General features: G+C 50.1%; 1 protein-coding gene across 20 annotated transcripts; it reads right to left on the bottom strand.

Annotated features, from left to right (window-relative positions):
* Window positions 1-36,701: 36,701 nt before the first annotated feature.
* LOC123353129 (collagen alpha-1(VII) chain-like) lies at window positions 36,702-233,178 on the bottom strand. Of its 20 annotated transcripts, none has more exons than XM_044993976.1 (93): window positions 232,827-233,178; window positions 231,125-231,284; window positions 230,118-230,211; window positions 229,584-229,757; window positions 226,933-227,093; window positions 224,334-224,463; window positions 222,066-222,182; window positions 221,515-221,670; window positions 219,879-219,995; window positions 216,580-216,726; window positions 215,709-215,828; window positions 213,033-213,191; window positions 211,957-212,085; window positions 210,676-210,825; window positions 209,717-209,854; window positions 204,719-204,865; window positions 203,882-204,001; window positions 202,822-202,968; window positions 202,432-202,635; window positions 201,167-201,306; window positions 200,408-200,531; window positions 197,500-197,643; window positions 195,737-195,927; window positions 194,100-194,117; window positions 192,638-192,664; window positions 192,203-192,277; window positions 191,355-191,435; window positions 191,223-191,249; window positions 190,041-190,085; window positions 183,200-183,268; window positions 182,243-182,320; window positions 181,293-181,319; window positions 180,550-180,603; window positions 179,787-179,858; window positions 179,130-179,189; window positions 177,193-177,228; window positions 174,545-174,589; window positions 174,157-174,192; window positions 173,567-173,611; window positions 172,384-172,419; window positions 171,200-171,235; window positions 169,869-169,901; window positions 167,415-167,486; window positions 166,376-166,435; window positions 164,885-164,920; window positions 162,921-163,001; window positions 161,054-161,089; window positions 160,162-160,206; window positions 159,711-159,782; window positions 159,248-159,283; window positions 159,096-159,131; window positions 157,263-157,304; window positions 155,121-155,174; window positions 153,689-153,727; window positions 153,394-153,432; window positions 148,705-148,743; window positions 146,547-146,582; window positions 144,132-144,266; window positions 142,285-142,407; window positions 133,894-134,010; window positions 129,437-129,502; window positions 126,318-126,398; window positions 126,163-126,213; window positions 124,058-124,093; window positions 123,868-123,921; window positions 122,157-122,201; window positions 120,217-120,252; window positions 119,682-119,741; window positions 118,753-118,878; window positions 116,594-116,665; window positions 116,084-116,119; window positions 114,378-114,437; window positions 111,720-111,764; window positions 109,260-109,295; window positions 108,424-108,459; window positions 105,005-105,061; window positions 103,395-103,466; window positions 102,012-102,083; window positions 99,989-100,024; window positions 89,727-89,807; window positions 86,528-86,581; window positions 86,185-86,238; window positions 85,712-85,774; window positions 84,078-84,140; window positions 76,198-76,314; window positions 62,739-62,816; window positions 60,084-60,137; window positions 54,670-54,718; window positions 51,415-51,453; window positions 48,659-48,826; window positions 43,258-43,326; window positions 41,352-41,522; window positions 36,702-38,491 (listed from the first exon to the last, which is right to left on the bottom strand). In XM_044993976.1, exons 1-93 carry the CDS (start codon window positions 232,877-232,879, stop codon window positions 38,484-38,486), a joined length of 7,365 nt encoding a protein of 2,454 aa, XP_044849911.1. In that variant the 5' UTR covers window positions 232,880-233,178; the 3' UTR covers window positions 36,702-38,483. The 20 variants fall into 20 exon arrangements, 13 of the variants coding, with proteins under 13 accessions (XP_044849911.1, XP_044849920.1, XP_044849902.1 ...); XM_044993985.1 differs by having other exon boundaries at window positions 51,445-51,453; window positions 126,318-126,401; XM_044993967.1 differs by having other exon boundaries at window positions 126,318-126,401.
* Between the last annotated feature and the right edge of the window lie 15,385 nt (window positions 233,179-248,563).

Raw genomic sequence — 248,563 nt, forward strand, 5'->3', positions numbered from 1 at the left:
TTACTCATTTACCTGGGTGAAACTGACTTGATTTCCAAAGGTGCTGAGTACCTGCAGCTCCCATGGACTTTAGTGGGATTTGTGAATGCTCAGCCACTGAGGAAATCAGATCCGTTTACATGTAAGGATTTAGGAGCTTAAAACTGAAAAAGGTTGGTCTCGTTTTCTGCTCAGCGGTATCATTGTGAGCATGGAAGGGCTGGTACAGCTGCAGTATCCCTGGACAGGGATACATATCACCAAAGACAATGAAACACCCCCCGCCCCCCAAAAACTATCAGAGTAGCAACAGGTGTCGTTCAGATTCCACCACAAGTTACTGTGGTTTATGCAGGAATCCTTGGGGAAGGTTTTCTGCCCTGGGTTATGCAGGAGGACAGACTAGATGACCTCAGTCAGAGAATCACAGAAATGGAGGGCTGGAAGGGACCTCCACATGGCATCTAGTCCAGCCTCTGTGCTGAGGCAGGACCAAGTAAATCTAGACCATTCTAGGCAGGTATTTGTCCAGACTATTCTTAAAAACCACCAGTGATGGGGATTCCGCAACCCTGGAAGCCTGTTCCAGAGTGTAACAAAAGTTTTTCCTGATGTCTAACCTAAATCTCCCTTGCAGCAGATTAACTCAATTGCTTCTTGTCCTACCTTCAGTGCATATGGAGAACAATTGATCACTGTCCTCTTTCTAACACATTTGAAGACTGCCATCAAGCCGCCCCCACCCCGTCTTCTGTTCTCAAGACTAACTAGATCCAGTTTTTTTAACCCCTCAGGTTTTCTAAATCTTTTGTCATGTTTGTTGCTCTCCTCTGATGCTTTCCAATTTATGCACATCTTTCCTAGACTGTGGTACCCCAAACTAGAGATAATGCTCCCCCTGAGGCCTCACCAGTGCCAAATAGAGTGGAACAATTAACTCCCGGGTCTTACATGCAACACTTCTGCTAACACACCCAGAATGATATTAGTCTTTTTTGCCATTGCATCACGTTGATTTGTATTCAATGTGTGATCCACTATAGCTCCCAGATAATTTTCAGCAGAACTACTGCCTAGCCCGTTATTCCCCATTTGATTTTTCCTTCCGAAGCACTTTGCACTTGTCTTTATTGAATTTCATCTTGTTGATTTCAGACCAATTCTCCAGTTTGTCCAGGTTGTTTTGAATTCTAATACTGCCCTCTAAAGTGCTTGCAACCCCTCCCAGCCTGGTGACATCTGGAATTTTTATAAGCAGATTCTCCACTCCATTATCCAAGTCATGAATGGAAATGTTGAATAGTACCAGACCCAGGACAGACCCATGTGGGTCCCCGCTAGATACATCCTTCCACTTGGCAGCGAACCATTGATAACTGCTCTTTGAATACGGTCCGTCAACCATTTGTGCACCCACCTTACAGTAATTTCATCTCGACACATTTCCCTAGTTTGCTTATGAGAATGTAATGTGAGAATGTCAAAAGCCTCACTAGAAGATACATCACATCTGTTTATAGCTGACTGGGATGTAATGTCCCAGGTCTCCCTTTTCCCTATTTTTAAACATAGGTGCTATGATTGCCCTTCTCCTGTCCTCTGGGACCTCACCTGTCCTCCGCGAGTTCTCCAAGATAATCGCGAATGGTTCTGAGATTGGTACAGCTAGTTCCTCAAGTACCGTAGGGTGAATTTCATCAGGCCCTACTGACGTGACCTGTTTCCCCCATCTTTAACCTGTTCCCCCCATCTGGCTTGTCTTCCTTTCCCCCTGTTGTTAATATTAACTGTGCTATGCATCTGGTTACCATTAACCTTTCTAGTGAAAGGCTGAAGCAAAATAGGCATTCAACACCCCAGCCTTCTTGACGTCACCTGTTATAAGCTCTCCTTGCCCACTAAGTAAAGGACCTCCACTTCTCTTCATCTTTCTCTTGCTCTAATGTATTCACGGTTCCTCTTCTTCTTGCCTTCTTTGTGTCCCTTGCTAGGTGTATTTCATTTTGTGCCATGGCCTTTCTGATTTTGTCCCTATATGCTTGTGCTATTTGTTTGTATTCCTCCTCAGCAATTGGTGCACGTTTCCACTTTCTGTAGGACTCCCTTTTGATTGTCAGGTCATTAAAGAGCTCCTGATGGTGCCATATTGGTCTGTTACTGTTTTTCCTATCTTTCCTTTGCATCAAGATGGTTCATTGTTGCGTCATTAGTATTGTCTCGTTAGGAAACGGCCAGCTCCCTGAACGCCTTTATCCCTTAGATTTTCTTCCCAGGGGACCCTTACTTACCAGTTCTCTGAATTAGTTAAGGCTGCTTTTTTGAAGTCCATTGTCCATATTCTGTTGCTCTTACTCCTTCCTTTCCTTAGGGTATGTCTACACTACCTGCCGGATCGGTGGGTAGTGATCGATCTATTGGGGATCGATTTATCTCGTCTAGTGTAGACACGATAAAATCGATCGCCTATCACTTTGCCGTCAACTCCAGAACTCCACCGCGTGCTCCTCCCACCCCAGTGTAGACCTAGCCTGAGAGTCATGAAACCTACCACGTCATGATCACAGTCACCCAGATTACTTCCTGCCTACCAATAGAATGGCCCCTATTGGCCTTTGACTCTGAAGTGTTTCTATTTGAAACCTTGTGTTTCACTTTATAATTGTAATGAGATACACTGCCCCTTTCAGGCCAGCCCTGTACAATTAGCTCTGCCTGGCACACGTGGGGCAGGGTCTGGGGTTTCATTAGTGGAACCAGCTGGGTATGAGGAGCTGATTATCCTATAAAGAGATGCAGGAAGCTGGTGGATCGTACCTCTCCAGTGCCCTGCGTTGTACAGGACATCCCACACCTGGCCCCGATTTTTACAGCTGTCCCATATTGCCATGGCAAAGTCCTGGAGGAGCTGCTGGATGGAGGAGAGGGTGGTGCCTGCCCTTTGCCACTGGCCAAGTGCCTAGCTGTGGGGCTGGCCCAGTGGTGGGCAGAAGCATTGTCGGGGGGGGGAGGGGCATCAGTCAACACTGGGCAGTGGCAGAGGTAGGAGGCAATTTTGGTGCCTCCCCCCATGCTATTCCCCTTGTGAGACCCCCCCATCCCTCCTCCCACACCAACTGGGGAGTGGGCAAGTGGGACAGCTCTTGGGGGTGGGGGCTCAAGGGGCAACTTTGAGGGGAGTGGGGGCAGGTGTGGGAGGGTGATGGCTGGGGTAGATCTAGCGGGTGGTGGATGGTGGGGGCAGGTGTGACTGGGATGCTCCTGGAGCAGGTGGGGGGCCAGGAGCTGGTGGGAAGCAGGTGTCAGTGGAGGTGGGGAGCAGATCTGCACATGTGAGGGATGGTAGAGGCCAGGTGGGGCTGGCTGCTGCTCAGCCAGTTTCCCTGGTTTCCCTACAGAGCAGCATGTTCAGAGGCAGATCGAGGTCTCCTGGGACCTTGGGCCAGAGCAAGTGAGAGGGGTCCTGGTGCTGGAACTGGCCCTGCCCCCGTTCCGCCCCTTCCACCTGTGACCTCGCCCACGGCCCCACCACGTTCCGCCTGCGACCCCGCCCATGGCTCCACCACGTTCCACCTGCGACCCCGCCAATGGCCCCACCACATTCCGCCTGTGACCCCGCCCACGGCCCCACCACATTCCGCCTGTGACCCCGCCCACGGCCCCACCACGTTCCGCCTGTGACCCCACCCACGGCCCCACCACGTTCCGACTGTGACCCCGCCCATGGCCCCACCACGTTCCGCCTGTGTCCCCGCCCACGGCCCCACCACGTTCCGCCTGTGACCCCGCCCACGGCCCCACCAAATTCCGCCTTCGACCCCGCCCACGGCCCCACCACATTCCGCCTGCGACCCCGCCCACGGCCCCACCACGTTCCTCCTGTGACCCCACCCACGGCCCCACCACGTTCCTCCTGTGACCCCGCCCACGGCCCCACCACGTTCCGACTGTGACCCCGCCCACGGCCCCACCACGTTCCGCCTGTGTCCCCGCCCACGGCCCCACCACATTCCGCCTGAGACCCCGCCCATGGCCCCACCACGTTCCGCCTGTGACCCCGCCCACGGCCCCACCACGTTCCGCCTGTGACCCCGCCCATGGCCCCACCACGTTCCGCCTGTGACCCCGCCCACGGCCCCACCACGTTCCGCCTGTGACCCCGCCCACGGCCCCACCACGTTCCGCCTGTGTCCCCGCCCACGGCCCCACCACGTTCCGCCTGTGACCCCGCCCACGGCCCCACCACCTTCCGCCTTCGACCCCGCCCACGGCCCCACCACATTCCGCCTGCGACCCCGCCCACGGCCCCACCACGTTCCTCCTGTGACCCCACCCACGGCCCCACCACATTCCTCCTGTGACCCCGCCCACGGCCCCACCACGTTCCGACTGTGACCCCGCCCACGGCCCCACCACGTTCCGCCTGTGTCCCCGCCCACGGCCCCACCACGTTCCGCCTGCGACCCCGCCCACGGCCCCACCACGTTCCTCCTGCGACCCCGCCCACGGCCCCACCACATTCCATCCCATCCTCTGCAGCCCTGCCCCGTTCCTCCCATGGCTGCGCCCTGTTCCACCCCCTTCCCCACGGCCCCGCCCCCACCTCGCTCCTTTCCAGCCCCCCTCTCGCTGCGGCACTGAGACTGGAGAAGCGAGAGTTCCTCCAGCCCTGGGGCCATGGCCGGGGGAGATTTTTTCCACAGCCGGGCCCCTGGTTACGGGCCCCATTGGCCCAGGGAGTGATCCACTCAGTAAAACATCTGAGGTCCCTTATTTCCAGGTGTGTTGGCCTTCATTCGGCACCTCACTGCCCATCATGGCAGAATCCAGTGGTTAAAAGTTATAGTCTGTGTCTGTGTCTGTCTCTGTGCGTGTGTGTGTGTGTCTGTCTGTGTCTCTGTGCGTGTGTGTGTGTGTCTGTCTGTGTCTCTGTGCCTGTGTGTGCGTGTGTGTCTGTCTGTGTCTCTGTGCGTGTGTGTGTGTGTGTCTGTCTGTGTCTGTGCGTGTGCGTGTCTGTCTGTGTCTCTGTGCGTGTGTGTGTGTGTGTCTGTCTGTGTCTCTGTGCGTGTGTGTGTGTGTGTGTCTGTCTGTGTCTCTGTGCGTGTGTGTGTGTGTCTGTCTGTGTCTGTGCGTGTGCGTGTCTGTCTGTCTGTCTGCGTGTGTGTGTGTGTCTGGGTGTTTTCACTGTGACCGGAATGGTAGGGAATGGCGCACAAGTAGCCTTAATCAAAGTCCTCAATGGGGCTACTCGGGTGATTAAACGCTCACCCCGAGAGTGAAGGCTTCACAAGGAAGGCGAGTGAAGGTTTCACCCCTTGCTCAGGCAAACACCCTTTGACTTGTCTGGTGCCGCAGGGCAAAGTTTCTTTCCTGGTTGGCTTGTCCAAGGCGACGTGAAACCCCTCAGTCTCGCCCTCCGCACAGAGCGAATGTTGATAAATGAGACCTACTTTCAGCCAGGCCGGGCCTCCCTGCAGGGGCGCTGTTAAAGTGATTTCCCATTGGACCCATCAGAGATATTTGAACTCGGAAGCCCAGTGCCCCTAGTTATAAATCCTGCCTCTGCCAGACAAGAGGCTGGGGCAGGGGACTTGAGTCAGCCTGTAGCTTAATTAGCCCTGCTGCACTGAGAGACACCATGCAGAACCAAGAGCAGAACTGGGCAGGTGCGATATGGATGTTTCCTGAATAAATGCATGTTTCTTAGGGTGATGGCCAGCACTGTGGTTCAGGGGGCGGAATGAAGAATGGGCTGGTCTGAAATACGCAGGTAGCGTATGGACTTGTATCTTATTAAAGCAGCTAAATGTGGGCACCGTCTTCTCTCCTTCGCCTGCAGTCCCTCGCTGTGATAACTGAACATCTTCCAACCGCGTTCAGCAACCTGCCTAGAATTGATGGCATGGGGCCCTTGCCTGTTGCTTTCCCCAGGTGGGAAATTGCCTGCCGATTATTTTGCGTGATGTCTGCCGTGCCGTGTGTGTTAGCGATGGCGTGGTGGAAGACGAGAGCGAACTTGGCAGCGGTTCTTCGATCCTGTGGCATTCTGTTCCACAGGCTGGGACTGGCCTCCCAGGAAACCTCTGGCTCCTGCACAGACGAGCTAAACCCTGCCATGGACAGGTCTATTGTGCCTGAGGGGCAGAGCTGTCGACGGCGGTCCTCAGGCTGGACTCTAGATAATCTTTTAGGTATCCTGGACCCAGGCGGTTGAGAGCTGTGACTAAAAGAACTGATCAGAACCCTGTTTTCTAGATTCACCGGGTCCGAGGGGGTGTGTGTCTGTCTATCTGCCAGGGTATTAGCGGTGACAAAATAGTCACAAAGGAATATGAACAGCACAATTCCCATTTTGAAACGAGCACTGAGAGAGCACTGCGGTACGTTGAATTGTTTGCCGGCTAGCCCTTGTTGATAAACCTCCGTCCCCCACCAAGCCCATCCCAATCCCAGTCCCAGTCCGTCCCTTGATCTCTGGACTTCGGGCTCAGGCACATTTTTTAATGAGATAATCACGTCTTTTAGTTGTAAGCTGGCAGGCTGTGGTCCTGATTCGGATTTCGGCAGTAGAAATCAGGCGTGCAGCCAATGGATGAGCTCAGGATCCGGCCTTGTGTGTAGTCATTTGATCTCGTACAGTATTTGGAGGTTAAAGCTACTGGCTTTCCTGTATGGGAAGAGAGGGGGGCTTGTACCAGCTGTGTCAGAATGAACCCCAGCCCTATATTCTGTGGGGCCTCGTGGCCAGGGCCTCGGCTGGTGTAGTGAATGGGTTGCATCACCTTTGTTCTCAGAGCTCTGTGCTTAACCAGCTGTGGCTTCTGCCCCACGGGGGCTGCGCCGTCCTCCAGCCAATCAAAGCCGGGCTGTAAACCTCTCTGTAAATCATTGCGGCTCCTAACTGCTTGGGGTGACCTTTCCACACCTGCTCCTGCGGCTGGCAAAGAGGCGAAGTGAAACAAAGCCCGGAATGGAAGGCCAGGGTCCAGAAGGGGGGACGCCGACAGCCCACACCCTGACGTCACCCCCCGGGCTCTTAAATCAGCCTTTCTGATTTCTCTTTAAAGGGACCAGGGACCAGCTGGAAATGCCAGGCTGGCCTTGGGGCAACGTCATCAGGTGCTGTTGTGTAGTGTGTGTGTATGTGTGTGTGTGTGAGAGAGAAAGAAATACTGTCATTTTGACAATGAGTTTGGGCTTCTTGCTGCTTGGCAACTATGCCTTGCTACCGTCTTGGCCTGGCACAGTTCCCTTTGCATCCATGGAACTGCTCCCCTTGTTAGCCCTCCAAAAGGTCCTTGGGACCTTCTTGCCAGATCCGCAAGGGTAGCCCAGTGCTTAGATGTCAGCTTAGCATTCAGGAAACCTGTCTGCAAGGCCCTGCTCTGCTCCAAACTCCCTGTGTGGATTTGGCTTCTTTACATTGTTGCCAACTCTCTTTAGTGTTTTGCTTAAAGCCCCAGCTGCTGGAATCATGGTATTGCATCCGAATCTCAGCTTTCATTTAAAATCCTGGTGGCAGAGAAAAGCTTGAAAATGTGAAACCAGTGCAGCCTGAAGGACGACGAGCCAGAAGGCAAATCAAAAGAATCCAACCTTTTAAAATCAATCAATCAACCAATCAATCTCACTCCTTTGAAGCCAATCTTGTGAGTTGGGAGGGGGAGGGCTGGGCTCTCTCATTTTGAGTGTTTGGGGTTGGAGATACTGGTTCTCCCTGTGGCCGATGGGGCTGATAGCACTGCCCTAGCTCACGGCGGGTGTTCGGAGGATAAACACATGACAGATTGCGAGGTGCTCAGACACTGTGGTAATGTGGGGGCATATTGAGTACCTAAGCAAGCACTGGGGTTCCAGTACACATAACTTAAGATAGAAGTGGCTGAATTTGGACCTCACTTTACAGCATGCGCTAGGAAAGGCCTGAGGGTGTGGCTGAACGAACACGTACGGTGTGTCTACAGCAGAGGTCAGCAACCTTTCAGAAGCGCTGTGCCGAGTCTTCATTTATTCACTCTGATTTAAGGTTTCGGGTGCCAGTCATACATTGTAATGTTTTTAGAAGGTCTCTTTCTATAAGTCTGTAATATATAACTAAACTAGTGTTGTATGTAAGGTAAATAAGGTTTTTAAAATGTTTAAGAAGCTTCATTTAAAATTAAATTAAAATGCAGAGGCCCCCGGACCTGAGTGCCACTTAAAATCAGCTCGGCACGCGTGCCATAGGTCGCCTATCCTTGGTCTACAGTGTAAAGGAAAACCTGAGTCTTTAAACCACGATTTGAGGATTTCAGTGACTCAGCCAGGGCCGCCCAGGGAGGGGCAAGAGGGGCAATTTGCCCCAGGCCCCCACGAGAGTTTTTCGGGGCCCCTGGAGCGGGGTCCTTCACTCGCTCCGGGGGCCCCGGAAAACTCTCACGGGTCCTGGGCCCCTGGAGCTTCTTCCGCTCCTGGTCTTCGCCAGTGGAGGGTCCTTCTGCTCCGGGGCGGAAGGACCCCCCACCAGCGAATTACCACCGAAGCACAGCCGGGTTGTCAGTGGTAATTCGGCGGCGGCGGGGGGCCCTTCTGTTCCGGGACCCGCCGCCGAAGTGCCCCGAAGACCCGCGGCGGGGGCCACCCACCGCCGAATTACCGCTGAAGACCCGGCTGCACTTCGGCGACGGATCCCGCTTCGGCGGTAATTTGGCGGCGGGGGACCCCCGCCGCGGGTCCTGGAACGGAAGGGCCCCCCGCCGCCGAAGACCCCAGGCCCCCAGAATCCTCTGGGCGGCCCTGGACTCAGCCAGAGGTGAGGGGGTCTGTTACAAGAGTGGGTGGGTGAGTTTCTGTGGCCTGCGATGTGCAGGAGGTCAGACTAGGTCAGTGGTCCCCAAACTGTGGGGCGTGCCCCCCGAGAGGGGGTGCAGAGGAACTTTCGGGGGAGTGTGGTGGGGCCTGGGCCAGCCCCCATGGGAGGTAAGGAGGAAGTGCCACGCAGCTCCACCCCCAGCCTCACCTCAACTCCAGCCCCACCTCAACCCCAGCCGCAGCTCTGGCCCTGGCCTTAGCCCCCAGCTCCCAGCCCCGACCACGGCCCCTGCTCCTGCACCAAAATTCTGATAAACCTGTGCTAAATCTGAACACGTCAGCAGCCCCAACGGAGCAGGGGGTTAGCATGGGGTGAACAAAAACTTTGAGCAACAGGAAACTTATCATAGCAAAATACCAAGGCACACCCACAAAAGAGGCATTGGACCAGTGTGGAAGTGTTGTTTAAATAGACTAAATGTGTCTTGTAGGGCACTGAAATGCATTGCACTGCATAGTCATCTCAATTAAGTTGATTTTTGGATCCTACTAAGCTGATCGTTCAGTCTGCCCTGCCCTCATAAATGCTGTGTTCTGTCTGTCGCTCACTAATAATACTATGTTACAGGTGGGGAAACTGAGGCACGGAGCCATAAAAGTGCCCCATGTCACACGGGAGAGCCAGGAAAAGAATTCTTACTCCTAATCCTGTGTTGTAACCACTGGACGATGCGTTTTTTAAAATTCCATCTGTACATTCCTCATTGTTTTCTTGCTGTTTCACAGAAAATCAGACTTACTAAGAAATATTGGGTGAAACTGATAGTTTGGGTATGTTTTGAAGCATGGCATACTAGAGATTTCTAAAGCTGCAACCCTTAAACGGCTCTCTGGTCTCTTACTCCATCATGTGCAGCGGAATTCACGACAGAGGTCAAATCATAATTCCAGACATGCAGGCTTCAGTTTAGGGGTGATTTTATTAAAGGGAAATAAGAAAGAGAGGATATTGATTAATAAGAAAGATAAAGAAACTTGAAACATCCATTTTACCTCTGTTAAGCTGCTTAAAACACAAATGTTTTATCCACCACTGCTCAGCTACAGAACTGAGCAAGCAATTATACTGCTTTGTATTTTGCTTTTTGTATAGTATCACATGCTAAGCTTCTGTTGCAAAACTAGAAACATCATGGCAACCCCCATCACACCCTAATTAGCAATAATGCAGCGGTAGTATTGTCACAAACAGTCTAGTATATACATGAGGGGTGGGATAGCTCAGTGGTTTGAGCACTGGTCTGCTAAACCCAGGGTTGTGAGTTCAATCCTTGAAGGGGCCATTTAGGGTTCTAAGGCAAAAATCTGTCTGGGGATTGGTCCTGCTTTGAGTAGGGGGTTGGACTAGATGACCTCCTGAGGTCCCTTCCAACCCTGATATTCTAGTATTCTAACTCTTCTGCCAGTGCTTATCAGCAGTGAAAAGAAACAGGTTCAAATAGCCAAGGGTTGCTCTTGAAATTATCATGCACCATTGGCTTGAGACCCTATCTAGAAACCAGGGAAAATGAAATCCCTCCCTTGGGTGCCTGTAATTGGCAATATTTCCCCCTTGCAAGCAAAGAGACAGTGTCTGTGTACAAAACAAAGACAACTTTAGTAAGGGAGAAAGGAACCAGGCATTAACCTAGGAAAACACAACAATAAATCAATAGTATGGTTATATGAATAATAAGTAAAATGCCCACACACACCCAGTATCTTTGCCAATAGTCCCATGCCTCAGGTTCCCCATCTGTTAGTGTGAACATCCAATGGACAAATGTTCCTTTACACACCACTTTCCCCTTCCCTTCTGCTGCACCCCACTCACAGTTTGTTGCCGGTGGTTAGAAGTCCCAGAGTTCACTTGAACAGGTTCATTTCCAGCCCCTAGGGGGCATGTTGTCTGGCTTCCATGAAGAGATGCCTGACTGCCAACTCTATGCCATCTCTTTCCAGGCAGCCTCCACACCACCTTCTGCAGTGATGCCACCTCTGGGTGCTTAGGCTCCACCTCACCCAGCTCTCATAATTTCAGCTCTAGCACTACCAGGTAAGGGAGGGAGACTTATCAGAGCTCCCACATTATATGGTGGATGAGTGTGTCAACAATATATAGGACACTTGAGCAGAATCCTTTCTACCAGGAATTCATTGCTAAAGAAAGGAATGGGTGAAATTCTTTTTCACCATCCTCTCCTCCGGCTTGTGGCCAAATCTCATTGTCCAGAGCTACAGGAATGAGGTTTTGATTAGGGTGACTTTTTACTCAGGGCATATTCAGTACAGTTCCATTGTCCTTTCATCACACAACAAGGACAATAACCTTCCATTACCCCTTCACCCAAAACTTAAATGAACGTTAAACAAAATGACCAAAATCTTCACACTGAGATGGTGCTTAGCAACATGCAAATAAGGTTTGACTCATTCTGTGTCTTCCTCCAGCTTACCAATAGATGGCGACAGAGAGTTCCTTCCCTTTACCGAGTCAGACCACAGCCTTACATGTGTATGATTGCCCTCTACTGTATGGAATCAGAATTGTGGGTCATACAGCCTTTACTACTAAGCTCTGAAAGAAGATTCTCCTCTAGCTTGAGTGGCAGGGGCCTGTGCTTCTGGAGCAGGAAGATCTGATGATCTTGCTGTTACCATAAAGTTTTGAGTGGTCAGGGCATACAGTATGATTACAATCCAGAAGTTCCTAAGTGGGTGGAGCTTTGTTACAGTATGTTATCCAGGCCATCTGATTTTCACTGCTGCTCTGTAGAGCATCTTAGGCAGTCCACAGCACTGCTTACAACCCAGTGCTGAAAGCACATATGAGTGACACAACAGTCGGTCATGATGATTTAGCACTAGATTTGCACACACTCATCTTCAGTCTGAGCTCCCTGCATCCTAACACTTCTCCACTGCTTTGTGTCGCTGGAGTGGTCCGAAGGACAAGGCCCTGTCACTCTGATTCTGATCTCCTTGATATCAGCATAAATCAGGAGTCCTACCGCCAACGTCAACACCGGTAAGTCGATGCGAGTGAGAGGAGGCCCAGGCGTTCTGCTATAAACTCTCCGCAGAGCATGAAGACGCATTTCAGAATGTAGCCGTGTGCTGTGAAATTTCACTTTGCATTTTTATCAAATGAACGCCAACCTTCCCTTCCGCCCCCCGTGCATGTGTTATTCATCTTTAGCTCATTTGGGGCTATTTTTTCTGCACATTTCTTCCAGTCGTGCCACTTTACCGATGTTCCACTCAGCGCCACCTCAGGGAATTCCACTTAAACAATGGCATCTGAATTCTGCTACTGAACCTTCCCAAGAGGGATGCGTAATAATGGCTGTGAGATGGGAGGGAAGCAACAAGACTAGTAGAAATGGAAGGGACGGCTTTTGTGTTGAGTGTTTGGAAGCTAACTGTGTCCCATGCCTCCTCCCACCTTCCCCCTCTCTAAAATGAGCTGAAAGTTTGAATATTTGAGGGGATTTGTAGCATGGAAGAATGAAAAAAGGAGAAATTTCTCGGCACGCTTGTGTTTAACTTAAAGGGACAGCTGAGGTGAACGGGCATAGCTCCATTGACGCTGATGGGCCAGTTCCTCGTCTGGCGTGAACTGATGGAGCTCTGGTGATGTCAACGGGCCAGATCCTCAGCTGGTGTAAACCTCCACTGAAGGCAATGAAGACAAGTGCCATCAGTTGAGGATCAGTTCCTAAGGATTTGCCAAATTGCTCCCACAGCTGAAATTGTCTCTACGGCCAGGTCCACGCTACAAGCTTTTGCCAGGGGTGCGACGAAGTATGATTTGTGCCTGACAGAGCTGTGCCGGCAAAAGCCCCTAGGGTAGATGCACTTTTGTCAATGTCGCGTGTTTCATGTGGCAGGGCTGGAATACGCTCCAGTTTTGCTGGTGTAGCCGCACCCACTCTAGGAGTGCTTTAAATCACGACTTGAGGAGTTCGGTCGCTCCGTCAGGGGTTATGGGCCTATTACCAGAGTGGGTGGGTGATGTGGCCTGTGATGTGTAGGAGGTCGGACAAGATAACCATGATCATCTCTTCTGGCCTTAGAGTTTATGGGTCTATGGGCCTGTCTATACTTGAACTCTACTGCGGCTTCAGGGTAGACACTACCTGAGGGTTTTCCCCTCAGCACGGGTAATCCACCTCCCTCAGAGGCAGTAGCTAGGATTGACCTAGAGCTGGGGGTTAGGTCAGTGTAACTACATCGCTCGGGCAGGGGGTGGATTTTTCACACCCCTGCAGCTGGGTCGATCTAACTCTTGCGTGTAGGCCAGGCCTATGATGAGTCTGTGGTATGTATGCTGGTATAACAGCTATACAGGCAAAACCTTCCAAGCCTAGAGCTGTTTGTAATCCGCGGGAATAACACTACCAGCACGGCAGACACGGGCAAACTGGAGAGGATGGGGGTTCATGATGGCATCGCATCTGTCTCTGCAGGGCAATGGGTTTACAACCCTTTCTCTTTACTAGCCAAGAGCCCCAACCAAAACCCATAGCTCCAAACACCTGGAGAATTTGTAATCTGAACCTGGAACTGGATCCGAGTGTTGCAAAGAGCCCCTGTTTTTACAGAAGCAGCAAAGAATCCTGTGGCACCTTATAGACTAACAGACGTTTTGCAGCATGAGCTTTTGTGGGTGAATACCCACTTCTTCGGATGCAAGTGAAGTGGGTATTCACCCATGAAAGCTCATGCTGCAAAACGTCTGTTAGTCTATAAGGTGCCACAGGATTCTTTGCTGCTTCTACAGAACAAGACTAACACGACTACCCCTCTGATACCTGTTTTTATAATAAACTGAACCAAAACCTCGGATTTTTGGAGTATCCACCATCCAGAATGGAAGATTGTACTGACCTTTTAGCATCAGAAGGATAAAATTCTGCTCTCATTTATAGTGCAAAGCAGCTCACTGAAATCAAGGCAGCTCACAGTGACTGCAGAGTCAAGGCAAAACTGATCAAGTGCAGGTTTTTATCATCTCAGGGGGTGTGGGTAGCAATGTTGCTAAGAGGAGGGAGGGGTTGTCATTCTTTTTAATCTGTGCAGCACCTCTAGATAGGGGAGTCTCCCTGTGTGCTGCAAGGGCATATGTGAGGCAGCTGCAGCTCTGAGTTTTGGTTCAAATGCAGACTGTTACCTAGCGAGAAACACACTGTGCTCTCTCTGATAGAGGCTAAACACCTTCACTGAATCATTGCAATCTTTTACAGCCGGTATTTAAACCACTGCTGTCCAGTGTTTGATAGCTGCCTTTGTAAGGGGCCAGGTCAACTCACACCAACTTCTGGGCATCTAAGCCCCCGACACAGGGACTCTCATATCATAATGACCCTCTTGCTCACTTCTCCAGCACACGCAAGGTCCAACAAATTTTAAAACCAACTAATTGAACTTGTGACTCAGACTGAGCAGTGAATTCTCCACCTTTAGGGTATGTCTGCACTGAAGCTGGAGGCTGTTGGCTAATATATGCTGGCTATCAAATATATAATGTATATATATATATATTAGTATGTATTAAGCACTAGTAATATTAAGCACAAATATTGTACTGTAAGGTGATATAGCCTAAACTGGCCTATACCATAATACTGTTCACTTATGCTAAATATCCCATAACACCTTGAATTTACTGAAGGAATCATTTGTCACAAGTAGATAAGAAACTTGTCAAAATCAAGAGACATTTGTTCTTTGGCTTAGTACAAGCTAGGGCCGTCCCTTCCCGATCAGTACCTGGAATGCCAGGATCCAAAACAAAGCTAAGGAAGGAACAGAACAAGAAGCCAGGGAACTGGGACATACTGCTGGGTTGGATTTTAGTGCCGTGTAAAGAAATGTGTAACTAGTAAAATCGTATCACTAGTACTAGGTGAAATGTGTAACTCAGGGAGCACACCTGCGTAAGGCGAATGTGGCATCGCTCCATGGGACTGCACTTTGGAGACTGGAATCATCTAGAACCTTTTTCCTGTACTGTATTAATAAACCTGATTGATACTGGTTATTTGGTCTCTTGAGCATATTTCGTAACAAAATAACGAACCCAAGTGTGGTCAAGCAACTGCCCATACAATTAATCAATGAGGTGTAATTACCAGCGTGAGTAGACAGACCCGTGCTAGCTCTGACCAAGCAGGCGTGCTAAAAATAGAATTGTAGTAGTAGTGGGAGGGGCTAGTTGTCTGAGTATGTACTTAAGATCTAGGATGGGATTATACACGGGGCAGCTGGCCCCTTGCAACTCTCGTGCTGCTGTGGCAACACTAATGCACCATGTCTCTCACAGCTAGCGTGGGGATGCTGCTGGAGCTGGAAAAGACCCCTCTAGCTCCAAGCGCAGACAAACCCGTGCAGTGAAATTTTGCTTTCAGTTACAGCCTGGTCAGTCGGGAGGCTCTTGACTGACGTCCCTGGATTTACACCGGTGTCAGCGAGCAAAGCATCAGATCTGTTTGCATCTAGTTTTGAACCCATTTGAACATTGCGGACTCTGGCACGTCAGCGAAATCCAAGCCTCGCTGTGCGCTGCTGGGGGCACTGTGACAGCAGGAGGAGTGGAAAGACGTGAGCCAGGGAGTCACTGCAGTCACCCAGGCTTGCCTCTTTTGTGTCTATTTAAAGGGTAACGGGCCCAGCTCCTGGGTTCCATCCTCAGGGCTGGCCGCACTGTGCAGGTCCCAAGAGACCAGGGGTTTCTGGAAAGCTGTAGCCCCTCCAGCCAAGCCCCCTGTCCCACCCACACCTCTATGGCAGGGACTGCAAGGACGGAGAGGGGGGAAGAACTCTTCCTCTGCTGCCAGGGCGTTTCTCCAGCTAACATCGCGGAAGATTCGGTCTGCACTGAGCATGCTCCAACCTGAGGTGGTCGGGTCTGAGCAGGGCGTCGCCCTGCAATTGCTCCTCCCGCCTGCTGCGTTGCAGGCACCAGGCCTGAGAGCTGGGAGTGTGTCTGTCTCGTGCTCTGACTGCTTCCCCTCCCCGTGTCCAGGTCGCATGGAGGCGTGTAATGCAGAGGGATGAGGAATGGGCAGGGGTAGGGGCGAGGCATAAAACAGCAGAAGAACAGGAGCAGGAGGCAGTGAGGTGAGGCGGGGGTAGCAGCTGATGTGTGTGTGGAGGAGAGGAGGACAGGAGCCAGGGTGGAGGTGGTTGGGGTGCATAGTAGCAAAGGGGGATGGGGCAGGAGCTGAAGTGGGGTGGATAGGATCAGAGGGTAGCTCAGACAAGCTGGGAGCACATGGGCAGAAGGGTCTGTAACCACTAGAGTACGCGCACCTCCAAAACCTGGAACTGAACCCAGCAGTACTGACTCTCCACATTCCTCTGCTGTGAAACTATTCATAGACTACACAGCTCAGTTCATTCCCTGGGCACTGTGCAGCCTGAATGAGACAGGGCTCCTGGTGGGGGGGAAATACTATGTGATCATGTGATTAAAGTCTGTATCATCATGAAGATGCACAACCGGGCAGAGTTAAGGTTGCACAGGCAACCTTAATTCTGGCGTTTCCTAACTTTTGAGCGCTTGACTTTGCAACCTTGAAGTTCTTTTAAAATAGATTTTTTTTAAAAGTAATAACTGGGTTTAGCAGATTTTTTAAAATAAATTTCAATGGATAATGTTTATTTGTAAGCATTTTTAATTTTTTTTATTGATTTAAATGTTCACAGTTGTGCAAAATTATGGGTGTTAAGCTTTTTAAAATATTTGTATCTATTTAAATTTTCACAGCTGGAAATTGTGGAGGGGCTCAGATAATAATTAATTAACAAGTGTAGATGTTGAGATTCAAAGAGTTAAAACACAAACCGTTAAAACACAAACCCATTAAAACAGAAACTGTCAATATCACATGTTAAAATATACAAAGTAAATAGCCTTAAATCAAACTCTAAGTAGTTCTCAAGCAACATTCTTCTCACTTTGCCTGTCTGTAAATTTCGATTTGTACCTATGACAATGTTTATTCATCAGTTGTGCGTGTGCAGGGAAATTGACATTTATCAATATTTACCGATACAAATTTATTCCTTCCAAGCCTAATTAATAATAATCATGGGCCACAAGGCTACAAGACAGGCAATAAAATTCCCTTCTAGCTGGTGTCCCTGGAGGATAGAAAGAGACCATAGAGGGGTAGATTTTTCTCTGTCAATTCTCTGGCATTTTGTTAACATCGATAGAAGCCAGGGATGAGAGGTTATTCCATTGAAAATATTTCCACATCCTGAGCTTCCCTCCCTTATGTGTCAGCTCTTGAGTGATAACACACTGCTCTTAAGCTGATGGCAGACCTGAACTCACCGGAGCATGGATGTATGGTTATCAGCTGGCACAATGAGCCTGTAACTCTCTAACAACTCATTTAATACAGTGGCAACCCTACTCAAGGCTATGGCTATTGAGAACAATTGACAAGCGAACCCTCCCGTTCCCCATTCTTCAGTTTCTTTTATTGTGGGATTAACTCTACCATTTGCCATGATTTGCAGCTGCAAACATCTCGATGCTCCCCACAGGGCTTTGAAGGCAAAGGAAATGTACAGAATATTGTTGCCAACTCTTGTCATTTTATTGTGAACATTGTCATATTTTTTGGTTTTGTTTGGTTTGGGGTTTTTTTTTGTAAAGCTCCAGCTACTGGAGGCAAGTGATTAGGTGAGACTCTCAGCTTTCATTGTAAAAAAAAAAAAAGAGAGAGAGAGAGAGAGGGAGAGAGAGAGAGATTTCTAGCCCCCATGGCTGCAGAGAAAAGCTTGAAAGCACTGCTCAGGTGCATGCTAAAGGCTCCGAAACCAGACAGCAAAAATGCATTATTTAGAAAAAATCATATGATTTTGAAGCCAAATGCTTGATTTTTTTAAATTTTTTTTTGTGGCAGGGGGACTCAAGATCTTTGAATGTTTGGACTTGGCAATACTGCGATTTGCTAATAAAAGGAAAGAAGAGTAAAATAGTTAATCATTCATATTGCAGTTAATTGGCTTGAGCGAGACAGACTGCGTGTGTGTATATACACCCACCCACACACACCACTGCCCTCTACAGGCTGAAATCCGAACCACTAAATGCGGTGTCATGGGCCCTGTAGTGCTAATGGCTGATAGCTCAGGTGCCAGGAGTCTGCGCTTGGGAAGCAGCAGGACCTGAGTGCTGTCCCTGACATGACTGGGGTAAATTCTGAGCAACTGGGCTGTGCAGCATCGTCACAAACGCGGAGTGAAAAATAGCATTTTCCTCCCATTTTTGGGAGAAGCAGCTTAGACAGACAGACAGACAGAAAGCGGCACCACAGAAGCAGCATGTGTGGAAAGGAAACTGGCAGTGTCTGCCTGGCCTGTGATTGAGTCTCCGACTGGGCAGAGGCAGAGGAGAAGAGGAATGATCAGGCCGGCAGCCTGCTTGATGTGCCTGGACAACCAGCCCCAGTGCCTGAATCCAGCTGGGCCTGGGTGAAGGGAAGAGAAGGGACTGGCTTCCAGCTGCAGAAGGATGCATAGGCAATCAGTTGCTCTACGCAGGGCAGCAGTGGGAGCTCCATTTTATGCCTCCAGAGGTGTCCAGCCAAACAGAGACACCCACAGGGTGTCCCCCCTCCAGCTAACAGTCTCCAGAACAGCTCGGCTCCTGAGGCCGTAGGGCAGGGAGACGTCAGCGCCCCACCAGTCACTATGGGGAGCGGAGAGGCAAAGGAGCGGAACAGCCGCTGGATCCCACTATGGCCTGTGTGCCAGCCTCACCCAGGAGGCCTCCTTTGCACCAGACTCTAGCGCGAGGGCAGAGAGCGAACGGCTCGAGGCCGGCTCCCCCCAGGCCTAGATCCGGCTGCCTGTGAGCCTCAGATCAGAGCTCATGAGGCGGAGCCCCTGAAACTCATGAGACTGGCCTCCAAAAAGAACGAATTGGCCCTGCAATCCAAGGGGCGCATGGGACTAAAACATCTCCGGGTGTAACATGCTGGGGCTGAGGGAGGAAAGCGGCACCGGATGCCTTATGCAGCTGGATCTGTCTGAGAGCGCAGACACATCCTGGAGAGACAGAAGCCCAAGGCAGCTCCTTCTTGGGACAGGGCAGTGGTGCCTGCGGGGAGATTTGTGCCCGCTGTGTCGTTTCTTACCACCCCAGTTCAGGGAAACGGGACTCGCGCAGGACTTGTAAATAAACACGTCACTCTAAGGAGATACCCAATTTCCTGTCACGGATTTCGGTCCCAAGCAGGGACCCCCTAACGCTGCTTCCACTTGGCAAAGGAGCAACGGTTTTTAATCTTTCTAAAGAGAGGGAGGTGAGTGTCAAGCTGGCCTGCTGTGGCTCAGGAGTATGAGAACCAACCTCAGGGCAGGCTGTTCAGAAGCAGGGCACGATCCCCAAATTGGCTGTGAGTTGTATACTTTGATTTCACCAATTATTAAGCGCAAACTCCTCCAGCACTATACCAGCCTTAACATGGAGCCACAGTTCTTTGGGTACTCCGATCTGCCTCACCACCCAGGTGAGCCTACCTTTGTGATAGAGGAGCCGTTAGACCAAGGATCACAGCCATATTCAGGTTAATCTCAATCCCAAAGGACCAGTCACTTAACGCAGGTCATTTGCACTTTAGCTCTCACCCCAAAGCCAGCGCTTGTAGCCAATCCTATAATAAGCTATCTAAAGATTTATGAACTAGGAAAAGGACATGAGAGTTATTTACAAGGTTAAAGCAGGTAAACATACATACATACACACAGACGAGTTTCAATCTTAAAAAAAATAATAGAAACTTGTATAATAAGCAAGCTCTATATGGCTAATCCAGACTAAACACTGGGGATCTTTTGCTTGTGCCTAGTAATTCTTGCACCCCTGAATCCAAGCAGCATAAAGATACAGTCCCTCCTTGTTAGGGGTTTTTAATTCCATTTGCCCCTTCTGCTTTGAGCTGCAAACTCAGCCAATGGGAGGAATTCACTTGCAAGACTTAGCTTCATGGTGAGGGGGAGAGTTAAAGCAAGCACTGCTACGCCAACCCCTGCTGCCATCAAACCTCCCCTTGCAGTGTGGACCACAAGCACTGATGTTTGTTTTTGCCAGTGGCTGCTCCTCTCTTCCCCTCTCGCCCATGCAAGCAGTGGGTGGGGCCTTCGGAGGAAAAGGCCAAGCGGAGGCGGGGCCTCGGGGCAGAGCAGTGGGCGGGGCCTCAGGGGAAGCGGCTGAGTGGGGGCAGGGCCTCAGGGTGGAGCAGCGGGCAGGGGCCACGGTCCAGGCGCAGGGGCCCACAAAAAATGAATCTGGCCCTGGAGGTGCTGAGCACCCCGTATCTTTTCCAGTGGGTGTTTGAGCCCTGGAGCAGCCCCGGAATCGGTGCCTATGGTGTGGACACGCCCTGGGACACTATTGCCCCAATCCCAGGGTACATGGATCCCCCTCCGCGTGCGATGGGATATGCTGGGGGAAGAGCAGGACGCTAACTGGGCCAGGAGAGGAATGGAACACACCCCAGCGTCCTCTGGCCTGGTGGAGTTGATCTTGGAGAGGTAATGCGGCCCTAGGTTAGATACCCTCTCATGCTGCCCAGCTTTCTCTATGGGAGGAAATATCCAAATCCACTAGCGTCATCGGTGGGTGGGGACCCTAAAAGGCAGTAATCCACCTGCATTAAAAAGGGCCTTTTGGGGAGAGAATCCGCACTAGTCTCAGCACGGGGGATCCGGCTGTGGAAGACGAGATTAGATGAAACCAGAGACCAGCTTGAGGTAACGCTTCCAAACCTTCCTAATCGATAAAGCTTCCCTGCTCTAACCGGAGTGACCCTCACCGCACCAGCCATCCACCCCCAAAACCTACTCTAAGCAGAGCATTGTATACCCTGAAACTGGAGCAAAGCCCAAGACTCCAGAAGTCCACTAGGCACCTCGTCTCTATTGCTAACCTGTTTTCTGCGGAAGGCGCCTGGATACCACGGTGAGGGGCAGCAGTGCAAACCACACAGATGGAGGGAGCACCAGCCTGTGATGGGGCTGGCTTGGAACCTGGCCTGATCCCAGATTTCTAAAGCAAGTCTAACCCATGGGTGAGGTCATTTACATCGAGCCTTGTATTCTATGGGAGGACTATCTCCAGGACAGTCTAGCTGTTCAGTAGTTACCCAAGGTCTATCCAGATTACATAAGAGCCCGTGCCTGGGCTGCCTTGTAGCAGCTAAACAACTTTGGAAGCCTGAGGTTCCCTTCCCCTTTTAGCTCTACAAAGAGTTTTTCTTGCAACCCTGAGGTCTGTCTAAACACAACATTGCGGCAGTTGCCGGAAGGTGTGGGTTTAAACAGAGTTAGGTCTGCACTTAAAAGTTAGGTTGACGTAGCTATGGAGCTCAGGGTTGTGAAAAGTTAACACCTCCCAGCGCTGTAGCTATGCCAACCTAGCTCCTGGTGTAGACGCAGCTGGGTACACAGAAGCATGCTACCATCGCCTGGGGAGGCGGAGTTCCTACAGCAACGGAAAAACCCCTTCCATTTCTGTAGGAAGTGTCTGCACTACAGCCACATAGCCATGGTGCTGAAGCTGTGCCATGGAGCACCTGGAGCACAGGGATGGCCTGAGTGCAGCTTTGTGTGTAGAAGCTAGATATGAGTCAGCAGTGTGCCCTTGTTGCCAAGACAGCCAAAGGCATATTGGGCTGTATTAGTAGGAGCATTGCCAGCAGATCGAGGGACGTGATCATTCTCCTCTATTCGGCACTGGTGAGGCCACATCTGGAGTATTGCGTCCAGTTTTGGTCCCCCCACTACAGAAGGGATGTGGACAAATTGGAGAGAGTCCAGCGGAGGGCAACAAAAATGATTAGGGGCCTGGGGCACGTGACTTATGAGGAGAGGCTGAGGGAACTGGGGTTATTTAGTCTGCAGAAGAGAAGAATAAGGGGGTATTTGATAGCAGCCTTCAACTACCTGAAGGGGGTTCCAAAGAGGATGGAGCTTGGCTGTTTTCAACAAGGAGCAATGGTCTCAAGTTGCAGTGGCAGAGGTCTAGGTTGGATATCAGGAAACACTATTTCACTAGGAGGGTGGTGAAGCACTGGAATGGGTTCCCTAGGGAGGTGGTGGAATCTCCATCCTTAGAGGTTTTTAAGGCCCGGTTTGACAAAGCCCTGGCTGGGATGATTTAGTTGGGGGTTGGTTCTGCTTTGAGCCCAAAGCTCTTGAGCCCGTCTCTAACTGATTTCTCACCCCTTGTAAATGTCAGAATATTGGACTCTGGTGCTTTCATTATTTTGGCAGAACTCGGAACCCAACCCCTCCTTTGGGCACTCGGTTCATTTTAACTGAGCTATTCATCCCCAGATGTTTCATGTTTCTGACAATTAATTAGCTCTGCTTTGAGCTTTCGAAGCGCAGGTACAACGGTAGCATCAAAAAGCTTATTCCTATTCAGCGTACATTGGGCGCCTTGGTATTTTATAGGTTCCTGAGCCCATGTGAATATTAATGTTGTCTCAGTAAGAGTTTCCAGAGTCTATAGCAAGACTAGCCTTAATGCTTCTGCATTTGCATCGATAATCTTAAACCCGGAGACCAAACATAAAATGTAATATTCTGCATTAAAACCCAGCACCTATTTAATCTGTTATTGACCGTTAGAAGTTAAAAAATCCCTTAAAAACTAAATAAAACTCTGATTTTGATCTTGCCATCCAGAGGGGGGAAAATCCACACTGGAGCAGAAAAAAAGTATCTTAAAATACAGCGAGTACCTTGGTGTGCTGTGTTTGCTGCATCGTTACTATTTACATTACAGCCACCCCTGAAGGCCTCTGCCAGTACTGGAGTCCCACCAAGCCAGGCACTGTACATCCACAGACTCAGAGACAGTCCCTGCACCAGAGCTTACAAGTAGCCTAGAAATGAGGTGAGAGAAAGGCCAGCTTATCCCCATTTGACAGATGGGAAACTGAGGCACAAAGAGTGACGTGACTCACCCAGCAAGTACTTAAGCCATGTGACTATCCGACCTCTTCCTGCTTCACTGCTGGGTGCCCATAAGACAATTCTCCCCCATGCGTCTGGCCTTTTTTCCTGTCTTCTATAGGAAAATTTAAGGGCATTGGACCAGGCCATATATGCTTCAGCTTCGCGCTGCTTGAGTGCCAGCCACCTTTTCTGAAGAAGTGTGGCGGGGGAGGGTGTGGCCTCTATCTAGTCTGGAAAGAAGAAAATATTTGCAGAGACATTGAGGGGCTCCCGTCCACGAGCCCCCACGCCCGGATCCACCTATTTGAGCCACATCAGGCTCTCACAGTTGATTCTGACAGGTGTTGCATAAACAAAAACTAATGATACCACATGGAGCAAATGATTAAAAATAGCTTTTCGCCCCTGCAAGCACACGGCTAGCTCCAGCTAATGAGGCTGTCAGGCTGCAGAAGGGCCAGGGGACTGGTAAACAGCGTGCTTTCCCATGACAGCTTCATCTAGTCCCGGGCTCAATGCAATTGCCTTTTGCACCTCTCCAGCCATCATTTCCCCGAAGGCGCTTTGATCTAATGACCAGCGAGTCGTTCTTCATTCGCCCGCCCCGTAACAAAGCACAGATTTCTATTTCCTTTGCAACATCCTGCCGAGCAGCTCTTTTGTTTTCGTTTTTGAGCATCGTAGCCGTCGGGCGAAAAGGCCCGCACAAAAACGAGACACAGGTTTACGTCCCGTCTACACATCCCCTTCCTCCAGGCGAGGTGTACAATTGCACAGCAGCGCCCCCTCTAGCCCGTCCTAGGAATTGCTCCCCTCACTGCTTCCCTCTTGCCCATCCTGCTGCTGCTCCTACTCTAGGGGGCGCCAGGCCATCCCTCCTACTTCCTCGCCCACCACCTCCCACAAGAATGGCTCTCGACCCCCTTAGCTCACCTCCCATGTTTCCACTCTGGGGTCCCTCTCTCCTCCCCTAGCCGCTGCAGTGGAGTCCAGCAGTCTCTGGCCTAATCACCCTCCTCCTGCCAGCCCAAGAGGAAGATGGCTGCTCGGCAAGGATGGGTCCGACCGGCTGCCTGGTGCTGGCAGGCCAAGGGGCATATGGGAGGCTGGGAGACCATGGCTGGGGAAGGAGAGTGTCCTGATTGGCACGTGGGCCAGGAAGGGATAAAATGGGGAAGGGAGAGATGGAGAAGCAAGCAAAAATAAAGGCAAAGATCAATGGGAAGGACAGAGACCCCCGGGGGAGCAGAGCAGAGTATAGGACTCAGTGGAGGGACCTCTGGGGTGATCTGGGAGCCACCATTGGGGGCTACCATTGCAGGAGACAGAGTCAGGCTGGTCTGGTGATGAGGGCACTAGCCCAGGAGAAACCTGGGTTTGCCTGCTCTGCCCCTGGCTTCCTGAGTGACATTGGGCAAGTCACTTAGGCCCACTTCTCAAAGGTATTTAGGCCCCTTGGTTTCAGTGGGAGTTAGGAGCCTAAATACTTGAGAGGAGCTGGGCCTTACCCGCTCCGTGCCTCAGTTTCCCATAGGTACAGTGGGGATAACAGCACTGCCCTGCCTCACAGGGGTGTTGTGAGGACACGGGCACTGCAAAGCGTGAGGTGCTCGGATACCACGGAGATGGGGGCCAAGGGAGGGGCTCACTTGCATCTCCCTGGGGTCCTGGGCCCCTATTGATCCTGGCTGCTGTCCTGAGCATGGCGGAGGAGCGTGCCCAGGGAGTTGGATGCATTCCACTGTACTGAGCCATCCGACACAGTGACGCTTTGCACGACACAGTCCAGACAGCTCCTTGCCCCGTCTGTCCAGGCGTCCTCCCGGGGGCCCAGGCCAGCCTCTCCCCGGGGAGCTGGCGCCACAGAGGCTGTGATGAGGTCTCGAAGCCTCCCCTGTCACAGGGTCGCGGAGGCGCTTTGCTAAACGAGGCAGAGAGCAGAGCTGGTTAATGAGATTTGCGACGCAGCGCTGCTGATCCCAGCTCCAGCGAGTCCCGCACTGAATTAAGCCTGTCGCTTTCAAGGAGGGAGACTGCTGGGGAAAGAGAGTCGCCGCCCAGAAAGCCAGGTTTCAACCTTCCCCATCAGCTGCCGGCAGCTCGGTCCTTCAGCATCCTCGCCAAACAGCAGCTCTGCCGGTGCCGGAACGGGGCGGAGGGGGGCGAGGGGCCCTGGCCCTCCCACTTTTGAAAGTGGTGGGTCCATTTTTCACCCTGGGCCCGGCCCTTCGCCCCTCCTCTTCCCCCTGGGGTCCCCCCTCCCGGCCTGGCTGGAAGCTGGAGCCTGGCCTGGGTAAGTGCAGCCCAGGGAGCCAGGGCAGCTGTGGGAACCGTGGCCTCTCCATCTGCCCTGGGCGAGGGACCTGGGGGGCAGGGACACAGGCCGGGGGCTGCCCTCAGGCCTCCCCCGGGCAGGTGGAAGGGCCTGGGCTCCCCGGCCCGACTCTGGCTTGGCTGGGCAGGGCGGGGCCTCTTGCCCCGCCCACCACACACTTTTAGGAAGAATCCGTCACCCCTGTGTGACTAGTTACCAAATTTACCCCTCCTCCCCCTTTTTACATCTGGCCGTCTGCCTGGCCGGGTGCTGCTGAAAAGGACTGATCAGTGCTGCGCATGGCATGACCAACGGCCATAGAGATCAGTGGGAGAGTTCCTGTTGACTCGAAAGAGAAGCTAGATCCGGCCCTAGGAGAAGCTGCCCTTGTGCCTAGTTCATTTGATATATTGTCCTGGAATTACTGGGCTCTGTAATGCCCAGAAATGCGTTAGGCACTGGCCAGGACAAGCCAAAGGCCTCCAAAGAGGTTACAATTGAATTGTAGACGTGACACAATGGTGTGTGTGTGTGTATGTGAGAAAGAGCGAGAAAAGCCAACAGTGGGCTAAAGGCAAGGAACGATCAAGGCGTTCCAGCAGTAAGATCACCTGATTCCCCATTTTCCTTGGGGGTTATCGTAAAGGTGCTGTTGTTATGATGTGTGTGGGGGTATAACGCTCACTGGTCCAGGATAGGTTCTGTGTCTGCCTCTAGTGGCTGGGACACTCAAGAAGAGAAGCCCCTGCAGCTGATGACTGGCGTTACTCCGTCAGTTCAAGTGCCTTTGGCATGGCAGGTTGCCGATTTGTTCTCCACGGAGGATCCATAGGGAGGAGGCGCTGAAGTGGGCACGGTTGCATGTATATCGATTCCGTAGACATTTTTTAGCTCACCTCTCGTGGGTGCAAAGGTGGAGGGGAGCGTCTCAGAGCACCTGAGTCAGAAAAGTGTGACCCATGGACCTCTGGATGCCAACTGGCAGAGGGCACAGGGGGTGCACAGGGTTTTACAAGGATCCCCATGGTCAGATAGATGCATAATAATTCCCTAAAGGGTTGCACATAAGGCTGCTGCTGAGAACCAGTAGCCCCTGGTCATCATAATCACTTTGAAATCTATGTACAGAGCTGTGTGTCTAAACTGAAAATTATGTTCTTAAGGCAGGTACCCAGCAGGTGATGTGTTTCAGACAGGTTCTGTTCAGACAGGGAATAACAGGCGCTGAGCTGCCTGGCTGTCATTGTATAGTGTTTGCTTCGCAATGTATGTCTATTTGCACCCTGAGCCAGATGTGCCAGGAATGGCAACATCTACAAGAAAGGCGTATACAGGGGAAAACCACCAGCGGGAGGAGAATGTGGGGGACAGGGAGCATCCTGCTTCCAAATCAGGACAATGAATTATTCTAATATCGGAGGGGGGGGGGAACAGACCCCCGGGATCTTTCCCCAAGTAGGCAACCTGGCATCATGACTTGTCTCATGAATGGAAGTTCACAGCCAATCCTGGCAGTAAAACAGTGGAAGGACTTTGCCTACGCTTTGGTCTATGAGACGTGAAAGTGTCTGGATACTAAGTCCACTACTGTTACTTGCTATCCCTGGAATCTCTGTACTCTTTTAAATCAACTTTGACCTGTTTTTGCTATCACCATGTCTCCGTGCTGGGTGTGAAGCGGAGCGGTGAGACAAGGTGGAACTGGTGAGCTGGGATTCGCTGTTTCTTTGGAAGCAGCGACTCTCTGAATACCGCGAGCGTCCAGTGGACCAGGGGCTGGACGCTCCAGGGGGATGCTTGGAGGACCCGGGGGCTGGACTCTGCCAATCACTAACCTGTAGATAGAGAGTGGGGCCTGTGTAGGCCTGGAGGGGAGGGCTTGTGTTGCCTGTGGCCGGTGGAGTCATGGAGCTGACCCATGCTAGGCATGGCCAAGGCTTCCTCACCCTAAGGACGGGGCAGTGAGGAACCTCACAGCCCTGGGACTCCTGGGAAGCGAGACAGCTTTGGTGCCCATGGTCTGAGAAGGGGTCCAATGGAGGTCTAGCAGAAGAAGGAAAGAGTGGGGGTGTGGAAACTTGCCACTGGTGGGACGGAAGGGGCGTCTATAAGGTGCTTTGGGATCCTTCAGGATGAAAGGCACTGCACAAGCGTCAGGAGCTAGCCGGGGATACAACACGCACAGCCCCTGCCTTGGCAGCCGCCAAGTGGCATTTGATGTGCCCTAAGGGCGCCTTCTGTGCTGAAGCACCAGTCGCTCTCCTTGCAGGGAACTGACAGGCCAGTAATTAAACAGGCACCTCCACCCTTAGTTGCTAGTCACAAGAAAGATTTGATTTAATTGCTCGCTATCCCCTCGCGGAGCTGCCTGTCAGCGCAGCAGGGTGGCTGTCGGCGGCGCTGGGCAACAGGAACTCTGTCAGAGGGGACCTAGAGAGCGGCTGGTGCTGACGGTGTTTGTTTGGCGGGTTCCCGCCGCCGGGGATGGGCGCGGTGAGCGATGCACCGCACGGCACCTCTTGGCCTTGCAGAGCGGCTCAGTGGCACAAAGAGGAGGAGACTGGGGATCAGGAACTGACAGACTGGCCCCTCCCCCCATGGTAAATGCCCTACAGCATTACCAATTTATCATACGGGGGGTGGAGGGGGGAAAGGAAACGACATTTACTTACGGAGGGGCCCACAGTGTTCACGGAGCTTTCCGGCTGTGGAGGAAGGGGTGGGAGGTCAAGACAGATGGGCAACCGAGGGGGAACTTTTTATACAAGTCAGTTCAGCTTATTGGAACCAGCAGGGTCGGAGTCTAAGAGGGACTTGAAGGTGGGCAGGTGAGGGACCCATTGAGCTTCTCACCAGCTAGACGATGATTATTATTTAGCCTATGGCAGCACCTACCCGCTGCAGCTGAGATCAGGGCCTGGTGAGCTAGGCACCGTCCCTACGCATAGTAAGAAACCGTCCCTGCCCCTAAATAGACAAAGGAGGGGGAAGGAAACTGAGGCACAGGGAGGTTAAATGACTTACCCAAGAAGGCTGTTATCAGAGCCAGAACGTGAACTCAGGCCAGCACCTTCCCCACAAGGCCCTGCGCCATAGGACTGTCCCTGAAGAGACGTTTGGGACACGATCCATCAGCGTGTGTTGGATTTACACACCAGAAAGGAAGGGAATTATTTAGCCTGGCACCAGGGGAAACAGCTAGCGATGAAATAACTAAAATAGAGATGGGCTAAATGGGGGAGGTGGGGCACACGTCATGCACGTGTGAGCTCAAAGGTTGGGGAGCAGTTTTCAAGGCCAGTGGCGGGAGCCCCACTGAGTTGGTTTTGCTAAGAGCCTGGAGTACAAAACCCTCTGCCCTCTGGTCCTTCTTCATCCCTGATGCAAAGCGACCATCTGGGGACTGGATTCTCTCAGCTCGCCGCTGAAGAGTGGGAGCCTAAGCAGTACAAGTCCTTCTGCTTCAACGGTGGCAGGACAGGACCATGTCTATGGACAAGAGTGTAGTTCAGGACCCAAGGCCCATCCAGTCCTTGGCTTTGCTGGCAAGAAGCCAGCTGATTCCAGCTGCAATAGTGGATTTGATTGTGAGGATGTGTAGCCAAGGCACCAGAACAGAGGGGGCCGGAGGGCCGTGGTCCCATCACTTTTATTTTTCGCTTGCTTTAAGGGCGAGTGATGAGGGGGCGGGGCCTTGGGAGGAAGAGGTGTGGTGGGGCGGGGCCTCAGGGAAGTAGCGGAGTGAGGGTGGGGCCTCGGGGGGGAAAAGGGACAGTGGGGGCGGGGCCACTGTTGTAGCCACTAGGAATTGGATGGAGTCCCCCAATTGAGTCGCCGTATTTATTTATTCTGGAAGGTGGCCAGGCCCAACTCCAGAAAGGTATTTAGGCTCCTAACTCCCATTAACATCTAGGGAGCTGGGCCTCAGATTCCATAGTGAAAAGCATAGCCCAGGACAGCACAGGAGCCTCAGGAGACTAGAAAAGAGCTCATTTCAAGGAGTCTACAAAATATCCCCGAGCAAGTCAGAGCTTCCAGTCACCTCCTGCATGGGATGCTCACAAAAGGGTGACTATGGAAAAGGCAGATTTTCAGAAGCTGCTGGAAAGAATCGTGCGCACAGGGCCCGTTCAGACAAGCCGCTCTGAATCGGGCAGTTCGTTGGTCAGGTGTGTCACCACCTGGCGTGCTGCGGGAGGCGGAGTTCTGCGAAAGCTCCAGGAAGTTTCTCTCCAGCACCCAGCTGAACTCAGCTCTGGTTAAACCCTGTGGCTAGATCCCCGAGTCGTCTCCAGACTCTAAATTGCTCTTGCTCCAAACAAAGCAGGTAATTAGCCCGATTCAAACCAATGACATGGAGATGAAGGTCTTCATACGCTGGCGTGGGAGGCGGGACCCATTGCCAGCTTCCTTGCAAACAGCCGATCGCCTGGGTCCAGCAAGAAGACACCAGACTGTGCTTTGGCCCCTGCTGTCTGTACTCGCAGCCATTATACTGACTGTAGCATTACCAAATTACTCAATTAGACTCTCCTAGCCGTGTCATCTCACAGCCCATTTTCTTTTGTCAAGGTCACTCAGAAACTAGGCACTGACGTTTTAATCCAAGATTAGTCAGCTCCCCTGCCCCCAAGTATTTTCTTACTCAATCCATACTGCTACCCTGCTAAAAACAAGCTGCAACGCAGTCGCTGCCCTGGCTGACCCAATGCCGTACGGGCTGAGACGACTCGCGTCAAGGAGGACTGGATCACCGAAAGCAGACTCCCATGCCTAGTGAGGCCACGGCTGCAACTGTTCTAGGCCCAGCATTGGGCTGGTTCTTGAAAACCCAGCAGTGGCAGGCTCTGGATTTATGTATGAAGTATGTGATTATTATCTCCCATTGAGGAGTATAGAAGACATGGGAGGCCATTTGCCCACTCTCCTCAGCACTGGGTGAGGCCTCAGCTGGAGTTAGGGTGACCAGATGTTCCGATTTTATAGGCCCAGTCCCGATTTTTGGGTCTTTTTCTTATATAGGCTCCTATTACCCCGCCATGCCCTGTCCCAATGTTTCACATTTGCTGTCTGGTCACCCTAGCTGGAGTACTTTCCAGTTTAGGAAAGATGTGACCAAACTGGGGAGAGAATCCAGAGGCGAGCAACAACAATGATAAAAGGCTTAGAAAACCTGACCTACAAGGAAAGATTAAAAAAACTAGTCCTGAGAACATAAGACTGAGCGGGGGACCTGATAACAGTCTTCAAATATGTTAAGTGCTCTTATAAAGAGAACAAGTTTCAGAGTAGCAGCCGTGTTAGTCAGTATCCGCAAAAAGAACAGGAGTACTTGTGGCACCTTAGAGACTAACAATTTATTTGAGCATAAGCTTTCGTGGGCTACAGCTCACTTCATTGGATGCATAGAATGGAACACAGTAAGAAAATATTTATACATATAGAGAACATGAAAAGGTGGAAGTACCCATACCAACTGTAAGAGGCTAATTAATTAAGATGAGCTATTATTAGCAGAGGAGAAAAACTTTTGAAGTGATAATCAAGATGTCCCATTTCAGACAGTTGACACGAAGGTGTGAGGATACTTTAACACTGGGAAATAGATTCAATGAATGTAATGACTCAGCAATTCCCAGTCTCTGTTCCAATCTAAGTTAATGGTATCTAGTTTGCATATTAATTCAAGTTCTGCAGCTTCTAGTTGGAGTCTGTTTTTGAAGCTTTTCTGTTGCAAAATTGCCACCTTAACGTCTGTCACTGACTGATTAGAGAGGTTGAAGTGTTCTCCTACTGGTTTTTGAATGTTATGATTCCTGATGTCAGATTTGTGTCCGTTTATTCTTTTGCATAGAGACTGTCTGGTTTGGCCAATGTACATGGCAGAGGGGCATTGCTGGCACATGATGGCATATATCACATTGGTAGATGTGCAGATGAATGAGCCCCTGATGGCGTGGCTGATGTGATTAGGTCCTATGATGGTGTCACTTGAATAGATATGTGGACAGAGCTGGCATCGGGCTTTGTTGCCAGGATAGGTTCCTGGCTTAGTGTTTATGTTGTATGGTGTGCAGTTGCTGGTAAATATTTGCTTCAGGTTGGGGGGTTGTCTGTAAGTGAGGACAGATCTGTCTCCCAAGATCTGTAAGAGTGAGAGATCATCTTTCAGGATAGGTTGTAAATCTTGGGTGATGTGCTGGAGAGGTTTTAGTTGGGGATAGCTAGTGGTGTTCTGTTATTTTCTTTGGTGGGCCTGTCCTGTAGTAGGTGACTTCTGAGTACTCTTCTGGCTCATGACTTGAATACACCTTAAAGACTCAAAAGTCAGAAGGCAAATGAGAAGAATCCCAAAGGTAGGTTAAAAAAAACAACCTCACATTTTTAAGCTATTCTCATGAGTTTTGGGGCTCTCATTCAAGCTATTTTGAGGGCATGGAGTTGTGCCTACTGGGTTTGTTTGGTTTTTTAAAAGTCTTTCTAAAGGGTACATTTAAGTATTTATGGACTCTCCAGAATGCTCCCCGTTTACAATAACGCCACCTCCTGCATGTCTCAAAAGCAGCCTGCTCTGCTGTGGATTGTTGTGCCCTAAAAGTCTCCTCTATCACACAATCAGATCAGCTAGAGAAACTCAATTATAGTGGCGTGACATTTCCAAGGAAACGTGGAGGATACATTCCAGTCATATTTTGGTCCTACCAAAGCAGTTCAGATGGTAAATCAATAGTAAACATTTAGGGCTAGATTTGTTTTAAAAAAAATCAAATTATCCATTTCCCATTATGTCCAACCTCCTAGAGCACTGATGGGAAATCCTAGCTGCCTTTAATACACCCAATTCAGGAACAAACAGTTTGATCATATATAGCCACAGAGCAGGGTTTGTTCCAGGTAGCTACCAGTGATACTAGTTTGTGTGACCATCACCTTCCTGTCAAGGATCTCAAAGCGCTTTACAAATATGAAGTCTCACAACTCCCTTGTGAGGTCAATGTAAGTTCGATGATTCCAATATTACAGATGGGGCACTAAAATTAAGTGGCTTGCCCAAGAATTGGGTAGAGAACCCAGGTGGCTGGATTCCCAGGGCCCCAGCTCTAACCACTGCAGAATAGGGGGAGGGATAGCTCAGTGGTTTGAGTGCCAGCCTGTTAAACCCAGGGTTGTGAGTTCAATCCTTGAAGGGGCCATCTAGAGCAAAAATCAGTACTTGGTTCTGCTAGTGAAGGCAGAGGCTGGACTCAATGACCTTTCAAGGTCCCTTCCAGTTCTAGGAGATTGGTATATATCCTATTATTATAATACTTGGCCAAAATGTCACATAGGCATCCAAGAACAGAACACTTGTAAGGACGGAGAAGGGTGACCACTGGGGCAATTTGCCAGATCATTCATGAGGGTAAAGGGTGGGAGTCACAAAGGCATTTAGGTGCCTAACTCCCATTGGCACTCAGCACCTCTGAAAGTCACCGCTTTTATTTCAGACCCTAAGGTTAGGCTGTAGATTTAAAAAAAGATAACGCCATCAATTGCATCTTTCTTGCAGTGACTAAGGATATGTCTACACTACCCGCCGGATCAGCGGGCGGGGATCGATCCAGGGGGAACGATTTATCACGTCTAGTCTAGATGCGATAAATCAACCCCCGAGCACTCTCCCGTCGACTCCTGTAGTCCAGCGCCGCGAGAGGCGCAGGCGGAGTCGATGGGGGAGCGGCAGCAGTCGACTCACTGCGGTGAAGACACCACGGTAAGTCGATCTAAGTACATCAACTTCAGCTACATTATTCACGTAGCTGAAGTTGCGTAACTTAGACTGATCTCCCCCCACCTCCCCCTGCCCTGGCTAGTGTAGACCGGGGCTAAGGAAAAGTGGGAGCGAAGGAGATTTCTGCCTCTCACATTCTCAGGCAGCTACTGTATCCTCCGGCTAAGAAGCAATCCCCGATCTTTGTTAATGGGTAAAAACAGCTGCAAGCGGAGTTGGCAGGGTGTCTCGTCAGTTATAAATGTGCCTTAGATTGTAACGCTAGCTAGCAAAGACGGTTCAGACTGAAATAAGCTGCCTTTCTCCCAGGCGTTCCAGTCCTAGACATGCTCCTTGTGCCCGTCCCAGTCCTGGAGTGCACTTCATAATCCTGCTTTACTGTTGCCATTTCCACAAGCCACGTGGTTTTCATTTAATGTCACGCCCCTACCCAGCTACCCCCCTCCACCTTGACTTCCTGGCTGCCGGGTGCATGGGGTCTGAAAGGCCATGTATGCCCTGGGACTGTGGGAGCTTTTGAATGGTCCAGGCAATGCTTTGCTCTAGTTCTTTCCATTATAGGGTCTCAGGATGGAGTCAGGGAGGGCAGTGACATGGTGCTCACTCTGAAAAGGCCCCTGGGCGCAGAGTGGGGAGCCATTATAAGGGAGGGAGCTCCAGGGGCAGTCCCATTTATAATCGAGCGGGAGGATCAGAGTTCTAACCCTACTAGTGCTGGCCTGGCCGTGCACCACATCAACAGTCATGAATTCCTGTGTGCCTGCAGATTTGTTATGGCCTTATCACCCCAGTCGTGAAGATGGGCAAACTGTAACCCAGGGAGGCTAAGGGACTTGCCAGAGGTCACTTAGCAGCTCAGTGTCAGAACCTTGTAAGGGCAGAAAGATGTGACCCCCAGGAATAGAACCTCCAGGCTGCCTATTCTTCTGGAAAGGACTGAAGTGGATGGTTTCCTTCAAGCCATTGCTCTTTCCCTCACTTAAACTAGAGTAATACCCCCAAAGACTGCAGTATCAGCATTACATGGCATAGGCTCTGTGTCCAGCTCACTTCATTCTCTTCCATCCCATAGGAGTATGCCAGGCTGTTCATCCCACACTGCTGGGTTGTGGACCAAAAATTCAGCTCCCTCCCCCCTCTTCTCGTGTGGTTTATCCTCTGATCCTTGGAGCGCTTTGGTTGGCCTAGGAATGCTCTCTCATTTCTCTTCCTAAGTTGTGGGGACCAGGGGGAAACCAATTCTCTGACCACGTCTCGCAGGACTTGCTTGCAGAAGCAGTAGTTGGCCAAAACCTTCTAGCTAAGCAGCGGACTGGTGTGACACATCGTGTATAAACCCATTGTAAACTGAGACTTGGCATGCTGCTGATTCAGTCATAAGAGACATTGAGAATATTGTTAATCCTCCCTGTACTTGATATCAACCTAATGTGCCTCCCAAGGCGTCCCACTGGGCAAGGATGCTGTACCCTTTGTTTTTCTAACATGCTGCAGTTCACAGCCTGTTGGAAGAAAATGAAACACGCAGCCAGATTCACCGAGGGAAGAAGACACGGGGTAGAGGGACGTTTTCTGCTTGGAATTTTAACAAGAAGAGGCATCTCGCTTTACTCAAATAATGAGCTCTCCCGTGGCAATTACCCCATTTCATTGCATGGGGAAAAAGAGGTGCCTCCGCCGATCACAGCACAGGCTGACGTTATCACTGAATCAGAGACACGTAGGGCTGGAAGGGACCTCCAAATGTCATCTAGTCCAGTTCCCTGTGCCTGAGGCAGGACCATGTAAACCAAGACCATCCCTGACAGCTGTTTGTCCAAGCTGTTCTTAAAAACCTCCAGTGATGGGGGTTCTACAATATCCTTTGGAAGCCTGTTCCAGAGCGTAACTACCCGCATAGTTAGAATGTTTTTCCTAATATCAAACCTAAATCTCCATTGCTGCTGATTAAGCCCATTACTTCTCGCCCTACCATCAGTGGACATGGAGAACAATTGATCACTGTCCTCTTTATAACGGCCCCTAACTAATTTGAGGACTGTTATCAGGTCCCCAATCAGTCTTCTGTCCTCAAGAGCAACCATGCCCAGTTTTTTTTAACCTTTCCTCAGATGTTGGGTTTTCTAAACCTTTTATCATCTTTGTTGCTGTCCTCTGGGCTCGCTCCAATTTGGTCACCTCTTTCCTAAACTGTGGTGCCCAGAACTGGCCACTGGACTCCAGCTGAGGCCTCACAAGTGCTAAGTAGAGTGGGACAGTTACCTCCCGTGTCTGACACAAGACACTCTGTTAATACAGCCCACAAAGATATTAGCATTTTTTGTAGCTGTATCACATTGTTGACATATTCAATTTGGGATCCACTCTAACCCCCAGATCCTTTTCAACCATTCTACCACCTAGCCAGGTATTCTCCATTTTGTAGCTGAGCATTTGATTTTTTTCTTCCTAAGTGCTGTACTTTGCACTTGTCTTGAGAGAAGTTCGTCTTATTGAATCCCGACCAATTCTCCAATTTGTCAAGGTCGTATTAGCCAGGATGGGGAGGGATGGAACACCATGCTCCGAGTGTCCCTAGCCTCTGTTTGCCAGGAGCTGGGAATGGGCGACAGGGGATGGATCACTTGATGATCACCTGTTCTGTTCATTCCCTCTGGGGCACCTGGCATTGGCCACTGTTGGAAGACAGGATACTGGGCTAGATGGACCATTGGTTTGACGCAGTATGGCCGTTCTTATGTTCACAGTCTCCACTGCTGATGCAGGAGCCTTACCCTCGGCAGCCCCTGCCATTGCGTTCTGTAAGAGAGCTGCAGCTGGACTCTTGCTCACCCTGTGCTTATCCAATCTACTGGAAGAGGTGTCAGTACGACGTTGAAGCAGTAAGGCCCAGATCCTCCAAGACAGCAAGGCACCTAACTCCCATGGACCTCTACAGGCTAATGCCTGTTCAGCCTAAATATCATTGAGGGCCTGGGTCTAACTACCCTGCATAGTTAGAACGTTTTTCCTAATATCAAACCTAAATCTCCATTGCTGCTGATTAAGCCCATTACTTCTCGCCCTGCCATCGGTGGACATGGAGAACAATTGATCACTGTCCTCTTTATAATGGCCCCTAACTAATTTGAGGACTGTTATCAGGTCTTTGAATAGCACAGTGGCAAGTAATGAGGGTCATGCTCAATTTGGATCGACAAGGGTTAATCGGATTGGGGCTGTGGTGTCACAATCCCCGTCAACTTGTTTTTGCTTTTTTAAGTCACTAACATTTACACTTTGTAAACTTAAGTGTGCAGTATGTGTGAGACCCTTTAGATGGGAACAGCTTCCGCCAACAAAGGGATCATGGCTTCTGGCAGGGACAAAGCAGTACCTGTAACTGGCTAGCCTTCTGGGTAGATTTGGTAGGTGGAGTTTCTGAATATCCCGTAAGATGCAGAATTTGCCCTTTGCAGCCTCCTCACAGGCCGTTTCAGTTAAGATCTTACTAGATACACCTCTACCTCGATAGAACGCTGTCCTTGGGCGCCAAAAAATCTTACAGCGTTATAGGTGAAATTGCGTTATATTGAACTTGCTTTGATCCGCCGGAGTACGCAGCCCCGCCCTCCCGGAGCACTGCTTTACCGCGTTATATCCGAATTCGTGTTGTATCGGGTGGCGTTATAGCGAGGTAGCGGTGTACTTCTCTACTTCCTCTCCCATAACCCTTATTAAACCACTACTCCCATCGGGGTTGTCTTGAAAAAAAAATGTGGGGAGTTTTCACTCAAAAATTCACAAAGACAAGTTGTCCTTTAAATGGTTTAATGAAAACTAATGTTTTCTCTATATACAGAACAAAAGAATACACATTCACAGAGGAGATGGGCACAGTTATTTGAAGAACCATTAGCAAGAGGGTGTGTTCTGTACAAACCACCCAGTCCTTCATTTAAAGTCATGGGTGTTTAGCCTTCCTTCTATTTAATCTCTACCGCTGGCTGGCTTTGGACACCATACTACAAAGCAATTAAACTGCACAACACTCCTGTTAAATGAATGAATGAGTATCAGAACAGTCATTATAATGGCCACAGAGAGGTGAAGTGACTTGCCAAAGTCTTCGGAGGGTAGTCAGTGGCAGAGGCTGACTGGGAATTCAGGAATGCCATGCTTCCTGTACTAGACTACATTGCCTCTCCTGTTCAGGACCAAGTCAAAGGAATTTTGCATGAAATACATAAATTAGAGACCGGAACGGTTATATTAAGCCAGAAAATTTGCCAGTTCAGGAATTGCCTTTGTTAACCAAGCCCCAATTAGTGGGTGCAATTTTTAGCTACAGTATATATACTAGAGATAATTAATATTTCCTTACCAACTCTAAGTTGTTTGTAATTTCCTTTTTCATTTTCCCATTGGCAATGAAATGATTAAAGATTTAAAAAGATCTAAGAGTCTCTTGTACCTTAAGACAGATACAGACGCATCTCATGCTGGGTCACCCTGATGACAAAGAGTGGCTCCTCTGAGAACTGGTTACTCCTGCCTTATGAAATTTGGTTCAAAGGATTCTATTCTTCTCATCTGAAGGGGACCTCTCAGCCCGTGTTACTTAGATCCAAGACACTGGAATCTTTACCATAAGCCCATCTATCCCTGCAGCTGCTGATCTCAGCATCTGGCAGCTAAATTGGTAACAGTTAGGATTGCCCTCCAAATTTATCCAAAACACTCTGATCTAGAAACTGGGTTTGAAATTTCACAGGGCAAGGCAATGATTTCCAGAGTGGTATCACCCAATTTGAGAAAAGTCTTTCTTGTGAGATTTTAGTAACACTTGGCATGTTCCCTCTGCAGTGAGATTAACTAATTAGTGCTCAACACACCCCTGTATTACGGGTGGGAATCTGAAGCAGAGAGAGGCTAAGTGACTTGTCCAAGGCCACAGACAGAGTTCAGTGGCAGAGCTGGGATTAAAACTCAAGAAGTTCCATGCACCCAGTTCTGTGCTCAGATCAGGCCCCCTCCCTCACAACGGCTTCCGATTCTGGAAGAAACCAGGAAGTGGGGAGACGTGAAAATGGCAAACAAGCTAGAGTGAGCGATGGCTGAAGGCTGATTTGAACGATGATCCAAGTTGTCCCAAACTGGTTCCATATCCCTAATGACAATTTAATATGAGCATCACAAAACATTTACCAGCAAAACTGCCCCGTCCTGCCTTACCAAACTGATGGTAATGGAAAAACAATTACATTTGACTTGCCCATCACAAAGAACTCCTGGTGAGCAGGTGACTGGAATTAGGCAAGGTTGGCTTAACCTACAGTTTTATTTAAAAAAATAAAAGAACATTTAGGTGTCTGTTGGGTTTTGCACAGTATGAATGGGACCGTCAAGCACCTCTGAACACTTCAGCTTTTCCAGCCAAACAAAAGATTCCCTTATCAGTCCGATTCATTACATATCCATAACCATAACGATCTCCTTGTTTGCAGAACTAACGTCTACCACCTCTTTGTGTTAAATGGCTCATCTTGCTGTATTTCCAACCTCTGAGCTGTCCTGGATTCACCTCCTGCAGCTCCCTTCTCATTTATATCACCTGTCTGCAGCCAGTCACCTTCCTGGGAGAGATTTTGGAGAGAAAGGAAAGAGAAAACAAATGGGTTCAGTTGGAGGCTGGCTGGAAGGTCCGCTCCTCTCTGAGTTTCTTGTGACATTCCCATTGCAGGAGGAACAGTGTTAAGACTAATTTTTAATAAGTCATTTTTCAATTCTTGGGCTGTTCTAAACAATTTTGGCGGAGTTGACCGCCCCCACAGCTTTTGTTTCAAAATTTTCACTGAACCAAAAAGTTGACCAAACATTTCTTTTGGGGCTGAATGAAACTTTTTGTTTGACCCAAAACAAAACGTTTTGTTTCGAGGTCTAGCTGTCTCTGGAAGATTTTTCGAAAACTGGAAGACGTTTCAAAACAGAAACGGCCATTTTCCCCATGAAAAATAGACATTTCTTTTTGAAAATTGTCCAAACAAAAATCTTTCGATGTTTTCGGGTGTGGGTTTGCTCCTTTTCTCACTGAAACAATGTGGCAAATTCACAAAACATTTCCATTGACCCGGGTCTGCATTTTTCGCTGATAAAGAGGTGGGGTCAAAAAATTTCATCCTGCTCTAGCCATTCTCAGACTTCCTGCCCTGCCCTTCCAATGTGCTCCCTTCTGCTGGCCCCCACATGGTAAGGAAATATACTAGACTTCCCGGACCAAATCCAGCCCACCTTTCAAAATGTGCTAACTTTGGCAGAAACTGTGCGCCCCGATTCTATTCCCTGATTGTGACGCATCGTCAGACTGTTAATATTTAACGCCTAGTCCCATTGCCTTGATCGCCAGAGGAACCTGGCAGGGTAGACTGCAAGCTACCGTGTTTATGGGTGGACGCTCAGATTGCATAGGTGTTCCTGTCTCCCACATCAGGCGCTCACTCAGCCCGGTGGCTGGGATTTCATGGGTATCAAACCAGTGACTGCCCAAGGCACCACCGCTGTTGCTAGGCTGTATTTCTCGGCCATTTAGAATGTCATACTCGGTGGCTCAGACAATCAAGAATCATTATGCTCCAATACGTCTGTTAGCCTATAAGGTGCCACAGGACTCTTTGCTGCTTTTACAGATCCAGACTAACCCGGCTACCCCTCAGATACATTACACATTTGCTGTCCTAAGCAACCAGCTGCTCTCCAGTAGGGTGATGCAGGTGCTGACCTGGGTTGGATCCACTTAATCTGTTGGTAGATTTGTATGGCATAGCATTTGAGTCTTTGACTAAGAAAATTCTTTTGCTCACCAGAAAGATGTAACTGAGGTCTGAATCCATGCGAAACAGTGACTAAATGAGTGTATTTTATACATATTAGGAATGGGCTTAAATCAGACACCGAGAGCCAAACACCTGCAAACTCTGAAGTGAATCTGAACTTTGTGTTTTAAGACTCTTAGACCCACCCTCCACCCCCAACACATCTACAGCTGTATCTAATGAACATCATCAGAAACTCTTAGAACATCATCAGAAACTTGACTGTGGAGAGTGAATTTTGTCTAGACTGCTACCCACAGGGCGATTTGTTGGATTTGATCTATGCAGAGGCCGAGACAAATGTCCCTCATTTTAGCCACTGATCAGCTGCAGATAAAATTGGGGTTATTGTCGACAGCAGCATCCAATTTCCTCTGGGATATCTCTGCAAACCGGCAGCCACCCTGAAGAGGTGCTTACCTGTTTATCTAACCCCACAGACTTTAAATTAGGCAATGGAAATCCAGCTGTGCTTCCAAGAACAATTTTTGCCATGTGAGCCCCTGCATGAGGTTTGATTCTGAGCACAAGGAGCTTTGGGGCCAGATCAGGTAGATTGGTGACTTCAATGGAGCTATGCCACTGGAGACTGGACCCTTGTCTGCTGTACAGACCAGAGAGATAGTTAGACAGGGTCAGAAGAAAACTAAGGAGGTCAGAAGAAAACCTGAGAGGTCAAAGGGCACAGACCCTAGGGTTCCTGTGAAATTTAGCCGTAAGAAATGCTTTTTGTCAGTTTCAAACATTAAGGGGGAACTTGCACTACAAAGGCTGCTTCTAACAAAGATTTCCTTCTATGCGCTTAATAATGCCACTGATTAGAACATCTTGCATCCGCTGGATGGAATTGTTAAGGGACCAGATTGTGTTCGCAGGGAACACGTTAACACATGTCAGCAGTGTCAAAGCAAGTTTCCATAGGCGCAAAGGGAACCAGTGCTGACTTATCATTCCAGCATCTGCTTTGTTTCTGGCAAGAAAGATTAAAGGGATCTCATCCACATGGAATCGAGCCAATTAAAAGGGTCATTCCAGGGCGTACACCTGCCCTCCACCCCCGGGATCGCCCAGCCAATTTGTAAGGTTTTACCGTCACCTTTTCCTGTTGCAGCATGAAAGACTGGCACAAACAACAGAGGGAAAGGACCAACTCTGCAGGCTCACCAGTGGAAGTGACTCTGCACAAAGTCAGCGCCACCAACGTTCAAAGTTAATAGATTGAAACTGGGAACTTTGGTCCCCTCCTCTCTTTCAGAACCAGCGATGTGGCCTGTAACAATGGGAGGCAGAGCATCTCAGATGGACGCCTGGCTTTTCAACTGATGGTGACTCCCGCCTCACAAGTAAGACCTTTGTGTCTGTTGTGTCTTATTTCCACTCCCTGCTGGTATCAACTTTCTCCCATTGCCCAGTCCGTTCTGCTGATGATGCCGCCCTGTGCTTGTGACATCATCATCATTTCCATGGGCGAGAACTGTGATGTCACAGTGCAGAAGGGCTCAGAGGAGCAGGATCAGCTTAATTTAAGCAGCACTTTTCTAAAAAGGTTGCTAATGTCGCAAACTGGCGGATGTGGGCATGTGCGTGCCACTGTCATAAGCGAATGGAAGAGAAGTCCCCCTACCTGTTGTGATTTTACACCAACGCTCACATGTTAGTTTGGACTGAAACCGATTGCTGTTCCCTCCACAGCCTCCAAACACGAACGGCCTGCAGGCGTTGGCTTCTCCATGGTAATACCAGAGCAACGTGTAGTGCAGGCAGGAGCCCTCGTCCATCGGCAGCCGACAAGGGTCTGAAATGAAACAGGTCCCCACCCAATGACTGATGCTGGAACAGAAAGCAACGGGACAGATCCTGCCCCCTTACTCCCGCTGAGCAGCAGCTTACTGTGTAAATAGCCCTGTTCATTTCAATGGGGATTCAGAGAGAATAAGGTAGGCCCAGATCATAGAATCATAGAATCATAGAATTCAAGATCAGAAGGGACCATTATGATCATCTAGTCTGACCTCCTGCAAGATGCAGGCCACATAAGCCGATCCACCCACTCCTGAGCTAATTCTCTCCCTTGACTCTGCTGTTGAATGCTCCAAATCGTGATTTAGAGACTTCTAGTAGCAGATAATCCACCAGCAAGCGACCCCTGCCCCATGCTTCGGAGGAAGGCGAAAAACCTCCAGGGCCACTGCCAATCTACCCTGGAGGAAAATTCCTTCCTGACCCCAAATATGGCGATCAGCTGAACCCCGAGCATGCGGGCAAGACTCTCCAGCCAGACCCTCTGGAAAAGGCTAACAATATCCCAACATTCACCCTTTGTACTAATTACCAGTGTGGCACGTTATTGACCTATTGACTAAACCCGTTATCCTATCATACCATCCCCTCCATAAACTTATCCAGCTTAATCGTAAAGTCATGGAGGTCCTTCGCCCCCACTGTTTCCCTCAGTAGGCTGTTCCAGAATTGCACTCCCCTGATGGTTAGAAACCTTTGTCTAATTTCAAGCCTAAATTCAAAGGGATTTAGGCCCCTAACTTTCAAGGGGAGTTAGGAGCTTAAATACCTTCCAGGATCTGGGCCTGACTGCTTGCCATGGCAGAATCCTGCCCTATGTGAGTTTTCCAATGGTGTGTCCAGGCCAGCACCTTGCTCCACAAGTAGCGCCATTGAGTTCAAGAGGATTACTCACAGAGTAAGGTACTGCGCAGTGCAAGCAAGGGGGGCCAGATCTGGGCCTTCAGGAGTGGCGTGTGTGTGGCCTGAGCTGGCATGGCAGGCTGGATTGTACTGGATGAATAGGATACTCAGGAAAATGAATGAAGTGCCGAGCATGCTTCCCCTCCAGGCAGTTCTGGCAATGCACGGACCTGCCTCAAAGCCTCTATTCCTGCAGGCAGCCCCGTCCCAACCTGCAACCCCCCCTGCGGCTCCAGTTCGGCTGCATCTTGAGCAGAGACAGCCCGGGCTGCTCAACTGCCTCATGGATTTTGTGCAGACGGGGCCTAAAACATCTCACTGTCTGCGAGCATCCAAGCCAGTTTCATCTCGGCAGGAAATCCGATTTCTAGGGGCTGGAAAGCAAGAGAACGCTTTCCTGCCCCAGACCTCGCAAACCCCACTAGGTGCTAGCTTATGTCTTCCTAGGGGCCCATCCCCATAGCGTCTGATCTCCAAACATGTGGCTGAACCCTTCCACTGTTAAACTCTGCTGAAGGCTCTTTGTGGCACTCTCTGACCCCGGCAGCATCCTGAGACACTTGACCCGGTTTGCAGGGCCACTCAGGCTGGATGGACAACACTGTCGCAGGGGGCAGCAGGTTGCAATTAGTTATCTCAATTATCTCAACAACCGGGGAAAGGCCGGCTCCTAAGTTCATGCAGGAGAAGAGAGACGGAGATTTCCTGTGGTGCTAGTTAGCAGGGGTAACTGTTTCCATGTGTGTGTCCCTTGAGCTCAATTTTAAAAAGCACTTCCTCTCCCGAAAGTGACTTCCCTAAATGCCATATAATTCAGTGCATTTCACCTTCTAATGGGCGGCGGGCACGTCGCTGCTCGCGCCGAGCCTGAGCCATTAGCTGCTTATCACTGGGAGCTGCAGAGAAAGCAAATGGAAATCACAGTTAATGAGGGCGTGCAAATAAATCAGCCGTGATTTAAATATTGATCGTTACAGGTTTACATGGTTTTCCGTCGTATAACAAGCTCTTGATAAATGTCACAGAACAACTGGTGAGAGGTGGAAATCGGTGGCAATAAAATTCTTAATGGCTTTTAACAACTCAGTCAGAAAGGTCAGATGTTAGAGAACACAGAAGTATCTGTGGTGTTTGTGGGAGAAGGGAGATAAATGTCAGATTGGGGTTCTGTAAATTTGAGAGGTTTGAAAAGCCAGAAGCGATGGTAATCCAGCAGTAATAGGTGCCTTATTGCAGAATCCTGTTAGCATTTAGAATGCCTGTCCACACTCATCACCTAGCAAACCCATTTGTGTGCCCTGTTGCTGGCAATCCAGGCTCTAATGGGATTGCCAGCTGGAGACAGCTACAGCTTTGATTCAATAACATGGAGTCCAGGCAACTGATCGCAAACTCCTGAGATCCAAAATGTTTCTTTAAAGTAAATTTAGACCCAGACGGGTGATGCCATCAATGTATGATAAAGACCCCGAAGTGGAGAAGGCAGCTCCTTAGAGGACAAAGCAGGGAGGCTGCAAAATTTGGATTCAGTGACCATGTTAGGTGATATTTGGATTTAGCTGATAGTAAGATCCATAAATGGATTTCTATTTCAAGCACTCTTCCCCAAACTCAGGGTAGTTTGGCCGGAGGAGGTCGGTCCGGGCCTGTCTCTAGATGTCAGGGCTCTTTTCTTTAATGAGTCTTGTAAACTTTGCTTCCATTACATGAATGAAGAGAAGTGGTGGCATGGCAGGTTTGTGAGCCAGCTCCATCCTAGAATGTGATAGGTGCAGTTAGATATGAAACCTCCCAGGAAGGCAGGCGCCCCTTGAAAATAAAGCACAGTGGGTTAAAAAGAAAAAAGAAAAAAGGAAGGGAAGGTTCTTTGTTCCTTTGCACCATCTGTGAAAAGTCTCTCAGGGAACGTCTACATTTAAACCTCTCCGGTGGCGCTGAGACTGCCTATGCTGAGGGGAGAGATTCTCCCATCGGCGTAGGTAACCCACCTCCCCAAGAGGCAATAGCTAGGTTGACAAAAGAATTCTTCCGTCGACCTAGCGCTGTCTATAGTGGTTACATCACCAGAGCTACTTCCCTCAGGGGGGTGGGTTTTTCACACCCCCGAAGGACGTAGTTATGCCGAGGGAAGCTCCCTGTGGAGTCCTGCCCTCGGAAGCCCAGGCTTTCTGTTTCCATCTGCATCTCGATTGTTTCTATTTTGAAGGCGCCTCTCACTGCAGTACCTATGGGCAGGGTTAGATACTATGCCCATTTTGCAGTGCGATACGGGGCCCACATGATTTTGGGCTGCAGATGCAGTGACCTGGGGTCACGAAGCGAGGAGGTGCGACAGGCCCCACTCCGCACTCCAGCCAGCGCTGGGATTGTGTATCTGGTTAGAGGGGCAGTCGCCTGAACCACTTTCAAAGATCTTGGTACTGGCGCAGCCACACTTCCTATGCTGCCTTTTAGTGCCGCCTCGGAAAAATCCGAGCCGCTTTCCCACAGTGGTGTAGCTGTGTGACTCTGCTGAGTTCAGTGCCATTAGTCTTGATCTACACTGGTATGTTGCACAGGCACCGCTGGGTGGCTGCTCCACCCCCACTCCACCTGAGGCCCCGCCCCACTCCGCCCCTTCCCCCAAAGCCCCACCCTCACTCTGCCTCTTCCTTCCCCCGCTCCACCCTTTCCCCCCAAAGCCCCATCCTCCCTCCACCTGCTCCGCTCTGCCCCCTCTCTGAATATGCCCCACCCTCGCTCCACCTCTTCCCACCACCACTCTGCCCCCTCCTGCCTGCCGCAGAACAGCGGATCGGCAGGTGACTGGGGAGTAGTGCAACGCCAACAGACCCTGGTTGCCAGCAGGCAGGATTGAACCAGGGACCTCTGGAGCTTAGTGCATGAGCCTCTACAGCATGAGGTAAAAGCCACCTGGCTGTTAGCTAAGGCTGTAGAGCAGATTCATTAATCTCTCTAAGTGGTCTCGGTGCCACTAGATGGGACAGAACCCCACACCCAGAAGGTGTGGGGTTACAGTACCACCCACTAGTTTTTTTTCTATGGGTGCTCCAGCCTCGGAGTATCCACAGAGTCGACGCCTACGGTATGTTGGAGGAACATCAGGCCCAGTGTACGTCTGTCCCCGTGAATCGCTCGCTCATGTACAGCTATTTTCTGGCATGAAAAGCCCACCCGGAAGGATGCCGCGCTGCAACGGCTAGTGAGTCTGCAATGAGCACAGTGTGCTACACTGAACGAGCCTTTCCATTTGCAATGCAGAACCTGCCTCCATCCTCACCCCTGCTCTTTTCCTCTCCACAGGGTCGGAGCCTGGCCGCAAAGCCTGGCCTCTCATAAGAGCCTCTGATTACGGATGCAATTTCACAGCCGCCGAAAGCAGCATGTCAAGGAGTCTGGACAAAATAAACTCCACCCACTTCGGCGTTGCTATTAACCCAGGAGCAGCACTCCTAGCACACCCACTCCCGGCTCTCTGCGGAGGGATATTACTGCTGATTGCACTGAAGGTGAGGGAACGGCCCCCTGCCCCTTTCCAGTAACGAGCAAGTACGGATAGTTCCAGACAGTTGGTCCTGGGCGGCAGGGGATTCGGACAGGACAGGAAGCAAAGAACAGATTGTGGATTTTCCTTTACAGGTGCATAATAATCATTAAGACCTAGCACTTCTCTAGCGCTTGTCCTCCATGGAGCGCAATGCTTTACAAAGGTCAGTACCAGGTACATAAGTGTCATTATCCTGTACAACACATGAGACAATAGGACTAGGACCTAGAAGTTCAGGGTTCCTAATAACAGGGGGCAGGTCTTCACTACCCACCAGATTGGCAGGTAGGGATCAATCTATCGGGGATAATTTATCGCATCTCGTCTAGATGAAACGCTACAACAGCACAGTTGCAGCTGCCCGTCTGTAGCCTTTGGGTGTAGACACTCCCTACGCCCACAGGAGGGGTTCTCCCATCAGGGTAGGATACAGATTTTTGACACCCCTGAGTGACGAAGCTGGGTCCAACTAACTTTTTAGTGTAGACCAGGCTTTTGTATGTCTGGCTCTGTGTTGGTGGGGCAAGATGGGGGCCCACAGGTGCCAATTCCGTGGGTGCTCTGGTGCTGGAGCACCCATGGAAAAAAAATAGCGGGTGCTCAGCACCCACCAGGCACAGCTGTTTGGCAGCTTGGGGAGGGGTTTGAGGGAGAGCGGAGAGCAGTGAGTGGTGGGCAGGCAGGGGCCTCAGACGAGGGGGTGGAGTGGGGGCGGGAAGAGGCAGGGTGAGGGCAGAGCCTTGGGGGAAGGGGCGGAGTGGGGGTGAGGCATCAGGGTGGAGTACTCCCAGGTTAAAATAAAAGCCAGTGCCTATGAATGGACCAAGTTCTGATGGTGAGAGAGACAAGCTTTCACGCTACAAGGAGCTCTTCCTCAGGTCTGGAGGGAGAGCCGCAGAAGAGCTGGGTAGCTCGAAAGCTTGTCTCTCTCGCCAGCAGAAGTGGGTCTGCTAAAGGACATTGCCTCACCCACCTTGTCTCTCTAATATCCTGCAACTGACACTGCTACACCACCACCTACAATCTGTGTTGGCGGGACAGAGCCATCGCACCCCGAGAGACACAGGGACAGAAGCAAGACAGCTGCAGCAGAGAGAAAGCTGGGCAGACACAGCCTGGAAGCACAGTAATGCAACCCTGAGATAAAGGGTGGAGAAAAAGCATTCTGGGTATAGAAAGGCAGGCTTCAGACAGCTAACAAAGGAACGGTCTCCTGCTGTTTGATATCTGTATCGGTTTGTCATCCAGAGGTTCCTTTTCCCATAGATTTAAGGACCAACACCGGGGCCAGGGAGCCATGTCCCCCCTGCTTTTTAACAAAAGAAACATAAGCGCAGAATTTATGTCCCTGCAAGTTTCCCGCCCACCGTCCGCCCGCAGAATAATAGATTCTGCCCCGGAGGTGCTGCAATTACACCTTTCACCCACCAGGGGCTGCTGTGGTGCCATAAGAGAGGGCAGCTGGCTCACCCCAGAGCAGCCAGCCGCGGAGAGGGAGGGGAGAATTTGGCCTTGACACCCCCACACGCACACACACTTCTACAAAGGGTCCAGCGCCCTTGGCCAGAAGGACAATTAAGATCATCTACTCGGACTAAGATCATTTAGTTGGGGATCAGGTCCTGTTTTGAGCAGGGGGTTGGACTAGATGACCTCCTGAGGTCCCTTCCAACCCTGATAGAATCATAGAGTCATAGACTTTAAGGTCAGAAGGGACCGTTATGATCGTCTAGTCTGACCTCCTGCACAACGCAGGCCACAGAATCTCACCCACCCACTCCTGTAACAAACCCCTAACCTATGTCTGAGCAGTTGAAGTCCTCAAATCATGGTTTAAAGACTTCAAGGTGCAGAGAATCCTCCACCAAGTGACCCATGCCCCATGCTGCAGAGGAAGGTGAAAAACCCCCAGGGCCTCTGGAATGAGGAATTCCTTCCCGACCCCAAATATGGCAATCAGCTAAACCCTGAGCATGTGGGCAAGACTCACCAGCCAGACTCCCAGGAAAGAATTCTCTGCAGTAACTCAGATCCCACCCCCTTTAACATCCCATCACAGGCCATTGGGCATATTTACCGCTAATAGTCAACGATCAATTAATTGCCAACATTAGGCTATCCCATCATACCATCCCCTCCACAAACGTATCAAGCTTAGTTTTGAAGCCAGCTATGCCTTTTGCCCCCACTGCTCCCCTTGGAAGGCTGATATTCTATGATTCTATGACCTGCGCATGACACAGGCCAGAGAACTTCACCCAGTAATTCCCACCTCTAGCCCTACAGCTTGGCCGAAAACAGCAACACGCTGTCAGGACTGAAGTTTTACCTCCCCCAGTTTCCAGGGCAGATTGCAGCCTACATTCAGTGATGGTCCTGGTCTCTCCACCTTACCAACACACTCATACAGCCTATGGGATCATTGTAGCTAGTTACAGGTTTGTTTCCCACCAATCATCTCTGAACTGTTTCCATTCATGGTCTTCCAACCCTGGCTGTCCTTCCTGGGTTTCCAGTCCCATGCCATCAGACATCCTGGCATGGCCCGCGTTCCATCGGTAGACTGGAAAGTGGTCTTATTACTACAATTCCCAGGCTGCCGTGGGTGAGGTGGGGAGGGGGGTCGTTGTCAACTGTAGCCAAAGCTAAAACGCACACACAACCACATCAAAATAAATTACCAGGCATAAATGGAGTTGATTCCATGATAGGCATCTCTGGTTCGGTTGTATTCTGTCTTTCACTAAGTAATTCTTGTTGAGCTTCATTGGCCTTCCCGATGAGTTCTGGCGATTGAAAATTCTCTTTGATATTCCTGCTGAATTCTCCTGGAGAGTCTGCACCCAGGTCTGCAGATTTAATTAGTAAGTGAAAGTCTTTACCTGAATGAAAAGTATTGGTACAGATTGGAGAGGGGACCTCAATAATCCTATGATGGCAGAAATCTATAGACAATGGTAGGAGAAGCCTAACTTCAAACCACACAGAGTTCTACAGCCATGTCATTTATTGGGGAAAGATAATCCTGGCTAATACTTCAGTTGAGTACGAGTAAAAAGGGACACTCAAGTTATGTAGATCGAAAGCTGGATCTACAGCGTGCACCAACCCAAACTTAACAGCTGTGTCAGAAACGAAGCTGGTTGAACAGTGCAAAGCAGGGTGTGGATGTGTGCACACGCCCGAACCACATGCCCCAGTGCTGAATGGCTGATTGGGCTAATCTCATTCCCAGGGGCGGCTCCAGGCACCAGCACGCCAAGCGCGTGCTTGGGGCGGCAAGCCACTGGGGGCGCTCTGCCTGTCGCCGCGAGGGCGGCAGACAGGCTGTCTTTGGCGGCTTGCCTGCGGATGGTCCGCTGGTCGTGCCTGCGGGTGGTCCGCCAAAGCTGCGGGACCAGCCTGCCGTGAGGCTCTAAATGCCTAGAGCCGCCCCTGCTCATTCCTGCTCTGTGTTGCTCACTCGTGAGGAATCTTTGCACCATTGATGGGTTGATCACACAAAATGGTGGGAGGTTGCTGCTTCTATGTACAAATCCAAGGGGAGTGTGCGAGCGCACCAGGGTGCTCACATGGGAACAAGAGCAGTCACTACATGTTCCACTGTTTAAAACGCGAAGGTGGCGATTATTGGTCATTTATTTGTATTATGGTAGCACCTAGAGAAGTGATCCCCAAACTTTTCAGGGTCACACTCCCCTTACCCCTGTCTGGACCCTCCCCCCAGGGCCCAGAGTAGGGGCATGGCTCGGGGGGGGGGAGACATGGACAGGAGTAAGGGGGCTGAGGCTGGGACCACAGCTGGGGGCAGGGAAGGGGCTGGAAGTGAAGCCCCGGCAGGGGGCCAAGGCTGGCAGCTAGGGCCCTGAGCGTGGAGCCCTGGGTGCAGAGCTGGTCTCCAGGACCCCGGGCATGGGGCCAGCAGCTGGGGCAGCTGGGAGCAGAGCCCAGGGTGTAGGCCCAACAGGTGTGGGGCGGACAACTGCCGGGGCTGGGGCCAGGAGAGGGGCTGGGTGGGTCTCCCTCCCCGCCCCCCATGGGGGCTGGCCCAGGCCCCAGCCACACACCCCGGAACGTTCCTCCATGCCCCCCAGTTTGGGAACCTCTGACCTAGAGGCTCCAGAGGACACTTGAATTGTTTGTCCAGCATGGGACAAAACGTCAAAGGCGAGACTGAGGGAGCCCCCACACCAGAATACCCCATAGCTCAGTGGTTAGGACACTTTCTGAGAAGCTGGAGCCTCCCCCCGTTCAAATTCTCTTCCCCTCATTTGGCAAAGGGGGAACTGAACCTGCTATTTAGGGTTTTTTGAATTTAAAGTAGTGGCAATTTAATAATTTTTTTAGGGAGTGTTAGGAATCAATGAATAGGGATAAAGTCTTTTTTGTTTGATATATGATTGGTATAAACAAGCGTGTTTTTACTTCAAATTACTTTTTTAATAGATTTTAAGTACATACACATATACACTATAGCAACAGGTTTAGAGAACTTTAAATATTATAGTTACTTAAACTTTGAGATGGTTTTGAGCGATTAACAGCCGGGTTTCCGGGGGCCCTCCTTCCGTCCAGCTGTTGGGGAGTTTAGGTGTTCGCTTTTGTCTTGAAGAAAAAATTTTTTGGATTGTTTTAAAGTGTATTTTTATTTCATTTTTTATAGTTAATATAAATAAAGTATATCATTTATAGTGATTTTTAGTGAGTTATTATAGTAATCCCTACTGGATTACTATTTTTTTTTGTTTTAGCAAAAATTGTTTATTTTTTATTAGCAAAGTATTTTTAGTTATAATAATAAAATGTATATGTTAGGGGTATTTAAAATTAAGGTTGTTGATTTTTTTTATTTTTATGGTATATTCATTTTTTTATTTTGATTAGTAAGACTGCAGACATGCAGCTATTTGGCTTTGCTTTTTAGAGTTTTAAAAATTATTTTAGTTATGTGGTATTTGGTTTTTAGCTAGCAGTGGCTGGACACACAAAATGGCTGACTGGAGTAATGTCAAATTTAATTCTCCCATAACAACACACCCCAGGTATGTGCTCTAACCACTAGGCTAAAAGTTATAGGGGTTCTGCCTCCTCCTCCACTTGCCTTCAGGAGAGGGGCTCCTTGCTGCAGGTTGCTGTGAGAGGGGGCAGGGCTTAGGACACATCCCTCTCATGAGCACCTCCCATTGGCTAGTATAGGCAGGACACCACCTCGCTGCTGGTTTTCATGGATCGTGTTCTAAGGTGCCTCTCTCTCCACATCGTTGTATAGGAAGTGTAGACACCTAACTCAGACTTTGTGCATTCCAGTGATTTTCTAGGTGCTTAGAGGTTAGGCATTACAACACCTAAATCTTTTATGGATCTGGGCCCATGTCTTTTATTTGACTGTAAAACTCCACGTGTGTTTTTCAGGTTACATAAATGATAACAAACTTACCGCTGTTTATGGGCATTCGTCCCAACTCACCTGCACAAACTGCAAAGATAGGAAAGAAAGGGATTCATGAATAAAGCACACACAAGACCAGGCAAGCCAAGGCATTGTGGGGTCAGAGGCAGGGTTAGGGGTGGGCAAAGATTTTCCATCAAAACTTTTTTTTTGGTGGAAATGTCAGATTTTCAACTAAATGAAAATGTTCACAGAAAGTCTCTGCTTTGCTCAAAAATGTTCAGTGTTTTTGTTCAGTAACTGAAAATTTCTCCATGAAAAGTCAAAATTTTCCACGGAGAAGAAAACAAAAATTGCAACCAGTTCCAGTTAGTCTTAATAAGACATGCCATTGACAAGAAGGAAGGAATGAATGTCATGTGGCTTCTAAGGTACAGGGCATGGATTAGGGACAGAGCTCACTGTCTGGAATGGTGGTCTCTGGAACAGAGGGGAACAGGAAACAAAGGAGAATGATTCTGGATCAGGGCCGCCCAGAGGATTCCGGGGGCCCGGGGTCTTCGGCGGCGGGGGGCCCTTCCGTTCCGGGACCCGCCGCCGAAGTGCCCCGAAGACCCGCGGCGGGAGCCCCCCGCCGCCGAATTACCGCCGAAGCGGGACCCACCGCCGAAGTGCAGCCCGGTCTTCGGCGGTAATTCGGCGGGGGGGGGGTCCCCGCCGCGGGTCTTCGGGGCACTTCGGCGGCGGGTCCCGGAACGGAAGGGGCCCCTGCCGCCAAAGACCGGGCTGCGCTTTGGCGGCGGGTCCCGCTTCCCCCCCGCCCCGGCCCCAGCCTCTTACCCCCGGCTCCCTCCTCACCCGGAGTCTCAGCGCCTCGCCGGAACAGCCGCAGCGTGTGGCCGGCGGGGCCTGAGCTCCGCCCCGCTCAGAGCCGCGTGGGGAGGGGGCAGGGCTGGGAGCTCCACGCCGAGCGGAGGCAGCTGAGCTCAGCCCGGAGCTCCCAGCCCCGCCCCCTGACCACGCGGCTCTGAGCGGGGCGGGGCTCAGGGGCCCCGGCGGAGACACGCTGCGGCGCTGTCTGAGGACGCCGCTTGATGCGCTGAGGCTCCAGGAGAGGGGCGGAGGCGGGAGCCTCCGCTGTTCTCTTGGGGGCCCCTGCGGAGCCCGGGGCCCGGGGCAAATTGCCCCCTTTGCCCCCCCTCTGGGTGGCCCTGTTCTGGATTTGCAGCATGGTCTTAACTCTTATGGAAACCCACCAAACTCCATCCTATTTAGCCTGAGCTGCCTTGTATGACAGCAAAGATTCATAGAGATTTTAAGGCCAGAAGGGACCATTATGATCATCTAGTCCAGGGGTCGGCAACCTTTCAGAAGTGGGGTGCCAAGTCTTCAATTATTCACTCTAATTTAAGGTTTTGCGTGCCAGTAATACATTTTAACGTTTTTAGAAGGTCTCTTTCTATAAGTCTATAATATATAACTAAACTATTGTTGTATGTAAAGTAAATAAGGTTTTCAAAAAGTTTAAGACGCTTCATTTAAAATTAAATTAAAATGCAGAGTCCTCCCCCCCCCGGACCAGTGGCCAGGACCCAAGCAGTGTGAGTGCCACTGAAAATCAGCTCGCGTGCCGCCTTCGGCACATGTGCCATAAGTTGCCTACCCCTGATCTAGTCTGCGCTTCTGCATTACACAAGCCAGTGAACTGTGCCCTTCACCACCCTGATTACATGGGCAGCGGGTAGCATAGGCAGGGAAGGCTGTGCCTCCCCAAACAGCCTGGCATGGCACTGCCCGCTCTTCGCCCCCAGGCTCCCTCCTGCCTGCTTCCGCCAGTTCCCTTCCTGCTCTTCTGTGGCCGAGAGACTGGGATAGGCAGGGGGCCCGTGCACACAACACTACAGACACCAACTTTTCCTGGCACCAGTGGGTGCTCGACCCCCACCCCCTGCCCTGCCCCTCCCCTCTTCCCCAAGCTCCCCACCCTAACTCTGCCCCCTCCCTGCCCCTATCGGACCCTGTTGAATGGAATTCAGTGGGGTTTGCTGCAGAACTAAAACAAACTCAAAACACAATGCCACCTCTGAGTAGTTTAAGAAAACAATATACCTCTAATCGCCAAAGAAAACTTCAGAGCTTGCGTGCATGCCTATTTGCTTGTTGTGTGTGGCCATGGCTACACTTGCAAATTTGCAGCGCTGCAGCAGGGTGTGAAAACACACCCTCTCCAGCGCTGCAAATTGCAGCGCTGCAAAGCGCCAATGTGGTCAAAGCCCCAGCGCGGCTCCCAGCGCTGTACGTTATTCCCCACAGGCTGGCGCTTTGACTACACTTAGCGCTTCAAAGCGCTGCTGCGGCAGCGCTGCCGCGGTAGCGCTTTGAAGTGCAAGTATAGCCATAGCCTAAATCTTCTAGACTAATACATAGCCTGACTTCAACAGGCAGCTTTGCATACACACACAGATTGATGTATTATCGTAACAGATAGATCTCATGCAATGGGTTGTATTTTCCTAATACAACACATTATTTTTTATATATTTGAATGATACAAGAGTAGGGTGAAAAATCGGGAAAAAATGAATAATAGTTTTTATAAAGCCTGGGAATTTTTTCCGTAAAAATCGATTTAAACTGAAAACGAAGGGGCTTAAGTATGATTTATGGATTATCTCTCTGATCCTCTATTATCCAAAATGCTTTGTTGTTGAAACAGGGTCATGCTCCATCTACGTCTACGAACCCCAGAGAACAGCATTTCCCGTGACGTTGGGGTAATGGGAGTTGTGCCATATCTTGAACTCCAAACACCTGCATCATCATCATTATGACAGAGCATCTGCCAAAAGGGAAATACTTTGTATGTCCAGTTACTAAGAAGAGCCAGAAGATTGGCATGGGAGTAAGAGGGGTTTGGAGCCATCGTCAGGTGTATGCAATCACCCCGTGACCCTTACCCATGGTACAATACCATCAGCCAGCTACAAGAGAGCCGACATGGCAAGACAGGAAAGGCTTTGCTATTGAAGCCACATGAAAAGAAATGGAAAAATTGAGTGTTTAAAGGGAAAAATTACAGCTTGGGAAGGAGGTCAAGACTGCAGCAGAGCCCTCGTGCCCAGTGGACGCTTGTATTCATCTAGGGGGCTGGACTGGTAATGCGTCGCTGTTTGCAGTTAATGGGATGATATTAGCTCCGTCAAGCAGGGCTGTGCTGGCATTCAAATTGCTCCAATTTAGACACTGACAGGACTCCCAGAGGTGCTGCGTCTCAGCAAATGGGGCTTCCTTCGGCTTACTTACCGCATTTGTCACTCATTTCACTCCTGACCACATCCTTCACTTCTTCTTCCTGTGTTTGCAGCAAGCAAAGCTTGGTTTTAGAACTGGTTTCTATGGTGAGTGACACCAGGACCTCCTCTTCGATTCCGTGCCCCCCAGCTACCTGGGGCCACACACATCTGACTCTGCCCCCTTGGCCAGTGGACGTAAGTTATACCCACTTTACGCCTGCTGCCGGAGTGGTGTAAAGGGACCCTGGTGTCACTGAGAATCAGGTTCAGGGTGTGCAGCGTGTGGATAACTCATCTAAAGCAATTCTGAAATACATTTGATTAGGGCTGTTTTATAATGTAACTAAATCTCTCTTCAGTGGCAGGTGTTGTGCTGCACAGGTGAGAATCTACACAGACCTAAAGCCACATAAATGCCTGTTTCTTCCTCCAACACTATTTCATGATTGGAGGTGTTGGTTTCTCAGGGTATGTCTCCACTGCAGCCAGCTGTGACTCCAGCACACGGCAGCATACCCAAGCATAGACGACTTGTGCCTCCCCATACTGGGGAGGGTGGGGGCACAATCTAAAGGGGAGGACATGTGACTGCCCCATGTGTCTCCTCTACCCTCCCTCAGCCCTGGGTCCAGCCCGGGGTCGCTGTGCTCTCCCCCCCAGCACTTTACCTGCTGGGGGGTGAGGGCAGCCTCTGGCCTTCTCCCACTGCACTACACTCCCCACGCCCGGCATAGCTGGGGTGGTGGCGTCAGCCCACTCCCTACCCAGGCCCAGCTGCCGTGGTCAGGGGCTGAGTGAGGTGGATACGTGCTGGCAGGGAGAGGGGACTCCGGCTCGCTCGGCCCCTGTCCCTGGCAGCCAGGCGGGCAGCGGGTGGCCCCCACTTCCCCAGCCAGGCTCTCGCAGGCAGCAGCTGCACTGCACGGAGCAGTGACCCGAAGAGGCGGCTTGAGCTGTGTGAGCAGTGGCTCCCTCCCGCTCCTCGCCCAGGCTCAGCTGCCAGGGAGAGCGGCTGAACCAGGGGCATAGCCACAGGTGGGCCCACCCACTTAGCACCCAGGCCCACCTCGCCAGCCCTGGCTCTGCTCTATCTACAGTGCTTGACCTGCTCCGCCTGGTGCTCCTGCCGGGGCGGGGCTCGGGGGAAGGGGCGGCACGAGGGCTCAGGGGAAGGGGCGGTGCGAGGGCGGGGCTCGGGGGAAGGGGCGGTGCGAGGGCTCAGGGAAGGGGCGGTGCGAGGGCTCAGGAGAAGGGGCGGTGCGAGGGCGGGGGCTCGGGGGAAGGGGCGGTGCGAGGGCTCAGGGGAAGGGGCGGTGCGAGGGATCGGGGGAAGGGGCGGTGCGAGGGCGGGGGCGCGGGGGGAAGGGGCGGTGCGAGGGCTCAGGGGAAGGGGCGGTGCAAGGGCGGGGGCTCGGGGGAAGGGGCAGTGCGAGGGCTCAGGGGACGGGGCGGTGCGAGGGCTCAGGGGAAGGGGCGGTGCGAGGGCGGGGGCTCGGGGGAAGGGGCGGTGCGAAGGCTCAGGGGAAGGGGCGGTGCGAGGGTGGGGGCTCGGGGGAAGGGGCGGTGCGAGGGATGGTGGGAAGGGGTGGTGCGAGGGCTCAGGGGAAGGGGCGGTGCTAGGGTGGGGGCTCGGGGGAAGGGGCGGTGCGAGGGCTCAGGGGAAGGGGCGGTGCGAGGGTGGGGGCTCGTGGGAAGGGGCGGTGCGGGGGATCGTGGGAAGGGGCGGAGCGAGGGCTCTGGCGAAGGGGCAGGGCGAGGGCGGGGGCTCGGGGGAAGGGGCGGTGCGAGGGTGGGGGCTCGGGGGAAGGGGCGGTGTGAGGGCTCAGGGAAGGGGTGGTGCGAGGGCTCAGGGGAAGGGGCAGTGCGAGGGCTCAGGGGAAGGGGCAGTGCGAGGGCTCAGGGGAAGGGGCGGTGCGAGGGTTCAGGGGAAGGGGCAGTGTGAGGGCGGGGGCTCAAGGGAAGGAAAAGGGCTGTGCGAGGGCGGGGGCTCGGGGGAAGGGGCGGTGTGAGGGGACTTGGGGGAAGGGGCAGGGAGGGAGGGGGGCTTGAGGGAAGGGGCGGTGCGAGGGCTCAGGGAAGGGGTGGTGCGAGGGCTCAGGGAAAGGGGCAGTGCGAGGGCTCAGGGGAAGGGGCGGTGCGAGGGCTCAGGGGAAGGGGCGGTGCGAGGGCTCAGGGGAAGGGGCGAGGGGGCGGTGCGAGGGTTCAGGGGAAGGGGCAGTGCGAGGGCTTGGGGGAAGGGGCAGTGCGAGGGCTCGGAGGAAGGGGCGGTGCGAGGGTTCAGGGGAAGGGGCAGTGCGAGGGCTTGGGGGAAGGGGCAGTGCGAGGGCTCAGGGAAGGGGCGGGGCGAGGGCTCAGGGAAAGGGGTGGTGTGAGGGCGGGGGCTCAAGGGAAGGAAAGGGGCTGTGCGAGGGCGGGGGCTCGGGGGAAGGGGTGGTGTGAGGGGACTTGGGGGAAGGGGCAGGGAGGGAGGGGGCTTGAGGGAAGGGACGGTGCGAGGGCTCAGGGAAGGGGCGGTGCGAGGGCTCAGGGAAAGGGGCAGTGCGAGGGCTCAGGGAAGGGGCGGTACGAGGGCGGGGGCTCAGAGGAACGGGAAGTGCGAGGGTGGGGGTTTGGGGGAAGGGGTGGTGTGAGGGCGGGGGCTCAGAGGAACGGGAAGTGCGAGGGTGGGGGTTTGGGGGAAGGGGTGGTGTGAGGGCGGGGGCTCAGAGGAAGGAAAGGGGCTGTGCGAGGGCGGGAGCTCGGGGGAAGGGGTCATGTGAGGGCGGGGGCTTGGAGGAAGGGGCGGTGCGGGGGCGGGGACTTTGGAGGAATGGGGAGAGTGAGGGCAGGGGTTTGGGTGAAGGGGCGGTGCGAGGGGTCGGGGGAAGGGGCAGTGCAAGGGCAGGGCTCAAGGGAAGGGGCGGTGCGAGGGCAGGGGCTTGGGAGAAGGGGTGGTATGAGGGCAGTGGCTTGGGGGATGGAGCGGTGCGAGGGGTCGGGGGAAGGGGCGGTGCGAGGGGTCGGGAGAAGGGGTGACGCAAGGGCGGGGGCTTGGGGGAACGGGAAGTGCAAGGGCGGGGGCTCGGGGGAAGGGGCGGTGCGAGGGCGGGGACTTTGGAGGAATGGGGAGTGTGAGGGCAGTGGCTTGGGGGAAGGGGCGGTGCGAGGGGTCGGGAGAAGGGGCAGTGCAAGGGCAGGGCTCAAGGGAAGGGGCAGTGCAAGGGCAGGGGCTTGGGAGAAGGGTGGTGTGGGAGGTGGAGCGTTGGTTTTGGCCCCTGTGGTCCCCACACCGTTAGGAAGCTTCCGCTTCCCCTACTTCAGCCAGGTCTGATCCAGAAGCCAGGCTGGGAATCTAAGAGAACAGGTTCTCTGGTGAGATTTCTGATGCTTCCCAGTTCCAGGGGGATCAGATAGAATCATAGAACCATAGAAGATGAGGGTTGCAAGAGACCTCAGGCAGTATCTAGTCCAGGGGTTCTCAACCTTTGTCTTTCTGAGGCCCCCCCAAAACATGCTATAAAAGCTACATAGCCCACCTGTGCCACAACAACTGGTTTTCTACATATAAAAGCCAGGGCCGGCGTTAGGGGGCAGCAAGCAGGACAATTGCCCGGGACCCCCCGCCACAGGTGGCCCCATGCAGCTAAGTTGCTCAGGCTTTGGCTTCAGCCCCCAGTGGTGGAGCTCAGGGCCCATGCAGTGGGCCTTCAGCTTTCTGCCCTGGGCCCCAGTGAGTCTAACACTGGCCCTGCTTGGTGGACCCCCTGAAACCTGTTTGAGGCCCCACCAGGGGGCCCTGGACCCCTGGTTGAGAACCACTGATCTAGTCCAACCCCCTGCTCAAAGCAGGACCAACCCCAACTAAATCATCCCAGCCAGGGCTTTGTCAAGCTGGGCCTTAAAAACCAATGAGGAAGGAGATTCCACCACCTCCCTAGGTAACCCATTCCAGTGCTTCGCCACCCTCCTAGTGAAATAGTTTTTCCTAATATCCAAGAGCATCTTCTCTGATTGTGTTCCAGCACCTCTGCCCCGTGCTGAAGCCACAGGCAGCCATGGCAACAGAGGTTATATATTATAGGCTTTTCTACAGCGCTTGTCTCCACAGTATGCGAATGCCTAGTGGAAATGAACGTATTAAACCTAACTGCACCCATTTCATTTCCCTCATTTAACAGACGTGGAGACAGAGGTCCAGATACATTAAGAGACCATCTCTGAAATCACACAGAGAATTGGTAGCAAAGACAGGGAGAGAACCTCATTCTCCTGCATCCCACCCCTGATCCTTAACCACCAGACCCTCATTCGCCCAAGTCAAAATACAAAATAAACCAATCCTTTGGGAGCCTCACTCACTTTCCCAAGCGTTGCTAAAGTGTTCCCACTGATCCTTATTATATAGGTACCCATCCTGATCCACTTCACCTTCGTTCCTCACTCTAAGCCAGGCCTAACCCATTGCTCCATGCGTGTCATCCCCCCCTGATCTTAATGATTCCGTTTCATGATATGGGAAAGGACACCTCCTGTCTCCTGAACGTTGGGTTTCTCCTCATCATCTTGCTGTACCTTCATCTGGAGTTAATAGCGTTGTGGCTCCTGTTTTCTTTTGCCATCTCCCTTCTTGGGTGGCTCTGACCATCATCTTCATTTCATCAGCTCTAAGTCTCACTTCCTTCCTGGCAGCTGTTTCTCCGCTGACTTACCTTCTCCTGCATGGTTCCATGTCACATCTCTCTCTCTCATTCACACTTTTGCCCTATCTACCATTCTTAGGGTTTTTACACAGCCGCCCAGCTGTGGTACCTGGGCACCTTTCATGTAAAACTGATCAGCAATAGCAAAGTCCCTATTTGAACTTCATGGAGTCTCAGCCTCTCCCCCCTTTTACGAAATAAACAGGCTGCCTGCGGCAGGGGTTTGCTGTTGGTGGATTGGTGGTGTGTGAGTTTGCTTTTGGGGTGGGGGTGGGGATAGGTATCAGCATTGTGAATGTCATTCCTGTTACAGGGGACAGGCTTTGTCAAAGCTTCTTTTTGCTGCTCAAAACCAAGGGCACACTTCTGTCTCCCCATCACTGTTGTACAGTCTGGTCTTGTCCCACCCATGGAACGCCTACCGATGTCAACAAAAGGCAGAGGATCCACGCGGAGGATGGGAGAAGAGAAGTTTGCCCCTAGTCCAGCACCCTCGGAGAGCAGAGCTGCGATCTGTTTTGCTGTGACGCTGCTCTCTGCATTCTCTCTGACTCAGCGGGCAGCTAGCTGACATCTTATAAGCCGCTAATGGTCCAATGCGCGGCAAACTCATCTCCTGGAGCCATTCGGAATGAATTTGCTCTGAGTGTCTCTGTCCTCCCCCGTACCTCTTAGGCATCATTTGCCCTATTTTCTCTATTCTGGCTTGTGCAATAGGCTGTTGATTTGGGGATAAAGTACTCACAGAAAGGCCAGGATCTCCTTTCTCTCCTTTCACACCAGCTGGACCATTTTCTCCCTGTTAAAAACACTTACGTAATTACAGAGGTTCAACAGATTAGGCAGTAAATGTCTCCAACAGTAAATGCATCTTGAATAGAAAAAGATGCTAAAGAAAGAGGGGGAGGGACCACAAGGTTCAAATACAGTGTTTTCCCGTAAATTTAAGAGACACCAGAAAATAGTTCAGTAAACTGAAATTGCCAGATTCATCCCAATGCAGGAGAGGAGGGGATACATTACGGGCTGGTTAAGTCCCCCTGCTTCTGTGGACTGATCTGCACTTGCCCCAGCCACCAAAGGAGCTAGAGCAGCCCAGGGGCTGCTCTAACATATGCCGTTTACATATGGTCCCTAAGGGACCATAGTCCAAATGAGAATCTGCTTTGCACTGATGGTCCCCTCCCAGCTGCCTGAATGGACCTCCTACCCCTGATGTGCCCTCAGCTTTATTCCAGATCTCCTCATGCCAGGTGACTTCTCAGCTAGCCAGCTACAGACAAATTCTGGCTCTGTTTCATTATCTGAGTGGAGCAAAAGTTCTGGGTTGGGGAGAGAATCTGGCCTCAAAACTGAGCTACTTTACACTCCTGTAACTCAAATGCCAGATAGACGATTGCACCAACAAGCCTTCTGATGGCATCGTAGTTACAACCTTGGGAACACAACGCCACCGCCCTCAAGGGAAACAACAAGCAGGATGGAGGATTTCTCTACTCAGTGCAGACAACTGCACTGCAAAAGTTGCTCTGAGCCATTTCCAACCAAATTTGTTGATTAAAAATTGCTACGCTAAAAAAAAAGCCTACATGGCACAGGGTGAATTGTCCGAACGGGAGCCGTGATGGCCATTTTTCTGAATCTGTGACTACTTAACAGAGGCGAAAGCACTGGAACAAATTGCATCAGCCTCAAAGGCTAAACCTATTACAGGGCAGAACTGACATGGCCACTCACTGCCGCAGTAAAACAGTGAGTCAGGGACGTTGACATCTGCAGCAGATAAAACCTCAGCTAGAAATATGACTCGGTAGCAAAGATCTAAAGCTGTCCGAGAAGAGAGGATAAAGAGAGGATGATTTCAGAATCGGTCAGCCTTTTGCCAGTCAGTCCTCATGCTCTGCCACTGTACCCAATTCCTGGCCAGACTAACAGGCACGAATGATTTACATTGCTTGTCTCTGGCCTTGTTTTGCCTTCCGTCTGGCTAACTTTGTTACTGGAGTATGGGCAATTTTAGGCATTTGACTTGCTTGCAGAATAACATAAAACCCTTCAGTTCTTGTATCTGCTGCTTTTTCAAGGTTGCCTGGCCTAGCCGTAATTTCCCTCTCGCTAGCAATGCAAATACAGAGAGCCAAGGCGGTCAAAAACGGGAGACTAAAGTTGGGCTGATTCCATAGTCAGACCTCTAAATAAGTGGCCCGGTTTTCCGTAGTGAGAGCAATCAGCAGCTTGCGGGGTGATCTGCCCTCTGGCAAATCAGACCACTTGTTTAGAGGCAAACACACGGGCTCAGAATCCTAACTTTAGGCTCCCGTTTTTTAAAGTCTTGGCCCTGGCTTTTTCAGCTAGACTAGCTGGGTGAAATGAGCTCTGCCGAGCTAGCTAGTCAAGTGCTCTCTGGAACCCTCAGAGGATATAGCATCGCACTATTTAATTGGACTGCGCAACCCTCTCCAGTCAATTAAAAGGGGGAGGCTGTCAAGGAGGGTGGGCCCCAAATACGGTGTTTCCCAAAGAAGTGTTACAAACATCGTTGGCAGTGAGGGTTGGCGCATTGCAAATGCCTAAAACAGAGACAGTCTAGCCAGGATTGTGCCACAGAGCCCGGATCACTGACCCTGAGGGTGTGTCTGCACTGGAGCTGGAAGTGTAATTTCCAGACATGCTGGCTGTGACGGAGCTAGCGTGCTAACAAAAGACGTACGCCTGCAGCGGTGAGAACGGTGGGACAGGCTGGCCACTTGAGTATGCACCTAGGATTTCAGACGGGATCAGATTCGGGTTGGCTAGCCCTGCCTGCTGCTCGCGCCACTGCATCTACACTGCTATTTTCAGCGCGCTAGCTTGATTATATATGTCTAGCTGAGCTGGAAATGACGTCTTCCAGTGTAGACACACCTTGAGAATGCCGGCACTCTGGGCCAACACACTGTCTGTACACAGAGCAGTGACAGTCCACAAGGCCGGCAAATCAAAACCGAAGTCAACAGCCTTCACCCAAGACCTGATCTGATGGACTTTTCTTCGGACCCAGCAGGGGGAACGATACTAACAAACTGCTCCCAGAGCTCAGCTGACAGTTGGCCTGACCCTCTGTGTATCGAAGCCAGTGGATGCCTTCCTGCGGAGTTCAGTGAGAGTCAGATCAGACTCATTATTATGGCAGAGCATGGGACTGAATCCAGATGTCCCAAACCTCAGTCCAGTGGCCTATTATTATTCATTATTTGTATTACTGAAGTACCTAGGAGCCCCAGTAACAGACCAGGGCCACCATTGTGCTAGGCATGTACAAACACAGAACAACAACAAAAAAAAGTTCCCTCCCCATAACCCCCTCCCACACAGCTTCAGCTTCATTTTCTAAGCTAACTGAGCAGTTCTCAGTACTCACCTTTTCTCCTTTGTTGCCAGGAGTACCTGCAGGACCCCTGAGGCAGAGCTGAGGTCTTCCTCTTCTACCTCTTGCACCCTAAAAGATATAGCAAAAAGGATCATTGTATTCTAAGTGACTGGCCAACTTCCACAGATGCCTCTGAATTCATTCTATATTTCTGGGTGTCCCCCCCGAATCCTATTCTCGGCATAACAAGACTTCAGACATCAAAGGCAACTTGGGGCAAACATCTGGAGTTCAGGTGTTGCCAAAATATTTCCCCTTCCACCAAACGTATCGGTTTATGCTTCAGCCCCAGTACCAGCCTCATCCCCTGCAAATAAGAACCCCAGGGGACAGTAAACCGAGCAGCTCTTTAGAGTTTCTTCTGAGTCCTCCCAGCAGGAGGGTGAGCTTTGCTCCTTCTGAGCCCTCCAACAGCCAAGGACGTCAGCCCCCTATACCCATGACTCTCAAGCAATCAGCCATTGCCCCCGTCACCTCTTGGGAGCACCCCCCCCCCAGCAGACAACTCCCCCTAACCCTGTCCTTGGGGGTTCTCCATGGAGGACCCAATTCCTATCCTCCATCCAGTGTGGCCCAGGACCAACCTCTTGCTTTCTTGTCCAAGTGAGGCTGCTAAGAGTTTGTTTAGTCCTGTCTCTGTTGGGAAAGGTCACTTGCTTTCACACACATAGGCAGCAGTCCCCCCACTAATTTAAGAACCACCGTCTCAGTGGGAGGCAGAGAGCTCCCGGGGCTTTGACGGCTGCAGCTCCCTCCCGCGCGGGCAGCTGGAGGGTCTCGGTGCTGTTCCTGAGGCCTTTATCTTTTAATTTAGGGGAAACACAGGGAGCAGCGTGGGTGGGGAAGGCAGCGTCTCGTGTGCGCGTTAATCAGTGCCAAAGCTGGCATCACTAATGGTCTCTTACACAGCTTTTTCGGTGTGTGTCACTTGTACTGCTAATAGAAAAGATCCGGCCTGTTTAAACATACATGAGGGTATCTCTTGCTTTCAGTTCTTTCCACCCTCTCGGCTGCTTTTAAATAGTTTTCAGCTCCAGGGATGGCAGAGAAAAGGAACAGGGCAGGAGTGCCGGAAGCTTCCACACCCCACACCCCAACCCCCTGCCCCAGCCCTGAGCCCCCTCCCGCACCCAAACTCCCTCCCAGAGCCCACACCCCGTCCTGCACCCCAACCTCCTGCCCCAGGCTCAGCCCGGAGCCCCCTCCCACACCCAAACTCCCTCCCAGAGCCCACACCCCCTCCTGCACCCCAACCCCCTGCCCCAGGCTCAGCCCGGAGCCCCCTCCCACACCCAAACTCCCTCCAAGAGCCCACACCCCCTCCTGCATCCCAACCCCCTGCCCCAGCCCTGAGCCCCCTCCCGCACCCAAACTCCCTCCCAGAGCCCACACCCCCTCCTGCACCCCCACCCCCTGCCCCAGGCTCAGCCCGGAGCCCCCTCCCTCACCCAAACTCCCTCCCAGAGACCACACCCAGTCCTGCACCCCAGCCCCCTGCCCCAGGCTCAGCCCGGAGCTCCCTCCCACACCCAAACTCCCTCCCAGAGCCCACACCCCCTCCAACACCCCAACCCCCTGCCCCAGGCTCAGCCCAGAGCCCCCTCCCACACTCCAAACCCCTCGGACCCACCCCCCAGCCCAGAAGCCCCACCCTCTCCAACACCCCAACCCCCTGCCCCAGCCTGGTGAAAGTGAGTGAGAGTGGGGGGGAGCGAGTGACGGAGGGAGGGGTGTGTGTGTGGAGTGAGCGGGGGCAGGGCCTCGGAGAAGGGCAGGGGCAGGGACACGGCCTTGGGGAAGGAGTGGGGCAAGTGTGTTTGGGTGTGTGCGATTAGACAGTTGGCGTCCCTCACTCCTCTACAGAAAAAGCCAAGCGCAGCACTCTTGCGAAGCAGCGCTGGGTACGGTGGTGGGCTGCATTAGAAGCAAGGGAGGGGATTCTGGGCTGTGCCTTCTTCACAAAGGCGCAGGAATTAGAGCTGGAAGATGTTATATGATGAGCGGAACTGAAGGTACAGGGCCAAGTTTCAGGAGGGGCCCAAGTTAGGGTTGCACCAGTGGCCCAGCAAGCCAAGCCACGCCAGGTTCCTTACACAGAAATGATAAACTCTAAGCACGTAACACTGGCCACTCCGCAGGCTTCACAAAAATCTCTTTCCCCCGGCTTGGCCTGCCTGCCACGTTGCTTTTTGCTAATGAAACAGAAAACACTGGGCATCTGATTCACCTAGGGTGACCAGACGTCCCGATTTTATTCATGAAGAAACTTGCACAAATACAGACGGATATCATCTTCCTTTCCAAATGTAAACGGATGGACATCATACCTAATGGACTAAAGGTAAAAAATCCACTGCTATCTATATACTACACAGACCACAGTGAGAGATTATGCCGTACTCTATCTAAGAAACTGAGGAACCACCTGATCAGCATCCTATACAGCAAACAGGAAAACATCAAAAAAGAGCTCTCCAACCTAGAGACTCTCATCAATAACCAAACTTCCATACAAACGGACTTCACTAAAATAAGACAGGAGATCTACATTACTCACTTCATCTCTCTAAAAAGGAAAAAGGACTGTAAGCTGTCTAAACTCCTACCTGCCACATGGGGCCACAACCGTGATACCCCTAACCCACCCAGCAATATCCTCAATCTATCCAGCCACACACTCAGCCCAGAAGAACAGTCTGTCCTATCTCGGGGACTCTCTTTCTGCTCTGCCACCCCCACCAACATGATACAGTTCTGCGGCGATCTGGAAGCCTACTTTCGCCGTCTCCGACTCAAAGAATACTTCCAGGACACCACTGAACAGCGCACTGATACACAGTTACCCTCCCACCAACAGCACAAGAAGAAGAACTCCACATGGACTCCTCCTGAGGGTCGAAATGACAGTCTGGACCTATACATTGAATGCTTCCGCCGACGTGCACAGGCAGAAATTGTGGAAAAACAACATCGCTTGCCTCACAACCTAAGTCGTGCAGAACGCAATGCCATCCACAGCCTCAGAAACCATCCTGACATTATAATCAAAGAGGCTGATAAAGGAGGTGCTGTTGTCATCATGAACAGGTCTGACTACCAAAAGGAGGCCGCCAGACAACTCTCCAATACCAAATTTTACAGGCTACTTCCCTCAGATCCCACTGAGGAATACACTAAGAAACTGCACCATCTACTCAGGACACTCCCTACACTAACACCGGAACAAATCAACATACCCTTAGAACCCCGACCAGGGTTATTCTATCTACTACCCAAGATCCACAAACCCGGAAATCCTGGACGCCCCATCATCTCGGGCATTGAAACTCTCACTGAAGGACTGTCTGGATATGTGGACTCTCTACTCAGACCCTATGTTACCAGCACTCCCAGCTATCTCCGTGACACCACTGATTTCCTGAGGAAACTACAATGTATTGGTGACCTTCCAGAAAACACCATCCTAGCCACCATGGATGTAGAGGCTCTCTACACAAACATCCCACACACTGATGGAATACAAGCTGTCAGGAACAGTATCCCTGATGATGCCACACCACAACTGGTTGCTGAGCTCTGTGCCTTTATCCTCACACACAACTATTTCAAATTTAATGACAATATATATCTCCAGATCAGTGGCACCGCTATGGGCACCCGCATGGCCCCACAATATGCCAATATTTTTATGGCCGACCTGGAACAACGCTTCCTCAGCTCCCATCCACTCACGCCCTTCTCTACCTACGCTACATTGATGACATCTTCATCATCTGGACCCATGGGAAGGAGACTCTGGAAAAATTCCACCATGATTTCAACAGCTTCCACCCCTCCATCAACCTCAGCCTGGACCTATCTACACGGGAGGTCCACTTCCTAGACACCACGGTGCAAATAAGTGGTGGTCACATTAACACCACCCTATACCGAAAACCTACCGACCGCTATGCCTACCTTCATGCCTCCAGCTTCCATCCCGGGCACACCACAAGATCCATTGTCTACAGCCAAGCACTGAGGTACAACCGTATCTGCTCTAACCCCGCAGACAGAGACCAACACCTAGAAAATCTCCACCAAGCATTCTCAAGACTACAGTACCCACACGAGGAAATAAGGAAACAGATCATCAGAGCCAGATGTGTACCCAGAAGCCTCCTACTGCAAGACAAACCCAAGAAAGAAACCAACAGGACTCCACTGGCCATCACATACAGTCCCCAGCTCAAACCCCTCCAACGCATCATCAGGGATCTACAACCCATCCTGGACAATGATCCCACACTTTCACAGGCCTTGGGTGGCAGGCCAGTCCTCGCCCACAGACAACCTGCCAACGTGAAGCATATTCTCACCAGCAACTGCACACCACACCATAGTAACTCTAGCTCAGGAACCAACCCATGCAACAAACCTCGATGCCAACTCTGCCCACATATCTACACCAGCGACACCATCACAGGACCTAACCAGATCAGCCACACCATCACCAGTTCATTCACCTGCACATCCACCAATGTAATATATGCCATCATATGCCAGCAATGCCCCTCTGCTATGTACATCGGCCAAACTGGACAGTCTCTAAGGAAAAGGATAAATGGACACAAATCAGATATTAGGAATGGCAATATACAAAAACCTGTAGGAGAACACTTCAACCTCCCTGGCCACACAATAGCAGATTTTAAGGTGGCCATCCTACAGCAAAAAAACTTTAGGACCAGACTTCAAAGAGAAACTGCTGAGCCCCAGTTCATCTGCAAATTTAACACCATCAGCTCAGGAATAAACAAAGACTGTGAATGGCTTGCCAATTACAGAACCAGTTTCTCCTCCCTTGGTTTTCACACCTCAGCTGCTGGAACAGGGCCTCATCCTCCTTGATTGATCTAACCTCGTTATCTCTAGCTTGCTTCTTGCTTGCTTATATATACACACCTGCCCCTGGAAATTTCCACTGCTTGCATCCGAAGAAGTGGGTATTCACCCATGAAAGCTCATGCTGCAAAACGTCTGTTAGTCTATAAGGTGCCACAGGATTCTTTGCTGATTTTATCGGGACTGTCCCGATATTTGCTTGTTTGTCCCGCGTCTCGACCAATGTTAGGTCGGGACACTGGACAAACAAGCAAAGGCTCCGGAGCCCGAAGGGCTCGCGCCCTCCCCTGCCCCGACTCCGCCCCCTCCTTCCCCCATTGGATCCTTCCCCAAATCCCCGCCTCTTTCCAAGCATGCCATGCCCAGGAGACTCAGGGGAGTGCAGGGCCGGGGTGAGTGTGAGTCTGGCCTGGCCCCGAGCAGGCAGGACTCGGGCGCGGTACCTGGAGGGAGAGTAGGGGGGCGGCCCGTGGGGCTAGGTGGCGGCTGTTCTCCCCACCTGGGCAGGGGACTCGGGAGCAGCCGCTGCTGCAGCTCCCACTGCTGCGGGGGGAGGAAGTGGCCAAGCACGTGGCGCTCGGCGGCTGCGGCTTTGGTGCCCGGGCCCGAACCCCCCGAGCCCGGCCTGCTGCGGGGCAGCGCGCACACTGCACTCAGCCCCTGGCCAGTCGCGTCTGGGCTGGCTGCCCAGCTGGTGCAATCCCGTGGCGGAGGCATCGGCAGCCCAGTCCCATTCGTTCCCCTGCAGGACCCGAGCGGGATGCGGGGGGCTGGGGCCTGCTGCCCCCACTCCGAGGCCGCCCGCAGGATTGTACCAGCTGGGCAGCCAGCCCAGACGCGAGTGGCCAGGGGCTGGGTATGCGCAGCGTGCGCACTGGGTCCCCGCAGCAGGCCCGGGCTCGGGGGGTTCGTGGGCGCCAGAGCCGCAGCTGCCGAGCTTGGCCAGCGGCCGCTTCCTCCCCCCGCGGCAGTGGGAGCTGCAGCAGCGGCTGCTCCCGAGTCCTGCTGCCCAGGTGGGGAGAACAGCCGCTGCCTGGCCCCGCAGGCCACCCCGTACTCTCCCTCCAGATACCGCGCCTGAGTCCTGCCTGCTCGGGGCCAGGCTGGACTCACACTCACCCCGGCCCCGTGCTCCCCTGAGTCTCCCGGGCCTCCCTCCAGCGCTTGCGGAGGGAGGAGGAATCGGGGGTGGGGGATTTTTTTTTTTTTGCTCTGCCGCCATTTTTTCCCACTCTGCCCCCGCCCCGCCCCCCCGCGTCTCGATATTTGACCTGGGTGATCTGGTCACCCTAGATTCACCCCCATCCTCCAAACACAGCTCTCTGAGGCTTGCTGTAGACAGGCCTGTACTAAGAGCAGCTGCTCACCCTGGCCCTTGATCCTGCAACTCATTGTGTGTGTGCAGGGCCGGTGCAACCATTTAGGTGACCTAGGCGGTCGCCTAGGGTGCTAGGATTTGGGGGGCAGCATTTTCTTCATCAGCGACTGCGGCGGCCGGATCTTCAGCCGCCCTGGTCGCTGCCAGCATTTAGGCAGAGGGAGCTGGGCCAGGGGAGCGTGGGGAGGGCCGCCTGCAGCAAGTAAGGGGCGGGGGCGCGGCACACAGGGGAACTCCCCGCCCCAGCTCACCCCTGCCGCGCCTCCTCCCCAAGCACGTTGTGGCTGCTTCACTTCTCCCGCCTCCCACGCTTGCGGCGCCTAAGCTGCCTCAGGGAGGGTGCTTCAGGGCGGGGGGGGGGGGAGCTGCCGTGGGGGGGGCTCAGGGTGGGGCCTCAGGGTGGGGAGGGCGCAAGGTGGAAGTTTCGCCTAGGGCGCGAAACATCCTTGCACCAGCCCTGTGTGTGTGGGCAGACATCAGCCTCAACATGAATGCCAGGGTCTACCCCTCCACAGCCAGTTCCAGGATCAGGGCCCGGGCTTTCTGCAGAGAGATCTCCGCAGAATGTAGGGCATGCAAAATGACGCTGATGAAGCCTCACCGATGGAAAGAGAAGACGACAAGGAGATAGTGAAACAGTGTGTAATACCATAGAAGCGCTACGGACATGGGTGCAACCACCGCTGGAACACTGTCCAGTTATGGTGTCCACAATTCAAGATGGAGGCTGATAAATTGGAGAGGGTCCAGCGAAGTGCCAGTAAAATGATTAAAGGATTGGAAAACCTGCCTTATGGTGGCAGACTCAAGGAGCTTAACAAAGAGAAGGTTAGGGTGTGACACGATTACAGTCTTTAACGACCTACATGGGGAACAAATATTTAATAATAGGCTCTTCGATCTAGCAGAAAAAAGTGTAGCACAGTCCAATGGCTGGATATCGAAGCTAGAGAAATTCAGACTGGAAATAAGGTGCAAGTTTATAATAGTGAGGTAATTAACCACTCGTAGAAGTGGTTGTGGTGGATTCTCTATCACTGCACACTTTTAAATCAAGATCTGCTCTAGTTCAAACAGTAATTAATTCAGGGAAGTCCTATGGCCTGTGTTATACAGGAGGTCAGACTAGACGATCACAACGGTCCCTCCTGGCTTTGTAGTCTATGAATTCCTGTGGAAGCACAAAGCATGGAACGACATTACAAACACATTGACATTTACTACTTGACATCAACCCTGTCCTGAATTTGTGGGAGCAGGATCTGACCCAGTGTTTCCAGTGACTATGTATCTGTGCATGCTGCATGGAACTACCGCAATGATACTAAATTTCAATGGAGGTGACTGCTCTAATGGCTCTGGGGCAGAGGAGGTTTTCCCATGCAAAGGGACCAGAAATCTTCATGAGGTTCTCCTGCTAGAACTCACAGGGAAGCATCTTCTTAGGAGGGAGGAACTGAGAGCTGGCAGGAGGCGAGGCCTCCCAACTCCACAGATCCAGGGGATCCCTGGGGAAAGGGAACCCCACAATTCATGGCAGCAGGAACAGGCCTGTCAGAGTTGGCTCCCATGCCACGCTGCTCTGCTGTCCATTTCCCCATGCAGCATGGCTCCTTTGTAGCAGCTGGGGAGAGCATCCTACGGGAGGTAAAGCTGCTTTGGGAAGCTTTAACTCCAGACGGGACTGCCAGGTGGAAATCCATGGGGCTGAATAAAAGTTCCAGGCTGTGTGAATAGCCAAGCCCATTGTGCTACCTTCTCTTGTGCTCAGCCAAGCCCTGGGACACTCCTTCTGCGTGGAGTAGTGCTGCTTTCTTCCCTTGCATGTTCTGAAGGGAGTTGAGCCTGAGTGAGGTCCCCTGTGCCTGCATAAGCTGAAGGGACAATCTGGGACACCAGGCTCAAATTCTGGAACCTCTTTAAAACATGTGGGGCCATGCACTGGCGTAACAGAGAGCAAGATCTGTCCCTGTGAACATGCCAAAGCTAACTGCATGCCTCCTATTGCAGAAAAAAAGATCTAATGAATATTAGGATAGCAACACTGGACAAGTGTTACTCCCATTGTAAACTCCTCTTCTTGGGGTTTTAGAACTTGGATGGGAACCTTGATCTGGGCTGGATCTTCAGTGATAAAACTGAGTGTGGATTTTAACTAAGGAGAGCAAAAAAGGAAGTTATGTCTCATAAGCCAGATGACTCCAAACGTGCTTCCTACTGCGACACTGGGGTCGGTTTCTGCATCGCGCTCTTCCATAGTGGTTTGATGTTTGTTACAGTAAGGGATGATATAGGCCCATCTTTTGTACTAAAGATACTTCAGGAAATGAAGGTCTGTTACTTTGTTTGAGCTTCTGGAGTTTATTTTGTCTAGATCAAGCCCCTCTTTTATAGTATCTCCAAGTACATAATTAAGCTATTAAACCTGACAATGACCATAATGAATGCAAGCTAGAATTAGTTGTGTTCACTGCATTTGCCCTTATCTAGTTGTCTCCTCTCTAGGGTCATGATCCCCCACTGCCCTGCACCTGCGTCAGTATCTACACACCTGTGCCAAAGGGCGTAAAGCATTACCAGCATTTTATACCTCACTCACTTTGTACAGAGGTAAATGACGACACATGGTGCAGGGCAGTGGAAAAAAATCAGGCTGCAGATCCATGCACACTGCACTAAAGACATATTCACTGCCTTCGTGTGGTCCAAGATAGGGGTCCAGTGAAAGCCAGGAGAGGACAATCCTGGTACTAATTATTGCTCATTTCAAACAGTGGATTTTGAAGCACTGTTTGCATCTCAGGCTCAAATAGAAGCCAAGGGGAACTTGGGGTGTAATGTCAGTTGTTCCAATCAGTCATTTGGCCAAATTTTGAACCACTTGGAGACTACGTGTCCTAGATTAATGAAGGAAATGGAACTCTTGAGGTCCAAGCTCAGTTTGACACTGATGTAACAAGCCCAAGGCTGCTCTGTGTTCCACTTTTCTGTCTGTCTACTTTGGGTCATCCCAGGAAATGGGGTTTGAATGACTTCCACAGGAGAATCTCTATTGTTTGTATAGCACAGACGTTATAGAATTGTATCAGTCATACCAGCTCTGCACATCAAATTCTCCGCATCTCTTTACATGATGGTATTTGCTACATATTTTATTCCTCTCCCATCCTGCCCCCCGCACCCCCGCAACTGGCTGGCTGATGGTGAGAGAGTCTTAAGTACTTGGGGAATGCCGCATAATGGTTAAAAGCAAAAACATTGTGTCTTTGTCCCACTCCTCCCCCAATGTGTTGTTTTCCTGAAGCAGAGATACAACTTACCTTTCCTCCAGGAGGTATTTTACAGACCGTATATTCAAGAATCAATTCACCCACCTGTGACATTGTGTGATGAAATATGACTATTTATACTATTGGTATTACCACTGTTATATAATTTATAATCATAAATCTTGTACGAAGTGTATCATGTAAGTATCAATGGAAAAGTTGCAGTCTATCAGGTATGATTATCCTGGTTAAATCCATGTATCATCTTTATAGTGGACGTTATGACTTTTGGCTATGGAAACCTGTGCTGTATTCCTGGGAGACACCCACCAGATGGGTTTACATCAGAGCTAGACAGCTATGTATTGATGGTCCATCAAGGACACTCAGATCGCACTATGTTGTGTATTTGGTTGTCATGGGTTTTGTTACTATGGCAACTGAGTTAGACTATTAAGGGATAGCTCGGCCGGTTTCAACCGGCTGAGTGAGCTCTCTGTGTCTGTAAATAAAATGGAGGTTTTGGTTAGCTGTCTGCTCTCTGGCCTCAAGTGATTGCTTCCTACACCGGCTGCCCCTAGGACTTAACACACAATGGGCCATTGAAGAAACTCATCCTGCCCAGTAGATCTTCCTGCAGGATGCCCCAGACAGCAAGGAGCCAATGACTATTTCCCTGTGATACAGCAAACCATGTAAGCAAACCACATATACTCATGTGACCCTAGACTCCATCTTGGGCCAGTAATTTTCCACACACAGTGGCTGTGGGCTTTGTTTGGGACAGTAAATTTCCATGCACATGGCAGAGGATATAAAAGACCCCTGAGATATCTCCATTTTGCCTCATTCCTACTCTAATTCTCTGGACTGTGGATTTACAAAAAATGGAGCATCTTGAACTATGGACCGAGGACCTTCCAATCTTTTGGAAGTTACCAGAGATACCTTACAAGCCGGCAAGCTATTCCATCCCTGCTACAAACCTGAGAGAAAGGCTTTGCAATCATTTGTACGTATATGACCTGTTAATCATTTATAACCCTCTTCTTTCCTTTTACTATTACAATCTTTAGTTAGTTTACTAAGGATTGACTGGGAGCGTGATATTTGGGTAAGATCTGGGATTCGTATTAACCTGGGGATATGTGACTGATCCTTTGGGATTAAAAAGAACCTCACATCTGGCGAAATAGGTTTTCAATAACTTCTCACTATATTAGACTAGGTTGCCTGGATGGGAGCCAAGGGCTGCAGTGCCTAAGGGGGACTTTGTTTGGCTTCTGGTTAATCGGTGTGGTGCTGCAGAAGCTCTTTTGTTACTGGTTTGGTAAATCCAAGTATAGGGTGACCCACCAGCTCTGGGGATTGTCTCTCCTATTTCATGCAGTCTACCCGGAGTGTGACATTTTCAGGGTGGCCCATCCCGGGCATCCGGTCACATCACTGCTGATGTGCAACATGCAGCCACCTATGGTGTGAAACATGACACACTACAGGGGACTGGGATAGCTGACCTCTCGAGGTCCCTTCCAGTCCAGCAATTCTATGAGCCCTCACCTATTTACTGATAGTGATTTTTAAATGCCTATTTACAGATTAATTTATGGGAAATGGTTGGCCTTTCAGACATTTACCTCTTCTATGCATTTCTCATGTTCTCCAGTCTTTTGACATTCATTTACTTTTATCGTCTAGCTGAAGGCTGAAACTCAGCCTTTCTCCGCAGCACAGTCGAGAGGTATGTTTTTATTTTTAGTCCTGTTTCATTGGCAGATTTCTTGCTTATTTAATAAATGATGCTCGTGGGTTGCTGATTAGCATCAATCTACAGTATCATCCGCTGTATTGTGCTTGCATGCGCTCTTCATTATCATAAAATCTGGGGGCAGGACAGTCACATTCCTCAATAGCATTAGCATGTCTCATTTCCAAGTCTTTTTGTTACATTTCAAAAGGAGCCCAGCGTGTCTTGAGTGCAAAGACACATCTTAAAGATGACCCACAAATAGAGCTTTAACGCATCCAACTGCTTCAGAACTATAGGCACCAAGTACCCCAAATGTCTAGGGTTGTCGGGGCACATTCACGGCGCTAGCAGCTTAAAATTTACCTCGCTTTCCTTTCTTATTTAGGTGCCAGTTCCTGCCCTGAAGACTTTCCAACATAGGCAGAAAAAGGATGGGAGAACGGGCGTGTTGTTACCCCCATTTTATACATGGGGAACTGATGCACAGAGAGGTTAAGTGACTTGACCATGATCACAGAACACGGTGGTGGCAGAGCCGGGATCAGAACTCCGATCTCCTTCAGCTGTCTAGAGGTCTTAGTCCTTTACCTCTGCAGAGGCGCGTACTGCTCACCTTGAAGAGTTAAAAGAACAAGAGCAGCAGCAAAGCCTGCAGACATGGACTGCTCTGAGTTCACGTTCCCACGCTGAGCAAGGTTTGAGACACCTCCAGCCCACGCCAGCCCTCAGGGCTTTCTTTTGTTCTAAACGTGCTTTCGCCAGGTGGCTCTGCGTAGCAAGCCCACTGAAGCCCAGTGGTACTGGAGGACCAGGCACAGGGTCTGTCATGCTCACCTACAGTTCACAACCTTCCTCTTGCTTAAGTACCATTTCCAAGCATTATCTAGCTGGCCCCCATTGCCATAGTGATGGGCAGTATTTATCCTCACAACACCCCTGCAAATCTGCCAATACCCGCATTGTACAGATGGGGAACGGAGGCTAAGAGACTTGTCCAAGGTGACACACTGAGTCTGTGGCAGAGCAGGACGTCTCCCACATTCCAGACTAGCACCATAACCATGGGTCTGTCCTTCCTCTCGCTGACTCAGTAGCCCGCAGGGGGGATCCTTGAAGAGGTTGATACATGTGAGCTTTTTGTGGAGAGTTTTGCTTCAACTGGTTATTTCCCTCTCACCACCGATTTTAAATCTTGCCTCTTGGGTTACAATATGGCCCAGAGACTATTGGTGAGGGCCAAATTCTGTCATCTGCCACGTACCAACCACGCTGTCTGTGAAGAGGGACATGGTTAGAGCTGGCTATGTCGCTTATTGTTGTCAGTTAGGCGCCTGTGTGCTGTCCGTATGCTGTCCCAGCCCTGCGCAGATAGCTGGTTTGGAAGACCTCGATCATACTACCCAGAAAGAATGACCACTGGCACAGTTCGGTGACAAAGGCACTCGGCCAGGTTTATTGCCCTCATGACACAGTACTAGTGCCCTGGCTCCAGGGTTACAGGGACACTAGCACATGAGTGTCCAGTGGCAAGGAACAGCTCAGTCAGCAGCGGGAATTTCTGCTGTCCCCAAGGCCGCACAGAGGGTTAAGGCGAGGCACCCCAATATTTATAGACAGACAAATAACTCATACCATCTTACGTGTTTCATGACATCTGCTTATTACCTCCCCTTGTATCGTGCTCCAGGTGTCTCTGGCACAACTTCCCTATTCATTACCTCTAGCAGACCCTCTGATCTGGCACTGGCCAGGATGTTCTTGGATTAAGCTTTTGGGGTGTGTTCTTGCACTTACTCAGTATCTGTCACTTCTTAGGAGTGCCTGTGTTTTAGCCACACTGGCAATGCTTTTGCAAAAGTCATAGAGTGAACTTGTAAACATCTCCTTTAATATATGGCCTGACTTTGGTTCATAGCCTCTTGTCCAGGCCTCAGATCTTGCACCAGGCCCCGTGCTCCAGGCTCTCTCTTTCTCCTACAGTTACAGACTCTTAAAAGCCGAAGCCAGTGGGGTTATATGGATGCTCAGCTCTCCTGAAAAGCAAGCTGCAAGTGACCAGCCTTGGCTTTCAGGCTGCACTCGGCCCGCTAGCTCACACCCCTCTAGACAGTTGCCGGAGCTGTGTGAATTCTGCAGAGCATCTAATGCAATGTGCCCAGAATGTCTTACCTGTGGTCCTGGGTCACCCTGTGGTCCTTGAGATCCAGGTGGTCCAGCCACACCAATCTTCCCCGGCAATCCAACCTGCCCTTTAAATCCGCCCAAGCCAGGAACTCCCTTGGTCCCCTGAGAATTCCAAACAGAGAGTGGGTCAGAGACTTCCCTTCAAGTACCAATGACTATAGGCGTGTCCCCCGGAAGATGGGGGGTTGCAAAGGCCTACCCGGCCCATGCTGTCAGTGGGGTTACTGGCAGTGGGACATATATTAACCCTTTACATCTGGCTGTCCTCTTAATAATGCAGTGAAATGATTTGAATGTTGGGGGGGGAGGGCCCTTTGCCAACATAGCCGCCAGGGCCGGCTCCAGGCACCAGCTTAGCAAGCAGGTGCTTGGGGCGGCCACTCCGGAGAGGGGCGGCACGTCCCGGTATTCCGCGGCAATTCGGCGGAGGGTCCCTTGCTCCCGCTCGGAGTTAAGGACCTCCTGCTGAATTGCCGCAGATCGCGATCACGGCTTTTTTTTTTTTTTTTGGCTGCTTGGGGCCGCAAAACCCCTGGAGCCGGCCCTGATAGACGCAGTGTTTAGTTCCTCCATCCCTTGCATTCACTCAGTGCCGGCTCCAGCTTTTTTGCCGCCCCAAGTGGCGGAAAAACCCCCCAAAAAGAACCCTATCGAGCTGCCGCCAAAGTGCCGCCAAGGAGCAAGACAGCAAGTGAAGGGCCCGCCGCCGAATTGCCGCCAATCCAGAGGGGGCCGATTTTGCTGCCACCAAAGTGCCGCCGCCGCCGCCCGATCCAGACGTGCCCCCCCGACAAGGGACACATTGCCGCCCCTTTCTATTGGCCACCCCAGGCACCTTCTTCCTTCACTGGTGCTTGGAGCCAGCCCTGCATTCACTACAGTTATGTCTCTGGGCCGGGCCCTCTGCTGCAATGTCAAAACAGCAGGACAAATATATTTGCATCAGATTATACTCCCAGAGCAACCTCGTTATCTCAGAGAAACTCTCCCCAAAGAGCTGCCCTGTGCTAAGAGACGAATGAGGGTAGGAAAATTTTGCTGGCAATACCCATTTCCATTCCCCTGTCAATGCCAGGTGCAGGTGGGTATAGCCTCTCCTAAGGAACAGTGTTGATGGTCTTGGCATCTGAACTCTTCTGTTTACCCACAGGACAGTGACTAACCATCGAGGTACTCACCTGGCCCCCATCACCGAGCACCTCACAGATGTACTGATCCTCACAACCCCACTCCCCGCCGCGAGGTAGAGCAGTGTTTTTATCCCCATTGTACAGATGGAGAACTGAGGTGCAATGTAGATTAAGTGACTCACCCAAGGTCATGCATGGAGTGTATGCTGGGCCAGAATTTAAACCCAGGTCTTGGGAGTCCAAGTCCTGTGCCCTTTCCACTACATCATCCTGCCGGCCAGCGCCTGGCCTGCCAACATGCTTCAACACTCTGGTGTGCCCATCTGTCAGGCTGAGAGGGTTGTTCAGACACCCTGGCCCAGTCAATCCCTGACCTTTCTGAAGAGGCTGCCACCAAACGTGCCGATTGTGACAGCGATGGCCACGCCCCGTGGCACCGTCACTGCTTTGTGACATGGACGCCATCCATCTGCTGGGTGCTAAAGTGAGATGCCCAACTCATTTCACACGTGCTACCCAACACCCCCTGGAGGGTAACATGTTTCTCACTCCCTCTGGCCCTGGGCTAGATGAGTCAGCAAGCCCAGAGGTGGAAAGGCTCCGTTACTAATACTTCAGCCATTAAATGCACACTAATGTGCACTAATGAGAATTCTCCAGAAGTTGCTCCGAGGAGAGAGAAGAACTTGAAGGAGGTGGAGGGGAAGACCTCAGTGACTCAGCCAAGCTGCATTTCTAATTCATGCAGCTGTTTCTTCTGCACACTAAAAATAGAAGCCCATCCATCTAAAGCAAGGCAGAGTCCCATTAAACTATTCTGAAGGGAGAGTCAGCTCCTTCCCTCACCCTCCCCAACTGCTCCAAAGCAGAGCTCTCTTGGGGAATGAGATGGAGTGTGAGTCAGTTGGGTTGCTGAGTGTTGGAGGATCAAGATGGGAGCCCCCCCCGACATGATTGATGCAACGCATTCCCCCTGCCCAACAGAGCCTGTTTTCCCATTTAGCACAAGTGACCCCCGGTGACTCTCAGTTTAATTGTATTTCAGGCACTGACTTGCATAAGCTTGTGCGTGGCCGTAATACAAAGGAGGCGCTCACAAGAGTGGGTGGCAGGCTGGGTAGCCACAAGGCTAGAACTTCTAAAGCAAACTAGCAACTAGTACGAAACTCTTCTTCTCTTTCTTCTTTGATAGGATCCCATGGTCAAGCTAGTCCAGATCCATGGTCCATCCACTCCAGAATCCCAACTCCAACAGGGTCCAAACAGATGCTTCAGAGGAAAGTGCAAGAAACCCACAGCATGAAGAAGTGGGGTAATCTGCTCCCAGTGAAGATGTCCTCCTAATCCCTAGCAGAGATTGCACTGAGCCCTGATGCACTGAGGTGTTATATCCCTTTCCAAACTTTTTAGCATTAACCGTTAAAACTCTGGATATTTTTGCTATCTATATCGAGGTCCAACTTCCTCTGACTCTTGGCAATGCTTTGGCCTCAACAGCTTCCTGTGGCAATGAGTTCCACAACCCAATTACACACTGAGTGGGAAAAAAATGCTTCCTTTTATCAGTTTTGAATTTGCCACTTTCAGTTTAACTGCACGTCTCCTTGTCCTTGAGAAATGAGACTGGGGGAAAAGAAGCTCTCGATCTACTGTCTCTGTCCCCGTCACTATTTCACATAGCTTTATCATGTCCCCTCTGATTTATCGCCTTTCCTAGGTAAACTATTCTCTCTCTTTCGCGCTTATCCTGCTCCCTTCATCTCTTCTCCCCTCCCTGTAGCTTTCTATCCTTCTCCATTTCCCCTCACTAGCTAGTAGCAGACAGGCAGGTATGCTGCATTAATTGTGTCGCTAATACATCTGCATTGTCATTGAGCAATTCCGATGGCTGGAATTTTAAGTGCTGAATTTGTCCACAGCCTGGATTTCCAAGTTAACCCCCGCCCCCCCAAACCCAACATACTTGAGTTTTGCAAAGCCTTGATAATGACACCATTTAGAAATACCATTTAAGGCTAAGAAGAGAAACAGCCAGCATGGATTCTCCTTCAGATAAATTTCCACCACACATAATAATGCACCAATTAGATTGTGATAAGAATAGAGTGTGTGCAATTCAATTCAAAGGAATTTTTTTTTAATGTGAGAAAATCTGTAAAGGTGAACAGAAAAGCTGTTTTGATGTCAAAAACTCTTTAGGATACAAAAGCAGCAATAACCCAGATATTGGTGTAGTCTGCAAGTGCAGAGAATGAATGAATGGCTCCAGTGACTGGTCGTGGGAAATACAATAGAGCTGGTTGGAACATTTGCATCACACCAGTTTCCCCATCAGAAAATGTCGTTTCAACAAAACCAAATTATTATTTTTTATTTTTGCAAAATTGTTTTGGGGAAATGAGCGACAGGGAATGGATCACTTGATGATTGCCTGTGCTGTCCATTCCCTCTGGGGCACCTGGCACTGGCCACTGTCAGAAGACAGGATACTGGGCTAGATGGACCTTTGGTCTGACCCAGTAGGGTCGTTCTTATGTTTTTATGTTCTTATGTAATTTTGACAAAATTGCATTTAGAAAAAAAATTGGAAAAAACATTTAGAAAGTGTCAAAACATCCCGTTTCAACCTTTTTGCAACAAATCTTTCACTTTTTCATTTCAAAATGACTTTTCATTTGAAACTTAATTGTATACAAGACCAAGGAAAAGGGCTGAAAGTTAAACGAAATGTTTTGATTGACCTGTACTGAATTGTTTTCTGGAATTTCAGTTCATAAAAAAAAAAAATCAAAATTTTGGCTTTTTTTTCCTGATTTGGGACCATTTAGAAAAAACACCTCAAGTTTCAAGGGGCAGGAAATCTGTTTGCTAACCTGCTCTAATAGACGTCCTTTCAGCACTAAGCCACAGACCGTAATAATACTGACTTCAAGCTGCTGCCATGCAATGACTGATTGAATGACCGACATGAAATGAATTGGTGGGTCTCAGTGTTATTCCAACCGGACAGTTGGCCATGTCCTCAACCCCCACCCCTCCCACCCATGGGCATTAGGAGAGAGTCTGAATGTGCTAAGAGCCTGAACTTCCTTTTCATCCCTAGAGGTGGCGTTAGAGGACAGCACCATTACTGGTGGTGGGATGAAAAGGGGTCATCAAGCATGTACACTTGGCACCTTTCACCATCACTAAATTCACACACGCTCGTGCACGCACCATTAACAACGAGAAATTACAAATGCGGTGATAAAACAATATAGCCGAGAAAAGGGCTCCCCTGGCACAGCACTACCAGCCCCAAGCATTCACAAAACATGAGTCAGGACCCCCGAAAAACCATAGATTGGCTTTAAAATCATGAGGCTTTAAAAATAACGCCTTTTGGGTTTGCTTTACTTGCTTTGTGGGGTTTGAGCCTGTAGGTTTCACGTTTTCAAGCTTTTCTTCTCCACCACAGGGGGCAGAAGCTTAGCCTTGATTCTTTAAATGAAAGTTGAGATTCTAAGGTAATCACGTGACTCTGGGAGCTGGGGCTTTAAGAAAAAAAACACCATATATATGGCAAGATGACTCAGGATAAGTCATTAGAGTTGGCAACACCTGACATTATCCTCTCAGTAACTGCTAAGGAGTGTGGGGAGGAGCAGCCTCAGGGTGCATGGAGGGAAGAGTAGTTTGGGAGGAGAGCCAAGAAGGTTGGTGGGAGGGGAGCTAAGCAGTGAGGAAATCAAGGCACATGTGAGAATTGGAGAGGTGGGTGGGGCTGGAAGAAGCAGTAGCACAAGCAGGCCAAGGGAGCATATGGGTTTAATCTGGCCATGAATAAATTTTGGCTGAAATTGAGAGGAAGGTTTTAACCATCAGAGGAGTGAGGTTTTGAAAGCCTGCCAGTAGGAGTAGTGGGGACACGGAGCCTAACTCATTTTCAGATGGAGCTTGGTAAGTTTATGAACTTCATAGAATCATAGAAATGTTGACCCCGAGAAGTCATCAAATCCAGCCCCCCGCATTGAGGCAGGACCAAGTAACCCTAGACCATCCCTAACGGGTATTTGTCCAACCTGTTCTTAAAAAACTCCAATGATGGAGATTCCACAGCCTCCCTTGGAAGCCTGTCTACAGATTTTCCTACTATCTAACCTAAATCTCCCTTACTGCAAATTAAGCCCATTACTTCTTATCCTACCTTCAGTGCACATGGAGAACAATTGATCCCCATCCTCTTTATAACAGCCCTTAAGATATTGGAAGATGGTTTCTACTAGAATCATAGACTCATAGAATATCAGGATTGGAAGGGACCTCAGGAGGTATCTAGTCCAACCCCTTGCTCAAAGCAGGACCAATCCCCAACTAAATCATCCCAGCCAGGGCTTTGTCAACCTCTAAGGATGGAGGTTCCACCACCTCCGTAGGTAACCCATTCCAGTGCTTCACCACCCTCTTAGTGAAATAGTGTTTCCTAATATCCAACCTAGACCTCCCCCACTGAAACTTGAGACCACTTTTCCTTGTTCTGTCATCTGCCACCACTGACAACAGCTGAGCTCCATCCTCTTTGGAACGCCCCTTCAGGTAGTTGAAGGCTGCTATCAAATCGCCACTCACTCTTCTCTTCTGCAGACTAAATAACCCCAGTTCCCTCAGCCTCTCCCATTAAGTCATGTGCTCCAGACCTCTAATAATTTTCGTTGCCCTCCACTGGACTCTTTCCAATTTGTCCACATCCCTTCTGTAGCGCAGGGACCAAAACTGGACACAATACTCCAGATGTGGCCTCATCAGTGCCGAATAGAGGGGAATAATCACTTCCCTCGATCTGCTGGCAATGCTCCTACTAATACAGCCCAATATGCCATTGGCCTTCTTGGCAACAAGGGCACACTGCTAACTCATATCCAGCTTCTCGTCCACTGTAATCCCCAGGTCCTTTTCTGCAGAACTGCTGCTTAGCCAGTCGGTCCCAGCCTGTATAGGTGCATGGGATTCTTCCTTCCTAAGTGCAGGACTCTGCGCTTGTCCTTGTTGAACCTCATCAGATTTCTTTTGGCCCAATCCTCTAATTTGTCTAGGTCACTCTGGACCCAATCCCTATCCTTCAGCGTATCTACCTCTCCCCCAAGCTTAGTGTCATCTGCCAACTTGCTGAGGGTGCAATCCATCCCATCATCCAGATCATTAATAAAGGATCATTATAAAGCAAATGCCAAATCTAATCATTCTACTATGATTTTTTTCTAAAATATTTAAACTTTAGTTCACATTTATGACCCCAAAAATGTCATATTCATTAATTGCAGCTGGCATCAATGGAAGCAGGTTTGGACCCCAAATTACCATTGCTATAGAGACAGACCCCGGGTGCACCAACGTGGCTACCTGTGATAGCAGGGTACTGGAGATGATGACCCAGGAGATCCCTTCCAATTATGTTCCTATGGAGCAGCACTGCAGAGCAGATGGATGGTGGGAACTGGACCAACCAGCAGGCAGACAGCTTGGGAGGCAGGAGGGGGTATAGTGGAGAGATGGGCAGGTGAGGATCACATACAGTGGCTGCACAGGAAGGGTAGATGGTGCAGAGGAGCAGAAGCGGCATGTGGGATAGGACAAGAGGAAAGGCCAATGGGCAGAAGGGGAACAGGCAGCTGCGGGGAGGTCAGGAGACATCTGGAGGTGCATTGAGGTGAACAGATTTGAATGAAAGCTTTCCAAGTCTTTCCCCACTTGAGAACTTTGGCTGAGAGGGCCTGGACCTCTAAAAAACATCCCCATTATTACAACTGATGCAAATATTTGTGCAGAGGATGTTTCTTTCAAGCTAATCCAGGGAGCTGCATGGTTGGGAAGCATTTCCCTCCCCTTCCCTGCTCTGGTTTGGGTGCCATCACCATCTCACAGAACCTGGACCCCGAGTCCCGGCACAAAGAATGAAATAACAAATAAAAACGACACCCCTGCTGTAATTGACGAGCCTTCAGTATGAGCTGGCACAGCAGTGTGGATCATACCTCCTCACTTACACAGTGTCAGAGCCTTATTTACCTCCTACATCGGCGCATCTGCAGAATACAGTGGACCTGATTCTTCAGGGGCGTAAACCAGTGGAAGTCAGGAGTGACTCCAGGGAGCAATTTAAATTAAATTGAATTAAAATTGGTACGAGTGAAAGGAGAATCAGGCCCAGTATGTTGGATGTAAAGAGTCTACACTGTGTGTATTTCAGTCCTTTAAGATCAATTTACGATTCTACAAAAATGGCCTGGGGTGTATACACCACACCAGGGTTTCCACTCCAAGGCCTAATCTATACATAGATTTTGTACCAGTATAACTATGTTGGTTAGAGGTGCAATTTTTTACCAAAACATCCCCCAGTGTGGACACAGTTATACCAGCATGAAGGTATCTTATACAAATAGATTCTCCTTTCTGCATAGGAAGGGCTATTTATGCCTTTATGCTGCTATAACTGCATCCGCACTAGGGGATTTGTACCACTTTAACTATACCGAGATAGATAAAGCGGTAGACCAGCCCCAAGGGTTAAATGCATTGCCACAGAGTGAACTTAAGGAGACATCTCCCCAAGTCCAAGCTTAATGCTTAAGACAGGTGACACTTGTCCTCTGGAAAGGGTACATGAGATTTAGCAAGTGTATAATTTCGTTAACTCAACGTGATGGATGGTACATTCAAAACATGGCCTCTCGGTGTTCTTTTGAGAGTACTAACCTTTTCTCCTTTCTCCCCAGAAACTCCCATGGGGCCATCTGCACCTGACATTCCTTGCTCACCCTGGAGGTAGACAAGAGAAAAATCAAAGCCAATGCACAACCGTGTCATTTTCCAAGCAAGCTGTAATTCAGTGACAAGTGCACATGCTGTTTGGAATGGGCCCTAGTTCCACTTAATGCAGGAAAGAATTCATTAGATGTCACCTTAGAGACTAACAAATTTATTTGGGCATAAGCTTTCAGGGACTAAAACCCACTTCATCAGATGGCTGGAATGGAAAATACAGTAGGAAGATATACACTACAAAAGTGATTTTTTTCCTCCTGCTGATAATAGCCCATTTTAATTGATTTGTCTCATTAGAGTTGGTATGGCAACCCCTCATCTTTTCATGTTCTCTGTGTATATATATATCTTCCTACTATATTTTCCACTCAATGCATCTGATGAAGTGGGTATTAGCCCACAAAAGCTTATGCCCAAATAAATGTGTTAGTCTCTAAGTGCCACAAGGACTCCTCGTTCTTTTTGCTGATACAGACTAACACGGCCACCACTCTGCAACCTGTCATTAGATGTTGTGGCTCGCTAGGTTCCCTAAGATGGCAGTTCTATTTTGGGAGAGTAAAAAATAAAGCATGGTGGGTTGTTAGCAACAAAACCCGAGGTCTCTGGTTTTCCTTATCAAACAAGCCAATCTCCCACACATGCACAACATCCCACCCAGGTGCTAGGCTGTCACAGGGTCAGGTGTGGTGTCATGGCGCCCTACTGAATCCGTGTGTTGCAGTTCGCGTTTACTAGAATTTGTTCAGCCCAGCAGGAATCCTGATGAGTAACATGCAGCGTCTGCCTGACTGTCTGTCTGACTCCCTCTGCAAGCCCTCTGGCTGGGTGTATCGCTGGCGGCAGACACGTTGGCAAGTTACCAGCTTTGGTTTGACACAATGAGGGTCTGGTTCGATGCCATTCAAGTCAATGGAAAGAATCTCATTGACTTCAATGGGCTCCGAATCAGGTCCTGAGTGAGTGCTCAGAGCAAGCAAACTAACGCACTGGCTGGCAAAGCTTGACACCTGCCCTGCCCTCCCCGACCAGCCATGGAGGTGAGAAAAGAGAACAAACATCAAGAACCAAACCCAGAGCTCGCTGACAGATATTTGGCATTCAGCTTTTGCTGTTCAAAAAGACCCCCCCGCAGTGTTCACTAGGCAGAGGTGCTGGAACAATTTGTATAGTGGGGGTGCTGGGAGCCATTGAACCAAACTGGAAACCCTGTATATGATGGAAACCACTTCAAGCCAGGGGGTGCTCCCACACCCCCTAGTTTCAGCACCTACGTCACTAGGCCTGGTCAACTGACCAAAATTTGCAGCCATCTAACTGTATTTGGTAACAAACTGAATTTAAGCTAAAACCAGCCAGTGTGAAACTGATTTAAGCACGTCCACACATGAGCTTGCGCTGATTTAATTGCATCCGTTTAGCAGCAGATTGTGTGAAATCAGTACCATTTCTGTCCTTCGACAAGCCCACGGAGAGGGACATGGGCGCTGGGTAATTAAATTTCAAACACCTGTAATGCCCTTACAAAGCTTCCAGCTGAGAGAGAAGAGGGGCTTCCTACTCACCTTTGGCCCAAGCAGTCCATCTGACCCTGGTATCCCTGGTGTTCCAGGGCTGCCAATCTCACCCTGCATGTGGAACAAGATATTGGAGATGTAAGCAGGTTGGGAACAGAAGGCACCAATTAGAAAGATGATTGGGGGGAGGGTGTTAATGCATGTGAAAATAAGACCGAATGGAGAGTATTGCGATAGGCGTGGTTAAACCTCCTCCAAACTGGTGAGTGGATCAGCTGCCAATAGAATGGGCCATGGAATGTGACCTCTGCTCTCAGACCTATGGGTAGCTTCTCCGGGTTGGGTCTGAGACAGGCTGGCAGAACATTATGACGGGATCTGTCACGGCCCAATGCTGGGCCTGACCTGCGGATAACTAGGAGGACCTCATTGCCCTGGGCTGTCATGGGCACACACTTCACCTACACTAAATCCCCTTTAAACTAATGTTAAAAGGAAGAAGAACAATAAAAAGTCCTCACCTTTATTCCATCTGCACCAGGGCTACCCATCCACCCGGGAAAACCACGCAAGCCCTTGGAGAGAAATGACAACTAGCTGGTAAAGATAAGTAGGACAAAACACAGTGATATCCACCCCTGTGCAAAGGGCCAGCACTAACGCGTGCAGGGCTTAACAGAGTTGTGTAAACACTGCATTGCTCTCTTCTTCACCCGCCATCCACCTACCTAGCAGAGTGGTCCACTTGCCATTTTCTACAATCATTCAGGTCAACCAGTTTTCATATTTGCTGCACCATCTTCCCCTCCGCCCCTGAGAACAGCCAAAGCACTCATTATTTCTATGATGATGCTCGTTTCTTACCTTAGATCCTTTCCGTCCAAGGTCTCCAGTTATACCAGGATCACCTTTCGCTCCCTGAATAAAAGACAAACATGATTCTAAGAGAGAGAGAGAGAGTGTGTGTGTGTGTGTCAGTTGCCCCACACAGGGCAGAAGAGATAAATTAGGCCAGAGGGAGCCTGCGCAGAACCCTCCAATTAGAAAAGGGCTCACTAAGCAAGCCAATCAGGAGGTGGCTTGTTGCAGCAGCCAATCAGGGCCAGCAGGGGCCATATATAAAGGGCTGCAGAAGGCAGTCTCTCCTTGGCCTGCTAGGGAGAAGGACTGGCTGCCTAGGAGCACCATGGCTAGAGCAGTGCTGGGCAGGGTAGCAGAAAAGAAGGAGCTTCTGGCTGACTGCTGCCAGACTGAGACCCTGGAGGAAGGGCAGATAAGGTGCTAGGGCTGCCCCCACTCGCCCTGAGGGAAGTGGCCAACATGGTCTGCAGTTTTCCCTTGGAGCAAGGGACTAGACTGGTGACTGCAGCAGGCAACCAAGGCAAATGGCTGGATTATAGGCTGCCGGTTCCCCCAAAAGGCCCAGAAGAGGACGCTGCAGTCCGGGGAGCGATGCGGGTCCCAGAGAGGTGGAGACAACAAAGCGGGCGTAACAGCGAGCGAGACACCACCGGAGGAGCGCGCCCTGCGGAAGGACTTGAGCTAATTCCAGAACGGCCAGCAGGAGGCGCCATGGTGGTGAGTCTCGCACCACCACCGTGTGTGTGATACACACACATACACACAATGATCTGCAACTAGAAAGTTAAAAATACAGGTCTCCTAATAGCATCATCTTCAATTTATATTGCCCCTTGCACCCCAAAGGCTCCACTGCATTTTATAAGCTTGTATAAAGGAATCATTTCCCCCATGGAAATGCAGCCACCTCTGGGATGGAAAACAGCAACACACACGATAGCGGAGTACACTCGAACACAAAGTGACCCCAAAGTGACTCTCCCTTTCTGTCTTCGCATCGCAAACAAGCTACTGATTTCTACACAGCTGCCAGGAATATGGTTGGAGTGTGATGAGGCTGAAAAAGTGCCATCCCTCATCCCAGGATGGCAGCTTGTTTTACGGGGATTCCTGATGCCAAGTGAATTGGAATAATGAACAGCCTTGAGTGTCTAGAGGTTTGGAAAGATCATATCAGTGCTGCGACAGCTAGCAGTTATTAGACAGTCTCCGTTAGCTTATTGTAGCGGGGTGGTTACCCTGCTCCTGCCCTGAAGGGCTTAAAATAGCCCTGGGAGAGGGCTGTGGCAGGGGAAAAGCTGGGCTGGTTAGGAAAGCAGCCACAGCTGCAGCCAGTGCAATCAGGGCCCAGCTGGCTCTTATAAGAGGGCGGTGGGCCGGAAGGACAAACACACTCTCTAGCCTCCGGAGAGAGAAGGACCTGGCTGCCTGGGGAGCTGGGAAGGGTACCTGCGGTGGAGCAGTGCTGGGGAAGGGCAGAGGGAGCTGGGGAGCTCCAGCCAGGAAATACCCCAGGCTGCAGGCCCTGCTAAAAGGACCAGCTAGGTACTAGGGCTGTGGAGGGGCAGCCTAGATAGGCAAAGGCAGCTGGTCCAACCCCCCTTGACGGTGATGAGTGATGAGTTCAATCCTTGAGGGGGCAATTTGGGGATTGGTCCTGCTTTGAGCAGGGGGTGGGACTAGATGACCTCCTGAGGTCCCTTCCAACCCTAATGATCTATGATTTCTATGTCTACAGACTGCATTCGGCCCCAGGGAGCGGGGGCTAGATGGTGACGGGCAGTAGCCACTGAGGCAAGGTGGGGATAGAGGGTTGGGGGTTCCCCTGAGAAGGGAGACCCAGAGCGAGGGGTTACTGCGGTGGGCAGAACCCCTGGGCAAAGGGCACCGGGGTCTGGGAGGGACACGGGGGCCAGTGGCAGGCAAGACACCAGCTGCAGAGGGCGCTCTGGGCTGGAAAGAGCTAATTCCCAAGACGGCCAGCAGGAGGCGCCACGTGGGCGAGTCATCACCCCACCACACTCATACATTAGTTCCTGCTCTGAACATTGTAGTGCCTGGCTCGTTCCCTGACTGAATGCTCTAACGGGCTCTGAGGAGTTGTAACACAAGCAGTCTGATGTGCTGCCCTGGCTCTGCACAGAGCTGGCTTTCGATAGATTTGCAAAACTTTTTCAAATTCTTTTGCAAAAGATTTTGGCCACTTTCCAGGAAGAGTCAAAACCAGAAAGAGTTCCCTTCCCCCCCCTGCTCCATTTGGGAGATGTTGAAGGCATTTTAAGGGTTAATGAGAGAAAAGGACAAAATTCCACCAGGAAACAAGAGCCAATTTACAGACCTTGCTTTGCCCCAGGGGAAAAGTCACTTTTGCCGGCAGAGGAAAGCTCCCACCACAATTCCCCTTGCCTCCTGTAACAAAAAAAATCTCTTTCCTGGAAAAGTTTGCAGAACTAGCAGCTGGCTGAGTTTTTCCCCCCTTCTCCCCACACCAGTTTTACCAGCGCTGTGGATATTGTGGTTGGAAGTAGCATGCAGGTAAACGTCTGGAAAGCTGAACTTGCCCTGGGAGAATGCAAAACTGTCACAAGAGACTCAGGGCAGATTCTCAGCGGGTGCTAATCAGTTTCCAATGGAACTACGCCAATGTAAACCTGCTGAGTATCTGCCCACAGCATAGTTCAGAGTTCTCCAGTGGTGTCATTCAGTAATTTTGCTTACAGCAAGTCTCACAAACAACAACAAAAGCACTTGAGGGCCTGCACCTAATGCCGAGGATTCGTTTTTTGGCGGGAATTCCAAATCTGGGTCAGAAAAGCAGTGTTGCCAACTCGCATGATTTTGTCATGAGTCTCATGCTAATTATTGTCTTCCTTAAAGCACCAGCTCCTGGAGTCACGTGGATCTGTGATCATTTCAGCCTTCATTCTTAAAGAAAAAGTCAGTTTCTAGCCCTCGCAGCTGTGGAGGAAGCTTCAAAATGTGACCCCCAGTGCACCATAATGGCTCATAAAGCAGAAGGCAAATAAAAGACCCCCACATCTATTATTTGTACATAATCTCATGATTTTAGAGCCAATCGCATGATTTTTGGTGAGCCTGACTCGTGATTTTTGAACACGTTGGGGTTGGCAATACTGGAAAAAGCGCCAAGCTGGTTTTTCAGCCTTCAAAATATCCCTCTGTCTTTCTTTGCGAGACTCACCGGTTCCCCCTTTTGACCCTGCAGACCTCTGTCGCCTTTAGCTCCTTTGATTCCATTCTTCCCATCAAGGCCAGCCATGCCCTGTTATAAGAGGAGTAATATTAATTTCTCCATGCTGCCTGCTGGGAGGCTTCTGGGTGTATTAACAAAAACAAAAATTAAATTATAGCACTAAGGCAGCGCGTCCTCCTGGGCATAGATCAGAAGCAGAAAAAATGTACTAATATTAATGCTGCAACTTTGTATTCATATCGCACTGTCCCCGGAGAGTCTCCAAGGCTTTTGCACAGGTCAAGCCTTGCACCTGTGAGAAGTTTTATTATCTCTATTTTACAGATGAGGAAACTGAGGCATGCAGCAGTTGAATGACTTGCCATAGGTCGCAACACAGTTCAGTGATAAACATGCATCAAAGCCCTGAATACCAAACTGGGCAAAGTGACCCATTTTTATTTCGGGAGCGAGGGGTGCACAGAGGAATGGAGATTCCCTCACACTTGTAAAGTTGGTCTGAAGCAAAATTTGGATCTATCCGCCAATGAAAGCAGGTTATTACTATGAAAACAGGGAAAGTCAATCTCTCCCTCCCCCCAGTCTCCCCACTGGCTACAATCTTGTCTTTGCATGAAATTTGCAAATAAAGAAAATAAACAAACAGCAGCAATTCTGAGAAGTGCATAAATTCATAGATTTGAAGGCCACAGTGGACCATTATGTTCCTCTAATCTGACCAGGAGGCCAGTGAATTTCACCTAGTGATTCTTTTATCAATCCCATGTGGTCACCACCTCCTGTTATTTCTGGTCTTACCTTGCGACTGTCTGAGGCAGAGCTATTGAGTTTTCTCCAGCTGTACTTTGCCATGCACCCTATGGCCCCATAAACCTCTTGAGTTTATTCTCCAAGTATCTCACGGAAAAAAGGTCAAAAGTTTGCTCTGGAAAGATCTGCGTGAAGTTGTGAAAGGTTTCACCTTTCACTGCAATTTCCTTAGGAACTGGACTGGGAGCAGGAGCTCTGGGTTTGCTTCCTGGCTCTACCACTGGCCTGCTGTAAGACTTTGGACAAGCCACTTACCCATGCTGTGCCTCAGTTTCCCAAATCTGAACAATGGGGCTAGTGGCACTTTGAGATCAATGATTACAATGACATTTTCGCAACGCTTGAGCCCACAGTTTGACCCAGCAGCCAGGCCTGGGAACTGAGTGAGTAGAAATGTCCAACACTGCAAAGGCTGCTGGTTCAGCTGCAGTTTATTTATCTAGTTTTGCCACCTTCAACTTCACAATTAAGAACTCCAACATTTCTGCTGACTGAAGTTGGACTCGCCCCCACTTCGGCAATGATGACTGACTGCAGAGCACTCAATGCCAGGCGAACGAGCGCGAGCCGGCTGCTTAAACAGCTCATGAGATGAGTAAGTGGCACTCAGTGGTTTGAATCAATTTGCAGTCCTTTGTTGAAAAGAAAGATTCAGTTATTAAAAAGAAATCAGCCACCGGAGTCTTATTTAGAGAGAGTCCATTACCTCTAAAAGGGCCATTTCCCTGCCTGAAGAATGAACATCGGATCTAATCACAACAACAGGTGTGTAGGCTGCTGCTTCAGTCGTCCTCCCCTCCCTTCCCTTCCCCCCCCCCCCCACCAAGTCTCTATCTGACACTTCTGAATCATTTACAGTGATCAAAGGAAAGTATCCAACACAATTACCATAAACAGGGCCTGATTTTCCTATATGATGCCTACAGATCGGGTCAGCAGGGCCAGTGGTTTCAGGAACCACTCTGCTCCGGCAATTAATCGCTATAATCAGAAGGCTTGATACCCTATACGTCCTCTTTATTTCCACAGAGACCAGTGATTGTTTAATGACATGGTCAATTCTGTGTTGTGGCAGGGTAAGTAAATATCATGTACAAACAAAGCAAATAACAGGGTTCCATTTGCTGTCTAAGCCGGATTGTTTATTTACAGGGTAAAGGTCACCCTGGGAAGGGAATGAGAAATAAACCTCTTTGGTGTGTGATTAAACCTTGTGGGAAGCTGAGATGTTGGAGAGTCTTCCAATATTTGATGTTTTGACTTCAAGCCCCAGCTCCTGGAGTCATGTGATTATATCTCCAGCTGGGATCTGAGCCCCATTGTGCTGGCTGCTATATACACACACATATTGTGAGACAGTCCCTGCCTCAAATCATTTACAGTCTAAACAAACCAAAGGTGAGAGGGAACACAGATGGCTTGCCCAGAGTCAAACAGCAAGGCCATGGGAGCAGCAGGATTAGAACTCAGCCTCCTGACGCCCAGCCCTGTGATCTATCCACTAGACAACACTGCCTCCCCTAAAATCAAATCCAGTCTTGGGTGGGAGAGGCGCATATTTTACATTCACTGTAACTGACTAAAATCCATTTCTCACCATATAATATTTGAGAACTGACAGGCTAGGAGCAGTTTGCAGCTACAGGCAGTTACACTGAGTGGGCCAGATTCTGACGTCTGTTACACCAGTGAAAATCCAGAGTAGTTCACATTTGTTGGCGTCCGAAAATTGACTGTGCAAAGTGCAGTCCTATCACCCCATTTGGACCAACTCCCCTGGCTCAACACTTCTGGGCTCGGGGGGATGTTACTCAGGGATGTTTCTCTGGATTTACAGTGCTTCTAAAAACGGAGTCGACCCCTAGTCACTGTCTGGGCGTGGAATTTTCCAATTTGCCCATGGCATTTCCACTGAGATCAGCATATTCTGCGCTGTCTTTGTGTCCTGAAACCATAAGCACCCATGTCACATGGGGGTGACACTAAGCTTTTAGACTGCCCCTGTGTAACCACTCCGTGCACAGATCTCTCCGGTAAGAGAATCATCCAGCCCCTGGGTAAATACCTGTAAGTGGCTATTTCCATCCCAACTAGAGCCTCATCACAGGAGCTGAAGAGGGTCACCAAATGAAATAGGGGTCACCAAATGAAATTAATGGGCAGCAGGTTTAAAAAAAATAAAAGGAAGCTCTTCTTCACGCAGCGCACAGTCAACCTGTGGAACTCCTTACCTGAGGAGGTTGTGAAGGCTAGGACTATAACAGCGTTTAAAAGAGAACTGGATAAATTCATGGTGGTTAAGTCCATAAATGGCTATTAGCCAGGATGGGTAAGGAATGGTGTCCCTAGCCTGTTTGTCAGAGGATGGAGATGGATGGCAGGAGAGAGATCACTTGATCATTGCCTATTAGGTTCACTCCCTCTGGGGCACCTGGCATTGGCCACTGTCAGTAGACAGATACTGAACTAGATGGACCTTTGGTCTGACCCGGTACGGCCGTTCTTATGTTCTTATGTTCACACCGGAGCTGTAACTTCCAGCATGGGCAGACATACCTGCACTTCCTCTTGTCGTGCGAGCATACAGAAAACAGCCATGTAGCCGCTGCAGCCTGGGAGGGGTGAGCTCGCCACACCAGGTACGTACTGTGATAGACCCAGGCCAGTTGGGAACAGCAGAGTAGTAGAAGGGAGATATACTGGCCACTGGATAAGCAGTTTTCTGTTCCCTGAGTGACCAGAGCAGGGGCTGCTCCAGGCTAATGAGAACACCTGACTCCAATTAACCTGCTAAGAGTCAGGTGAGGCTAAGCACCTACTCTAATTAAGGTCCCTCTGATGCTATAAAAGGGCTCACTCCAGTCAGGCCAAAGAGAGCCAGGGAGCCAGAGGAGAGGAAGTGCGTGAGAGGAACTGGGAGCAAGAGGTGTGCAAGACACTGAGAGTGAGTAGGCACTGCTGGAGGACTGAGAAGTACAAGCGTTATCAGACATCAGGAGGAAGGTCCGGTGGTGAGGACAAAGAAGGTGTTGGGAGGAGGCCATGGGGAAGTAGCCCAGGGAGTTGTAGCTGTCGCGCAACTGTACCAGGAAGCACTCTAGACAGCTGCAGTCCACAGGGCCCTGGGCTGGAACCCGGGTTCCCCCCAAACCTCCCAACTCCTGATCAAACACAGGAGGAATTGACCTGGACTGTGGCTTCTACAGAGGGGAAGGTCTCTGGGCTGTTTCCTGACTCACAGGGTGAATCTGTGAGGAGAGCAAATCTGCCAATAAGCACGGGACCTACCAAGGTAGAGGAGGAACTTTGTCACAGTACCTAGAGACCCGGACAGGATTGCACTCAGGGCAGCTACTCAGTTGCCAGGCAACCAACTTTTCGTTCGATTGGTGACTTTGGCATATAGTTTACAAGCAATAGGAAAAATGGGCTACTGCACGCATAGAAGACACAGAAGGGCCTTCATTGCCTGCTTCTGAAATTCTCGAACGAGCCCCTTCAGGCTTTCTCCCAGGCTGCCCCTCAGACTGGGGAGGTATTCCCCGTACACATCCTCAGAGCCACTTCGGTCCCCGGGGAAAGCCTTCCTTTGCTGAGAGGCCTACAAAAATCTGAACAACCGGTGGGCTGAGACCGCTGCCTACCGTGCTCACCAGTACGGTCTCATTCCTTCCCCGCATCAGCCAGTCTGTATCCATGTGTTGTCTCTTGGCTTATACTTAGATGGCAAGCTTTTTGGGACAGGGACCGTCTTTTTGTTCTATCTCCGTACAGCACCTAGCACCCCGGGGTTCTGGTCCGTGACCAGGGCTCCTAGGTGCTACAAGAATACACCAACAATCATAATAAAAAGAGGGGAGAACAGCATTCCCCGAAGGAAGGCATGCTGAGCACAGCCACTAGGAGTGGTGTCCCGGAAGTGATATTTTTCCAAGGCGATTTGTGTGCAGGGCATGAAAAGAAGCTCTGAGAGCTCAGAAGGGTTGGGGGAAAGGGAGATGACAAAACATAAGGAGATGAGTGGGGAAGCATTTGGGGCAGGGCTGGGGAACAGTTTGATGGTGTTTAAATTTACTCCCTGAGATTTACATTTCAAGCTTCTCCAGGCAAGTCAAGGCAGGGTGCCCGGAGCTCCGAAAAGGGCCATTTAAAGGCAATTACTGCGGTGGTTCTGGAAATAACTACCAATAAGTGGACACGGTCATTAAAGCACTGCCTCAGACAGGTTTCAGCTCTCTGTATAGATATTAGGTAGCACAATAGCGAAGTGATGTAGATTAGTCATGAATGCTGAGTGCTGGTGTGACGCAAAGAGATGGTTGAACAGCCCCGGAGCACTGCCTCCAGCTACAGCACTGGCCAAGCTTCGGGTGCAAGCCCGAGACAAAGCCCCTTGGTTATGAGCTGCTGTTGCCGCTAAAGTGAGCAAATTGGGCATTTACTTCACTCGCATCGGGGAAATGTGAACCGCAAGGGAGGGAACGGGACTTCCTAAGGACGAGCTCAGGCAGGACACCTCTGCTCAGAACAGCAGTGAAAAGCCAAATAAAAGATCTGATTTGTTCCCGAGCCACAGGGTGGTTTGTAACCACCACTCACAGGCTCACTGTCTACCAGATTTAGAGATATATTTGACAGGAGGTGTCTGGAGTCAGCATTAGCACAGAGGCCTCGGCGTTGCCAACTCTTATGATTTTGTCACAAGGCTCACGATAATCACTGCTGGCCTTAAAGCCCCAGCTCCTGGAGTCACGTGGATCCGTGATGATTTCCGCCTTCATTCTTAAAAAAAAAAAAGTCAGCCCTCGCGGTTGTGGAGGAAGCTTCAAAATGTGACCCCAGTGCACCCTAAAGGCGCAAAAAGCAGAAGGCAAATGAAAAGAACCCCACATCCATTATTTTTACATAAGCTCATTGATTTTATAGCCAATCTCAGGATTTTGGGTGAGCCTGACTCCTGATTTTTGACCATTTGGGGTTGGCGATCCTAGAGGCCTTGATCTGCCAATGACACCAACTTCAAGCCTCCTTCCTTCCCCCCCATGTCTAAGCACTTTCTTCCACTCCACCCCTGTGCTTGCAACATCCTTGCCCACATCCCTCTCCTATGAGCTCTCCCTCTCCTCAGTCAAATCACTCCCCAGAATACCCATTTACAGCAGCGGCATCAGAATAGCCTTGTAATCACATAGTCACAATAAGCGTCCTTCCTTATTGTCCCCCTGCTCCTGGAGTATATATCTTCACTTGTTACTCATGCCCACCAGCGCTCAAGTCCACCAGGACCTTAACCCAGCCTCATCCAGGGGAATGTGCTACTTTGCTTCGGTTGGCAGAACATTTTGAAGATCCGCCTGGGCAGCAGACCTGACGGTCTTTGTTCTGCAAAGTGCCAGGCACACTGATGGAGCTATGTTAATGACTCACGGTAATGTGCACTCGCTCCCTTCTCCAGCAGTGCTCAGGGTAATAAAAATTTGTGCATCTGAGGAGATGCACGTCCAAGTGTGACCCTCCTGGTGCTAATAAGGCATTTGACTGTATGCTCCTCTTTGGTCTTACTCTTGCTAATGAAGTGGGGTAATCTAGCATCTGCTCAGCAATGGCTCATGAAGACTGGAATCGCTTGTCCGGCTCATCACTTTTTTTTGCCTAGTACATACACATGCTGATCACTATTGCCCTGCAAGATCCATCTCTCAGTACCCATCAGCGACAGGCCAAAAGGTTTAGATTCATAGATCATTAGGATTGGAAGATCATCTAGTCCAACCCCCTGCTCAAAGCAGGACCAATCCCCAACTAAATCCCCAAATGGCCCCCTCAAGGACTGAACTCACAATGCTGGGTTTAGTAGGCCAATGCTCAAACCACTGAGCTATCCCCCCCCACCAGGTGTTCTCTCTCCTGCATCCGTGCTGAATTTTGGGGCTTCTGATAAACTGGAGCCTGGCTGCAGTGCTGACACAAGTTTCACAAAACCAAAAAAAAATTTTACAGTCCGAGCCCAGCTCCAATGACAATACAGGTACTCTTCCGAATGCAGAAAATATCCCCCATTAACTGCAGCCTAATAAGGATTATTAGCCGGCGTTCCTGAATCATGAATGTTTACAAGGTACCAATTTCCAGTGGTTATTTGTCTGATACGATGAAATTTGTAGATGTCAGGAAATCAGCACGATTCAGAACCACAATGACATCCAAAGTGTAGCACAGAATGAAGAGACCATTGGTTTGGATGCAATTTGCAAGACAAAATGACTCTGAGCATAACCCGCACAGCCATTCAAGAGTGTCAAGCAGCTGGTGTGCTAACTAATGGCTCAGTTTGCTTTAGCACGGCTAGTCATTTTCTTCGGGGCCGTGTATATAATCTGAAGGGACTCCCAACAATGTATCCAAACAGAGGTCTGCCATTTCGTGCCCGAGTCCTGCTGAGATTGACCAGATGGGATCACCGCTTTCTTGTGTACTGCACAGGGCACATTATTCCTTTTGGCACCTAGTCAGGAAAGCACTTAAGCACGTGCCTAAACTGACCTCAGTGGCACTCTGCATAGGCTCCAAGCTAAGCACACGCTGAAGTACTTTACTGAATCAGGGTCTTTGTCATGGGAGGCGAGTATCAAAGGCCAGGGGAGGTTAAGCCTCCCCTAACCCAGGCCGTGGCCCCACCCACATGCCGCCCCAAGGCCCCTTCCTCTCCCCCAAAGCCAGTGGGGGCTCAGCTCTGGTTGAGGGCCTGGAGCTGGGGGTCGGCTGGAGGTCTGAGGGCAACTTGGGCCAGCGGGCAGCTCAGGGCTGGCCGGTGACCTGGGGCGGCTTGAGGTCAGACGGCACAGCTGGGGCAGATCGGCTGGGGAAGGCTGGCTGGCAGCTCAGGGGGCAGACCAGCCAGTGCATCTGGGGGTCGGTCTGCCACTTGGGGCCAGCTGGTTTGGCCAGAGCTCCTCCAGCCATGGGGGGGGGGTGGCACTCAGGGTACTGGTGAGCGAGGGGGCGGGGCCTCAGGCAGAAGGGGCGGGGCCAGGGTTTAGCATCCCCAAAGGGGTAGCTGACACTCTGCCCATGGTCTTTGTTACACTTTGATGAGGAATTAAAGCTTTGGATCACACACGCGTAACTAGTACGAAATCCATGGCTTCCTAGAAGTTCCATGATACTCACTATGCAGCATAGAATGGATACGAGGAATTTCACAGGAACAGCGGTGATAGAATCTGTATCCCTTTAAGTCCCAAGCACCAGCCCCTATCACTCGAGCTAAAGGAAAACACTTTCACACAGGGGAACTATTTGAAAAACGGGGAGAATCTTTCGTGAGCATTTCTGAAAGACTCTAAAGTTATCTCAAAGTTTTTCATTACATTTTTAGTATTTCATCAAAAAAAATTGAAACAAAAATGTCTTTTCACTTGGTGGGAAAATGCCTACTTTCTGTCACCTTTTAAACTTCTTTCCCCACCATGAAACCGGTGGGAAAAAAGTCAAGAATGGCAAACAGATGTGGGATTTTCCCACCAAAACAAAATGAAAAAAAAAAAAGGAAGCCTTTCAAGAATTTTGAACAGAAATTTTTCATTTTGATTTTTTTCTGAAAAATGGGAAATTTCAAAGAATATGAAATGCTTTCCTGAAACATTTCAGTTCAGTCAAAACATCGTTTTATGACGAATTGTTTCGTTTGGCTGAAATAGTTCAACCAGCTTCTAGTTTGCAATATATGGACTATGAACAGAATTGAGTAGTTCTCGTCCCATCCAGCAGAGGGCACTGGTGCACATTTCCAGTAGCCAGTTCACTACAGTATATCCGTTTCAGAATTCATGTGGATGGCAGTATTCTAAGGTTTAACTACTACTGTGACATATATAAGCCTATATACATGTGACGTTTTGAACATATATTAGCTTCAGTTCTGTCCATACAGTACACCCTGAAATAGGGTGACCCGACAGCAGATGTGAAAAATCGGGACACGGGGTGGGGGGTAATAGGAGCCGATATAAGAAAAAGACCCAAAAATCGGGACTGCCCCTATAAAATCGGGACATCTGGTCACCCTACCCTGAAATGCTAGTGTAGTAAAATGGGAAAATGCATATTTTAGGTGTTCTTTGATGCAAAATGCAACGCCCTCATTAAATTGCATCTCTGATCTCACTGATCCATACAGCCACCCTCACGCTGTTCAGATCTCCCTTTTCATGCAAGTGTTCAAGAAAGTTTCACCCAAATTATTTCCTTCCTGGAGGCATCTTCTGCCTTTGAAACACGCAGTGTTAAGCTGTCAGTGAGTCAGAGAGGAACACACTGCACATCAAAGCCCCCCTCGCACTTCCACCGCAGGAGTGCACCTGAAAAAGAACAGGATGTGCCATGAGGGGGCTATTCATGGATCCCCACATACGGAAGGGATGTACCAAGAGTCCTGCATGTACTGTGATCCCAGCTATCAAAGTACCTGAACACCAGGCAACGTTAGCACATCTCCCTTGTTCTTAATAATCTTTCAAGAGCCTGTTGACTGCCTGCTGAGAAAGTTAGAGCTCAGGGTGCTCTCATCAGCAGTGTGCAGCATGAGGCCATTAGACCGAATGGACATTATCCCAATGCTACTAACATAGGGTGACCAGACGTCCCGATTTTATCGGGACAGTCCCGATTTTAACACATTTGTCCCGCGTCCCCACCGCACATTGGTCGGGACGCCCTTTGTCCCGGTATCGGGGACCGCTCACCATGAGTCATTGCCAAAGTCCAGGGGCTGGCGTGGTGGTGCTTCCTGGGGCAGCTCCCAGTGGTGCGCCCACCCACCGGCAGGAGTCTGCAGTGCTGGCGGCCCTTAGGCACAGAGGCGGAGAGGGTCTCTGCATGCTGCACCGGTTCCCTCCTGCCCAATCAGAGCTGCGGGGGCGGGCCTTGCAAGCGCCGGCAGCGAGCAGAGAGCCCTCTGCCCCCCCACCCCATCCACCTGACATGACCTGACCCTAGAAGCCAGAGGGACCTGCAGGATGCTTCCCGGGAGCCGCCCCAGGTAAGCACCGTGGGGGACTCCCCACCTCGCCCCCCGGCAGGTCCCGCTGGCTCTTAGGGTATGGGCCCCGTGTGCGGCGCAATGAGCCAGAGAGCACCGTCCCGGGCTCCCAATATTAGAGTCTTTGTCTTAGGCCTGGTCTACACTGGGGGAGGAGGGGGGTCGAACTAAGGTACGCGACTTCAGCTACGTGAATAGCCGAACTATCGCGTCTAGATTAGACGCGATAGTTCGAACTCCGAGAAGTCGAACTCTCCGCGTCGACCCGGCGGGTAAGTATGGACCTACCCTTACATAAGCAATTATTCCGCTCTGCCCCCCCGCCTCCAAAAAGTGTCCCGATTTTTTACACTTGCTATCTGGTCACCCTATACTAACATGAAACGTTCTCACAACTCACAGCAAATCCAGGCAGGCCAGGTTCTCCGGGTTCTCCCTGGGAGAGAAGGAACAATGAGTTAAACACACAGGAAAGTCTTCTATACACTGTGCAAACAATTACCATTCAGTCACTTGATATTCTTTATCCCTAGTAAGGATTCCCCTCCAAAACCAATATCATCATCATTTTAGCTTCTGAAGGATCCCAGAGAACTTTGCTAGCTGTATGAACACAGACATCGCTTATCACACTGACTGCCAAGATAGCCACCTCTGGGGTGGGGTGCGGCAGCTGTCTAACCGCCGCACAGCATCATGGCACACAATTTAGGATGGGAAATGAAAAATAAAACATCTGATTGAAGAAACTGCAGGGGGAATTGAAAGTTGTTATTCAGTTCGGAGATGGAAGTAACACCGTGAACTCTTGCAAAATATGCCCTGGGACGACAAAATGGTCTGATGTCAGACGGATTTCATTTATCGTCTGAAACACAACGGGTCTGGCTGACCTCATTCCCTTCGCAATTTGATGTTCTGTGGACTTTTCTCCAACCCCTTCTTTTGCAGCAACTCCTCCTATGGCAACGTGCATCCTCAGAGCATATTAGGAACCTCAGTGAGGGCGTCCAGCACCCCAGCGAGGTAGCGTTGTCCCCAGTTGATAAATGGGGTAAGTGAAACACAGGGGCTGATTCATCCTTCCAGCTGAGGTGCACTCAGTGCAGGAACCTCTGCACCTGCTGGTATTCTGGGCCTGGCTGGGGGACCTGGCCAGGCCTGGTGTAAGTTAGAGCAGCCCTCAAGATTGCTTCAATGCACATCCGAGCTGCCCATGTGCCTCCCTAGGAGGAGGATTAGGGGGCTGGCATACAGCCTTTCCACTGGCGGGCTCTATGATGGCAAGAGAACTCGCTTACTCAGAGGCGTTTCACAGGAAGTTGTGGAGGAGGGGGAGAAATCTGCAGCCTTTAAGGCCTCTTTACACCACTAGGGAGCTTAGAGCAAGGAGACCCAGAGAGTTTGAGTAATTCCCAAGGCCACAAAAGGAGTCAGCACAATCCCCAGGCTCAGGACTTCCTGCTTCCAGTCTCGTGCCACGACCATTTGGAGAGCACTACAGCACGTGGTTCCTGATCGCCAACCCTAGCAAGACACAAGTGTGCGCTTTCCACTGGAAACACTGTCAGGTCAAGCACTAACTCCAGCTACCCATGGGATGGTACAATCCTGGAGCACTACGAACATCCAGGGTACCCGGGAGTCACATTAGACCAAATACTGACATTCCAAGAGCACATCAAGAAGCTGAACGACAAAGTGAACTCCAGGGACTGTGTACTCAAGAAACTAGTCAAATGACCCCAAACCACTCCAAGTCACCAGTCTCTCCTTGTGTTACTCGACTGCAGAGTACGGTGCCCCAGTAGGGTCATGCTCAAGTCAGGCACACAAAATTGATACTGAACTCAAAGATCATCACAAGAACTTTGAAACCTATTTCCACACTGTCCTTATACTATGTAGCTTGGGGGGATGCACCACCACCAATGAGCTAGTTGCCTTCAGTCAAAAGGAGAGCCAAAACCAGGTGTGTGATTGGAGACCCCCACTGCATGGACACGTTCCACCATCAAAGAGGCTGAAGTCTAGAAAGAGCTTTGCCTCTGAAAATCCCTTGAATAGCAGCACTGAGGAAGGCTACAGAAGAACCAAATGGCGGGAAACGCCGGACAACCTGGTTCCTCCAGAACACTGACCTCAAACAAAACTACTGGCGTGCTCTAAATGGAGTCCGGTTGGGGCGGCAAAACCTGGTGACAATATGACCAAAGTGGAAGCTGGGGCATGTTTAGCCTAGACCAGCACTTGAACACTGCCTGGTGCAGTGTCCCACTGTGAAGATCCTGCCCCACCGCCGCCAGCCCCCTGAACTATTCAAGGTAAGTGACAAAGCCAGGGTTCGGTTGCAGTTGTGGAGCGACAAGCTAGGCTGGTAACCATGTAGGGTTCTCAGCATTCATTTGGGCCATTGTACTAACCTTCTGCCCCACTGGTCCTCTGGCGCCGAACAGCCCCATGGCCCCTTTCGCACCTGCCTCGCCTCTGACCCCCTAAAATCGAACACACAAACCATGTTTATTCAGAAATTGTCATTTCCACTTAAAAACATACCTCGCCTCCCGCCCCCCTTACACCTTTATTTGGGATTACAGAGTGGGGCCTCCTCGCCACTCAGTTGGCACCCATGATTTCCCCAAGGGGCGAGGTTTTCCAATGTTTTCACTCTGTGGATCACCTCATGAGAAAGAAGATCCCCACCCCACCCCCACCCCCCATTCCCACCCTCCCAATCCCCCACGGCTGGCTTCTCAAAGGCTCGTTCTGCACCATCGTTTAGAAGCGCTGATCCAGATGTTTGATTAACAGGGGTCACTCGGTGAAGCTCTTAGATCCCTGGGGAATCCTGACTGACGAGGCAGGGAATTTACTTCTTACGCAGAATATGCCACAGAACCAGTGGCTGCCTCCTTTTTAGGAGCTGCATCAAATACATCGCTGGCAGCTATTGCTCCTGAACAGGCAGTCAGTGGAGGAGCAGGTGGAAATGGCGGAGAATTATAATAGCACCCTGCATTTATATAGCACCTTTAAGGATCCCAAAGCACCATACAACTATACATGTGCATAGGTGAGGGAACCAAGCACAGCACGCTGCATAATAGCTGCATGTGGGGAAGAACAGAAAAGCCAACCAGCTCATACTGAAAACGCCCTGGGATCTGCAGCAGCCACACAAAGCAAAACCGTTTTTAAGGAATCATAATCCCAGTTCTCCAATGAAGGGGAAGTTACACCATTTCCCCTGATGATACTGCAGTCAACTGGCTAGAGTGGATGTACACTGCTGCCTTCTAGTGGAGAGAATCAGAACTGCCCAACTGTTGATATAGCCATCACTTGTGCATGTCTACACTTTGCTCCCTGTGTCAGAGACGTGCATCCTCACCAGGAGAGCTTGAGCTGTCAGTGTGGGGCATTGTGGGATGGCTTCTGAAAGCCAGCCACAGTCGATGTAGGCAACGCAGTGTCTACACTGACACTGTGTTACCCTAACTACATCCGTGCTGACTTTATGCTTCTTGTGGAGATGGTGTTATTAAAATGGTGCAGTGGGTGAGTTACGTCAGTGGGAGCGAAATTTTAGTGTAGACGCTTAGAGAGTTAAGGCAAAGTAAGCTGCCTTGTGTCGACCTAACTCTGTAGTGTAGACCAGGGCTAAATGAGCCTCTGTACACCAGCCAGTAGAGTGTGTTGAGCAGATACTGTGCAAGATAGCCTATAGAGGGCAGCACTGCACAGATACGCTCTGTATATCACAAATGAAGCCGCCTAAGACCCGCAACGAATAAGGAGGTTCTTACCTTTTCTCCTGCAGGCCCATCTTCCCCTTTCTCGCCTTTGTCTCCATCAAAGCCTGGCAGGCCCCGTTCACCCTACGGGATCAGACAGAAGCTCCATGAACTACACTCACCACCCAAGGACGAGCCAGCATCTTCCAAACCTAGTCACGCCTCTTTGCTGTGCTTACACCAGGCGTGTATCTAAGGAGCTAGCAGCACTCAGTGACCACAACTCGCAGAGGTCTAGGTCAAGCTTCCCCACCTAGCTTCCTGCCAATTCTGCTCGGGGTGAGAAGGTAGCTTAACTCCATGCCCTCTAGGAATTGGATCAACGCCACCCAACTTGTTTCGCACAGGCAACCAAACTGCAAAAATTATTCAGCAGCAGCTTGTATAGCCGCAGATAAGTATTATTAATAGCACTTAGCACTGTGCAGCTGCAATCATCTGCAGATCTCAAAGCATTTTGCCAAAGGCTAATAGGTATCATTAACCCCATTTTCCAGAAGGCCGAACCTAGGGAAGAGAGAAGTTAAGTGACTGCCTAAGATTGCACAGTGAACCAGCTGCAAAGATGGGAACATACCCCAGATCTGCTGGACCCCCAGTCCCATGCTCTAGCCACTGTCCCACACTGCTTCTCTGTAGACAATCAACCCAAGGTCGAAACCAGCCACCAAGAGGTGAGAGGCCCTTTATGCCCTACCCAATCCCTGGAGCATTCCATCTCCCCTGGCTCAGCATTTTATCAGCTAGCCAGCCCCCTGAGCTAGTCACCAGGCCTGTTCATCAGCTCAGCCAGGGCTCCCATCTCAAAAGCCACTGAACGCACAGAAACCAGAACCAGGACATGGAATACGCAGGAGAGCAGTAAACACCAATCAAGTAGGTTAAGACTGAGGGCTGTAATACTTGGGTCTAATTCTGACAGTTGGCTTGGTGCGGGGGGGTGGCTAGATGGCCTGTGATATACAGGAGGTCAAATTGGATGATCTGGTGGCCCCTGCTAGCTTTAAACTCTGTGACTCCTAGGTCCGTCTACACTGCAGTGTAAGCCCAGGGTTAGTAGAACTCGAGTTAGCAGACCCTGGGTTTGTTAACCTAGGGTTTGAGTGCCTACACTCATTTGTAACCCCAGGTGAGAAATTGTTGAACCTTGGGTCCCAACCTGGGGCTCCAGCATCTACACTGCATTATGCGGGCCCAAGTCCAACCACCCAGACCCCAAACTTCCTAACAATCTCCCAAAATGTGGCCGCTCTAGCCATTTATTCATGGTGCAGTGCGGGAAAACTTGACTGTCCACCAGCCAAAGGGAGTCAGCCTGTGGGATACTGTTGGCAGGCTCCCAGCGCATGAGTCTACACTACAAAGCAATAGGGCTTGAACCCTGGGTCCCAGCTTGACTCGGGCTCGGACCCTCCGTGCCCGTGGAATCCTGGGTCTGAGCCCTGGCTTAGCATGATGCGTGAGCAGATGTAAGGGGGGTTAGGCTGGTGCCTGGGTTTGAACCCTGGGTTTCCACTGCAGTGTAGACATATACCCAACAACTACTACTGCAGATGAGAGACTGAACTGCTCCCAATTACTGAAGGGCAGGCATGCTTTCACAGAGAACCGTCACAACCTACCAGATCTCCTTTGTTGCCTTTATAGCCTTGAGGTCCAAAAATAGTAATGGGGTCACCCTAGGAAACAGACAGGCAATAAAGATGGACACCCAAGCAATGATGCAGAATTGCAGTTACCATATGCCCCACTGGACCAACCTTTGCTGTGAATGGCTCATCAGACAACATGCTGGGTGATTTACAAAGCAATAACAAAAGGTATAAAAATATCCACCCTGCCCCTGAGCCACAATACAGATTTCATGGGCTGGCCGAGAGCTGCACGAGGCAAAGCAGAAGACCTAGGTTCATTCCTGAGCTTGGGTGGCAGATGTTGCGGAGATGGGAGACTTCCATCCCAGTGTGGTGAGCTGGCTCCTCACCCTAGCGTGACGCTCACTTGAAAGACAGAATATAACGCTGGTTCACATTGATCTCCCCAGCGCTGCACTAGGACGAACCATAACGGTGACGTCTCACTGCTCCATGCGTGGTATCCCGTTATACAGATGGAGCCATGGAGGGCAGGATGGGGTGTTCCCTCTACAGGAGTCCCGAGCAGGTTAATGTGGGCCAGAAGGGGCAAATTAACCCTATTTTCTGCACCTGGAGGGGAGCCAGGGCTTGATAAGGCCTAACTGTAGATGAAGCCCTGCTAGGGAGGAGCTGGGACAAGATAATACAGCCAGGAAGTGAGAGCAGGAGGGGGCTAACAGCAGGGGCCTGCAGCCACTGTCTAGAGGGAAAGGGAGTTGGTCAAGGACAAGGAGGAAGTCCAGGGGGAGAGCACACCTTGGAATCCAGCCCTGGTCTAGGGAGTCTGGCAAAAGGACAAGAGGGGTGAAGTAGCCATGGGGAGCTGGGGAAATTCCAGTGGAAATCCAGAGATAGAGGGGTGGGGTAGGAAGGAGCTCAGGGAAACAGCAACAGGGACTGAGACTAAGCAGATCTGGATTGCTAGTCACAGGGTCCCTGGGCTGGAACCCAGAGTTGCCTGCAAGCCTGGTTCTCCTACCAGCCACTGGGAAGTGGTACAAGGCCTGGAGGTGGAACAGAAGACCGTCTGAGGTAGCATCCAGACGGTTTGCCCGGTGGGAGTTTGATACCCCGGACAGGGGACTGTACAGCGGCCTGGCCAAGAGGGCCGAGTCACGAAGAGCGAGCACTTTGAATTGCAAAAAGAGAGCGGGACTGACAACAGGGGGCGCCACAACGGGCAAAAGCTAATTCCTGGCCCAACCCACAGGCAGGCGCACTTGCAGTGAGCGGAGCCCTTCACACCAAGTGAATCGGTAGCAGAGCTCAGATTAGAATGCAGGAGTTCCTGGAGCAGAGTCCCCAGCTCAATGCACAAGACCGTGTTTCTTTCTTTGAGAGAGGAGGACTAGGGAAAGGCTGGCAGTTGAAGGGGTCAAGGGATGGAGAAGTACCAATGGATGATGGGCGAACTGCAGAGTGTGGGGTTCAGGCATGTGCTAAAATGCAGTGCAAACACCTTTCTGGGAGTTGCTGTTTGAATTTTGCAATGAATGTGTTTCAGTCGCGCTCACACCCTGTCAACATCCCAGCACTGGGTAACTGAGCTGTATTAGTGGCAGCTTTACAAACATTAATGAGTTACGCCCCAATACTTAATGGTGATGTCAGCGGTGTTAAGAGAGAATAACCCCAAAGGCATGGAATATGGGACAGTCCGATGTGCTATCTGTGGATATACAGCCTGGGGAGGACACTAGGGAGGTTTTGCCTTACAGCACGAGTCTGGTGATGGGTATATATCAATTTCAATATCTGTTGGCGAGGGAAGTGAAACCCTCATGGAGCACTGCAGTGTATTCCCGACCATGTAGCAGGCAAGATGACGCTGGAAAGGAACGCACAACATCTTATTTCCATGCTTTTCAGGTTTGGGATCCATGGGACGTGTCTTGATGAAGCTTCAGCTGGCACCAAACATAGGCTTTGTTTGCTAATTAACTATGAACTTTAGTAGCACAAAGTGCACATTTAAATTGTGCGGCCTCCTTGTTAGCTTCTCTGGAGACTGTAAACCATTTGCAGCAGGGACTCCACTGTGAGTTTGCACAGCACCCAACACAAAGGCCCTCGATCTTGACTGCAATACAAATAATACATTAATCATCATCATCATCCCTTCCAGTTTGAGACACTCTTCCACTTTCCTGGGCTTGAAGGGTTCCAAAGCAAACTGGCTTGGGATTAACAGATTTTTAAGACCAGAAGAGACCATGGACTCATCCATTCCGAGGTCCTGCATAACACAGAGTTTCGCACAGGTGAAGCAGGAGCTAGAAAGAAAGTTAGGAAGCAATAAATTGGAAGAACTAAGCACACCCCAATGATCTCCCCCGTCCTGTTTTATCTCACCAGACTCCTTATATTTTATTAAGGCGTCCTTTGGAGAAGGCATTCCACATTCTTTTAGGTTGGGAAGTATTTTCAGGTACCTTCAAGAAAGAGATTAAGAATTGATTTGTCACTGGAGCAGGGCACCTTTGAAAGTAGATTCTTGAGACACAAATCAGCCTTAATCATTTAATACTCTTTGGCTTAATTTTAGAATTGCCATGTAGGTTTTCTAAACCTCCTTTACTAACAAGCTGTTTCACCCAGGAGAAAAGTTAACAGGAAACTTGACAGAGATTCAATACTTTCTGGACAAAGGCAATCGGGCACTTTTCAGATCTCTTCTTGGTGTTGGTTTAATATTACTTGATATAATCAATCTCATGATTTTTAAGACTCCAACATGTTTTGGGATGACCTGTGCAAACTGTAATCAGATATATTTTTCACTTCCTATCCTAAACTATTACAAAGCAGTACAGCGCAACATTAATCAGCTGCCACATTCCACCTCAGCGGTGGCTGCATTTTTGTGGTGGGTGAAGGATTCCTTCGGAATTCTCATGAAAGCAAGGTTTCATAGCAGTGACTCCAGCCAGTTATGGTGCTAACAGAAAATGATTGAAGCTTCTTCATATAGCCCCGCCAATTCATCTCATATCTAACTTAGAGTACTGGGCTCGGTTCTTGGTAAAGACAGAAGTCTACTAGGGCAAACTTGGGTTTACAAGTGCCACACTTTCCATCTGTGAACCAAGGCAGAAGTTGAACCTAGGTCTTCTGAGATGAGAGGCCAATGCAGACACCAAAATTCAGGATCCATAGCCAGAACTTGCTTCAGATTAGCTGCACCACTGTCCAGGGACTATACAGCTCTCTCTTCTACTTGGTTAGAAAACAGCAGAGGTCCCAGATGTCTGAAAACATAATTTTTTTCATTTATGTTTCTAATTTGTCCACTCATTGACATTATTTTAGACACGTGTCCAGCTGCCAACCTGGCATTCATAAAGCCCTTTCAACTTCTTATATTCCACCTCCCCCAGACAGTCAACATTTCTTATGTCCCTTACTCTTTCTCCCTTGGGTCCCAGGAGGCCACGATCACCCTGAAACAAAAAGGACAATGAAAAGCTTTTTCTCTACCGTTGGCGCATCACTCAATACACCCATCTGTTCACGAACTGCTCTTATGTATAACTATAGCAACCTATGCTCAGAGAATGCAATTCAGCTGAGTGTCTCGAACGGCTTTGCAATGACTAACTCATCACACAAAGTTGCATGTAATGCAAGTATCACTATACCAATTTTATAGCTGGGGAAACCGAGGTCCAGAGGACTTAGGTGACTTGCAGAACAGGGTGAAATGCAATACAGGGGGTGTCCCCCTCACCAGGTGTCTATAAACAGGCATTGATAATCCCACAAAAGGCAGAGTCCTGGGATTCCTCACTGTCTGGCAGGAAGAATAATCCGCACTATACTTTGCCCCTAAATACCACCGTACGTTCTCAAAGCGCTGCACAAACATCAACCGGTTTCCCCATTGTCTACAGCGCCATGAGGCAGCTCAGTGTTATTTTCCCCAGCTCACATATAGGGATCGCCCCCCATCTACACGACACCATGACCGGATTTAAGGTGGCCGTGAACGTGGTTTTGTTTTTGTTTGCATTAGGGAGCGGTATTTTAGCCTGGGTAGCTCCCATGGCTCTCGCTCAAGAATCTGACCCTGGAAACCAGAGCAAAGGGAGAGTGAATAATGTGTGGGTGGAGACTGGCTGAAATATGCGTAGGAGCATGTGTCCTCAGCAATGGGTCTGGGGAACATGGCGTCCACTGGCAGTCTGCCTGGATGAGGTGACCAGGCACCGCAGAAAGTCCAGCTAAGATGCCCGCTGCTTACTCTTTCTCCTTTCGCTCCAGGCAGGCCTTTCAGACCCTGCAAACACATGAAACAGCATGTCAGAACGAACACCTGGTGGAGGCAACGCAGCAGGCAGCAGCAACCTCCTCGGGTGAGGGCAGGGCTCTGGGGACAGGACGAACGCGGCACAGAGGGTTTGAGTCGCCTCTTACTCCCGCCGGGGTGACTTGGTTGAACGGCTCTGCTGTCAAAAGAGGAGACTCAGGCCCCGATTGTGGCAAGTGCCTGGATCCCCAAAAGGACTTGGGCCCGTCTCCTCATATGCATGGGGCAAAGCAATCTGTCTGAGATACTGATACAGCCCCTAGTATCTGAGCGCCTCACACTCTGTATTTATCCTCACAGCACCCCAGTGAGACGGGGACGTGCTCTTACCACATGGCATAGGGCAGGGGAAGTTAAGCATCTACATGCCATTGAGGATCTGGGACCTAAGCACCCGGCCCCATGTCACACAAAGCTTGTAGCAAAGCAAGGAATTGGACGTTGGAATCCCAGATGAGCACTGCCGAGCATTCCAACCCCCCGCTGCACTGGGGAACAGGTAAATAAAGACTTGCACTTTTCTGACTTTTCCTTCCTTTGGGGCTGCTGATTCTCAAAGTGGTGCAGAAGAACAACAGCTTCTCCATTTATAACCATCTGTCTACTCCCGGTGGGCGTATTCAATCCTTCCTGGGAACACTGCAGAAGAAGCAGCGTGAGACCCACTCTGGAGTCACCAGTGGCTCCATTCCATCCTTTACACAACCAGGAGGCAGGCTTCCATGGCTTTCGGCATGCTAGGCTTTGAACTACATCCTGACAAAATTGGCTGCACTAACATAGCATCCAAAGATCTCAAAGCGCTTTCCAAAGCTGGGGAAGGATCATTATCCCCATTTTACAGATGGGTGGAGAAAGGGGGCCCAGACATTTTAAACAAATTCCATAAGGGTACATGGAGGTTACCTACAATGGCATGAAGCCGACCTGCAACCAGTAGCAGCAAATCTCTCCAATGGCTGGAGATGGGACATGAAATGGAGACGGCTCTGAGCTACTGCAGAGAATTCTTTCCCAGGTGTCTGGTTGGTGAGTCTTGCCCACATGCTCAGGGTCTAACTGATCGCCAGATTTGGGATCAGGAAGGATTTTTCCTCCAGGTCAGATTGGCAGGGACCTGCGGGGGGGAGCGAGGAGGCAGGGCTGGTGCTTCCATTTAGGTGACCTAGGCAGTCGCCTAGGGCACCAGGATTTGTGGGGGGTGGCATTTTGCTGCCCTTGGCGGCAATTCGGCGGCGGGGAGTCCTTCCGCGCTCCGGGTCTTCGGCGGCAAGTCCTTCACTCGCTCCGGGACCCGCCGCCGAAGTGCCCCGAAGACCGGGAGAGCGGAAGGACCCTCTCACCGCCGAATTGACGCCAACAACCGGCAGCGCGGAAGGACCCCCGCCTAGGGCGCCAAAAACCCTGGCGCCGCTCCTGCGGGGAGGGGGGAGTTCACCTTCCTCTGCAGCATGGGGCACTTGCAGGTTTAAACTAATGTAAATGGTGGATTCTCTGCAACATAACGTCTTTAAACCATAATTTGAGGACTTCAGTAGCTCAGCCAGAGGTTAGGGGTCTGCTACAGGAGTGGGTGGGCAAGGTTCTGTGGCCTGCCACGTGCAGGAGGTCAGACTCAGTGATCAGGATGGTCTCCACTGGCATTAAAGTCTTTGAGGGCACACCAAGTGGAAGAGCAGAGAATGGAACTCAAGTCTCCAGACTCCACCCTGCTGTTTTAACCACTAAATTATTCTGCCTTAATAATGTAAGAGGTGCCCTCACCATGCACTGCGTTTACCGCCAGGCCTTGCAATACAATAATCTCTGGGTTTCCACAACTGTCACTATTTCCCATCAGATTCCATCTACTTCTCCTTTATTCCCCTCTGCGGGTACTCCCTGGAACCTTGTGTTGTTATTGCTGTACCTAGTCAGGGATTTTCGGCCCATAACTCACCCCTCTGGGAACACGGGGCAAGAGCTCGTACGGACTCGGAGCTCCATGAAATCATGCAGAGAAAGGGATGCAGGGGGAACGGAGCTGCATGCTGAATTCAAAAGCCCTTTGTGGATGGGTCACGCTGAATGGGCAAGGAATGCAAGTCAGTTACACTCAGCGTTGTGCCCCATGTTTTCAAACCCACCTATAGGATCTGCCCACCCAACTCCCATTAAAATCAGTGGGAAGTGGGCACCTATCCCTATGTGGCTTTGAAAACCTCATCTCGTCCGCCAGTCTTGGGCCTGATGCCACAAAACCATCCTCAGGGGCTGGATCACTCAATAATTGCCCTGTTCTGTTCACTCCTTCTGAAGCGTCTGGCACCGGCCACTGTCAGAAGATGGGATGCTGGGCTACAGGGACCACTGGTCTGGCCCTCTAAGGCCGTTCTTTTGTTCTGAGTGACTTACCATCATGCCAGTGGGGCCTCGGACTCCTGAAATGCCCTCCTCCCCCTGTTAGTAAAGAGAGATTTAGTTTCATTACGGTGTCTACAAAAACAACAAAGCATGGATAATACACACAAGCCCCATCCTGCGAGCCCTCTGTGCATGGTGCTCCCACTGAAGTCAATGGATGATCTGTGCATAGATCCTCAAAGGTATTTAGGAGCCGAACTCCCATTGAAACCACTGGGAATTCAGCGCCTAAATACCTTTGAGGACTTGAGCCAGAGAGCCTGCAGGGTTGGACCCTCTGCCATCGGCCTATTATTTAGTGTCAGTTCCCCTGCCCTAAGTGGAGAACGGTGACCTGGACAGCTTGAAAGTCACGGTGTGTTCATCACAAAGCTGCGTTTCCAGCTGTCCTGTGCATGCGGCGTAGGGAACAGGAGGCAAGACAGACCCTGCTTGGGGGGGTAGGGAGCAGTGGGTGACCAGCAGAAAAGGATGAGGTAGGGAACGATCTTCTCAGCTCCCAGTGTTTCCAGGAGTTGTTCTGCGACAAGCAAAGGGCCGAGTTCTGTTTGCATGAATGTCAGGGAGACCAAGCACCGTAAATAAGGCAGCCCAGAATCTGGCCTGGAATGCGCCTCATTGCTCCGTCCCCTCTACATTTGTTGATAGGAATTGTTTGCCTGTTATCTTCCTATCCCTTTACAAAATGTGTGCATATGTAGCCTTCCTATGAAATGTAACCCATGTGCCTATACCCTGCTTAGAACACCTATTACTCATGTATTAACCCTTCGGAAACCTTCATATGCAGTGTAGCCTTGCCAGCTAATTCATCCAGTACATTTTGGCCTTCCAAGCTAAATCCTGGGAGATCTGTCTGACCGCAAGTGCCAGACCTTTATACAGACCTAAGTACGCCCCGGGAGGCCAGGTTCTCATCTGAGTTACACGAGTGTAAACCCAGCGTAACGCCAAAGAATCCAGTGAGTCACTCTAGATTTACACAACAGTACTAAAAGTAGAATTAGCTCCTCATTGTTTCATTACCTCCCACCACCCACAAAAAAAAACAAAAAAAAAACACCTTAGCAAGATTTACACTAGACCTTACACAGCTGTTGACATTCTCAGTCAGCGGCACTTCCCAGGTGCCTATTTGAACAGCTCTCCTGGCAGCTGGTGCGTTCGTATAAACGTCTTGCTTGAGAAAGTCAGTTTATTCATAGAACGGCCACAGAGGAAGCAGCGTATAAAGACGTCTTCTCTGATCTAGCTGCATGAGGGTTTGCATCCCGCCCCGGTACTGCACCGTGTGGGGGGGTGTTATTCTGCTTAAGAAGCTCAGCTCTCACTGTTCAAATGTACTAATAAGATGTTTATTTTTTATCAATAATTATTTCACAGAATCATAGAATATTAGGGTTGGAAGAGACCTCATCTAGTCCAATCCCCTGCTCAAAGCAGGACCAACCCCAACATCCCAGTCAGGGATTTGTTAAGCCAGGCCTTAAAAACCTCTATGGATGGAGATTCCACCCCCTCCCTAGGTAACCCATTCCAGTGCTTCACCACCCTCCTAGCGAAATGTTTCCTAATATCCAACCTAGACCTGCCCCACTGCAACTTGAGACCATTGCTCCTTGTTCTGTCATCTGCCACCACTGAGAACAGCCGAGCTCCGTCCTCTTTGGAACCCCCTTCAGGTTTATACGACATTTATACGACAGTAGCACCTGCAGGCCCAGGATCGGGCCCCTTTACGGTTAGCACTTTACAGACATTTGTTAAAATTTGCCTGCATTTTATTCCAGGGGTGGGGAGGCAGAGAGGAATTCACGTGTTAATTCTTTTAATTCATTTTAAATGAACAGAAAGATCTGGGAAGCCAGGCTGGATGGACAGCCACACGTTTATGGCAGTGTAAATGAGGAGTAAATCCACGGAAGGCCATGAAGCTACGTGAGTGTGAGTGTAAGTTTACACAGCAGGAGCTGTGCACCAGGCTAGCCTACCTGAGCTAGCTTGAAGCCATCTAGCGTGGGTGACGTTAGCAGTGAAGTGCGGGCTAGCAAGCTAAGAACGTACCCAGGGTCTATGCCAGGCTTTGCAGGGAGTATCTGTCTTCACTGTTGCTGTTACCCCACTAACTTGGATTTAAGGTAGCTCAGGGGTAGGGTAGCCCGTGATCTGCTTTTCCTCTGCAGAGACATACCCTCCATGAGATCAGCATCAGGCCCTCAGCCTCCGTTACGTTCACTTACTGAGGTGTGGTTTCCACCTGTGCCACCGGGAGGCAGGGTGGGGTGGCTGAGTGCAAAGGAGCAGGGTGGGAGATCATGGTCTGGTGGCTCAGAGAGAGACGCAGCCAGTCAGTGTAATTCCCATGACGCCTCCTTTGCACCATGGGGGCAGATCAGTAGTGGTGGGAGGGAGCATTAGCTTCATGCCAACTCCACAGAGGCACAGGTGTGTGTGCGGTGGACAGAGCCCATCGCCTCTGAGCACGGCCAAATTTGGTCTCAGTAAAAATTCAAAGGAATTCAAAGGATCAGCACCTGAAGGGGCTTTTGATATGAGTGGTTATTGCACGATAACACATTTAGCATGTTCGGAACAGACATTGCAATGAGAGAACCGAACGGAACCTGGCGTGGTGATGAAACGACCTACCCCAGGGCCAGGCAGTCCACGGGGACCTCTCGCACCTGCCACACCGAGGCCAATCTCCCCCTGCACAACAGAAAGGAACACAAAGGGGTCATTTTAGGGACACAGCTGCACATTCCTCCTCTCGGCGCCAGACTCCTCTGTTATTATGTAGGGCATGAGGCAAAGCCCCCTGAAATCAATGGGCATTTTGCCATCAGTTCCAGTGGGCGTTGGCTCAATCTTTTGTATTGCAAAGACCACAACAGCTGGGCCCAAACCACTCCTATCCCCCTGTTATTGCTCTAGTGCCAACGGCAGGAGAGCTGCCTCACAGACAGGTGACAAATCACAGCCCCTGCCCGGAGGGGCCCGCAATTTAAGAGGGCAACCTCAAAGGGTATGTCTACGCTGCACAGTTAACCCAGGCTCTTATCCACACACACCCCTACAGTCCACACAGAAAAACCTCGGATCTGGGTTTGGAGGAGGCTTAAGCCAGGGCCACCTTCCCCAGTTGGAACTTGGGTTGGAACTCGCCCACTTTGGCGTGAGGACACTGGCTAAACCACTCGAGTGGTGACAGTCCTCCAATGCCGTGCCACAGTTTCCCCTGAAGGACAGAGACGTTCTCCTGCAATTGACCAGAAAAGAATCCTAGAGCGTCGCAGCACAAAGACGCGTGGGCAGTGCTCCTGGTACACACGGGGAAGTGCAGAGAGCACAAGGACACAGTGACGCAGGTAGGACTCGCCAGCGGGGATGCTCACACCTGGGCGAGGCTAACAAAGGGGCTCAGACCCAGGTGTCAATCACCCAGGGCAACTGTGCTGCACACAGACACAGCCTAAAGCACGGGCATGCAACCGGCGTGCAACAAAACCACAACGGGGTGGGGCAGCTCGCCTGGATCCCATCCGTCCCAGGGTTTTCTTAATTAATTTTTCCATTTTTTTACAAGTTAGTAGGAAGTGATAATCCCTCAAGTAGGGGGCTGATTGGAAGCCCACTGCAATCCACGGGAAAACCTCCCTGGGCTTGGGATCAGGCCTCTCGTTAGAGGAGACCATTCGGGTGTGTGGGTTCGCGGGGGGAAAGTGCATGACGGGGGAGCAGGTGTAGGATTGCCAACTTCGAATTTCTGAAAACCGCACACTACAGCAGGAGCACTGGAACCTTCCGCCACCCGCTCCTCCCGAGTCCCCAGCCCCTGCTCTGCCTCTTCCTGAGGCCCGTCGCTGCTCTCCCCCTTCCTCATCACTCGAGCCTCTCCACCACCCTCCCGCCCCCCGAGCTGGGCTCCCTCTGCTCCAGGGCTGGGACAGGGGCTGCAGCCCTTGACACGGAGCCTGTCTGCCCATGAGATGCAGGTAGGAGGCGGCAGCCCCGGCTGAGCAGGAGCTGGTGCGGGTTGTTGACCCAGTGCCTCTCCCTGCTCCCACCCACGGTAACTGAACTTTCGGTGTCCAGTCAGTGCATTTGACCGGACACTGTACAGGTCCCCTTTTGAACAGAGTGTCCAGTCACAAACCAGTCACTAGGCAACCCTAAGCAGGTGGGGATGTGGGATGGGGTCAGGCATGGCTTCCAGCTGTATGGGGTGTTTCCTTTCAGCCCTCCTCAGAGTGCAATTCCCACCCCTCCATCCCTGCCCATAGCTTTGGGCAGAGGCTACCGTTTGGGGATTCATTCTGGCATCGTCTCTGTCTTTCCCGCCATCCGCAGCTCACCTTGTTGCCATTGGTCCCGGGCAGCCCTCGGATCCCCTGCGGAGCAAGGAGACACACACTTTGGTTTGTAACACCTCTGATGCACTGTGCCCCAAGGAACGGAGCCGGCGAGCAGCGGGCAGGTTGTAATACACACAGCAAAAGGAATTCAGTGCGGGTGAAAAGAACTGGGCTGAGAGCCGGAGAACAAAGCCCTCCCTCCTTCCCTCCACGGGACAGATACAGCATGGGCAGCAGCACCAACTTCCCTGCCGTGATCCCTCTGCCATTGGGCCTCACTCCTGACCGGAGGCCAAATCTGCATGTGGAAGGATCCATGCACCGTCCCCTCCCAGCCCCTGTGTAGGACTCCCCCTCACAGTCTGGGGTCTGTGCACTAAGGATCTGTGTTTGTGCGGTGCCGAACCCATGGATCCTGGTCCATGACTGGGGAAACGCACAAAATATACAACAACAAGGGTACGAGTAGCTCACTCAAGGAATGCAACAGTGAAAGTAACCAAAGGTCACCTGTTTTCCCGGGGGCCCTGGAGATCCTGCCGGCCCAGTGGATCCATTCCTGCCTCTCTTACCGCGTTCCCCCTTCAAAACAGAAAAGCCGTTAAGAGGGAGATGGGCAGTAGAAGAAGCTTACAACAGTTGTAAGGCAAAGGGCAGGGGGTTGGGTTAAAGGAAGGGTGTAGCGAGGCGGTGTGGTTCCCCACCAGCCCTGAGAGGGACGAGCCTCTCTGGACCCCAAAGTGGGAGGAGCCAGAAAATCCTGCACCCGCCTCCTGGAGGTCAAGGCGCAGGACAGGAAGTATAAAAACTCAACCCCAGAGCTCACTAGAAGAACAGCCGCCGGAGAGGCCAGACGCCTGTGGCCTAGCTCCCGGTTGGGAGACCCCGGCAACTGGTGGCGGACCCGGTGACTGGCCTGACCTGCCGACGCCTGACGCTGACCAGAGCCCTGAGGAGCTGTCAAGCCTGCCCCTCGCCAGGTACCCTGAGGAGCATGGTGCTGGACCCCCCAGAGGACACCGTCCAGACCCAGGTACCACACGAGGGGGAGTTAGGCAGTAGCCCAGGGGCAGCCGACCCTAGTCTGGCTGCAGCACTGCCAGAGCCTATGCCCATGTGTTGCGGCCAGGATCTTACTGACACAGCAGCGGGTCTTCTGCCACTGCTAGGGCCCGGGCTGGGATGCAGTGGAGTGGGAGGGCCTGTGTCCCCCCTGCCTCCCAACTCACGGGTGGCTGACTCCCCCTCTCCCAGGCCCTTCGGAGCCAAGAGTCTGGACTTGCTGTCTACCTGCCTTTGCTCAGCCCTGCCTGAGGGCCTGAGCCATTGACGCCCTGACCCAGGGCCGGGGCCTGCTCATTATATAACAGTCGCCCAGCTCCTGTCTGAGGACCTGAGCCCGTGACTCACTACTGCCCGCCGACCAGCCGTGAATAACTATTCGTGTTTTGCCTCTACTGCTGCCGCGGCGAGAGACTCCCGTGGCCAGGGTAATTCCCCGTCACAACTGAAGGGAAGTAGCAAGGTGGTGTGATTCCCTGCTGTCCAGAGAGGGACGAGCCCTGGCCAAACCCTTCTACAAGGGGGCGGCTGAGGAACCGCCTCCACCTCCCCAGATCACACTAAGCAACTCTGAGTCTTTCTAGGAATTAAAAAGAAGATCCCTTTGGTCTGGCTCTGCAGAGGGTGGCTGGCTCTGCAGGCAGATCTGGAGATCCATCCCAGGGAGAAAGCTTGTTTGGACAATGTCAGAGATCGGCTACTGAGCTAGAGGGAGCGTGGGTCTGATGCAGTCTGACCATCCCTAGGTTCGACTGTTGAGTAGGTCATTTGAAATTCTCCAGCGTACTACCATCCGCACAAGCTGATAGAGACAAGATGCTCTAGCTCACAGACCAGGTCTGGGCTTGATGCTGGAATCTCTAGGGTGAGGTTCTCCAGCCTGTGTTACGCAGGAGGTCAGCTTAGATGGTCCCCTGTGGCTTCACAGCCTCGGGGAGTTAATAAATGTGGGGAAGAGGGGGAAAGAGTGAACCACTGTTGGAGGGCAAGTGGGAACAGTGATCAGGCCCCATGCAAGGGGAGCAGTGCTTGGGAGGGGGCTACTGTTTGTTTTTCCTGGGCTGGACTGGCTGATGTGGTCTAACATTAGATACAGCAGCTTCCAAGCGCCCTGGTGATTCAACACATGGGACTGCTCTCGGTGTCGCATGAAAAACCGAGCAAAGGAACATTCCAACCTCAGAACCGCCTGGCAAGGATTAACTGTCCCCGTGCATCACACAGTTCTTCACTCACAACACGAGAGCTTGCTCACCGCGCTGGAACTGCTGTGCTTGTAGCACTGAGACTGATGAGCTTGGAATCCGGTCTGTGTCAGGGTGACACAGCCATTTCCCGGAGAAGAAGGTCTTCATGCTCCTGCAGCAGGACATGTGCTGAGAACAGCTCTGCCTCCTGAATCTCTCAGGCAAGATTTCAGCTGGGTGTGGGGGAACGGTAGTGGCCCTTGGGACTGGTTGTCCCACGTTGCGTGAGGTCCCTCCCACCACACGTCTTCTCACAGAGCCTCAGCATCTGTTTGCACCCTTGTGCCTTGCGATTGTGGGTACAATGCAGTCCTCTCTCCCCACCCCCACCACACTCACTCTTTAGTGCCCATCACCTACCTTCTGCCCTGGCATGCCCGGTGGACCTGTGGGTCCTCTCTCTCCTGGTGATCCTGGAATGCCAGGGTTGCCACGAATACCCTGGATGCCCTGCACTCCCGGAGGTCCGGGGGCCCCGGGCTCCCCCTGTGGCAAAGGAATCGTGTGGATGTAGTCACAACACGAGCCACGGGCTCCCTGGTAACACAGCTCACTGTAGCTATGACCAGCAGGCTACTCGCAAGGGATTCTCTGCTCCCTTGTCATCTACTGCTCCTTCCAGATTTAACTGCTGAGTCCACCGAGTGCCCATGCAATGACACTGGCCTGAGCCAGGCACAGGGCTGACAGGCACCTCTCTGCACACTGCTGCCCTTGTGAGACCTGCAACACCCACCACCGCCCCAGTCCTCGCCTCCCACGCAGCTCACACTCCCACCTCTGCCCTGCAGTAGTACCCCCCCCCCCGCCAGCCATGCCCCACACTGCTCTGCCAGAGCATCTTAACGCTGACCTGTGAGCTCACCTCTATTATTCCAGCCCGAAAATGGCTCCACCAATGCCCCCCAATCCTGACATGCCTGCAATGCCCCATTTATTTCAGTCCTGGGATCTCAACAAGTGCAGCCAGGCTAATACACTTCGCCCCTGATTCTTCAGCATCCCGCTCTGGCAACGGTAAAACGACCCTCCATCTGCCCACCCCAAAGGAAACGTCTGGTGTGAAACAGTGCCATGCAGGAGACAGCCCCTAGGGCTGTGCGTTTGGAACACATGGGTGGTCTTGCCTTCCAAAGCCTCGACTGGCTTTGGTAGCCCATCTCTGCAAGCCCCACTGAGCCCCGTGGCCCCTTGGTGCCTGCCTGCATGGTGGTTGTGTGATCGGCAAGGGGCACAAAGAGAGAGCATCCTGGATGATGTGCACACAAAGTGAGATCCTGTCCACTTACCTTATGCCCAGGGGGCCCAGCCTGACCAACGGGGCCTCTGAACCCAATTCCTGGTTCTCCCTGTAAAGAGAGACAAGGGGAGGAGATCAAGAACAATCAGAAACACGCCACTTCCTCCATCAGGGGCCTGTCAAAATCATACTGGACACATCACTACGTGCTGCTCACTTCAGGCCCAATCCAACCCCCGCTGAAGTCAATACTTCGGGGACGGGAGCTACAGAACCCACCCAAGATAGATGGATGTAAGGCTGCTGCATCCGCCGTTGAGGGAGGAGAGTTATATGGCCCAATCCCAGAGGGAGAGAACTACAGAGAGAAGCTAAACAGCTCAACGCTGGAGAAAACGGAAGAGACAGGGGTAGGCAGCAGCTGATCATCTACAATGATTAGCTCTATATACGCAGCATTACTGACCAAAGCCCTTTTGTGTAGAGAGAAGAACCAGGAAGGGACAGCAAGACATGAATTCTAATGGTGTAAGAACGGCCTAAGCAGGTGAGTCCTTGAGTATGGTACCAAAGTTGTCTCTTACCTTTTGACCATTTTCTCCTCTGTCTCCTTTAGTGCCCTAGGAATGAAGAGAACCCGTGATCATTGCTGGGGAAGAGGGCTGGCTGAAACATGCCCTGCATGGGACCGGGAACCGTGTCAGAGATTTCTGTGTAATCTGCAAGGGGCACAGAGAATCTCCGGCAGGTCATAACTGGGGGCTAGGAACTGCTGCTGCCACTCACCACGAGGGCACAGGAAGCATGGTCATGGAGCAAAAGGGACGGAGAGCACTAGCTGAATGATCCTAAGTGTATACAGATAAGTCGTAGATCTTTCCTGCAGTCTAACCCTTGGAATCACCAGCAGGTCCCTCGCAGCTATGAAGGAGTGGGTTTTAGGGACAGAATGACTGCTTTGGGGGTTAAAATCCAGGAGCTCTTGTCTGTAGGAAGCAGCTTCAAAGGAGCTCTTAAGCATCAGGAACAAACAATCTTAGGCCAGCAGCCCGCTCTTTCGAATTCACCGTGGATCTGGTCAGTACTAGAGCTAGGCGGGAACTAAAGAGGGTCTGAATGCCTCAAACACTGGGGGAATTTGGATCTAAGTCTTTATCTTTCCTATGGGCAAAACCCACACGCTAGATCCCAACAGTAGAACCATAAGAAACTTCTGATCTGGATCCGGATCTAGACTTTGCAGCTCAAGTTCTCTCCCGGCTCCCCCATCTCCCTTGGCAAGGAGAAGACATCACCTCTTGTAGATGCCCAGTCCTTCCTCATCTCCCTCACTACAGAGCATGCACGTTACAGACAGCAATGCAGTGTGACCATTTAATGACACAACCCCGCGAGCAAACCATTCTGATGCTTGCAGTTTCTTCCCTCCTTGCTCCCAAGACACTTTTACAGTGACATGCCTTCGACATGCCTACGTAGAACAGGTGGCCCAGCCAGCTTTCCGATCATCGTTATCCCAAAGACACGCAGCCTCCTTGCGGATTGAACGCCAATCAGGTCGATCCCTAGCTAGGTCCTTAAGATGGTCTTGCTAGACGTTCAGTCGATGTCCATCACTAGCAAGCTTATTGTGCCACCAAACTTTTAGCAACCGCATGATCGCTGGCTGTGCAGTGGCATTCCCATCCCGGTTGACCCATCCGCCCACTCTCTGGATACAAATGGCACGGCATAGACTCAGTGCAATCTACTTCAGTGGCCCTAGACGCTGGACATATGGCTTAAAAGGCCTGCCCAGGATGGTCTTTCACTGATACTTGGTGGGAACTGTTGTATGACCCCAGGTACCTCCCGCTCTGTCACCCTGGGTTCACACTGGCCCATCATCTCTCCTAAGTCTGCAGCAATCCTTTGTGCTGCTTCCCTGCCCTGACTGAGAACCGCGTTCCCCTCTCCTTTGCATCCTGGAACATTTGAATATTTCCACCTTGTTTATTTCACTAGAGCCATCTGTAAAATAAGAAAGGCCACACCCCCTAGGACAGCGCATTGCTACGAGCACCTGGATCAGCACAGCAAGAGCTTCGGGGGATCCTGCTTGAGGTCTGCCGCTGAGCCGGACAGACTGGGCCCACGTCCCACTGCCTTGCACCTTCCGCCATCCTTTCCACCAGTGCGAAGAGCCTGTGAGATGCTCCCCGTTCCAAGCTGATAGCATTGCACCCCCGTTTTGCACAAACAGAAGCCCCAAGGCAGTAGGGAACTCAGGTCTGCTGCAGAAAGAGGCCGACGTATTCTTAGGTACTATCTATTGGCACGTGATCTTTAACTAATTACACATGTGCCGACACAGGTCACTCTCGTAGCAATCAGGGCCCCATTTCAATCTCCCGGGCTCCAGATCCATCTAGGACTTGAGTTAGTAGTTGGCTGGCAATGGATAGCCAGGTCAGCCCCCTAGGGAGCTGGGGACTCGCTCCCCGTGTCAAAAATTGCTGCAACACACAAAACAACTGAAAGGTACCTTTTCTCCTTTGTCTCCCCTGGCTCCGGGAGATCCCTTTTCTCCCTGCAAAGCAAAAAGCCGCTCTTTCACTCCTTTGTGCTAACCTTAGTGACTGACCAGAGCCCTCAATCTGTCCAGTCGATGCCTAGATACCACAATGATGGGCACAATGGAAATACATCGAGTACAGACATGATGGAGGGGGCGGATGTACGTTCGTTGTGGTGTGGGTGGGAACAAGGGAGATTGGCTGTTATTCTAACACAGGGAGAGGGGCCTATAGGACAGAACTGGGTGAAATGTGATTCCCCCCGCAAAGAAAATTTCAACCAAAAAACCCTAAATCCCTTTTCATTGGAAATTTCCAAGGAAAATTGATTATTTGGTGGAAATTTGAGGCCGAAAAATTCTGGCTGAAAACTGGAAATATTTGGAAATACTGCCATAGTGCCTCATGGGAGTTGTAGTTTGGGGGCCTCTTCCATAGGCCAGGCTCCATCTCCTGAGGGGCAGTGGGAGAGCTCTGCCTGCTTCGTGCTCATTGGCTGCTCTTCCCCAGACGGTGGGGAAGTGGGGGCGGCAGCCAATCAGAGGGAGTTTTCCCCAGGCAGGGCTGGAATTTGCATGAGGGCTGGTGGTCCTTGTGACGGTATCAGGAGCGCCGCCAGCTTTTTTGCCATCCTAGGTGGCGGAAGGTCCCGCCCCCGAAATGCCACCCCCAACAGAGGCGGCGGAAGGTCCCGTCCCCGAAATGCCACCCCCGACAGAGGCAGCAGAAGATCCGGCCACCGCGGTCGCCGCCCCCTAAATGTTAGCGCGCCTAATGGGTTGCGCTGGCCCTGGATGGCATCATCGTGAGCCAAGCTCCAGCAATGCTTTTCACCTGCTGAGATCTGCCTTTGGGTTTCTCCTGCAAACATGGAGAGCAACACGAACAAATGACGCACCACTGCATCCCTCAATTCCCACAGTGACCCTGGGCCAGCCAAGGTTATGTCTACCCTACATTGTGAACCTGGGTCTGTGGGAGCTGAGTTTGTGCATTTGGTGTTTCCAAGCCTATGCTTGGGCATCCCCACAGCTTTGTGGCTTACTATCGCTGGACCCAGATCTCACAGCCATGCTAACACATCCAGACCTCACTACACAGATCTTCTGACTCAGATCTGCAGCTTGAGCTGCGTCCACACTGTAAAACAACAGGGCTTGGAGCCAAGTCACAGAACCCAGGTCCTGAGTGCTGGCTGACCCAAGTGTGTGGATGGAAGTGGGGCTTGGGCTCAAACCTGAGTCGGAGCCCGGGCATAGTGTGCAGTGTAGCCGTACACTTTGAACTTCCTGCACCTCAGCTGCCCATCTGTAAAATGGGAATAATACGACCTCCTTTCTCCCACTTTTGTCTGTATCATGTATTGAGACAGGAAACTCTTCATATGCATGTACAGCACCTTGCACAAGAGGCTCTTGATCTCAGCTGGGGCTTCTAAATGGTACCATAATACAAATAATAAACAGCAACAAGAACTGACACCCCACTTTGCTCCAGTGTAAATGACTTTACAAGACATTGGGCTGTGGGGAGTCAGGCCCAATAGGCTGATGATTATTTGGGATCTTCAAGGATTTAATTCGTCTTTAAAGGCCTTTCAGCTCAGCTTTGCGACAAAGCTCCGATTCTGTGGGGTTTTTGTTTGTTTGTTTTGTTAAAACGTTAAAGAAAAACTCAGACCTTTTGACCTTGGAATGGCTCCAGTTCTGGATCCACCATGTCTGACTCCTGCTTCTGCAAAAAGAAAATAGAGTCCCCCACCCCCCCCCACACACAATCAAACAGGAGATTTTGGACAGAATGATGAAGAACCAGCTGCATCTAACACACATGGAGCTGTAGTAACAGCTCTATAAAATAAATGTATTACCTTGATCCTCCTTGCGCCTTGAGGTCCTGGATATGTCTTGAATTTAAAAAAAAAAAAAGAAGAGGAGTTTTCAGAGGACAGCGTATGATTGCATGCTAATATTTCACATTTCAGAGATATTTCATCCACAAGATGTGGAAAAGAACTAGAACATAGAGGCGCGTTATACCTCTCACAATCAATGTAACCATTCATTCTTACTGCATCCCGATGCCAACCATGGTGAATTGGATGCATTTAGTGGACAGGTTATGTCTTAGCAGGAATCAGTGAACACTTTTCGGGGGTCACTTAGCCGCAGCCTTATCCAATTGAACATAGGGGCGAATGACACAAAAAGGATTTCATTGAAGCTGTTCCGAAATTAGGCTGTGGGAACCGAGAGCAGAATGTGCCTTTTGTCTGTTTTTTCAGTGTGATCAAGTGCAATGAAAAGGAAAATAAGTGAAACTTTAGGATCAACTCACAACAAACTTAGTTATCTGGAGTTCAAGTGGCTTCTGCTCCTCATGCACTTGAGGAACAAAAGGTTTCAGAGCTCCAAACCCAATGGTTAGAAAGGCAGTAAATGCTCAGTTGAGGTCTCTACACCTCTCCCCAAAAAGAATGTTAGCGATACAAGACAAAATCCCAACAAGGAATGTACATAAAGCAGGAAATGCCCAGTTAAGATGCTCCTTCACACAGAACACAACTGTATCACCTTAACTCTGCCCTCATAGGGATGGCAATAGGTTCATCGCAGTAGCTTACTCCTCCCTAACAAAAATTTCCTTTGTGCCAACCAGAGCTCCCAATCAGGGCTCCTATTCACGCAGTCTGAGAGGACCCTCCACCAGCCGAGCTGCAGAATCAGGGCCATAGTAGGGAAATGTTTTCTTGCTTAAAAGAACGAGTTTCTACTAAGATTTTTTTTTAAAGGGAAACATTTACATCAGTCTTAATTCTGTAAAAGTTTTTACCAAACCTACTTTTCAGACCAAATGTTTTGGCAAGTGAGCAGGTCAGAAATTGTCAGAGAGAAATTTTTCTGAGAGTAAAGGTTCCCTCTGACTGAGCTGCATGGTGCATCGTGAGTCACATGACTGAGGTCCATCATGGGAAATGTAGTTTGGCCAGGCAGCCCAGCCCATAAGGGGGAATAAGGGCATGTGGCATCCAAACTACAACTCCCATGAGGCATTGCGGCACCATAAGAAGATGCAGTCTAACACTGAACCAACTCAAAGTGAACTATTTTGACATTTTCCAAATACATTTTCTGAATTTTTTTTCCACTACAAATTTGGATATCCGGACTCTTTTTCCCAATCTAGGATGAAACCAAATGTAGAAATAGCGAGAGTTCCAGCCAGGGGCGCCGGAACAGGGGGGCAGGGGGCCACGCCCCCCACTTTTTATCAGCTGTAAGGGAGTGATGGGGTACGGGGGTGGAGAGGAGCAAGTGTGGGCCAGGTCTTGGGGGGGAAGAGATGGGGTGGGAGTGAGGCCTCGAAGGAAGGGGTGGTGCCAGGGAGGGGGCTTAGGGAAAAGGGGTGGGGGAGGCACAAGGCCTTGGGGGAAGGAGTGGTGTGGGGGTGGGGCCTCAGAGGGAAGGGGCAGCGGGGGGGGTATGTTTGGGGCACCGGTGGTCCCCCCACTTTTAGGGACCTTCTGCTACTCCTGATTTTTGCTCCGTTCTAATGCTGAAGAACCGTTTAGAGTGTTTCACATGTCCAATCTGACATACGTAACCACAATAAAACAGCTGTGTATAATTGTGTGTGTGGGTGTATATATATTTTATAGGTATATTTGTTGCACACACAAAACTTCCCCAAAGCTGGCCATTGTGTTCCATCAGTGATTAACGTTGGTTTCTCTGTTCCTCTTGTGTTCTTTAAGCATCATACGCTTCCCTTCCCCATCTCTCTTGGGAGGAGCTCTTAGCCATACCAAGGGACATTGGCTTGGCTGCTGGTTAATTATTTACAGAGAGTATTTCACCCTCAGCTTAGGTGAATTGCTATTTCTAATGAGTGAGAAAGCAGCAAGAGCTGTTACCCCAGTGTCCATCTCAGAAGCACTATCTCCACAAACAGTCCAGATATTCGGCCATCGCTTACCACATATCCAGCTGGGGATTTCTGAACTCCAGCGGTGCCAGGTGAGTTAACCTGTATAGGGACAACAAGGAGTTATTACTGCTTCCTTCCAAGTCGTGTTGATTGCTTTGCGCTCATGCATAACAGACTGAGGTGGTGGAAACAGGGGTCTTTACCATGTGCCTCTGTCTCTCAGCTGTTCTTCTGACTCTAACATGGCTCGTTAACTCAGGGCCGTCAACTGGATCTGCATTTTCCTGCTTGAAGGAAAACAGCATCCCTTAAAGCACTCAGATGCGTAAATTGGATTATTATTTAATTTTACACTGTGCCATAACTTTACTGCTACTTCAAAAAAAGCCAACGCATTGCAATTGCTAGTGTTAATTGCAGGAGTGGCACTGAACTGTTCGGGTGTGTCCATGTAGAATTCACCTGTGGTGTTGCTGAAGATACCAGATACATCCAGGAAGAATGCACCTACCTTTTGGGCTATTACACGTACCAACCATGTCTAGGTAACACACAACTGCAATGGTGCTCGGTGCACTAGCTGACTCTAGGTACAGCACACCTGCTGTGGTGCTCAGTGAACTTGGTATATTCCACTGGAATATTACCGGTAATGGCCAAAGGCCCCACCACCACATGTGATGAAAGGCCATATGGGCAGAGCCAATGAGGGGGGGTGGTACAAATTACCAGGGCCTGGCGGTCCGGAAGGGGGCCCAGAGCCTGGCTTCATCAGCCCTGTTTAGCCGGTCCGCCCTTGCTGGGGGGCCCGAAAAAAAATTTTCACCAGGGCCCGAACCCACTCTCGGCGGCCCTGCAGATGGGAATGGCTTCATCTGCAACTCACAGATGTTTGTAATGTTTGTGTTTTGGGACGTTCTGGCACCATACGTGTGAGATGTGTATGCTAGAAACTGTGCTAAGGGTCATCTGCCCTAGCAGTAAACACTCGATGCCTATAGGAGTTCCTACATATTAATCGCACCCAATTATCTGCTCCTGTATTTTGAAAGGGAGGAAATTAGAAGTTGCCAGACATTACTCCCCACACCATGAACCACCAGGACATGAAAACAAAGGAGTTGAGTGATTCATGCTGAAATAAACTCAACTACCCCAGTGGATCGTAGGGCTTCGTCTGTGGAAGAGTCAGGAACAGAACCCCATTTTTTAAACTCCCACCCATGTGTTTTAACCACAAGCTCATTCCGCCTCTCAGACGTAACTACATGTTATGAAGCAAATAAGACTGGTTACTTTCACCTGGGATGCATGTACATCACCCGCTGACTTTAATGAGACTCTCCAGGCAATACGGTGCTACTCGACATGAGGAAGGGAATCAGAATCTAACCCATCGCGACAGAAATATCGGGCCTCAGAGAAAAAGAACCGTAGCATCAAAATGTTGGTACCAAGCCCCATGATGGTTCCCGTCTGCTATTTACAACGTTCTGGAAGTGATTCGTTACGGGAAGTGTGGATGAAATTGACTCCATGCAGAGGGCCAAGGGGGCATCGCGTTGTTCCAGGCAAGCCCTCTTCACAGGAGGGGATTGTCCCCTGAATAAATTGTAAACCCTCTGGAGCAGGGACTCTCGTTTTGTTCTGTGTTCGTACAGCACCTAGCACAATGGGCCATGACTGGGCTCCTAAGCATTGCTGCAATACGCATAAATAAATAATAATCCTTGAATAATTCACTGGGAACCAAACGGATCAAATCAATGCATTAGCTCATTGCGTCCCCCTAAAATAAAACGGAGTGAAGTAAAAAGCAAAATAACAGTATTTCTCCCAGCTCCCCACTAGTTCTCGCTTTAATTTAATTCAATAACTGCCTTTTTTGTACCTCTGGGTTTATTCCCAGCTCATGATCCTTGCACATCTGGGAAGGGGACAAAAAGGCAGAGCCACTTGGGGATGGACAGTGCAGAAAGCTGAAGCAGGGGAGTTGTTGGAAATGGGAAAGAAGAGACTGGGGAACCGCTGGTGAATGGTAGAGATTATGGTCACGGGTCCTCGTGCATCTAATAACTGACCGACCAGCCTGCTGGCGCAAGACAAACTTGAACGTTGTCCATGTGAACAAGCACCAGGCCCAAAGGGATTGGGCACTTCCTGTGTGGCTTGAGTTTAGCAGCGTTTTCCTGGCCCCAGTCGTTCCGTCATAAGAGGGGTTTATGAAAGAAGAAGCTATGTGGTAAGAGTATCGCACGTCCATCTCCACCACTGGAGCCCAATTGTGGTCATTTCCCACATCAATGAGTCCCATTGGTCTTATCCATTCCTAGTCGGGCAACAGACACGCCACTGCCTGGACCCCGGGTAGGTCTTCAGCAGCAGCGATAGAACCTGCAACCTCTGGATCCTAAACCATGAGCCTGTACTGCTAAAAGAGCCAGCTCTGTTAGCCAAAGCTGTAGCAGGTGCAGTCTCTAGCTTCGGGCCAGACGTCACTGGAGCACCACACTGAGCGGGTGCAGACTAGCATGCCATTTTATGATATCTACAAGAATGTTTTTTAAAGCGGTGGTTTGGTTCCTTCCCCCCACCTCGTCAAACTCCAGACAACCCAAAGGAATTTGCTGAAATCCTCTAGGGGGAAAAAAAACCACTTTCCTACCTGGAAGGTTTTACCAAGAGAGAAAAGTTTCAGCCTCAAAAATGAAAGTTTTGGAAAGTTACAAGGATGTGAAAAGAGGGTGATAAACAGAAGCTATACAGTTTAACTACAGCGGATGCTACTTGTGCTTGCTATAATGACATAATTTAAAAGATAAGGGACTTGATAGATTAGGTTAGATTGTAAACTTTGGGGCAGGGACTGTCTATTTGTTAATATATTAATAATTATATATGAATACCCAGCTCTTATCTAGCCCTTTTCATCAGTAGATCTCAAAGCACTTTATAAAAGAGGTATCTTTATCCCCATTTTACAGATGGGAAAACTGAGGCCCAGAGCAGTGATGTGACTTTCCCATGTTTACAAACCTAACATCGTGGGGTTCTGGTCCATGACTGGGGCTCCTATATGCTACAAATAAAGAAGCAGAATAGCAGCTAGGGGGACTATAGCAGGAGCTTTTCATCTCGAGGGCTCCAGGCCTGCAAGCTGCTCTGTGCATCTTTGCCATTGCGCCCATGTTGACTTCAGTGATCTGCGTGGAGCAATTTCCAGGAGCAAGGACGGGCTCACGAAGACCTGAAACATGTTACCTCCTGTGGAGCGGGGGATGTGGAAGGAGCTAAGCAAGGACAAGCAGATGCAGCCTGTTACCTTTATGTCTGGGAGGACTATATCAGCTGCTTCCGAAGAACCATTGTTGCCCATTGAATGATCAGGCTGCAAAAGAAAACAGCACAATTCAGGCTGGGAGCTCTCTTGGCATTGGCACAATAGGATTCTTTGCAGAGGCCGAGATGATTGGATGGGAGGTCTTAGGCAGTACTCTTACTGTTATTACTCAAATGGAGAAAAGTAACTTCTACTTTTCATCTAGAACAGCAGGTTTAAAACAAACAAAAGGAAGTATTTCTTCACACAACACACAGTCAACTTGTGGAACTCCTTGCCAGAGGATGTTGTGAAGGCCAAGACTAGAACAGGGTTCAAAAAAGAACTAGATAAGTTCATAGAGGATAGGTCCATCAATGGCTATTAGCCAGGATGGGCAGGGATGGTGTCCCTAGCCTCTGACTGCCAGAAGCTGGGAATGGGCAACGGGGGATGGATCACTTGATCACCTGTTCTGTTCATTCCCTCTGGGGCACCTGGCACTGGCCACTGTCAGAAGACAGGATACTGGGCTAGATGGACCTTTGGTCTGACCCAGTACAGCCGTTCTTATGTATGACACAACTACTTGGGTTGGCTTTGCCTTTCTCTCCGACAAAGTTAATTTGATTCCACCGCCCACTTTTAGTAAACTCTTCTACCACCAAGAAATTGGACCTCTGGAGCCAACTGCTTGGGTTATTATCGACTCAACACCTGTCAAGGGCACCATGAACCTTTTAATGGTTATGCTTCCTGATTAGAGCTGCTGCTAATGGGGACAACCACCGGCTACATTTTTCTCTAGCTCTATTTCCCCCTGGTGGGTATGTAGTTATTTAACCAAAGACACCTGAGCCATGCTGCAAGTAAAGAGGAGAGGGAAGCTGGTATCTTGCCACCGTTGCATACACAGAGCCCGCAATGAAGTCAAGAGGAGTTTTACATCAAAATCAACAGCAGGAGACTGCTGTGCAGTTAAGATTAGAATGGGCTTTGGCGTTTCAGAGGGTTTCGTTTCGCTGTCAGAATGAAAGGGCCTGTTACAGACCTACTGAGAACTCCTGGGAAATGTTCCATCTGTAGAAACAATGCTGCCTCGATGGTGCAAGGGTCATTTGCATGAAAGGAGGGTATTTTTGGTCTAGCTGTTTCTCTGCTCCCCCCCCCGCCCCATGGCCACACACACACACTGTTCCTCACCTGAAGGCAGAATTTTCTGGGTTTGGTCTCAGTGCGATGACACTCAGGACTGAGTGTTGGCAGGGATGGGCCCATAACTATTGCCATAGGAACTAAACGCGACATTACAACCCGGAGATCCTGACTTAATGTCTAGGCTTTTCTACAGATTCGCAGAAGGCCAGAAGGGACCATTAGATCATCTCGTCTGGCCTCTGGCACAACATTTCACCCAGCTGAGCCCAATAAACGTAGGTGCCAACTTTCACGTGGTAAATAAGCATCCCGACTTTCACAATAAGCCAAAAATCAAGCTAATCCCCTTTGAAAACAAGCCAATCCCTAAGGACTCCAACACTCTGTGACTAGATCCCTCCCCCCCAGCGTGCAGTCTGGGACTGTGGTGGGCCCGCTGTGCGCCTCTGACTCTCTCCCCCCTTGCCCCTGCTTGCCCCCCCTTACCCCTGCTTGCCGGGAGCCAATAAAAAAAAAAAGAAGCAACAAGTAACAAGCTACAAGCCAAAAACTAGCCAACAAGCAACTCACAAGCCCACTTTCTGCGTTTTTTCCGCACGTTTGGCATGTCTGCCAATAACCTGTGTTTGACTAATGTTAGCATATCTTGTGTTTGGCTGAAGCCCAGCGTCCAGCAGGGTGGTCAATCTTGAGCTGAAGACAACAAGAGATGACGAATCCACCCAGTGCCCCCGCATGGAGCCCCATGGGTCTGCTGACATGAAACAACTTGCAGGACTGAAGTCTACATTTTCAGATGTAGCCATGGATTTGGGGAGCCCCAATTTTGGGGTGCCAAACCTGAGACCCTTGGGGACTGATTTCTACCCAAAATGCCAATTGAAATCAATGGGAGCTGTGGGTGCCCAGCACCCTTGATAATCCTAGATGTCTTCAGTTGGACAACCTACCACTGAAGCACCCCAAAAGAGGGGCAACTTTTGAAAATGGAGGCTTCAGGGACTTGCCTAAGGTCACACAGAGACATCAGTAGCAGAGCACAGAATAGACCTAGATCATAGAATATTAGGGTTAGAAGGGACCTCAGGAGAGCATCTAGTCCAACCTCCTACTCAAAGGGGGACTAATCCCCAGATTTTTAGACCAGTTTCCTAAATGGGCTCCTCAAGGATTAAGCTCACAACCCTGGGTTTAGCAGGCCAATGCTCAAACCACTGAGCTACCCTTAGATCTACTGAAGCCTACTGTAGCCCTTTAACCACAAGACTTTCCTCTCCAGGGAGTGGCACCAAGAAACTCCTAAAATAGGCTGGATCTCTGCCAGATTCGACTCTAGTGCTAACCCCTCCTAGAAATGTAGGAACATCTGGGTCACAGACTGTGCTCCTGAGCAACAAGAATTTTGTTTTCATTCAAATCTCCCTTGGAGAAGGAAAATCAGGGAAGTGAAATAGAGACAAATATGCCAGCAGGAGAGCTCTTGAAACCTGCCAGTTCCCATAGCGTGTTTATTTGGAGAACTTGTTTCCAGAGCTATAAGACGTATGTTCCAGGCCTGTGTGTGTTGGGCGCCCTCTAGTGGTCCCAGAACACGAGCTCACAGTTATACTGATTTGCATCTGAATTCCTTCTGAAATCTCAGGACAGAGCCAGGCATGATGCAGAAGATTGTGGCTTGAAGAGAGTGGAGCGGCAGCAGGTCTGTTCTAATCAAAGTTGGATTTTGTCCTGATGTGCATCATTGCCGCGAACTACCCAGAACCCACTGCCTATTATTGCAGCGGTATTTGTAAGGATACGGCACTGGTTTTCAGCTCAGTTCAAAGGGCCTGGCCAGCGTATCTTCCAGTATTTTCTAAAATAATATTTCTCTCTCTAACAAACACCTGGATGCTTGAAAATGACAGTGGATTTCCTCACGGTGCCTCTCTTAGCCCCATCACTAGCCCACAAGGGCACAGGGCCTCGGCCACTCCTGGATGCCGGGATGTTGGGCTAGATGAACCATTGGTCCTTATGTTCTATTGCTGGAGAGCGGCTGAGCTGAGGGCACTGGTTTGTCAGTGCAGGGTCACTCGGGAGCACAAGACTGAACATGCTGGTTTATGATTGTCAGGCATTGGGCTACGCACACACCAAAGTGGCCTGTTTCGGGCTCCGAGAAGGGGATGTAATTAGGCATGTGCAGAAGGGCAGAGAAATACAAAGGGATGAAATGCCAACATAGAAGGGGTGAAAGCCTCAAATCTCCTGCTCCTACCCTGAAGTCCCTGCCCCAGGGCCCACACAACCGGGCTCAGGTGGGACAAGGGAGACTCGCTGATTTGCAGACACGGCATAGGGTGCCAGACCCCTGCCCGTGCAGAGGCTTTACTCTGTTGGTTCCTTTCTCCTTCCTCCGCTCCCCAAGGCCTTTTCTTCAGGGGAGCCAGAAGCTCCCTGGACCCATTTCCTGGGAAGTGATATTCCGACTCTGGATGGAGCCTGGCGGAGCACGGCAGAGAACGAAGGCAGCAAGTCAGAGGCAGCCTGGTCCAACCAATTGAAGCCGAGAGAATGCAGAGCCAGACCTCAGGAGTTCCCAAGGCAAGCTCTGAGGGTCTAGATAATACTTAGTCCAGCCACAAGTGCAGGTGACTGGACTAGTTGACCTCCTGAGGTCCCTTCCAGTCCTGTGATGCTAGTCCAGTCCCCTGCACTGAGGCAGGACTAAGTATTATCTAGACCAGTGGTTCTGAACCTGGGGTGCACGCACCCCCTGGGGTTGCAACATGCCAGATTTTTTTAGAAAGTAAATCATCAAAAACACAAATTAAGCACAGGCACATAAGTGCAACTACTTTGGTTCATCAAACCAATGTATTTATTAATATTATACATATTTTAATGATTACTGTAATATACAAACAAAAATATATCTAGGTTTCAGGGGTGCCAGAACATATTTTTTAGGTTTAAGGGGTGCCAGAACATATTTTGAGAACCAAAGGGCTGCAGGCTGCAGTAAAGGTTAAGAACCACTGATCTAGACCATCCCTGACAGATGTTTGTCTTAAAACCTCCACTGATGGAGATTCCACAACCTCCCTAGATAATTTGTCCCAGTGCTTAACTGCCCTGACAGTTCACAAGCTTTTCTTAATGTCCAACCTAGGCAAAACTTTCTTGTAGATCCCCAACAATCAACATTAGCCCCTTAGCTGCAGCTTCCCTTAGTATCAATTTTAAGGTCACGTGTGGGAAGAGATTCATTGAAAGTCAGCAAATGGACATTTTTATACATCTCCACGCAAAGCACTTACTCTGCTCACGTCTTTCTCTTTCCTCCTCTTCTTCAAGGGCTCTGGTGTGTCTGCAGAAAGGTTTCCCAGTGCGGGAGGTTCCGACCTCAGAGCAAGACCAGCTGGGCTCTGCCGAGCCTGAAGAAAGCAGGTTATTTCTCTTTAAGGCACCACATCTCTCCCAGGGCACATACAGTCCATGAGGTAAAAGTCTTATTACTCCCTCTCTCACGCACACCTTTTCCCTTTATCAGATATTCAATAGCAATATGACGATCAATTAAACACTACACGTACAATGATGCACAGCCAAGGTTACAGACTCCTGAGTGCTCCGTTCTAAATCAGGACACACTGCTGTCAACACGAGTATTATTTAAAAGCAGAGCACGGGCAGTCTGAGTAGCTCATGAGGCTGGTTATGGAGAAAACTGGGTGGGAATTTTTTGAAGAAATGTTTTTTGGTCAGAAAACGCCGACTCGTTGAAACCGAAACTTTTCAGGGAACGGTATCATTTTTGACAAAAACGTCACGGGGAAGGTTTTGCAGGTCCAGGATGGACTTTTTGGCCACAGAGACACATCAAAAGACCAGAACTACCAACAGGTCAGGGCATTCAGGTGGGATGTGGGAGAGGCAGGACTATCAGAGGCTTAAACTTGCGCTATCTACACTAAAAAAAAAAAAAAACAGGAGTACTTGTGGCACCTTAAAGACTAACAAATTTATTTTAGCATGAGCTTTCATGAGTTGCAGCTCACTTCTTCGGATGCATAGAATGGAACACACAGACAGGGGATATTTATACATACAGAGAACATGAAAAGGTGGAAGTATGCATACCAACAGGCAGAGTCTAATCAACTGAGATGAGCTATCGTTAGCAGGAGGAAAAAAAACTTTTTGAAGTGATAATTAAGATGGCCCATAGATGTGTGTGAGGAGAACTTAACACAGAGAAGTAGATTCAATTGGTGTAATGACCCAACCATTCTCAGTCTTTGTTTAGGCCACAGTTAATAGTATCTAGTTTGCATATTAATTCAAGTTCAGCAGTTTCTCTTTGGAGTCTGTTTTTGAAGTTTTTTTGTTGCAAAATTGCCACCTTCAAGTCTGTCACTGAGTGGTTAGAGAGGTTGAAGTGTTCTCCCACTGGTTTTGGAATGTTATGATTCCTGATGTCAGATTTGTGTCCATTTATTCTTTTGCGTAGAGACTGTCCGGTTTGGCCAATGTACATGGCAGAGGGGCATTGCTGGCACATGATGGCATCTATCACGTTGATAGATGTGCAGGTGTACGAGCCCCTGATGGCGTGTCTGATGTGATTAGGTCCTATGATGGTGTCACTTGAATGGATATGTGGACAGAGCTGGCATTGGGCTTTGTTGCAAGGATAGGTTCCTGAGTTAGTGTTTATGTTGTATGGTGTGCGGTTGCTGGTGAGTATTTGCTTCAGGTTGGGAGGCTGTCTACAAGCGAGGACTGGCCTGTCTCCCAAGATCTGTGAGAGTGAGGGATCATCTTTAAGGATAGGTTGTAAATCTTTGATGATGCGCTGGAGAGGTTTTAGTTGGGGGCTGTAGGTGATGGCTAGTGGTGTTCTGTTATTTTCTTTTTTAGGCCTGTCCTGTAGTAGGTGGCTTCTGGGTACTCTTCTGGCTCTGTCAATCTGTTTTTTCACTTCAGCAGGTGGGTATTGTAGGTTTAAGAATGCTTGATAGAGATCTTGTAGGTGTTTATCTCTGTTTGAGGGATTGGAGCAAATACGGTTGTATCTTAGAGCTTGGCTGTAGACAATGGATCGTGTGGTGTCTACAGCCAAGCTCTAAGATACAACCATATTTGCTCCAATCCTTCAGACAGAGATAAACACCTACAAAATCTCTATCAAGCATTCTTAAACCTACAATACCCACCTGCTGAAGTGAAAAAACAGATTGACAGAGCCAGAAGAGTACCCAGAAGCCACCTACTACAGGACAGGCCTAAAAAAGAAAATAACAGAACACCACTAGCCATCACCTACAGCCCCCAACTAAAACCTCTCCAGCGCATCATCAAAGATTTACAACCTATCCTTAAAGATGATCCCTCACTCTCACAGATCTTGGGAGACAGGCCAGTCCTCGCTTGTAGACAGCCTCCCAACCTGAAGCAAATACTCACCAGCAACCGCACACCATACAACATAAACACTAACCCAGGAACCTATCCTTGCAACAAAGCCCGATGCCAGCTCTGTCCACATATCCATTCAAGTGACACCATCATAGGACCTAATCACATCAGACACGCCATCAGGGGCTCGTACACCTGCACATCTATCAACGTGATAGATGCCATCATGTGCCAGCAATGCCCCTCTGCCATGTACATTGGCCAAACCGGACAGTCTCTATGCAAAAGAATAAATGGTCACAAATCTGACATCAGGAATCATAACATTCCAAAACCAGTGGGAGAACACTTCAACCTCTCTAACCACTCAGTGACAGACTTGAAGGTGGCAATTTTGCAACAAAAAAACTTCAAAAACAGACTCCAAAGAGAAACTGTTGAACTTGAATTAATATGCAAACTAGATACTATTAACTGTGGCCTAAACAAAGACTGGGAATGGTTGGGTCATTACACCAATTGAATCTATTTCCCTATGTTAAGTTCTCCTCACACCTTCTATGGGTCATCTTAATTATCACTTCAAAAAGTTGTTTTTCCTCCTGCTAACGATAGCTCATCTCAGTTGATTAGACTCTGCCTGTTGGTATGCATACTTCCACCTTTTCATGTTCTCTGTATGTATAAATATCCCCTGTCTGTGTGTTCCATTCTATGCATCCGAAGAAGTGAGCTGCAGCTCACGAAAGCTCATGCTAAAATAAATTTGTTAGTCTTTAAGGTGCCACAAGTACTCCTGTTTTTTGTTTGTTTTTTTTTGCGGATACAGACTAACACGGCTGCTACTCTGAAAGCTATCTACACTGTAGGTGAGGGCCCAGCCACCAGGGGCGGCTCCAGGCCCCAGCACGCCAAGCGCATGCTTGGGGCGGCAAGCCGCGGGGGGCGCTCTGCCGGCGCCGCGAGGGCGGCAGGCAGGCTGCCTTCGGCAGCTTGCCTGCGGAGGGTCCGCTGGTCCCGCAGCTTCGGTGGACCTCCCGCAGGCAAACCGCTGGAGGCATCCTGCCTGCCGTGCTTGGGGCGGCAAAATCCCTAGAGCCGCCCCTGCCAACCACTATCCTATTGCAGGCAGAATGACCCAAAGCCTATCTTTAAAGTCATGTTAGAAAGGTATGCGACTGGTAAAGGGGGGCATTCCTGGTAGATAGGTTAGAACCTTGAAACGCAAACCTATATTGTTAGAAGTTAGAAGTGTCATCGCTGGTTCTCCACTTGTAAGGTAACTCCCTTCTCTTCATGTGCCTGTATATTTATGCCTGTATCTGTAATTTTCACTCCATGCATCCGAAGAAGTAGGTTTTTTACCCACGAAAGCTTATGCCCAAATAAATCAGTTCATCTTTAAGGTGCTACCAGACTCCTCGTTGTTTTTGTGGATACAGACTAACAGAGCTACCCCTCTGATACTTAAAAAGCGACAAAGAGTCCTGTGGCACCTTATAGACTAACAGATGCATAAGCTCCTCTGATATTTGACACTAATTGTGTGTGTATCTTAGACGCTAGCCATGTAAACAGACAATTCCTGTCTGTCACTATAACTATTAATTCAGAGACCAAAAGGGAATATTAACATTTAGATGAATCTTGGGTGAAGTAATGTCATTGTCTATGTGTCTCTTTGAAGTTTATGATAGACTGCCTAATGGATAAATTGCCCTGTGTTAATTTGTATAACTAATTACTGGTGATGTTTAGAAAGCAAAAGGTTACATCAAAAGCCTATTGTTTACCCAGCACTGCATGGTCAAGAAGCTGTTTTCTGCTGGCTTGGTAAATCTAAGTATCGGAATATCTACCAACTTTGGGGTTTGTCTGCCCCATTCTTTGCAGTTCACCCTAATTGAGTAACCTTAGCTGGCCCCCACTGGGACCCCGGTCACACAAGGCAAGCTCAATTCCCAACAAACAGATATCTGCAAAGAACTGAATTTAAGCACAAAAAAACAAGAGATTTCTTGGGACCCTATGTAAGCTCAGCAGTTCACCAGCCGATCTGCGGGGTCCATCAGCCAGGCGGGGTTTCTGTTCATCTCAAAAGCAGTCCTGTATCCACGTGGCAGCTAGCACCCACTCTCAACGGAGGCCAAGAGAGGAGTGGGCACAGAGACTGAACTGCCCTCTCGGCACTAGAGCACTTAGGGCCGATCCCTCTTGGCCAGGATTGGGACGGTATTTGAAGCAGGGCATGTTTGCTGGTGCTGAAAAGGAGAATGTCCATGTCTAGGGCTGCACCTCACTGCAAATCTAATTTAATTTTAAAAATCCCAGCACAGCCCACGACCGGAATCTCTCTGTAGTGGTGGGTGACGGGTTTCCTGTAGTCAACACAGTCCTCAGTGGGTGCAATGGACTAAGTAGGCCCTTTGAGACTTCCAAGGGAGCGCTCTTGGGCCAGCACTACATTGTCCCATGTTTGCCACTTAAAAATTCCCGGTAAGGGGGCACAGTTGCTGAGGGGGAGGAATTAACTGGGGAAGCAGTCTCAAGTTTATGACAAGGCTCATGCAGCTGATCCCAGCTTTAAGGCCCAAGGCTGGCGTCTGAGGAGTAGGGTGGGCTGGAACTCCCCTGGCAGAAAGAGAAAGGGAGTGGTCAGGGTCAGGGATACTCAAGATCCGAGACAGCAGGATGGCTGGGAAATGTAGTCTCTCTTGGCTGCCATGTTGTAGTCCCGGCTTGAGGCATGGCATTCTGGGAAATAAGGAAATTATATAAATGTCACCCTCTCCACACATGAGGCCTTTAGAAGGAAGCAGGCTGTGTGGCTGGTGTCTCCAGAAAGATATTGACAAGTCAGCCCATTTCCTTTGGTTGCTTGACCAATCCTTTTGCTTTATAACGGGGCTTTGAGGTGGGCACCTCAATGAGCATCAGAAGCAATATTCAGAGAGTCTGTGGGGACATTTTGGTCTCATTTGGGGTTAATGGGAAGATACCCTCAGGCAGGGAATGTCTCTGTTTATAAATTCCACAGAAGCACCTTTGTTGGGTCTGACCTGGTGTGTGAGATGCTCAACAACAAACAGGTCTAACTTGGGAATACAAACCAAATATAAGGGGATTTTAACCTCTTCATTCTCCCTTATTACTGACCCATCCACCTCCTGGCACTCAAGAGAGGTATTTTCAGCAGGATGTTGCATTCAGAGCTCTAGGACTGCTTTCCCATTTCTCAGCCTCTGGCTGTCTCTGACATGAGTGCATCTGATTTACCATTACTTCCACCTCGGTGTAGTCACCAGGACCGATGGCTGTTGTACCATCGACCAGAGTTTTCTTCTGACCTGTTACAGCCTAACAAAACAGTGAAAGGGGGCTGAAGAGACACATCGGAAAGAAATGTCTGTGTGTGACTAGAGGCTTCCTGCTAACCAGTGTCTTCCAAAGAGCTGCATTCACATGGGTCCACGGGCCTGGAACTAGGAGACCTGGATTCTATTCCCACCATAGGTCTGTTATGTGATCTTTTGTGGGAGTCACTTCAGTTCTCTGAAATGACGTTTCCCCATTCAGCGAGATGGGGCTAACGCTACTCATCCACCTTTGCGAAGCGCTTTGATTCTGTGTGCTACGGAAGTGCTAATAATCCCATGCTGTGATCACTTTAATGCTGTCTAGCTCTGATACCAGCGTGGTAGGTGATGATGGGCGATCACTCGTTACTGAGTATGATCATCTTCCATGGGAGTTATGGGTCCTCAGGAGGCTGATAAGTTCTATTGCAATGAGGGCAGATGTTTTCAGGCTCGGTAGGAGGCTATTGACCATGACTGGAAGCCAGTCTCTCCTTCCTCCTGCGCCTCTTGTCCTCTCCAGCTTGTCGGCGAGCAAGTTCAAAATGCAGGGGACCATCACGTAGGACTTCACTCCATTTTAAGCGATCCTGGGCAAGTGTCTCCAGGAGATACTGGGTATCTGGGTACTTCACAATCTTTCATGCATTCATCTTACCTCTGCAGTGTTGGAAAATGCTATTAGCTCCCATTTACAGATGAGGAACTGAAACAAAGGGAGGCTAAGGCCCAGATTTTTAAACATATTTAGATGTTGCTTTGCCCAACATTGCAATGCCTAACTGACTTAGAAGCCTAAGTCCTACTGACTTTCAATGAGATTTAGGTTTCTAAATCAGTTAGGCACTGAGTGCAGCAATGCCTAAATACCTTTAAAAAATCTGTTCCGAAGTGACTTGGCAAAGGCCATACCAGAAGTCTGTAGCAGAGCAGGAACTGAACCCGAGACTGCAGCTAGCACCATAACCAATGGACCACCCTTCTGCCAGTGATTTTATTAAACAACCAACAACAAATGAAGATAAAGCCACTGGTATCTGGGTTTCAAATAGCAACACAGTTAGAAGCATCATTTCCTGCCACTGAGCTGCTCGGGGAGGGTCGTACACATATAGCGAGTTGCCACTGGCCTTTCATCCAGAGAAAATTAGAAAAGCCCCACAATGGATTCAGGTGTGACACTGCACCCCATAATGCTTTATGGAAATATGCTTATGAATGTATATATGACATAAATGGGATATGCTTTATGCCAGTGGTCCCCAACCTTTTTCATCTGGCAGGTGCCAGACGAAGGACCGTGGCGGCGGACGAGCATCCACCGAAATGCCGCTGAAATTCGGCAGCATTTTGGCGGTGATGCCTCTGGATGACGCCACTTGTAAGAAATGCCAAATTTCGGCGGCATTTCGGCGGATGCTTGTCTGCCGGCCAGTACGCAGGTGCATTTTGCCCGCGGGCACCGCGTTGGGGACCCCTGCTTTATGCTATATATGCCATGTAACATATCTATGTAAAGGTTATGATCTACTGAATATACTCATCTTATTTGTATGCATGTGTCATTGTTGTATTCAAAGTTATGAATCTTGGCTGTACACTTGTTTGATTTTAAATAGCCTTAGTAAGGCATTTGGTCAGCTTCTTTAGAAAGGAATTTGCAAGTTAAGTGCCCAATCAAGAAACATTTAACGGACAATGGATCTTGGAAGGCTCCAATCCATATAAGAAGTCTACTTGAGGAACATTCAAGGTAGCATGCAAACCATGGCTGCTATCTGTAAGCTCTGAGTCATGCATGGACATGTGACTTGCCCATGTGACTCCAAAACTCCATCTTGTAGCTGAGATTATACATGGGGGAGGGGAGGGTCTCCACCCACAAGGGAAAGTCTATTTAAGCCCCTGGGAGACCCCTCCATTTTGTCTTCAGCTGGCTCAAGAGATAGCCTCTCCACCCCAAGGATACCTGAAGGAAACTGGAACAAAGGACAGTAACTACAGGGGTGTGAGTGATTGCTGAACCCAGACTAGAAGGAGACTAGTCTGTAAAAGGAAGCTTACTGGAACACCTCTGGAAGGTGAGGTTTTATCTGTATTCAGTTGTCTTACTTTATTAGGCATAGATTTGCGCATTTTATTTTATTTTGCTTGGTAATTCACTTTGTTCTGTCTGTTACTACTTGGAACCATTTAAATCCTACTTTCTGTATTTAATAAAATCACCTTTTACTTATTATTTAACCCAGAGTGTGTATTAATACCTGGGGGGGAAGGGGGAGGCAAACAGCGGTGCATCTCTCTCTATCAGTGTTATAGAGGGCGAACAATGTAGAAGCTTTATACAGGGTAAAACAGATTTATTTGGGGTTTGAACCCCATTGGGAGCTGGGCATCTGAGTGTTAAAGACAGGAACACTTCTTAAGCTGCTTTCAGTTAAGCTTGCAGTTTGTAGGATGTGATTCAGACTTGGGTCTGTGTTTGTGGCTGGCAAGCATGTCTGGCACAACCAGGCAGGGAAAGCAGGGGCAGACGTAGTCTTGGCACATCAGTTGGCAGCCCCAGGGGGTTTCTGTGATCCAACCCGTCACATCAGGAAATGGTAACACCAAAGAGTGAAATGTACCAGTGTTCTCTGCATTCAGCCAAACTCTGCTTCCAGTGAAGTCAAGTAGCTCTGTACCATTGACTTCAGAAGGAAAAAAGTATTTTCAAAAGCTCTTTTGAAAATACTAGTCAAATGGAGAAACAGATGCTAACTGTTGACTTTATCTTTGGAAGGTGTTCAGATTACCATGGGTGATGGGCACTGTGCAAGAACATGAATGTAGCCTAGAGAAGACAGCCTAGTAATGGCTAATTAACCTAGGAGCTACCCATTAACCCCAAATGCAAAGAATGGATCCTACTAACCCGCCTCAACTTATTGTTACCTTAGTAGGTTGTCCTACAGCTGCTGGAACTGTAAGCTGATGCCCGACATCAATACTCAGGTCTTCTTCAGTGACTTCTATACTGGTAAGAGGGTCGCTAGAAAAATCATACTTCAACGAAGCCTGTAAATCCCAAGAAAAGTGGTTAGACCCAGTTGAGCGATCTTAGCATGGACTCCCAGATGAGACCATGAGCCTTTCCAGGTAGATTTAATTGAGTTTCGTGATACCAGCGTTTTGAAGGTCTTGCAGACTAAGCCTGTCCGCTCTCTGTGGCGAGCACCTGCTACTCTTGAGGATAATAGAGATTAGCTCCAGCACCACTGACCAAATTTTCCCCTCTTACTATAGCTGGGCGCCAGCTGATTGCCACTCTCCTTCCCCAGAGGTGGCTGCATTTCACTGGGGCAGTAGGGAATGGGACCACCAGGTCACAAAGGGTCCGTCTACACAGTCTGCGGCAGCAAGCCCCAGAGCCCAGATCTACAGACTCGGGCTCCAGCACTAAAAACAGCGGTGTAGACGTTGGAGCTCCAGCTCTGAAGCCCATCCCCCTTCCTAGGCTTCAGAGGCCAAGGTCCAGCCCAAGCCTGAATACCTACACGGCTGTTCTTAGTGCTGGTAAGTGCGAGCTGGAGTCTGCAGACCGGGGCTCTGAGACCTGCTGCCGCTTGCTGTGTAGACAAAACCAAAATCTGCACAACAATTTCAAACACCCCTGGGGTTTTTCACATCCAGGCTTTGCATTTGCTTGTCAAGAGAAGGGCCATCAGGACCTGGGTTCAGATTTCAAACACCCCATGTTTCCGGGATGTTTGGCTCTGATGGTTTGGTTCCCGGCCATTTGCAGTATTTGCAGATGGCTGCCCAAAGCACTCTGGGATTTTTTAAGGTTGAAAAGCCCCGTGAGTAGGTTAAAATGTTGTTGTCCCTTTGGCCCAAGCAATCGGCCAATATTCAGGGCCTTGCTGGGTTGTTTCTGTTAGGGGCAGAAATTGATTATGAGAGCCAGATATATTCTTTGGAGTGATCCTGTTTATTTATAAAGAATGTAGAGAAAGTCCGGTTTCCCTGAACACAGTGAAACAAACAACAGCGGGCAGTTTCCTTGCTCACCGTTTCCAATCCTGCCTTTCCAGCCAGTCCTGTGCCCCCAGGATCTCTGTCTCTGGTCCCTGTGAGGGCTGTGTCCATGACAGCTTCTCTCATTTTCTGCTGGCCTTCTACTTCTAACCTACACAAACAGCTTGCCAAGCAATCCTCTAGTCCCTGGATTTACAACCACTCCCGGGGAACCCTCTCAGCCCACATGGCTTAGCCCTGCTCAGGTTTTGCCATGTGTCTGATTGCCTTGGGCGATATCTTCTATTGTCTCCAATTATCTCACTCCATAAAGTGGCTTACGTGCTCCTTTCATTTAGCCTGAAGGGTGGTTAACTCACCTGTACGCTTTGACAAGATCAAAGACCCACTTGATGGCAGCCATTATATGATGGCATAACAGTATTAGCTACATAATATGATGGCATAATATGATGGCATAACAGTATTAGCTACTACAAATCACCATAATCTGCATGACAATGAATTGTCCTCCTGCAGCTCCCAGCTCCCATTGCTACCAGCAGCCCCACTCTTCCTTGCAATGACAACACCGCAGGGGAGGGGAAGGGAAAGAAGATCTTGATATTGAAACCACAGGACTTGGTGTCAATGAGAACAGGCTCTATTCCTGGCTCTGCCAATGACTTTCTCTGGAGCCCTGAACAAGCCATTTCTCGGTGCCTCCATTTCCCCCCCCGCTCTCCCCCCCGATGCCGCGGAAGTTCAGGAGGATGAATACTCACGGCATAGTCCGTAGCTTGCGTAGATCCCTCTTTTTTCTTGGGGGGCTTGCCTTTCCCAGAGCTGGCTCGCCGCTGGATCAGCGCTTCAAGCCCATCCCTCAGGAGAAGATCGGTCAGTTCCTTCAGCAGCGCCAGCTGCAGCAGCACATCAGCAATCAATGATCAAACAATGACCACCTCTCTCCCTGTCCCCCGCTGCTCCCCAAGGTAACTGAGAAAGGCAGAACCCCCACAATGTGAGAGAAGGACACACTCAGGGGCGTTGTCTGGCACGTGGACAGACAGATGCCTGCAGATCTCCAGGAAGTGCCAGTACCCTGTGGAACTGCCTTCTGGTGAAAGGTCCCAGAATTACCAGCACGGGAGACTTTCACCACAAGCGTGTGTGTACCACTTCTATGCTCTCCACTCTCTCCTGAGGTCATTCTGGACACTGATTAGTTGCGCTCTACCTCTGCTGTGGAGGGAGGCGCTACCTCCCAGCGCTTGCCACCACAAAACAGCTGTTTTGTGGTGCAACAAGCTCCGGGAGGGAAGGGGGAAGAGCAGAAACATGGCATGCTCTGGGGAGGAGGTGGAGCCAGGGCTGGGATTTGGGGAAGGGGCAAGGAGGGGGTGGAGTTGGGGCAGGGACTTTGGGGAAGGGGTTGGAATGGTGGCAGATGTGGGTCGAGCACCCACTGGCACCAGCAGAAGTCGGCGTCTATGTGTACAGGAGAGAGAGAGAGAGAGACAGAGAGAGAGAGTGTGTGTGTGTGAGTGTGTGAGAGAGAGAGAGAGAGACACACACACACACACACACCTCTCCCCGTGTGAACCCTAAAGCCTTAAAGATAAGGTAAATAAAAAGAATCCAACTACGCAGTATTTCTTTTTAACAGGGGCTCAGCCAACTTGACGTTAATTTGAAAGTCTGTACAATCGATTGCCATTGAACTTGCTTGAATATGAGTAAATTTACCAGGTGTCCCGTATTCAACGCAGGGAAATATGGTCGCCCTCGGGAGAGCTGCCATGGGATGGTCCCTGGTGATAGGGAGACAGGCCAGAAGCAGGAAGAGCCCCTGGGAGAGGAGGCAGAGGGACCTTGCTGTGAGCGACCTCGTGAGGTAGAGTTGCCACAGGCAGGAGACTGGAGGCATAGGTGCCAACTCCGTGGGTGCTCTGGGGCTGGAGCACCCATGGGGAAGAATTAGTGGGTGCTCTGCACCCACAGGCAGCCAAGCTCACCCCCCACACACAGAGCACCGCATCCCCGCTCCTCTGCCTACCTCCCAGCATTTCCCACCTGGACGCCGTCAAACAGCTGTTTGGCGGCATTAACAAGCTCTGGGAAGGGGTGGGGGGCGTGGGAACGTGGAGAGCTTGGGGGAGAAGGTGGGGCCGGGGCAGGGATTTGGGGAAGGAGTTGGTATATTGGCAGGGAGGGGGCGAAGTTGGGGTGAGGACTTTGGGGAAGGGGTTGGAATGGGGGCAGGGTGGGGTGGGAAGAGGCGGGGCAGGGGCTAGGGCAGGGCATCATGGAAGGGATGGAGTGGGGCAGGGCCGGGGGCAAAGGGGGGGGTCGAGGACCTAGGGGAAAGAGGGGAAGTCGACGCCTATGACTGGAGGAGAAACAGGTCTCTGGGAAAGCTGCCAAGCTGGCCTGCTGACCTTCCTGAGCCAGACAGCCAAGGCTGGAGGGGGCTGGAGGCGGAGAGCAAAGGGAGATGTCTGCTGGCTCTCAGAGCTGGAGACCTGGACATGTGATCCAGACTGTGTCCTATCCCAGGTTATACATAGCACCTCATGTGGACCACCCAGAGTCTGTTAGCCTGCTCTGCAGGCGATAGTTGGATTCGCTAGACCAGTGACACTACATCACTCAATGTTAGTTGATTGTTATTTGTATTATAAGCCGGGGACCAGTTAAGACTGGACTCCCCCGGTGCTAGGCACTATACGTACACACAGGGAGAGACAGACTCTGTCCTGAAGAGCTAACACTCGAAACAGACAAAAGATGCATTATCCCCAGTTTGCAGATGGGAAACTGAGAGCCAGGGAGATGAAATCACTCACCCAAGGAATCTCTTAGCAGAGCCAGCAATTGAACCTAGATCTTCTGAGTTGCAGGCCTGTACCTTAACCACAAAACCCTCCTTCCCCAGTAATATTTGCACTGTAAAGCTGCCATAGGTGAATCTGAATGTTAGTGATAAGTAGCCCCAGGACCTGAAATAACCTACACATTAACCTCGGTGTTGGAAACAGAGGAGCCGAGCCTCTCTCCAGAACACCATAGAAGCCAGAGGGATGAGATGAAGGCTTGTTAGGGCTTGTCTAAGTTTAATGGTAACAATCTCATCTCAGGAAGCAATTACATCTAACAGCAGTGGGCCAAACATTCAGAAGGAAAGTAAAATATTCACATACCTTGATCCCATAGGCTTCAAAAAGTCTCTCCAGATCCTGAATTAGGAATGAAGGGTGTTAGCCAATGAACATATGTTGGGTGTAGCATACACCACATTAATAGATATTATGTGCATGGAAAGGAAAGAAAGAAAGAAAGAAAGAAAGAAAGAAAGAAAGAAAGAAAGAAAGAAAGAAAGAAAGAAAGAAAGAAAGAGTTGGGAAGTTATGTTAACTGAATTCTGTTCACTCCTGTCAATTATCCCTTAGTACTTTGCAAAGCTGAAGTCAGCATTGGCATTAGAAAATAGAAAGCTTGCCAATGGCAAACCACGTTAAATGTTCTGCCCTGGTACATGCCGTCCTGGACCAGTACCTGGAAAGCTAGTCTCCAAGATAAGGAAGGTACAGAACAACAAGTTATGAACTGGTGGGTTGAATTCTAGTGATGTGCAAGGAGGTTTGTAACTTGTGAAATCATCCAATAAATGCTCCTAGCTGAAATGTGTCACTCTGGAAGCAAGCCTTCTGTGTAAGGTGAATTCAACCACGCTGCACGAGACGGCTTCCTGGAAGCTGGTATCACATTGAACCTTTTTCCCTGTACTACATGATTAGTGTCTTTTAGCAATAAACCGGACTGATATTGGTTATTTAGTCTCTTGAGTATATTTCATAACAAACCAAAGTGCGGTCAAGCAATTGACTATACAATTTACCACCAAGGGAAATAACATTAACTCAAGTATAACCTCCATAGATGAGCAGTAACAAGCCCCTAGATACTGATGGCTGGATTCTGCTCTCATTGAAGTCAATGGAAGCTTTGCCATTGGCTTGGACGGGCATAACATTGGACCTTGCATCAAGGGTAGGTGCAGAGTTTTATGTGTGGGGGCCAATCGGCTCTTTCAGCAGCGAATGTCCCATTGGGTTCTCATTAACAGGCCACAATGATTAGCTACATAATGTGGTTAGCAGGAAACAACACTTCCCAAAGTAGGGAACCATACACTCCTCCTCCCTGTCACCCACGTGAAAATGCTGTGAGAGGAGCTCGTGTCCTTGGGGCAGCTGGCCAGGAGACTGCTCTTAGATACTATGATAATAGACAGCACTGGAAAGAAACCCGACTGGTAGAGACAATCCAGTACTCAGCATTAGGTGAAAACCTCAATGGAGATTAATGATAATTAATCATGTTTATTATGATGGTGCCTAAAGGTGAGCCAAGAATGGGACCCCATTGTGCTAGGTGCTGTACAAACATGTGCCTTGCATTGTGCCCTGATGGATCCCTGTTGGGAGCAAATGCCAGAGCCCTACTGGGAACGCCCTACACCAGACCCAGGGCTGTAATCTCGGGAGGCTGAAAACCTAAGCATCCCATTGTTTGCAACTTCTGCAGTGGCACCAATGGGTGGAAGGTGATCTCTGAGATACAGCAATCAGGTACTTTCAGAGTATTTAGGGCTTCACAGACCATGGCCAAACCTTCGATTTGCACCTGCATGTCCACTGGTTCAGAACTGAGACGGAAGCACAGGTCTGATGTGCTCTTGTCTGTCTACCCTAGCTAGAAGGTAGATATTCTGCACAAATGTAAGCTTCCAGCTGACTCTCCAGGGTAGCCCTAAGGGATGCAACAATTGCTTAGCTGAGAGTTGACCGATGCGCATCCGCTGAGGGTGAGATCAGCACCCCAGAGCAAAGGTTGGAATTTGATGTTGACAGAGGCAATAAAGCATTTCTGGCCTTTGCTATGCCTGAGAATCCAACAGATCCTAACCAGTGACCCCCATTCTGTGTTCCAGACTGCTCAGTGGGGCTGTAGGGCAGGGATCCACATTCATAGCTGCCCGTTAGTTCATACTACATTTCACAAGGGATCTCTCCACAGAACGGCAGCAGTGACACACACAGCACCCATCCTGGTTAATGTCACTAACCTGGATCCTACCGGAAGGCCAAACGACTTGATCTTACTGCAGCAATGGAGTAAGATTTATGACTAGCTCCTCAGTATCTTGCTCTACACTGGCTTTCTTAGGATTTTGTCTCTGAATCCTAGCACCTGGGGGCGGGGCTCAGAGACCCAGGGACAGAGAAACACAGTGAGAGAACCAGGGATGGAGAGACAGCGTATCAATATTATAATTTTCCACATGTTTTTATTTACCTTGATCTCCACTCCTTTGCCGGGTGGACCTGGATCTCCCTTTAAAAACAAAACAAACAAACAATAGCTGGTTAACAAAAGCATTAGCCCAAAGAAATGCAGTGACAGGTGTCTGGAGCAGAGGTTTGGCAGTCAGGTTTCCTGGGTTCTAGTCCTGACTCTGCCAGAGACTTGTTGTCTGAGCATGGGCAAGTCTACACTTTGAGCTGGTAATGCGATTCCTAGCTCAGAGAGCCACACTGCTGCCACAGCTACATTCTATTTTTAGCATGCTAGCTCAATCAGAGCTGGCACGGGTATGTCTTCTTGAGATGGAAATCACACCCCCAGCTTGAAGTGTCCACATGCCCAAGTGGGCCAATGACTTAACTACCTCACAGTGGGGATGAGAGGCTCCAATTAATGCTTGAAAAAGTCTCTGAAATCGTCCAATGAACTTGGCAGCTAGTCTCCTTTCACTAGGCCCCACCTGAACCAGAGCCTCAGACACAAATACCCTTCAACTTGACGGCAGCTTGGATTCGTGTCAGAACTTTGGGCTGATCTGCAGGTGCTGGGTTCACTAGAGCAGACACCTCAGACAGCAAAACCTTTGGATGAACAGCCAGTTCCACGCTGCGCTTTGCCTAATTCAATCTGTGATACGGTATGTGAGCGATGTTGGGAACACTGGGCCTACAAAGTTACCCGAACGGTGAGCTCCACAGTAAGTAGGGCCATCAGCTGTCACAATAACGTAGAACTACAAATATTGATGGGAAAAGGGATGAAAGGGAGACAGAATGAATTCGTCCAAACAAAAAGTCCTGATATAACTCAAAGGCTGTGGTAAGAGCATGCCTGGTACACTTGTAAATGTGGGACCAGAAATTAACGAACCAATAAAGAGGGGGTGGGCTATTCCACCCATCACTCCCTTTTGGGGTCCTTAAAAGAAGAGACTGAGGGAGGGAAATTGGCCATTGGACCAAGCTCCATCATCATGGCTGCCACCCCCACCACCTTCTGGGACCCTGGAACCTCTTCATCCTAATCCTGAGAGATGTCCTGACCAGACCAGGCCAGGGAGAGGGACCCAGATGACATCGCCACCTTTGCTAGCGACAGATGAATCCCAACCGCCACCCGAGATGAAACAGGATCGGACTTTAATAGCAGCAGCAGCTCCAGCCTATCTCAACTGACTTCCTCTCTTTTTCCCAAAAGGACAGTTATCACCAGCTCTGATTCCACCTAAGAGACTGTCGGAAAAGGGGGTTTTTCCTTCTAAAATCTCTCTCTTCCTAAAGGCAACGGGAACAGGGAGGTTGTTAAAATGAAAGCTTCATTCAATACTTCACATTTCAAATGCTTTAACTGTTTTTTCTTCTTTTCTTAATCTTTCATAAAGGTGAAAAGGATTGTTAATGGCGTGTTTGCCATCATCCTAAGCAGGCTGAGGTCTCTGTACACCAAATGCTGAACCTTAGTGCTGTTTAATGTTGGACAGCGACTGAGCTATATAAAATACTTTTAGGTCCATTTATTCCATCTAAATTAATACAACAGCACAAGAAATTTTTCCTGGTACCTGAGCAAGTCAAATAATCATTATTTGCCCAGTTTTATTAGCATGAGCACTATTACCATGATATAAAACAAAAGGCTTATAAATGCTGTATTGCTGCTCTGCAGACCATCCTTGCTGTTGTGTATAAATCTAGAACAACACCTGAGTGATTCGCTGTAGCTAGGGGTTTAGAAAGGCACTTGGAGACAGGACACCTCAGTTCTCTTTTTAACTCCGCCACTGATTCATTGTTTGACCACACCCAGGTCATTTAGACCCACATTTTCAAACCTGGCCACATTTTCCCCAAGAGCCAAGCATCCACAGACCCCCATTGAAGACTTTTTTCAGATCAGAGCCACATTTTCATCGCTCTGGGCCTCAGTTTCTCCCAGGTGTGAAATTGGTGTTCCAATGACATCAGTGGCAGTTTGGCACATGGAGCAAGGGCAGGACACATGACAAATTCAGAGCAGAGGATTTTACCAATGACAGGCAGATGAGGCCCAGGCCCAACCCACTTAGGCTATGTCTACACAACAAGCGAGGGGTGCAATTTCCTTGCTCATGCACACGTATTCACACTAGTGCTCATCAAGTTAGTGCAAGTATAAATAGCAGTGTCACCGCCATAGCACGGGTACTGGCAGCGGAGGCCCAGTTTCAGGCAGGGAAATCACATCTCAGCTCATAGTGTAGACGCGGCCTGATAGTATCAATGCTCCTCCCCAGAGGATGAAAGTGTGTTGTGTCTCCTGCACAGATGTGAAAGAACCAAGGGATGCAGGACATAACCTATTCAATGCTAGGACCTTTGTCAATGCAATGTTAGTGCTGCCCAGTTACATTCGCGGAAGTCAGGCACTGTGAAAGTTAGAGCTCCAACAGGAATATTACAGCAGCTTGGGATCGTCCCAAACACCCATTGACTAACCCTCACAAGACCAAGTGGATGGTAACTATTGTCCTTCACATTTCACCCTTGGGGGTAAATTGAGTCACGCTAAGGGTCAGAGCCAGGATTAGAACCCAGATCTCCTCACTGCAAGTCTCATCCTGGGACCATGCCGTCTCCCCTTAATTAAGCTGCAGGTTTAATTAGAAAAAACAATCCTAGGAAATATAGCGTGTGTGCAGTGCAGATGAGTTAATGTTACAACAGGAGCCTTGAACTTTGCAGCCACCTTAACACTGAAGAGGCAGCATGGCAGCACAATGTCTGAACACGGGGCTAAGAGCCCAATATGAGCTTTTGGTCAACATTCTCTCCAAGGGCGAAAGGGGCACGAAGGTGAGGGGTTGAATTCCATGTCTGATGGGCTTCATTACACTGAAATCTGGTTTCTGCCTCTACAGATTCCGGTGGAATGAAGGGCACCAGCAAACCATGGACTGGGGTGGCCTCCAACCACTCAACACGTTTTGCACAGGAGAGAAAATAATCCAAGAGGCTCCAGAGACCACCCAGCTGGTTACACCACTCCAAGAAAGTACTGGCTTGAGAGCTATGGGATCTGGGTAATCATGTGACTTGGGCAATTCCCTTCACCAATCAGCGCCCCCATACTCCCACCCCGGGGCTCAGCATATTTATGTCCCGAATGTTGGCAAAGAGTTTATAGATTCATAGACTCTAGGACTGGAAGGGACCTCGAGAGGTCATCGAGTCCAGTCCCCTGCCCTCATGGCAGGACCAAATACTGTCTAGACCATCCCTGATAGACATTTATCTAACCTACTCTTAAATATCTCCAGAGATGGAGATTCCACAACCTCCCTAGGCAGTTTAGTCCAATGTTTAACCACCCTGACAGTTAGAAACTTTTTCCTAATGTTCAACCTAAACCTCTCTTGCTGCAGTTTAAGCCCATTGCTTCTTGTTCTATCCTTAGAGGCCAAGATTAACAAGTTTTCTCCCACCTCCTTATGACACCCTTTTAGATACCTGAAAACTGCTATCATGTCCCCTCTCAGTCTTCTCTTTTCCAAACTAAACAAACCCAATTCTTTCAGCCTTCCTTCATAGGTCATGTTCTCTAGACCTTTAATCATTCTTGTTGCTCTTCTCTGGACCCTCTCCAGTTTCTCCACATCTTTCTTGAAATGCGGTGCCCAGAACTGGACACAATACTCCAGCTGAGGCCTCACCAGCGCAGAGTAGAACGGAAGAATGACTTCTCGTGTCTTGCTCACAACACACCAGTTAATGCATCCCAGAATCACGTTTGCTTTTTTTGCAACAGCACCACTCTGTTGACTCATATTTAGCTTGTGGTCCACTATAACCCCTAGATCCCTTTCTGCCGTACTCCTTCCTAGACAGTCTCTTCCCTTTCTGTAGGTGTGAAACTGATTGTTCCTTCCTAAGTGGAGCACTTTGCATTTTGTCTTTATATCAATGCAGAGAATTAAGGCCAGCCATTAGCAGAGGTGGGGAAAGAATTGAGGAGCACTCGGACTCTGGCCTTTTGCTTAACCCACTAGGCCATGACGAGTTTGCCCTGGCGTACACCTACTCCATTCCTCCTGCTCTTTAAAGAGTCTCCAGTGTGACTCTATTGACAGAAAATGAATGTTAAACTCACGTGTCTTCAGATTCCAGATACATTCCCCCCCCCACACACACACAGAGAGCAATTAGACTCTGGCTCCAATCATCTTGACTCTACAATTTCCAAGCACCACCTAGAGTTTTTTCCCCTTTGGTGTCTCAACAATGGCAATATGTAGCATAACTAAAGTACCTGACAACGGGGTTTGCTCTAAAGCAGTTTTAACTGCAGTTTCTCTTTGGGAAGACCTGCATGACTCACTCTTAGTCCAGCGACGTGGCAGCAAGGTGAACATCCCGAACTCACGGCAATACACACCTCCCAGCACAGTGCTGCTGTGCATGCCAATCAGTGGCACATTTCTATGTACAAATAATTTGCTTTTCCATTCTGAGCAAACAATACTCCCACAGAGAGGGGCCTGGTTCCCTTCATGATGATGATGATCTGCACTACAGAAGTGTCAAGGGCAAGCCTCCCCCACCCCCAACAACCCCCCATTGTGCTAGCACAGTACAAACAAATACAAAACACAGTCCTTTCCCTAAATAATTCCCAATCTAGAATTATGACATTAGAAGCTGTTACCTTTTCCCCTTTTGTCCCCATTTCTGACATGTTATCCAGCTTGGAGAGGGGGAGAAAAAGGCATGAAATCAGTATTGAATGTTTCAGGAACGGATACACCAGAATGTAACAGCCATGGTTAAGAAGTAGAACCTGAAACTTACTAGATTAGTTAATGCACTTCAACAAGGATAAATTTGGTACAGAATGTGGTATTCTCTATCTATTTAGTAGTATTCTAAAACCATGGTTTATAAAGAGATCATTTAAGTAATGTTGATTATATGTAGAAAACAAGGCTAGGAAAGTAACATACCAGAGTCCCACCTGCAGGCCCTGGGAGACCATCCGGCCCCTTAAAATACAAAATAAAGGTAGGTTTGACCTAATGGTTCCCATGTTCCAAAGGGATATTACAGTACAGACCCGTTTATGCGCGGATGTCGGGAGTCAAGCCATCACGACCGCGTGTTAACAGACCGCAGGTTAAGAGTGCCATGCTGAAATATCTTAAGATATCTATATATACACACACGTATAATTATCTAGGATTACATACGTATTCACAGAGTCCCAAATACTGTAGGCCTATCTGTTAACGGCACTTTACAAGAATATAAATTCAAATGTGTAATCTAATAAAAACATGATTACTACACAGGGGTGAAAGTAACTCAGGACACTTACCGGTACGGGGTGGGGGCAGCTCTGGGCCCCGGAAGGGGCGGGGAATCAGGCGGAAGGGGCGGGGCTAAGGGGTCAGCATCCCCCAGCCAGCCCTTCCAGGCCGCCTGGTCTGCGCCACTCGGGGTTCCCGTGGCGATTTAAAGGGCCCGGGGCAGTAAAGACATACAACACGTTTCCGCTCCGCACTTCCTGTCGATTTCTATGTCAGTGAGTTAGTGAGCAAATCTGTGGCGCTACATAGCAAGTTCCTGTGCTGCGTGTTAACGAGTCTCACGTGTTAAATAGGTAGCACTGGGAGGCATGGTGCTACCGTGTGTTAAGCAGATTTGCGCATAAACAGGTCTGTGCTGTATCTCCACAACTAAAATTTGACAGTAAGGAGTAATTTCTGAATGCTGTCACTGCCCCTATTCCCGAGGACCAAAGGGTAGGTCCCCCCACATTGCTGGTCCCAAGCTAGTTATAATTCAAGCTATGAAAGAGTTCCCGCTAAGCAGAATCTAAGCACGGTGGGCTGGCCCTTCCCAGCTGCCCAGCAGAAATGGGATGTGTAAATGAAGAGTTTTGAACAGTTTGGAGCCAGGTGGACACCGAAGTTCTATTAAATTGCCAGCTGAGTGGCCCAGTATTTATATTTGGGGGTCATCGGGTTGGATGATGATTATTCTTTATAAACTGTATTGTGGTAGCAGATGAATGTGTATGTTAAATGCTAAAAGCACCAGGCTGCCCCAAGCAGCAGATCCCACGGTCAGGTGGCAAAGTAAAGATCCACCATACAAGCCTGTGCTCCTGCAAAGGCCTAGGCAGTCGGTAACTTTACGCATGCAAATAGCCCCTTTGATCTCTATTGGACTCCTCATCTGCATGAAGTTATGAAGGTGCAGAAGTCTTGGCATGAACCAGGCCCGGGTGTGGCCATGAGTTTAACAGCTCAGCTCAAAAGCTCTCGCTGTTTAAAGCCAACCTTTCGGGGCCCCAAGCACATGAGAGCTCTGACCTAATTGTCCATCCACCTGCAAGCCCAACAAAACCACTCACCTGCAGACTCCCACACTTACCCTGGGACCTGGAGGGCCTCTCTCTCCTTTCTGGCCTGTATCCCCTGGATCTCCCTGTAACCCAGCAGGAATGGGTTAGCTCTCTCTCTTTGGCACTGCAACATGACTGATACCTGCATTGTTTTATCTGGGGAGAGCTTTGGTTTAATGCTTTGTCGTTAGCCATGGGAATGGAACAAACTCTCAGGACTGTTGCTTAAGACTATTGTCCTCCCGGGGTCCCCCCAGAACCACCCTTTCCTAGCTTGCAAGGAAACAACCACTACTACAAATGCACAGAAAAATGTTAGCATGAAACTGATGCTGTGGAAGGTCCACTCTCTTGATGGCCAAGTCGCCTCTCCCTGTCCCCTGCTGCACAGAGGGTGAAGATGCCAGAAGATGAAGACGAGTCATAATTTTTGCTAAACCCTGTGATTTCAAGTCATATTTTTCCTCCACTCAGTTGGGAGACGTTCCTTGGCAAAATGGCTGCTCTGGATAACACCTGACCTAACCTCTCCTCCTGCGTAGGTCAGATCGGATGCTGCATGTGGTGATGTGGGTGGTGCATGTAAGGGGCTGGATTCTTTGCGGTTCATTTCTCTGAGCAGAGGAATGGTACAGAAGAATGGCGTGAAGCAAAGAACACATGGTGTTCCACGTCTCTCAGCCACTACTTTGGTATCTTCTGAAGGATGCTGCTCCCTGAACTCTGCGGTACTGTATTTAATTTCCCCTTTTTTTTTTTTTTTACCCAAACACCCCATACAGGTGGAATCCCTCCCTGTTGATCTTTATTACAGACCTTCCATGCATCTTACATCCATCATACTGTGATCAGTTGTCTGAGTGCACTGCACTAATCCTTGAAAGGTGCTGCTCAAAACACATCTGGATATGGCTCTCTTACCCTAGATAAAGATGCAAAGCAGTGTTGCTGCCAGAGTTGGCATAAACAAGCGATTTTTCTCCCCCTTTAATGAGAAGCCAGTTGCCTTCGCCCCAGTTCAGCAAAGTGCTCAAGCATGTGCTTAACTTTAAGCATGTAAATGATCCTATCCTCATTTGGCAAAGCACTTAGGGCAATGGGAGTAAGGCACCTAAATACCCTTAAAAATCTGGCCCTTAAGCACATGCTTAATTCCAAGTACCTGCCTGAGTCCCATTGACTTCAATGAATGCTTTGCTGAATCAGGGCTTGAGTGTTTATTCCTGTCTACCCCGCAGAACCCACACAGCTGTGGAAAGAGAGTTGGAGTCCATTCTGCCTCTTGCGTCCTCAACAACATTATCAGCTACGTTCCATTTGCAGCACCTTTGTTACTGGTGAAGTGAACGGGAGAACGCAGTTTGCTTTGAAGAGTTCATCATTTCAGATCCCAAGTTGAATTTTGTGGGATTTTGACTCGCAAAAAAGTCAACCTGAGTGGAGAAAACTTGATCTGGAAGTCAGGAAGTCATAGGGTAAGTCGAGACTGCAAGCACAGCACCTGTGCTTGCTAAGTTCCCAGAGCAGTGAAGGCGCAGCAGTGCAGGCTAGTCCTGCGAATAATTACCCAGGCTTCCAGGTGGGCTTGTACAGCTCGCACTGACATGCATGCTGCTGCAGCTTCCCTGCTCCAGTAACTGAGATAGCTACATTACCGCTACCTTGTGTGTGTCTACTCGAGCTGGGCGTGATTGCAGGGTAGATATGCCCTTTGTTTCACAGCAGTGGAAGATTATGTGCTCCTCACAGCTGGAAAAGTTTGAGGTCAATTCTATCATCTCTATTTCATAGAATTTCTTTAATTTTTTTAACTTAATCCTTTGCAGCTGTTTACAGCTTATTAAAACGTGTGTTGTTGTTGGAGGGTAAAACACTCCCATGCAAAACAACTACACAACCAGTGTTAGGGGACAAGTATCAGAGGGGTAGCCGTGTTAGTCTGGATCTGTAAAAGCAGCAAAGAATCCTGTGGCACCTTATAGACTAACAGACGTATTGGAGCATGAGCTTTCGTGGGTGAATACCCACTTCATCGGATGCAAGTAGTCACCCACGAAAGCTCATGCTCCAAAATGTCTGTTAGTCTATAAGGTGCCACAGGATTCTTTGCTGCTGTTAGGGGACAGTCATCTCAGTGTGCCGTTGCTTCTCCGGCAAGGGAGAGACTTTACCTTATCGCCTTTGTTGGTGATGCTGTTCTCCAGAGATGATACCTACACCAGGTGGAGGAAAGACAGGTCACAAAGTGTTGTTGGTCCCAACTAGGAACAGATCTGCGATGAGCAACATCATCTCCGCGTACCTTCCTTCTGGTTCTGATACACCCCTTTGGCACAAGGATTAATTAGCTCACTTTCTTTCCTCCTCTAAAAATTAGCCCTTCATCTGAGCTGCAATATTTGGATCCAAAGCTTCTAGGTCTTTGGATCAGGGGCTAAGGAGCATCTTCATCCAATGAGCTATAGAGATATGAGCCAGCTGTGAAGTTTGGGTCTGCGGCTGCATATCCACAAAGCTTGAAGTGTTTAGGTCTGACCCGTTACAGAGATTGGGGCCAACAGCAAATCCAATATCCAAACTTCCCCAGAGCTCAGGGATGTTCAGATTTAGGATTTTGTTCAGGCTCCTCTCTGCTGCTGACTCAACTTTTGCCCTTATTTAGATAGTTTAGTCGTTTGTACTGAATAAACAGTCACATGACTGCATGGTTTAGAACCCTTCCCCTTTGAATCGGAAGACGACGGACTTAGGTCACTGGGTGCGGTGATCATTGTGCTAGCGCAGGGTAAGAGAGCCACAGGAGTCGAGCCTCCTGCCCTTCCATCAGGAGCTGGGAATTACGAGCCTACTGGGTAGCATAGACCGTACGCTGCCTCCCCCTCCATCCCCAGTGGCGTTGCAATTTCAGAGAAGCGTACTTCACTAAGAGGTGCGTGAGCGGTGAGCGAATGGGAGAACGGCAACCAAGGATGACAAGGCTGGGGCAACCAAAGGCCTGGTGAGATAGGCGAGAACCTCCATAGCATATTCCCATGGGAACTGATTTAGTTAAGCACATGATTAACTTTAAGTCATGATTAACCACTGAAGTCAAGCAGGTGCTTAAATCTCATTGACTTCAGTGGGATTAAAGGATGTACTTAAAGTTAGCCATGTGCTTTCTGGAATAAGTATGGTATTAAGCATGTACTCATATTCCTGAATCAGGTCCGGAGGGCTGTTATACTCACACATGCGCTGAATGAATTGCTGTGATGTATTCATAGAATATCAGGGTTGGAAGGGACCTCAGGAGGTCGTCTAATTTAACCCCCTGCTCAAAGCAGGACCAATATGCAGACAGATTTTTGCCCCAGATCCCTAAGTGGCCCCCTCAAGGATTGAACTCACAACCCTGGGTTTAGAAGGTGTGATAGACCCAGGCCAGTTGGGAACAGCAGAGTAGTAGAAGGGAGATATACTGGCCACTGGATAAGCAGTTTTCTGTTCCCTGAGTGACCAGAGCAGGGGATGCTCCAGGCTAATGAGAACATCTGACTCCAATTAACCTGCTAAGAGTCAGGTGAGGCAGTTAAGCACCTGACTCTAATTAAGGCCCCTCTGATGCTATACAAGGCTCACTCCAGTCAGGCCAGAGAGAGGCAGAGGAGAGGAAGTGCGTGCGAGGAACTAGGAGCAAGGGGCATGCAAGAAGCTGAGAGCGAATAGGCACTGCTGGAAGACTGAGAAGTACAAGCATTATCGGACATCAGAGGAAGGCCAATGCTCAAACGACTATTCGCTACAATGGAGGGACTATGGTCTACACTACGGTGACTCTGGCCTCTTGTGGCAGGCACTGGGTACAGGCCACTACCCTCAGTGCTGCTGCAGACTCACAGCACAGCTGCCTGCAAAGGAATGGGAGCCCCTCCCTCCCTTTGCCAGGACAATGCACCTCCTCTGCCCCAGTTCCCCTTCCCTCCCACCGGTGAGCACCTTCAGAAAAAAAGAGTATTACTCACAATGCTTCCAGGTGACCCGGGCGGCCCAGGCTTCCCCTGCGGAGACACAACGCCCCCATCCCCCAAAGAGGCGAGTGGTGAAAGTCAGCGTGTCACACCCCGAGCTGGACTCTCTCTCATGCAAGGTTAAAAAGGAAAACATGCAAACCTACAGCTTCACCCTTGTCTCCCTTCTCTCCGGCGACTCCCTGGGAGGAGAGAGGCGCAAGGTGAGAACCGGCCCTCGGTAGCACAGACTCAAAGCAGCCCCCCACCTCAGGCCCACTCAACGCACGCTGAGCCTCAGCATCTAACAGGCTGGAAATGCAAGTGACTCTTCCTCCGAGGTGGGCAGAGGAGATTTTGCACACTCGTGTAGTGTGCACACCAGGGGTACCCATGGCAGAATCCTGCCTGATGTCTTGTGCTTCCGCCCAATCAGACGTTATTCAGACTGGTTCCACCCCTTCCTGGTGGGGAGCAGACCTTCAACGCTGGGCTTGCCACACTACATCACACGGAGGGAGGGAGCTTGCAGCCTTTAAAGCAGCCGAGTTATGGGCCTCTCTTTTGCCTGCTACAATATTGTCTCCCAAGCTCCCCTTCCTTCCATCACGCCGTTGATCACTGACTTACATCCTTTCCCGGTTCTCCCATCTCGCCTTTGATCCCCTGTTCTCCACGACGGCCCGGAAGCCCAAAAGGTCCCTGCAAAATGATTCAAAGAAACAATCATGAGTGAAACAAGAGATTGATCTTCGCACATACAGCCCAATGGGCGTTCCAGACCCTGTCCAGCAGCGCAGAAGTGCAGAAGACTTCACCCGAGGCACCCGCCTGAACTCTCTGTGGTTTTCATGTAGGCGGTTGACTCTTTGAGCATGTGAATTCCACAGCTGCTGACCAGTGCTGGATTGAAAGCCCTAGGAGAAAGCCCTGGGCAGAGAACCACCAAACTCATTGCACAGATCTCTTTTTCCCCTCACTAATTCCCTTCTATAACTACTCGGACATGGAAACACAATGTCTAAAGGATGCCACTGAAGCACCAAAAGAGCTCATTCTGCACCCTGGAATGAATCGTTACCTGGATTCCTCTCTCTCCTGGCTCCCCTGGGCCGCCTGCTTCTCCCTAAAGGAAAGGAGGACAATTTTTTTTACAGCCTTATTAGCAGTCTCAGGTAAATAGGTGTGTCAGGCAGCCCCAGCACTTGGGATATTAATTATGCAGCGCTTATGCCTGCAGAGGCCAGTTCAAATGGAGAGAAAGTCAAGCCCACTTATCTGGCCAGTGGCTTTGAATGAGGCCATCTCCTTCCCCAGCACCCACCAGAGGAGCAGGCAATGATAAAGATGGGGTGGGTCATCAGAGGTGCAGTAAATGGGGGTGACATTTCAGAGGGTGCCTGGAGCTGGAGTAAACAGGGTCAGATGTTGCTGGGAGATGTCAGAGTTGCATAATGCTAGTAGAAGTGAGGGGAGGTTGACAATTCCCCATCAGTCAATGGGATTTTGGGAAAGTCTCCTGCTTTCCACCTCCTCAGTCTTAACAAGCAGGTGACCGCCCTCATAGCTAGTCCCACTCCTCAGAACTTGGGGGTGGAACTCCTGTCCCTGAAGGAAAAAGGTTCTGAAGTCCAGTTTGACAGGCCGGTTGCAGTCTCTAACTTTGGCAGGTGAAACCGAACCCAGAAGGAAAAACCTAACCAGAGTTGGAGCCAGTTTGGGGGACATTTCAATAACTTGGGTTGGTCGAGCCAGGCTGAACCAAATGCAAACCTGACCTCCACGCCTCTCATCTGAATCAAAGCCCCGAAAATGGGAAAACAAGAGGGTCCTTTTGGGTGACTTGGGAGCCAGATCGTAACAACTTCACATTAATATTAATCAGGAGGTTCCGCATTCTACTACAGACTACAGCAGAGAGAGCTCAACCATCTCCATGGCTAAGGGAAAGCACAGAATTCCCATTATGTTACCTTAGTCCCCATGTTCCCTTTCTGCCCTGGTTCTCCCTAGAACATAACAAAAAGTGTCAGATTAAAGTTCAGTTCGTGACCAGTTTTGTTATTCTGAATTTCCCAGTTGGATTAAAGTGTCTGTCTGAGTTCTGATCTTACTGTTGCCAGTGTAAACCAGGAGTAACTCCTCTGAAGTCAGTGATGTTACTCTAGTGTAACCTGAGATGAGGATCAGGGCTCTTCCCTTTAATCCTCTCCTTTGTGGATCAGTACATACAAGGGACACTTGGGCTCTATTCTACCACAGGACAATGTGATAGTAACTCCAGTGATGGAAAGACTCTTGGATGGTCAAACTCCTTGAACTAAAGGAGAGTGGCTATTGGCTGTCATTAGTAAAGAGTCTTACCTGAGGCCTGTAATAAAGCTCTCTAGGGTGGCTGCCTGTGTTCCCTCTAAGCTACGCAGTTGGGTGGCCACCCAGGAGAGATTCAAGTGCTGCACACTTGATTAGCAGAGCTGCGCACATCCGGCAGCATGTGTTCAGGTGCCCCTCCCCCCGCTGCTTTGCAGCCATGTTGCTCCTGCAACTGCTCCCGGGACCCTCCTGCTAGCTGTGCAAAGCGGGGGGTGGGGGGTGCTGATGTCAGGGTGTCCCCTGTACCCCCTCTCCACAGAGCAGGGGAGAGGGGCCAGCCTGGCTCAGAACTCGAGAGCAGGAGAGAGCAGCTGCTGCGGTCTGAGATCTGAACCAGCCTTTGGGCTGAGTGCCTTTCTTAAAGAGACAGCCATGGTCTCTGAGACTTCCCCAGCAGCCAGCTCACACAATCTCTCTCTCTCTCTCTCTCTCTCTCTCTCACACACACACACACACACACACACACACACACACACACACACACACACACACACACAGAGTCTCTATATCTTTCACTCTCACCTCCCAACACATACTTGTTTTATTGTTGTTGTTACTTTTTGGTACTTCCTGCAATGCACAGATATGCTCTGTAATTTTATTCTTTCAGTGTGTTATTTTAGTTTTTTGACTGACCTGTGCATTTAATAATTTTTATTTCTCTTACACTTAAATTTAATTCTTAGAGTAGTGAGTTCTAAAATGCCTAACCTGTCCTGGCTGAAGTAATTATCCCTGTGGTAACTTTTTTAAAATATATATTATATCTAGGTTTTTGTTTCTACGGTGGCGCACATCCACACATGCCTTGGTGCACATAACAAAATTTATTCGGCACATGGATGGAAAAAATTGGACTGCTGCCTGTCTCAATTCTAATGGAGCAGTCTGACATCCTGCAAAATATACCAGCATGCCCTAAAATGTCCTTGAGGGCTAGTGCATCGTCAAAACACCAAGATGTCATGGTGCAGTGCACAGTTGTCACGATTTGACAATATGTCATCATGTGATGATGCAATGTCAAGATGTTGCAACACAAATGCCCTGGTGCAACATATTTGTCCCACTTCAACTGAAGTTAAAGAGCCAGTGCACTTTGACTGGCAGAGCTCTGCCCAGATATGTGCCCTAATGCCCAGGACACACCCACATTGCTGTGCATCTTCACGCCAGCTGGGACAGAGCAGAGCGGTATTTTGCTTGAGTACCTGAATTTCACATAGTGTAACGGGTCACAGACTGAGCCATTTCACGTCATTATTGCAGGTTCCCGCCTCCCTTGCCCAAAACAAAACTGACACCCACCAGCTCCTTCCACATAAACCACTCCCCCCTTGTCAGATGGTAGCAAGGAGCCATTTTTAATATGGAAGCATCTTTTTCCTTTTGTGTCTAAGAAAATGGTGCAGTTCAGCAAAGTGTACTGACATGACCAGTCTTACTGGACCGTTAGTTTCTACTTACATCTTTACCTCTTAGTCCGGTCTCTCCTGATTTCCCAGGTGTTCCTGGTTCACCTTTCTCTCCCCTCGGGCCCATTTCCCCCTGGAGATAAACAGTGAACACAACTGTTGCTTTCTTCTACTGCATTTTGTACCCCCAGTGTTCTAAGCTGCTGTGTGATGTGGGTGTGTGTGTGTCTCTATGGCAGCTGTGTTTAGGGATGCGAAACAGGCCCAGCTCATGCTGTTTGGCATCTAAACATCTCACCTAGGTAAGGTTTGCAAAAGAGGCATTCTATATTCATTCTTATCATTGCTCACCAGCATCACCATGTCCCCTTTATAGGCCATGCTGTAGCCTTATGCATAAGTAACAGTATGAACCAAAGGCTGTGAACTGGAGTAGGCCGGGCTTCAGCACAATAGCAACGCGCCAGGTGTCAGCCGACTACATTGGCACATTCCTGTCTGGAAAGGACGGTACAAAAATACAAAGCTGTCTCAAGTAACTATGTAAACACATTCTTCAGGGATAGTACAAGAACACATCAACCCCTCAGAAGATAAGGCGGGAATGACAGGATAATGGATGAGGATATTTTGTTCTAACTAGCAGGTACAAGGATAAAAGTTCTAGCTAACAACATCTGGAGAGTAATACTTAACTTGTTTGTATCAATGTATAAAAAGAGAAGTCATAAAAGGAGCATCTTTGTGCTAGCCGAGGTGACAGAACTCTGGTATCCTGATCGAGCTGGTCCCATGTCGTGGGAGCCAGGGCGCTAGTACCATGCATCCTCGATAATAAGCCTGGCCCAGCGTCTTCACCACCGAACCAAGCCTGCAGCCGTTCTTTACGAGTGACATCGAGGTTTGCTGAATCAGTATGCTGCATTCCCAGCTAGTGCAGCTAACATCGGAGCTCCAAGACTGAGCAGCCTTAACAGCTCTCCACAGCACTAACATCATCCTTCCTCACCCAAACACCCTTCACCTCTGTCCACTGGCTCCCCCACTTCTCCACCACATTGAGTTAAAATGTCTTGTCCTCACCTTTGCGAGCCTTTGCTCTTCCACTCTGGCCTACATCTCCCAATCACCTAGGTGCACCCTCCGCCTAGCCCCCAAGTCCACCCATCCCAAAGCAGCCCACGGTTCTTCTGCCATGTTTGGGGAAGGACCAGTCTCCCAAAACAAAATTCCCCTTAACGAAGTCTAGGGAACACCATGAGAGAAATATCATCATTAAGTATCAGAGGGGTAGCCGTGTTTGCTGCTTTTACAGATCCAGACTAAGAGTCCTGGGGCACCTTCTAGACTAACAGACGTATAGGAGCATGAGCTTTCATGGGTGAATGCGTGGGTGAGCTCATGCTCCTATACGTCTGTTAGTCTAGAAGGTGCCACAGGACTCTTTGCTGCATGAGGGGCCAGATTGACAGAGGCACTTCGGTGGGTGGGGGGGAAGAGGGCAGCTGCCTGAGTATCTTTGTGAAGCTGCATCTAGGCTTTTTTCCGTGCCCTTGTCCACCGGTCTGGCACATTGCAAAGAGACCCAGAGGTATTTTTGAAGCCAGCCTTTAGAAGATATTTCAAGCTGGCCCTCTAAGTCCCCAGAAGGGATGGAAAGTAGGTTCCATTGGGATCGAGGTCTCTAGGTTTCTGCACACCCAGAAGTGGCCTGGACACCTTCCTACTGGTGTGGTAGGGTCAAGCAAGGGGAGAGAACAAAGGGGCAGTTTTAGCCTGTCCTCTTGCAGTGTCCAGGGCCCCAGCTCTGCTGAATGGAGATTCCAGCAGAGCCACAACTTGCCTTGAAGCCTCTTCAGTCTTTACAGCTTCCCTGCCCCACGAATGTCCATTCTAATCCCACTTTAACAGCATCATTTTTTACATTGCAAAACCCAACTGGCCAAACTCCATTTGGGCGACACAAGCAAGAGTTGTGATTTTGCTTTGCACGCTCTGCGGTCTGTGCTCACTCACCTTTGGGCCAGGTTTGCCGGATAAACCTACATTCCCCTGCGGAGAAATCAGACTGTAAGTCACTTGGCAAGAACAATACCCCTAGATGTGACTGAGTTCTGATCTCACAACCCGAGCAAAACACAGTCAGCAGCAGCTACAACTCACGCAAGTAATTCCGAAGACACCCTAGGAACGCGGGTGCTGTGGCCAACATGTTTAGACCTGGCTAGTGATTTTGGGTACCCAGTCTGAGACACATTAAAGGGTGTGTTGGGAAGTGCTAAGCACCCGCTCTCTGAAACTAAGGTCCCTGGAAAGTGTCGCAATTTGGGCTCTCTGAAATGACAGTCACAATTAAAAACCTTGGCCTAAGTGTGCCCAAGTCTGCCAGTTGGTGGCCAGGCTCTAAAATGGCCATTCTGTGGCCTGGGACACAATGTGCGTGTATGTCTTTGAAGTACAGTAGCCAACACTAAGTAGGACACTTATGGTCTCTAAGCAGCAGGTCTGCCCGGTGAGCCAAAGTGGCATCTTCCCTTGGCGGAGCTGTTCGAAGCTGCCTTTTGCAGCTCTTCGAGGCGCCACGTTATGCAGCCACCTGCTCTTTGCTTGTGCTCTGTTAGCAGCTGGACTAATATGCTATCACGTGGGGAGCGGGGAGAAAGCATGTTTTTTTTTAATAGCAAGGGCTTTGATTGGCTATTTTGAAACACAGGACTGTGGACAGAGTCCTAGAGTTTAAGGCCAGAAGGGACCTGACCAGATCTCATAGTCTGACCGCCTATATATGACAGGCCACCACTCAGCCATCCCCACACCCAGCCCAACAGCGCTACAGCGCTCTGGACACTAAACGGTGGTGAGCCACAGGCAGAGAACAGGAGGGACTGTGGTGCAGCCATGCCCAAGGTCCTTGCAATGGCAGGGACCTGATTAAGGCCCGGCTTGACAAAGCCTTGGCTGGGATCATTTAGTTGGTGTTGGTCCTGCTTTGAGGTCTCTTCCAACCCTAATCTTCTATGATTCTAAGTAATAGATTCAGGGGGCGACGCTAGATCTGCACTACAGGGGGGGTTCACCTTCACCTTTGCTCTGCAGTCCCACGGCCTGGGATGAGCTGCGCTGTAATACGATCATGCCCTGTGGCCTCTGTAGAGTGTTTAAAGTGCATCGTTTTTGTATCAGAAGCTACTGGATTAATATGCTAATGACAGGCCATACGGGGTGAGGCCAGATTTCGCTAGGGTTACCAGATGTCCCAATTTTATAGGGACAGTCCCGATTTTTGGGTCTTTTTCTTATGTAGGCTCCTATTACTCCCCACCCCCGTCCCGATTTTTCACATTTGCTGTCTGGTCACCCTAGATTTCACTTAGTGCAGCCCCACTGACTCGTCACGTTGATTTCAGTGCAGGTGCCCAGAGGTAACGGAGCAGAATCGAGCTCAGGGTCTCTTGTTTTCTGTCCTTTCTCCTCTCAGTTCCCATTCATCGCATGGCCCCCACTCACCCTTTCGCCCATGTCCCCCTTCAATCCCGGTTGCCCTGGAATGCCAAAACCTGGACTTCCCTGCAGGGAGAGCAAGGAACACAAATGCATCAAATTCACAGCGCTGCTTGCAGTAAAACATAGTGATTCTTTTGTCCTCCTCCCTTTTCCTGCCTCCCTAGGAAGACTGAGATGAGACCGTCTCTCCCACCGGGCATCAGCAGCATTCAGCAACTTGCAGGAATACAGACCTGGGCTCGGCAGCCAGCATGGAGTCTTCAGGAGGCGGCAGTTCTCATGGAAAGGCTCTTAGGTCTTTTGTGCTAGTATCTGCCATGAACATCACATTGAACAAGTCACATCTGGGGGCAAACGCTGCTGCTAGAATTCTGACCAGTGAACGGAGAGAGTGCATCCCTCTTGTTTCACCATCATCGCACCAGCTGCCTGTCCGACTCTGCGTTAGCCTCACCGGTCTGCTCTCAACCTACGGAAGCCCTTGAGAATTCCCCTCCCCAAGCACCAGCTGGAGGTTGCCTGCCCCTGCTCCCTCTGTCACTCTGCTTCAGTAACATGTCACGCGGTGTGTCCATTGCTTCAACCATTTATCTCCCCCCACTCGGGGTTCAGAGATGCTGACCTGCTTCATACTATAATTACCAGACAGTGTGCTTTGTGCTGCAGAAGACACAAAGGGAGATACAGTCCCACCCACAGACAGCTTCCAACTCAACAGACAAGCGTTTGTGTTTAGGGCCAGACGGAAAGGAGGCAGCTCCCACATGATGCATTTCCAGCGAAGAGAGGTAGGAAGTGAAAGGAGACAAGTATTTCTGGACCTCATTGCCACCCTCCCTCCTTACAACATATTTATCTCAAAGTCTTTGGCCTCGGTGTGCCACTGCAAACATCGGGGGCTACCATGCATGGACCGTGCACACCAGTTTGGCTTAATGAGAAGCTCAGTCCACATTGTGGCCTTCTTCGCAGAGACCCACAATATACAATGTGAACCAATAAAGGAACTGAAAGTTTCCAGTGCCACAAGCACGGCCTTTACCTTCTCTCCTTTATCTCCTTGTTTCCCTTTGTTTCCCTGTGGTCCTGTGGGGCCGATAGGTCCAATGTCCCCCTAAGTGTGAAGAAGTCACAAAGTTAGTAATGTCCTAGCCCGGGCTTGCCCTTCCTGTGGGACTGCTGGAATCCAGGCAATGTGTAGTTCACAGTTTTCAATCCACTCGGGTGACTCGTTTCTTTGAGAAATCTACCCATTTATCTTCGGATTTTATCCTGCTGCCCATCACCGTAGTATCTGGGTGCCTACTAGGTAAAATCAGTATCTATAGTTAAGTCCCTAGTGGATTTCATGCAGTCTGAGGCTCTGAAAACAATATCCTTAGCTGTGAAAAACTGTGCAACAGGGGAAGGAATTAGCAGAGTTAGCCGGACTTTGCTCTCACATACACCGGTTTAACTCCATTGGAGCAACTCCTAATTCACACTGGTGTAAGTGTTTTGAGAATCTGGCCCAGGAGTTGTCTGCTACAAAGCTTCAAAAGAGGCTGGTATTTTACCAACAAAAATTATAAAAGGTCTGAAGATGAGGACATATGAGACAAGGAGAAATCTAAGGACCTCGCAGACCCCTCTGCCAGCGTGCCACAGAATGGAATGAAATGTTTTGAGACCCAGACAGCAACCAAGAGAGTATTGCCAAGTCCCATAATGGGAGGTGGGTCTCATGAGAGGATCCATCTCTTATAGGAGTGCCCCACAGAATGGAAACGGTTGGAGAACAATGGGGATAAATGCACTGGGCACGCTCAAGCTTGAAGAAGAGCAAAGCAGCAGTTTGTCATGTTGTAAGGGGGGTGTTAGGAAGGGGAGTTGAGGGATATATTAGCCTTCTGAGTCAACAAGAGCAGTACTAGCCAGAAGGGCTGCAGCAGGGAAAATGTAGCCTAAGGTCTGTAGTTCTAAGTGTGGCAATGAGCTGCTAAGGCCGCGGTCCACAGACTTTTCAGGGTTGCAGCCCACCCAGGAGCCGGGGCTGGGAGTGGGACCATGGCTCTGGGGGGGCAGGATGCTGACAGGGGTAAGGGGGCTGAGGCTGGGGCCGGGGCTGGGAATGGACCCATGGCCAGGGGCCAGGAGCAGAGCCCCGTCTTGGGGCAGGTCTGGGGTTGGGAGCGGAGCCCCAGCTGGGCGCAGGGCTGGGCGCAAGGCCGGGAGCCGTGGCTGGGGGCAGGGCCAGAGCAGAGCTGGAGGTAGATCAGGGCTAGGTGGTGCTCCCGCCCTGCCCCCACCCCGGGGGCTGGCTGGGGCTCTGCCAAAAAACTAGGGGGGTGCACCCCAGTTTGGGAACCACTGTGCTACGGGAAGTACCAGAGTTAGAACATTCCAGACCAGACACATCCATAAGAGTGGGGAAAAAAGGAAAATTAAATCAATCCTGCTGTCAAGCAGGTGCATGGCATGGCTAATGCAGCAGGTGGTCTCGTCCACCTCTAAGAAGTCCCTGGATTTTGGAAACTGAGTTTACTCTAGCAATGTCAACACCTCTCCATTCTAGACAGAGTCCAGAGTCTGTCCTGGGCACTGGGTCTGTGCTTTACTAACCTCCAGTACCCCACAATCTAAGCCTTTTCCACAAGCTGACCCTGGAAACAGAATGGCTGGAAGCAAATTTACATCTACCACGTGTCTAGATGTTAGGTGAGGGTTTAAATTTGCTTGCATATAAACAAGAGAAAGATTAATGGGGCAGAATCATCACTGCTGATCATGTCTCATTATACGCAGACTTTGAATACAGCTTCCATATGAGGAGAGACTAAAGAGACGGGGACTGTTCATCTTATAAAAGAGACTGGGGGTGGGGGGAAAGATATGCTGGAGGTCTATAAAATGATGAAGGGTGTGGGGAAAGTGAATGAGGAAGTGTTCTTTACTCTGTCACACAACACACAACCCAGGGGCCACCTAATGAAATGAATAGGCAGTAGGTGTAAAACAAACATAAGGAAGGACTTCTTCACACAACGCACAATCAACCTGTGGAACTCATTGCCAGGGGACGTTGTGAAGGCCAAAACTATAACTGGATTCAAAACAATAATTAGATAAGTTAATGGAAGATAGGTCCATCAATGGCTATTAGACAAGACGGTCAGGGTCCCAACGCCATGCTCTGGGTGTCCCTCAGCCTCCGACTGCTAGAAGCTGGGACTAGATGCTAGGGGCCGGATCACTCAATTGCCCTGTTCTGCTTAGTCCCTCTGAAGCATCTGGCCCTGGACACTGTCAGAGAGAGGATACTGGCTAAATGGACCACTGGTCTGACCCAGTATGACCATTCTTATGTTCCAGTCTCTGTTCACTTGAGCTCTGTCATTTCATGAGGCCAGGTCTCCATATATCCCAGGAATCTCAGTGAGTAACATGGTACTCAGCCCTAGTCTTCTTAGGCAAAGGTCTCCTGCAAGTTTAAAGTTGTTCTGCATCGTTAACTTACTCTGGCACCCTTCTTGCCTGGCGGTCCAACAACCTAGGAGAAAAGGAAGCCACATAAGTGTCCTCTTTATTTAGAGGAATTATGTCCCTGCCACAGGTGGTATTAGAATCATGGAATCATAGAAGATTAGGATTGGAAGAGACCTCAGGAGATCATCTAGTCCAACCCCCTGCTCAAAGCAGGACCAATCCCCAACTAAATCATCCCAGCCAGGGCTTTGTCAAGCCGGGCCTTAAAAACCTCTAAGAAAGGAGATTCCACCACCTCCCTAGGGAACCCATTCCAGTGCTTCATCACCCTCGTAGTGAAAAAGTTTTTCCTAATATCCAACCTAAACCTCCCCCACTGCAACTTGAGGTCATTGCTCCTTGTTCTGTCATCTGCCACCACTGAGAACAGCCGAGCTCCATCCTCTTTGGAACCCCTCTTCAGGTAGTTGAAGGCTGCTATCAAATCCCCCCTCACTCTTCTCTTCTGCAGACTAAATAACCCCAGTTCCCTCAGCCACATTCAGATCATGTTACACTGGGGTTTGAGTGGGGGAGGACACAACTCAAGTTTCAAAGCAAAATAAGCTCAGTCTAGTTCCATTACCGCATAGGACCTTGCGCCCTGTGTTCTAATGGCAAAAGCCGACTCCTGTACTGTATCCAACACCAGAAAGGACTATAGACCTGGTCCGAAACCCATTGAAAAAGACTCCCATATATTTCAGTGGGCTTTGGATCAGGGCCTATGTAAGGATCCAAAGGTAATTCACCTTCAGGGTAGCGGGGCCAGTTAACTGGTCAAGACTTACCCAGAACAGCCCAAGGACTTTAATTACACCAGGGCTGAGCCTCGATGGCTCCAGCAGGCCTCAGTATCGATCAGAATAAATGTAAGTGCCCTCGCAGTGCCCAAATCCGCCCTGTGCTGACTCTCATAGCGGGAGATCAGATTAAATGGATTGGATTAGACTACAACATCTTTGGGGCCAGGGTTGTCTTTCTAGCACCATTCTCAGCGGGGCCCCAGTCTGGATCAAGGCCTTCCAGGAAATCGCATATTACAGAAGAAATAGCCGTAATCACCAATGCGGAACTGGCTTTCCGAATTCCACCACCGAGGAGCCTGCTTTTCAGAGGCCAGTGCAACGTGTGAATCCATGTGACTTTAACAGTGAGTGTGAACAGATGGGTCAGTAAGACTTCCCGAGTTCTTTAGCTTTTCATGCTGCCTGCTGTGAAGCTGTGCGTTAAGCGGCACAAGCCATGTCTGTATTGTACACTGAGTGATGCAGTATCTATTGTGCAGGTGAGTTACTAGAACTACTGGCCACTCATAGTTACCCCCATGGCCGGAGCACCTGGAAAGCCCTGACTTCCCTGTAAGAAAAAAAGAGGAAATACATAAAGTTAAAAGTTAGAAAATTAAATGCTTTTATGCTTATAAAAACCTAAAGCGTCATTTCTTAAACCAGCCCCCAGCTCAGGCCCAGAAGGACAGAAGTAAAACATTAGGATGATGCTTAGGGCCCTACCAAATTCACAGTCCATTTTGGTCAATTTCACGGCCAGCGGATTTTAAAAATCATAAATTTAATGATTTCAGCTATTTAAATCTGAAATGTCATGGTGTTGTAACTGTAGGGGTCCTGACCCACAAGGGGATTGTGGGAGGTAACAAGGTTATTGTAGGGGGGCTATGGTATTGCCACTCTTACTTCCCCGCAGCCTTCAGAGCTGGTCTCCCCCATGAAATCTGTATGGTATAGGAGAAATGTATACAAGAGACCAGATTTCACACTCTGTGATGCATTTTTCATGGCCGTGAATTTGGTAGGGCCTCATGATGCTGTATGTCTTTCATTGACCCAATGACCTGTCGTCATTACGAAGGACTGTGATGAATAAGAGTGAGAGATGTACACTATTGGCTGGGGTTTGGGCATTCACCTGCGATGTGGGAGACCAAGTTCTAGTCCCCGCTCCAGTTACTGTTTACACTAAGTGGAACAGGTTGAGAGAGCTCGACAGCAGAATAGCCCATGGCCCAGTCACCTGAGAGGTGGGAGACCCACGTACAGGTGCTTTCCCCACAACAGGCAGAGGTGGGAATTGAAGCAGGATTTCCTACATCCCAGGTAAGCACCCCTAACTACTGAGCTACAGGAGACTCCACCACTACTCATTTTGTGAATCTAGTTCTTTTAAAATGCCAGAAAAAAAACATTTTTGTTAGACTCAAAATGGATTTTTTTCCCTAGTTGATGAATTTTTTTTGCAGTTTTCCGATTTGGTTTGACCCAAAAGGAATTTAACAAAAATTTCAGAGCTGCCAGTGAACTGAAAAATCCGTTATTCCCCCTGCCCTGCTTGGAACACGATGTACCAGAAGAGAGGAAACTTGTAAAGGGAGCTAGACGCAGTCCCTATTTTAAGGTCGTTATCTGATCAGGAGTCCTGACTCCTGTTCTTTGCCCTGGCTCCTCGATCTAAATGACCCCTCCTCACCTCGCCCCCGTATTACTTACTTGGTCTCCTTTCTGCCCCACCATTCCTGGAAGACCCTGTAAAACATCAAAGCAACATGTCCAACAGGTTACAAATACTTCGGTCGTTTAATTCCAGGGTCCCAAAGGGACCACATTGTACAGCAGGGACAACCACAGTGTCAAGTTGTGTCTTCATGGCACATTTAGCCGTTGGCTTCTCTGATAAGACTGCCCCCAAAAGGGAGCTAAACGTGATGATGATTCTAATGCCATGAAAACTCATCCATTGGGGAGTGGAACGAGGTCACCAGCACCTGGAACATAGACGACCCCTCAGCCATCAGATGGGAACATTGATCACGAACCTGGGCCCAATTTGAATAGGGCGACCTAGAAGGGGTAAACTCTATGGCCCGCTACTGGGCTTTTCAACACAAGCCCAGCCCTACGCCATGGAGTAGCTCTTCTTCAGGGACCTCCAACCAGATCCACAGGCACATGCAAATCTCATTAGAAATTCTGTTCTCATGAGATTTCCCACCCAATTTTTAACTGAAAGAAGTTTGACTACAAGACCAGAAGCCACCCATACCAGCCCCCACTCTAAGGGCTTTTGGGGGCGAGAGAGAGATCTGCCAGTCAGTAGTAAACCTAAATCAAACTCTGCGACACCCAAATCTCACCACCTCACTGCCATTCCAGGAGGCTAAAAGGGGAGGGGGCTAGTCTTCAACCTGAATGCAGCTAGGGTGACCAGATGTCCCGATTTTATAGGGACAGTCCTGATATTTGGGGCTTTTTCTTATATAGGTGCCAATTACCCCCCACCCCCAGTCCTGATTTTTCACACTTGCAATCTGGTCACCCTAAATGCACCCATTGCAGACTCACGTTAATGAAGAGCCTAATTCTCATTAATACCATGTTTCTTTCACACCATTCTGGCAGGTAAAAGGCCCACTTTAATGCCTCTTTACCCAGAATGGCGTAAAGGGACATTCGTGTAAATGAGAGCCAGGTTGAGCATCTCTAGCAATGGGAGATGCCAAACAGAGACTACAATATTTGCAAGAGCTGTTGAAAAAGTGGCTCCAAAGGCACCACAATATCTAAAACGAGCTGGCTCTGCAATGGTCTCATCAAGGAAGAGTTTGGGATGGTTCCATTTGTTAGAGGCAGGCTCATTCTGACAGCAGCTTGTCAAGCAACTTGATCGGCTTACAGCAATTCCTTGAAGTCCCTTCGGTCCCATTTCTCCACGTTCCCCCTGCAAGCGACAGAAAATACATAAGGGTATTAGGTGCATAAGAGTTGCCAGAACAGACCAATGGTCCATCTACTTCAGTGTCTCTTTGACAGAGCCTGGTGCTCAAAACTGCAGAGGAAGTCACCTGCAGGGGAGATATCTTCCTGTCCCCAGCTGGTGATGAGCCCATGTCCTGAAGCATGAGGATTGGTAGCTTATTTTTATCCTAGCTGCAAATGCTAATAAAAATGCCCAATTTTATTTTGATCCTTGATTTAATAATTAAATGAAAGTGCAGAAGGAATGTGCCTTGGGGGTCTGTAAAACAACAAATATGCATAGAAAATATTCCTCAAAAGAAAACTGAATACACATTCAACAGGCTAAGACCCCTCAGATATTGGGTTCAATTCTGCTGCCAACCACACTGGTTTTAGACCAGTGTAACTCCACCAACTTTATCTTTAATCTATACCAGTATAACCAAGAGCAAAATCAGGCCTATTCTCTCTCCTCTCTTATGTCCAAGCAGCATTTATTTCTATCAGTTTAAGGACCCCTCTCACCTTCTCCCCTTTGACACCTGCTTTGCCTTTTTTACCCTGGAAAATGAAAGATGCTTTTGTTAAGATAAAGATCCATTTGCAATGAAATATCAACCAACAAACATGCAAACCCTGCACTCTGCAGGAGAAAGAGCTTTGGATATTCCTTCGAGGAGTTTGCAAAGCAAGAGGACAAATATCTTTGTTTTAATATCAATAGACTTTGCATTCATATATTTCCCTTCAGGTGAGGATTTCAAAGAGCCAGACAAATAATTAATTCTCACAATATTGTGTGTATTATGGTAACACCAGCTGAGATTGGGGTCCCATTTTACAGGAGGAAGTTTGGGCTCTAAATTCAAGGATTTTTTTTTTAAACTTTGATTTTGGTTCACCCAAACCCTACCTTTGGGCCAGTCAGTCCTTCTCCTCCAGGCAATCCTGGTTCACCCTAAACAACAACAACAAAAATGTGATTTCCCTGACTGTCCCATGTAGTCAGTCCCAGAAAGAGCTAATTAAAAACGCCAGTAGTTATAGGCCTAAGACCCCTTACAGAAAACACCCAGTCACGCCTTTTTTTTTTCTTAAAGAGGTACAATTGCACATGCAAAAATGCACATACAAAAATGCACATATAAGTGCATGCCCACATTTGTGTACACAGTACCATGATTGCACATGCAAAGGGCAAATTAGATGGCTGTTTGCATGTGCAAATACCCAGTTCCCATGGATTGTTATAAACATGCACATGCGTTTTTCCCCATGCAAGCAGTATTGTGTGTTGGAGGGGCAGTTCTTTAGAAAGCAAGTTCTCCATTAGCTAGACAAGACAGTCTGAAGTGAGTCATATGTCTGTCTCCCAGAGCTGCTGCTCTGCAGAATCCTCTCCAAGCAATACGCCACTTCATGCTGGAGAGGAATGAAAGAGAAACAGTGATAAGAAGATTGAATTAGCCAGACCCGACCATTGGCCAGTTAGGCTCGGTGTCCTGCCTACAGCAGTGGCTGACGTCTCATGCTTCAGGGAGAGGGCAACTGCTCACTCAATCGTGCATTTAGCTACTCGTTCAGTGCTACATGTAGGGGCCAGGAGATCTTCCCAGCCCATGGAGGTGAGCACTTCATGCCTATAGATTTGATTATCTTTCACATACCTAAGCTGCTCTCAGGGCTTTTTTATTACATCAAGAAATCACAGTATTTGACTCCCTGATCCTTGTCCAGCAGTGAATGTCACAGGCTGATGCATCAACATTTTCCTCACCCTCAGGTGGCAAAATCCTCCCCACTCACCCCGCGTCACTTCCCCAACCACCATTGCCATCCATTTGTGAGGGGCCTGTCTCATGTACACTTTGTACACAGTAGGGCTGCTTACCAGCAGGTCAGGGTTCTGTACCAGATATGGACTGGCTACAGACAGGGGCAGCTCTATGTTTTTTGCCGCCTCAAGCACGGCAGGCAGGCGGGTGGCTTTTGGCGGCGCGCCTACGGGCGGTCCGCTGGTCACGCGGATTTGGCGGCGTTTCTGCGGGAGGTCCGCCAGTCCCATGCCATCGGCGTCCCCACCGCAGGACCAGCGGACCTCCCACAGGCATGCCACCGAAAGCCACCTCCCTGCCGCCCTCACAGCGACTGGCAGGCCGCCCCCCGTGGCTTGCCGCCCCAGGCACATGTTTGCTGCACTGGTCCCTGGAGCCGCTCCTGGCTACAGAGCTCCCTTCTCAGAGCAAGACACACCAGATGTGTTCACTAAAAGATCCTTTAATGCATTGCCAGCAATGGCGGAGGTTAGCTTTAAAAAGGTGTGTTGCCTTGTGGCTGAACAGGATAACAGGTTAATATGCCTTTACAGACACCTTTCACCTTGCCAGCCTCCTCCAGGAACTAGGGTTGCCAACTTTCTAATCGCACAAAACCGAACACCCCTGCCCCACCCCCTCCCCCAAAGCCCCGCCCCTTTGAGGCGCAGCCCCCACTTGCTCCACCCTCCTCCCTCCGTCGCTTGCTCTCCTCCACCCTCACTCACTTTCACCAGGATGGGGCAGGGGGTTGGGGTGTGAGTGCTCTGGCTGGGGGGGTGGACTCAGGTCAGACCAGGGTTGAAGGGTTTGGGGTGCAAGAGGGGGCTCCTGGCTGGGGCTGAGGGGGTTCAGAGTGTGAGAAGGGGGGAGGGCTCCGGCTGGGGGTGTTGGCCTGCCTTAGCCCCCCTGCGCTGCTGACAGGACTTTTAACGGATCAGTTGGTGGTGTCAACCGGCGCCACCAGGGTCCCTTTTCAACTGGGCATTCCAGTCAAAAACTGGATGCCTGGCAACCCTACCAGGAACCTAGGAAATCCCAGGCTGGATCAGAGCAGAGACCACCAGATGTTTCAGAGGATGGCATTCAAACTGGACGTTAGGAAGATGTGGGGTAATCTGTCCCCCACTTTCAGACTCATCCTAACCCCTAATAGTTAGAGGTTAAGACTTGAAGTATGAGTTTTAATCTGTCTTCAAAAAATGGATGGATGTTAGCATTAACCACTGCAACCCTGGATATTCTGGCTAGCCACATAAATGGGAATATAAGATACAGGACTCAAAGGGATCTCTGTGTCACTGTGTCCAATCCCCTGTTATCACAGGAAGCCACATCATATAGTCCCATTCATAAATGTATCAAGCTCCATCTTAAAACTACTTAGGTCGTTTGCCCCCCCACTACTCCTATGGGGAGGCTGTTCCAGAACTTTACTCTTCTGATGGGTAGAAGCCTCCTTCTAATTTCCAGCCTAAAATGTATTCATGACCAGTTTCTACCCATCCAGTATTTTTTTGAGTCTTGCTGGATTCTTGGCCTCAATGTCATCCTGTGGTAGGGAGTTCCACTGTCTAATTATGCCTTGTGTGAAGAAGGATTTCCTTTCACTGGTTTTGAATTTGGGTAGTGTCATTGTATTCTATGCCACAAGTGATGTCCGTCCACCTTCCCCGTCAGAAGGCCACCACCCATTTCCAAACCACCCTAGCACAGGTCAGCTTGGAGGAGTGTTTTTGATACCCGCCTTTTGTCCTTGTGCTCCGGGTGGTCCCATTTCCCCCTGAAAAACAGAGAGAGAGAGAGAGAGGAGAGCTCAGCCTCTGGGACGCATTGCTGGCTCCTGTCCTCTTCAGCATCACCACCACCATTCTTCAGTGTTTTTCTCCTTTTTCAACCCCAGCAGCAGTTTCATGAGTTTCAACCCAGGGGCGGCTCTAGGAATTTGGCCACCCCAAGCAGGGCGCCGCGCCGCGGGGGGGCACGCTGCTGGTCGCCGGTCCCGCGGCTCTGGGGACCTCTTGCAGATGTGCCTGTGGGGTCCCGCGGCTCTGGTGGAGCATCCACAGGCATGCCTGCGGGAGGTCCACCCGAGCCGCGGGACCAGCGGACCCTCCGCAGTCATGCCTGTGGGAGGTCCGCTTGTCCCGCAGCTCTGCTGGACCTCCCGCAGGCATGACTGCGGAAGGTCCGCCGGAGCCACCTGCCGCCCTCCCGGCAAAATGCCGCCCCAAGCACGCGCTTGGCGTGCTGGGGTCTGGAGCCGGCCCTGTTTCAACCACACCTCTCCATTGTGATCCAGCTATTTACAAAGGGCTGATTTCAGCAATGCCCGTCCCTCGCCTATTAGATTGTCACCCCCAACAGTTTGCTAAATCCAGTTCCATCAAACAGCGAAGACACAGGCGTCTTGCAAGGACAGAGCAATCCCTACCAGGTGTTTAGGGGAAAGGGCAAGGTTCTGGAAGTCCAAGCAGGATTTTTGTGCCACAAGTCCGGCTGAACAGGAACTCCAGGCACTGCCTGGCACAGCAGGGATTTGGGGGTAGAACTGGTGGATCTGCCACCAACCATTTCCCTTAGCAGAGAGGGAGGCCAGGTGCTGGACAGGCTGCAGCGAACACTGTGGAATAGCTCCACTTCTGTTCCATGGCCTAGGTGCCGTCCCTCTCTACAGCCCCACTGGAATACTCCAGAGTACAGGCCGTGAGGCTCAAGCTGCTCATTGGGACCAGTGTTTGGGCGTTAATGCCATGCAGATCAGATGCTAATTAGCTCATACTGACTCCTCCCCAAGCTGGAACCCTGCAGCCACATGGTGCTCACAGCCAGGGGAAATTCTCTCCTACCTCTGAGAAAATAATGTCCAGTCCGAGTCCGACAAATGAGGCTGCATCTCCACTGGGCTTTGCTGCCAAACACCTTGCTATTCCTGGTTTAGTTCTACTGCAGTAGCCACACTGGGCACCAAGGTTCCCAGTACTGATGGTGTTAAAGTCACTGAGTCCTCCCACCCTAATGAGAGACGGTCTAAACACCAGGATAAAAATGCTGGTGGCCACTGACACCTTGTCTGCACTAGCCTTCCCACTAGAGCTGGTGGAAAAAAGCAGGAGGTTCCATACAAAATGTTTTCAAAAATGGGGGGGGAAAATACATATTTCACTTTTTGGCAGAAATTTGAATACAGGGCTACATCTCCCATGATGCACCATGATCTCCCCTTTTGGGGGCAGGAGGAAGTACATCATGGGAGTCCCTGGCCATGGTGCTTCCTGGGAGATGTAGTCACTCTGGGGAGCTCAACCCATAGAGGAGAATGGGGACATGAGGCAATGTGGCAGCATTTCCAATTTGACATATTTCAGTTTCAGCCAAAATATTTAGGTTTTCTGACTGAAAACTATAGAAATTTTCATGTGAAAGCAGATAAATATTGCTCAGAGAGGTCTAGCATGAGTATATCTAGGCAAGTTGGGAATCACACCCCTGGCTTTAAGTATGGACGTAACCTGTGATCATCTAGTTGGACCTTCTGCATAACCGAGGCCACAGAACTACAAGGACAGATGTCGTTATTAACAGATTGAACCAAAAAACTAAATCTGGAGTGTGAAGGAAAAGGGGAAGGACAGAGGTTGCCTATTGCACATGTACAAACCTGGCTGCAAAGATTAAACATACCTTTCCTCCTTCTGCTCCCTTAAAGCCAGGTGTGCCTGGAATGCCGATCCCTGCCTCCCCCTGAAAAACAAGCACAGCCTAAGTGCCTAAGTGAAGGTAACACTCCAGAGGGAGAAGGGAGAAAGGAACAAAAAAGAAAAGAAAAGGCAAGACTGTAACTGAAGTCAGTACAATCTACAGCACCATCTCTGAACTCTCACTGGGGGCCAGCAATTTAATGCAGGACCATTTTGTCTGGAGAAGTGTCTGGTGATGTAGCCTCAGCATTATAGAGTTGTGTTTATAAGGTTGGCCTAAGTTTAAAAAAAAAAAGGACTGCAGAGGTTTCAGGTGAGATGTGAAAGAGGATGGGGATAAAGGAGGCAGGGACACCAAAGGAGGCCATCCCATGGGAGAGGAGAAGGCCCTGGCATCTGCAGTGGCCAAACCATGCAGATGCACAGAGAGGAAATGAGTCAGAGGAACAGGGAAGGCTGACTAGACAGACAATGTCTATTCTGTTCCATGATATTGGCCGCAGCAAGTCCATGGAGCAGGGGGAACCATGGTGACGCTTCTCCATCCTTGCACATGGTACATCCTGCCATTACGGCAACTCGGCTGTTTCTGTCCCCTCTGGGCAGATGAAAAGTAAAGACATATTACACGAGTAATGACCTTTTCTCCCCTTGGCCCGGGAATTCCAGGAGCACCATCCAGCCCGAGGGGGCCAGGCAAACCGGCTTTCCCCTGCGAGAGAGGAAGAGAATCTGGTTCAATGCAGTGCCTGTCACACCCAAGGCATTTAGGGCTAGTGCCAAGCCACATGATAAAAATGAGGCCCCACAGAGTGCTGGAAATTAGCTCATACAGCATCTTAGCCAGTGAACCTCGTGCCCTCCACAGAGGGGAGGGTGACGCTACCCCGAGGCACCTCTCTTTGGCTTTCTCCGCTACCTCCAGCTTTTGGGCCTCTCTCCTGGCCAGCTCTAACTGCTGCTTCTCATATTCCATGAGCACAGCTCCAATCCCCTTGTAGTTGTGACTGCAGCTTCCAGGCCACGGTCAGCACAGAGGTTTTCTAACTCTAGTTTGGGAAGTTTAGCATATATCTCCAGCTTACTCATCCTGCCTTTCCCTTTGCTCTAGTTCCCTTACTGAAAATAAACAAACGGAAAACAACAAACCGTAACCTTTTTTCTTCACCCGTTCCCAACCTTCTCACCTTGGACTCTTAGTATCTATGTTACCTGGTAAATAAATTCCAGGAGCGTGATCCATGGCTAACCAGCAAACGGTGTGGATCCTGCCGACTACGCCTCAATGACATTTCCCAGGATGCATTGCTCTCCACCCCACCCTAAGCAACGGCCTGCGTCTGACAGGCTCCGTCTGGCCCAAAGCGACTATTGGCGAAAGTTCAGCACCAGTCTGTACTCACGGTCTCTCCCGCATCTCCTTTGTCGCCCTTGGCGCCGCTTTTCCCGCGAGGCCCCTGTATAATGCATGAGAGACTCTCACAGCCTAGAACACCACTGCAGGTTTCCAGGAGCCACCCTCAGTATGTTCAGTGATTAATGCTCATGCATTAAAGAATCTTTTGGATACGACACCCCAGAGACTCCTGCAGCCTGCTTCAGCACACAAGCTGCAGCCGAGACCAGTGGTACAGGGGAGAATCATACTTGACTTACTGTGTTATTGTGGCCAGTGATGGTTGTAGGCCTATGCTACTTGGGCATCTCCCTCCCTGCATCTCTCTCTCTCTCTCTCTCTCTCTCACACACACACACACACCCCTCTACTCCTGACCAGTAGCCAAAGCAACACTACTAGCACCACCAGACAGATCAGGGATCGGGGGGAGGAGTGTGGGGAGAGGACCAAAAAAAGGAAATGTCTCTTCTTGGATAGGTCCCAGGCTGAGCATCACTGGGGCATGTATTCAATCCATTAGGCAGCTTAAAAATAAAATGCAGGGCCATCAGTCAGTTGCTGAGACTGACAGACATGTTGCATGCAGTCTAGTTGAAGTCATGTTGGTTCCAGGATATTAGAGAGACAAGGTGGGTGAGGTAATGTCTATCGGTGAGAGAGAAGCTTTCGAGCCGCACAGAGCTCTTCCTCAGGTCAGACAGACAGACAGACAGGGGATGAAACTAGGAGTAAATCTCAGCTACTTACTCTACGACCTGCGTCTCCAGGCTCGCCCTGAAACAGAGGACAGAGAATGATACAGCCTCAGAACAAGACAGGAGCCATCTTGTTTCCTTCTCAGGGCCCCCTCCCCTTCTGCTGGAGCCTCCTCTTGAAGATCTAAGCAATCCGGGCTGCAGTCTGCCCCACTGGGATCACTCTGCCCCACGCATGTGAGGGGAGCCGCCTCCCATGTTTGCACCCAAGCAAGATGCTGCAGGATTCACCGCTTGGCCTGTGCTCTCCTTCCGGTTCAAAGCAGGTGCCAGGATGGTTTTTTTTGTTTCCTTCTGCAAATTCAGTGCTGGGGCTGACAGTCCCAGAGGCCGAAGCCCTCTACCCGCAGGACAAGAATAGCTGCAATACGAGCTTCCGCTACACTGCACAGCCCAGAGGTCTCCACCCCGGAGAGCCAACTTGGAGACCACCTCTTGGGCTGAGAGGGGAGTTCAAGCCCCACTCCGCCATAGTCCTCTGCTTAAACTGTCTAGGAGGTGGCTGGGTAGGGAGGCAACTATTGACAACTGGGCTGCGCACACTGCAAGCTGGGCTTAAATATTTCACCTCAACCATGGAACCACCCCTAGATGGTAACAACTTTCACTCACTCCTGTCCCAGGCTGCATTCAAACTGGCCCCCAGGTCCTCTGAAGCTGCAGTTGGACCCCATTGTCTTGTGATGAGAGGTCAGGGTACAGAGAGGGGCCTGATCCTGCACTCAGATGTCACCAGTAAAGCCCCATTGGTGTCAATGGCACAGGGTTAATTTGCAGATGTCTAGGAGGCCTGACCCCTCGCTGTGTGACAGGCCGGGGGGATGTGGATTCCCCCTGCTTTGACAAGGGTAACCCCCCTAGTCACCCCACATTGAGCACACACCCCCCAGACGTCTATGGTGGAGCAATGCAGACGAATGGCTAGTTCACAGTCACACGCACCTTCACAGACATCCCAGGCGGTCCCTGTGGCCCTGGCGGTCCTGCTGCTCCAGGAACTCCCGGCTGCCCTTTCTGCCCCTGAAATGATTCAAGCCAAACATTTGAGAGACACAAGCTCTACCCCAGTGACCTTTACTCCCACTCCTGGCAAAGCTGAGCAGGGTAAGTGCGCCATGTCACTCAGTGGGACCTCTCTGGCCAATCACTGAGCTGCACGGAGAGACACTGAAGGAAAGAAATCCATAACCCTGCTCTCAAGAGGACAGAGGATGGCTGCAGTGTAAAGGGAGGATGAGTGTACAGCAGAAAACATTGAGCGGGCAGAAGATTATTTAGAACATACACATTGAGATCCATGCACCCAGCACTGAAATGCTGCCACCCCTGGGGTGAAAGGCAGCAGCTGGTTAATAGCACACAACAACACTGCCAGCAGCTCAGGCCAGGACATGAAGGAGGATTTCGTATCTCATTGAAATGACAAGGGGGAGACTTTCCGAAGCCAGAGAGCAGTTATCCAAACTGTACTTCATCAGGATGTGGGGGTTAACAGCCCTAATCTTACACAAAGCCCCATGAGAGCCTTAGAGACCACATCCAGCACCACAGTGCCCTCTAGTGCTGACTCAAAGGAAAGTCACCAGCACCTGTACAGGAGACTCCCAGGAAAAGGAAAGCACTGATCTAGCCAGCTCGTATGTTGCATCCCTTTCTCCCTCGGTGCACCTGTTTTGCCTGTTTTGATCCTAAACTACCTGGTGTAGGGTCTGTCTTGTGCTATATATGCATGTACAGTGACTAGCACAATCCTAAGAGATCTTTTGGCCGCTATTAGACTACAGATAATACTAAAGGCCTGGCAGCCTCGCTTGTGAGATCTATGGTGACCATACACCATTTGGAGACATCGCCAGCAGAAAGGAGGTGGGTTATACCAGATGTCATGTGTTTACTCACAGGAGAGCCTGGTTGTCCGTTTCGGCCAGGGATCACTTCCACCCCTCCCAGCACGTAGCCCGGTTCCCCCTGCACAACAGGAAGCAGCACACTCAGCAGCTGACTGGGGCGTCAGGAAGCTTTTCCGCTCAGATTTCCATCCGAGGAAACCTTGAGAACTTGCTCTGTACACAATACACCCAGCAACCCGTAGGACCGGATTCCCAGCTGGGGTAGGTCCCCAGGGTTCCATTGACTTCAATGGAACTTCACCCATTCGTGCCAGCTGAGGAGCTGGTCCCGACTTCCTCGCTTTTCAGTCAGTTACTCTATTGCTCCAGAGGCTGACAGACAGGCAGGCAGGCCTATAAACTATCATCCCCAAAGGACAAGGCTGATGCAAACAGCTTCATTGACAGACTGGACACAGTCTTTATTGGATACAGACTGGCTAACCTAGGGAGGAGGGCTTTAAACTAGGTTTAATGGGGGCAGGGCCGGTGCAAGGATGTTTCGCGCCCTAGGCAAAACTTCCACCTTGCACCTCCCCTCCCCCCCTGTGCCCCTGCCCTGAGGTGCCCCCTCCACCAACGGCAGCTCCCCCCCCTCTGCCCTGAGGCACCCCTCTTGAGTCACCCCCCCGCCCCAGCTCACCCCTGCTCCCCGCACGAGCACGAGCGCCCTGAGCACGTTGTCACTGCTTCACTTCTCCTGCCTCCCAGGCTTGCAGTGCCTAAGCTGATTGGCGCCGCAAGCCTGGGAGGCGGGAGAAGTGAAGCAGCTCACCCCTGCCCCGCCTCCTCCCCGAGCACGCCATGGCTGCTTCACTTCTCCCACCTCCCAGGCTTGCGGCACCAATCAGCTTAGGCACCGCGAGCCTGGGAGGTGGGAGAAGTGAAGCAGCCACGGCGTGGTCGGGGAGGAGGCGGGGCAGGGGTGAGCTGGGGCGGGGAGTTCCCCTGTGTGCCGCCCCCCCTACTTGCTGCAGGCGGCCCTCCCCGCGCTCCCCTGCCCCAGCTCCCTCCACCTAAATGCCGGCGGCAACCAGGGCGGATGAAGATCCGGCCGCCGCGGTCGCTGCCGAAGAAAATGCCACCCCCCAAATCCTAGCGCCCTATGATTGCACCGGCCCTGAATGGGGGCAGGAGACATAATCACACAGGTAAGTCAAAAGCATGGAGTTCTGGGAGAAGGGTTATAGTCTGGCTAGAGCATGGGCCATTATAGCAGGGATAAGGGAGAGACAGGAGAGAACATAGAGGGAAAATCAAATCCATAAGTGAGATGTCTGTATAGAATGCGAGAAGATGGGGAATAATCAGGAAGAACCAGAAATGCTAGTTTGTAAACACAACTATGACATAGTTGGCAACACAGAGACCTGGTGGGAGAATACACACAACTGGAATATTGGTATAGAAGGGTACAGCTTGCTCAGGAAAGACAGGCAAGGAAAAAAAGGGAGGAGGTGTTGCCTTATACATCAAAAACGTACACACTTGGACTGAGGTGGAGAAGGAAATAGGAGACAGACTTGTTGAAAGTCTCTGGGTGAGGATAAAAGAGGTAAAAAACCCAAGAATGATGTCATGGTAGGGGGTAGGAATGATCTGGAGAAAGGAGCAAACAGTGAGGTGGCAAAGTGTGCAGACGATACTAAACGCTCAAGATAGTTAAGACCAAAGCAGACTGTGAAGAACTTCAAAAAGATCTCACAAAACTAAGTCATTGGGCAACAAAATGGCAAATGAAATTTAATGTGGATAAATGTAAAGTAATGCACATTGGAAAAATAACCCCAAGTATACATACAATATGATGGGGGCTAATTTAGCTACAACTAATCAGGAAAGCGGTCTTGGAGTCATTGTGGAGAGTTCTCTGAAGACGTCCACGCAGTGTGCAGACGCAGTCAAAAAAGCAAACAGGATGTTAGGAATCATTTAAAAAGGGATAGAGAATAAGACGGAGAATATCTTATTGGATTGATATAAATCCAATGTACACCCACATCTTGAATATTGTGTACAGATGTGGTCTCCTCATCTCAAAAAAGATATACTAGCATTAGAAAAGGTTCAGAGAAGGGCAACTAAAATGATTAGGGGTTTGGAACAGGTCCCGTATGAGGAGAGGTGAAAGAGGCTAGGACTTTTCAGTTTGGAAAAGAGGAGACTAAGGGGGGATATGATAGAGGTGTATAAAATTGTGAGTGATGTGGAGAAAGTGAATAAGAAAAAGTTATTTACTTATTCCCATAATATAAGAACTAGAGGCCACCAAATGAAATTAATGGGCAGTAGTTTTAAAACAAATAAAAGGAAGTTCTTCACACAGCGCACAGTCTACCTGTGGAACTCCTTGCCTGAGGAGGTTGTGAAGATTAGGGTCTATAACGGGGTTTAACAGAGAACTAGATAAATTCATGGAGGTTAAGTTCATTAATGGCTATTATCCAGGATGGGTAAGGAATGGTGTCCCTAGCCTGTTTGTCAGAGGGTAGAGATGGATGGCAGGAGAGAGATCACTTGATCATTATCTGTTAGGTTCACTCCCTCTGCGGCACCTGGCATTGGCCACTGTCAGTAGACCTTTGGTCTGACCCAGTATGGCCATTCTTATGTTCAGGAAGAAGAGGTGGATGAGGCTTTTTTTTTTTTTAAACAGCTAACAAAATCATCCAAAGCACAGGACTTGGTGGTGATGGGGGACTTCAACTACCCAGACATCTGTTGGGAAAATAATATAGCAGGGCATAGATTAGCCAACAAGATCTTGGAATGTATTGGGGATATTTTTTTATTTGAGAAGGTGAAGAAAGCTACTAGGGGAGAGGCTGTTCTAGATTTGATTTTGACTGATACTGAGGAACTGGTTGAGAATTTGAAAGTGGAAGGCAGCTTCAGTCAGGGCCGGCTGTACTGTTTTCGCTGCCCCAAGCAGCGCACCAAATTGCCGCCGTGGACAGTGGGGGCAGTCCATGTGCCATTAGGCGGCACGTGCATTTCTGCGGTGGTGGCAATTTGGTGGCAGCTTCTGTCTTCAGCTGGAAGACAGAAGCTGCATCGCCACGGACAGCTGAACATAGAAGCTGCCACCGAATTGCCACTGCTGCAGGAACACGCGAGCTGCCCTAATGGCACATGGACGGCCCCCGCCGCCCACGGCGGCAATTCGGCGTGCTGCTTGGGGGCAAAAACACAGGGACTGCCGCCCCAAGCACCTGCTTGGAATGCTGGTGCCTGGAGCCAGCCCTGCTTCGGTGAATGTGATCATGAAATGGTAGAGTTCATGATTCTAAGGAATGGTAGGAAGTAAAACAGCAGAATAAAGATAATGGATTTCAAGAAGGCAGACTTTAACAAACTGAGGCAGTTGGTAGGTAAAATCCTATGGGAAGCAAGTCTAAGGGGAAAAACAATTGAAGACAGTTGGCAGTTTTTCAGAGACATTATTAAGGGCACAAAAGCAAACTATCCCACTGCATAGGAAAGATAGGAAGTATGGCAAGAGACCATCCTGGCTTAACCTGGAGATCTTCAATTATCTGAAACGCAAAAAAGAATCCTACAAAAAGTGGAAACTAGGTCAAATTACAATGAATGAATATAATGAATGAATATCCCTGTAGGGATAAAGTTAGAAAGGCCAAGGCACAAACTGAGATTAAACTGGCCAGAGACACAAAGGATAACGAGAAAACATTCTACAAATACATTAGAAGCAAGAGAAGACCAAGGACAGGGTAGGCCCACTACTCAATGAGGGGGGAGGGAAGATTCCACAGGACTGGAAAAGGGCAAATATAGTGCCAATCTATAAAAAGGGGAATAAAGACAACCTGGGGAATTACAGACCAGTCAGCTTAACTTCAGTACCCGGAAAGATAATGGAGCAAATAATTAAGCAACCAATTTGCAGAAACCTAGAAGATAATAAGGTTATAAGGGACAGTCAGCACGGATTTATCCAGAACAATTCATGTCAAGCCAGCCTAATAGCGTTACCCTGTCAAATAAAAAGCCTTGCGGATGTGGGGAGGCGGTAGATGTGGTATATCTTGACTTTAGTAAAGCTTTTGAAACGGTCTCGTATGACCTTCTCATAAACAAACTAGAGAAATACAACCTAGATGAAAGCAACTATGAGGTGGATGCAAAACTGGTTGCAAAACTGTTCCCAGAGAGTGGTTCACAGTCAAGCTGGAAGGGCATAACGAGTGGGGTCCTGCAGGGATCAGTTCTGGGTCTGGTTCTATTCAATATCTTCATCAATGATTTTGATTGGCATAGAGAGTACTGTGATAGACCCAGGCCAGTTGGGTACAGCAGAATAGCAGAAGGCAGATATACTGGCCACTGGATTAATAGTTTTCTGTTCCCTGACTGACCAGAGCAGGGGCTGCTCCAGGCTAATGAGAACACCTGACTCTAATTAACCTGCAAAGAGTCAGGTGCGGCCATTCAGTTAATGTGACCACCTGACTCTAATTAAGGCCCTGCTGATACTATACAAAGGGCTCACTCCAGTCAGACAGGGGAGAGCCAGGGAGCCAGAGGAGAGGAAGTGCGGCTGAAGGGCTCGTTACTGAAGACACCCTCAAACCATCGTTAAAGGAGCCCTAAGGTAAGGGTGAAGAAGGGAGAAGCAGGAGAGCTGTGGGGAAGTGGCCCAGGGAAATGTAGCAACTCTGGCAGTGAAAGGTTGGCTGCCAACTGCTACCATTAGGGTCTCTGGGCTGGAACCCGGAGTAGAGGGCGGGCCTGGGTTCCCCCCAACCCACCACTACAGGAACAGCTCCTGGAAGGGGAAGTCAGGTCCCTGTCAGGACAGGAGGCTGAACAGAGACTGTGGGAGTTCTCTCACCAACCTCCTTGCAGCCTATGATGAAAAGGGCTCAGTAGACTGTAACCCTGGCCCTAGAGAGAGAAGGGCTACGTGGAGGGTCACAGTGAGCCACTGAGGCTAAGCATAAACTGCCTAGAAGCGCAGGACCCACGGGAACAAGGTCAGAGCTCTGCCACAGTACATAGAAAGTTTGTGAATAATGCCAAGCTGGGAGGGGGTGCAAGTACTTAGGAGGATAGGATTAAAATTCAAAACGATCTGGACAAACTGAAGAAATGGTCTGAAGTAAACAAGATGAAATTCAATAAAGATAAACCTCCAGTTGCAAATACAAAATGGGGAATGACTGCCTAGGAAGGAGTCCTGCAGAAAGGGATCTGGGGGTCATAGTGGATCACAAGATAGATATGAGTCAGTCAACAGTATAACATTGTTGCAAAAAAAAGCAAACACCATTCTGGGCTGTATTAGCAGGAGTGTTGTGAGCAAGACACAAGCAGTAATTCTGCTCTACACTGCACTGATTAGGGCTCAACTGGAGTATTGTGTCCAGTTCTGGGCACCAAATTTCAGGAAAGTTGTGGACAAATTGGAGAAAGTCCAGAGAAGAGCAACAAAAATGATTAAAGGTCTAGAAAACATGATCTCTGAGGGAAGAGTGAAAAAAGGGGGCGGGGAAGGGTTTGTTTAATCTAGAGAAAAGAAAAGTGACGGGGTGGGGGACATGATAACAGTTTTCAAGTACATAAAAGGTTGTTGCAAGGAGGAGGGAGAAAAATTGTTCTCCTTAACCTCTGAGGACAGGACAAGAAGCAATGGCTTTAAATTGCATCAAGGGCAGTTTAGATTGGACATTAGGAAAAGCTTCCTAACTGTCAGGATCATTAAGCACTGGAATAAATTGCTTAGGGAGGTGGTGGAATCTCCATCATTGGAGATTTAAGAGCAGGTTAGACAAACACCTGTGAGGGATGGACTAGATCAGGGGTCGGCAAACTTTGGCACCCGGCTTGTTACGGTAAAGCCGCTGGCGGGCCAGGCTGGTTTGTTTATCTGGAGCGTCTGCAGGCACGGAGCCCCGCAGCTCTCACTGGCTGGGGTTCGCTGTTCCCGGACAATGGGAGCTGTGGGAAGCAGTGGCTAGCACATCCCTCAGCCCGCACCGCTTCTCGCAGCTCCCAATGGCCAGGAACAGCGAACTACGGCCAGCGGGAGCTGAGGGGCTCCGTGCCTGCGGATGCTCCAGATAAACAAACTGTCCCAGCCTACCAGCGGCTTTACCCTGATGGGCCAGATGCCAAAGGTTGCTGAACCCTGGACTAGATAATACTTAGTCCTGCCATGAGTCAGGACTGGAGAAGAAGACATTTCGAGGTCCCTTCTAGTCCTACGATTCTACAGTTGACAGGTGATGCTCAAAAACTGCAGACCGACCCATTAAGCAGAGTGCTAGATTCCTTGTGAAATTATTGAGCCGAGTCAGATTAATCAGGGATTTGTATTAATGCCTGTGCAGTCCTCTCCCATTGACCCTGGTAGGACTTAACCTTCACTAGAGACTCAGTTTAACAAACCTGCCAGGAGGTCTGCATTGCCCTCCAATGTCCACATACAATGCACACCGGGAGCTGTGCGTGGGTACAAGACAACTGACCTTCCCCAATGTTACACTGCGTCTGGTTCCGTTCATTTTATAGATTGTACCTCCTGGACAGCTGTGCTTCCCTTACCATTGACAGCAGCTCACTGCTGACATTATGGCTGCACACCATGGTCACTGGGAATTTCACAGCCTCAGTAGAGATGGTACTCGGACTTCCTGTTCCCAATGTACAGGCCTCTAGCCCCTGAGCTGGAGGAGAATCTCCATCAGCCGCCAGCCATATAGGGCCAGTGACATGCACTTCAGAAGTTCTGATTCTATCCAGTAGAGAGCAGTGAGACATACACACCTTAATAGGAGGGCAGTGCATTACAATGGCTTTTTCTATTGAAACATGTAAAGGGAACTCACTCTGTCTCCTTTTGGCCCCGCTGGCCCTGGATATCCAGGAGGTCCCTGGAATTTAAAATAAATCACACAGGGTTAAATAACAGAGAGAAACTGGCTCACGGAATCATTGCCAACCCGCAATCCCTTAGGTGAGGTGATCACTTATAAACCCAAGGCCGTCAGTTCCATTTTGTTGGATCCTAAACTACAAATCCATCTCTATTAGATGACAAATTTTTGTTAGCCCACTGAGTGATAACTTAAACAGGTTCCAATGAGTAGAGTTCCTTCCTTTGTGGTACCAACATCAATAGGAATCACGTACCCACTAATTTAGTGTATTACATGTCTCCCTCTAGTGGCTGATGCACATAAGATAAGAGCTTACTACTGCTACCAGCTACTGAAGTTACTCCTTTTGCTCAGGCAGTCGAGAGCCATGCTTTTAGCATTGTAGCTCACATGTTCAGTCCCCATTCATGACCTATGATGGGTGGTGGGTCATTGTATACACACTCTACAGGGACAACATGACCCCTCCGAATGGAGTGAGGTGGGTGTTCGTTTGCAATGGTGGTTTCTGTGACTGGGCCTCCTGTGATGACAATCACTGAGAAAATGCCTCTGACAGGAAAACACAAAAGTATCAGAGTGAAATAAATGTACCTTTATCCCAATTCCATGCACTAGACTTACACAACAAGGCTTGAGCTAGGGATCTGAAGCCCTTGAGCCAAAGGGAGAGCTACAGTGGTTGGCTGTTATCCTCCCCTGGCAGGAGACATTATCACAAGCACTTAGCCCATGTGTTATCACAATCACTGAGCTCCAGCGAGTGTGAGTGGACGCGACATGTCAGTGCAGGTAAGGCTAAATCACAGGCATTGTCCCCTGCACTGAGTGGTAGAAAGTCTGTGCAATGCTCCCTAGGGACAGAAAGATGGACACAGCCTCAGGCGTGATCCTGCTCAAGGTGATGAGGCACTTGGCTGTATGCGTCTCACTGGCCTCGTTTTGGCTATAGGGCAGGAGTCATTTGGCCCCGGCAGTACCCAAAAAATGCAAAAAGCGGGTTCCCTGGGGCTCCAAGTCCGACTGACTTGGCCGTTGCCCATGCAACCCTCCATGCCCGCATGGTGCAGGATCCAGTGAGGGTTATTTGGGTGCCGCTGAGTTTGAGACCTTGCTGTTCAGAATACTTACGAGATCGCCTTGGATACCAGGGAGCCCCTGTAAATTGAAAGAGAGAAAAATAGATGTTCAAACACTGGAAACGGGGTTTTCCTCCCTTTATTAATCCCCGCGTTGACAATGCTCATTAATCCAGATATTTACCATCAGCCCAGGAGAGCCAGGAGGGCCCACTCGCCCAGGTCGACCTGGCAGTCCAGGAATTCCATCTTTCCCAGGCAGCCCCTAAACACATGGAAAGTAACAAGGTCAGAGATAGGGGCATAGCTTGGGTGGTTCTGCAAGAACTGCCATGCCAGCCTCCAATAACTCTGGTCAACACTTTTTTTGGCAGTGGTGGGAGAGGATGTTCTAACAGCACTGGCTTCCCTTTCCTTAGAAAAACACATCAGTGTTTTATTGGCAGTTGGATGCCCTCTGGGGGAAAAACAGCCGTGAGCACATGGGACTTCCCAGCCCAGACAAGTTTTGTGAACTTGAAAATTGGCTTGACGGGGTTTGCAAAGGCCTGAATTCTGCTGGGATTATCCATCCCTAGTTCCTCGTGGATTCCTCATGTTCTGGGACACAGGAGCCCTGAGCTAGCAACCAAACAGCCTGGTGGGACTCATTCAGCATTTTTCTTCTGGGTTGTTTTGTCTCTTGGGTTCAACAATGCCCAGGCCTTGACCTCAACAGCCCAGTCCTGCTCAGCCACGCAGGAAGTTGTGGCCTATGGGATATAATGTCTTCTCCCCTATTCATGAGACATACGTTTCTGGTCTCCCCTTTCTCTTTGCTGGGAGAATCATCTCTGAGAAAAACGAGGTGTCATGCCCATGCATGTCTCTCTCTCCCTCTCCCACGCGCACCTTCAGTCCTGTTTGATTTTCAAAGCTAGCAGAGAACAGGGCACATTAAATGCACCATGCGCTGGGGCAGCCTTTTGTAACTATTAATTACCTAGTCACATGCTAATTAATCCAGTGCATCACTCCTGCTTCTAGACTCACCCTCTCTCCCTTCTCTCCCTTTACAGCAAAGCTGTATGGATCATAACTGCCTGCAGTCTGCAAACCGGTGACGCTCTTGAAAAGGAAAAAATGGAAAAACAAATCAGGACGTTATTACCCTCCAAAGAAACACAGATCAACCCACCCAAGAGAGCCCTGGGAAGGGCAGTTTAGCCCACTACTCAGCCATTTACAACAATGCATCTTAAGAGGTGGAGAGAGAGTTATTGGATCCCTTTAGAAATCCAGTCCTCTGCAGAAGGGTGAACTTCACTCCCCAGAGGCTACATTCAGACCCCAAGCCCGTTAGCCTCCTTTTTGATGTCATGCTTTGCTTATATTTCTCCCTGTCCCAGAGGGCCTGTCCAAGGCCTCAAGCCATTGGGAAAATGTATTTCCTGGTTCACGTGGAGGCTCTTCTCTGATCGTACTCACCAATTCTCTGGGTGGGCCTCTCTCGCCCTGCACGACAAGGAAACAGAACTAGAGTCACACGAGGCGGCGCTGCAGAACAGGGTGGAGAGAGCTTAAACTGGGGCTGGGAAGGGGTCCGCTCAGTTACAGGCCTAGGAAATACTCATGGATTACAGGCCTATGTCACAATCAGATCCTGTTCTCAGCTGCACAGGTACAACAAGACGGCGAGCTCTCTAGGTAGGGGCCTTCTCTTTGTTATGTGTTTGTACAGCACCTAGCGCAGTGAGACTGCAGCCTCTCGGTTACATCACTGAGAACAGAATTTGGCAGAGATGAAATAAAGAAGAGCCCCCTTCCTCCCAGCCCAGAAGCTTTCTCTGCCCTGCTTTCTCTAGTCTGCTTTTAATTGACCCATGTAAATTGGGTTCTAATTAGATGTGTACAGAGAGATGACAGCCAGGTTTACACTGTGGATGTGTCAGCTCTGCTCGAGCTAGCACACTAAACCCAGCCATGAGACTAGGGGAGCACAGCTACCCACCTGAGGGTGTAGCCAGCAGGCCCAGGAGGGTGTGTGAGCTGAGCTGCCACCCTTGCTGTGCCTGCTCTAGGTACAGAGAGAGGCTGAGTTCAACCTAGTGACCCAGAAGGTCACTAATGTCCCTAATTTCCATCAGGCACTGACCACGTGAGTACTAGCCTGTTAACCCTTTCACTGCTGCTTTGGAGCCTGGCCTGCTTGCACATTCTAGTGAGGGAGGAATCCAGGCCGACAGAGCAGGAAAAGGTGTGATCCAGAACCACAGGGAGTGCTCATTTTAGACTGGAAATAAGGCGTAAAGCTTCATAGCTTGGAACTATTTGACCGTATTGTTTCCCCCTATTGTTAATTCAAGAAGCACATTTCTAATCCCATAGGGTTCACCCCTATGAGCTAACATACAACTTGTCCTATTTACAGCAGGGTTTTAAAATGCATGGGCTATCCCATTTTTTTTAACATCTTTTAGCCTCATCTAGTCAAGGCCAAAGAATATGCGCGTGTAGCAACGTCCAGCAGAGAGTAGGAGCGTTTGGATCCAGGATTTTGGATCTAAAGATACAGTCCCTAATTTGACCTCAGATGGAGGTGAGCTCCCAACCCAACCCTCGTAATCCAAACACACCTCTCCTGTTCGGAGTTACCCAAATTAACGCCCAGATATTTGGTACGTCAGCCTGTTGCAAGGTGACTCAAGGGGTTCAGGTCTTGTACACTGAGCCCTGCCCTTCAGTTACTAATTTGACTTGGCGAGATCTCTCATCCAGAGCCCAGTGTAGGCAACAGTCTCCTCCTGGCTGTTTCATGGCTCTTGCCGGAGGCCTATCTACAGTGTCTGTCTTGGGTATTTCTCTGGTCCCCTCCAGCGTAGCACGTAAATGCCAAGGCTTGTGTGTTCCCATTGAAGAGTGAAATCGCTCAGCTGGCTAGAATATTTACCTTCTCTCCTTTCAGAGCCTGTAACAGAACAAGAATAGAAGCTGTGATGGCAACAGAGTAAACAGGAAGAAAAATAATTGCAATTCTTCCCCTCAAACTCTTATTGCAGAACTGGCAAGAAATGGCTTCCCATCCCTTCCAGAAGGTTAGCATGGTCAACTGTTACAGTTGCTCCTCCTCTCTCCAGGCCTTTATGGTGGGTCAGAGGTTGGCTAGAGATGCTTCCCAATGCAGGCAAGAACTGACTGATGCTTTATTTTTAACAGCAGGAAAGACAATGGCTCATAGGAAACTATTAAATAAATGCAACAGACCATCTCCTGCTTGGCATTCAAATCCTCCTAAAATCTCTCAGCACATTTTTAACAGGGAAGGCCATTAACCATTGGAACAACTTGCCTGAAGACATGGTGGAGTCTCTGTCGCTTCCAGTCTTTAAACCAAGACTGGATGTCTTTCTAAATTCAAACAGAAGTTATGAGCTTGATGCAGAAGGTACTGGGTGAGGTTCCCTGGCCTGGGTTATGCAGGAGAGCAGACTAGATGGTCATAATGGTCCTTTTTGGCCTTAAAAATCTATGAATTCACCTGCAATGCCCATGAGAAACAAGTTGATAATAATGATGAGAGGTCACAGGTTGCTTCTCATGCAATGAGATGCTGCATGTTTGTGGAGTGCACAAATGACAGGTTTGAGCATGAGATCTCCAAATGTGGACGACTGGTGACCTAAGCCACGGCTTGTGCCCATGTCTCCAGAGGTAGAGAGCCTTGATTGGCCACTGCTCCTATTTTGTGCTGATGTAATTCCATTCAAGACAGCGCAGTTACTCTGGCATAAAACTGGAGCAAGGTGGTAGGGGATCAACCCCAAACTAATGAGTGCGCTCACTGCACGTGTCTCATTCAATATACTCCCCCAAGCACACCCTACTGAGCTGCTATCACTCTTCTTATCTTTGAGCACCTGGGATTGCATGGCCTCTCTGGACTTTGGATTTCTGGATCAGCGAAGCTGGATCGTGGACTGATGAGTTGTTCTCCTTGCCACCAACCTGCTGCAGTTTGACCATATCCTGTCTAGCAACCTACAGCACGCAGCTTGAGTTAGATTAAAGAGGATTATGGGTGTCTAAGGACCCGGTTAGTTACAAACTACTGATATCACATTGCCAGGGGCGAATTGAGCAGACAACTGTTACCGGGAGACAACTGTGCATTGGCAATTCACTCACGTGTTTTTTCACCCTGTAATGGATACGTCACTGACTTAACGGATAACCAGGAAAAGGCCAGATTCTGATTTCATCTGTGCCTGTTTTACATTGCTGTCTTGGATGGCATGACTGCCAGCTGACAGCAGAGGATGATAAGTGAGATCAGAATGAGGCCCAAAGCCTCGTTTATAATACTTAGTCTTGCCATAAGCGCGGGGGACTGGACTAGATGACCTCTCGAGGTCCCTGCCAGTCCTACGATTCTTAACTTTTTAAGTGTGCTTTGAACCAGAACGCACGGTAGGAGCACGATCACAGGCTGCCAGAAATGACCTCTGGGAAGTGAGCTGGGTTCTCTCCAAAGCTCTCTGTAGGAAATAGAGCATAAACACGGAAACAGTGTAGGAGAAAGCAGCTCACCTCCCCGGGTTGCGGTTGGGCTCCCAAATGCGGCGAGTCAGAGCAAATGGTTTCTATCACCTCCTGGATGATGTGGGGGAAGTCCTCAAAGGTGCTGATGTAGAAAACATTCTGCAGGTTGCGGTGTAACAAGATGCTCTTCAGTTCTTGGGGGTCAGCTCTGGAAACCCCCACGGCGATGACACGGATTCCTGAAACAAATGGCTCCCTCATTAGACAGACATACGGGCAGAGAGCTTCCAAACTGGACAGGGCAGTGGTCCTCAAACTTTTTGTGGCCAGTAGCACATTCATGTTTTCAGAAGAGAGTGGCGGGCACCAACCATTTTTCAAGGCTTATTTTGAATTTGTACATTAAATAATACAAAAAACATCATATTTAATATTACATAATAATCCAGAGAGGAGAGAGAAGCCGGAGAAAAGCTGCGAGGACAGAACACCGGTGCCCGCAGCCGCGGAGTACTCTGTCCCCAGCAGGTGCAGGGGCCTGGATTCTCTCCTCTGCTGGGCACTAGATGGGTCCCGCGCCTGCCGGGGACCAAGAACACCGGCGCCCGCAGCCTGCAGCCCTGGAGTTCTCTGTCCCAGGCAGGCACAGGGCCACGGCTTCTCTCCGGCTTAAGCCACGGCCCCGTGTCTGCCTGGGACTGAGAACACCGGCGCCCGCGCCTGCAGCCTGAGTTCTCTGTCCCCGGCAGGCGCGGGGCTGCGGCTTTTTTCCCCTGCTGGGCACTAGGCGGGTGCACATAAATGCCCCGGCGGGCACCATGGCACCCGCGGGCACCACGTTAGGGACCACTGGGCTAGGGGGTTTCACACCACAGTGCCCATTGACGCTGATTAATGGGAGTGGTGGGGTTAAATCCACCCATCAGCTTGGAAATTCTCAACCGCAGAATAAAGCCAGGCTCAGCTCCCGGCCACAGCTTGTCTTGATTCACTAGAAATTGCTCACACTGGGGTGGGGAGTCAACTCTTAACCCCTAAGACATCTGTTTCCCTTTGTCACCTGGAGGAATTGGGGGTATGGGGCTTGCTCTGACAAAGGCATTCCCAGCTCATAGTCTCCACCTGTGGGCTTCTCCATTGAGACTGCTGGCAAGGGCACAGGACAGTTACATGAACTCCTGTCGTTTAGAGATTGGACAGAGACTCCAAACTAGTTCAACACAGTGCTCAGAGGGGAGTGACAAGCCTATCAGGCAGTGCTGTTCTCAGCCCACCCAGCAGAAAGTCCATTACAGACCTCAGCAGAGGAGCAGGGAAATCCTCATGGAATTATCTCGAATGGGTCATGAGATCGGACTCCCCTCCTGCCCCAGAGCTGGTCTCCGGGCAGTACCAAGATACATTCATGGGCAGTGCATGGGAGAAGCTAGCACTGCCATTGCTGGGGACAAAATGTGGACATCAATTTCTAGGGGCTGGTGAAGGTGATGACTCAGCACCACCCACCTCCCCCGCCTGAAGTGACCAGACTTTGGGTGTCCAGTCAGTAGATTTGACCGGACACCATCAGGTCCCCTTTTTGACCAGACATTGCGGTCGAAAACCAGGCACTTGGCCACCCTAGTCTCCAGAATGGTCAGCCATCGGAGCATGAAATCCAGTGCAGGTCAGATTCTTCATCTAAAAACATTAGGCCAAGCTCATTCCTGGTGTATTGGGCTCAGTATGTCTGGCCTGGGGCACACCCACACTTTTAGTGAAGGAAGGCGAGATAAGAGCCCAGGAAGCCAAACACACCCAAAGATCCCTACCTAACGCATGCGCCACTCTGGCTGGTGGCAACACATCGTCCTGGGACTGTCCATCGGTCACTAGCATCAGCGTGCGAGGCACGGTTGGTCTCATCCCTTTGGAGGACTGAAATAACTCCTTCAGCGCATAGCCTAAGCCACGACCTGGGGCAAAGCAAAAAGATGCACAGCCTAGAACATAAGAACAGCCATACTGGGTCAGACCAAAGTTTATCTAACTCAATCTCTTGTCTTCTGACCGTGGCGAATTCCAGGTGCCCCAGAGGGAATGAACAGAACAGGTAATCATCAAGTGATCCATCCCCTGTTGCCCATTCCCAGCTTCTGGCAAACAGGCTAGAGACACCATCTCTGCCCATCCTGGCTAATAGCCATTGATGGACCCATTCTCCATGAACTTATCTAGTTCTTTGTTGAACCCTGTTATGGTCTTGGCCTTCACAACATCCTCTGGCAAAGAGTTCCACAGGTTGACTGTGCGTTGTGTGAAGAAATACTTCCTTTTGTTTGTTTTAAACCTGCTGCCTATTAATTTCATTGGGTGATCCCCAGTTCATATTTTATGAGAAGGAGTAAATAACACTTCCTTCTTTACTTTCTCCACACCAGTCACACCTAGATCCCACAATGCCAGGTGTCTGAATAGTACTGCTGTGGGTCTGAGTCCATCTGATCCAGTTTGCAGATGGAAAAAAAGGACATTTTAGAAAATGTACAGGCTGGCCACATTAAGAGACATTAATAGGTGCCAGAACCACTTTAGGAACATAGGAGTCAAGACTGGAAGGGACTTCCTAGGCCATTGAGTCCAATCCCCTGTTATCACAGGTAACCCTGACACATACTCCCATTCATAAATTTATCAGGTGCCCTTTTAAAACTAGGTAGGTTGTTTGCCCACCGCTACTCCTATAAAAAGGCTGCTCCAGAACCTCTCCCTGGTCTGGTGGTGTGGCAATGACTCACTGGCGCAACACCTCCTGCTGGTCGTCCAGGGAATTAGCTTTTCCAGCCTTGGAGCACCCTCTGCTGGCTGATGTCTCGCCTGCCACTGGTCCCCCATGTCCTTCCCAGACCCCAGTGCCCCTTTTTCTCAGAGTTCTGCTCTCCACAGTACCCCCACAGCTCTGGGTCTCCCCTCCCCAGGGAACCCCCAACCCTCTATCCCCACCTCGCCTCAGTCTATGGCTGCTGCCAGTCACCATCTAGTCCCCGCTCACTGGGGCAGACTACAGTGTACAAGCCATTCATCACTGGCAAAGGAGGGGGTTGGACCTGCTGCCTCTGCAACCCCAGCACCTGGTTTGGCATTGCACAGGGCCTGCAGCCGATGGAGTTGCCAGGGGGGAGCTCCCCTCACCTTTCCCCAGCCCTGCTCTGTTGCCTGCGCCCTCAGTTCCCAGGCAGCTAGGTCCTTCTCCCTCTGACACTGGAGGGAGAGCAACTAGCTCCTGGCTCAGAGCCCTTTTATCAGGGCCAGCTGCGGCCTGATTGGGGCATGGCCCAGCTGTGGCTGCTTCCCCAGTCAGCCTAGGCTTGCTGCTTAGGAGCAGGGTAACTGCCCTGCTACAGGTGGCTAGACTCCCCTTAGGCTGTGGGGGGGGGGATCCTTTAGCATTGGGCAGGCTTCCGCCCGGGCTAGACTCCCCTTAGGCTGGGGGGGGATCCTTTAGCATTGGGCGGGCTTCCGCCCGCCTGGTTCCCGGATAACCCAATAGATACAGGTGGCTAGACTCCCCTTAGGCTGTGGGGGGGGGATCCTTTAGCATTGGGCGGGCTTCCGCCCGCCTGGTTCCCGGAAACCCAATAGATACAGGTGGCTAGAAGCCTTCCTCTAATTTCTATCCTAATTAACTTGCTCCTCCAAGACAGGGGAGCTATTTAGGTGACCAGCTTCGAAAGGGTAAAATGAGGGCTATCTTCCCCCATTTTAAAGCTCCCGTGTGTGTATTTTGGAGTCCTTGCAATAGGAACCCAGGTAAAACCTAATTTTGTTGTCTGAACAGACTAGCTAAATGGCTAACCCTTCTCTAGCATGCCTGTAGTTACAGACAGTGCATCTTCAGACGGCTGAAGGTTTGGGGAATTTCTTTTTTAAAACATGAAATATTTTGGATCAGTTGCTCCTTTACTAGCCTTGATGCTCCCAACATAGGCGAGGGATGTGTAGAAAATTTTATCCCCAACAGGAGGGGTTTTCCAAAACACACTGAATTGGCCTCTCTCTCTTTCCCTTGAAGTCAATGGTAAAAAACCCCCTTGACTTCAGTGGGAGCAGAGCTAGGTCAGCGTGAAGATCTTCTGAAAGTCCTACCTAGTGTGCACGCATATGGAATATTACTGAGAGTTACAGACGTGCATCCAAAGGGAACAGACCCTGTGATGTAAATAAATCCCAAGGAACCAGACTCTAGCGCTGAACCATAAAACTCAACGCTGCGATTTCTTGCATGTAAGACTAGTAGGATTAGAGATAGGACCAAGGCTATGTCTTAGAGTTAAAAGCACTCTTAAAAATATTCCCAGTGGGTAGGTCCCCTTACGGGAGGGGGCTCCGTTAAATTAAGGAGGGTGATGGGATATAAAATTATAAAGAGACGGTCAGACGAAAAACTAGGACGCTGAAGAAAGAACCAGAATAGATGGCCAGGCTATTATTAAAAATGGGTCCAAACCAAAACTCTAGACCCATCCCAATCCAAACTTTAAAGAAGTTTAGATCTTAACTTCACAAGCAACCAACCAGCCTCTATAACAGACGGATTCAAAACTCGAAAACAAAATCACCCCCCCTGACTGCTGGGGAAGTTGAGAGCCAAATGCAGCTCAAGGCCTGGTGACTTGGGCTCATCTTTCTATCTGTAAAGTACACGTCCTGCAAACGCTGACATGCACACACGGTACGCACCCGTCTTTGTATTGCCTCCAGTGTACTGCAGCTCCTTGAGGGCTTTGAGAACTCCATTCCGATCCTTGTGCTGGTTAAAGTGGAATTCAGTCCTGGGCTCTTCGCTGTACTGAGCTACAGCAATCTGCCAAAGAGACGTGAGGCCGATAAAGGTGGCAGGATGGAGCGAGGGAGCATGGGTCATGGATATAAGCACACAAGTAAAAGGCATAGATCATGGGAGGGGATGTTATTCATGATCTGCTGTCAATGAGAACATGGAACTCCACCTTTCTTAGTCAAGTGAAAGAAAGCAACATGGAGCCTTAGCCTAAAGGTCCAGTTCAGTTATCACGGGTGCAAAGTGGATCATTACAAACAAAGGACCTATAGCAAAGCCTATGGAAGCCAGTAGGAGACTTTCCGTTGACTTCACTGGTTGCTGGATTAGGCCCAAAGTGAGCACGTTGAAACACAAAGTTTCAATAGCGCTAAGATCTTTTTAGTGAGGGTTGGGGCTTGGGGAAACTCCTAGAAAATGGCATAAAACAGGGAATGTCCAGCTGGGGGCCAAGAGGAAGGCTGGCCCAATGGTTAGGATGCTAGTCTCAGGCTTAGGAGAGGTGGGGTCAATTACCTTCTCTGCCACAGACTTCTCAGGCAAGTCATTTATCCTCTCTAAGATTCACAGTGGAGAGACTGCATTCCCTTAACTCACAGGGGTGTTGTGAGAACGAAGAAAGGTACCTACAATAGATAGATAGAATAATGGTCTCTTGCCTGTGTTCCCTCGGGCCCAATTCTGGGGAAATAGGAGACGATCCGGAAAAGGAAGTCCTTCACTTTATTGAAATTGCTCTGGCCAATGCTTGAAGACTCATCCACCAGGAATGCGATGTCCGCTTTGAACTTGCCACAGACTGCGAAGGGAAGGTAGAATGTCCGTAAATCAAGGACAGGAAGGCCATGGGTTTCCAATGTGTCTCATATTGGATGGGATTTGTCATAAAAGGTCGGACTATTCTTCTTTATGGGAGAACAGTCCGAGACACAATCATGCCTTGTGGTTTCAAGGGTGTGTTGAGTAAAGAAGATATAATACATTCACCCCCATGGGATGCTGCTGCACACCTCAATTCTTTTACATGCAGTTTATGCCTCCTCTTTATGTATTAGACATTGGCCACCATCAGAGACACGACGTCAGACACAATGGTTCATCATCAGTAGTCTCAGTATTATTACGATTATAACAGGTGTGATTATCTAACATCTCTTGGCTCTTTCACCTGCTGACAAAGAGGAAAGCACTCCACCTACTGGATTGCCCTGCTTAGGCCTCAGCTGGAGTACTGTGTGCAGTTCTGGGTGCAACATTTCAGGAAAGATGTGGACAAATTGGAGAAAGTCCAGAGAAGAGCAACAAAAATGATTAAAGGTCTAGAAAACATGACCTATGAGGGAAAATTGAAAAAGTTGGGTTTCTTTAGTCTGGAGAAGAGAAGACTGGGGGGCGGGGGGGCATGAGAACAGTTTTAAAGTACATAAAAGGTTGTAACAAGGAGGAGGGAGAAGAATTGTTCTTCTTAATCTCCAAGGATGGGACAAGAAGCAATGGGCTCAAATTGTAGCAAGGACGGTTTAGGTTCGATGTTAGGAAAAACTTCCTAACTGTCAGGGTGGTTAAGCACTGGAATAAATTGCCCAGGGAGGTTGTAGAATCTCAATCATTAGAGGTTTTTAAGAGCAGGTTAGACAAACAGCTGTCAGGGCTGTTCTAGGTAAGACTTAGTCCTGCCATGAGTGCAGGGGACTGGACTAGAAGACCTCTCGAGGACCTTTGCAGTCCTACAATTCTACCATTCTATGATTGCCAACATGCCTCCTGCACACCTGTTTTTGGTCTGTGGTTTTCCCTCCAAGTATTCACCCAGCCCACCCCAGTTTTAGCTCATGAGATCAGAGGAGACCACAGCATCCAAGAGGTACGCCGGTTATACCGCACCAATGCATCAGCACTGAATCCTGTGCGGATTCAAACTCACTTGGCTCAGAGAGGGTGGTCAATGGTGGCGACGCTTTAGTTGTCACAACTGTGGTTGCTGGGGTCATTCTTAATGTCATGGTGGCGGCTGATGGAAGAGGAGTGGCCCTTGCATGGCTAGAGCCCACGGATCGGGGGCTCGTAGTGGCAGGCGGTAAAGAAGTAATGGTAGGAGCAGGAGTGGAAGGATTCCCTCGAGATCCCACTGTAAAAAGCAAACAAAGGAGGGGAACTGCATCCATCGCGTAACTAGGTCAGAGTAAGAACACGACTAGCCCTGAAAGGCATTGGCATTGCATGGGAACAAGCCATACCAAGCACCATCTCGTGAGCTAGTGGTGACAGCAAAGACACCAGCAGGAATTGCAACACAAGACTCCGTTTCTCATACCTATCTGGTCAGTAAGGGCCGTCTCTGGCCCCTCCGCCTCTCCATAGAGCGGCCTTATTGAAAACGAGTACATCCCTCTTGGCTTCAGGTCTGTAACTCGATACGATCTAGAAGCTGCTCCCAACAGTTCAGAGGAAAGGTCAGACCCTGGAAAAAAAAGCAAGGAAAGAGGGTACGTTACTCATAGACTTTAAGGGCAGAAGGGACCCTCATGATCATCTCGTCTGACCTCCTGCACATTGCAGGGCACAGAACCTCACTCCTCTAGTAGGCCCATAAACTCTGACTGACTTACTGAAGTCCTCATTTGAGATTTACTGACTTAAAGTTACACAGAATCCACACAAGGATCTCAATGCACTGTACAAATTTTAGACCAGTTAAGTCTCCCAACACCCTGGTAGGGTAGGCATCATCACTCCCGGTATTTATTAGGAAACTGAGGCCCAGAGATGACTCATCCAAGGTCACACAGGAAGAGCGGAATTGTGGGGAAAGTCCAGAGTCCCAGTCCTCTGCTCTCACTACTAGAAAAGACTCTTATTTCTCAGAGGGAAATGAATGATGTAAGAGGGAAAGAGCTTAGCAGGATTCAAAAGAAGGATCCCGCATGTATATGGATAATGAGAACATCCACAGTGGCATTAAATTGAATTAGAAAAAGATCAGGGATAGAAATCTTGATGCTTCAGCACATAATCCAGTCACTGATTGTCCGGCTTAGGAAGACACTTCCTCTGTAGATGGTTTAATCCATGATGGGGTTCCATGCACCTTCCTCTAGAGCACTCCTGCCACTCTCAGAGACAGGACACTGGATTAAATGGACCTTAGGGCAGATCTGATCTGGCAAGTTCTATGTTGTTGTGAACTAATAACTGGCCAAGCAAGGGGAACCAAAGAATAGTGAAGATGTGATATTGTGGAAATATGGCCCTTCCCAAGATCTTTCCAAGGAAACACACTCTACAACTCTCCCCACCTCACATTCTCTTCTTCTTTCCTTACATTAGCTTTCCTTACCCACAGCCATTCATCAGTGGCACCGACGAGTCGTTACCTGATGCCAGGCGCCATGTTAATAAATATGCCGACGCCCCAGGAACACCGGTCCAGCTCAACAAAACGCTGCTTTCCGTGCTCTCCTGAACTGCAAACTGAGTCACTTTGGGCAAACCCACTATTTAAAAGGAAAGAGAAAAGAAACAATGATCGTTTGCTGCTGTGTAAACACTTAAATTGATGGCATGAGACAAAAGAGCTCGAGAGGGAGAATCTACTGAATTTCACTGGGCCAGAAGGAAAGAGACACACACACTATACAAGGGTGGAATCCTGGGCCCATTGAAATCAATGGCAAAAATTCCAGATAGGCATTACAGAAATGAAACAGATGGCTGGCCTGTTGAGTTTGGCATCTTGTCTCTGGTATGGCCTCTGCTACATACTTCAGAGGAAGATCCAAAATATCCAGACTGCACCTGGCCAATTGTGCCAGGCCACACGTGGGTGGGAAATTCCTGCCAGCTGGTTATCAGCTCCAGGATCCTACCCACGTGCCAGCTGCGATACTGACATTCAGCCTCCCTCACTAGCAGCGTATGTAGGAACAGAGGGAATGATTCCAACAGCATGATACAGAACCTCCATAAATCCGAGTGAGCATCTTGGGCCAGATCCTTAGCTCGTGGAGATCAATGTAGCTGTACCAAAACCAATGGCGCTATGCTGATTTACCGTAGATATGATCCCTATGTTTTAGGTTGGTTCTCTGAATTGATCCCAAACTCTTGATACTTTGAGATGAGCACAGAAGTGTCAGCCTGAACAGATCTACTTTCCGGTTGCAGTGGTGACATTATACATTAGCATCTTCCCATGTCTCCTAGGTACTCACGTGTTTTGGCAGTCAGAAGCACTGGGCTTCCCTCCCGTTTCTGGATCATTGAAGACACACGGATGGTGTACGTAGTGCTCTCCTGCAGCTTAGTAATTGTGAAAAATATGATCTCTGCTGGAACGATCTGTGAGGTTTCCAAGCCACCTAATTAATAACAACAATAAAAAAACTGAAGAGTTTGTGATAATGACAGGAGAAAGTAATAATGCTTCATGTAGCAAGCATTATCTTTACAGTCTTTTTCATCCATAGATCTCAAAACACTTGGTAAAGGAGAAGGAGTGTTATTATACTCATTTTACAACTGGAGAAGCTGAGGCAGAGTGATCTTAAGTGTTTTGCACAAGTTCACATAATGCATCAGTGGGAGAGCTGGGAATAGAACCTGGACTCACAGCTCCCAGTGCAATGCGCTATCTATTGGACCACCCAGCCAAAGAATAAGGACAGAGCAGGTCATAGAAGATTAGGGTTGGAAAGGACCTCAAGAGGTCATCTAGTCCAACCCCCTGCTCAAAGCTGGACCAATTGCCAGATTTTTACCCCAGTTCCCCAAATGGCCCCCTCAAGGATTGAGCTCATAACTTTGGATTTAGCAGACCAATGCTCAAACCACTGAGCTATCCCCTCCCCCCAAGTCAAGGGGCAATGCGGGAGTTCTCTTGTTAGCAGACAGGGGGCAGCAGCGCTTTTCTCATACCCCCTTAGTTTGCCTCTCCTTACCAATATGTGGCTGTACTAGCTGGTGAAGAGAGAAACCCATCAATAACCCAGCCTTAAGGCTCTTCCTGTTTAATGTGGCAGTTGAGTTATTTTCAACGCTGCGCAAAATTGTAAAGAATTGGGAGGCTCCTGAGAAACCAGAAAGTTGGGCTTTCATTGGGAAAAAAAAAGATGGCAATTTTTTGCATCAAAAAAATTTCCTTTTTCCTACATTGGGAACTTTTTATGAAAAATCGTTTCTTGAAACTTTTCATGGTGATTTTAACCCAAAAATGTCACTGATCATCTTCTGTTTTTAAAAACGAGGAATTTGCAGAAGTTAACTTCTTTGTACGTTTTTAGAACAAGTGCTTAAATAAATCCCAAGATGGGTCTGAACAGGCCAGATGTTCATTCCGTAAAGCTCGTACTTGGTTAAACAGAACCTTTCAATCATAATTTGGAAAAATGCAACGAAAAGGATCTAGAATTGTTTCTGCAAAGTTTGTTGCTCAGTTTCCAACCAGCTCTCCATGTTAAAAGAGATCAAGGTCAGTGCTGGGGCCGGTTTTGTTCAATATCTTCATTAACGATCTGGAGGATGGTGTGGACTGCACCCTTAGCAAGTTTGCAGATGACACTAAACTGGGAGGAGTGGTAGATACGCTGGAGGGTAGGGATAGGATACAGAGGGACCTAGACAAATTAGAGGATTGGGCCAAAAGAAATATGATGAGGTTCAACAAGGACAAATGCAGAGTCCTGCACTTAGGACAGAAGAATTCCATGCACTGTTACAGACTAGGGACCGAATGGCTGGGCAGCAGTTCTACAGAAAAGGACCTAGGGGTTACGGTGGACAAAAAGCTGAATATGAGTCAACAGTGTGCCCTTGTTGCCAAGAAGGCTAATGGCATTTTGGGTTGTATAAGTAGGGGCATTTCCAGCAGATCGAGGAATGTAATCATTCCCCTCTATTCAGCACTGGTGAGGCCTCATTTGGAGTACTGTGTCCAGTTTTGGGCCCCACACTACAAGAAGGATGTGGATAAATTGGAGAGAGTCCAGCGGAGGGCAACAAAAATGATTAGGGGGCTGGAGCACATGACTTATGAGGAGAGGCTGAGGGAACTGAGATTGTTTAGCCTGCAGAAGAAAAGAATGAGGGGGGATATGATAGCTGCTTTCAACTACCTGAAAGGGGGTTCCAAAGAGGACGGATCTAGACTGTTCTCAGTGGTAGAAGATGACAGAACAAGGAGTAATGGCCTCAAGTTGCAGAGGGGGAGGTTTAGGTTGGACATTAGGAAAAACTTTTTCACTAGTAGGGTGGGGAAGAACTGGAATGGGTTACCTAGGGAGGTGGTGGAATCTCCTTCCTTAGAGGTTTTTAAGGTCAGGCTTGACAAAGCCCTGGCTGGGATGATTTAGTTGGGTTTGGTCCTGCTTTGAGCAGGGGGTTGGACTAGATGACCTCCTGAGGTCCCTTCCAACCCTGAGATTCTATGATTCTATGATTGTTACCTCATTTCTTCTCCTGCACTCACTTCCTGCATGCCAGGAAATGCAACTTGTGCAAAACAGCAGCTCAGAAGAAAGCTTTAAAGCAGCAGATGACGGAGGTCTCCCACCTGCCAGCCCTTCCAAGGGTGTATCATAGACATTCCAAGCTAGCTTTCGTCTAGGTAGCTCTGGTACCAGAGCAGCAAAGCTGTGGTAGCGCATGGTTTAGTGTGGGCTGTATCAGCCCATCAAGAACCCTAGGAAATTCCTGGCATGGCTAACGGGCACTGACATGGCTTCACTGTTCTGGTACCTGAGCTGGATTAAAGCTAGCACAGGCACGTCCACACAAGCTGCACTTACGCCCCGTGACTGCAGTGTAGACATACCCTTAGAATGGGAGATAGACCCTGGAGAGGCTGCCAGTCCTGGAGACTGGCCCAGGAGAGATGGGCTGGTGCAGGGAGCTACTCCTATGGCCTGCTTGGCCACTCGTTGATTGATGGTGGAGGATGTGTAGACTGGACTGGGACCAGGAGGGTGTGCTGAGGAGAGCTGAGGAGGTTGGGTGCAGAGCCAGGAGCTCTCACTCCTCCCATCTGGCAAAATCAGATTGCAAAGAGAGGGAGAAATACCATATGTCTCTCCCTGATGCCATGGCTGTCTCAGGAGCAAGTGTGACGTTCTCTGGAGCTAGGTATGGCTGGCTCCTCCCAGTCAGAAGGACGGGACCATCACGCTTCAGGGATTATGCTTTGCAGACATGCAGCCTCCTGAGCATCCACTGAGCTTGCAGCCTGGATCATAGAATAATCATAGGACTGGAAGGGACCTTGAGGGGTCATCTACTCAAGTCCCCTGCACTCATGGCAGGACTAAGTATTATCTAGATCATCCCTAACAGGTATTTGTCTAACCAGCTCTTAAAAATCTCCCGTGATGGAGATTCCACAACCTCCCTAGGCAATTTATTCCAGTGCTTGGCCACCCTGACAGTTAGGAAGTTTTTCCTAATGTCCAACCTAAACCTCCCTGGCTGCAATCTAAACCCATTGCTTCTTGTCAGAGGTTAAGGAGAACAATTTTTCTCCCTCCTCCTTGTAACAACCTTTTATGTACTTGAAAACGGTTATCATGTCCCCTCTCAGTCTTCTCTTCTCCAGACTAAACAAACCCAGTGTTTTCAATCTTCCCTGTCAGAGCACGCTTTCTAGACCTGTAATCGTTTAATCTCTGGACTTTATCCAATGTGTCTACATCTTTTCTGAAATGTGGCACCCAGAACTGGACACAATATTCCAGTTGAGGCCTAATCATCAGGGAGTAGAGCGGAAGAATTACTGCTTCTGTCTTGCTTACAACACTCCCGCTAATACATCCCAGTATGGAGGGGTTGTTGTTGTTGTTGCTGTTGTTTTTTGCAACAGTGTTACACTGCTGACTCATATTTAGCTGTGATCCACTATGACCCGCAGATCCCTTTCTGAAGTACTCTTTCCTAGGCAGTCATTTCCCATTTTGTATGTCTGCAACTGATTGTTCATTCCTAAGTGGAGTACTTTGCATTTGTCCTCATTGAATTTCATCCTATTTACTTCAGACCATTTCTCCAGTTTGTCCAGATCATTTTTAATATTAATCCTATCCTCCGAAGCCTATGCCAAGCAGCAGTGAAAGGAAGAAAGGGCAGGATCCTTTGGGGGCCTGTAGCAGGGTTGCCCCTGCTCCTGCCCTGAGGGGTTTAAAAGTGGCCTGGCAGGGCTTGAGAGCTGCTGCTCTAAAAGCTGGGTTGATTGGGAAAGTGGCTGCAGGTGAGGCCACGCCCCAAACTGAGCCACAGCTGGCCCCTATAAAAGGCCAGGGAAGCCAGAAGCAAAGACAGTCTCTCTGTGCATTCAGAGGGAGATGGGCCTGGCTGCAGGGAGCTAGAGACGGGGTACCTGAGTGGAGCAGGGCTGGGGAAAGGCAGAGGAGCTGAGGAGCTCCAGCCTGGAAAGCCCCAGGCTGCGGCCTAGCAGTGGGCCAACAGGTACTAGGGGTTGCAGAGGGCAGCCCAGAGGTAGGCCAAGGCAGCAGGTCCAAACCCAACCTTGCCAGTGATGAGTAGGCTGATACTGCAGTCTGCCCCAGGGCGTGGGGCTAGACAATGACTGGCAGTAGCCAAATACTGAGGCAAGGTGGGGATAGAGGGGGGGGCTTCCCTGAGAGGAGAGACCCTGAGAGAAAAGGGGTTACTGCCAGGGGGCAGCACCCCTATGTAAAAGGGCACCGGGTCCAGGGAGGGACACGGGGGCCAGAAGACAGGTGGATCACCAGCCTGCAGGGGGTGCTCCGAGGCTGGAACAGAGCTAATTCCCGGAGTCACCAGCAGGAGGCGCCGCAGGGGTGAGTCCGACCCGTCTACAGGGCCCCTTCCATGATTGAAAACACCCATCCAGCAACACACAAACATACTTGTGAGCTGGTGGAATAACTGAGCAGAAACCAAAAAGTCAGGTGCAGCCAAGAGGAGCTTTTCCTCCAGGGACCATGGTTATAGCTGGAAATCAAACCAAGTTACCACGAGCACAAGAGAAGAACAAAAGATGCCCCATGCCAGGTGTTCAGCCCACTCTTACGAGCCTGGGTATTTCCTAAAAGCATTGACCCCACTCTGCCAGTTTATAGTCTGTCCTCGAGCACCTGTGAGAAGAGGCGGAGGACACTGAGCTGAGAGTTACCTCCAGCGTACCAGGGACCCCCGGCGCTCTCTCACTAGACTTTATATGGCCGATGGAGTAGGATGCCTACCACTGAATGGGACCCAGGATATCTTATAGTGTGTTATGCCCGGGGTCCTTTTCCAGGAGACCTTCAAGCTGTTTACTCCAATGTCGACGATCCGCAAATCCCGGACAGTCTGGATGGGGTTTGAGTCTGCAAGCGAGGCTGCAAAAATGAATGAAATATGGAGATCGGAGTCGGATTTCCATTATCTTTCCGGCCACTGAACAACACCCCACTCCATGACTAAGCCTGCTGACATCAGTGGTTCTATGCCTGGAGAAAGGTGCTACTCCGTGTGAGTCAGAGTATCAGAGTCTAGCCCATGGTACGCCCAGGGCTACATCCCTGATCTCACATGATCCTCACCAGAAGCATCAGGTATACACCCTCTGGGCATATCTCATTTAATGCCTTATCAACAGACCAACTTTTCTACAGGGAGTTCCCCCATTGGGTTCAAAAAGAAGAAAGGCTGGAGAACATTATAATGAGGTTTTGCTATACACCATCCTAAAAATATTGCCCATGGGTTTCAAAATCCAGTTGTTCCAAACACAGCAGGTCCTCAGCCCTGCATGCTCTAGGGGCATTCTCACTCACACACAAAGGAGTCTTGGAAACACGTGAAGTCTGTCATAAAAGAAGGAGGGAAATTTTGCAGGGCTTTTCCAGATCCCACAAGGAACAACAGGGCCTGCTGCTGAACTGAGCTGGACAAGAGAGAGAGACTGAAAGATTTGGGTCCCCATGTATAATGTTACTGAGTGTTCCCAAAAGCCTAAATCCAGCCCTGCCTATTTACGCAGGGATAGCATAACACACTGGCAGCATGTGTGCTGCATCCCGCTCAAGGATAACAGTCTTCTACTGCTGCAAGTTAACAGGGCTGCTCCTTTAGTTCAAGTGGCAAAGGTCTCTGCTGAAGGTGGTAGGTTCCAACCATGCTGTCCCATGCAAGGCAGGGTCATTACAGCAGAACTCACCAGTACGGTGCGTGAGAATCACTTCCGGTCCCTCGGACTTGTTGAACATAGCGCGAACACCAAGTGTATAGTGGGTATTAGGCAGCAAATGGTCAATGTGATAAGCGAGCCCCTTGCTGCCCAGGTACTGGCTCTTGGCAATTCCTCTTCCTGAAAGGACAAGGACACCACAGTGCCTATCATTCACCAAGAACAATGGATCTTCTCCAAAAGGCACCACTTTTCCTCCCAGTAGTGTTATTTTCGAGGCTCTCTGGGGAGGGTGTAAACACAAAGTTGTGGGGGGAAGCGAGTCACTTAGAGAGGCACCAGGGATGAGAAGCCGGAGGGGACGGATTCAACTGAAGAAAGGCAAATGGAGGCTGAATGAGGAAAGGTTTCCCGGCAGCTAGCCCTCGTACCCCGTAGCCGTATCCCCCTTGGCCTTGGACTGGCACCAGGCCCAGAAGTCATCAGTGGCATAAATGGTCTGGAAACCCGCCAAAATCTCCACTGGGGAACATCCCCTGGAATGAATAGGATTCCTTGAGGACAACACTTGATTCCTCTACGAATAGAGTAAGAGACGATGGCCCAAAGATTTCCCAAACCAATTAAGACAAGACCGCAATCCCTGACATATTCGCAAATCACAGCTACTCTGGTGGCCACAAGGGGGAGCTCATGTAAACTACATTTGGCGCATGTGGATCTATGTCCCCCTCTAGTGGCTGGTCCGTGCATGAGATTAATGAGCCCGCTGTAGCAGTGAGTCTCAAACTTTTGTACTGGTGACCCATATAGCAAGTCTCTGAGTGCGACACCCCCCCTTATAAATTAAAAACACTTCTAAATATATTTAACACCATTATAAATGCTGGAGGCAAAGCAGGGTTTGGGATGGAGGCTGACAGCTTGCGACCCCCCATGTAATAACCCCGTGACCCCCTGGGGAGTCCTGACCCTCATTTTGAAAACCCCTGAGCTATAGCTCAACCCTAGAGGTCTCCGTCCTTCAGATCAGCTGGTGGATGCTCATGTTTTTAGCACTGAGGGTTGAAGGTTCAAACCCTTCTGGCAGTAACACACACAGCCTGGCACAGGCTGCTTTTTCACACCCATCACCAGAAATTCAGAGCATTAGCTCTGCAGATATCGGCCATGGAAGCCCAGTGAACTAGAATAAAGCAATCTCTTGTGGCCAGGCAATATTCCATGGGGGCAGACACCCTGCATCGCCAGCTTGAACATCCTCTACACACATCAGACAAAAGCAAATTATGGCACCCGATCTGCACTCACCTCTGCCCGCTCCCCATGGGCTCCAGGAGATTCGGTATCCAGTGGCTGCAGCTGTGGCACTCCATGCAAGGGAGATGGATGTGCTCGTGTAGGAAGTTACCTTGAAATTGGACACGTAGCCAAGAGGCGCTGCCAGGGGAAAGTGACGTTAGCTGATGTCTTGATTAGTAACGTGCTCAGTAAGTGCCAGCACCTCTCAGGGTTCTCACTGCTAACAGCACCGGGGGGAGTGACTTTTAGGGAACAGTGACTTTCAAAGGACATGGTGGCGATCTTATCTTTGCGCTGCTGTAGGTCAGCCAGGGATACAGTCCCGCTGAGAACCTTCTTGTGAAATCATGGGCCAGATCCTCAGCTGGCGTAAATCAGCACGGCTCCATTGCCTTCACTGGAACACCGCTGAGACACACCAGCTGAGGAGTTGGTTCGTAGCCTTTGACTGATGTCGGGAGTCTGCCAAGCCACGCGTGCGGATCATCTTATTCTGTCATCCCTTCTGATCACACAGGCTTCGTCGGATAAAGTGGGTCAGAAGCTGTCTGGGAGACAGCCAAAGGAAGCCTGGGTTACTGCAGGGAGTATTACTGGTGACTCAGTAGCTGGCAAGGTACTGAACCCAATGCCCCGCCAGGGCATTAAGAGGGTCTGTACTGCTGGAGGTGGTGTTGCCTTTTGGAAGAAATATAAAACAAACGTCCTGGCCATACTTGATCCATTGCTCTTTTCACAAGAGAATGGGTGTTACCCCAGAGTCAAATTCCAACACTGGCACGTACTGTCAATTATCCCTACATTTCACTTAGCTATAGTATTTTTCCTCCATTTGTGTCCCAGACTGTGGTGTAATGCTGCTCTGTGGTGTTAAAGTTGTCATGTTCTGCCCCAGAGGTGGCTGCATTCCAGAGGCAGGGGTACAGCTAGTTTGTATAATGCTTTGGAACGAAAGGCTTTGATCACAAGAGGTTAAACTTGCGTCTCCAGTGCCCTTTGGTGCTCTCTGTATTGTCGGTATGTACCGGGCACCTGAGCTGCCCGAGCAAGGAGAGGCACCGCTTCCACACCATGCGTATACTCACACGTTCTGGCTGAAGCAGTGATCCCAGGCCCCTCCGCCGAGCCAAAGAGCACATAGAGGGAAATCACATACTCGCTGTCGTGGGCCAGGTTTCGGAGCTGGTAGGCTGTGGTGGAGCTGTTCAGAGCCAGCTGCCGCGGTCGGTCTTTGTGGAAGAATTCTTTTGGTGGGAAGAAAAAGAAGCTGAGGAGTAAACAATGTTGGCAAGTGGAGTGGGCGGGAGGAAGACTGGGAGCCAGCGAGTAAAGTTAATAGATATTAAGGCCAGAAGGGGCCACTGTGACAATCTAATCCATCCTCCTGTGTAACGCAGGCCAGAGAAGTTCAAAGACCCAGTCAAAGACCTGGATTTCTACCAGTCCAGCCTCCAGGGAGCAAGAGGAAAGCCTGGACTGAATGGGTTAGACCACACTGCCTTTGCAGAATCAAACGCTTCATTTTTTTTGCTCTTGCTGAAGGTACCTTTACAAAACATCAGCAAGAGAATCGAAACCCTTTGTACAGGAGTTTTTTTCCCCTTAAAGGGATTAAAAGAAATAGATGAATCAACAAAGGAGGTGCTCTTTGAAGCAGAAACTTGCCAAAATTAGTCAGTTTACACCCTCCAGAAAAAGTCCAGTGGACAGTATCCCTGTAAGGAAGGCCGGGCTTGGAGCTGCAGGTGGTCTGCAGGATTCATAGTCTCTAAAGGGAGATAAGCCACAAAGTCAAGAAGCCTTTCCCATAAGCTCCTGCTCACAGGGCCTGATTGTCTGCTAGCTCTTTCCCAGGCCTGATGCAGGGAGAGGGTCGGGGACGTTCAAGTGGTACCCTATACTCAGGGGCATGGCCTGCTCCCCTCAGTGTAAGTCAGTGCAGCCTCTGGGCAGCTCTAGTCTGTACTCTCCTTCCCATGGCCCTTATGAGTCCTGGGAGCTAGGGAGCCCTAGCGCAGTGCACTCTGGCCATGCTCTTTATGCTGGAGGAAGAGAGCCAGGGACATTGTGTGCAGAATTCTCCCGTCAGCTCGCCACTGGTGGACAGGCCCTTAGTGCAGGGATATTCAGAGAGCTTTTCTGCTGCCAGAGCAGCTGAATGAGCCCTTAATGGAACTGAGTATTGGGCCCAAAGGGCCCGCAGTGAAACAAGCTCCCTGCCCCGATGCATGTGGGCTGTCGTAGGGTGACCGGGTGTCCGGTTTTCGACCGGAACACTTGGTGGAAAAGGGACCCTGGTGGCTCCGGTCAGCACCACCGACCAGGCCGTTAAGGTCCGGTCAATGGAGCTGCACGTCTAAGGCAGGCTGGCCCCTACGTGTCATGGGGCACCGCGCTGCACCCCGGAAGCGGCCAGCAGGTCCGGGTTCTAGGCGTGGGGGGGCTACAGGGCTCCTCGTGCTGCCCCTGCCCTGAGCAAATGGCCCCACACTTCCATTGGCTGGGAACTGGCCAATGGGAGCTGGGGGGCGGTGCCTGCAGCAGGTGAGAGCAGCGCACGGAGCCTGCCCCCGCCCCTGCCTACTAGTGTCGGACCAGCTGGCCACTTCCAGGGCGTGCGCAAGGCGGTGTCAGGACAGGCAGGCAGCCTGCCTTAGCGCCGCTGACCCAGCTCTGAGACCCCCCCAACCTGGAGCCCCCTCCTGCACCCCAAAGCCCTCAGCCCAAGCCCCAGCCCAGAGCCCTCACCCCCTCCTGTACTCCAACCCCCTGCCTCAACCCACAGCCCACTCCCACACTCTGAATACCTCATCCCCGGCCCCACCCCAGAGCCTGCACCCCCTCCTGTACTCCAACCCCCTGCCTCAACCCACAGCCCCCTCCCACACTCTGAATACCTCATCCCTGGCTCCACCCCAGAGCCTGCACCCCCTCCTGTACTCCAACCCCCTGCCTCAACCCGCAGCCCCCTCCCACACTCTGAATACCTCATCCCCAGCCCCACCCCAGAGCCCTCACCCCCTCCTGTACTCCAACCCCCTGCCTCAACCCACAGCCCCCTCCCACACTCTGAATACCTCATCCCCGGCCCCACCCCAGAGCCTGCACCCCCTCCTGTACTCCAACCCCCTGCCTCAACCCGCAGCCCCCTCCCACACTCTGAATACCTCAGCCCCAGCAAGAAGCCCCCTCCTGTACCCCAAACTCCTCATCCCCGGCCCCACCCCAGAGCCTGCACCCCCTCCTGTACTCCAACCCCCTGCCTCAACCCGCAGCCCCCTCCCACACTCTGAATACCTCATCCCCGGCCCCACCCCAGAGCCTGCACCCCCTCCTGTACTCCAACTCCCTGCCTCAACCCGCAGCCCCCTCCCACACTCTGAATACCGAAGCCTGCACCCCCAGGCGGAACCCTCACCCTCTCACACACCCCAAGCCCCTGCTCCAACCGAGTGAAAGTGAATAAGGGTGTGGGAGACTGAGCCACGGAGGGAGGGGGAATGTAGTGAGTGGACGGGGGAGAGAGCTTGGGGAAGGGGCGGGGCCTTGGGGAAGGGGCGGGGCTAGGGTGTTTGGTTTTGTGCCATTCGAAAGTTAGCAACCCCAGGGTTGTGCAACATGGACAAGTGACCAGTGCCGGAGCTGCCTCGACATCTGCCATTCCCTGGTTTTATGTGCTCGCTGTTCCAGCTTTGGGGCTGCATTAAATGCTGGGTGGAGGGGGCCTGTCCGCACTATGGACTCGATAAACGCTGGCTTACCTGGAGTAGGGCCCCAAGCCACTCTGTACCCACTGGCCCCAGCCACTGAATCCCAGGAGAGCAGGGCAGAGCTGATTGTTACGTCGGACACTTTCAGGGTCTGCACAGCGCTCGACGCCACTTTAAGAAAGAGAGCCGAGCAGCGTGGGTCAGCGGAACGGGTTATGGGTCTGACGGATGCAATAACAGTGGAAAGACTCCCATTGAATTCAGGGGGACTTGGATCAGGTCCTAAGGGACCGAAGAAAAACCACAATGCACCAGGCTGCTCTGTGCATAAGAGACCAGAGGGAGGTTGTCAGCCACGGGTGATACTGGCTAGGAGGTGGCTGTGTGTGACCGGAAGACCTGGGAGCCAACCTGGGTACAGGCAACGCAGGGATCAGCCTGGCTGATCATCTGTTTCAGAGGTTTACACTGCCGCCCATCACCGTGGCATCTGAGCACCACCACAGCACTCCATAAAGGAGGATAACTAACATCACCCCCAGTATTCCTGATAGGGAAACTGAGGCACCGAGAGGCAAAATGACTTGCTCCCTGTTCACCAGCAAGTCAGCAGCAGAGCTAGACCCCGCATTTCCTGGCTCCCCATCCCTTGCTCTGGAAACTAGGCCAGACGTCCCCAGAAGGAGTCCTGTGACACCGTAGGTTTCCTTCCCCATACGTGTCCTTCAACTATCTTCCTGGGCAGCAGCACTACTCATCTTCTCCCACCTCCACGTCCCCAGCCACCTGTTCAGCCCCTTTGACTCCCTCCTTCGCTGCCTCCCACCCCCAGTCCCTCTTCCTTCTATGCCCGAGGTCTCGCCTACCTGAACTTGCCCTCCCAGGCCTTTCCCCTCCCACTGGCCCGCCCCAGGACACTTACAAGTGGCTGCCCGGCTGCTCACCACAGGCCCCTCCACGTCCCCGAAGATGGGGTTGACGGTGACGGTGTATTCCAGCCCAGGCTGCAGCCCTGGGATCATGTAGTCAGTACAAGTGTCGTCCAGGTTCAGGGTCTCAACGCTGCCCTCTGCACCGGAGAGGAGACAACAGCTGGATACACCCGAGTCTAGCTCTCGAGGGACATTCCCCCCTTCCTTTCCCACGCCCCCCCCAGAATACAGCATGCAGGACACCACCAATTAAATGCCGCACACCGACCAACAGTCAGACCCGTCCGTGGTCACCCTAACATGTGGTCAGCTCAGGTAGGAGAGAAAGAAGAGGAAGGCTGGTCTTGTGGTGAAGGCGCTAGATGGGGACTCCGGTTCTAGGTTCAATTCTGGCCCCTGCTACAGCCTCCCTGGGTCCTGCCCCTTAGGGTGGGGGTGCAGATTTCTCCCCCCAGCTCTATACTGGCTGGGCAGGCCAGTTGCTCTGTGCCTCAGTTTCCCAACTGTAACATGGAGATGATCATATTTCTTTTCTCTGTCTCGCGCATGTAGATTGTCAGCTCTTCAAGGCAGGGGCTGAACGTCCAGGACCTGTCACAAAGGGGCCCTGATCTCACTTGGGGCTTAGAGGCTCTACTCTAAACATAAATAACAACAATGACATATGGCAGCTTCCTGGGGGCCAATCAGTCATTAGGGTGCCCCAGTGGCACAAGGAGAATAAACCAAACCAGCAAAATACAAACAGCTGCATGTGATTGGGCAGGTAACATGCTTCACTCCTGTTGGAAGAAGAGGGGAAGCCCGTCTGCTCTGAAAGGGGCCCAGCTGGTGGCAGTGCTGCTCATGGGCTCCCAAGGGAGTCCTCTGCCATCTCACTTGGCTGGACGGAGGGCTACCCCAAGGCAGAAAGTTGAGGGCTGGGAATATCTGTGGAGCTCTGGGAAGGATGGGAAAGGGTCAGCTCCTCTCCTCCGGGGAGTATCACAAAACGCAAAGCATGCTCAGCCTAAAAAGCTATTTGATCTGCAGGGGACAATCCTGTCCTGGCTGGAAGGAGATAGGCAAATCTCACATTTCCATGACTCTTAAAAGTTACTGCATCGTTCATTCTTTTTGCATGTGGCTATTCTTAGTTCAGCCACTCGGGGGTGCCATGTCCTCATTTTCCTGTCTGTGTCAGTGGTATCCTTGCTCCGCCAACACACCCTCCACATAAGCAGCTATTTTAATCTATTCTCTGTCTTGGAAGATGGGAAAGAACAATCAGCCACCGGTCCAGGGAAACACATGCCCTGGAATGAACATTGCAGTGTAGAATTACCCCTCACACCAGCATTCTACAAGCAGGGTGGGAAAACGACCCCTGTTGTATTAATCCCAAAAGGGGCGAATGTGTATGAGTTATGACGACAACGCCCAATGCTCCCGTTCCCTTCTGGGGGTCCGCTACAAAGTTGTGTGTCAGGGAAATTTGCGGGGGTTGGATTTGATTACGGACAATGGATACGATGGACGCACACACACACACACAAATAGCCCTCTAGCTAGGAACGCGATACAGCGCCTATGACACACAGTGGAACGTTTCTGACTCCATCCAGCAGAGGGCAGTAGTGACACATATACACTGGCCAGTTCATCTAGCCTTCTCCCCAGTTGTGGAATGGGGAAAAGGAGGCACTGAGAGGTAAAGTAACTTGCCCACAGTCGTAGAGTGCATCAGCAGGAATAGGACCCAGGAGTCCTGAGATTTAAAGAAGCTCAGGACTACACACAGAGACACAGACACACACACCTTTTGCTGCATTTCTGGGGGGACTGAAGTACCACGCAAAAGCCTGTTCTTAAGGAACAAGTCCAGGAGGAAAGGACATTATTATTATTATTTGTATTCCCAGCTGTGGGTCTGAGCCCCATAGTGCAAACGCAGAACAAAAAAGACCATCCCTGACCCACAAGTGCCTGCCCTCCTGATTTCCAGCCAAATGATCCAAACCCAAACGAGAGGCCTGGCTAAATCTCTGCAATTTGGGGTGTTTATTCGCACTCTGGAAATCCATTCATTGCTAGTGTATTGCACAGTAGCAGGAATGGTGCTACCTTACCCTCCCCGAGAACAGGGGTTCTCAGCTTTTTTCTTTCTGAGGCCCCCCTATAAAAGCTCCACGGCCCACCTGCGCCACCATAACTGGTTTTCTGCATATAAACGCCAGGGCCGGCATTAGGGGGCAGCAAGCAGGGCAAGTGCCTGGGCCCCCATGTGACAGGGGCCCTCACAAAGCTAAGTTGCTCCAGCTTAGGCTTCAGCCCTGGCTGGCAGGGCTCAGGGCCCCGGGCTTCAGCCCCATGCAATGGGGCTTCGGCTTTCTGCCCCGGGCCCCAGCGAGGCTAATGCCAGCCCTGCTTGGCAGCTCCCCTGAAACCTGCTCGTGGCCCCCGCAAGGGGCCCCGGACCCCTGGTTGAGAACCACTGTCCTAAAGCACCTTCCTACCTGGGGATCTCAAAGTGCTTCAGAGATACCATTGAATGAATCATAGAATCTCAGGGTTGGAAGGGACCTCAGGAGGTATCTAGTCCAACCCCCTGCTCAAAGCAGGACCAACCCCAACTAAATAATATAATATAATAATTGGAGATATACCAGTCTCCTAGAACTGGAAGGGACCTTGAAAGGTCATCAAGTCCAGCCCCCTGCTTTCACTCGCAGGACCAATTTTTGCCCCAGATCCCTAAGTGGCCCCCTCAAGGATTGAACTCACAACCCTGGGTTTAGCAGGCCAATGCTCAAACCACTGAGCTATCCCTCCCCCCAACATCACCCCTGTATGGTGGTGTTATCCCTATTTTACAACTCGGGAAGTTGCAGCACCCGAAGGAGAAGTTACTTGCCCTAGGTCAACCCGGGAAGTCGGTCACAGGGGAGGAAGAGAATGCAAGTGCCCTGATTCCCTGTTTTTTGTTTTAACCACCAAACCATCCGTCCGGCGGGGCAAAAAATAAAATAAGAACATCTGGATTTCTAACACTTCTCCCCCTAATAACAGCATAAAGGGTGTTTGAATCAAGGGTCAGAGAAAAGACCCCTGTGCAGGTGTTTAGGGTCAGGATTTCAACCAGGTCTGTCTCTAATCTCAAGCTGCGTTGTGGGAAGCTTGGGTGGGAACCTGCACCCTGGTGCTGCTAAGCAGGGGTGATGACAAAAGCAAAAGCAGATCCAGTAACGATGCAGGCTGCTAACAGACCATCATGAAAATAACACGCTCCTCTGGTTCCTGGAGACTGTACCTGCCGACACCCAGGTGAGCCGGTATCCTGATGCTCCCCTAACTGAGGTCCACCTGGCCTGGATGGTGTCGGTCGTCTCATTCTGGAGCAAGATGCTTTTCACTGGCAGGAGCTTCACTGGAAGGGTTAAAGGGAACAGACATTTCAGAGAAGCGACATTACAACCCATGCACCCAATGGCTCTGATGGAACCGTGGGCTGCCTCCTGCCTACATTAGCCAGCGGGGAGAGAGATTTTGAAGAGTTCCTTCATAGCCTGTCGGTTTTAATGCACCTAGGAAAAGGCTGGTGTCCACTCATCAGGAACAGTCACTCTGAGCCCAAGCAGCGACGCCAGCTGCTCGAGCTGTCACGGTCACATTTTCTGGCCAGCACCGCTGATGCATCAATCTGGTTTGATTTACACAGAGTGCTGAGATGCCAACAGATCTGCAGGCAGGGAGCAGGCCCGGGCTTAAAGAGAGAGCAAGGCACACAGGGTGAGTGGATAAATGAAAGGAGGGGGCAGAGGGGAAGGCCGCTTGTTTTAAATACTAGGCCAGACTCTCAACCGGGGTAAATCTCTGCATAAATCCCAACCACTCCCATGAAATGGAAGATCCGGAACAATTTAATTGAGTGCTCGTGAAATTTCAATTCTGGGTTGGTGGGTGGAGCCTAAATGAACAATAGACCTGCCCCCTCAGATGAAGGGCGGGGCCACGCAGCCCAGACAGCAACTAGCTATAGTGAACACTGTCAGCAGAGAGGAGTCCTCTTTCTGCACAGCACGGGCTGTAGCAGCTTCCCGCTTCTAGACCCTGGCCTCAGACCCGACATGCCGAGCCCCTCATGTAGTGATTTGGGACAGGAAACATTTTAGAAATCTCAAAACATTTTCCAGGATGGGAAAACTGTTTCCCACCTAGCTCTGAGGATGGGCTTGGAGTTATAAGGTGTGAAGGGGGTGGGGCTCTCTCTGAAACATCAAGAACAGGTCACTGCTGAGGAGTGGAGGTGATGGTTCAAATAACCCCAATGGCCAAGAGTTTTAAAAAAACCAGTTCCTAAAGTTAGGCTCCTAAGTCCACAGCTAAACCAGTGCTGGACGTCAGAAATGTCAAACACCTGCTGCTTCCCTTGACTTCAGACAGTGAGAGGAGAGTCTGACTGAGACTTTATTAAATTGAATGGGTTGGAGCGGAGGCTGAACGGTTGAGAGCAATCTCCCAGCGTGAGCATGTCGGGGAATGGGAGCAAGAATGGGAGCAGGGGGAAGCATGCAGGGGAAAGTGGGCAAGGGCACTGGGATGGATGGATGGAAGAGCAGGTCTGAGTGTGCCGGAGAGCGCAAGAATAGGCGTAGCGTGTGTATGAGCATGTGTGAGCGTGCCTAAGCAGAGGGGCAGGCGTGAGAGCAGAAGCGAGCATGCAAAGAAGACCATACGTGTGCACAGAGACAGGCATGACAGCAGCATAAGCATGCAAGGAAATGCGTACATGTGCATGGGGACAGGCATGACAGCAAGCATGCAAAGAAAAGCATACATGTGCACGGGGCAAGTGTCAGAGCAGGAGCAAGCGTGAAAAGGAGAGCAGGCGTGAGCCCGATTTCCAGTGCAGTTAAGACGGCCACCTCAGCAATCAACCCTCTTACATGTTCTCCCTGTAGTAGACACCGGTTGGCTCGGGCCCTGGCGGTACACAGCATAGATACTGACAGTATATTCTTTATCCTCCTGCAAGTTGCCAAGCACGTGAGAGGTAACGTCGCCGCCCAGGATCTGCTCATAGGTCATTCCAGGTCTGTTTGCTGTAGGGGCCAGAACCAAATAGGACACCCTGGTGAGTGACACCTCTGAACAGAGGAGCACAGCGTATTTGCCAGTCCACTGTCAGCGTCAGAGAATTAGACGTGGGGTGGCCCCAGAATTGTACCGTCTGGGTTTGCAAAGGAAGGCCTCTGCCTTGGTGGGACTATCCCCTTTCTACCAGAGGCTCCAAACTCACCGGGGGAGGCCAATGCTGCGTCGCCCTGGGGTGACACAGACACATCAGCGATGCAATATGGTCCCCACTGCACTGTGATACCAGGGCTAGGCCTGAGAGGACAGAGCTCCAGAAGTGGGGACGTTGCTTTTCCCAAGCATCAGGACTTACATGAAAATACCTGACGCTGGTGTGAAAACCTAGCAGATCACAACTTACATCTGGGCATGTAGATCTTGTAGCCTTCAAGCTTCCCCAGGGGAGGAGTCCAGGCTACCTTGAGGCTAGAGAGTCCTTCTTCTATGACCCGGAAATTGGTCACTGGAGGGACGGGCGCTTTAAGACACAAAAGAGACCCAGAGGTTAAGGGTCAAGGCTGCCTCACAGCAAAGACCCCCTACAATGAAGAGAAACTCCCGTGTTCTCCAAGGGTGAAGGGACACAGCGGTGAACAGACACTTCTCTCACAGTATCAGATCCCCCATGCTCCCTTCCATCCCCTCACTAACATCCCAAGTTCCTTGCTTCATGCCCTCCCACACCAGGCAGGGTCACTGGCACCTGGGCAAAGTGAATGTCGCAGCATGAGAATGTTTCAGGATCGCCCACAATGCACCACTGCATAGTACAGAGATGGGAATTCTAGGGGATCTCTACCCCCAAGGCATTGCCACCGACTCTACTGAGGGTAGCGTTAGCTTGGAGGCGGGGCAACGCTGCAGTGGCATATGCACTGAATCTTATATCAGAGGGGTAGCCGTGTTAGTCTGGATCTGTAAAAGCAGCAAAGAATCCTGTGGCACCTTATAGACTAACAGACGTTTTGCAGCATGAGCTTTCGTGGGTGAATACCCACTTCATCGGATGCACTGAATCTTGTTCACTCCTGCCCACGTGGCTCTGTACTGGTCCAACCAGCCACTGCCGCCAGAGTTACAGCTCCTGCCTCCGTGGGGATCAGAAGATATATATTCTGACTTTACTTTTCCCACCAAAACATTCCATCTTATTCTTGGCAAGTGTATGTAAGGAAACATTATCAAGACACTAGCAGATGGGGAGGGCTCTGAGAATTCTTTCCCGGGTATCTGCCTGGTAGGTCTTGCCCACATGCTCAGGGTCTAACTGATCTGGGGTCAGGAAGGAATTTTCTCCTGGGTCAGATTGGCAGAAGCCCAGAGGGTTTTTCGCCTTCCTCTGCAGCATGGGGCATGGGTCACTTGCAGGTTTAAACTAGTGTAAATGGTGGATTCTCTGTAACTTGAAGCCTTTAAACCATAATTTGAGGACTTCAGTAACTCACCCAAAGGTTAGGAGTCTATTACAAGGGCAGGTAGGTGAGGTTCTGAGGTCTGCAATGTGCAGGAGGTCAGGGTAGATGATCATGATGGTCCCCTCTGGCCTTAAAGTCTATGAGTCTATGAATCTAGGACTCATTATTTATTTAGTCCTGCCTGAGATCCTCCATCAAGAAGACAGACACCACTCAAAAGAGAAGGTCCCTCAGGAAAAGCAGACTAGAGGCTTCATGCAAAACAGAGGAGCTGAACTGGTGCAATTCCTTAACACACCTGCCGTGCAGCAACACCTGGTTCAAGACCCACCCAGTCAGCCAAATCCAGACCCAGAGTAAACAGGAGTCTTTCTGGTGTGGCACTTGGCCTGAATTTGGGCCTATATTTCTGACATTGGGAAACTGGCTCTTAAAGGAAGGCAGTAACGTCACAGCAGATTAATGAGCGATGTTGAATCTGAGTACAGAGGAAATCACGATAAAACGATTTAAAATGTGTCTTAAGTAGAGTCCCGCAGGAAGCTGCTGTCTTGCCAATCTGATGATCCAGAGCAGGATTCAGGGGCTCAGAAGACTGGGTGAAATGCACAGATCAGCTCCTAGAGCAGGGGCATGAGTGACCTTCACTTAAGTCACTTCCTGACTTCGGGAGCATAATAATGGTGCAGCTTTGGTGTTCTCCTTGGGTGAAATTTACCCCTGCAGACAGCCAGTACCAGGCCATGACATGACCTAAATCCACTGACACCCTCAAAATAGAGCTTCTGGGGAACACAAAGTCATGCATAGGCCTCGTGCCCATTCTCTGCACTGGGGTGAATTGCACCCTTGCTAGGGATTATTGCAGGACTCTGTGGCGCATGACAGAGTCCCTTGAAATAACTAAGTCCCTGATCCTGCCCCCATGAGCAGACCACTGTACCAACGCTAAGCCCCCATGGGCCCAATGCACAAAGCAACTTGCAGAGCCATGGCCTAAGCAAGCTCACCCATTCTCAGGCACCTGGAAATTATATTAAATCGGACACCATCGCTGATAAATTAGATACCATGATTCACTAAATCAGACATTATCGAATGCTTCCAAGGCAGCACCCAACACACACAGTTTCCAGGCACCAACAAATTTTGTTTGTTGACACCAACAAATACCGTAAATAACAAGGGGAGCAGTTTCCAAAGGACACACTCACTCGTCTTCCCTTTGACGGACGTTGACTCCCCGAGGGTATCCTTGTAGACCGCCAGGACCGTGAAGAAATAGTTCGTGTCAGGCTTCAGATCTGACACCAGCACGGTGCTTTTGTTGCCATCCAAAACAATCTGTCACAAATGAGAGAAGAGAGGTGCTTAGCCAGCCGCTGTCGGGCAAAGCAGGCTCAGACTCCGAGGAGCTCCGTAACGAGCCATGCAGATCTGGAAGGATGGTGCTAGAATGCCACTCAGGAGTTCAAGCATTTTGACAGCAGGATCTACTCCCTTTGATTTGACTGGGTGTTGGAAGGGGATTTTCCCTCTCTACACTTACAGCCAAGGATATAAACACCATGAAAGGGAAGCCATTACAAAGGAGAATCTGGTTTGATCCAAGGCCACGTCCTCAAGTCAGTGGGAGACTTTCCATTAATGTTGAAGGCCTTTGGATCTGAAGCAAGGGGATTAAATTGGTAAGTGAAAAATGTAGGCTGAATATTTATTTCTGAGTTTTATTTGTATAGAAAAACTCTCCAGAGCAGTGTCTCTTGCTATGTGCATGTACAGCTCCTAGCACAATGAGGCCCGGATCTCGGTTGGGGCTACTGTAGCGTAAATAATAACTATCAAGGTAACACTGAATGCTGGACCAGAATCTGCTACTCTTACCCTGAGAAGTCCCTTACATTGTGAGTGGGCCCACTGAAATCAGACGCTATGTAGAGTACTGCTCATTGTGAGTTGGGGTGGTGGCATCTGGTCCAATGAGATAAGAGATTAGTATTGTTTACTGGCTTCGTGCTGGTAGCATGATCCATACTACCCCGATGCCCCAAAGACTGGAAGCAGAAGAGCGAGCGTGTTACAAGGAAGTGGGCTGTTCTCACGTCCTACCCAATAGAAGACTGGAAACACCAGGCTGCCTCTGAGAGAACCTGGTCATGAGACTTCCAGCCTCAGCTCAAGACCAAGGAATCAGGGTGGTTCGGGACAGAAAAGAGCCATTAGATTAATCCTTCCCCTCTCCCGCCAGCACAGATGTAATAGGCGGCTTTGATGGCTGTAATTATGGCTCCCTCTAGTGGCCGGCCCCGGATTTAAGAACTGCCTTCTACATACCCACAGTTACCGGAGCTGCTGCTTTAACTCAAGTGGCTGTGCTGTGGGTGCTGAACACCCCCGGTTCAATTCCCACCACCATCTGCGTGTGTGGACATGATTCACTACCCGTGAGCTAGTGTGGGATGAAAAGCTGAACATCTGAGTGCTGATCCACCCTAACCAGACCCCTGAACTATACAAATTGGGATCCTGGCCAGTCGCTAGTCTGGATGGCCCAGTGGCTCCGGGTGTTGGCCTGACCCTTGGGAAACTGGGGGTCAGTTCCCTGTTCTGCCCCAGATTCCCTCTGTGACCTGAAGTGAGTCACCTAACCTCTCTGTGCCTCAGTTCCCCATCTGTATAATGGGGATACTAGCCCTGCCCTGCCTCACTGGGGTGTTGTGAGGACACATGCGTTGCAGATTGGGAAGTGCTCGGATACTACAGTAACATGAGCCACACGAGTATTACTATTTATTACTGTAGTGCTTGGGAGCCACAGCCATAGAGCAAGACTCCCTGGTGCTAGGTGCTGTACAAACACAGAACAAAAAGATGGTCCCAATAGATAAAGTGATGCTTGCATGTGCCAAATCCACGTCTTGAGGTAAAGTGGTTATAAATCAGCATCGCAATCATCCCCCTGACCCTCGAGGTATTTTCCATCCATTGACATGAGAAAGATCTTACAGCTGGACACGATAGGGTCTTCCCCTGTAGAGAGAGCCCAAGGCCCACTCTCAGTGGGGCAGCACTGGGAGCAGAATCTGGCCTATTACCAATAGACATCACAAGCGCCCACGTGCCCCACTCGTAAAGTGCAGCCTCTTCTAGTGGAAGCTGTTTGATCCTGCACCAGGACAGCCCAGCCCAGCCCCTTGTGAAAAGTGAGCATTGCTCTAGCGGTGTTTTAAAACGATGTATAATATTAACCACACCGGACCTGTATTTCAGAGCTCTGCTGCAGAGGCGGATTAAGATTTATTGGAGCCCTAGGCACAAAGGACATTTTGACCCCTTAGTCCCTCCCTCACCATGAGGCCCCACCCCCTGCTCCTCCCCTTCCCCCTAAAGCCCCGCCCCCTGGCCAGGCCAGAAGCCAGAGCCGGGCCATGGTAAGAGCTGCCCGGGGAGCCCGAGCCACTGTGGGGAACCTCGGAACCTCCACCTGCCCAGGCGGGGTTGCCAGGTGTCCAGTTTTCAACCGAACACCTGGTCAGAAAGGGACCCTCCCCAATCCTCCCCAGCCTGGTGAAAATGAGCGAGTGAGTGAGGGTGCGGGAGAGCAAGCGACAGAGGGCGGGGGGTGGAGTGATCAGGGCGGGGCCTTGGAGAAGGGGCGGGCCAAGGGTGTTTGGTTTTGTTCAGTCAGAACGTTGGCAACCTCTCCTGCTCTGGGACATTGGCCAAGATGGCAGCCATCACACTCAGAGGCTCTGAAAATCAGAGGATGCCAAACATTCCATGGGCCAAACTCAGGGAAGGGAGGATGTCTACCTGCCGCTGGTCCTCAGTAATAAGCTGCCCGGTAGCGGAAAGTGAATTCAGGAGGACGTGGTATTCCATCACCTTCCCCGTGGCGGGAGTCCAGGTCAGCCTCAAAGAGCTGTAACTTTGTTCGCTGACAAGTAAATCCCGGGGACCAACGATTTTCTCCACTAAAAGCAGGTGGGGAAATAAAACTCAGTGATTTGGGTTGTTAGAAACACTGCAGGACAGAACTCCTGGGAGGGCCTCTATTAACAAAGCTGCCATTCCCCTTCCAGAGATAGCCTTGAAAAGAAAACATCAGCCAAAGCAACCCAATTGCTACCACTGAAGGGGAGCAGCAGCTGGGTTCTAGATTTGTGCCAGGATCTAAAGATCTCACACATACCCCTATGGAGCAGTCCTAGAGAACTGATATGGGATGACTCCAACAGGGTTCTAGAAACATTCAGTAAAGTTCCACAGAAATTATTCTAAAAACCTACACAAATTAGTAAAGAATGGGCTCCTTCCGAGCTTCTTTTTTAAGCTCCCAGATGGGATTCTGTGGCAGGGTTAGAATACGCTATTACAATCTGTAGGATGGTCCAAAATGCGGTAGAATTCAATAGAAAATGGCACCGTTCCTATAGGACTTTTAGAGATGGGCACACAGTAATAGGTGAGGTACAGCCCAGCTATATCCCAAAGTATCAGTTCCCTGATCCTCTGTCGTTGTGGCAGAGACAAATCGGTTACTACGGCAGCTCTGCCTGTTAAAACACCTGGGCATCTCTGATGCTGACACTGAGCCAGCTCCTGCTCACTCTGGCAGCTGTCTGTCTATCTGCTAGGGCAGTGGCAGCAGCAGCGGCTACAAAGGGGAGCTCGCTCCTGTTTTTCCCCCATTAGGAAACACCCATCCACATCACTAGAGGCTTTTAAATGCAGGCGGATGAATCACATGGGACTGGGAGCCTGATGCACAGCCCATTGGAGTCAATGCAATCCCTCCCCATTGACTTCACAGTAGAACTGGGTGAAAGTTTTCCTCTGAAACTTTTTTCTCGTCCACAAAGGCAGATTCCGGTCGCCTGAAACAGCTCACACATTTGTGCTGAATTCGCCGAGCTGTTTCAGAAACAAAACAAAACAATTCCCAAAGCTGACAGGTTTTGATTTTTCGATTCAAAGCGATTTTTCATTTTGAATTTTATCTCAATGTTATGCATTTTTTGAAAGGTTTACTAAAAAACCCTTGAAAACAAAAGGAAATGTTTCATTTTGGCTTGACCAGAATGACCAGTTACACCCAAACCAAAATGTTTTCGAGCTTTTCATTTTGCTGAAAATTAAAAAAAAAAAGTTTGTCTTGAGTCAACCTGAAACTTTTTTTTTCTTTTTTGGTTCAGCCACAAAACTGAAAATTCAGTTATTGACTTCAGTGGGCATCGTACCAGGCCCTGGAATAGAGGCAAATCCTGCTCCCTGGATGGGGTGAAGCTAATATATCAGGTGAGGCTTCCAACCACAGGCAGCTACTAGCTCTCATCTCCTGCTGTCGCTCCTCTCTCGAGTGCCAGTGCTGTTATCCAGTGTCACCACACTGAAATAAACGCAATCAAGGACAGTGTGGTCACTGCCCTCTGAATGACAAACCAGATGTACTGGCGGCTGGCTGCTTTCTAAGAGTATGTCTACACTGAAATTAACCCCCCACAGCTGGCCTGTGTCTGCTGTCACGGACTCACGGGGCTTGGACTACGCGGCTGTTTAATTGCAGTGTGGACATCATAGAATCATAGAATCTCAGGGTTGGAAGGGACCTCAGGAGATCATCTAGTCCAACCCCCTGCTCAAAGCAGGACCAATCCCCAACTAAATCATCCCAGCCAGGGCTTCGTCAAGCCTGACCTCAAAAACCTCTAAGGAAGGAGATTCCACCACTTCCCTAGGTAACCCATTCCAATGCTTCACTACCTTCCTAGTGAAAAAGTTTTTCCTAATATACAACCTAAACCTCCCCCACTGCAACCTGAGACCATTATTCCTTGTTCTGTCATCTGGTACCACTGAGAACAGTCTGGATCCATCCTCTTTGGAACCCCCTTTCAGGTAGTTGAAAGCAGCTATCAAATCCCCCCTCATTCTTCTCTTCTGCAGACTAAACAATCCCAGTTCCCTCCGCCTCTCCTCATAAGTCATGTGCTCCAGCCCCCTAATCATCTTTGTTGCCCTCCGCTGGACTCTCTCCAATTTTTCCACACCCTCCTTGTAGTGTGGGGCCCAAAACTGGACACAGTACTCCAAATGAGGCCTCACCAATGCCGAATAGAGGGGAATGATCACGTCCCTCGATCTGCTGGCAATGCCCAAGCAGCTCCAGCCTGAGCCTGGGCTCTGGGACCCCATGAGTGGGGAGAGTCTCACAGCTGGGCTGCAGCCCAAGCCCAAACATCTACCCCACAATTGAACAGCCCTGTAGCCTCAGCCCCATGAGCCTGAAACAGCTGAAATGGGGTTTAAATGCTGTGTGGACAAACCCTACGGGTCGCACATGCCCTAAAAGGTGAATAAATGGGATGCAAGAGAGGACGTCTAACGGGATGTAGGAGTCCCCCCAGAGAAAGGGGCTGATTCAACCAAACAGAAAATACGAGTGGGCAGGGGCCCAGACTCACCATTCATAGCCGGCCTGGTGGGGCGCGGAGGCTCGGAGGCCGTGACACAGAGCCTTCGGGAGAGCTTAGGGGACACGTTACCCAGCAAGTGGAAATCTTCAGTGTAAAGCACATGCTCCTCGGCGGGCTTGGAAGCTAGTTTCCTTAGCTCGTTCCTGTCGGCATTCTTAATTCCTAAAGGTGCCGGGGTGGGGAAAGGAAGGGAAAACAAGAGGCCTGATTCGCCATTGCCTTCTACCCGGCGTCGCCATTTACAGCTTCCTCCAAAGTGGAGCAGAGAATCAGACCCAGTGTTCAGAGGTGTATTCCCATGGCGTAGATGCAGTTCCCTTTGCTGTGTGTTCCTTTGGGGTATATGCGATATTTTGTAGTGTGTAGCCCTTGGTCTATGCAGTATTCTATGGTGTAGATCCTATAGCGTATATATATATATATATATATATATATATATAGCACGCATTCGTGTACACCCCACCATGTATACACAAAACACAGCGGTGACATTCTCAACGTCTTCATTTCTACCATACCTACCCACAGCAAAAACTGTCACGCCTCTGTCCTGGAGAGCCACAGCCGCATCTTCAACAGAATCGGCAGATTTCCCACCTGTGATTAAAACAATGATCTGCAAGGAAGAAGAGTCACAGCCAGGTAACCAGGGTGTCCAATGTGGGCAATTTGCAACACACACGGCGATTGACCACCGTGCTGTACCGGTGGGTGAGGTGCTTCCTCGGAAAGCCAGGCGAGGAAGGAGCCAGGCTGATGACCCTGGAAAGGGGAGTCTGCTGCTTCTCCATGCAATAGAAATCGCATCCATGCAAGCTTCCTTCCCCACACACCTTCTACTGCCCAGCTAGTGCATCTCAGACACCAGGAACCCATGGCCCATTGTCCTGAGACCAGCAATGAGCCATCAGATGGTAACCACTGTAAGCCACTATCAATCAGGGCCAGATCAGAAACGGTGGCTGGAGTGAACAGCTCCGTATCCCACTGCACACTCCTCGGCACCACCTTGGTAGCAACCTCCTTGGAGCAGTCAGCTGAGAAGAATGGGCCAGACAGGCCATGCAACGTTCCCTTTGCCCTGTCTCTTGTGGGTCTGCAGAGCAAACAAGAACTACTGTGTCTTAATTTGAGGCTTCCCAGAATTCAAAGTCCCTAGCAGGGAAAGGAATATGCAGCATTTCAATTTGGGGAAGCGGGTGACCCAGTCAGGAGAGGGCTTCTTTAATAAGAAATTACAGCCGTGCCCGATTTCATTGCTGCTCTGCCATGCTGGGCTACATGTTCTCCAAGAAGACCCTCCAGGAACACACAATCCATTCACCACGTCAGCAGTTCTTCACGTAACCAGCCCTAACACAGGGTGACTCTTTGTCCCCCTCTAGAGGCTAAGCCATGTATAGAGGGTCCTGAGTCTGCTACTGCTATCAAGCTAGCAAAGCTGTTCCTTTAGCTCAAGCACTAAAGGCTCATGCTTTTAGATGCAGAAGTCCTGAGTTCAACCCCATGACCATGTGGGGCAGACTGACCTTTGCTGCATCTCCTCTTGCTGCTGCCGGACTGAAGACCACATGGGCCACAAACGCCAGGGCATCCCCTGTTTTGACACTGCCCCCTTGGAACGAGAGCTCCCTGACGGCCACCAGCACCTCCTCAATGGTGACGTAATCCGTCAACTCGATACTCATCCTGGGAGCAGGAAGAAAAGGGGGGCGCGAAAGAGAGCGTTTATTTCGCATCCCCCGTGAATCATGGTAGGGATCATACAAACAATATCTAAAGGCATAGGCCAGCACGCCAAACCTCAGCTCCTCCTGAGAGGAAAGGGAACGTAGGGTCAGTGAAAGGACATCACAGGCGGATACACCAGCTCTCTTTGCTCCCCTACTTCCCACTGAAATGTCGTGCCACTGAATGAGGGATATTGATCTCCAGGGATGGGGCCCAGGGAGTAAGGCATCTACCACTAGTACCAGTCAAACACGGTGGAGTCTCCAACCCAGACAATTTTTAAATCAAGGGTGGATGTTTTTCTAAAAGATCTGCTCTAGGAATTATTCGGGGGAAGCTCTCTGGCCTGCGTTACCTAGACAATCACAACGGTCCCTTCTGGCCTTGGAATCTATGACTCTAAGGGGCTATCTACAAAGCAATTCAATGCCCGCAACTGGCTCATGTCAGCTGACTCAGGCTCACAGGGCTGTAAAACTCCGGTGTAGACATTCGGGCTCAGGCACCTACACCGCCATTCTACAGCCCCACGTCAGTGTGCGAAATAACCGAGCTGAATCCAAAAAGCTTTATTAAACTATACGGAGGGTGATGGTGCTTTCCATCACACAAGCCCACTAGGACTGGTTCTCCTTAATCTGATGCCGGTTCTATGTCAACGCAACTCCGCTGGCTTCACCAGGAAGGGAGATGATGAAGAGGCTACGAATGCCATTGCCCGTATGCATGGAACTGAAGGCAGCATTGGGAAGCTTCCCCAAAATGGTTTTACTGGGACAAGGGACACCCCCCTTGCTGGCTCTTAGCCAGATTTTTAAAAGGATTCAGGCCCCTAACTCCCATTGAATTCAGTTTGAGGAAATCTGTGAGGATCTGGGCCTTGGTCACTCCCATCCAGCAGGCTGCAGATTGGAACTTGGAAAATGCACAAGAAGCCCAACCCTTAAATAATCATGTCAGCTACCAGCACACGACCGCTGTGTCTTTGCTGTGTAAGGATCTAGGGTATGGTCATTTTGGAAGTGGGGGGTGTATTTGGATGGCAGAGGGACGGTTCCAGGCTTCAGCATGTCACTGAATCTCACTGCTGAGTTATGGAATAGCCAAATGAAAGTAAACATTCAATATAAGCTCCCCAAGCCTTCAAACACCACCATCAGAGCTAGGGGTGCATAAGATTGCCCATAGGCTGACCAGATGTCCTGATTTTATAGGGACAGTCCCAATATTTGAGGTTTTGTCTTATATAGATGCCTATCACCCCTCACCCTCTTCCCAATTTTTCACGCTTGCTAGCTGGTCACCCCAGTTGCCCATCACCATGGCATCTGGTGGGGCCTCAGGCCAAGCCCCAGTATTTTTAAATGCACCTTTCCTGTTTTAAATTTGAATGCGCCTTTCAATGGATTATGGTTCACATACATCCACTCCAGCCTCACGGCCAGACAGAGGTGGGACTTAGAGACTCTCTGTGTTGACAGGAAATGAAGGTTTGCCAACCTTGGCTTCTCCGCGTAGAGCACCACTCCCAGCCGAACACCCTCTCTGCCCATTGCCACGTTCTCGAAGGAGAGGACCACACTGTAGATGAAGTCTTTGATCAGCCGGAAGTTCCCTTCCCCCACGCTCCAGGACTCACCCACCAGGAACAAGATGTCGGCCACCTCCGCTGTCCCACACGCTGTGGGGAGAAGAACAGAGGGGCTGCGTGGGCTGAGAGGCTGATTCTGTTCCACAGAGCTTGTAACGGACCAGCTAGCGTATAAACCATCTGAAGGAACGTCAGCGCTGAGGGGTCACCTAACTCCCCCAACAATACTGCAGCTGTCCCAGATAGACAAAACCTTTGCAATGCTCTCCATCTTAGGTAATGACATGGCTGCCGTCGCCATGGCATCTGAGCGCCTCACAATCTATCAATGGTCTCACTGGGGAACTGAGGCACAGACAGACTAAGGCCCACATCTTCAAAAGGTATTTTGGCGCCCATTTGCCATTGAGTTCGTTGGTGATCTCAGTCCAGAAGGGTTCATGGTATTGCTTTAAGGATCTGAACCTAAATGACCGGCCGGAGGTCACGTAGGGAGGCCTGTGGCAGGGCAAGGAATTGAACCCAGCACTCCCTCTGGGCCATCCTTTCTCTCTGATATAAATAATTGGACAGGCACAGACTTCCTCTGTCCCTGGGGGGGTGCTCAACCCCCACTCTGCCAGGCCCCCACCCCTTCCCCCAAACTCCCACCCCACCTCTTCCTACCCCCACTCTGCGCCAGGCCCTGCCCTCACTCCACATCTTCCCCCAAGTCCCCACCCCCACCCTGCTTCTTCCCGCTCCACTCTGCCCTGCCCCATTATGCCCCCCCCAGCGCCTCCTGCACACCAATGAACAGCTGATTGGGGTGGGTAGGAGGTGCTTGGAGGGAGGGGGTGGAGCTGATCGACAGGGCTGCCGGTGAGCAGGAGGCGCTGGGGGGGAGCGGGAGGAGCTGATTGGTGGGGCTGCTGGTGGGCAGGAGGCAGTGAGGGTGGGGAGGTGCTGATCTGCAGGGCTACCAGTGGGTGCTGAGCACCCATAATTTTTTCCGTGGATGCTCCAGCCCTGGAGCACCTACAGAGTGGGCACCTATGAATAATGGGCCAAATTGTGGCCTCAGTGACACCTGTACAAGCAACCTCATTCACAGCCTGATTGACTGGAACCTCGCTTCCACTAGGGGTAAGCCGGGAGGCACTTCAGGAAGTCAACAGGCTCCTGGAGGTACGCAACCTGTTTAAGTGAGCAGAGAGTCAGACCCAGCAGGGTCACACGGGGCTCAAGAAAAACAGAATTGGGGTTGGTGTGTAAATCACTAAATTTCATTTTTCATGCCGTGTACCTTACACGAGAGGCCTTCGCGGAAGGAGTGGGTAACATAAGAACGGCCAGACTGGGTCAGACCAACGGTCCAATCTAGCCCAGTATCCTGTCTTCTGACAATGGCCAGTGCCAGGTGCTTCGGAGGGAATAAACAGCACAGGGCAATCGCCGAGTGAGCCATGAAATTATGAAATATGAGCCAGTTGCATATTAAGTAAGTGGCTTTCGCAGGTTTCGAAGGCTGAGTTTCAGTGCTCAGGAGCGCTTCGGCTTGGTATCATTCTGACGCAGCCTGGGTAACGCTGCTCCTAGAACAGAGTCAATAGCTGATGTCTCAGTTCAGGGCCCGAACCAAAAAAATCCGGAAGAAAATTTGGTTTGAACAAAACATTTTGTTTAACCCGAAACAATGGTTTTTGTTCCAAGTCATTTGTGGGTGTTTTTCACCCTTTCTTTGGTCGGCTGGACTAGCTTAATTTCCAAAGAACGTGCCGTTTCCAAACGAGTGGGCGTGTTTTGTTTGAAATGATCCAAACAAGCCATTCTGGCTTTTTCAAAATACAGTGGGGTGTTTTGGCCAAGACTATTCACTGAATTTGGTAAATAGTTTTGATCCCCCCCCTGCCCCAATGCATCTTTTGGTGAATTTACTATTCACTGAAAAAATGTCACCCAGTTCTAGTCCCTTGCTCTCCATTTGCTCCCTAATTCCACTTCCTGACATTCAAAGAGATCTTGCTCCTATTCCACATTAACACTTTGGGTACAAGTAAACCAACAGCACGGGATGGATTCGGTCCCCTTTCTGCTGCTCTGTACAAAACGCACTGCTGGGAAATTTCCCGGGAACAGGGCAATGTAAGCAGCTCTGTGCCACCCAGCCAGAACCACAATCAGAAGACCTTGTGCCCCAGCTGTGCTGAACTGTGGAACAGCCTCTAGCAGCCTTGCAAGGTTGGTATATGTTAGAGTCACCCCAGGGCTGCTCCAACTTGTGCCAGGGACTTCGCTAGCTCACAAAGGGTATGTCTACACTGCAATAAAAAACTCACCACAGCCAGTCGCAGAGCCTGGGTCAGCTGACTCGGGCTTGCAGAGCTAAAATTAGCATTGCAGATATTCAGGCTTAGGCGGGAGCATGGGCCCGGATACCCTGTGAGTGGGGAGGTCCTCAGAGCCCAGGTTCCAGTCCATGCCTGAACACTGCAATGTTATAGCCCTGCTGTTATAGCCGGGGGCTGCGGGAAGCGGCGTGGGCCAAGGGATATGCTGGCCGCCGCTTCCCACAGTCCCCATTGGCCTGGAATGATGAACTGCGGCCACTGGGAGCTGCAATCGGCCGAACCTGCGGATGCTGCAGGTAAACAAACCATCCCAGCCCACCAGTGGCTTTCCCTGACAGGCCGCATGCCAAAGGTTGCTGATCCCTGCTTTAAACCATGATTTGAGGACTTCAGTAGCTCAGCCAGAGGTTAGGGGTCTATTACAGGAGTGGATGGGCAAGCTTCTGTGGCCTGTGATGTGCAGGAGCTCAGACTAGCTGATCATGATGGTCCCCTCTGGCCTTAAAGTCTACAAGACAGGAGGACTGAGTTTCATTTAATGAACGTCAAGGCATGTTTCACTTTAAAACATTTAATCTGTTTTAATTGAATTTTGTATTCAGCAGGCATTTCACGCCAACATTTCATGGACAGAAAGCTGGCGACTGGGTGGGACACTCTGATAATTTAATAACATAAATCCGCTATATTCCCCATAATTTTAATGTCTTTACTTAGGTGGGGGATGGGTTTGCAAGCTTGAAGTTAAAATTTTAATAAATGTTTCTCTCCCCTTGTAGGGTTTCTAGAGGGCTGGAGTAAACACACAGGTTTGTTAGCGTTAGGCTGTTTACAGTGGTCTCCTAGCGCAGAGTCATTCATGAATGCTTGGCTGATGCGAGGGTTTGTTGTTGCAGAATTGTTCACAAGGCCTGGGCGGAGCTCATTGGTTTGTTATTGTGGAGTTGCTCGTGAGCATAGGGCTGTACTCTGCTTTGTTACTATAGGCTGCTCATGGACTCAGGGCTACACACTGGGTTGTTATTGTAGGGTTGCTCATGAGCACATCTGTAACACGCTGGCCACTCTGGAGCACCAATGGTCATTGCTACGAGCCCTCTTCAGGTCTTTAAAACTGAAGGAAAAATACAGAATTTTGGACCCAGTCCTGTACCCCTGACTCCTATAATTAAAGGGCTACTCACAAGAGTAAGAGGGCCACAGCTGAGCTCTTTGAGCCTGAGTGATTCTTTTAATCCCAGAATAACAAGACTTCGCTATTGCTGTTTGAACTGGCACTGGTATCTCCAATATTCCCGTGAATCAAGAGACCCTCTGGGGAAGTCAAAGCCAAATTCTGTGGATCCCCTTTCCCGGAAATCTCAACATGAGTTGCCAGAGAGAAGGGCCTGTTCCTTTCCCAATTCCCCCGCCCCAACCCTTTTCAATCTATGCATCATCCACGTTCTCCAGAGAGGATGGGCGAAGATTTAAAGCAAAACAAGAGGGTGCTGTGGTTTGAAAATCAGCCTGCAATTGGTATACAAAGCACACTGGGTACTATGTGCAACACAAATAGCTCCCAAGGGGGGCTTTTCACCTTTGGCACCAATCATGCAAACACATATACACATAGGCCTAAGCGTCTGTAGGATCGGAGCCTTTGCTACCTACAGGGTAGGTAATCCTGTCATCATTACTTACAGAGTATGTCTGCACTGGAGCTGGAGGTAGGTTTCAGACAGGATTGTGCTCGAGGTGGCTAACCCATCCTGCCACTCACACAACCATGATTGTGCTGCTGTTTTTAGCACACTAGTTCCACCAGAGCTAGTGTGGGTACGTCTGCCTGAGGTGGAAATTACACCTCCAGCTCCCTGTGGGTGTAGACACACCCACGCAGACAGTCAGTTTTCTGCAAGGGGCCTGAATCTCCACTGCCTTCCTTGAATTGTCATTTACCCCAGGCGGAGAAGCTGTAGGCTGTTACCATCCTTGTTTGGATCCCCTTTGCACGGATGGATATGACCACTCAAGGCGGATCAGTCCTGAATAGCGTCACTGAAATCCTCTGTGTCAGGGGGCAGCGGCAGGTCAGAATTCTGTTGTGAATAACAGTAAGTGCATATGCCGTGAGCCAGCACGTCCCTGTGTGGACGGGTGCAGTGTTGCAGATGAGCCTTTACTTAATTTGCCCCTCATCCAGGGGATCAGCAAGTGCAAACAGCCAGTTACGTGTGAGAGAGCCCCTGCTTGCAGAGACTCATTTGTCAACAGAAAAGCCAACGCAGAACCATGAACAAAACGTTAACCTCAACGTCCCAGTGGGGTGACTGGGTCATTCTTCAGCCATGTCCCTCACCTGAGTCCACTGATCATCTCTACCCGGTCTCCCTCTAGTGCTCTCTTGGTGCCAGTCTCTTCCCCGGCTGCTAGGCCTCTTGCCCCTACTGGAGTAACATCCTTCTCTGGAGTCTCAGGTCCAGGGAGCTCTGTGTGCTGTGACGCGTCCCCAGGGACAGCGGGCGATCCTTGCCAGGCCGGGCTTCCGGCCAACGTCTGGGGGACAGGTGGTAAAGCCCTCTGACTAGGAGGCTCCCCTCTCTGGGGGCGCCTCTTACAGGCTCCCCATCCTGGTAGGTTCCCCAGAGAGCTCCCCTTCGAGACTCCCTGTTCTGCCCTCTGCCTCCGGCCTCCCTCAGTCTCCTATCTCCCTTTGGAGTTCATGCTAGCTGAGTTCTGATAACCTTTTTTAGGTCCAGGTGCTTCTTTAGTAATCAGTCACCTGGGGCAGTCAATTACCCCCAAGTGGGACCCTCATAAGGACAGTCACGGGCAGGCTGGGCCCTAGCTCCCATAAAGAGCCGCTGCCCCTTGACAAGGGCCTTCAGAGCCATGCAGGACCAGGCCCCAGCTTGGCACTGCAGCTAGAGAGCGTTCGGCCTGGCTGGATCAGGCACCTGATGCTGTCTTTGAAAGCATGTGATGTTAAGCATATCTGGATTGGTGCCTTCTGGAGCAAATACCAACACAGACAGCTATATTAATCACAGGGGGATATGATTTTATTTGAAATTTTCCATGCACTTCCGAAATTACCCCGTTTCATCCATCAAAGGTTTGCCGGAGACATCTGTAAACGTTGATTTATTGCACTCTTCCAGGCTGCGAATTAAATACCATTATAGTCAAAGATATTGGCTTAATTGACGGGCAGGAATTTAATCAAGTTAATTTTGCAGCCAATTCCTAAGCTACCATTAACCCCTTGCTGAATTTTCAGAAGGTTCCAGGCATGTTCTTAGAAGCTTAGAGCCCAAGCGTGTCTGGCAAGCCCTGGGCTCCTCTTTGAATTTCTGCAGAGCACAGCATAGTCTAGGCAGCTGGACCCTTATGCCCAACCAAAGACTAGCTGGGCACTGGATCAGTCTGCCTGCGAGAAGCAGCTTGGAGGCCTTATGGACTGAGTTTCAACAGTAGAAAGTCACATCCATTTCTACTATCCAGTTGTAGTGGCCCTTTCACCCCATATGGGTCATCAGCAGGGTTTGAACCTACAACCCTTGAGCTTTACCACTCAAGCCAAGGGGCAATGCTAGCAGCTAACTGCACTAGTAAGCTATTATCCTCTGGTGCACAGACACTAGCGACATGTACAACAAGCTTCAACAATATGTTACGAAAGCAGATTTTTGGTGAACCCATTGCACTGATTCTAGTGTGCCCGGAGTAGAAATAGGCCTGCTCAAGTGCGGGGGGCTAGGTAGTGAGAGACAGCTCGTTATGCTTTGTCCCATGCTGCTGACAGCACATAGACTAAAATCCTGTCACCGTGGTACTGCAGTGGCTAGCGCCTGCCTCCTGTGCTGACCTAGCTGGACCTGACATTGGGGAGATGCAGGTGGGGCACAATGGGGAGCAAGCTTCCTCCTTCGTAGCTGCAGCAGCCTATGTAGGGCATTGTTACAGCCTCCCTCACCCTGGGGGGAGCTGTGCGGACCCACATGGTGACAGATCTCCTCACTCACTCACATAGCTCCCCCTCCTACATCTTTCCCACTAGCTCCCCTCGACAAGGGCCTCTCCAGACACAGAGAGGTGGGCTGGACTCTGCAGCACTAATTCCTCACTGCCATGTGCCTGGGGCGGTCACTTACACCTGTGCTGCGTGTGAAACACAAGCAGATCAGAGCAGCGGCATGTCACGCCCATTTGCACAGATCCAAGTGCCCCGGCAGTGCCCCTGCTCGCTGACACGCAGTTCTTGGGATTACTTTCTAATGCCATACGGGGGGCCAAAGAAAATATCAGAGGGGAGATTGTGGCTGATGGAACGAGAGGGAGCATATGAGACCTTGTGCCATTTTGATACCCTAACTGGCCCTGTGTGGCATTAAGAAAAGCCAGCGGAAAACAAATGCAAACCCCAAGGTTGTCTGCTTGGTGGCTGACAAATGCAGATGGACACTGATAGAGATCAGGATGAGAACTATGCGGAGGGACCAGGGGTTATGGTGGGATTCTTACATCTTCCTCTAAAACACCTGGCACTGGCCAATATCAGAGACAGGATGAACCATGGGACCAATACAATCTGGCACTTCCCACAATCCTCTTTGGTTTCTCACAGCTCACAAGTCTTGGTTTAGTAGGTATGATCCTATCTATGATTCACTGCAGAGACTATTTAGCCTGCTAGTGCCCAGTGATAATGGCCTGTGATCTTGATGCTAGAGATCCCAGGTTCCAGCCCCACTAGTGCCCCCAGGTAGTTACAGCTCATTACACTAGCAAATACAGCCACCTGGAAAAGACCTTAACTTCTCTGCCATGAGCATCAGCTACCCTGCTTTTGGGTCTGTTGGACACAGCACGTGACAGACGTACCTTCATGCGGAGCCAAGGCTTCAGACTGTGCCAAGAGGGCTGCTAGCGTCAGTATCTTGGCATATGACAATCTCATCTTCCTAGGGCAGAAACTCCTCCTAGGTCACCAGAGTTATTGCACAAGCCGAACATTGATGTGTCTGGAAGAGAAAACAGGGCTTAATGCAAATATAACACTGGCGAAGAGTGAAATCATCTAGTGATCCACAGGACAAGGGGGCAGTATTAGCTTCCTTTGCCCAGCCCAGTCCCTGGGCCTCAGTATTCACTTAGCCAGATGACTGCTAAGAGTGAGTCTCTTTGGCCTCTTAATTCCTTAGCCTCTGGCTGAGACAGCCAAGGGATACCTGTCCCCCAAGGAGCTGGGAGGAGAACTACCAACGCGTTTTCACTTGTGCCTCCAAACAGGCACCAGATTTAACACCACTTGGAGAAACATTTTCAGACGCACCCACTAAATTTTGGAGCCCCAGCTTGAGACGTCCTGATTTTCTGAAGGCCCAAGCAACTGCAGCTACTGCAGGGATATAAAACCTTCTGCTTCAGGGCACAAGCGCCTCACTAACTAATGGGGTTAGGAAACACTTCCCCTTGGGCAGGGGGTCTCACCCTATTTCTTTCTGAGGCCCCCCCAACATGCTATAAAAACCTCCATGGCTCACCTGTGCCACAACAGCTGTTTTATCTGCATATCCGGTAGATTAAAAGCCAGGGCTGATGTTAGGGGGTAACGAGCAGGGCAATTGCCTGTGGCCCCACACCACAGGGGCCTTGCAAAGCTGAGCTGCTCAGAGCTTTGGCTTCAGCCTGCTTGGGTTCAGCTTTCTGCCCTGAGTCCCAGGAAGCCTAACATCAGCCCTGCTCTCTGGTTTATTTTGGCAGCTCCCCCTGAAACCTGCTCATGGTCCCCTAGGGGGTCCTGGACCCCTGGTTGAGAACCACTGCCCTATGGGAAGGTTGCTCCATAACTCAAGCTTTCTTGCACCTTCCATGGAGACATCTGGTGCTGGTCGGTCAGAGACAGGACACTGGCCTAGATGGACCTGACATCAGATCCAGGATGACGGCTCCTACGTCACTTTAATTAATAACCTTCTCCTTCAGGCCGAGGCCAACCAGGAGTCATTTCATGCCCAGCTGTGAATGTTACGTGTGTGTAGAAAAAGGTGGTTAGAACAGAACTTTTTTGCAGCCCTTGTTACAGCAGTTGCTCTAATAGGAAGGAAAAGTCTGGGCATGTTCAAAGCACAAAAGTCAATGTGAGATCGGAGCACACAGCAGCTTCCGACACGACACACTCAGCTTCTCATTAGACTATTTTACAGCTAACCTTTGGGTTCCTCACGCTTGTAGCTTGAGAACTGCTCTAATTAGCAGTTTTGCACACAGCCCCTGCAAATTTCCCTCGTCATTGTGCGGTAGAGCTGGAAAACACTTGTTACTGTCCATGTGTGACATACACAATCCATAGCAAATGCTGATTGCCCATTAAAGCTACAGGATCCTCGCTCTAAGTAGCAATAACGGCAGCATTGACAGAAGGGGTTTTATTCTTTCTTACGGGACGATAGGATATCCTCTCCTATTTTAAGCTTCTCCTCAATGTCCCAGACTGAATGGACACCACAGGTGTCACTATGGGCAACTTCCAGGAAATCACAGACATTAGAGAAAGAAATGACCTAATATATCATCCAGCCCAGCTATCTGCCAGTGTAGGACTGTTCCCTACAGTAAATAACATGTCATCGCTGAGCTACATTAGTATCTAATAAAGCTGCTGATTCCTCTTGGAAAAACCTCTTGGTTTTTTCCATGCACAACCTTGGTGTTTCAGTCTAAAATTATTTGTTTCAGACGATGGAAAACAGCAAACAAGAAAGAACAAAAGTAAAGTCTTGAGGTGGGTGAACAGGGCAGGGTGAGAGAGAGAGAGAGAACAGGTTGCAGCAATAACATGGCTGCTGTCTCTGCGCTAAAGGCTCAGCAAATAACTGATTTTTCAGTTCTCACGGAATCTGAAATTTTGGGGACTTTTCGGTGAATTGAGAAAATCTGTTTCGGGTCTCGGGGTTGAACCGTAAATCCCAGGGCAGCGTCGCAATCACTGGCTAATGGTTGTGAAGTGTTGTGGCAGCGGGCAGCAGGCTCTTCCCCAGCCATTTTGGGAATGGCTGACACCAGTTGTGTCAAATTCACAAATAGTTCTGGACTGACCAACACTGCATTTTTCATCACGTAAACTATTCGTATAAAAAAAACTTCACTCCGCTCTGCTGCAAGGACAAGCTGAGATCTTCAGAAATGTGCAGTCCACCCTGCGCACAGTCACCCCACTGGCCCGGCTAGACACAAAGCTTTGAACGCTATTCTGTGTCTAGACCACTCTGCTGTCCTTCCATGTGTTTTGTGTTTTTCTCTTCCTCCCCCCACCCATTTCTTGAAACTTGTGCAGTAAATGTAGGTCTTTGTTGCCTAGCAGTGAGCCTGCTCCTACCCCTTATTCCTCATCTTCCGTTCGTGACACCGCCATTAGTTGCTATGGAGATGGCTTGGAAGTTAAAAAAAAAAAATCCTTCTGAGGCTTTTTATAAATTCCAATAAAGAATAAACACCAGGAGCGAACAAACTGCTAAGAACTAAAGCTTCTATGAGGAAAATAGGCAAGTCACTGGGCTGGGACTCGGGAAACCCAGGTTCAATTTCCTGCCCTGTTACAGACTCATTGTGGCAAGTTTTTGTGCCTCACTGTCCCTTTTGTACCATGGGGCTCATAACACTTCCCTTCTGTCCTGTCTATTTCGATTGTAAGCTCTTTCGGGCAGGAACACACCCCGTGTTTGTGGAGCACCTAGTAAGATGGGATCCTGATCTTAGCTAGGGTTCCAGGTGCTAGTTTAATACCAATACTCATTTATGCCCCTCCAGAAAATACACAACACAGGCCTTGTTTCTCAGGGGCACCTATCTCTCCTCCACACATTTTTCTTCTCCAAAAATATAGTTCTAATGAGGGGACGTTTGGGGTCTAGAGGCCTCGCCAGCTCATCTGCATCTAGAATTGTGACCCCAAAAGTAACAGAACGTGTTCTTCCGTCAGTAACGTACATTACAATATAGAAGTCACCCGAGTAACAAATCCACAGGCACCTCGGATTATCCGGTCATCGCAATGCTGCACGCCACGGCCTCTCGGGATTTCCTGGTAACTGTGGGGGCAGAGCTTATGCGCATCTGCCTCTAAAGCACAGGCAGCTACATATGAGCTAACAGGGAAAAGCTTGCAGGAGGGAAGCGTTCCAAAAGCGCCTAAGGGATTTGGGCACAGAGGCGCTCACTTGTGCAGTCAAATCCCTTAGGTAACTTTATAAACCCCTTCTTTAGACCCTGTACTGCTAGGACACCTAGTTGAGATGAACTCATTTCATCCAGCAATGGGCAGTGGTACATAAATACACCAGCCAGTCCATAGTCATCTACTGTTCTAGTCACATCCTTATACTGCATGTGGTACATCGGTCCCCTATCTTCGAACACATCCCTGGCTGCCTTGAAATGCAGAACGCCCATATTACCTTACGGGTTGCAGTCCATCCATCCAGCTCATGCAACTTAATGAAGGAAAGTACGTACATCTGGAGGGCAGGCAGTGAACTAATGAGCTCCAATCATCCTGTCATTAAACTAGAAGCCAATGAGCATCCTCAATCCATACTGCCCCTTGTGGGTTTTTTTTACAAGGAACCAGGTGGCATCCTTCGCAAAGCTAGCCTTTCTCCCCACCCCCTGTTGCATCTGTCATACTGTATTTGGTTAAATGCAAAATTCAGACCCTGTCTTACTATTTCATTTCCTTGGCTTGAATGGGACAAAAGACTTATGTGCAAGCTGCTCCAAAGACCTCACCTCTCCAGGGCCGCCCAGAGGATTCCGGGGGCCCGGGGTCTTCGGCAGCGGGGGGCCCTTCCATTCCGGGACCCGCCGCCGAAGTGTCCCGAAGACCCGCAGCGGGACCCCCCCGCCGCCGAATTACCGCCGAAGTGGGACCCGCCGCCGACGTGCAGCCCGGTCTTCGGCGGTAATTCGGTGGCGGGAGAGTCTCACCGCGGATCTTCAGGGCACTTTGGCGGCGGGTCCCGGAACGGAAGGGCCCCCCGCTGCCGAATTACCGCCGAAGACCGGGCTGAACTTCAGCGGCGGGTCCTGCTTCGGCGGTAATTTGCCGGCGGGGGGTCCTTCCGCCCCGGAGCGGAAGGACCCCCCCGCCCCCCCGCCGGCGAAGACCGGGAGCAAAGAAGCTCCTGCGCCCGGTCCCGCAAGAGTTTTCCGGCCCCCCCGGAGCGAGTGAGGGACCCCGCTCCAGGGGCCCCGAAAAACTCTCGTGGGGGCCCCTGCGGGGCCCAGGGCCTGGGGCAAATTGCCCCTCTTGCCCCCCCCCCTCTGAGCGGCCCTGCGCCGCTCAGAGGTTATAGTCTCCCGGGTAGCAGGTTTCAGAGTGGTAGCCGTGTTAGTCTGTATCAGCAAAAACAACGAGGAAGTGGGTTATAGCCTACGAAAGCTTATGCCCAAATAAATTCGTTAGTCTCTAAGGTGCCACAAGGACTCCTCGTTGTTTCTCCTGGGTAGGTTTTATTTTTAAACCCTTTTCTCGTTTTGCTTAGCACGGCCCTTAGCACAATGGGGTTCTGGTCCACAACAGGGGATCTATATTGCAGATGTTTCTGCGTTTCAGTGAATCAGTAGGAATAACAACACCACCAGCTCAAACCAGAATGCAAGGCATACTGAGGAACTAGGCCTGCGAGCTGTGCTTTGCCTCACAACACTCCAGCAATTAACTGTGCACAAATGAGCAAAGAGGAAATCACATTGAAGGAGACGTCGGCAACGTAATCCAAACGGCCACAAATGGAGGAAGAGAGGGAAGGACAACTTGTTCTCTAAGACTTGGGGTGGGATATAATATAAAGAGGACCAATAAACAGAGAAAAGTGAGCTCTCCGTTGGTGATTTCCCCAGGCCCCAAAATCTTGGGGTGGCTCTGATGGGCCAGTTTGGGTGGAGGAGGAGCTCAGAGGGACACAATGATATTTTATTTGTTAATAGGCAGGTTTACAAATTCAAGGCTCAGTTTCACTGTGTGGTTCACAGGAACAGTGTGGGGATAAAAGGAGTCCAAAATATAGATGCATGAAAAGAAACGTCTAGAAAACCATAAGGCCAGCAGAAGAGTTTCCTTCACCGCTCCACCCCGCATTTCAAAGGAAACAGGGTTTCTGGTGAAACACTCTGAGTGTATATCACAGCCATGCTGCAGCTAGCCCACCACAAGGTAACAGCCTACTACTGCTGCTACTACAACCTAATGGATTTACTCCTTCAGCTCAAGTGGTAGCAATGCGGGGTGTGGTGCTGAAGAGCCCTACTTCAAATCCTAGTCATGACTTAGGGGAAGCAGAAGTCAAACCTGAGTATTGCAGCATTATCTACTGCATGAGAACCAGGAAGTGAAAGTGATTAGAAAGAAAAGTGAATTTGAGCGTTCTGTACTCATTAGCCAAGCTAAGAGAAATACAAAAAGTAAACAAACAGGGAAAGAAAGTTGGATGCTCTATGGGTATTAATTTAAAGTGCTATTACCCAGGTAAACATTCTAAATCTGTGGGGTTTTAAACAACTTCTTCATCTGTGATGTTATTTAACAATAAAATATCAATGGAAAAAAAACAAGAAAATACAGTTAAAAAGTGACATTAATGGGATCTAGTCTAGCTGTAGGGGAAACAAGTCCTCCAGAGGTTTCGTACAAAAGAAAGAAAATTTCATGAGAATATACAGAGCCCAGACAAAGTGCGTTAAACCTGATGGGCCTGTCTTCAGCTTGCTCAGGCATTTAAACCCATGCAGAACAACAGCCATTCATATTGACTTTACCCAGGTCTAGATGCCTGCAGAAGGTGCGGGGCCATGCCAGCTCTGGATGCACACCCCACATACGCCAGACATCCCTGGGCAGAAATGGAGTCTGTTAAATGTCTATGAATTTTTACCAGATCGCATCCCCTTGAACCGCACTGGACAAGTCGACAAAGCAGTTTCAAAAGCAATGTGTGTGCGACAGCTCACGGGTGCAGAAGCCAGGCAGAAAAACCAGCCCGTCTGCAAGCTCTGCATTCATATAAATGAAGGGGAAAGGGTCTCTTGTGGCCAAGCTTGGCTAAAAGAAAGTATAAATGGCTTTACTACTGCACAATGGGCCAGGTGGATTATGGACTCCCCCCCGCCCCCACCTTTCTCTGAAGACGCACACAGAGGCGGGATGCTGGCCTGAGTGGATCGTGAGGTCCTTGTGCAATGGCAAACGCTGGCTTCTCAGAGACAAGGTAGGTCTCAGCCCCAGCATTCAATATCTACTCTTGCAGTCTGTCAGGCTAGAGCAAGCTCTCTTTAGCTGACAAGCTCAGCCCCATTCCCTTCCTCCCCAGCTCCCTGGTAAGCTCTGCTGTGAGAAAATGCACCTGTGTTAGCCTCTGGACTGAGAGCGGGAGGGGGTGTTAACCCCTTCTCTGCCACTCACCAAACAGGATCTGTATCTCAGGACAGCATTTCGGGATCTATGCTTTGTACAGCAGGAATCAGCCTGGAAGGAGAAGAGAAAAATGGACTGAATAAGCAGCATGAGGCAACAAATGAAGTCAGCAAGCAAAAATAAAGACGGACCGTAAGGTTTCTTTATAGCGGTGAAGCCACTGAAGCGGAAAGATGAGGCAGCCCATATGGTAGCGACTAAGGAATGATTTGTCACACCTGGTTTACACGAAAAAGTTGTGCCAGCATGGCGGGTTGTTGGCTGGAAGTGTTAGCGAGGCCGGCAGAACCCGCGCTGTAAACGCAATTTAGCTGACAGAAGCACTCTTCTGTCAACGTGGCTAACGTCATTCAGGGAGGTGGTGGTGTTATGTCGGCAGAAGAACTCCTTCTGTTGGCATATGCAGCATCTACACTAGGCTGCGTCTATGTAGGCTCTGCAGTGTAGACATGGCTGCAGTTACAGTCTGCCATGAATTTGTCTATGCCGCAATAACTAAAGCAGAGCCAAACTTGCTGATTTCGGTCCCTGTGGGTCTGGGCGGACATTTGAGTTGGGCTCAATTCATGTGGTTTTGTTCTAAGATTTGGGCTGATTTGAATCCAGCAGAGTGAATGCAGACACTCCCAATGAAACCGTGCAGTTCAGTTAAGCTCTTCGTGCTGCTTATAGATTGGAGGTTTAATTCAACCCTGGAACGTAGCAAATGCCATCCTAGATCAGTCTAGTGATCCATAAAATCTGGTATCCTAATGACAGTACAAGGTGCTTCAGAGCCTACCAGCTGCAGCCTACAGATTGGATAAAAGCCGTGCTATCCTTGCCACTACTTCATAGATATGGAGCTAAGTTTTATAGCCCAGATCAGGCCCTGTATCCAGAATTCAAACACTAAAGCTTAACTGAACTTTTTCACATTTCAACCAAAAAAAGTTTGCTTTGGCTCAAGAACTGGGCTGGGTCTTTGCTCATCCACACAAGTTACTGCTACCCTCAAAATATGCATGGAGGTTAGGTTCCAGCTGTGTACGAAATTCACAGATCCTGAGGCGGGGCACTAAGGCAAGGATGGGGAGCTGCCCGGCTTCCTCCAAATTCAGGGAAATAGTCACCAGTAAAACTGCAGAGGGAATGGATCAAACAGGTGTCAGCCTGACCCCAAAAGCCTCATTCTTCTGCATAGGGATGTGCCTCACTCTGATATATGGGGGACCACGTTGCTGGGGAACAAATCCATACAGTGTCACGATTCCCAGAGAAACCAAGATATTTAGGCGCATTGATGTCAGTGGGGATGAGGTGCCTAAATACCTTTATGTCCCTATAGGACTGGAGATGCCATCACTTAGCACAGGTCAGTTTTAACATAACGCATATGGAAAACTGCCAATTGCTAATGGCAAGAGATTAAAGCTCCTGATTGGTTGCGAACGACACACATCCTATTACTTTTGATCGTCTTTCTCTCCCACCTGGCCGGCTTGTCCCATCTACCTATTAGCTGCTGTCTTTTAGACAGTAAGCTCTTTGGGGCAGGGATGAGGGACTGCCACCTTCGATTCACTTGCACAGCGCTCGGTACAATGATTGAGGCCCCTCGATGCTCCTGCAGTATAAATATTAAATAATAATAAATGATGGGACAGCAGCAAAGCAGGCTCTACAGCATCAGTCGGAAGATAGAGGCCCCCACCAGCCCCCATTTCAAAGAGTGCAATGCAGGACAGTTAGCTGCTACAACAAGCTTTAAAGAAAGCCAATTGGGGCACAGAATTGACCTCCATAAACTTCAGAGTTCTAGATGGAATCTGAGTAATTTCCTTGATCTTTTATTGCCCTGGTTAAACAACATATTGGGGCA

This window comes from Mauremys mutica, chromosome 1 (genome assembly GCF_020497125.1).
Source record: "Mauremys mutica isolate MM-2020 ecotype Southern chromosome 1, ASM2049712v1, whole genome shotgun sequence".
Taxonomy (NCBI): domain Eukaryota; kingdom Metazoa; phylum Chordata; order Testudines; family Geoemydidae; genus Mauremys; species Mauremys mutica.

What these genes read in the sequence shown, in the direction of transcription:
- LOC123353129 (XM_044993967.1), bottom strand. Translation starts at nt 232,879, where the DNA reads ATGGGCAGAGAGGGTGTTCGGCTGGGAGTGGTGCTCTACGCGGAGAAG. An exon ending in GGCCTGCAGGTGGGACTCTG is followed by an intron (nt 153,433 to 153,688) that starts GTATGTTACTTT and finishes CCCCTCTCCAAG; the next exon opens with CTGGATAACATGTCAGAAAT. An exon ending in CTGGTGCAGATGGAATAAAG is followed by an intron (nt 85,775 to 86,184) that starts GTGAGGACTTTT and finishes TTCCACATGCAG; the next exon opens with GGTGAGATTGGCAGCCCTGG.